At 33.3% G+C, this 243,793-nt stretch overlaps 9 protein-coding genes across 18 annotated transcripts; 6 read left to right on the top strand and 3 right to left on the bottom strand.

The window, feature by feature from the left end:
- Nucleotides 1-2,227: 2,227 nt before the first annotated feature.
- Nucleotides 2,228-17,121, top strand: LOC141461602 (tetraspanin-2A-like). The gene is made up of 4 exons (XM_074142740.1): nucleotides 2,228-2,426; nucleotides 4,395-4,592; nucleotides 6,553-6,732; nucleotides 12,418-17,121. The coding sequence occupies exons 1-4, from the start codon at nucleotides 2,355-2,357 to the stop codon at nucleotides 12,667-12,669; spliced, it is 702 nt and encodes a 233-aa protein (XP_073998841.1). The 5' UTR covers nucleotides 2,228-2,354; the 3' UTR covers nucleotides 12,670-17,121.
- Nucleotides 17,122-22,547: 5,426 nt separating this feature from the next.
- Pvf1 (PDGF- and VEGF-related factor 1) lies at nucleotides 22,548-85,668 on the top strand. The gene is made up of 6 exons (XM_074143093.1): nucleotides 22,548-22,729; nucleotides 77,487-77,538; nucleotides 78,516-78,700; nucleotides 81,410-81,523; nucleotides 82,044-82,228; nucleotides 83,902-85,668. The coding sequence occupies exons 1-6, from the start codon at nucleotides 22,628-22,630 to the stop codon at nucleotides 83,978-83,980; spliced, it is 717 nt and encodes a 238-aa protein (XP_073999194.1). The 5' UTR covers nucleotides 22,548-22,627; the 3' UTR covers nucleotides 83,981-85,668.
- Nucleotides 85,669-89,030: 3,362 nt separating this feature from the next.
- Nucleotides 89,031-99,366, bottom strand: Ufsp2 (UFM1 specific peptidase 2). 2 transcript variants are annotated; one of them, XM_074143080.1, is made up of 12 exons: nucleotides 99,129-99,366; nucleotides 97,669-97,905; nucleotides 95,714-95,944; nucleotides 95,455-95,604; nucleotides 95,210-95,276; nucleotides 95,042-95,113; nucleotides 94,834-94,951; nucleotides 92,054-92,202; nucleotides 91,226-91,363; nucleotides 90,643-90,769; nucleotides 89,443-89,696; nucleotides 89,031-89,340 (listed from the first exon to the last, which is right to left on the bottom strand). In XM_074143080.1, the coding sequence occupies exons 1-12, from the start codon at nucleotides 99,174-99,176 to the stop codon at nucleotides 89,120-89,122; spliced, it is 1,812 nt and encodes a 603-aa protein (XP_073999181.1). In that variant the 5' UTR covers nucleotides 99,177-99,366; the 3' UTR covers nucleotides 89,031-89,119. The 2 variants fall into 2 exon arrangements, with proteins under 2 accessions (XP_073999181.1, XP_073999182.1); XM_074143081.1 differs by having other exon boundaries at nucleotides 98,995-99,135.
- Nucleotides 99,367-99,491: 125 nt separating this feature from the next.
- Nucleotides 99,492-114,388, top strand: ScpX (Sterol carrier protein X-related thiolase). Of its 4 annotated transcripts, none has more exons than XM_074143082.1 (10): nucleotides 99,492-99,709; nucleotides 99,776-99,902; nucleotides 102,313-102,509; nucleotides 103,299-103,489; nucleotides 103,565-103,662; nucleotides 105,157-105,296; nucleotides 105,381-105,636; nucleotides 106,095-106,248; nucleotides 112,414-112,640; nucleotides 113,401-114,388. In XM_074143082.1, exons 1-10 carry the CDS (start codon nucleotides 99,659-99,661, stop codon nucleotides 113,589-113,591), a joined length of 1,632 nt encoding a protein of 543 aa, XP_073999183.1. In that variant the 5' UTR covers nucleotides 99,492-99,658; the 3' UTR covers nucleotides 113,592-114,388. The 4 variants fall into 4 exon arrangements, with proteins under 4 accessions (XP_073999183.1, XP_073999185.1, XP_073999184.1 ...); XM_074143084.1 differs by having other exon boundaries at nucleotides 105,381-105,537; XM_074143083.1 differs by having other exon boundaries at nucleotides 99,493-99,709; nucleotides 102,316-102,509.
- Nucleotides 114,389-125,636: 11,248 nt separating this feature from the next.
- On the top strand, nucleotides 125,637-157,475 carry up (Troponin T, skeletal muscle). Of its 4 annotated transcripts, none has more exons than XM_074143291.1 (16): nucleotides 125,638-125,746; nucleotides 134,527-134,571; nucleotides 134,738-134,755; nucleotides 136,828-136,860; nucleotides 142,444-142,461; nucleotides 144,573-144,600; nucleotides 145,776-145,901; nucleotides 147,093-147,257; nucleotides 147,946-148,002; nucleotides 148,123-148,341; nucleotides 148,668-148,738; nucleotides 148,832-148,853; nucleotides 149,779-149,859; nucleotides 152,086-152,164; nucleotides 155,761-155,974; nucleotides 157,216-157,475. In XM_074143291.1, exons 2-15 carry the CDS (start codon nucleotides 134,549-134,551, stop codon nucleotides 155,958-155,960), a joined length of 1,140 nt encoding a protein of 379 aa, XP_073999392.1. In that variant the 5' UTR covers nucleotides 125,638-125,746; nucleotides 134,527-134,548; the 3' UTR covers nucleotides 155,961-155,974; nucleotides 157,216-157,475. The 4 variants fall into 4 exon arrangements, with proteins under 4 accessions (XP_073999395.1, XP_073999392.1, XP_073999393.1 ...); XM_074143290.1 differs by lacking the exon at nucleotides 152,086-152,164 and adding an exon at nucleotides 151,713-151,791 and having other exon boundaries at nucleotides 125,641-125,746; nucleotides 157,216-157,370; XM_074143294.1 differs by lacking the exon at nucleotides 142,444-142,461 and having other exon boundaries at nucleotides 125,637-125,746.
- Nucleotides 157,476-158,099: 624 nt separating this feature from the next.
- On the bottom strand, nucleotides 158,100-163,446 carry xit (ALG6/ALG8 family glucosyltransferase xit). The gene is made up of 9 exons (XM_074143288.1): nucleotides 163,028-163,446; nucleotides 161,923-162,195; nucleotides 160,950-161,142; nucleotides 160,596-160,826; nucleotides 159,842-159,947; nucleotides 159,632-159,765; nucleotides 159,410-159,549; nucleotides 159,151-159,288; nucleotides 158,100-158,365 (listed from the first exon to the last, which is right to left on the bottom strand). The coding sequence occupies exons 1-9, from the start codon at nucleotides 163,084-163,086 to the stop codon at nucleotides 158,107-158,109; spliced, it is 1,533 nt and encodes a 510-aa protein (XP_073999389.1). The 5' UTR covers nucleotides 163,087-163,446; the 3' UTR covers nucleotides 158,100-158,106.
- A 322-nt stretch (nucleotides 163,447-163,768) lies between these two features.
- ArfGAP3 (ADP-ribosylation factor GTPase activating protein 3) lies at nucleotides 163,769-180,180 on the top strand. Its single transcript, XM_074143289.1, has 11 exons — nucleotides 163,769-164,012; nucleotides 164,151-164,342; nucleotides 164,577-164,708; nucleotides 165,735-165,836; nucleotides 167,198-167,332; nucleotides 168,196-168,342; nucleotides 168,453-168,583; nucleotides 170,370-170,507; nucleotides 176,262-176,481; nucleotides 176,580-176,816; nucleotides 179,860-180,180. Exons 1-11 carry the CDS (start codon nucleotides 163,938-163,940, stop codon nucleotides 179,878-179,880), a joined length of 1,530 nt encoding a protein of 509 aa, XP_073999390.1. The 5' UTR covers nucleotides 163,769-163,937; the 3' UTR covers nucleotides 179,881-180,180.
- An 18,469-nt stretch (nucleotides 180,181-198,649) lies between these two features.
- LanB1 (laminin subunit beta-1) lies at nucleotides 198,650-237,107 on the top strand. Of its 3 annotated transcripts, XM_074143424.1 has the most exons (35): nucleotides 198,650-198,846; nucleotides 201,134-201,211; nucleotides 202,286-202,330; nucleotides 202,562-202,683; nucleotides 202,785-202,909; nucleotides 203,771-203,939; nucleotides 204,022-204,144; nucleotides 204,229-204,390; nucleotides 207,261-207,331; nucleotides 211,171-211,334; nucleotides 211,433-211,621; nucleotides 211,706-211,879; nucleotides 214,751-214,961; nucleotides 215,058-215,163; nucleotides 217,083-217,238; nucleotides 217,339-217,459; nucleotides 223,683-223,810; nucleotides 224,996-225,185; nucleotides 225,266-225,409; nucleotides 225,574-225,802; nucleotides 225,884-226,041; nucleotides 226,113-226,337; nucleotides 230,511-230,710; nucleotides 231,480-231,576; nucleotides 231,679-231,870; nucleotides 231,953-232,130; nucleotides 232,222-232,406; nucleotides 232,623-232,858; nucleotides 232,929-233,114; nucleotides 233,760-233,948; nucleotides 234,169-234,332; nucleotides 234,432-234,573; nucleotides 234,694-234,876; nucleotides 235,172-235,325; nucleotides 236,901-237,107. In XM_074143424.1, exons 2-35 carry the CDS (start codon nucleotides 201,169-201,171, stop codon nucleotides 237,032-237,034), a joined length of 5,295 nt encoding a protein of 1,764 aa, XP_073999525.1. In that variant the 5' UTR covers nucleotides 198,650-198,846; nucleotides 201,134-201,168; the 3' UTR covers nucleotides 237,035-237,107. The 3 variants fall into 3 exon arrangements, with proteins under 3 accessions (XP_073999525.1, XP_073999527.1, XP_073999526.1); XM_074143425.1 differs by lacking the exons at nucleotides 198,650-198,846; nucleotides 201,134-201,211; nucleotides 202,286-202,330; ... (3 more) ...; nucleotides 204,022-204,144; nucleotides 204,229-204,390 and adding an exon at nucleotides 206,664-206,667 and having other exon boundaries at nucleotides 207,258-207,331; XM_074143426.1 differs by lacking the exons at nucleotides 198,650-198,846; nucleotides 201,134-201,211; nucleotides 202,286-202,330; ... (3 more) ...; nucleotides 204,022-204,144; nucleotides 207,261-207,331 and having other exon boundaries at nucleotides 204,236-204,390.
- Nucleotides 237,108-238,268: 1,161 nt separating this feature from the next.
- Nucleotides 238,269-243,580, bottom strand: Fic (FIC domain protein adenylyltransferase). The gene is made up of 7 exons (XM_074143427.1): nucleotides 243,200-243,580; nucleotides 242,788-242,984; nucleotides 242,520-242,699; nucleotides 242,274-242,440; nucleotides 241,287-241,454; nucleotides 241,010-241,192; nucleotides 238,269-238,769 (listed from the first exon to the last, which is right to left on the bottom strand). Exons 1-7 carry the CDS (start codon nucleotides 243,438-243,440, stop codon nucleotides 238,601-238,603), a joined length of 1,305 nt encoding a protein of 434 aa, XP_073999528.1. The 5' UTR covers nucleotides 243,441-243,580; the 3' UTR covers nucleotides 238,269-238,600.
- Between the last annotated feature and the right edge of the window lie 213 nt (nucleotides 243,581-243,793).

A 243,793-nucleotide genomic window follows, 5' to 3' on the forward strand; every position in this document is an offset into this window, starting at 1 on the left:
AGGGCGTCCAGAACGTTCAGCGTCACTTGTGCCCATATGGCCATTCCGAAAATTTTGAAACCACTTATAAACTGTTCTAATCGAATGTGCAGAGTCACCATAATGTTTATCAAGCTTCTCTTTAGTCTCCTGAGGCGTTTTGCCTTTCATAAAGTAGTGTTTAATCAACACACGAAATTCTTTTTCGTCCATTTTTTGAAAATCACTCGACTTCCTCGATTCAAACGAATGCCAAACACAAAGAAATAGACCGATCTGGCTAAAACTTGGTGGGTGTTCTTCCAAGAGATGCTACTAACTAAACATAACCTCGATACGCGCCAGTAGTGCTATCTCTCTGACTTTGCACGTACTTTTCAAACGACCCTCGTAATCACGTGCGCGAGTTTTTGAGTGGTTCAAGCGTTTCCAAGATGGCCGAGAAGACGTCGGAGATGATGACCCCGCCCGGGTCGCCCTTCCACGTTTAAAACGGATGAAAATATCGATTATAATTAATCAACATTACTACCGTGAGGTGCTTGCTCAACTCCGTGAAAGAGTAAGGAAAATACTACCCGATTTGTTGGAAGAACAAGTCCATGGGTTCTCCATCAAGACAACGCGCCGGCTCACACTGCATTGTCTGTCAAGACGTTTCTAGCCAAGTACAACATCCCAGTATTAGGCCATCCGCCTTATTCGCCTTAGACCTGGCCCCATGTGACTTTTATCTGTTCCCCCAAAGTCAAATCTGCATTAAAATGAACACGATTTCAGTCCGTTGAAGCTTTGAAAGAAAAAGCGGCACGCGTCATGCAGGAGCCCAAAGAAAAAGACTTCCAGCTCTGTTTCGAACGATGGTAAATTCGCATGGAGCGTTGTAGGGATAGGGGAGGGGTGTATATTGAAGATGATGATAACTAAATATGTATAAATTTAAAATAAAATGTTTTACAGCAATAGTCTCGTTATTTAATGGCCACACCTCGTATTACACTCTTGCTACAAAAATTGGGAGAGTTTGAAAAGTAAATAGCCCCATGATGTCTTGCATACCAAGATTTTGCACTTCAAATTACGTTTCAACATGCTGCGCGCTTAGCAGTTGGTGTCCTTAAAACTTAAGTGAATTCCATTTAGTTAAAACATTAGTATTACTTGCGATAAACAATATTTTTATTTCAACAAAGCAATAAAAATAACGGGAAAGAGATCAAATTAGGCCAACGCCCTCTTAAAGACAAACTCAGAGAAAAAATCTAAGGCTTACCGTGGTGGCGGAACATTAAGTTACTTATATTACATTTATGTATTTATTTACAATACGGGCAATCACCCAGTTACAAAGAAATATAATTTAAAGTAACATTTAATAATAACGTAACATATAATAATTTATAGAATATACATATATCATACATATATACACATATATTCAATTGATTTGTTTAACATTGAAATGTTTATAAATCCTAATGATATCACAAATAACTTGTGAGAAGTTTTCTCTAGTACCAATCATTGCAAAATCAGTTATTTAAAAAACGTTATACAACTAACGGGCAGAGCTTATCAAAACATTGGAAAAAGAATAAAAAATATGAAAAGTTATTTGTGTTTTTAACTCCCAAAAACGGCCGAAGACCAATTAATTTTAAAGAAGATAATTTGAAACTCACAATTAAATAAAAATTACACATTTATTTAACAAGAAAAACAGCGATGGTCCCGAAATGACGATTGAATTCTCTAAACGTATATAATAGCAGAGCATTTAATGACAACGTGATTAAAGCGTGCCTTATTTCTCCGGCAACTAACGGAGCAAGCCGAAAGGCTCTAGCGTTCGGATCCTCAATTCTATCTACTAACGGTAATCACAACTCGAATGGATTACTGCGCAAGCACAAAAAAAAAAAGCTAGCTAGAAACACGTCTTTGGTTTAATTCGTGAACGCACGTGCTCATTTATTGATTGAGCTCATAATTTTTTTTTTTTGAAAATATTTGCTTAAAGCCTAAAGGAAAGCTACACGATTGGCTGAATGTTAGACACGATTCTTTAGCCAGTTCAACGCACCTGTCAGTTCTCAATACTATTTTCACATGCACCATTAGCTGAAAACAATGGTCTGTAATAGCGTATTAATGGACAGGTTAATCATATATAAAAAGTTTTTTGTTATTAGTCACGTTCCAAAGAAATAGGACCCACCCTCTACTTTTATCTTATCAATGTTTATTTTGGTGATAATATTTCTCAGGTTTACACCTTCTCTAAAAACCATTATTATTAGTTATCAAGTTTTTGTGTATAACGTATTTTAATCCGATTTTGTTTATTAATAAGGCGTTAATATAAACTATTTGCCATGACTGCCAAACCACAGGATGCTATTCCTATTATAAACCACATTTTACTTTGTTTCAATGTGATTTCATGGGTAAGTTTGTTTACATTGGGCAAACCATCCATTTTTTTTCTTGTTTACATTCAACTAATTTCTCTTTGCTTGTAAAATTAAACTCTCAAATAACTTTTTAACAAGTACGAACAATAAATTAGATTTCCGACTGCTTCAATGTTTTTTTTTAGCTTCAAAATCGTGTATATCTATATTGTAATAGAAAACTCACTTTTGCAATGCTGTACATTAATTGGCCTCCATGTTAAATTAATTATAATACTAAGTGTGGAGACTCATATGAATTTTTCTTACTGCAATCTAAACACATTTCCATTAAACTCCAAATTTTAAAACTTGCACGCAATATTAAAAAAATTGTAAATTGAGAAATCTATTCGATAAACAGAGAATGGATTTTTAATTAACTATGGAATTTTAGTAACAAATTGGATGTTAGCAGTGAGAATGTCAAATTAAAAAAAAAAAAAAATCGTTTGTACCATTTTCGATAAAGGAGAAAAATACTTTTATAAAGTAGTACTTTTTTCAGTTTCCCATTTTGAAGATATTTTGTTCACACTCGCATTTTCTTAAATACTATTTGTTCCAGTGATAACTGAAATAGAAAAATTTGCCTTAAACGCAATATTTGTTCTTACCTTAAGAAAGTAAAAACATGCTGACAAATAGAACGTACAGAATAATTAGAAAAGTCAGTACGAAAAAATGTTTTAAATAAAAGTGGATGTAACTGCATTGTTAGTACTGTGTATGCACACTTTATAGAAAAACGCGAAAAAGAAAAAAAATCTAATAAATAAATTGGGTAAAATTTTATTTCTGGGTCATCTGGTAACGCCTAAACGAAATATCAAAGTTGAATGTTCTTTGCCCACAAAGAAAATCTTCAACTTACTTACTATCTGGTTTGACAGTCCTTAAAGTAGGACCTGGACCTCCTCAACAAGTTTTTCCCATTCATCGCGGTCTACGGCCTTAAGGCGCCATCTTCTTACTCCAACCTGACGAAGGGTCTTCTTCCACTTCATCCAGCCATCTAAGTCGAGGACGCCCTCGAATTCTTCTGTCTCCTGGGTTTTTTTAAACAGTTTTTTGGGGCACCCTTCCCCGCAGCCATCCTCTCCACGTGTCCCAAAGTATCTCAATCTCCCCTTCTTTATTTGGGCGACTATGTCTGGTTCTCTCCCAATAATTCCCATCAATTCAAGGTTATTTCTGATTTTCCAGTCGCCATTCACGCACTTCTGGCCAAATATCTTTCTTAATTAATATTTTTCTGTCCCCAAACCCCGAGTAGCTTTTCGCTTTCTTTGCTGAGCACCCAGGTTTCTCTGGAGTATGTGACGATGTTTTATAGGCTACTTATAGGCCTTGAGGGACATAACCTTAAACCGCAAAAACCTATTGAACAGCGAAAAGGCATCTGTTTCCTGCCGCTATTCTTGCCTTTATTTCTGCGGTTATGTCATTGCAACAAGTGACCCTAGATATTTAAAATCACTGCACGTTGAGAAGCTGTGATTACTTAACTGGATTTCTCCTTCTCCACGCGACTGGGCTCTCGAGGTTCGCATTTATTTGGTCTTTATCTCGTTGATTTCCAGACTGCGATTCTTACAAGGTACTTCCAGTTCTTTAGTCCGCGCTATGATCAACACATCGTCAACATAGGCTAGGAAAATCTTCAACATTCTGTGATATTCCTCGAACCTCTTATCACAGGATTCACTTCAATGTTTAAAAATGTTTTCGATAAATAACATAAAATTAGGCTTTTTACATTTTTTTACCTACACAAGTCTCAAAGTCCTTACAAAATTACTCAAATTTGAGAAATTTCACTGAATGTAAGTTAGCTTCATTATTTAGTATCCACCCATATTAATAAAAAGACTCTTTTAAATTGAGTTTGCTGTCTAAATACCTCAAAAACGATTATTTCTTTATTTTAATTTATATTTATTTGAAATTTATGTTCTCTAGGTGGTGGCATTCATTGTGATTGGACTTTGCTTATGGCTGCGATTTGATCCAGATGTTAGCAATTGGGTAGATATTTTAGAAATACGTTCATTCTACATCGGACTCTACATCCTCATCGTGTCCTCCATCCTGATTTCTGCCTCAGGATTCCTCAGCTGTGCGGCCACCTTGACAGCAAATCAGTTCTTACTCATCATTGTAAGTTATTATCAGATATTTAAGTAACTTTTAGTAGGAGACAATTACTTTTTATGCTTTCTAATCTCCATATATATATATTTAATTTTATATACTATTTACATAAAAAGAGGCTTCATACTTTTATTAGAAACGTTTTTTCAGTAAAATGGATTTTTTTGAGGGTTCTAGGAGAGTAGCAATCTCATTTCTTCTATTTACAGCTGGGACCTATATCTTGATCTTTTAAACTTTATGAAGGCAAAAAAACATTACTCTCCCAATGCCTTCAAACAAATGCTTTCTTAGTTGATGAACAAGGTTGAAACGGCAAAGTTTTCCTTCAAAATGCTACTTCTTACAATAGACAATTTTATTACCTATATAACATGAACTTTGATCAAATGCTAGAATTTTGAAATAAGTTTTTTCTGATTTTTCTTTTATAACTGGGCTTCGTCGCTCTGTCTTTTTCATATGTATAATGTTAATGGAAATATTTTCCCTTAAAATATTTATGTTAGGATTGTTTGGGGAAAATAAAAACTGGGTTTAACTATTATAGCTAGTTGTAATAAAAATTGTACAGTGTACTGATGTCGGCGCTTCCTGGTGAGCAATACTGTAACTACAGTATGAATGGCCTGATATTCTTTGGGACAAATTAATTATAAAAACTATAATATACTGATAATAAAAACAATTTTAATTTAATTTTTAAATTTAATTTTAATTAGAAAATGTCTTATTTGATTTCTAATAATCGTGGTGTTTAATGCAATAATAGACTGGAGTTATTTCACAAAAGATTGATTTGTTACCTGACATTCAACAAATTGAAACAGGCTGTAACCGTTCTAGTAAAGAACATCAATAGCAGCGACCACCCTGAAATTTTGCAAATGCATCAATAAGTTATAATATTGCACAGTGGTTATTCGCAAGCAACTGGCTTCGTCCTGAGAAAAGTTATTTTTGGCATCATGGTGCTTTGAAAGTCCTCCCAACTCTTGCATTCCGAACAATATAGTTTTCAGAAATATTGAGGTTGGGTCTAATAAATAAATAAGGTAGAAGTAATCATCATGTTAAAAGCTACACCCGAAACTTGTGCTAAAGAAAACTAGCGTCAAAAGGAAATACATCTTTATTCAAAATATTTTTGTAAGACAAAAATGTTCGTAACTGTCTTGAAAATAACATCATATTTATGGAAACGTTAGCAGCTATAAATTTTGGTAAAAACAAAAAAAATATTGAAGTTATTTTATTTGAGCGAACTGCAGTATTTTTTTGAAAAGAAACAATACGCTACATCATCAGTGATTCTCATCCACGGTGTCGCGAAAGTTTTGAAGTGTGCCGCCAAATTTTAGAAATGCATACAATAAAAATTATATATTAAATGTAGAAGACTATATGAGAGTAGTATTATCATTTATACCACCAAATACAAACGAAATTATCAAAAAACATCAAGCTCAAATTTCTCATTAAAAGTATTCTTATTACTAACTTGTAATTAATCCCTTAATAAACAGATACCGTTGTTTTTATAGTACATATTATTTTATTTTATATTGAAAATAAACATAAACTATTTTACACAGTGTATTATGGATTATTATCACAGTAATTAGTAAAATACTTTAACCAAGGCATTCACGTTTGTTAAATTTTTTAAAGTACTTTTTCTGTTGTACAATAAACGATTAAATAAATAATAAATACTTTTAAACTTATCGTATTGTTAGTGTACCGCCAAATTTTGAAATTGTTAAAAGTGTGCCACGACAAAAGAAAAGGTTGAGAATCACTGTGCTACATCATCAAACAATTTGTTCTTATAAATTGTATATCTTACTTCTTTTTCTCTTATGATGGCCATTCTACCTTTCTGTGTAAATATACCATTTAATTTATTATTTTTTAATTGAATTTATAAGGCTTAACTAATGGTGTACTATTTTTATTTCTCTAGAACATAGTATCGCAGTTTTTGATATTCATTTTTGGCCTAGCGGGTGCGGCAGTACTAATGGACAACAGCACGTACAAATCAGCAATTCATCCAGTTATCAAAATTGTTATGTTACGTCTGATCAACCTGGCACCAGAAAATGATGATGCAACCGTAGCTCTTGCCACTGTCCAGGAAAATGTAGGTTTTCCTATTCTTAAATAGCTTAGAGAATCGTCAGACCTTATTATTATTATTTACCACTGTGGAGGGCACATGCCTTACGATTTCAGCAACGTTTTGAGCTCTCCCACGAAGAAAAAGCAACAACCCCAACATGAGCCATCCTACGAACACCAACTTGAGCCTCCTATCTGAGCTAATCCTAATGATGAAGACACTTGATTATTAAGAGTTCTTCTACGAAAGAGGGTACATAGCTTCGCCGTAAATTATCATTTTTCTGATAAGGGATTCAAAAATTTGACGCTAAAATCTTGTTTGAAAAATAATTGCTTAATCAGAAATATCTCTTTAATTAATATTTGGTTCTCTTTTTCGAAAATGACTCCTAGACTTTTCTGTAAAGGTCCGTAAAAAAAAAAAATAATAATAATAATAATAATACTTTATTTACAAGATAAATAAAACAAAGAAATATACAGGGTGTTCATTTTAAGACGGCTCAAATGCATTTCATGCTTAAACGGTTGATCTGAGCAAAAAATAGTAAAGGAAAAATTTGTTGCCCGTCACCTCTAGTTTCAGAATATGTGACTTGATTTTTGATTCCTGCTTGCATACGCGGCTGACGCGCGACCAAAAGTGAGGGTTTGCAGATGACCCCTATTTTCATATAGACAGTTTTAAAGAGTATTAAAAGTTATGAAAGAAACCGGAAACCGCAATTCGATATCTTCAAAATTAAAGGTGCTAGGCCATTTCAAAATCTGGTATTTATTAATCATATTTCAATTTTTTAACTTGTTATCAAAAAAAAAAAGAGCACGCGATAGGTCATTGTTATGTATATTTTCATCCCCTTTGTACTAAAAATATTACCAAGCAGTAAAGCTAGTATTTTTCTTAATATCGGGAAATAAGTCGTTTTCCGAGTGATTTTTCTAAGAAAAATCAAATGTTAAGAGCTTTAGATGTTCTGAAGCATACACAAAATGGCTAAAAATTAATTTTACATCTGCTACAAACAAGAAGGTTTAATAATTATTTGGTAATTTTAGGAGAGTTGCGTTTAATTACCAAAAAAATTGGAAACCTCCTGCCACATATTTAAATGATCAATATCTTTCATGTAAAGGATTAAACTTATTCCTTAATTTATCAAATAATGCACTTTACGCAGCTTGTGCAGCATGTACTGTGCCATCAAAGGTGTTTTCTCTGGCTCGCAAGCCAGGTTAGCCTGGAGGTTATCAACTGCTCTCTGAATCTGAGGAGGCAACTTTGAGGCCCGCGTATGCGGGCAGGAATAAAAAAATCAAGTCACATATTCTGAAACTAGAGGTGACGGGCAACAAATTTTTTCTCTACCATTTTTTGCTCAGATCAACCGTTTAAGCATGAAATGCATTTGAGCCGTCTTAAAATGAACACCCTGTATAAATAAAGTCCGTAAGTACATTCCATAAACATGTATTTATAACTTTCTCTTGCATCATTTAAAAAAACAAAAACAAAAACTATTTGGGCTAAGTTTACATTATAATATAATGCACAAGTTACATACAGTAAAATGTTGGTAAGAATTAAATGTCTGAAAACGTTGAGAGTTTGGTAAAAATTTGTGAGCTACATAGAACTTCGAGAACAGTGATAACAAAGCCTTGTAAGTGTTCATACCAGACTCTCTTTTTTGTTTTGTATAGAAAATAGAATTTAATAATAAAAATAATAATAGAATGCATCTCTAGATTGCAAACAGTGAGGAGATTGGTAACGCTGGACAGTATGTCGACCTTCTGCTACATTAACCATCTAATCGCCAGTTTCCTTATTACTTACCTCTACTACGTAAACAACTTGCTTGCCGAACTATTCAAACTGACTCGTGAAACTTTAAACATCCAAATTTCGCTCTTTCAAGTATTGCGATCGCATTATATTTTCAACAGAAAATATACATTCTAGGGCCCTTTGAATGCGATGAGAACTGTAATATGAAAACACCAAAAGGTATTAAAATTGTTAACCCCTTTTTTTTCGAATTATATTGAACCTTCCTGAAAATTATATAGGCTGATTAAGTTTCCAACCCTGTCATCGTAAGTAAAAATGATTTTAGAGTTGTATCTAAATCTTAGAACGCATCTAAAATCAACTTTTTCTGAATAATGTTTCAAATAAATTGTTTTAGAAGCAATTAACCATACCAAGCGTTATAAATATTTCTCAACTGTGTTTGAGAAAATTTAATGAGAATTCAGAAACATCTTTTATAACGCTACAATTCCAACTAATCTGTAAAAGGTAAAATTCTAGAAATATTTTTGGTGCTCCAGAACACAATCTTTGTTTTCGCATTGCTACCTTCAGGATCTTCTATTGTTTCTCCCTCGATGGTGCTAGATGAAACCATACAGTCTAAGAAATTTCAGAATCTGAGAGGGTTGTAGGAAAATTATACCTTCCTCTAGTTCCTTGTAACTTACTAAGGTTCTAATTCTTGCTTAGATAATGGCAGCGCAGTCATCCTAGAAATCTATCGGAACTTCCTCCATCTCTTCACACCATAGTTATAATCACGTTCCATACCCCCGAGCTTCTTCTGGTATCCTCTTAAGGGTAGTCAATGTCCGTTGAGGAAATACTTCTGGTTAACTACCACTAGTAAACTACTAAGGCTCTCCAGGTAGCGTGGAGCCTCTCCACCTAGTTCGTAAAGCCCTCAACAATGCCTGGATGTTCCCAGATTAAGGGAAACTTGTTGCTCTAGGAAAGCTCCAGAAAGAGAGACGTCTCTGGGCCATTCATCCTTAGAATACAGAGCAACTTTCAAGAAAGGGAACCAACTATTAATTAAAAAGGTATTTCCGATTGCAAAAATTTCTTCAAACACGATTAGGCCAATATCCTAGGAAATTGAACTTCTATAAGGGAAATATCTTGCTTCCTAGCGCCATATACTCCATTCCCTCCGCCAAACTCTTCTCTATTATGTTTCGAAGATTAATTTCTTTGTCCACCTCTCAGCAAGATAGAGAGATTTGTGTTTAAGCAATTATTTCAAACTCAGCAATGGATAATCCTTACACAGTCTCTGCTGCCCTGCTTCTAGCAGCAGTTATCCTTAGAGGAGGGAAGGGCACAATAAGATAGAAATCGGGAACTGCCCTCCCCATTAATATCATACCACAATATTATTTCTGCAGAGACGAAAACATTGCATTGTAAATGCAAATCTGAAAGACGAGAATGATGAACTTACGTGCAAGTAGTTACTATGCGACAGATTGAAGATATATCGTTGAAGCCATAATCGAGAACATTGTGGGATGTACTAGTTGAAGGAGGTAGCAGGTTAGAAGGTTGAGTGACATAGAAGGTTTCGATGCTTTAAAATAAATAGTAAGACGTTGTATGAATAAGTGATTTTTGAAAGACTGTTATGAGATATTTAGAGTGATGGCGAAGACATTTGTGAAACTAAACCTGTAAATAATCATGTTGTTTTGAGTTTGTTTATTAATTTTTTTTATATTTAGTAGTTTCATCCTACAATTTGGAGGGATAAAATCATCTAAGTCGACAGGTTTACAAATCTTTGTTTAGGAAGCATCATTTATATGTTAACGGAATAATTTTGAACCTATTTGGTTAAAAACAAAAAAGAATCCGTTCATACACAAACAGAAACCAGGCGATTAAAACATTTATTTTTGTTTTGAATCAATGTGAACTAACCTTTATTTCTAGTAATAACTCATTCAATTTCTAACATTTGACCCCGATCATCGGTAGTTGCTCTCTCGAGTATAAAGTAAATAACTCGGCTTGTTGGAATTGAATATCTCCCCTTAGCTCCCAACCGCTTTAACTGACTGAACTTCCCTTCATTGTCTGGTCATCACGATTCTCAACTATTTTTATACTGTAGAATCGCTTGTTCTTGAGGCAAAACAACTATTTTTTTTGCAGTGAAGGATCAGATTTTTCTTTTGAGATTAGCAGTTTTGATTATACTCGTAATATTAGTTTAATTTGTTTCAAATATTGGCTAGTTGAATTTAATCTAATCATATATTTGTACTGTCAATTCATCAAAAAAATTCATTTCTTTCTCTTGTATGTTGTTAGATCGTGAATAGTTATTTTATTCATCCGAGTTTGGCCCAAGGCTAAGTTAATTTGTGGATAGTGAATTTAATTTCCGCATGATTACTCCTATTATGTTTAGTTGTGCAGATGTAGGCTATGTGATTTGTTACAGTTGGTCCCATCTCGGCCACATTGTTCTATTGTGTTGGTCTATGGATCGTATTCAGTCTATGATATAGTTAAACGCTTGTGAATGTAGTGGGATTAAGGTGCCATTCTGGGATGACTAACTTCCCAATTCTAATTGCTTTTTACTGTTTTTAATTATATGTTATGTTTGGTGAACCGAGATTTCAATCAAACTAGTGCTACAATAATACTATTAAAGTTGAAAGTAGGAGATGAAATTAAGAAATTATTTGACAACTAACAGTATCACTCTCAAGGACAATACAAAAATTATTAAAATACAAATTTTATTTTATTAAACAATAAAATCTGGCTTGTTGACTTTTTTGGAATTCTGATTGGCAGTGTCTAGTTCCTGAAAACTCGTATTTCCATATTTGACCAAGTTTCTGCAAGGATGTGCGCCTTCATTCGTGCTTAATATGATAAGAAGGTGTGCTGTGTAAGAAGAGAACAGTCAGAGAGGTTAAATTTAGGCGACTGTAATGGAGGCTGACGCCGCTGCCTCTTCGATTGTTTTGATTATGTACTTTATATATTTGCTTTTTTAATTTTTAAACACAACTTTAAGCACAAGCTTTTGGTTTTCTTAAAAATTTATCCCTCTATTCTTTGGAACTTGTTTAAAAATCGTACCGAGAGTGGCAACTCTCCAGTTCCTATATGAAAGGTACTCGTAAAAGACCGGCTTCATATCCATACTAAGAGTTCATCCAACCTTAGAAGTAGAAAAATCGCCGCAGCCTTTTTAATTCATTTGTTTGAGAACCCCGTGGCAGTCGGCGCTAAATGCCTCTAACTTTGATGGAGAGATATTAGTCATCTCTATTAGAATTAGTCATTAGACTTAGACAATAGTCTGCAGTAATCAGCCTATTGACAGTTCTCTGACTAGCGCTTGCTGAAAAGAACTCAGTGCTTGTGAGGGTCGGCCATGAAAGAGTGCTCTTTCCCTAGCCAGTAGCGAATTCATGTTTGAGATCAACAAAGTCCCGACAGAGCACACTATCAAGGGCCTTTCGAGAAGCGCTTACAGGACTGTGGCTGAGCGAAATTGTGTGATGCACCCGTTCTTAGCAATCTGTCAAGACCCAGGAGCGGCTACTTTCCGTCTCTGAAACTGGCCACACTGTCTTAAAGCTTACTTGATGTCTGTCCTTTGTGCCATGACAGTAGAGTGGATGCTGACCACCTCTGTGTATGCCACGTGCTCGCTGCTACCAGGACAGCAATTGAACAATACGACAAAACAAAGCAGCAATACTGGGAAGTCTATTTTAGACTACTTTATTGGCGCCGAATGGCTAATTTGCGAAGGGCGAGCATCAAAAAGAAAAGTTGCTGATATCGGAGCTTAAAAATTTGACTAAGTTTTGAACAAACTTTGACTGCTTACTCATAAAATGTATTTATATTTTGCAGATGGGTTGCTGTGGAGGCAGCGGTGTGGACGATTTTATAAACTTGCGCAGAGCCATTCCAGCCCAGTGTAGAGACACAGTCACCGGTAATGCTTTCTATTATGGTTGTGCAGATGAAATTACATGGTTATTGGAACAACGTTCATCCTGGATTACTGGGCTAGCTATACTTCTGTGTGCTAAGAAAATTGTCAATATCGTTCTATCAACAATTTTAATACAATTACACCAAAAAGAAGAGGAAAGACGATGAAATGTGTGTGAATGTCACTAAAATAGTGTCGTGTTCAAGAAACTTTGTAACTATGCAACTATTTCTCGTACTACTAGGAGAAAAGCATATTATTTCTACATTTATAAATCAATTAGATATCATTTGCAGACATAAGTAAATTTTATAATTACCTTTGGTTTAAACCAAGTCTCACTTACTGTTGCAACATTTATTTCCTCATTTTCCAAACAGACTTCTAGGCTACCTTTATTAGAAACGGCAGACCTTGCGTTCCATTGTAAGATTTTTAATTTATTCATGTTTTATTTATGGTTAGAAGAAGAAACTTAGTTGCGTCTGTATATTCACTAGAAACTTATATAGCTTCATTCAAATTTATAACTCTATCCCTAATAATTGTTTTTAATTTGTCATCAGGCATTTTATTCCATTCAGTACTGTTCATACTCTTTAAAATAGAGTAAACCGCTTCAAAAAGAATATCTATGTTTGAGTTACTTTGTAAAGGATTGGTGTCCTTAATTATTTGCGTTGGATGGTATGGGTTTGCGAATATTAGGTCCCCGGCTTATTTTTTTTCTCGGTTGGCTGGATCAATAGCTCTTTAATTACTGTGTTATCAAAACTAGGGGAGATTACACTATGGTTCCTTTTCCTAGCTCTCTTAGATGAGGTGGTGTAAGCAGAAGGTTTGTTACTCCCGCCATTCTTGCTTAATAAGGGAAATTCTTTAAGACTATCCACTGTTGGAACCAACCTCCCCGCTAGGGCAGCGAAAGAATTATTAGCCAACAATTGTTTAGCATCTAGATATGAGATATTCTTTTCTCCCATTAACTGATTTAGCGATTTCTCTTTTTTATATTGTGGGCAAGCATTCACATTAGATGCCCTATGACTACCACTACTGCAGTTCACGCCTTTCGGCTGGTTATCTTCCGAACATGCAGATACATCATGGTTCATTCCACATTTCTCGCATCTTTTATTCCCTTTACACTGATCCTGGAAATGTCCAAATCGAAGACAGTTTTTACACTGTACTACGTTTTGAATGTAGTTGTTCACTTCACACCTCACATAATGGATATATACATATTGCGGTAATTGCTGTCCCCTCACTGTAATCAAAGCACTTTGTTAGTTTCCCTATTTGTAACTTTCCGTTTCAATCTTCGCGTTTCTAATATTTCGTAATGAATCCCAGGTAGACCTCTAAGAACCTCTTTTATTTCGGCCTCAGACAATTCGGTATCCACTCCCCTAATTACCCCTCTTCTTTGCAATAGATATCTCGGTATGTACACATTAAATCCTTTATCTTTGAGCAATGAAGATCCCAGCAATTTATTGGATGAGACTCCATTGTTCAATTCAACCCTTAACCTATTTATGCCAACTTTTTTTACGTTGTCAATATTTTGAGAGATTTCTGGGTGATGTTCAAAAAGTATTTTTCCAATGGACATTGGATGTATCCTAGCGATCCCTTTTTTGGTCTCGTTTATTACTTTCAATAATTATGTGAAATGGCCCTAAATCAGTACTTCTATACTCCATAGTAATTGTACTTTTACTTACGGGCACTGTCTGCTTTGAAATAGCGTCGTTAATACTTACCACTTTATCCAGCCTTTTCCACTTCATCTCCATATCATCGGGTGGCCTTCCCGATACTCCCCCACAATCCAAGTTCATGTTTAAGGAAAACTTACCTCTTAAAATTGAAGGAAAAGAAAACTTGAAGGTAATAATAACACTCGGAACACACTATGTGCACACACACACCGATAAAACGTACTGTCTGTATCACTACGACCAAGTTACAACTTTGGTTCGCTGCACTCAACCGCTGTTACACAAAGTCTAAGGAATATAGTTCATAGATGTTATGTAACTCAAAATTGGCACAAACAAACGATTAAAATGACATAACTTAATTATTAAACACGGAGCCAATTTTTCTTTGAATTCACTATTTTAGCAAACCATGATTTATGATAACGTTTTTATCAATCAATTTATTACAACCATAATTAGTTTATTTCCTAGCCACCAGATTACAGGGCAGGATTTAGGGGAAAAAAAGTTATTAAGCAGCACTACCCTCGTATGCAGTAAATTCTGCCTCAGTTAGTTTAACTCTTTCATTTCTTTTCTATTTAAAACCTTCTTAAACTTGTATACGAAGTTTTAATTCTTTTCTTACCTTTCACTGCCTTTGTTTTTTTAAATTTTCTCTCATAAGGTTGTCCTGGTTGTAATAAACAGTAACAGCAATTTTAGTTGATTGGCCTCTGTGAAATCTGTTCAAATATTTCTTTTATTTAATCAAATTTTACTTTTCACATACTGTACACAGTACAACACATGCTAATGTTTACTAATAATTGAATAATTGATTCAAGACTAAATTTAAATTGCTAAAATTTAGTAGATTCACAATAGAAAATATACTACATAAATACTAAATACTAAATAAATCAATGCAAACAGAAGCAGCATATTTGCTGACATGATTAGATCATCGTCTGACAGGAGTTTATGTCTCGGAAACTTAGGGTATCGTTCTATTCATTAAACCACTGAGTTAAATAGAATCAAAAGATGAGAATCGAAGTGAGAGAAAATTTGTTGTATTGTATTCAGATTTTTTGTTTGTTTTTTTTTTGTTGACTTAGGAGGACCTTAAAATCAAAATATGTAATAACTCTGAAAATTTAACCATAAAATTTGAAAACATTACTATTTTAAATTTTACTATAATTTCATTTAGGTTTCCTTGAAAATTGGTGAGCCCCCTAAACAACCATACACGTCACTGTCTTCAGTTTTAAAAACATACCCCTAAGTTTAGTTGTTTTGTCTGCAAAAGATTAGTTATATGAATAGATTAGGTAGAAGGAATCAGAAACAAAATATATCAGGGAAACTGAATTAAAATAAATCCTTTACTCGTACACCAACGATCTAATCTTACTTTTGTAATGCTGACCTGTACCGGTACAGTATATTTCAATGTAATTTTCTACCATTTTAAGTTTGTACTTACCTAATAATAGTTCACTTGTAGTAGATGCTATTTTATAAAACGTACTCTACTTGAATACTTTTAACGTAATCTGCATTTATTAAAACAAGTTCAAGGTAAAAGCTAATAAAATCTTCTCGAAATAGAGTAAATAAATGCAAATAAGTGACAATTTTATTAAGAATAAGATTTTAGCATAATATTTTATATTATGAGCCAAAGTATTAAACTTTGTAAAAATGCATATACATATTATTGATTAATGCAAGTGAATTTAGGATACCCAGTAATCAAGCTGACTGCCTTTCTGATCTTTTATTGAAATCACATAGACAGCACCTAGAAACTTATTGTAGCAGTTAGATTATTTCTTAATCCAAGAAATTAAATCTTGAGATTTAATCAAGCTCAAATGTTTTGCAATTTAGCTTTGACTGAAAAACCAGTTTTTCTAGGCTAACACCTCCTTAGCACCGGCTCTCTCTTTTTGTGTCCTGCAACTGTCCAAAGTTGAAAGAAATGACTAATTACTAAATAATTATTAATGATTGTCAACTATTAATGTTTATTTCATAACTTAAAGAGATCATATCATGTTGCCTAAATTATTTTTGAAAACATCTTCAGAAACAATTCATTAAAAATATGATTGTAATTTGTCCTAAATGAAAAAATAGTTTTAAATACAAAAAGGATGTAATTTACTACTCAGGCACCACGGTAGCCGAGCGGTTAGAGGCGAGACCTGCGAAGCTAATATGTATTGTGGTACTGGGTTCGAATCCCGGTCCCTAGGCCTAGGATTTTATTTAATGGTTAATAAAAGAAATTTACAGTAGAGTATGTTCGCTAATCGCCTCATTCCGCGACAACTAATTGTGGTAGTTGGACGTAAAGCCTGCCTGAAAAAATAGGCAATTACTTTTTCTTAATTTTCTTCTCAAACCAAACTTCAACCCCGTAAAAAAAAAAAATATATAACCTTAAAACTATAAGCCTCCAGCTTTGCCACTTTTACAACATTGTGTCTTCAACTCTCATTTCAATGGCTTAGGCTGCTCCTAAACATTCTGTGCTACTTCTTCGACCGCTGCAGCTTCATTACCAACCCAATGAGTCCCCCTATGTGGCCTTGAATCCACAAAAAAAAATGCAATTTCATGTATATCTCCTAATTTTTTAAATTTGACTTTTGAATTGATTGTACCAATCCATCGAGTTTGCCTCAGCCTGCCTAAGCTGAAGCATTCTGAATTGAGCAAGTCTCTTCGCTTGTTTTTGTCAATGAAGTTTACATATTTTTTTATTTTATTTTCTATTAGGTTAGAATGTATTTTGTATGTATGTAATCTAATTTTGTAAACTAAGATAATTGTAAAATGTAAAGGAGTTTAGATAGTTGTATTTTTCTTTTCTATTAAAAGTTTTATCTTGTACAATTTGTATGTTTCATTTACCAAACCATTTTCTTGAACGTTTCAGTTACTCTTCTATCTCGAATCCCGGTCCCTAGGCCTAGGATTTTATTTAATGGTTAATAAAAGAAATTTACAGTAGAGTATGTTCGCTAATCGCCTCATTCCGCGACACCTAATTGTGGTAGTTGGACGTAAAGCCTGCCTGAAAAAATAGGCAATTACTTTTTCTTATCCGGTGAGAGAGATGTCACTGAATCGCCCCCCGTGTCGATATAACACGCCCATCAAATTGCCTATCGAGAAATCTCTTTACATACCTGATAGTGTTATATCGACACAGGGGGCTATTCAATGACCATCTCGTTCACCGGATTTGACACCTATGGACTATTTCCTTTGGGATACCCGAAAAACAAGGTGATTATTCATAACGTTTTTCTTTCTTTTCTTATTTATGCTTATCTAAAAGCATTTCTAAATCTAGGTGTATCAGAATCAAGCCGGGATTGCATCTGTAGGTGAACTAAAGCAGAGAATAATAGATACCTGTAATTCGGTTAAAGCCGAATCTATTTCTTTGGCAGTAAGGGGCAATTGGCAGGAAAGTGCAGGTCTATGCATCTCTAATGGTGGAGGCCAGTTCGGGCATGATCTGTAATATTAATGAGGAGTAAAATTTATAATAAAATAGTACTTTTCTTCTTATTCAATCAAAAAACCGTTATAATATTATCATTTTGAAATTTCTTATAAGAATCATGTTTTCATTCATAACTTGTAAAATATCGCTCACAGCAAAAAACCGTTCAAGTAAATTTTTCTTTAAAAAAAAAATAGAGCAATCTATTTCTGAAATAAAAACCACATTTCCCCATTTGAAAAAATGAAGTTGGTGCCTGTATCTCGCTTCTGGAAGCACCGAAAAAAATTTACAAATTAAATTTGGATTTCTAACAAAAAACTAAGGGGACACGTATTTTTTAGTTTTTTTCTAGCTATCTTAGTTTCCGAGAAAAAGTCGTTATCCATATAGCTTGGGACACCCTGTATATCCTGGATGCCAGCATCTTTATGGTTCTTACTTCTTCTTTGAAGTTCGAGGCTACTGGACCGATTGCTTGGGATATCTGGAAGTAGGTAGAATAAACTCTAGTACCAACATTACTTTCTTGAACCATCCGAAGATCCGAAGGTCGGTAAACAAGATAGTCATGTAGGGGACGTGTATTTTTCAACAACCATCAACAGCTTTTGTTCTTAGATGAAAAACAAAAGTTTTTGGTCCATCTATCACAAAAAACGATAGCTGATAGTCATAGTTTTACTTCGCAAAAACAAGGTACCTGTAATGGTAGAAATTTATAACGAATGCTTGGGCAGTTTATTTTCCCATGTGGTTGGTATTGAACGTGTTTTTTTTTACATCCACCTTCTAATCCAGTCTTAGGCAACAGTCCAATCTTAGCTCCTTCCAACTCTTCCAGTTCAAATCCTCGATCCATTCCCGTAAAACTAGATCTCGTTCCTCTGATCTCTATATTCACTTACACCGTACTTCATCCTTTGACAAATCCTTCCTAATTCGCGCTACCTCTTTCTGGAACTCCTTACCATCATCTATCCGCCATGCTCCTACCCTTTCCATCTTTAAATCCCTTCTGTTTAATCATCTCCTTTCTACTCAGCTTCCTCCGAAATAATAATTGAATTTCATTTATTTCTTTAATTTTAGTACTTATTTTTATTTATAAATATTTAAAAGTTAGGCCAAACCAATAGGGCCTCCAACTTCACATTTTATTTATTCTTAGGGCATAATAGTCTCAGAATAATAAATTTATATTCTTTCTTTCTTCCAACAACCATTTTTTTCAGTTCAAACCCACTGAATGGTTTCGAGAGATCTAAAACTACGAGATTCAATCACAATGGGCTATATTGCAGTAAAACATTAAAATACAAAAAATTAAGATCACTGTAGAAAACAAGGTTCTTGTCAAATTGGTAATCAGGCCGATGTTATCTACTCTGCTTCTACTTCGCCTGGAATCTGAACAGTTTGGTAGTAACGTCAAGGAACACCAGACAATCCAGTACACATTCTTCAAACTACTGATTGACCATTCTACGACACAATAGAACTGAATCCTTATTAGTTTGGCCTAACTTTTAAATATTTATAAACAAAAATGAAAAATTAAAATTAATAAAATAAAGGGATACAATTTTAGTTGAGGTGAAAACTGGTTAGAAAAGAGATAGTTGAACACAAGGAATTTAAAGATAGAAAGGGTAGGAGCATGACGGACAGATGATGGTAAGGAGTACCAGAAAGTGGTAGCGCGTATTAGAAAGGATTTGTCGAAGGATGAAGAACGGTGTGAGGGAATACAGAGATCGGAGGAACGAGATCTAATATTACGAGAATGGATCGAAAATTTGAACTTGAAGAGTTTGGAAAATACAAGTATGGCCTTTGAGATTGGATAACTTTGGAAAAGGAATGAAGTCCAAAAAAATACTGGCGGCTGTAGACAGGGTAAAAAGCCACTTCAACTCATCGTAGTAGTGGCGAAATGCAAGAGTCTCTAGGGAAATGCTGAAAATAAATCTTATGAAGCAGTTCATGGAGGCGCTTGAGCCTAGCTTCGAGATCACCAGCAAGAACGGCCATACACTGGAGCAACCATAGTCCGAAATGGCGGGAAAATAAGAGAGGAAACTAGGGGTTGCCGGGTCTTAATTCATATATTCATAATCCAAAAATATTAATATATTTCATAATGATTTTTGGTGAATATCGAGGTGCGGTCTTAAATAAAAACAACTTTTTTGCTATAAGTATACCAACGTTTCGGTAATTTTTACTACCTTCTTCAGGGTCTGTACAAAAGGAATATTACACTAATTTAGATAAAATTGAAAACCTTTCTAAAATTGAAAAATTATTTCTAAAACATAAAATTAAATAGATAAATATAATTTGGAAAGACTTACATTATAAAAAAATATACTCGTAGCTCTACATTTTTTTTTTTTTTTTTGGCATTGGTAGCACCCATAAAGCCAGCATATCATTTATTTTTACATAATTACCAGAAATTTAGATTTAAACCTTTATGTTTTTATAAATTATCCATTAGTACCTAAAATCTGTTAAATTTTAATGCCTGCCTCTACCATAAAACCATATAATACTTCGTACACCTTTACATTTCTCCTGCTCAACATGCAGATATAATTATAAGGGGAAGTTAGTTCCTTATAAAGGCGGTTGAAAAGCTCTTTTCTTTGTATCTCGTGCTTCGCACACTCCATGATGATGTGCTCAGCACTGTCCACCTCATGGCATCTCTCGCACAAGTCATTATTCACCTTCCCGATTCTATATAAATACTCACCGCAAATAGCGTGGTTCGAACGCAACCGGCACATACTGCTTATAAATCTTAGCTCTACATTAAACTTCAAAACTTTTTTTATAATGTAAGTCTTTCCAAATTACGAGGGTCGTTTGAAAAGTCCGTGCAAAAATAAAAACTACTTAATTTTTTGGGGTAAACCTTTTTTATTTTTCAACATAGTCTCCTTTTAGGCTTATACACTTCGTCCAACGCTGCTCTAGTTTGTTGATCCCTTCCGAATAATAGGATTTGTCCGTCTGAAAAATAGCCATTCGTTTCTGCAATCACCTTCTCGTTTGAATAAAGTCTTTTTCCCGCCAGCCATTTCTTCATATTGGGGAACAAATAGTAGTCCGAGGGAGCCAAGTCAGGAGAATAGGGGGGGATGTGAAACGAGTTGGAACCCTATTTCCATTAATTTTGCGACCACAACTGCTGAGGTGTGAGCTGGTGCGTTGTCGTGATGGAAAAGGACTTTTTTGTGGGCCAATCGTGGGCGTTTTTCTTGCAGCTCGGTTTTCAAACGGTCCAATAACGATGAATAATATGCACCTGTAATAGTTTTACCCTTTTCCAGATAGTCGATGAGGATTATTCCTTGCGAATCCCAAAAGACAGTCGCCATAATCTTTCCGGCCGAAGGAACGGTCTTCGCCTTTTTTGGCGCAGATTCCCCCTTGGTAACCCATTGTTTAGATTGTTCTTTGGTCTCAGGAGTGTAGTGATGTATCCATGTTTCATCCACAGTGACGAAACGACGCTTAAAGTCCTGCGGATTCTTCTGGAACAGCTGTAAACCATCCTTGCAACACTTCACACGATTTCGTTTTTGGTCAAGCGTGAGCAATCGCGGCACCCATCTTGCGGATAGCTTTGTCATGTCCAAATGTTGATGCAAAATATTATGTACCCGTTCATTCGAGTTGCCCACAGCACTAGCAATCTCACGCACCTTCACTCTTCTGTCATCCATCACCATATCATGGATTTTATCAATGATTTCTGGAGTAGTAACCTCAACAGGGTGTCTAGAAAGTTCAGCGTCACTTGTGCCCATATGGCCACTCCGAAAATTTTGAAACCACTTATAAACTGTTCTAATCGAAGGTGCAGAGTCACCATAATGTTTATCAAGCTTCTCTTTAGTCTCCTGAGGCGTTTTGCCTTTCATAAAGTAGTGTTTAATCAACACACGAAATTCTTTTTCGTCCATTTTTTGAAAATCACTCGACTTCTTCGATTCAAACGAATGCCAAACACAAAGAAATAGACCGATCTGGCTGAAACTTGGTGCGTGTTCTTCCAAGAGATGCTACTAACTAAACATAACCTCGATACGCGCCAGTAGTGCTATCTCTCTGACTTTGCACGGACTTTTCAAACGACCCTCGTATAACATATTTATCTATCTATTTAATTTTATGTTTTAGAAATAATTTTTATTTATTTATTTTTTTTTGGTTTTCAATTTTATCTATATTAGTGTAATATTCCTTTTGTACAGACCCTGAAGAAGGTAGTAAAAATTACCGAAACGTTGGAATAAAGCAAAAAAGTTGTTTTTATTCCTCGATATTCACCAAAAATCATCTATCAATAAATGTCGAAAAAACCAAAACCATCATATTTCATAATCCAAAAAAAAAGACTGCTGTTACTGCTTTCCATTCAAGATTATCATCCTAATCCATTTGTAACGCTAAGTAGGCACTTAGATTCTTCCAATCCCTACAGACAGAAATGACTTAAACAACATCCTTCTGCAACAATCTTCACTTGCTGCAGATTATTTCCATTCTTTCCTGAATATTACTTCTTTCTCAAAGAATAAACGTACAAACAAAAACAAAAAATAAATATAAATTGATTATAATGTTTTTGACATAAGAACTTCTTTGTTCATATATAATATTTAAATTGTGTATCTTTTTTATTACAAAATAATCAACGTATTAACTATAATAAAGAGAGTGCGCTGCTGTTAGCAAGATAAAAAGACAGGTAAAAGTGGTGGGAGCAGCGAGGCTAACAGGTTTGCCAGAAAGAACAAGGCAATTCAGTTTGACAGCGTATTTAGTCAGTGCCAGTTGACAGTTCTGTAGACTATCTCCTCCAACAGTTAGATGGAACCTTTACACATGTCCACCACTTTATTTTTCGTATTGTCTGCTTACCATTTTCTATTAATTAATTCCGCGTCAACTGTCACCAACTTTATTAACGAGGTAAGTACATCTCTATTTTTGTAACTTTAGATGCACTTTGTTGATAACCTTATGTTACTGATAATAAGTTATGCTTTTTTTTTTTTTACGAACTACAGGAAAATTATTAAAAGAAAAATGCATTGCAAATATGAACACGTAATTTTTAAATACTTTCACCACCCAAATATTCTGATATGTGTACGTTAAAAAAAATTGAAACCTAAAATAATTGCTGGAAATTTATGCTTAATATTTCGTTTTAATATTATTATCGCTTCCGTTACTAAGCTTTAGAATTAAATCTGTCAACCTTTTGTGCTTTAGGGCTCCTGAATTTGTGAAGGATTGACTAACCGATAGTGGAGTAGCATATAACAAAATTTTTTGTTTTTTTTTTAAACTTAGAATATTTCTAGTTGATCATTTTTACTAACTTATAACTTAACAATTCTATTTGCAATATTATTGTAGAAAGATTAATTTAGAAGTGGCTTTGTGTTTTGGGTAATCTATGACGTTGATTTCTCTGTGCGCTAAGAAGGGGGCGTGTATGTAATGTTCTGGATTAGTGCAATAACAATTCTGTACTCTTTACACGTGCGAGGGAACCAATTGTAGTCCGTATAATTTCTATTTTTACTTTTATTGTTATTAAATTGAAAAATTATACAATTATAATCGTGATAAGAGACATTAATTTCCTACTTAAAGTAATAATATTCATGAAAAATAAAGAAGACTAAATAATGATTGAATTTTATTCCATATTTTCTTTTATCCTATATTTTGTAAGAAAAGTATTTGGCATATTGTCGAATTTGAGTCCTCACTTGAAGCACATGTTTTAAGAAGTTTTTCTTTATTCAGGATTTTTTTTTTGTTTTTACAAAATTTGCTCGCGTATTGGTCAGCATAACTCAAGGACGAAAAATCGCTGAAAGTTCAAATTTTATATTTCGTTTAGTTGTCATCATGAAGTCCTGCCAAGAACTTTTTTTTAAAAAAATTATTTATTTATTGTTCCTGTATAATATATATTATACAGGGTGATCCATTTAAAACGCACCAATCGCTAATAACTTTTTAGAAAAGCGGAATTTCGAAAATACCCACGAAGTAAACTATATGTTTTTTTTGGTCTAGTTTTCGAATTTTCCACCACTGATGCTGAATCTTTATTTTTGGCGGAGTTACGGCCAAAAACCCAATTGGGGTTACATAAGGACCACTGGTTTTGACAATGATTGTGAAAAGTACATAAAAAATTGTGAAAAATAACGTTGACCCTGTTTTGATACCCCTAATATTTGTCGAGATATTTAAGACCAAAGTTACAATTTTATCTATTCGTGATCGGTTTTCAATATTAATTTTCCACCAGAAATACACGCGTTTTGGGTGGAACTCTGACTGCAAAAAATGTTATTTGTGACGCAAAGAACAAAAATAATAATAATTGAAGATTTTAAAATATGAAGTGTAATGTAATGGTTGTGGGTGAATCAGGATAAATTCGTTTTATCATCAAATAAAAGCAACCATCACATCATTTTAATGTACTCCGTATGTAAGACTTCTTGAACTGTGATTACGGTAAGAATATCTTGCTATGTAGGGGCGGGTGTTGGTTTAGTGGTCAAGAGCGTGGTTTTGTAAGTGGGAGATCCCCAGATCGAATCCCTCGTATGACTAAATTTTATTAAAAAAAGTATTATGATGTATTAAGTATTATGAATAACTGCATACGCGGGATTCGAACTAGTGATCTCTCACTTACAAAGCCACGCTCTTGATCATTAGACCAACAACCTGGCAAAATATTCTTTTCACAATCATTGTCAAAACCAGTGGTCCTTATGAAACCCCAATTGGGTTTTTGGCCGTAACTCCGCCAAAAATAAATATACAGCATCGGGGGTGGAAAATTCGAAAACTGGACCAAAAAAACATATAGTTTACTTCGTGGGTTTTTTCGAAATTCCGCTTTCCTAAAAAGTTATTAGCGATTGGTGCGTTTTAAATGGATCACCCTGTATATTAGCAAAGTGTAGATTGAAAGACAGTAGTAAAGTAAAGTAATTGCCTAATTTTTCAGGCGAGCTTTACGTCCAACTATCAATTTAGATGTCGTAGACGGAGGCGACTAGCAAAACATACTTTAATGTAAATTTCTCTTATTAACCATTAAATAAAATCCAAGGCCTAAGACCGGGGAATCGAACCCAGTACCACAATACATGTTAGCTTTACAGGACTCGGTTCTAACCGCTCGGCTACCGTGGCGCCTTTGAAAGACATTACAATTATGATGCGAAAGTTGTCCGGCATAGCCGATGTATGACGCGACTGTTGCTGGAAGAGTGGAAGAGCCAGTGTTGACACTCACGGGAATTTTAGTGAATGAAATTGTCTAGGATAGGAGGTCAAGAGGTCAACATCTTTTTAGACGTTGTGGTGGATTATCAGGATGGATTATGGAGGAAAGAGTTCCAGCTGTTGTATTAGGATGGCAGGATACGCTTCTGTGAAAACTGTGAGAATTGTGAATGAATAGACTCGTTGACAAAGGCGATAACTCAGATCTTTGTGAAGCGTGAGGTTAGAGACATAGTAGGGAGCATTATCAATACAGCGGAGGAACGGTTGATTGAAAGGATTGAACTTTTGCTACCTTCTAAGGTTGTAAACATAGTGGAGCGGCAAGCAAAGCGGCCATGATAGTTGCTTCAAATCAGAGAGAGCGACGAGCATCGAGCAAATAGTCGCGTTCTCCTTTCGACGAGACATGATAGAGGAATTATTTCTGTACGAAAATTCTTCCTCGGAAATTTGGTATTTACAGCAGCTTAGAAGCAGGAGCTGCAGTGTTCATGATATAAACAGGACTAGACATGAACATGGTGAATTCCATCACTAGTACCAACAACTTTGAGAGCATCCTGGCAAGTTTCATGCGTATTTTCGAATGTCTATTTCAACATTTGATTACATAATAGCCAGAGTTGAAGGCATGTTAATCAAGAAAAGGACGAATTTCAATGTTAACCCTATTAATCCTGTCCCATTTCTTATCCAACACAAATCTGTTGTGATGTAGAAGATCCTTTTGGTCCCACAGAGTTTTTTTTAAAAAAAAAACTATACAAATAAATGCAGCAATATCCATTTTAACCTTTAAAAATTGAGCGCGATGTGAGCGAAGAAATCAAACATGTCATGACATGTTGCTCTACACTCTCTTGGTAGCTCTATCTTCGCTTTGCTCCTCACGTGGTCCCATAACTTGTGTTTGTTTTCGCCGCTTTGCTCAACCGCTCCACTATGTTTCCAGCTTAAGTCTCGTGTCTGGTTTCCATGACAAGGTAGTCCAGCGGATACCACAATAACGTTTTAGTCAAAATTGGAAAACTGGTAGCGCCATTTTGCAGAATCTTATTATTTTTAGCTTCTTCTTCTTTTTGATTATTATTATAATTTCCTATAAAATGGCTGCCACGATTTGTTGTAATTATTGTATCTAAAAGTGTTACTTGAAACATGTATCCAAGAATATTTGATTTAGGACACTTCTAGGTAAAGGGAGGCGATTAGGCTTCTCTTTTAAGTGCCATTTTTGTATATTGTATAGCCTTACCACCTGAATAACATTAATAATGATTCAAAATGGAACAAAATAAAGTAGTCAATACGAGGTGTGTTCAAAAAGTAACGGGAATTTTCGTTTTTTGAAAAAAATATTTATTTATTCATCTACATTAATATTGTCGCCTTCAAAGTAGTCCCCTTCGCATACAATACACTTGTGCCAGCGCTTTTTCCAATCCTCGAAACACTTCTGAAACTCGATCTTTGTGATAGCTTTCAGCTCTTTCAGCGATTCGCTTTTAATGTCATCTATGCTTGTAAAACGACGGCCTTTTAATGTTCTCTTTATGTTTGGAAATAGAAAAAAGTCACATGGAGCCATGTCTGGCGAATATGGAGGCTGGGGCATCGTTAAAGTTTTGTTTTTGGCCAAAAATTCACGAACAAGCAATGAAGTGTGAGCAGGTGCATTATCGTGGTGCAAAATCCATGAATTGTTTTGCCACAAATCCGGGCGTTTTTTTTCGGATTACTTCACGCAAACGGCGTTGAACTTGTAGGTAGTACTCCTTATTGATTGTTTGACCTTGTGGCAAGAATTCATGATGCACTATGCCATTAAAATCGAAGAACACAGTGAGCATAACCTTCACATTCGACCGCACTTGTCGAGCCTTTTTCGGTCTTGGCGATCCAGAATGCCTCCACTGGGACGATTGAGCCTTAGTTTCGACATCATATCCGTAAACCCATGTTTCGTCACCTGTTATAACACGTTTCAGTAGATCCGCATCGTTGTCGACTTCATTGAGTGACTCTTGAGCAACTTCCATTCTCCGCTGTTTTTGTTCGAAATTCAACAATTTTGGAACAAATTTTGCTGCCACACGTTTCATACCCAAAACATCCGAAAAAATTTCATGGCATGAGCCAATTGATATGGCAACATCAGCGACTTCTCTGATTGTGATTCGGCGATCGTTCATAACCATTTCTTTCACTTTTTTCACGTTTTCATCGGTTGTTGATGTGCTTGGACGTCCAGGTCGTTCGTCATCTTCAACGTTTTCGCGGCCATCTTGGAAACGCTTATACCACTCGTAAATCCTTGTTTTACTCATAGCAGACTCACCACATGCCTTTATTAACATTTCACACACTTTATTTCATTTTTTACGCAAAATTTAATACAAATTCTATGATCCATTTTTTTTAACAAACAAAAATCGCCAAGCTCGAAAAACACGTCTAACCTTAACGGCTGCCACTTAAGAAGTAAACAATGAATATTACTGAAAATTTTATCGTACTTCAGGGGCATGTGTACCAACATAATAAAAAAAAAAATTTTACAATCAGACTCTCCAAACCCGCGAAATTTAAAAATTCCCGTTACTTTTTGAACACACCTCGTACATATTTTCTGTAATTTATACAGGAACTAATTTATAATCAGCCGCAGATAATATTTACAACTTAGAACAGTAATGAGCTGACCGTTATATGCTGGTTTGTTTAATAACTTTTTCCATATTTTGGGATTTTCTCAAAAATAGTTCATGATTTTTTTAATCAAAACATTTTTGCCAGAAAATTGTACAAAAGAGTACTTCTGGGTAAAGGGGTTGGTAGACAGAAAGGAATTACCCAATTTTTTTGGATAATATAAAGTTCTGTAAAGTAATTGCCCACTTTTTCAGATGGGCTTTACGTCCAACTACCAATTAGGTGCCGTGAACGAAGGCGACTAGCAAACATACTTTACTGCAAAATTCCTTTTATTAACCATTAAATAAAATCCAAGGCCTAGAGACCGGGAATCGAACCCAGTACCACAATACATATTAAGCTTCACAGGTCTCGCCTCTTAACCGCTCGGCTACCGTGGCGCCTATATACAGTTTTGTCACTACTGTTTATCACTTAGGAACCCATTTTGTTATTCCTTTAGCTTTAATTTTTTTTTTTTACAGAATTCAGAAACATCTAGCTCTTTTTTTATTATTTATTGTGTTCATTTCTACCCAGTATTTGGTAATCAAGTTAGGTCTTACGAGAATTTTAATAAAAGAATACCGTGTGATTCTTTCACAGCAGATGATTTGTTTAGAGAAACTTTCCCATGATTAGTTAACTACTTAATTGTTTTGTATTTTTCTAATAGGATTCAGTAGCTTGTCTGTCTTTCGTAACGGATGATTTGTCGTAACGGAATTTTGTTTTTGAACGTGAATAGAAATTTCTGTTTTCTACTGAAGTATGAGTCATTTTTAACAGTATCCCAACTTACTTTTACACCATGTTATTGCAATAACACTTAACAAGCTTAACCCGATAAAATTAATTTGCAAAATTTTACAAATACAGTGGGGTGTTCGCTTTTTTGCTTAGTGAAGAACTATTTTTATTGCTGTTTCAGTTACTCTGGTATAACTGTGCTTCACATAATCGCCATCAAACTTTCATTAGTTCTAAACAATGATATGGACCGTTTATTTTGAAAGTGGTGTAAGTCCATTTTTGAAAAAAATAAGATATCACGTAATTCATGCTTAATTTTATGTTAATTTTTTATGTATAACTAGTCCGTGTTTAATTTCTTAAAAAATCTCCATGTTTTGTAGAATTTAAAATTGGTCGGTAAATGAAATTGCATAATCATCGATTATGAAAGTGGTGTAAGTCCAATTGACAGAGGTAGGCGGCTTAGATGGTTGCCGATCAGTAGCCTGCTATTTTACATTTGTTTTATATTAAATACTATCAATATCTTGTAAATTTAACAATGTAATTAGCGTCTAAAATTAAAAATATTACTTCTATTTTATGTCGTGTCATTATTATTTGCTAACAAAATTGGATTAATATGAAGTATATTATTATTTGAAAATATATAGGGTGAAGGGACCAGTAATTGACTGGGCACCAGTAATTGACATACCAGAAATAAACTGGTATTATAAGGGATATGAGCCGTTTTTAGTGGTGATTCTTTCAATTTCGTTATTGAGAAGCCTTTGGGCAGCAGTTCCAGAAAAATATTAATTATTGGAAGGTTCCTTGGTATCAGTGGAAGGTTATTTGTGTTAAAAGTTCAAAATCAAGGAAAAAACAAGCCGTTGCTAAGGAGGATTGATAAGAAAATAATTTTTCTTTTTTCTTATTTTTCGTTTATTTGTTCGTATATTCGTGTGGTTATCAATGTTCTGTTATAATTAGTATTACTTGTAGCTTTAATTTATGTAGTTTTTTTTTAATTATAAGAAGCATTGAGGATTAAAATGGGGCTGTCAATCACTGGTCCTTGAAACGGCAATTTGCCCAGTAATTGGCATGTATGTCAATTACTAGTCCTACAGCTTTTTTGTTTGAGACCAGTGATTGACTTCCTGGGAAAATGATAAGATAGGTTGATAAATTTTATTATAATTAAAAATTCAATACATTGTAAAATAAAATCATTGATAAAAATCGGCAACATAAAATAAATAGTAAAACTTCCAACAAAATATGTTTAAATTAATGAATTAGCAAATGTACGCCTTATTTCAAGAGGGCATGCAGAATGATTATTCTGTAGAGAACAACAATGTATGAACAACAAACTGGAATAATCGTGATCGCCGAACAGCTTCACGAGGCCTACGTGACTAATAAAAACGACGCCCACTTATCGGAGTTGGAAAATCTCTCCTTCTCCCTCAGTTTTGGGTCCTTGCCACATGCCAAAGAAGAAAGGGAGGAAATGGCTGAACCATAGAATTCCATCAAATAAAACGGCCAGGGGAAAAATGAAGCTCCCTCAAGAGAAGTACCAGGTGCGAAATCAAACATACGTGGAGAGTTGGTGACTTTGTGATGTTACACAATAATAACATAAAAAAGATTGTAAGATCTATTGTATTTACCAATTGACAGACATGTTGACCGAAGACGAATATATAGCATCCCATAGGCTAAATAGGCTAAACTGTATTTAAAAAAATGAAATCGGTATGAAAACCATTTTTAATCCCCAAAGACGTGAAGGTTGGATCGCCCTGTACTACTTTATGGAGAACGTTACCAATTTAATAAAACCGTTGATTTGTGAGGTTTTCAAATGGCTTGTGATTTCAAGTGGCTAATTATCAATTACATAAGATCTATTATGATGTTCATTTCCTATGTATTCCGAAAGAATATTTTGTTTTTTCATTCATTTTTTCTTTTATGGTGTGCCTATTTTAATAACACATATTTTTGTCAATTGGTTACCTAGTTATGTGAATATCAGTGGTTTATTTGTAGGTATGTGTATTTTAATACCTATCCTTTCCAAGTTAAAGAGTCAATAACAGATATATATTTTTTAATCTAGTTTTTTTTTTCATTGACGTTTCATTTATTTATTACTGTTATAAGTGCGAATGCTTACAACCTGTGGCGGGACGCGAGGAACGTGCACACAATGTATAATATACATGTGCCCAAGAGGTAACTCAGTAATAATAAACAATAAAATACTGAATAGATGCAGAAAGTAAGAATGAATTACATTCAGATAGTTTGGTTTCGAAGCAAATGACACTGGCAGCACAGATTGTGGAAAATATTAGCGAAGCGCTCCAAAAGAAGGGAAGCGTAGGAGAAATTTGGTTCACTAGAAAGCACCAACAACTCGAACACAAAGTCGCGTAGTTGCGATCGGTAGCAGCGTTATAGGCGGAATGAATAAAACAAGGATGTGACCACATAGTCTAATCGGAAGTAGAGTTTGGTAAAGTGAGAACCAAAAAAGTTCCCAAAAAAAAAGGTTTAAGTAACAAAATATTTAGCGGAAACTTGAAAGGATAAGAGAGCGGAAGGGTTGAGAGAAAGAGATAAAAGCGAGCCGACAGACATTGTGTACGATCTAACAAGCATGTTAGCTAATATCTCCTTGGTACTATTGAAAGAAAGGGCTGTTCTTCAAATTACCTGTCTTGGTTTAGATTTAATTAAAACTGTCCGGTAGGACAGTTGTGTAAGGGTTGATCGTCAAAAACTGCATAAAAAAGAGTAACGATGAAAAAATATTAGATTATTTAGGTTTGCCTATTTAAGAACTGATTGTAATTAATTATGAATAAGACTGATTCTTGTTATAAATCCAGTTGAAAAAGTGATTTAGGTGATTTAAGTGATTTATTTAGATTTAAAAGTGATTTTGAATGCATACCTTATGTCGTTTCATGAATATATTTGTATGTCAATTACTGGTCCCACTCCATGTCAAACACTGGTTCCACCGAAAATTCGGTATGTCAATTACTGGGTCATTGACATACTTACAAATAAAGTCATTTTTGGTTGACATAAAGATCGAATTTACTGCATTTAAAATATTAATAAAATAAAGTACATCCTACTGGAGCGGTACAATTTTACAACCTACACCTGGAGCCAAAATAACGGAAGTTATTCTATCTTAAACTCGAATTTTTTCTTAAGCAGTCAATTACTGGTCCCTTCACCCTATTATTTGATTTTTCAAAATTGAAACAAAACGATTTTTACAATTGTCTAATTTTGAAAGTGGTGTACGTCCATTTGCAGCCTGTAAGTATACATCAGTTTAGTAAAATACGCCTAAAACAAATTTATATAACCAAATTACATATTGATAAAACAGTAGAAATATTGCCAGACTTCATATAATTTGTCTAAATTTTATAATTAACAGATATGTTAACCTTTAATTTTCTCGAAATAACAGAAAATGGACTTACACCACTTTCAAAATAAACGGTCCATATATTATAATTAGAGTAATCTGCTACTAGCAGTTTACACGTAAAAGGGATGGCAAGTTTCTGGGACGTTTGCGTAATAATTTAAGCCGTTCGCTGAAGAACTCGATTAAATTCTTAAAGATGCCACGGTAGCCGAGCGGTTAGAAAGCGAGACCTGCAAAGCTAATATGTATTATGTGGTTCTGGGTTCGATTCCCGGTCTTAGGCCTTGGATTTTAATGGTTAATAAAAGGAATTTTACAGTAAAGTATGTTTGCTAGTCGCCTCCGTCCATGACACCTAATTTGGTAGTTGGACGTTAAGCCCGCCTGAAAAAATAGGCAATTACTTTACTTTAAACTCCATAAAACAAAATAGTGGAGAAACGCGATAAAATAATGTGCATTATTTTTTAAAATTCCGTTTATAATATAAATTCAAATAAATTTACCGTTATCATTCAGTGCCTGCTACTTTATTTGGGTTTGAATTATTGCAACGATTTACATTAGAGCACGGAGTTAATCAAAATGGCTTCCAAAATAAATTATTATTATTCAATGGCCTCCCCAAAAAGAAGTTTGTCGTTTAATGGTGTTAATCTTTATTATTTGGGAAATTTATTATAAAGCTATGACTGAACCAAAAGTGCTTTGACACTTAAATTTGAGATATTTCAAAAAAGTGGAGTTGATCGAGTTTTGCAGTAAATCTATATAAATAGATTTAAATCAAATATTTAATTTCGGTGCAATAAATACAGGAAGATGAAGGATAATGTTCTCTCGCAGGTACAAAGGATCCAAAATGCTAATAATCAATATTCTAAAAGTCAATTGTGCTTCATAACAAATGACGTAATGCTGATTCTCTTTCAATTACTGAGGAAATGAAATGCAATTAAAATTAAACTGCAGTCACACAGTCTGCAAATGCCTGATTAGATCATCATTTTTGGATGAGAACTGAATAGGCTGTCGAAAGTCCATCAAAAATTGTTGATTCAGGATTCAGGTCGTAGATCGTTGGTGAGATAGTGTCGAGTCTCCTCAATGGTTTAATCCTTCAGGAAATTTTTTGTTTAATAACGCCTGAATATGAATGGAGCTCATGGCAGTTGTAAGAGTTTGTGAGACAGTGGTAGAAGGAACATAGGGTAAAGTAGGGTGAGATGGCTACCATTTTATTTGGAGGGTGCTTGCAAATTTTTGGTAAGGGCTAGGCTTACTTTATTATTATTTTTGGAAACCTCATACGCTCACAAACATAAGATAAGGTAAAAATTCCAGAAAAAATGCTAAGGGAAACTTTTTTTTATTCTTACAAAGAAAAAGTAGCAATAGGCCATCTATCCCCACTGGGTTGGGTGAGTTGGCCAGTGTAACTAGGGAGAGATGGCCACATATTGTAAATGAAATTGCACTAGTAAAACGTAAAAAAAGCAGAAAACAATGAATGGTCACTTAATATTTACTTATTATTCTTCTTTTTAAATGCGCTTTTACTACAATTTTGGCGAGCGTATGCAAAAGAAGAGCAGTTTTCGTGGAACCACTTCCGGCATATTATGCACTCCAACCAATCTTTTTCTTCTGGTCTTGTTGTAGCTTTCCCCATATCCTGTACATTCAGTTTCATCGATTTCTAAAATGGCATCACTTTCCTCTTCAAATTCGATCCCTGTTTCGTCCTCTTCATCGGAACTTGGAAAAGGTGAGCGTTTTCTTTTTCGGACAATCCTTTCTTTCAGAATTGTCTCTTTAGGGATGGTATTTCTTGTTGGTTTGGATTTCTTTGCAACTCTGTTTTTCACAACAGCAATGTGCTCGAGAGAAGTTAATAAAGTGACAACAGACTTGGCTCGTTTTCTTGCAGAGACGACAGTTTGGGTGTGGGGTTAATACGATCTCAAATTTTCTTCAGTATAATTTCCGCGGTTAGTGTTCTGTTTTTTATACTGAGTTGTCATTTTTCTGCAGTGAATTGGAAACTGAGCCAAACTATAACAGAAAAAAAAGTAAAAATAATTGGCCATCTATCCCTACTGTTTGATGGCCATCTGTCCCGAATGCTAGGAAGAGATGGCTATCATGTTAAACATAACTCAACGCGTACTTTTTGACAGTTTTAGAAGTTAGGATTCATTAATGTATACTGTACTTTCCTAATATGTAAAAAAAGACACTAACATTTCGACACATACATTCGCTGCAGCACGCAGTATGCAACTATCATAAAATTCTTTGTTGAGACGATAACGTTTTTATTCTCTGAGTTAATTAATAACGCTCTGACGCAGACCAAAATGAACTCACTGTAGTCAGAAATGAAGGTTCATCACTGGAGAGGTCATGCAGCGCCGTCGGACGACATTTCGGTTAAATTTCGGCTGTTGGCCATCTCTCCCGATTGGCCATCTCACCCAACTTTACCCTACATCTATCTGAGAATAGGTTGTTTTGGGTGTGAGGAGGCAACGTTTTGGATCTTTGGTAGGAATAGGTTAAGATGGTTGTTCAATTCTTTGGGGCAACCGTGATTCTTAGGTAGCCCAAACCACTAAGAGTAGGATTGGATTTTTATCCTAGGCGAGTTGCTTTGATTAGGGAGCCCAGAACCCTCGAAATCAGCGACATAGAATCTTCAAAAATTCCAAATCAACTTATTTTTTTGTCCAGCAAAATTTTTAGAATAAAAATTATAATGAAAACACTGCAGCTATTCCCCATATCTTCTTCATTTTCTAATAATTAGGAAAACCTTAATGCTTTTAATCTTACTAAATATTAAAGAGGCCGTGGAACAGTACTTAGAGTAAGCTTAATAATGGGTATTTCTTCGAAACCCCATCAAAAAAAAGTGTTCAGGAATTCTTTACAGAAATATTAGAGAAAATGTTAGGAAATATTTTAAACAAGTACTTAAACAATACTTCATATAGTTTGTATTTACTCCAAATTATAATTTCACCCACAACTGCACTGTTGAAAAAGATAAAAATGTGAATAAGCCTTAACAACCCTTTGAACCCACAAACAGATGATCCTTAGGAATTAACCAATACAACTACATCTTATAAATAAATTTTCCTGATCTGTTAGACTTGGTTTCAAAATTTTCTATTCTACCCTATTTGAAACTAAGCAAATTAACCTTCGATTATAAAAATAGCACTTGTTTGAAATATGTATTTTCTAACATTTTTTCAAATGTTTCAGAGAGATCATAAGTAAATGTTTAAAGTGCAATTTGTAACCTTTGACTTCCTTATTTTAAGACAGCCTACTTTAAAATTGATTATTGGCCCATCTAAAAGATTTTTCAATGAATTAAACAACTTGAACACTGTTGTGGTGCTCGTGAACACGTTTTCTTGCAAAAACAAACGCAATTTCTCATACGAAGATAAAAGGAATCCTGGAAAATGATATACCGTTAGAAAGCCCATTAAACTAGGAAACTTTTATAAAAAGTGCCAGCACCTAGGTCTGATAATGATCACGTAAGGGCCTAATGAGTTTTCTTCAAAAATTTCGATTACTTTTATTTTTCCAGCATTCGGAGGAAGATTGAGGCTGTTTGGAGAATAATTTATGCTTCAAAATGGTATCAATTTTTAGAAAATTTATCTGCCTTTCTAACCGTGTCACCAGAATCGAATTCTGACTAAAACTTTCTGAGTAATAACATTTTTATTGGAAAAAAAGTAATGATTTTAGAAAAAAAAAAAAATTAAAGTGACGTCACTCAAGAACAGTGGAAAATATGAAGTTGGCCAATACGTCATTGAACTCCACTTTAGATGTACTACACACAGTAGGCCTATGGACATTACTTACTGGTTCGCCCTGTATAAAAGTTTTTCATTAATTTTTTAAGAAACGAAAATACTATACATTAAGTATGAAATTCCAGCTCTAAGACTGGATTAAATGGTTTATCTCTCCTACATCTGCGTGAAAACGTTGCGATTGGGTAAATAGTTTAAAGAAATTATTAAATATATGGGAATATGTAAAAAATTTGCAACTTTAGGCATTAAAAGGAATATTTTAATGACAGCAATAAAAAAAAAAATTTAAATCAATACTTATTAGGCAAAATATTATGTTATACGTTTTAGTGAGCCTAGGCACCTAAATAGTAAAAATATTTATCTTTGTGTGTGCTTAAACATTAATTTTATGATTTTATGCAATAAACAATTGTAAATAGTTTCTGCGCTAGTTGATAATAACTAGGTTACTATTGTTTGTTTTAGAATAGTTATTTATCTATTTTTTTTGTTTTTATGTTGGCAGCCTTTATGTTAGTTTTATTTGGGAAATTTTGTTTTTATTTCTTTGCTGCGCTAAAATTATTTGTAGACGTTTATTTGACTAACCTTTTAATTTTTACTGCTGAAAAATATTTTATGGTCTCAAAAAATGTCTTGCACTAAGATCGTTCTCTTTCAGGTTACTGTTTGATTAGTTACTTTGCTATAGTACGAGGGTCGTTTGAAAAGTCCGTGCAAAAATAAAAACTACTTAATTTTTTGGGGTAAACCTTTTTTATTTTTCAACATAGTCTCCTTTTAGGCTTATACACTTCGTCCAACGCTGCTCTAGTTTGTTGATCCCTTCCGAATAATAGGATTTGTCCAAGTCTGAAAAATAGCCATTCGTTTCAGCAATCACCTCATCGTTTGAATAAAATCTTTTTCCCGCCAGCCATTTCTTCATATTGGGGAACAAATAGTAGTCCGAGGGAGCCAAGTCTGGAGAATAGGGGTGATGTGAAACGAGTTGGAACCCTATTTCCATTAATTTTGCGACCACAACTGCTGAGGTGTGAGCTGGTGCGTTGTCGTGATGGAAAAGGACTTTTTTGTGGGCCAATCGTGGGCGTTTTTCTTGCAGCTCGGTTTTCAAACGGTCCAATAACGATGAATAATATGCACCTGTAATAGTTTTACCCTTTTCCAGATAGTCGATGAGGATTATTCCTTGCGAATCCCAAAAGACAGTCGCCATAATCTTTCCGGCCGAAGGAACGGTCTTCGCCTTTTTTGGCGCAGATTCCCCCTTGGTAACCCATTGTTTAGATTGTTCTTTGGTCTCAGGAGTGCAGTGATGTATCCATGTTTCATCCACAGTGACGAAACGACGCTTAAAGTCCTGCGGATTCTTCTGGAACAGCTGTAAACCATCCTTGCAACACTTCACACGATTTCGTTTTTGGTCAAGCGTGAGCAATCGCGGCACCCATCTTGCGGATAGCTTTGTCATTCGAGATGCCCACAGCACTAGCAATCTCACGCACCTTCACTCTTCTGTCATCCATCACCATATCATGGATTTTATCGATGATTTCTGGAGTAGTAACCTCAACAGGGCGTCCAGAACGTTCAGCGTCACTTGTGCCCATATGGCCACTCCGAAAATTTTGAAACCACTTATAAACTGTTCTAATCGAAGGTGCAGAATCACCATAATGTTTATCAAGCTTCTCTTTAGTCTCCTGAGGCGTTTTGCCTTTCATAAAGTAGTGTTTAATCAACACACGAAATTCTTTTTCGTCCATTTTTTGAAAATCACTCGACTTCCTCGATTCAAACGAATGCCAAACACAAAGAAATAGACCGATCTGGCTGAAACTTGGTGTGTGTTCTTCCAAGAGATGCTACTAACTAAACATAACCTAGTGGTGCTATCTCTCTGACTTTGCACGGACTTTTCAAACGACCCTCGTAACTTGATTGGCGCGTCTATCTCTTTCAATAGATTCTAATCTTAAGTCATGAAGAATTTGTTTGTTAAACTACTTTTACTAGTTAAACAATGGCATAATTAGCTAGTACTACATAAAACCCTGCGGCCTATAGCTTTAAATACCAGCACTAACTTTCTTCAATTGTTTTATTTAAAGGATGGGGGTTTTATTTTACCAGTTTCCGCAATTTAAATGGGAAATTTCAAATTAACTCTCCATTAAAAATTATGTAAAAATGTATAACGTTTTCCTCGTTCTGCCTTAATAATAATGGAGGTATTTTAATTGAAATTTTTTTTTTTTTTTTTTCAATTAATGTTCACTTGTCCTTAACATAAATAAAGATGGTAGGTAAGTGGGTAAACATTCTGAGTTTCAACACGTAGCCAAGGATACTTTGTACGTGATTACAAAGTGTAGCCAGCCAATGCTTCCTCAACCTTTGGGTCGCAAGCTAATACAGTTGGTTGCATTAAATTTTTCATTGTCGCTAAGGCATCAAATAATAAAATAAAATAATAATAGTAGTAGTAAATAATAGAAATATTCTGTTTGACTGATAAAAATGTTAATTGTAACGTGGTCTAACTATATTTCTCTTTCGCAAAATTCAGTCACTAGTACAAAGCCAGCCAACTCAATTCCTGTGGAGAATTTTGGATAAGTGGTTTGTTTAATTGTCCGGCTAACAAGAATAATTTAGTAATATTTAGTACAAATTTGTTAAAATTTTTGTCACAAATTTAGAATGAATATCTTAGTAAAAAGCTTCAAAATTTTTAATTCTATTTGTAACTACTTATTTGGTTCAAAGCGTATTTTTCAACAATGACTGAATAAGTTTAAAAACCAATTTGATTTTAGTTCAACAATGAGATTAGCTTAAAATACTTCTATTGAAACTAGAATAAATTAATTAATTTAAAATAAACAGCCGTAATAAAGCCATTAAATATTTATCTTGCATGTACGAGGTCTGTAAATTAAGTAATGAGAGTGATTTTTTAAAAAAAATTTATTCAAAAAGAATTGCAATTCTATATTGTCACCTTCAAAATAACTTCCTTCTGAAGCCACACAGCGCTGGAGACGTTTCTTCCACTCCTCATAGCAGTGCTCGAACTCCGATACTGGAATAGCCTTCAGCTGGTCGGTTACAGCCGTTTGCAATGTTTTCGATTGTCCCAAAATGAGTTTCCTTGAGGTGATTTTTCATCTTCGGGAAAAGAAAAAAGTCACAAGGACTCAAGTCAGGCGAATAAGGAATGTTTTTACTGGCCAAAAACTCTGGTTTATTGAAATTGCTGTGTGACAAGGAGCATTATCGTGATGCAACACCCAACTTGTTCTTGATATTTGGTCTCACACGAATGACCCTTTTTTTTTTGAAGTTTTCCAAGAACCTCTCGGTAAAAGTGTTTGATTGACCGTTTTGACCTTGAGGTAGAAACTCTTTGTGGACGATTCCGTGGATATAAAAAAAAACAAATCAGCATGCATTACGATCTTCGACTTCGCCATCCTTGCTTTTTTGTGGGACTTGGAGAGGTTGAACTGTGCCTCTGGCTGAACTGCGCTTGGTTTCTGGGTTGTACTCAAACACCCAAGACTAGCCACCAGTAATGACACGTTCCAGAAAATGGGGGTCATTTCATTTCAAGGGGAACTCATTTTGGGACAGTAGAAAACATTCAAACGGCTGTAACCGACCAGCTGAAGGCTATTCCAGTATCGGAGTTCGAGCACTGCTATCAGGAGTGGAAGAAACGTCTCCAGCGCTGTGTGGCTTGAATTTAATAATTTTTTAACAGTTTCATTTTTTATTTTTTTATTTCGAACTATTGCTAGTCTTGCATTTTTTAAAATAATAAATTCATATGTTTTCAGCACGATTTCTCTCGTTTCCATCAAGATTTCCTTCAATTTCAGAAATAAATATAATAGGCAGCAGTTTTAATAATAAATGAATGCCTCATTTCAATCTACTGAAAAGCATTTTTTCGAAACAAGTTTTTGTACCTAAAATGGTAATACCTGATAACAATGTTAATGAAAAATGAGTAAATAACAACGAAAGGAAGAAGGTTTATTGCCATTTTCAGTCATTTATTAAATAACTATAAATAACCACTATAAACAATCACCGAAAACCAGAAGTATTGACTCATAATTATATACTCGTAATGACTAAATAATAAGATAATATATATTCTTAATGAAAAAAAATATTTAAAATTAAAAGTTACAAAAAGTAGCCGAATTTAAACGTAAAAAATTCAATGAGAAAACTATTTGAATAAAATAATTAATTTATAGTACATATGAATTATAAAACATATTGTTTAAATAAAAGTGAAAGATCACATGTTTATACGCATTTTAATAGCAATTATAGCATCTGTTTTTAGGGAAATCCCAAAATAACAAAAAAAAAGTATTTTAAGGTTGTTTCGGTTAACTAAAAAATTTATGTCGATCCATACTTTAAAACAAAATCATCTACAGATTTAATTCTGTAAAGAAAATAACAACAGTTACTTATTAGTTATTTTACTAAGGCATTTCTAAGGTTATATTATATGAATCTTAGAAATATTATATTTTATGAATCTTAGAAATATTATATTAATATGAATCTTAGAAATATTATATTAATATGAATCTTAGAAATATTATAATAATATGAATCTTAGAAATATTATATTAATATGAATCTTAGAAATATTATAATAATATGAATCTTAGAAATATTACATTAATATGAATCTTAGAAATATTATATTAATATGAATCTTAGAAATATTACATTAATATGAATCTTAGAAATATTATATTAATTTGAATCTTAGAAATATTATATTAATATTAATCTTAGAAATAGGGAGATTTGCATTTTTCCGGACAGTCAAGCGGCACTGAAGGCCCTCTCTTCCTTCAGAACTACCTCTTCCCTGGTCTGGGAATGTAAAAAAGGCCCTAGAACAACTGGCTCGGCACAATAAAGTCCGATTGGAATGGGTGCCGGGCCATGTGGGGATCAAGGGGAATGAAATAGCTGATGAGTTGGCCAGGAATGGAGCTAGTACTCCCTTCATTGGCCCGGAACCAGTCCTGGGGATCACCAAGGGTGCAGTTCGTGGGGCTCTCAGAGATTGGATCTGGAGAGAACATGAAAAGTACTGGGTGATGCTTCCTGGGGTCAAACACATCAAGAGGGTTATGCCCTTGTTGTGCAAACAAAGAACCAAAGAGACTCCAGGGGCTTCTTGGGCAGAAATCAGATTACCCTGGTTACAGGCCTATTCACAGAGGCACGGAAGGTTCAGAAAGGACCTGCACAAGGTAGGGCTTATTAGCTCGGAAGCGTTGTGCAGATTGTGCCAGGAAGAGGAGGAAACGGCCTCCCACCTGTTATTCGATTGGGTTGCAATCGAGAGACTGCGTTACGATATTTTTGGTACCTTGAGACCAAAGGAGATTATAGCGCAGAAGGAACTGGTAGGGAAAGTCCTCAACCTTCTTCTACTAGACTAGACTTAAGGGAAGGCACAATAAGCTCTAAGGTCATGGGTTCCGTACCGCGGTTCAATCTAAGGTTATTTTACTCTAAGGTAGCCGAGCGGTTAGAGGTGAGGCCTGCAAAGCTAATATGTAGTACTGGATTCAATTTCCCAGTCTAGGCCTTGGAATTTATTTAATGTTTAATATGAGAACTTTGTAGTAAAGTATGGTTGCTAATCGTCTCCGTCTACGACACCAAATTTTGGTGTAGTTAAACGTAAAGCCTGCTTGAAAATGTAGGCATTACTTTACTTTTACCTTTTACTTTTAATTATATTGCTATTTTGATTATATTTTAAAAAACCTTGATTAAAAAAGAATTTTAAAAAATTGGCACTTTTATACAATTTTCTGAGAAACAATTGTCATTGGGAAGGCAATATGACTAAAACCTTTTTATCGGATCCACTTGCAGTAATTTGAATTAAATATCAAAAATTTCATCATTCTGCAATTTAGAAGCTTTGCTATAAAAAGAAAAAGAACACTCAAATTTTTATAAAAACTCTTCTTTATTTTTTTTGACACTACAAGAACCTCAAATTCAAAATTGGCCACACATTAGTCTCAATGTTTTTCACCTTATCATGAGTAATTGAATGTAAACAATTTGCTAAGAATTAATGCTTTTAAATAAGAACACTTGCTATTGTATTTTATATTTAAAACAATGATAGCAATCAATAATGAGTCATCTAATGAATAAGCGAAGATTGTGAACAGGTTTGCAGCACTGATTAGAAGAACTCAGACTTATGATTTCTTGATAATCATTTCAGGTTGTTAAACCTGAATGCTGCTTACTAAGTGTCGCTGTTGGTATTATGAACATTTCTAAACTGTTTTTATTCAACCTACTGAATATATTTAGAGTTTGTATTTATTTAAAAAAACAAAAAGTTTATACGTAGAATACTCGTATTCACCTTCAGGCAATTGTTATCAAATTTTCTTTAAAAAAAAAAGTTTATTTTTCTTGTGACGTCTTTGTATAATTGATTTCTGTAAAAGGAATTACATTTTTGTCTTGCTGCTATCCACTTCCGCTTTTGCAGTTGAAACGAACGTAATTACTTCTCTATCAAGTTGAATTCCACTTCAAATCAAATTCCAATATACTCAACATCTACTGATAATAGAAATAATTTTTTTTTTCAAACAGTTATTAAAAATGTTTCAGTTCTGATGATTTGATAAAAAAAAGAAGTCACATTACAGTTTATTCAAAATTATTAATTACACAGTGAACCAGTACGTCATAACAAAAAATCTGATGTCTCGAATCTCATGGATATTACTTTTAACTTTAAAGTAAAGCTCTTTCCAATTACTCTTCAGAACCTCCATCATTACCATCATCATCATAATCGTACGCCTCTTCTATCGTCTTAGCGTTCCTTGTACTCTCTACTTCTTGTACTTCTTCATCTATCCCTGTCTGTCCTCGTACCAAAGCTCTCCTGTCGTTCTTCCACACTATTCCTCTTTTCTCGCACGCCTCCTTTAACCCCTCTTCCAACTGTATCGCGGACTACCTCTTCTCTGTCCCTTCACTTGTGCTTCATATACCATTCTGTCGGAATCCATCCGTACAACGTGCTCTAACCTGCGTAGCTCTTCTGTTCTACTGCTTCTTCTGCAGCCTGTACATTCAAGCTTCTTGTTGTGGCGCTACGAATCCTATATCTTCTGATCATCCCCTCCTATCTTCCTCAGATACCTCATCTCAGTTGCCTGAATTTTACCTTTTGTGTAGTCAATATCCAGGATTGCGATGAGTGAGTATGCTGGTAAATGTTGACCCAAAGACTGACAGCTTCGTACTTTTATCTAGCTTCGTACATTTATCTGTTACTAAAGAACCCTTCCTATCTGTGGCACCTGTTCTTTCCTTAATCTCCTCATCTACACAACCGTCCTCGCTTAAATGCAGAACTTCATGAAGTGGTCCATTTTTTCTTCTCATAATCGAACCACCCACATAGATTAGATTAGATTGTTTTAGACGGACGGCTCCATCAAAAAGGGGAAAGGAACGCAGGCAATCCAAAATGCCCATTGTTCCCCGCCCACCCCTCATCTCATGAGAGATACCGGGGCTTTAAAAACAAATCCGGCTAAAAGTTGCCAGTTACTAATATAATAAACTAATAAAGTAGCGACAGGACACTAGGGAGCATGGCGACTCAATCGCCCAGTGCGCTGAATAAACCTAGAAAGTTCGTTAAGATTACCAGATGCCACAATCTCCGGTAGGGAAACATTTAACCTCCCGAAGACGAGGAATCTAGTTTTAGAATAAACGGGGCACACCTCAACAAAGTGCCGCACAATCTCATCGGACTCACCGCAGCCAGCACAATTTGGCGACTGGATAAGGCCGCATTTGAAAAGATGATACGCTAAATTCGCATGTCCACTCAACACCTGAACTAAACTGGCGCATCCGGGACCTGCTGAAACCAACCACAGCTGTTTTAGACAGGCCAAGAATCTCCTTAGCTTGACGGCAGTCAGCTCGGTATCTCCACCGTTTCCGATGTTCCTTCCAAAATCGACTGCTCCACCTCTGTTCTACAACGTCGATAGGATACAGGGATAATGGGCTTAGGAGTCATTGTTATCAACGCAGCTCCTTCCTTTGCTGTTTCATCATCAAGTTCATTACCCGGAATCCCGAAGTGGCCAGGGAACCAAGCAACCGAAACAGTAACCACCCACATAACTCTATACGGCTTCTTCCCAATTCGCGTAACCTTTCATCTTTTCTGTGTTGATCACCAAATTGACTTTTGTCAGCTTCATCCATAGAATAGAAAAATTGTGGATGAGGTCTCGGTTATTATTTGCTAGTACCACCTAGTTCACAAATTGCCAGAAGTAAATAATTGACTGGTTTCTGTGAAATGATCACAAATCAGAACAAATATGCCTATAAAAATAATTAAAACAATAGTTCTAGATGTACGTGTTTGCAAAGTATGTAAAACATTCAGAAATTAGGAGATAATTGTAGGTGCCATTTTTGAGCAAATCTTCAAAAAAATTAAATAAATTAATAAAAAGTATTAATTCTAGAAGAGTAACTTAGTTCGTTGTGGAACTGCCGATGTAACTTCTATATCAAGTTAAAGCTCCATTCTATTTTTGACGAATTCTGAACTCCCCGACGAATAAGATGAATACCAAGAGAGTGACAGATAAAAACCCCAACCGTGAGTTGTCTATTGGGCAGCAAAACATGGAGAGATTACATCAAATGCCTTAGCAAAAACCACATATCATCCAATCTGTGTAACTGTGATTTTTGAAACAAACCTGGTTAGTCTCCGTTGAATGATCCATATGAATCTATCTATGTTGTTTGAGAATCTGTGTTGTTTTTCTGAAAAAAAAAAAGTGTATTAAACGAAGATATCTGTAAATCACACAATCCTGAATTGGGCAAATGTTAACGATATAGTTAAAGTACACGTTTTTAGGGATTTGCCGTAATACGAGGTCTGTAAATTAAGTAATGAGACTGATTTTTTTTAAATTTTCTTATTCAAAAAGAATTACAATTCTATATTGTCACTTGCAAAATAACTTCCTTCTGAAACCACCACACAGCGCTGGAGACGTTTCTTCCACTCCTCATAGCAGTGCTCGAACTCCGATACTGGAATAGCCTTCAGCTGGTCGGTTACAGCCGTTTGAATGTTTTCTACTGTCCCAAAATGAGTTCCCTTGAGGTGAATTTTCAACTTCGGGAAGAGAAAAAAGTCACAAGGACTCAAGTCCGGGCGAATAAGGAGGCTGAGGAGCCACAGGAATGTTTTTACTGGCCAAAAACTCTGTTTATTGAAATTGCTGTGTGACGAGGAGCATTATCGTGATGTAACACCCACTTGTTCTTGATGTTTGGTCTCACACGAATGGACCCTTTTTCGAAGTTTTTCAAGAACCTCTCAGTAAAAGTGTTGATTGACCGTTTGTCCTTTAGTGGATATCGAAAAAACAAATCAGCATGCATTTGATCTTCGACTTCGCCATTCTTGCCTTTTTGGGCCTTGGAGAGGTTGAAGTGTGCCACTCTATGCTCTGGCGCTTGGTTTCTGGGTCTTACTCAAATACCCAAGACTCGTCACCAGTAATGGACACCTCACCTCAAGCGAACTCATTTTGGGACAGTTTTTAAAATTTTTAAAAAATCTGTCTCATTACATTAATTACAGACCTCGTATGTGCTTGTTTCTATCTAAGTGGGAAAACTGATAGATCAAATTAAATAAAAAAACATTCGTAGCTTAAAGAAAACATTGACAATTATAGTGAGGTTACACGTTCCAGAATTTCGTAGTTGGTTTTAAAACTGTCCGGTAGGACAGTTGTATAAGGGTTGATCGTCAAAAACTGCACGAAAAAGCGTAACGTTGAAAAACACCCAACTTTGACAATTTTTTTCTATTTTTCTATAAAAGATAAAATTCCCAAATTTTCTTTAAAATATAGGGCAAACCCTCCTTTATAGCTGTAATTTTTTTGCAACAACCCAGATCTAATAGGTTTTGAGAAAAAAGTTGCCAAAAATGAGCAAAAACCGCTTTTTCAAAAAATGTTCTTGTTCTTGTTGTTCTTGTTGTTCTTGTTGTTACCTTTTTTGTAAACAACGTAGCGCCTAAACGCGTGAACCGATTTTCATGAATGAGGTGTCATTCGATTCGGAATTTTATGTAGATGTGCCTTTTGGGGGTCTCGACGCTGTACATTAAACAAGAGAGGAGTTAGCCCCCTTTATGTAAGGCCCCCTCCAAAATTATTATTACTAATTACTCTGTAAATCTTAGCCCGATTTTGAAATAATTTGGTAGGATGATAGAGTTAGGGCTCCTCTACGTAACATTAAAGCGGCGATCAGCTCTTACACTTGTTAAGGGAAAGGATAGCAATCGTTTCAAATTATGGACACGTGAACCGATTGTCATGAATGAAGTGTCATTCGAATCGAAATTTTGTACAGATTTGCACTTTAAAAGTCTGAACGCTGTGCCTCATAAGGAGGGGAGTTTGCCCCACCCAAGTAAGGCCCTTTCTAAAACTATTATTACCAATATTTCTATAACGCTTAGTCCGATTTTGATAAAATTCAGCTCGAATAAGTTGTTAAAGCTCCTCTACTTGGCTGTGAAGGGCCATCAAGCTCTTGCACCTACTAAGAGGAAGTACTGCAATCGTTAAAATTATCAATGGGTGAACCTATTTACATTAATGAATTGTAAATCTTTGCCTTTTAGGGAAAAGTACTGTAATCGCAGTTTAATTTTGCTTTTTACGTACAAATACCTTCCTATTTTATTCAAAACGCTTTCTCAAAAAAATTGTTATTGAGGATGGCAACTATAATCATTCTTTAAAAAGATCTCTCCAATGTAGTTACAGTTCCGACTTAACACCTTATCAGGTTATAATGATAGAATTGCTTATTCTAAATTTTAAAAAAAATCTGTGAAACAGATAAGTAACTTTGTAAAATAGACAAAAATGAAAATCTATCCAAAAGGTACAAAAATCTCTTTAACAAAAACTTACAGTTTAAAATGTTAAGTATAAGGGTTGATTAAACGCCAAAAGGTACACAAATCAGCTAGTACCCAACATTTCATTCATGCTTAGCTGATATAATTTAAGTAATTTTGCTGCATTAACTTTTTCTTCACATTTTTTTAGAAATTATTAGATGTCACAGACCCTTATGCTGGCTAGATCATTCATAATATTATTTTGTTATAATTATGATAAAATGTATATTATATCTTCGTTTTTAAATAGGTACTTTATTTTAACTCCATTTCAAATTATTCTTTGGATTTATCTTTAATATGCCCTTTATTTTAAGTAGTCACATATACATTCATGTTAAAGTAGAGAAAAACAAAGTTAGAGTCGGCTACTGTTTAAATTTGAATCACGGATTTAACAGAATATTTCAGTCTTGAATTCGTCTTACCGAAATATTCGTGAGCACAAATAACTCACAGTTAATAACAAGTAGATTATTCAACAATTATTCATTTCTCAATAAATTGTAATTTAATTTAGTCTCCCTAATTTTACTTATAGTAAAATACTGGAATAATTAGCTGCCCTAAAAATATGCATATCTTATTTATTTTATTTTACATATATTCAACATTGTGAGAAGAACAGCTACATTGAGAATGTAATTGAAGAAAACTATATTATTTGCGATAAAGCCAGGTAATTATTATCTATTATTATAAACGTTTGACTACTACATAAAATAACAATTACTTTAATCGAAGAATGAACTTAAACCGACGATTTAAAAAAATAAATAAAATAAAATAAACAAAATCATTGATGTATGTTGATATAAGCATTTTTTAAAAAAAGGTTTTGAATTTTTTAGCCTCATAATTTTTTTTTATTTTTTATAACGTTTTTCTTTTTCACCTGTAATTAATAGTTTGATTATTATAAATAACTAGATATTACAGTCAATCTACAGTGCTACTTGAACAAATATTTTGTAGATGAAAATGGCCAGCATAAGTGTCTGTGACATCTAATAATTTCTAAAAAAATGTGAAGAAAAAGTTAATGCAGCAAAATTACTTAAATTATATCAGCTAAGCATGAATGAAATGTTGGGTACTAGCTGATTTGTGTACCTTTTGGCGTTTAATCAACCCTTATACCTAACATTTTAAACTGTAAGTTTTTGTTAATATCATACAGAATATATATTCCGTATATTTATGTATATAAAAATATATTTATCTATCAAGGTATTACTACAGACTTCTCCACTCAAGCTAGTTGGTGTCCAATGCCAAATTCATCTCCCACTCAAATAATGAGATTAGGTGAAATCCAGCTTTAAATTTGACCTTAAAACAAAGTTGTGTTTGAATATTAATGGCAGAATTTTGATTTTTTTAATTTATTTTTCACTGCCAATTATTTTTGCAAAATTAAGTAGAATCCTGAACGAAAAAAAAGAAAGCAACTTAGTATATCTTTATATAAATATACATATAGTCTTTCAATACTTCTCTTTCTTTTATTCAGAGCGCTATTGTAATTTGAAACAATTGAAGAGACGCTGAACTCTTACTATTAAGAGCAATATCCGGGTTTCAGTTTGCCTACCACAGACCAGAGTTCGCTTCGCAACGTTAACATCTATGAAATTATGCTAAATAAAAGAAAAACTACTTCTAGATCTTAAATTGAGGTAAAAATAACATTTTTTTTTTTTAAACCCTGGCGCATTGACTTCTTAGCCATTAGCGCCCTCCAAAATCCGAGGCTATTTAAGCTGGACTGGCACCTGTGACCTGTATGGCATCAACAATTCCTTGTCTAGCAAGGTACGAGAAGCCCTACATGTTTATGTTATTGTTATTCAAATATAACATTATTACATGATGACTGTACAGTTCTAGGTACAGCTTAATATTTTTAAAAGAAATGGTGGATACGTTTGTTAAAGATATCTATCACTTCTAAGACCAAACACATCCTATACAAAATAACCTTATTAGTAAAGACATAAATGTAATTCTAAATTCTTCATTCTATTCATATACGTATTATAGAAGCATTTGTCAATTTAACTCCTTAACAAAAACTTACAGTTTAAAATGTTAAGTATAAGGGTTGATTAAACGCCAAAAGGTACACAAATCAGCGAGTACCCAACATTTCATCAATACTTCATTAATAGTTAAGTAATTCTACTGCATTAATTTTCATTAATAAGTTATTTTTTAGAATTTATTAGATGTCACAGACCCTTATGCTGGCCATTTTCGTCTACAAAATATATGTTCAAGTAGCACTGTAGATTGACTGTAATATCTAGTTATTTATAATAATCAAACTATTAATTACAGGTTAAAAAGAAAAACGTTATAAAAAATTAAAAAAAAAAAATATTAGGCTAAAAAATTCAAAACTTTTTTTTATAAAAAACTTACACCAATGATTTTGTTTATTTCATTTATTTATTTTTATTTCTTAAATAAAAATCGTCGGTTTAAGTTCATTCTTCGATTAAAGTAATTGTTATTTTATGAAGTAGTCAAGCGTTTATAATAATAGGTAATAATTATCTGGCTTTATCGCAAGTAACATAGTTTTCTTCAATTACATTCTCAATGTAGGTATTCATCCCACAATGTTGTATATATGTAATATAAAGTAAATAAGATATGCATATTTTTAGGACAGCTAATTATTCCAGGATTTTACTATAAGTAAAATTAGGGGGACTAAATTAAATTACAATCGAAAAATCAATAATTGTTGTTGGATAATCTACTTGTTATAACTGTGTGTTATTTGTGCTCACGAATATTTCGGTAAGACGAATTCAAGACAGTAGCCTACTCTAACTTTGTCTTTTTCTACTTTAACATGCTTGTTCATATATATGTAGATATACATATTTTTAGGACAGCTAATTATTCCAGCATTTTACTATAAGTAAAATTAGGGGGACTAAATTAAATTACAATTGAGAAATCAATAATTGTTGTTGAATAATCTACTTGTTATTAACTGTTTGTTATTTGTGCTCACGAATATTTCGGTAAGACGAATTCAAGACAGTAGCCTACTCTAACTTTGTCTTGTTCTACTTTAACATGCATGTACATATATATGTGACTTATCATAATTATAACAAAAAATATTATAAATGAAGTGGCCAGCATAAGGGTCTGTGACATCTAATAAATTCTAAAAAATAACTTATTAATGAAAATTAATGCAGTAGAATTACTTAACTATTAATGAAGTATTGATGAAATGTTGGGTACTCGCTGATTTGTGTACCTTTTGGCGTTTAATCAACCCTTATACTTAACATTTGAAACTGTAAGTTTTTGTTAAGGAGATTTTTGTACCTTTTGGATAGATTTTCCTTTTTGTCTATTTCGCAATCTTTACAGACTTTTTTAAAATTTGGAATAAGCAATTCTATCATTATAATCTGATAAGGTGTTAAGTCGGAACCGTAACTACCACTGGAGGGATCTTTTTAAAGAATGATTATAGTTGCGTTCCCATCCATCCTCAATAACAATTTTTTTGAAAAAGCGTTTTGAATAACACAGGAAGGTATTTGTACGTAAATAGCAAAATTAAACTGCGATTTCAGTACTTCCTTTTAAGAGGAGTAAGAAAAATAAACTACGATTGCAGTACTTCTCCCTAAAAGGCAAAGAGGCAAAGATTTTTTAATCGAACGTCAATTCATTGATTTAAATCGGTTCACTCATTGATAATTTAAACGATTGCAGTACTTCATCTTAGTAGGTGCAAGAGCATCAGCAACGTAGAGGAGCTTTAACCACTTATTCGAGCTGAATTTTATCAAAATCGGACTAAGCGTTATAGAAATATTGGTAATAATAGTTTTAGAAAAGGCCTTATTTGGGTGGAGCAAACTCCCCTCCTTATGAGGCACGGCGTCGAGACTTTTAAAGTGCAAATCTGTACAAAATTTCGATTCGAATGACACTTCATTCATGAAAATTGGTTCACGTGTCGATAATTTGCAACGATCGCTATACTTCCCCTTAACAAGTGTAAGAGCTGATCGCCGCTTTAATGTTACGTAGGGAAGCCCTAACCCTATCATCCTACCAAATTTTATCAAAATCGTGCCAAGATTTACAGAGTAATTAGTAATAATAATTTTGGAGGGGGCCTTACATAAAGGGGGCTATCTCCTCTCCCATTCGATGTACAGCGTCGAGACCCCCAAAAGGCACATCTACATAAAATTCCGAATCGAACGATACCTCATTCATGAAAATCGGTTCGCGCGTTTAGGCGCTACGTTGTTTACAAAAAAGGTAACAAGAAGAAGAACAAGAACAAGAAGAACAAGAACAAGAACATTTTTTGAAAAAGTCGTTTTTGCTCATTTTTAGCAACTTTTTTCTCGAAACCTATTAGATCTGGGTTGTTGCAAAAAAATTACAGTTATAAAGGAGGGTTTGGAGTAAGATTTAAAGAAAATTTTGTGAATTTTATCTTCTATAGAAAAAGAGAAAAAAATTGTCAAATTTGGGTGTTTTTCAATGTTACGCTTTTTCGTGCAGTTTTTGACGATCAGCCCTTATACAACTGTCCTACCGGACAGTTTTAATTTCAAAAGTACCTAAATCCTTCAACAGCATATGAACAAGATCAGTTCAGTTTAGCAAAAAACTAGGTTAATCAATGTTATAATAAATTTTACGTAGAAAATAAAGAACTTGTATTTCAGTTTTTACTTATCTGACCACTATCTTCTTAGCTCAGGGAGAATTATTATATTTACAATGTTATATTAAAAGACCAAAAAATGTTATTGTAAATATTAAGAATATTTTAGATCAGAGGCGCCCAATTATAGTACTCATCTACCACTTCAATTGCAGCATTCTAGCTCAAATTTTGAAGGAGATATAAGGTGATATAAGTTTTGGAGCATTACATTTCCTTCATATTTCGAATTGCTGTATTTCCTGTCCTATTGGTGTAATCTTTGCCGGAAATAAGTGCAATAATAGTACTCATATATCTCTACGATTGTGTGCTATTGCAGCTTTCTAGCTGTATTTATAAAGGACACATAAGGTGATGATAAATTTTTGGAGCATTACATTTCCTGCATATTTTTAACAATAGAATTTCCAACCCTGTTAGAATAGTCATTGCGAAAATATGGACGTTTATAGAACTCGTTTTTGTCTACAAATTGTGCATAGTTGCAGCTTTCTAGCTGTATTTATTTATAAAGAAGATATTAGGTGTTAAAATTTTGGAGCATTACATTTCCTGCATATTTCGAATTGCTTTATCTCCTGTCCTATTGGTGTAATCTCTGCGATAATATAGAAAATTACAGTGCTCTTTTAGCTTTACTATTGTGCGTAGTTACAGGTTTATAGCTCAATTTTCGGAGATATTAAAACTGTCCGGTAGGACAGTTGTATAAGGGTTGACCATCAAAAACTGCACGAAAAAGCGTAACGTTGAAAAACACCCAACTTTGACAATTTTTTTCTCTTTTTCTATAAAAGATAAAATTCCCAAATTTTCTTTAAATCTTACTCCAAACCCTCCTTTATAACTGTAATTTTTTTGCAACCACCCAGATCTAATAGGTTTCGGGAAAAAAGTTGCCGAAAATGAGCAAAAACGGCTTTTTCAAAAAATGTTCTTGTTCTTCTTCTTCTTGTTGTTGTTGTTGTTGTTGTTGTTCTTGTTGTTACCTTTTTTGTAAACAACGTAGCGCCTAAACGCGTGAACCGATTTTCATGAATGAGGTGTCATTCCATTCAATATTTTATGTAGATGTGCCTTTTGGGGGTCTCGACGCTGTACATCGAATGGGAGAGGAGTTAGCCCCCTTTATGTAAGGCCCCCTCCAAAATTATTATTACTAATTACTCTGTAAATCTTGGCCCGATTTTGATAAAATTTGGTAGGATGATAGGGTTAGGGCTCCCCTACGTAACATTAAAGCGGCGATCAGCTCTTACACTTGTTAAGGGGAAGTATAGCAATCGTTTCAAATTATCGACACGTGAACCGATTTTTATGAATGAAGTGTCATTCGAATCGAAATTTTACTCCTTAACAAAAACTTACAGTTTCAAATGTTAAGTATAAGGGTTGATTAAACGCCAAAAGGTACACAAATCAGCGTGTACCCAACATTTCATTAATACTTCATTAATAGTCAAGTAATTCTACTGCATTAATTTTCATTAATAAGTTATTTTTTAGAATTTATTAGATGTCACAGACCCTTATGCTGGCCATTTTCGTCTACAAAATATAATATGTTCAAGTAGCACTGTAGATTGACTGTAATATCTAGTTATTTATAATAATCAAACTATTAATTACAGGTTAAAAAGAAAAACGTTACAAAAAATAAAAAAAAATTATGAGGCTAAAAAATTCAAAACTTTTTTTTATAAAAAACTTACATCAATGATTTTGTTTATTTCATTTATTTATTTTTATTTTTAAATAAAAATCGTCGGTTTAAGTTCATTCTTTGATTAAAGCAATTGTTATTTTATGAAGTAGTCAAACGTTTATAATAATAGATAATAATTATCTGGCTTTATCGCAAATAATATAGTTTTCTTCAATTACATTCTCAATCTAGGTATTCATCCCACAATGTTGCATATATGTAATATCGGTAAGACGAATTCAAGACAGTAGCCTACTCTAACTTTGTATTTTTCTACTTTAACATGCTTGTTCATATATATGTAGATATACATATTTTTAGGACAGCTAATTATTCCAGCATTTTACTATAAGTAAAATTAGGGGGACTAAATTAAATTACAATTGAGAAATCAATAATTGTTGTTGAATAATCTACTTGTTATTAACTGTTTGTTATTTGTGCTCACGAATATTTCGGTAAGACGAATTCAAGACAGTAGCCTACTCTAACTTTGTCTTGTTCTACTTTAACATGCATGTACATATATATGTGATTTATCATAATTATAACAAAAAATATTATAAATGAAGTGGCCAGCATAAGGGTCTGTGACATCTAATAAATTCTAAAAAATAACTTATTAATGAAAATTAATGCAGTAGAATTACTTGACTATTAATGAAGTATTAATGAAATGTTGGGTACACGCTGATTTGTGTACCTTTTGGCGTTTAATCAACCCTTATACTTAACATTTGAAACTGTAAGTTTTTGTTAAGGAGATTTTTGTACCTTTTGGATAGATTTTCCTTTTTGTCTATTTTACAAAGTTACATATCTTCTTTACAGATTTTTTTAAAATTTGGAATAAGCAATTCTATCATTATAATCTGATAAGGTGTTAAGTCGGAACCGTAACTACCACTGGAGGGATCTTTTTAAAGAATGATTATAGTTGCGTTCCCATCCATCCTCAATAACAATTTTTTTGAAAAAGCGTTTTGAATAACACAGGAAGGTATTTGTACGTAAATAGCAAAATTAAACTGCGATTTCAGTACTTCCTTTTAAGAGGAGTAAGAAAAATAAACTACGATTGCAGTACTTCTCCCTAAAAGGCAAAGAGGCAAAGATTTTTTAATCGAACGACAATTCATTGATTTAAATCGGTTCATTCATTGATAATTTAAACGATTGCAGTACTTCCTCTTAGTAGGTGCAAGAGCATCAGCAACGTAGAGGAGCTTTAACCACTTATTCAAGCTGAATTTTATCAAAATCGGATTTAGCGTTATAGAAATATTGGTAATAATAGTTTTAGAAAGGGCCTTATTTGGGTGGGGCAAACTCCCCTCCTCATGAGGCACGGCGTCGAGACTTTTAAAGTGCAAATCTGTACAAAATTTCGATTCGAATGACACTTCATTCATGAAAATCGGTTCACGTGTCGATAATTTGCAACGATTGCTATACTTCCCCTCAACAAGTGTAAGAGCTGATCGCCGCTTTAATGTTACGTAGGGGAACCCTAACCCTATCATCCTACCAAATTTTATCAAAATCGGGCCAAGATTTACAGAGTAATTAGTAATAATAATTTTGGAGGGGGCCTTACATTAAGGGGGCTAACTCCTCTCTTGTTTAATGTACAGCGTCGAGACCCCCAAAAGGCACATCTACATAAAATTCCGAATCGAATGACACCTCATTCATGAAAATCGGTTCACGCGTTTAGGCGCTACGTTGTTTACAAAAAAGGTAACAACAAGAACAACAAGAACAACAAGAACAAGAACATTTTTTGAAAAAGCGGTTTTTGCTCATTTTTGGCAACTTTTTTCTCGAAACCTATTAGATCTGGGTTGTTGCAAAAAAATTACAGTTATAAAGCAGGGTTTGCCCTTTATTTTAAAGAAAATTTGGGAATTTTATCTTTTATAGAAAAAGAGAAAAAAATTGTCAAAGTTGGGTGTTTTTCAACGTTACGCTTTTTCGTGCAGTTTTTGACGATCAACCCTTATACAACTGTCCTACCGGACAGTTTTAATACAGATTTGCACTTTAAAAGTCTCGGCACCGTGCCTCACAAGGAGGGGAGTTTGCCCCACCCAAATAAGGCCCTTTCTAAAACTATTATTACCAATATTTCTATAACGCTTAGTCCGATTTTGATAAAATTCAGCTCGAATAAGTGGTTAAAGCTCCTCTACGTTGCTGATTCTCTTGCTCCTACTAAGAGGAAGTACTGCAATCGTTTAAATTATCAATGAGTGAACCTATTTAAATCAATGAATTGTTCGATTAAAAAATCTTTGCCTCTTTGCCTTTTAGGGAGAAGTACTGCAATCCTAGTTTATTTTTCTTACTCCTCTTAAAGGAAGTACTGAAATCGCAGTTTAATTTTGTTATTTACGTACAAATACCTTCCTATGTTATTCAAAACGCTTTCTCAAAAAAATTGTTATTGAGGATGGTTTGGGAGCCGCAACTAGAATCATTTTTTAAAAAGATCTCTCCAGTGGTAGTTAACACCTTATCAGGTTATAATGATAGAATAGCTTATTCCAAATTTTAAAAAAATCTGTAAAGCAGATATGTAACTTTGTAAAATAGACAAAAAGGAAAATCTATCCAAAAGGTACAAAAATCTCCTTAACAAAAACTTACAGTTTAAAATGTTAAGTATAAGGGTTGATTAAACGCCAAAAGGTACACAAATCTGCGAGTACCCAACATTTCATTAATATTTAAGTAATTCTACTGCATTAATTTTCATTAATAAGTTATTTTTTAGAATTTGTTAGATATCACAGACCCTTATGCTGGCCACTTCATTTATATTATTTTTTTGTTATAATTATGATAAATCACATATACGTACATGCATGTTAAAGTAAAGATAAAGTTAGAGTAGGCTACTGTCTAGAATTCGTCTTACCGAAATATTCGTGAGCACAATTAACACACAGTTAATAACGAGTAGATTATTAAACAATAATTATTCATTTCTCTATTGTAATTTAATTTAGTCCCCCTAATTTTACTTATAGTAAAATACTGGAATAATTAGCTGTCCTAAATACATGCATATCTTATTTACTTTATATTACATATATACAAGATTGTGGGAAGAACAGCTAGATGGAGAATGTAATTGAAGAAAACTATGTTACTTGCGATAAAGCCAGATAATTATTATAAACGTTTGACTACTTCATAAAATAACAATTACTTTAATCGAAGAATGAACTTAAACCGACGATTTTTATTTAAAAATAAAAATAAATAAATAAAATAAAGAAAATCATTGATGTAAGTTGGTGTAAGCATTTTTTTTAAACAAGGTTTTGAATTTTTTAGCCTCATATTTTTATTTTATTTTTTATAACGTTTTTCTTTTTAACCTGTAATTAATAGTTTCATTATTATAAATAACTAGATATTACAGTCAATCTACAGTGCTACTTGAACATATTATATTTTGTAGACGAAAATGGCCAGCATAAGGGTCTGTGACATCTAATAAATTCTAAAAAATAACTTATTAATGAAAATTAATGCAGTAGAATTACTTGACTATTAATGAAATGTTGGGTACTCGCTGATTTGTGTACCTTTTGGCGTTTAATCAACCCTTATACTTAACATTTTAAACTGTAAGTTTTTGTTAAGGAGTAAGATGATAAATTGTAGAATGTTTACATTTCCTTCATATTTTTAATAGCAGAATCTCCAGCCCTGTTAGAGTAATCATTACGAAAATATGCACAATTATAGAACTCGTTTTTGTCTACAGTTGTGCATAGTTGCAGCTTTCTAGCTTTATTTATATTGCAGATGTAAGGTGATAAAATATGGAACTTTTAAATTTCCTTCTTATTTCGAATTGCTTTATCTCCTGTCCTTTTGGTGTAATCTCTGCGAAAATATAGACAGTTATAGTAATCATTTAGCTATACAATCGTGGACATTTGAAGCTTTCTAGCTATATTTATAAAGAAGATATATGTTCATAAAATTTTGGAGCTTTACATTTCTTTCATATTCCTCATAGGTATATCTCTTGTTCTATTGGTGTTCACAAAAACATTAATAATAAAAATAAATTCTGTTTTAAATTTTCACTGCAAAAATTTTTGTGTAGTTGGTCCAATCTAAGTTAGATGTACATTTAATTTTATAAGCGTCCTGCAGTCTTATAATGAATTTTCAAATTGGCCCACAAGATCATTTGGGGTTAGCCACCTGTTTTTGATGTAAACAGTTTTGAAACTTTTAAATCGTGTTTACAACTATATTGTTAGTATTCTTGATTTAGTAAACGTTCTTGTTTGCAGTGCTTTTTTATTTTCAACTTTTTAAGTTTATGAGTAGGCATTTTGTTTTAATTTTTTGTAATAGTGTTATTATTTCTCTATTGTTGTTATAGCCGCTCCTACTATGAGACTTGTAGGCTTAAATGTATGTTAATAAATGAATACATAACATTATTATAGCTACATAGAGCATTATATTATAGTATATATTATATAATATAATAGAATCATAGTACCTCAAATTGTACTCTCGAGTTTTGAGTATCAATATTTCATTTTGTTACATTTAGGATTCTATGTAATTAGGCACAATTAATGACTTCTTTTAACTTAACAGTTGTGAGAAATATTAACACTGAAGATATAAATTGTGGCGAAGGGACAGTATATTGAAACTGTCAGACATGTTACTCATATTTTGAGTCGCAATTTCTCGTTAATTCTTGTAAAGTAATCGCCTACTTTTTTCAGGCGGGGCTTAACGTCCATTTACCATTTACTAGGTGTCGTGGACGGAGGGGACTAGCAAACGTACTTTACTATTTCTCATTTAACCATTAAATAAAATCCAAGGCCTAAGACCGGGGAATCGAACCCAGTACCACAATGCATTATTAGCTTTGCAGGTCTTGCCTCTTAACCCGCTCGGCTACCGTGGCCGCCACTCGTTTATTCTTGTTTAACATTCGATACAATTTTGCTCGAATAAAGGACTAATTTAACCTCCACTATTGGGAGAACGCACGGAGTAAAATATCGTGATTTCATCTTCTGGAATTGGAGGTCAGATGGTCTAAACGCGCTGCATTGAGGCTCCGCCAAACATTTACCTCTGTTTGTTTTAATTTTCTTATTTTTAATTATTATTATTTTGTGTGTGTGTGTGTGTCGAATTAGTACGCACATTTATTACTAATACTCTTTCAAAATTCTGTAAAACATTCCTAATCTTGCCACAAAATTAAGGAATTTAAAAAATTTCTAGTAGTGTCGTATATACGAGGGTCGTTTGAAAAGTCCGTGCAAAGTCAGAGAGATAGCACCACTGGCGCGTATCGAGGTTATGTTTAGTTAGTAGCATCTCTTGGAAGAACACACACCAAGTTTCAGCCAGATCGGTCTATTTCTTTGTGTTTGGCATTCGTTTGAATCGAGGAAGTCGAGTGATTTTCAAAAAATGGACGAAAAAGAATTTCATGTGTTGATTAAACACTACTTTATGAAAGGCAAAACGCCTGAGGAGACTAAAGAGAAGCTTGATAAACATTATGGTGACTCTGCACCTTCGATTAGAACAGTTTATAAGTGGTTTCAAAATTTTCGGAGTGGCCATATGGGCACAAGTGACGCTGAACGTTCTGGACGCCCTGTTGAGATTACTACTCCAGAAATCATTGATAAAATCCATGATATGGTGATGGATGACAGAAGAGTGAAGGTGCGTGAGATTGCTAGTGCTGTGGGCATCTCGAATGAACGGGTACATAATATTTTGCATCAACATTTGGACATGACAAAGCTACCCGCAAGATGGGTGCCGCGATTGCTCACGCTTGACCAAAAACGAAATCGTGTGAAGTGTTGCAAGGACGGTTTGCAGCTGTTCCAGAAGAATCCGCAGGACTTTAAGCGTCGTTTCGTCACTGTGGATGAAACATGGATACATCACTACACTCCTGAGACCAAAGAACAATCTAAACAATGGGTTACCAAGGGGGAATCTGCGCCAAAAGAGGCGAAGACCGTTCCTTCGGCCGGAAAGAGTATGGCGACTGTCTTTTGGATTCGCAAGGAATAATCCTCATCGACTATCTGGAAAAGGGTAAAACTATTACAGGTGCATATTATTCATCGTTATTGGACCGTTTGAAAACCGAGCTGCAAGAAAAACGCCCACGATTTGCCCACAAAAAAGTCCTTTTCCATCACGACAACGCACCAGCTCACACCTCACACCTCAGCAGTTATGGTCGCAAAATTAATAGAAATAGGGTTCCAACTCGTTTCACATCCCCCCTATTCTCCAGACTTGGCTCCCTCGGACTACTATTTGTTCCCCAATATGAAGAAATGGCTGGCGGGAAAAATGATTTTATTCAAACGAGGAGGTGATTGCAGAAACGAATGGCTATTTTTCAGACTTGGACAAATCCTATTATTCGGAAGGGATCAACAAACTAGAGCAGCGTTGGACGAAGTGTATAAGCCTAAAAGGAGACTATGTTGAAAAATAAAAAAGGTTTACCCCAAAAAATTAAGCAGTTTTTATTTTTGCACGGACTTTTCAAACGACCCTCGTAATGTTATACTCGTATATAGTGATGAGGAATAATAGAATGACGTTACACTCGAGCTCCCATTATGGTAGAGTGTTGGCCAGAGAATTTAAATGTTGTATTTATTCATAGTTAATTGAAAGATTGGTGCAATCGATTGCATAAAAGGAAAAAATGAAATTAAAAAGTTGGAAGCCTCAATTTATATGCATTAGCCAATAGTGTTAATGTTACTTCAGTGAAATTCCAATCATTTTAGTTTTACTTTGATAAATGTTTTATTTATTTCAGTTAGTGCCAATTGTCTATCCAACCAATAATCTTCCTCGACTATTCGCATGACTTTTTTAAAGTTCTAACTCATTACTAGGGAACGGATTCGTATGTATTAAATATTTTTTTCTAGGCAATTTACAGACGTTTTTCAACTAGAAGTATTCATACTGACACTTTTTAAGCCGTTTGAGTCTACTTTTATTTCACATATTTGGATGTTATCGCATATTTATACATATTTGATTAAAATAAATAAATATTTCTACATATTTAATCAAAATATGTACATATTTTTTCATATTTTTCATTTTGGGCATATTTTCATAATTGGGAGGTGGTTGACAGGAACTGTGAACCACAGACTGTAGGGCTGTGAATCACAGTGGGTACAATGGTTATTGTAATTTATACAGAATGCTGCTAAACAGTGACGGGCACTTGTTAGTTCTTTGACGTTGTCTGTTCTTTCAGCTCGTTCGTTGAAGTGTCCAATTCATTTCGTTCGGTCACTTAGTGTATTCTTTTTTGGGTGAAATGCCACGAACATCGGCCTCAAACAAACAACTGGTTGCTAAATATCTTCGCGAGTTTCCAGTAGTACTTTTTCGAAGTGATGGAGACATTTTGTACTTCACAGCTTGTGACAAGCGCGTTTCTTGCTCTCAACGTTCCCAAGTCACCCAACATATTGCCACCGGATCGCACATAGAGAATAAAAACAGAAAGAAAGAGAGGACGTCCTATCAAGCCTTCCTTACATCTCCATCATCAAGTCTACTCTGAGTACAGATCTGTGTCGGGCTTTGGTTAGAGCAGATATCCCTTTCCACAAACTTAAAAATCCTCATTTCAAAGGATTCTTAGAGACCTATATTGGGAAAAAAATGCCTGACGAGAGCGCTCTGAGGAAAAACTACCTGGAAGATATCTATAAAGATACACTAACCAAAATTCGAGAACATATCAAAGATGGACCGATTTGGGTGTCAATTGATGAAACCACTGACGTTAAGGGCAGGTATATTGCCAATGCAGTTATTGGAAAACTTGACAGTAATGCTGATGTGGATTCAAAGCCATTCCTTTTGAACTGTGAGGTTCTCGAAAAATGCAATCATTCCACCATTTCACGATTTTCATAAAAAAAAATGTCCATTTTACTTAAATATTCCAGAAAATATTTTAAGAAAATCACATATTTTCCACATAATTGACGAAAATAAATGCATATTTTAATTAAATATTTGGCATTTTTAAATACATAAAAATCCGTTCCTCACTCATTACTATACTTTCAAACACTCAATATTAATTCTCACCAACATTATAGTTTGTAAAAAGTGTACATTATAGTGAAATTTAACCTTACAGAGAAACCTTCCCACAACCAATAGGAAGAAAAATCCATTTTCGTGAAAATGAACAAAAAAGTTGCTTCTGATTGAGTGATATTCTGCAAACATGACTTTAAAAATAGTCGTAGCCAAAAATATTTTTAAAAAAATGGCATTTTCAAATGAATCTACCCACCCTCTATCTCAAAAATAAGATTAATGTGTTTTTAATTATTATTTAAAATTTAAATGAAATCGTGGAAGCGGTTTTAGAAAAAATTCCAAAAAAAAAATAAAACTTTTTCAGCAAAGTTACATTTTTTTCGGTTAGCCGATTTATTTCATGTTTGAAAATTTACTTTTAATTTTGATTCTAAACATTAAAAAAAAAAACAGCAAGACAGTAATGGTAATTAAAAAAAAAGGCAAACCACCGCAGTGGTTAGAAATGCTAGAAATGATGTAACATATTTAAGACAGAAAACAGTATAAATTTCAAAACTGACACCAACAATTTAAACAACATACGATGGTCGTTTGAAAAGTCCGTGCAAAAATAAAAACTACTTAATTTTTGGGGGTAAACCTTTTTTATTTTTCAACATAGTCTCCTTTTAGGCTTATACACTTCGTCCAACGCTGCTCTAGTTTGTTGATCCCTTCCGAATAATAGGATTTGTCCAAGTCTGAAAAATAGCCATTCGTTTCTGCAATCACCTCCTCGTTTGAATAAAATCTTTTTCCCGCCAGCCATTTCTTCATATTGGGGAACAAATAGTAGTCCGAGGGAGCCAAGTCTGGAGAATAGGGGGGATGTGAAACGAGTTGGAACCCTATTTCCATTAATTTTGCTACCACAACTGCTGAGGTGTGAGCGTTGTCGTGATGGAAAAGGACTTTTTTGTGGGCCAATCGTGGGCGTTTTTCTTGCAGCTCGGTTTTCAAACGGTCCAATAACGATGAATAATATGCACCTGTAATAGTTTTACCCTTTTCCAGACAGTCGATGAGGATTATTCCTTGCGAATCCCAAAAGACAGTCGCCACAATCTTTCCGGCCGAAGGAACGGTCTTCGCCTTTTTTGGCGCAGATTCCCCCTTGGTAACCCATTGTTTAGATTGTTCTTTGGTCTCAGGAGTGTAGTGATGTATCCATGTTTCATCCACAGTGACGAAACGACGCTTAAAGTCCTGCGGATTCTTCTAGAACAGCTGCAAACCGTCCTTGCAACACTTCACACGATTTCGTTTTTGGTCAAGCGTGAGCAATCGCGGCACCCATCTTGCGGATAGCTTTGTCATGTCCAAATGCTGATGCAAAATATTATGTACCCGTTCATTCGAGATGCCCACAGCACTAGCAATCTCACGCACCTTCACTCTTCTGTCATCCATCACCATATCATGGATTTTATCAATGATTTCTGGAGTAGTAATCTCAACAGGGCGTCCAGAACGTTCAGCGTCACTTGTGCCCATATGGCCACTCCGAAAATTTTGAAACCACTTATAAACTGTTCTAATCGAAGGTGCAGAGTCACCATAATGTTTATCAAGCTTCTCTTTAGTCTCCTCAGGCGTTTTGCCTTTCATAAAGTAGTGTTTAAACAATACACGAAATTCTTTTTCGTCCATTTTTTGAAAATCACTCGACTTCCTCGATTCAAACGAATGCCAAACTCAAAGAAATAGACCGATCTGGCTGAAACTTGGTGTGTGTTCTTCCAAGAGATGCTACTAACTAAACATAACCTCGATACGCGCCAGTGGTGCTATCTCTCTGACTTTGCCCGGACTTTTCAAACGACCCTCGTATACGCCAACTTACTGCAAAATTATTGACAATTGGCAACACTGACTTCCTTAAAACCAAACACATATCGACACACAGACCGATCACATTCAGTCCATGAACAGACAAAACAGAAGACACACCAACTCTCTAGTGATAAAAAACAGTATATTGTAAATTAGGTAAATATTTATTATTGTAAATTTTCGTTACATTATACATATTCATTGTAATATAATTGTTACACTGTAAATATGTTCCACGGCCCTGAAGATGACCTAGTCCGTAGATCGAAAGCTCGGCATAATAAAGTTTATCATGACTGAAACTGGCATTAATTTTTCATTCTACTGAAACTATGATTCAGTCACCAAAAATAATGAACAATAAAATTGCAAACCATCACTTTTTTCCTTGTGCTTTGTGGGCTTAAATGTAGGTAAATGAATAAATACATAACATTATTATAGCTACTTAGAGCATTATATTATATTATAGCATACTATTATAATAGAATCTTGAATATCATAGTACCTCATATTGTACTCGAGTTAACAATAATTGTAAATAAAAATGGCACGTAGTTTAAAGAAAGCCGTTGAAGCCGTTTTTAACACTAAACCTACCGACATTTATGCATAACTATTCCTACCGTCAAATGACCGGACCTTAAAATTACTTCAATTTCTTATTTTAGAATAAAGATTTAACAATTATTTAACAATGAAAAAGCGTAGTTTCTTTTGTTTAAAAATAAATCTCGATTTTACTCTTTATTCCATCATTTTTTATAATCATTGGCTTCTCAATTGCAAATTTCCCGCATAAGTATTTTTTACATTTTACACAGCATTTTTTTAGTCTTATTGCCTTTGCAGTATCTTATTTGGCTATTTTCCGACCACTTGTTCGTATACTGATATTTGTCATGCTTTTGCAACGGTAATGTAAAGTCTTGCCTTTAAATTTCACTTCCGGTAGTTTTTTGTACAAAATACATGCACTTATCCCTGCTAAGTCTAGGATATTGAAAACTATTTGTTGAGGCCATCTCCGAGGTATTCCACGGTTATATTTCTTCCACGAGCTGTATACATTTCTACTAATTTCAGAGCAACAAACTTCCCCAAGCGGAACTGAAGGTTCTCTGCTTTCAAGTTTTTCCCAAATATTGAAAGCCTTTTATTAAATCGAACGCTAATTTGATACCAAATTTGTCCGGTTTCTTTGGCACCTACTAAGTAAATCTGCATCTTGAGTTAGAAACAATTGTCCTTGGAAGAGATATATGCTCTTGGTTATAACAGTTTTGACTGTTCTCTACGAATTTGTTCCAAAATTTAGAAATCAAAGTAAATTTATCGTTTTATAAGCGATGATTTCTTTGATCCAATCGAAAAAAAACCTCATAATTTCCGTCTATACATTTCTGCTCACAGTGTTTGAGAAGAATGCTCGTCCCTATTTTTGGTTCCATAGAAAAGGGCAATATCCTACATTTTTTGGCACCAAATGCAAACAATAACCTGATAAATGCGTTATAAAATTGAGTTTTCGAGAGAATTCTGTTACATAAAAAATAAGTAAATAAAATGAAAATATTCAAGTGACCGATCGCGGTAGTTAAGACGGACTACACATTTTTCTCAAAAATCAAATATTAGGAAAAGAAGTGAATATTAAAAAAACAATTGTATACATATTTTAGGAAAAGACGTGAAGTTTAATGGAGGTATGATGACGCTGCAATTAGAAAATTTAAACCAAATTTAAAAAACGTTCAATTGACCGGTCGTGGTAGGTTTAGTGTTAAGGAAGTCTTTAAATAAAACAAAACAAAAACTGAAAATTTATTCAGACTGATTCAGCCATTTCCGGTTGCTGATTTTGATAAAAAGTGGTTGATTACTAAACAAACAAAAACGGAAGTTGACTAAATGACACTGAAACCTTTGTGTATGTTTGTATAGTGCAAAGATTTAACCGCCCAGTAATCAGTTTACTAATTTGAAAAGGGATCTATACAGTATTTATATAGAGATAGTGTAAATAAAAGACAGAAAGTAGACTTTAAGTGTCGAGAAGTGGTTTTAGTGCAGAGAAAGAGACGTCTATATGACTAACTGATCTTGAATGCACCACTCTGACGCCACCATCTCGTACCTGAAGGTCGCCGTTAAACATACCTCAATTATATTCCATAGTTTTTACAAACTTTCTCCGAACGTTCCATCTGAAAAGGAAGTAAAAAGTGGTCGTGTTTAGAATTTTTTTCTAAGTTGTGTTATAGACCAAAAATGTAGGTTTCCGTCAGAGAAGGTTTTTTTTATATAAGTTGCTTTGAGGTTGTGAGTGCGGAAAATAAATTGGGCTTTTCTTCCTCTAAAAAAAACTATTGATTTTAAAAAGAAAAATGTCCATTTTGAAAAGCACAACATAATTGTCCCATTTTTTGTTTTATAATTTAAGGCGCGTCAACATCTGAGGTTATTGACACCTGGAGCTTTTTTCAGCTCATTACTAGTCTTCAGGCTGTATTCATTCTCTCATCACAGACAATACTTGTCCATCAGCTGTAAGAAGCTTCTAAAAAGAAAAAAAATCTAAGAAACCAGCACCTGGATTCGAACCCAGGATTATTACTGTTAAGAATTTATAAATGCGCTTCAACCAGCTTGTTTAATTCACGTACAAAATTTCCCTTAGAAACTAAGAACTTCATCAAATTCTATACAGTACAACCTCGATTTAACCGGGCTGACCTCCGGCTATACCCAACCCGGAAAACTGAAATCCCGGTTAAACCGAATACACAGTATTACATAGTAATGCATTACTGTTTCGTCCCAGAGATCAACTCTTATCTTAGACGGCAATCCTTTTTTTAATTTTTTTTTGGATTGATACTTTTTTTATTTTTTTGTTTTTTTTTTTTGGAATTTTTGGATTTTTTTTTCATTTTTTTGCCGTTCAACTTTTTGAAAAATACTTTTCAAGTGTTGCTCTTTTTTTTATCGAACGACCACTCTTTGATGAGTGTACGCAGTTTAAGCTGGCGCCGATCCAGGTGTTCTTATGATGACTCAACATGATCCCGGTTAATCCGAATCCCGGTTAATCGAGGTTGTACTGTATTATACTGTGAATAAAACCTAAAAGAATCTTTAATATGGACATTGTTGTTAATATTCCACTGGAAGGTTTGCATATAGTTCGATGGATGATTGTACTCCAGTGTAAGAAATTAAATCTAGAAGTCCACATTTTGATAATATATTTTTGTTTAATCGTCCTTGAGAAAATCTCTGATCTTTTTCAATTAATACGTAGTTCAGTTTCATTTCAAACTAATTACGTTTTTTTCTATTATTAAACTGTAATTTTATTAATAGCGTGACTTGAAATATTAGAGACACGAATTATTTTACTCAGAGAGAGAAAGCATTTTATTAAACCATTATTTTCGTAAACAGGTGACCTTAGAACGAGCATTTACATTGAAAATGAAATTTACATTGAAATGAAAATGGTTGGGTTTGGTTTGGTTTGGTTCGGTTAGGTTAGGTTAGGTTAGGTTAGGTTAGGTTAGGTTAGGTTAGGTTAGATTAGATTAGGTTAGGTTAGATTAGGTTAGGTTGGTTTGGGTTGGGTTGAGTTAGATTGGATTAGGTGAGGTTGGGTTAGGTGAGGTTAGGTTTGGTTGGGTTAGGTTAGGTTTGGTTAGTTAGGTCAGGTTAGGAGAGATTAGATTAGGTTTGGATTAGTTAGGTGAGGCTTGGTTATGTTAGGTTAGGTTAGATTAGATTACGTTAAGTTCGGCTAGGTTAGGTTAGGATGGGTTAAGTAATGGTTAGGTTAATTAAGATTAGGTTATGTTTGTTTGCAGCAAATAATGCATTGATAATTAATTATAATTATAATTAATACTTTACACAAATCAAGAGAAACGTTAGATCTGTAACTGGTATAAATTGCAATGTGTTGGTGGTAATAGTTTTTGAGATATGAAAGCTTAAATTTTGGTTGTTTTTAAATTCCTTCAAACTTCAATCCTTTATATCTCCGTTTGTATTGCTCCGATTTCAATTATTCCATTACCAAATTGTAGAGAGAAGTTAGGCTCTATAACTGGTATAAACAACTATGAATTAGTGCTACTAGTTCTTGAGTTATTTTTAAACTAAAAAATATTGAGGAAAATTCATGATACATATTAAAGTGTTGATCCCTAAATAAATATTATACAAAAATAAATTAGATTAGTTTAAAACTGATTAATAACTATTGCCACCAAGGTCACAATATATAATTTTAAAATGGAACCAGCGCATTTTTTGCCTTGGAAAGTTTTTCCCAACCTTCTAAGTATGGGATTCCTGTTGAACGAAACACATTGTTATTCAATAACAACCACCTTTTTTTCCTTAAAATCCAAACTCAGCTGTTTCGGTTTACTTTCCACGCGGTACTCAGTTAAATTCTAATTAAACTCGGCCTCTGATGGCAAGAAACTGTAACTGCCCAGTACAGAAAGGTTATTGACATTGTTTATGTTATATTTATCACCTAAATTTTGTGTTAAAATTCTTTATAAATCCATTAAAAGTTAGAATTTTAAGATTGAAGTTACTGTTTCCTTAAGTAATTCAAAAAATTCCATCTTAAATACTTATGACTCATGTTTTTACAAGTCTTCATCTGTATTTCAATCCCCAGTTATTAAAGACTAATATTTTTTAAGTATTTTCCTTGTATAGGGTCGAGCGAACTGTTGTTCCATTCGCAAGGATATTAAGAGAGACAAAACTATAGGTAATTTTAAAATCCCTGTTCTGGACTACTTCCCAGTTTATGTTTCAGAAATTTGTTCTACAATTGACAACAGTTGTATAGTTTTGTAGAATGTGTTTATTTAACACATATTTATTATAGTAATATTCTTTTAAGTATTTTCTTTCAACAGGATAGGGTCGAGCGAACTGTTGTTCCATTTGCAGGGATATTAAGAGAGACAAAACTATAGGTTATTTTAAAATCCCTGTTCTGGACTACTTCCCAGTTTATGTCCCAGAAATTTGTTCTACATTTGACAACAGTTGTATTGTTTTGTAGAATGTGTGTATTTAATACATATTTATTATAATAATATTCTTTAAGTATTTTCCTTGAAGAGGGTCGAGTGAACTGTTGTTCCATTCGCAGGGATATTAAGAGAGACGAAAAACTATAACTTTTATGATCCCTGTCCTAGACTACTTCCCAGTTTATGTCCCAGAAATTTGTTCTACAATTGACAACAGTTGTATAGTTTTGTAGAATGTGTTTATTTAACACATAGTTATTATTACAATATTTTTTAAGTATTTTCCTTCAACAGGATAGGGTCGAGCGAACTGTTGTTCCATTCGCAGGGATATTAAGAGAGACAAAATTATAGGTTATTTTAAAATCCCTGTTCTGGACTACTTCCCAGTTTATGTCCCAGAAATTTGTTCTACAATTGACAACAGTTATATAGTTTTGTAGAATGTGTTTATTTAACTGCTTGTCATAGCAAAACAGTGGCCAAAAAGTTGCTATTAACTTACACTACACCTTTTACACTTTAGTCTTGACAATTTGTTTTTTCTTTTTTTAATTTAAGGCATTTTAACTTCCTGGCAGTTGCTATCTTTGCAGCTGACAATGAGACTCCATCTTTGGGCAAAGGCCTCTCTCGCCTTGGTCATTCCAGCTGGTTTTATTTTGTGCTGACCTCATCCCAAGCAGCTCAGGAAATTTTTTGATCTCATTACTCCATCTCAAGAACGGCTTACATCTTTACCTAACATTCTTATGCCATTCCGTTGATCTCGTCGCCCAATTATCTTATTTCCTTCATGCAACGTATCCAGCCCATTTCCATTTGAACATCAATGCAACTTTCACCGCATCAGCTACTCCAGTTCTTTTTCTAATGTCGTTCCTATTTGTTTTTATTTTTTATTGTTTATATTTGTTTTATTCCTAAAATACTTTGTCCCATTGAAGATTGCATAGCTTTGAGTCGATTCTTATCTTTCTGGGTCAAGGTCTATAAAGTTATTCAAGGTAGAATCCAACCACATATATATTTTTCTTCAATTGGAATCATTAATATGCTTATGAAAATAAATTTGAGGCTTTTAAAGATAAAGTAACTGCCTATTTTTTCAGGTGGTTTTTACGTCCAACTACCAATTAGGTGTCCTGGACGGAGGCGACTAGCAAACATACTTTACTGTAAATTTCTTTTATTACCCATTAAATAAAATCCAAGGCCTACAGACCGGGGAATGGAACCCAGTACCACAATACATATTAGCTTTACAGGTCTCGCCTCTAACCGCTCGGCTACCGTGACCTTTTAAAGATAGTGATCCGCTTTTTTAGAGGTACCTACTAGTTTAAAGGCACCCTGAATTAAGAGATCTAGCGCAATAATAGCATCACTATTATATAATATTGCCTAGAATGTGATTACATTATTGTCCAGCAGTTAGCAACACGCCCTTATTGAAATCAATGACATAGAGTGAATTGTTGAAGGAGGCCAAGGCCCTACAAGGGCTGTAGAGCCATGGAGTAAGTAAGTAAATCCAGTAAATCAACCACGTAGCTGATCCCTTTCCAAATATTTTTAGTATTCCAAAAGTGTATCAATGAGCTTGGGATATAAGTAGGATCTTACGAAGTAAAATTAGCACCCGGCGCTAACCTATAACTTGGTTTCTCTACTGGGTTTTTTGAAATGATTAAAAAAAATTGTTTACATCTTTAAACTTAGATTAAAGTAACGCTTAAATTTTCCCTAGAACCATCTAAAAATTATCATTTTCTCGAAAAAATGTTTTGAATAAAACTGACAGGTTGCACGTATTTACCATTTTATCATTGCAAGAAGTGAACAAGAAAATAAGGAAAATATATCCATAATAGGAATCAGAACAGCAACAGTGAACAGTTTAACAAACAAATTATGAAAACGCAAACAATGGAAATACGCTACTGGATCGGTTTATACAATCATCATGAGATAAACGGTTGTGTAGCAACATAAAAGAAACCTTGATTGCTATATTATTAATAAATAACAATTACATAACATAGCAACCGTTTTCAGAAATGTAAACTGATGGGCAATAAAGAGGCTGTTAATCAGAATTTTAACTTGGACTTCCAATTCGCCTGTGCGAACTTTAATTGTATGAAAGTTTGGGATATAAGCAGGATCTTACGAAGTAAAATTAGCACCCGGCGCTAACCTATAACTTGGTTTCTCTACTGGGTTTTTTGAAATGATTAAAAAAAATTGTTTACATCTTTAAACTTAGATTAAAGTAACGCTTAAATTTTCAAACCGTGCTTTACATTCAACTACCAAATTGGGTGTCGTGGACGGAGGCGACTAGCAAACATACTTTACTGTAAAGTTCTTTTATTAATCATTAAATAAAAATCCAAGGCCTAAACCGAGAATCGAACTCACTACCACCACAATACATTCTAACTAAAGAAAAAACTTTGTGAATTAATTAATTAATAATTTTGAAGAGAAAAATATGTATGCAATGTTTATTAGTTTAAAAAAAAGTTTGAAAACTAAGATCTTACACTTTACAAAGTTTATAAAGTGAAGATGAACTTGAACTCCTTTGTAACAGATACATTGTATCTCTACACGAATAAAGATAATAATAGTAAAATAAAGGGAAGGGATTAGCTATGAGGTTAGCATACTGGACTCCCACGCGGAGGTCCCGGGTTCGAATCCAGCAGCTGACCCTTAGATTTTCTCTTCCTAGGAGCTTCTTACAGCTCACTGTCCGGTGATGGACAGTGTTGTCTGTAACGAGAGAACACTGTCCGGAGGCCGGCAGTGCACTGGAAAAAGCTCCGGGCGCTAATGACCTCAGCTGTTGATGCGCCAAAAAAAAAAAAAAAAAAAAAAAAAAATAGTAAAATAACATACTCGGAATAACAAATTTCACGAAATACAATCATTTTTACATAGTGGTACAATTTAGCATGATGTTACTACCAAGTTGTAAAACGCTGCTCTAAGTTACAGTTAGAGCCCCTAGTGGTACCAAAGTGAATTACAAAGTTTCAGTTTACTGTGATTTTTTTTTTTTTTTCTCACACAGTTTTGACAATTTTCTAAAAACCTCATTTTCGGAGTCAAAAGAATTCAAAACAATTATTTGTGGTAAACCATTCAGTTTCGACGATTTTGCATGACTAGGAACAGTAAAAAGTCAATGGGCACCGATCTAGACTGGCGAATTAAGTCTTTTGTCACCAGTATTACAATTGACGCAGTAACTTGTCTATGGGTCATGATTGACGTACTTCCTTCAATAATCAGTACGACATTCAATTCATTTAATCAAATAACACAATTTATTTTCATTTCTCAACTGCTTCTTTCATGAATCAAGTATCTCGAGATACGCCTAGAGTGTTGAGTGTAAGGTTACGTTATGTTGGCCTTCAGGCTGGAAAACTTTGCCTTCTTTGCTGTACCCTCGTTCATAATAGTTACACAACTGTTTTGGGGTTACTGATCTGTCTATATGTCATGGCAGGGGTCTGAAATAGGCCTATTTTATTCCTTCAATAATAAGAATGATTTGAAAAAAATTTCTCTTGATTGTTGCCGCTTTAGAGAATCTGATAAATATACTTTGTTTTTAACAAGGAAGTAAATTTCATAATCAGGCAATCCATTCGTAAATTACGTCCTCGTTTGTGGTATTATCTAGATCCAACAGCTACGAAACGGGATATTGTAGTGTGGAGTAATGTGGGAATTCCTGAATGGATTTCTCCAGATATACTACTCACTTCGCTCGTCTATTTAGTAAATTTATTAAAATAGAAAATCATACTTGAAACCACTATTAAGGATTTTACCTTACCGGAATTCCCAAAGTGCTAACTTACAAAATATTCTACAAACCTAAAAGTTTTGTTAGATATTAGTTAACTTTTTATATTATACATTTTTCATCACATTAAAACATTTTACTTTCTCTTGCAACTATTAAAAGGAAATGTAAGCGCTCATGTTTTAAATTTTCAATGTTGGGTTTTTTACTGAAAATTCATGACAGTGCTTTTGTGTTTGGGTAATCACGTAATCATTCACAAAGTGTTCATACGTAGAAATACCATGTATTTTATTTGATGAAATTTCTAAGAATACTAAAAATATTTGGGAAGGGATCAGCTGCATGGTTGATTTACTGGATTTACTTACTTACTCCATGGCTCTACAGCCCTTGTAGGGCCTTGGCCTCCTTCAACAATTCACACCAAACCGTTCTATCACTCGCTTTCCTTCTCCATCCTCCCGCATTTAACTTGGAGACCTCCTCCACCTTGTTCAACCATCTCAGTCTTGGCCTCCCTTTAGGCTTTCTGCCTCCGGGATGCCCTTCATAGGGGATGCGAGGTGCTCTACCTTGGTCCAACCAGCGTAGTCTTCCCAGCTTAATGCTCTTTACAATGTTGATTTACTGGATTCCCACGTCGAAATCCTGGGTTCGAATCCAGCTGTTGATCCTTAGATTTATTTTTTTTTTCTTCATAGGAGTTTATTCAAGCTTACTATCCGGTTTTTTTGGACATTGTTTTCTATAACGAGAGAACTTTTTTTCAAAGGTACATTGAAAAAACCTCGAAGCGCCAATGATGTTATCAGATGTTGTTCTCCTGTTTGGAAATACTTCCACAGCCTGATTAATTAAAAAACTACAAAAAAAAAATGCGTATTAAATTTTTCCGAATTATTTAAATATATAATTTTTTTTTAAATTGGCCTCTCATTTATAATCTACTACCACACTTCTCGAAATTCACATTAACTTAACTACCTCGAAGAACCGCAGACTTCATAATCTGATTTAATATCTCTATTAAAACATACAAAACTATTTATTATCAACTAAATTTTGCTTACCAAAAATTCATTTGAAAATGTGGTAAGGTCCGCTGTGATGGAAAAAATCTTATAATTTTATCTGCTGTATATGTAGCACGCATATTTATTGTATCTCAGGCCGGTTTTGGGACTTTGATCGATCATCTGTAAGTTTAGTGTTAGTCAGTAACGATAGTGAAATCGAAATTACTACCCCAAACACTATTCTTCTCTAATGATGAATGAAAATACTAAACTGGTCAGGAAACGCTGTTTCGTTTAGCGCTGTTTCGGTTTAGCGCTCTTTTATTTCAAACCGGGGATTCCCAGAAATTGCTCGCAGCACTACGGGGATTCCCCGAAATTGTGGAAGAAATAGTGGAATTAGCGAAACAAACCGGTTTAGATGAGGTAAATGTGGAAGACGTCGAAGAAATAGTTCATGTTATATAGTTATTAGAAACATATTAAGATAGCCTCGTTTAGCGCTGTTTCGCATTACGCTCTATGTAAGGGTAGTGAAACCCCACCACTCATCCACTCTAGCGTAGGGGTAGTGAAACCCCACCACTCACCCACTCTAGCCAGAGAGAAAGAGACAGCCCCCTCGGCACACAGAGAAGGGAGGCTCGGCGAATGTATATAAGAACGAGAGGAAAGTCAAAAAGAGATTCTGTGAATCCTGTTCAAAGTCTTACACTTGAGTTGTACACATCGTTTAGCCACGTCAGTCAGTCTGTTCTGTTCTTGTAGTGTAAAGTATACAGTCCTTGGAAGTCAGTCATATAAATATACAAAGTCTTATACCGATACTAAAAGTGTTATTTATCCATCAACATCTACAACCAACATCTCTCTCCTCCAAAAACCATTACACTCTACTTTGATGGAACGTATCCCCCGCGTTAAGCGGGGTCTTACTGTACAATAAAAATAGACACAGAACTATCTGTAAAAACTACTTTGTCAGTTTTAGGAACTTTAAAACATTTATCGCCAGTGAAAACTTAAGATTTAATATCTACATGATTGCTATAGTTCTATTTAAAAGGCATAAGATAAAGTAAAAAAGGCAAAATTAGAAGAAAAAAAAGATATATGGACCCCTGTCAGCAATTAAGAGAATCTCAAGCAAGCATTAGATATCTCAAGTACAATTCAAACAATTTTGGAACATTAAGATTACTAATTGTGAAATTATAATCAATTACATAGATTAGATTAAAGAATGCGTTAGAATTATTAAAGAACAATTAAAAAATTTCATAATGTTAGAACTTAAAGCATGCAACAATTTATCTCTTATTAATTTCTAATTAATTTTAAAATGATAAATTTATTAATTTCCTTCAAGAATTATAAAAATTTAATTGTAAATGTAAAATTAAAGTGCTGCTATTAAAGAAGTTATTTAAGATAATAAGTATCTCTAACTTTAATAATAAGTCTCACATAGTTTTATCTAAATCAAGTTTAGATTCATTAGGGCACTGGTATCTATCAATCAATCCTAAACATAGATGCGTATGCAGGACAACAAACTAATATGTGGTGAATATCATTAGTCTAATTCAGAAAACTTAATTTGAATGCGAAATTTCAACGTGAGAATCCAATGCCATAAACACTGAGGTAATCCCTTCCCTGCTTAACTTTTATATTTTAATTAAGAATAATAATTTATAATACTTTTAAACAAAAAAAAAACTGTAAACGACCCGAAAATAAAGAAAAAAAGTACCTGGTGGTGTGTTTTAAAGACATTGTAAACATAACTGTAATAAAATACAAATAAATAATTCATACAAAAATCTTTAATACAAAACAAACCTGTAAGGAAATATACGTACTTATTTAAATCAAAAAGAAAAATCTATAGCAATAATGGAACAATAAATATTTTAAGATAGGCACATCGCTGGCTAAATATTACAAGGTTGTATGTTACATTTTCAGAATCAAAGTTGTACGATGAAACATATTTAATTAAATCTAATCTAAATAAGGCGAAATGGGGATTATTCAGTTTTGTTTTTTAGTTTACACATTAGTAAGTAACAGTTAGACTCAATTTTGCGGCGCTAACTTATCTAAAAATAGTAGAATAAAAATTACTAATTTTATTTTCTCTAAACGTACCTCAGGTCACATAGATTACATAGAAAAATTAAATATTTGTTTACTGTAAATAAATCAAACTATTTATAATATAAAGTAAAAAGTGGAAAAATTAATACAAGAACAAAATTATAATTTTAATAATTGAATACCTGCATCCCGACCAATATGCCTATCTTCTGTCGTATATAAGATGTATACTATACCCGAATATTGGAGCGCAAATTACGCCAGCTAGTTGAGAAAGATATGGAAGAAGAACAAGCGGCTTATAGACCAGGGAGACAAACTCAAGATCATATTTTCTCCCCGAGGAAGATCTGTACCTAGCATTTTTGGATTTAGAAGCAGCTTTTGATTCGGTACCAAGAGAAGAATTATGGAATGCATCGAGAGCCAGGAACGTCCCTACAAACTTATTGAAGGCCATTAAGTCAATATACCAGGAACCCAAGGTAGTTGTACGACTGAACGGGGAAGTATCGGGTCCATTTAATGTAGAGAGGGGTGTGAAGCAGGGTGACAGCTTAAGTCCTCTGCTTTTTAATCTTTTCATGGACGACGATACATAAAGTGTGTAAAAGAAGAACACCCCCAAGTAAAGGTAGGTAACTGGAGAATGAGGCCAAAATATGCTCAATCGTTTCTCTACGCGGACGATGTAGTACTATTAGCGAGTTCCAAAGAGCACCTGCAGCATTCAGTAGCTGAATGGAATGAAGTGCTCAAGTGGAAAGGAATGGCGCTGAACGTGAGTAAAAGCAAGGTAATGCACGTTGGAAGGACACAGGAATCAATCCCGGTAGAGTGTGATGGGGCATTCATGGAACAGGTAGAGGAGTCTTGGGAGTCTTGTTTAGCCGGGATGGCAGAATCGATAAAGAGGTACTGAATCGGGTGGGTGTGGCCAATAAAGCCTACGGTCTGATCAGAAATACTGTGGTCGGTAAAAGAGAGGTCAGCAAAAAAGTGAAAATGACCGACTTCAAGACCGTCTACTTACCTCTTCTTCAGTATGGGGCAGAATCGTGGACTATGCTGGTATAAGCATGCAAGCCGGGTTACAGCTGCCGAAATGAGATTTCTCCGCCGGGTCGAAGGGAAAACTAAGCGAGATAAAATCAGAAATGAAACAATAAGGAGCAGCTTAGAGGTACAACCCTTCGTAACCAAGTTGGAGAATCGGCAGTTGGGGTGGTTTGGCCACGTTTGCAGGAGAAGAGAAGAGGAGAAGATTAGATGCTTGATGGAGGCCAAATCAGAAGGCCGTAGACCAAGAGGCAGACCAGGATTGGGCTATTTGGAGTACATCGGGCGATTGGCACAAAAGCGAGGTCAGACTAGGTCTTCTATCCAAAAATTGGCAAGCAACAGGGAAGAGAACATCCGCTGGTTAAAGGCCTAAGTATCTAAAGCTCGACGCTGAAAGGCATAAGAGCATTAGACAAAGAAGAAGAAGAAGAATTCCTGCATCAAATGGTACCGATACTGCCATGCAACTAAAATCAATAAGCTCATTGCAATACAAAGAACTGAGAAGGCTACCAAAAGAGAATAATTGCCATGTCTATCTTCTGTAAATAGAAACTGCAATTAATGGAAAGAAATCAAAGCCCAAGATAAGGCAAAGGAAAGACCTCCAGGATTGGAATAGTAGCAAGCTATTGTGCATTAACTTCTCGTACCCTCCGTTCTCCACATCGGGCGTGAAGTTCAGTTAGAATAGTTCACCTCGTATCTTAAGTACCCATCTCAAATCTCTTTAAACTTAATGAAGCTGGGTGGTGATCCAAAAAAAATTAAAAAAATCAAGGCTTCGTTCTCTAATATTACTGTTTTATGCTCTATGCAGAAAAATATGGGACGCTATTCTAAACTCCTGTAGAACCGGTGAATAACAATATTTTAATTGTTCAATTAATTGTATTTTTCATAATTTTTTAGTTAATTTTCATAGAATCTTTTCTCCATCGTAAAATAAGAATGTGATTCTTCAATTTCATTATTGTTTCATGTTGGATTCAAAACAATTTTTAAAACCTGTTCAAATTATTTATTCCATAAAATAACAATGATTTTTCTTTCTATTTCAGGAAGCATTGCATCTAGTAACGGAAGCTGGCTCCGGGGAAACAAAAGAAGTAGGTAATAATTCATTATATTCTTGCATTTCTTAACTAGATTTTATTTCTTTTTTCATTAAAATAAGAAAATAATGTTGATACTTCAAATTTTTAATTTCTCTTATCTAAATCGAATTCATTAACACAATTAGCATGTTTTTGCACACAATTCGTCACCATGGCTATATTTTTAATGAAACTCTCCTCCTTAAACTCATGCCTAGAGAAACTCAACTCTTAATCACTTCAGGCTTCTCGCCTCGAGGTCATCTGATTGCATTTATTTATTGTTCTAATTGCAGTTATCTCGAAGCCCATCCGCAGCATTAATGTAGAGAAATAACCATATGAATGTATTTAAAAGACTTTTCTTAAACTGGAAAAGCTTTATTTTATAGAGACATTAATTGGAACACAAAAGAGCACATAAAATTGACCAAGAAACTTAAGTCGTGATTTACAAAAAATCTGTTTTCATAGAAATGATTCAATAAACAATGGAAAAGACTTTTGGACTTTGGTTTGGGGCGCGACATTGAAAGATAATCGTTTAAAAGCACTTAGAAAATCGCAAAATTCTGGTGGAAACAATTTGGAAAAGCGTTCTTCAAGTGCATTATGACCTAAACGTTCTTGTTAGAAGCTTAGTGGAAGAAATATGGAATTTACGTCACCGATTGGAATTTTTAAGTTTTGATCAGATCCTGGAGAGCCCTAAAGTATTTTATTCTTCGTCCTGGAGTCATTCAGTTTTCAACATTAAAATGTTATTATCATACAGCTTGTAAGACGGTTGGGTGACCAAAATCGGTATTGAGCAACTCAAAAGAGGGGCATGTTAGTTGTTGCGAATATTATAAAATAAACAAAAAGTTAATAATAATTAAATGAAAATGAATAAAACTTTTTGGTCAAATATTTATTATGAAAAATAAATATAAATAAAAGCTTTTTCATTTAAATGTATTTATTTAAGTTAGTAGTGTAATGTTGTGATAGTTACAGAGGTGGCGCAAGCAGCCAGATGCATGCCGGAGAAGCAGGTAGTGCGACTAGGAGCGCCTGCGGATCCTAACCTTCACTACTCACCCAGTTGCACTAGAATCGAGCGCTGTGGCGGCTGTTGTACCCAGGATGCTCTACTCAGCTGTCAGCCCGTTGAAAAGGTCACTGTCTACTTTCTGGTAAGTTCCACTTCACTTTTTTGAACAAGTTCACTTTGATACCATTAATTTCGTGTTAATACCAGTGGCGCCAACCAATAAAGGAGCAAAGAGGTACCTTCAATGCCTAAATCGAAAAAATCAGGTTGATAGGCGCCCCTAAATTGTTGAAAACACAGAACTATTCAGATATTTTATTATTGCGGGCATGAATTCATTCGTCATTTAGATTTTTATCCATAATCAGCGTTTCGATCACCAGGTTTATGTAGAGAATATTGACTTTTATGCCTACTAGTATTACTCTCCATGTGATGTGAAGTACTAAACATTTTAAACCTTTTATTTCTTGAATTTCATCGAGTAGCAGTGACCTACTGTTACTCTTCAGACTGCTGAATAACAAAATTGACTCAACCTGCCAAGAAAAATCACTGTCAACGCTCCGATAGCTCCACTATTTCATAGCCATAAATACTTATTCAATAGGACCATTGAGCAAAATTATAAGAGCAAACGCTATGTCCAGCATTGACTTTGATGTATTCCTTTAAAAAGAAAATTGTTTTCACCAGTGAAAAATTTAGAAAATTTAAAATAAAAAACCTTTAAGTTTCCCTATATTGGTATTATCATTATTAAAAATGTCCAGTAGGACAGTTGTATAATGGTTGTTACAATTTAAGGGTTAGTTGTATATTTTGCAAGATAAAATTATTAAATGTTATCAAGTTAATTTTTGCTGATTTAAGTTCATTTAAGTTTTATTAATTATTTTACTGAGCTTTAAGTTCATTATAAGAGTTTCTTGCATTTATTTTTATTCTTTTATGTTTGTTGTGACTAGTATGACCATTTAGAAGCCAGGCAGCATTTATGTAAAACATTTTCGGGAGGCACAAAGAATTAACTGACCATACAGAATAAATAAATAGTTTACGTAATAATTAGAATAATGGGACAATACTGTGCATTAAAATGCATAAAACTACTTTAACTAATGTAATCTGGATCAGAAGAAAACTTGCTTAAGAATCATGTCTTGAGTGGTATATGTTGAGAGACTGATAAAAGGAATCTGGGAAAGAATGCATTTAACAGTCTAAAGTAAATCATACTGAAAATTTATGAGTTTGTACAAACATGACGATCAATCTTTGTTTGAAAAAACTTCGAAAATGGCCTGAATGAAGTAATCCTGCTTATGTATGACATAATTTAAACGAGATGTTTAGTTTAATTTTTGTAAAGTCTGCAGTTTTGTAATAATTATCACTCTGCACTAATAAATGGTCACTGATTTAATTGTTTATTTAATTCTTCCGGTTTTCATACAAACAATACTCGTATATATAAAAGGCCCTCTGTTTTTCAAACACAGTCCCATAAAAAAAAAAATTATTTAATTAGTTGCGTCTTTATTTCTTATTTAGAATCATTGTCGCTATGTGAAAATTTTCTCTGTTCATTTTGGACTGGTTTTTGAATCATGTTTGATTAGAAGAAATGGAAAACATTTCTCGATTTTTGAGACCATTATATATCATGTTCGTTTCCACTCTTGGTATAAAGTAATTGATGAAACATTCTGAAAATACTGAGATGTCACCCAGGCCTTTTGTTTGCCATTCAATATAACAGTAACTTTAGTAAATCATTGCCCTTAATCGCACACTTTATTAAATTTCATTTATTAAAAGCTCTAAAGATAAAAAAGATTTAAACATTCGATGTAGAAATATTGCTACAAAGAAATTATTGAATGATCTTTGCTTGCTTTCTCCTGGGACTTCGCGATGTAGTAGTACGATTACACATTTCTTCCAAAATAACGTTGTTTCATAAACATTGTACACTTGATCAGGATAGCAACCCATCTTTAAGTATATAGGTTTATTTTTCTAGAAACTACTGGTACCTCTGCAGAAGAGCAACCGCGCCTGCAATACCCAAGTTATATTTTTTTAAAAAAAAAAAAAAAACGATGCCATTCATAGCCGAAAAAATCAGCGTAGGAAGGAATTTGGACTTTCTTATACCTCCTCCGCATAATTACAAAACCGCATAAAAAGAAGGCTAACTGTGCTGCAAAATATATTCTTCAAAATACAAAAGAAAAATTCTATTTTGCACGACTCGATATTCACCTTGCCATTTCTCTCAGTATTTTGTTGGCGTCACTAAAATAATATCTAAAACTAAGGGAGCAACCGCCTGGGCGAAAGATATCTATCTTTTCTTGGGTTCTAGTGTAAAATGGGCTAAATTTGCCTTATCGATTTATATACAACCGGACGTCTATGGGTTTATTTTCAGCAAGACGCCTCCATCTGGAAGTGGACCTGTTCAAGGTCATCGTAGCTATTTTTCACATTCTGGCTTTTACTCTACTTTTTCTGGAATGACACAGAGGATCCTTCAGTGAAAAATTTTGTCTGGCTCCTCGTACAAATTATACGATTCTCTATTCATTTTCAATTGTGTCGTAAATGGTTCCTCTTAAGTTTTATGGCTTCAATCTCAAAAGTTTAAGTAACCTATATAATTAGCAGTTCGGTCGATTTCCTCCCTTGAACACAGCTAAATCCTGGCATTCCTTGGGCAGAAAAATCAGGCTTGCCAAGGGGTGTTTTAACTGTCTTATATTGTTTTATGTTTAATGAAAAATATTGAAAATAAAATAAAAAAGCTATTAAGTGAGCTATTTAAATTACTTCTCTTATTTAACAGGTGAACGTGATCGAGCGAAACTATTCGGCAGGCAGCTATCCACAATCGCGCAAAGATGTAGTTCGTGTTGAAAAACATTCTAAATGTAAATGTGGTTGCATTGTGAAGAAAGAAGTAAGTAACCCAAGAATACATTAATCATATATACAAATTAATATATTATTTATTACAAACATCATAAAAACTACTAAAAACTAAATAAGTAGGCTCTTCCTTATTTTTGATTGACAAAACAAAAATAAAAAGCCATAATTCATGGTGTAGTTTGCAATAGGGATTAGCATAACAAAATTCAAGAAAAATTAGGCCATAGTCGTATATTATAACATTCATTTAGTTATAATAATTTCTTTTACAACGGCCCCAAGAAGGTGATCTTATCCTAAGGTGTAAGCTTCCCTCTGTCAATGGCATATGATACGCAGTTTCATTGGTCTTAGTGGCGTACTTGATTTTGATTGTACTAGTGAAAACTTAAGAGCTATAAAGTAAATAAACCTGTAGGGGATTTATTGTGGAATCAAATTAAAATCTCTTATGATTCATAACTTAATTGAATTATTTTAGAATTGTTTTAATATATGATTTTTGGTTAGTTATTTTCTATTTTTTATTTATTGTTAATGTTTTTCAGCATTGCAATCCCTTGCAGGAGTATGTGGAGGAAAATTGTTCTTGCGTGTGTAGAAACCGAGACGAGAGGGCCAAGTGTAAGGACGATCCACTCAACAAGAGCTGGGATCCGCATTCCTGTACCTGTGTCTGCCGCGAAGTGAAGCAGTGTAATACTGGATCAAGATTTAACAAACATACATGCAGGTATGCGTTTTTATGGTCGTAATTACTTAATTACTTAATCCTAAATCCATTTCTAATGCCTTCGGAAGGGATTGTAAAGATAGAAGCGTAATTAAAGATAAAACTAAGTCCTTCTTAAAAAATAATTATTATTTTTTACCAGTTTTTTTCGGGCGCGTCTATTGCTAGTATTTACAAATAAATTTTGTGATGTAATAAATCAAATTATTACACATGAATTATACTAAATGTATTTATAACAGCATTCTTAATTTTGCTAATTACATACACCTTCTTAATCAATTCATTATCTATTACAATAATTACTAGATTTGGCCATCTTTCTTCCCATTTAAAGCTAAAAGATGGTTGTTTGAATAGTTAAAGTTTGGAAAAACTTCTAGTACCTTTTTTCTTTAAGGCGCGTCAACATCTTAAGTAATTGGCACCCAGAGCTGTTTAGTGTACAACCAGCCGGCCTCTCCAGAGACAACAATGTCAATTAAAAGACTGTGCGCTGTAAGAAACTTCTAGGGAGAGGAAATCTAAGGGCCAGCAGCTTGATTCGAACATGGGATCTCCGCGCTGCGATCCAGTATACGCTAACTACTGAGCTAATTAATCCTTTCCCTCTTTAGTAGCTTTTGTTTATAAAGTTCTAAAGCACGCTACTTAGTTGAAAAAATCTAACTTTAAAAAAAATAATTTTAAGCATTATCGTATTTATATTTGTCATATATAATAATTTTATTTCTTCAAGTAACCACAAGGACAAATGGATTAGCCACTATTTCAGGGTTCTTTTCCTTAAGGCATGTCGGCCTAACTCGAAAACACTTAATTCTAAAAACTCCATAAAACTCACACAACATACAGGCTAGCAAAGATAGTTTGGTTTTTACCTATTTAGGTTCAGCGAACCCATAGGCAAATAAGCTCAGCCTTATCCAAGGTGCCATGCGACCTACGCCTATGGATGTCACTAAGATGACTTGCGCCGAAAACGGAGCCTCCAAGGCCCAAGCGCCCTCTAAGAGTAAATAGCCTTTCTTGTCTAAAGCGGGGTTGTGAGGGCATTAAGACTTTTCTAGAAAGCCGGTGAGGTTAAGTATACGATGAACCCTCTCTTGGGAGTGGAGTTTAGAAGAAGCAATCCCTATATGGTATGTCAGTACTTTGAAAGCGAGACTTTTTTGAGCTTCTCTTGAAAGCGAAATATGTGGTGCATTGAGTCCAGTCTAGCTCTAGAGAGTGGTTTGTTATCTCAACTTGCCAATCCCATATCCCTAGGTTTCCCTAAATGATCCTGGGTGGTTTCTAGTATTGTAGAGGTGTAGGCGACTCTAATTTCGTTATTTTAAATACTACCTTTAGAACATCTGGGGAGCGAATTGTGGGAAGGCTGCACCGGATACCAGGGAATGGTTATCCCTGACTACTGGTATTCTCTCCCTTTTTGTTCTTTTATCTAGAGCAGCTGAAGTGGAAAAACTCGATTGCTTTATTAGGCATTTCTTACGTTAAATTATATCGTTACTGTGTGGCAATTAGTGTTAGCGTTCCAGAGGAGGGAGATAGAGTGCTGGGTGAGGACCATTAGGGAGCGAGCAAGAGCCTGTTGATTTGTCAGGAGGGATACCAGTGGAGTAATAAGGGACTTTAAATCATTCAAATAATATGATCTATGATTTCAGTTGCGAGCCACAGAGGAGTCGACCCAACTTTTTCTCTTACTCTTCGCTCAGCTATCCCCAACAAACATCTGTGAAATGAACAAGTTCAAAGAGTCAACATCTACACCATAGATAATATTAAGTGTGCAACAGTTTCTTCTCGTTATATCACTATTCACCAATAAGTGAATCAAATTCAGTGCGTATCACGATTTTTTTTCTTCTTCTTATAACAGAACTTTGAGTGCCGAACAGAACATAGTAATATACAGAATTGATCAATTTTTTGCACGTACTTAATGCCAAAACAAGACACATTTTAAATTTATATAAATTGTAAACCAAATCATCATTTTAGCTGTTACTTTGATTTAAGGAATTAGAAGTATGCCAAAAAGTATTTGTATTACTTCCAATACCACATTTAGTCGTCTTTTAACATTATTAACATGTAAGCATAGGATACTTCTGTTCAGATTTTGTTATACAAGTTGATTAATGAACTATGTGACAAGCAATCTTAAAGTGACAGTACTCCAGAAACGCAACAAGATCAAAATGTAACCCCGATTCAATTTTTTTTTTTTTAAAGAACGAAAACTGAGTATTTGGTCCTCACAAAAAGTATTGCCAGAATGTGCTTTCTCTAATTCTATGAAGAAAGTGGGAATGACTTTTTCTTGTAACAAATATGGTAATAACCCTCCTCTCAAGGACAGGAAGAAGAAGGGTTAGGTATGTTGTTACCTTGGTCGTATCTTACTTTTGATGTTGAAATGAAGTCCATAACAGCGTAGTTAAATGTCTAACACCTTTTCAGTGTTTCTAAAGGCAGCAGTAGGCTACAAGTACCTTCACTTTTCATACATACACTAGCTTTGTAGGTATGAATTTTGTCTAATAAAGATTAAGTAATTGAAAGGATCCAATTAATGAAATTGGACAAAACATTTTCTGCTAGACTTAGGATACATTCTTCCAAACAAAGAATGTATGTATATCGAACAAATTTCAATCATACGAAATATGAAGAAAATCGTATTTTCTTCGAAAAAGTAGTTTTTCTACAAAAAGTTTTGATGAAAATACAAACTGCTTTAAAAGAGTTTATATTCATCAAGGATTTTATACAGTATGACAGATGTTTTCCGAGATAGACAGTATCTAACAGATATTAAGCGTTCACGCATTTCCAGAATGGCTTATTCAGTGAAGTACCCAGACATCCTGCAAGGTACAGGGAACTCCAGAAACCACCTAATGGAAACACAAAATTTGGTATTTTATTAATGTATGTATAAGACGTTTTGCAGCGCTACGGATCCAACCATAACTCGTTATTGTTTTGCACTTGTTGCGATAAAGTGTACTATCGCAAACATTTCTTACCACAATACAAAAATAAATATAGACGCCAATTTGAACTTTGTAGTAGAACACTTGAGTAAGGTCTGTTCGACAAATTTGCACGAAAAAACATGATTTGAATAACATCAATTAATTGTATTGTATTATAGTGATTTTGTTTGTAAACAAATTGGATGACTGCTTATACACCCCAGGAATGTGAATGAGTTTTTTGCTGCAGTTTGTTTCTGGGTTTAACTATTTATTAAGGACTAGCACATAGAACTTTCATAATTGTAATGAAACTACACATTCAAATCTAAGTTCTTGATGGCTGACTGCAAGACTGTTTTTTTTTCATATTATTTTATAAATATATGTACATAAAGTGAGAAACTTAATTTAATTATGTATTAAAAATATATATATTTTTAAAAATCATTCAAACTTTGTATCCTGTATTACATAATTATTACTACCTTAAATTGCTGAAAAAACATCTATTGCAACAGTTTGTGCGATTAAAACGATATTGAATTTCCGCAAGTAAAAAAAAAATCATAAGATTTAAAAAAGAGTTAGTTGTTTAGTGTGCCTCAGTTTTTAAAACAATACCAAATCGTTTGTTACATTATCATATTTCTAATTCTTGTCTTCAGTTAGTAAGACCGTTAGCGTTCCAGAGGAGGGAGATAGAGTGCTGGGTGAGGACCATTAGGGAGCGAGCAAGAGCCTGTTGATTTGTCAGGAGGGATACCAGTGGAGTAATAAGGGACTTTAAATCATTCAAAAAGGAACCGACAACTCAGAGTTGTCGGCAGGGTGGAATGAAGGAAGAGTGGAAAAGAATAAAAAACTAAAGTTGATGTTTAGAAAATATCTAAAACGAATAAGAGGGGAATAAGCAGATCTCGCACACACTTCAGTCTTTTTCTTAATTCCCCCCACCTAACACACACCAAAGGAGGACACACATATTAGCTGAAATTTCTATTGTTCCAACAAAAAACTAAAAAGTTGTTTTTAACCTCCATTAACACAAAAATGGACAAAAGAAAAAAAAAAATATATTTACACTAACGTTGTTTCTATCGCAATTGTCACCATGCTAACTGTCCATTGTATATTTCTAATATGAAATTTTTCCCCTTCCACTGGCTACGCACAACCACACTAAATGCTTAGAACAGCACCCTAAATTATATCTCTTTAACAAAAACTTACAGTTTAAAATGTTAAGTATAAGGGTTGATTAAACGCCAAAAGGTACACAAATCAGCAAGCACCCAACATTTCATTAATATTTAAGTAATTTTACTGCATTAATATTCATTAATATTTTTTAGAATTTATTAGATGTCACAGATCCTTATGCTGGCCATTTTCATCTACAAAATATTTGTTCAAGACTGTAGAATCTATTTATTTATAATAATCAAACTATTAATTACAGGTTAAAAAGAAAAAAAATATGAGGCTAAAAAATTCAAAAACTTTAAAAAAAAAATGTTCACACCAACATACATTAATTATTTTATTTTATTTATTTATTTTTAAATAAAAATCGTCGGCTTAAGTTCATTCTTCCATTAAAGTACATAATTGTTATTTTATGTAGCAGTCAAACGATTATAATAGGTAATAATTAATATGGCTTTATCGCAAATAATATAGTTTTCTTCAATTACATTCTCAATCTAGGTATTCATCCCACAATGTTGTATATGTGTAATATAAAATAAATAAGATATGCATATTTTTAGGACAGCTAATTATACCAGTATTTTACTATAAGTAAAATTAAGGAGACTAAATTAAATTACAATTGAGAAATGAATAATTATTGTTGAATAATCTACTTGTTATTAACTGTGTTATTTGTGCTCACGAATATTTCGGTAAGACGAATTCAAGACTGAAATATTGTTTTAAATCCTCCGTGATTGAAATTTAAAAAGTGGCCGACTCTAACTTTTTTTTTCTACTTTAACATGCATGTATATGTGACTACTCAGAATAATTCATCACTCATTTTATCATAATTATAATAAAAAAATATTATGAATGAACTGGCCAGCATAAGGTCTGTGACATCTAATAAATTCTAAAAAATATTAATGAATATTAATGCAGTAAAATTACTTAAATAATAATGAAGAATTAATGAAATGTTGGGTGCTTGCTGATTTGTGTACCTTTTGGCGTTTAATCAACCCTTATACTTAACATTTTAAACTGTAAGTTTTTGTTAAAGAGATTTTTGTACCTTTTGGATAGATTTTCCTTTTCGTCTATTTTGCAAAGTTACATATCCGCTTTACAGATTTGTTTAAATTTGGAATAAGCAATTCTATCATTATAACCTGATAAGGTGTTAAGTCGGAACCGTAACTACCACTAGAGAGATCTTTTTAAAGAATGATTATAGTTGCGGTCCCCCAGACCATCCTCAATAACAATTTTTTTTGAAAAAGCGTTTTGAATAACATAGGAAGGTATTTGTACGTAAATAGCAAAATTAAACTGCGATTTCAGTACTTCCTTTTAAGAGGAGTAAGAAAAAGAAACTGCGATTTCAGTACTTCCTTTTAAGAGGAGTAAGAAAAAGAAACTGCGAATACAGTACTTCTCCCTAAAAGGCAAAGATTTTGAATCGAACGACAATTCATTGATGTAAATCGGTTCACTCATTGATAATTTTAACGATTGCAGTACTTCCTGTTGGTAGGCGTAAGAGCATGATGGCACTTCACAGCCACGTAGAGGAGCTTTAATCACTTCTTCGTGCTAAATTTTATCAAAATCGGACTAAGCTTTATAGAAATATTGGTAATAATAGTTTTAGAAAGGGCCTTATTTGGGTAGGGCAAACTCCCCTCCTTATGAGGCATGGCGTCGAGACTTTTAAAGTACAAATCTGTACAAAATTTTGATTCGAATGACACTTTATTCAAGAAAATCGGTTCACGTCTCGATAATTTGAAAGATTGTTATACTTCCTCTTAACAAGTGTAAGAGCAGATCGTCGCTTTAATGGTACATAGGGAAGCCCTAACCCTATCATCCTACCAAATTTTATCAAAATAGGGCCAAGATTTACAGAGAAATTATTAGAAATAATAATTTTGGAGGGGGCCTTATTACATAAAGGGGGCTAACACCTCTCCCATTCGATGTACAGCGTCGAGACCCCCAAAAGGCACATCTACAAAAAATTCCGAATCGAATGACACCTCATTCATGAAAATCGGTTCACGCGTTTAGGCGGTACGCGGTTTACAAAAAAGGTAACAACAACAAGAAGAACAACAACAAATTTTGAAAATGCCGTTTTTGCTCATTTTCAGCAACTTTTTTCTCGAAATCTATTATATCTATGTTGTTGCAAAAAAATTACAGGCATAAAGAAGGATTTGCCCTACTTTATAAAGAAAATTTGGGAATTTTATCTTTTATAGAAAAAGAGAAAAAAATTGTCAAAGTTGGGTGTTTTTCAACGTTACGCTTTTTCGTGCAGTTTTTGATGATCAACCCTTATACAACTGTCCTACCGGACAGTTTTAATTAATTTGAGTCACTAATTACAAGAAAATTTCCATACCTAAGTCGTTCTAGATTCTGCTAAAACAGACAAAAATTTGATATGCGAAGTGTACAGTGTAACGCTTCAATGAGAACTACATTTGAATAGAACTATTTTTAAGCGAGAAATCTTGTGTAAGAACCTAGAAATTTTTTAAGTTCACACAATAGGATTTAGAAGAATATTAGGAATATTATAAAAGAATAATAAAACTACAAAATTTCCTGAAAAAATATAATTTTTCCTTAAAAATACTGAATACACAGCCTATTATTATGATTAAATTAAGTTGAATAATTCTTTTGAAATCTAAAAAATAGAAGGTGGTTGTGGAAGGCAAAGATTATAAAAATTTTTTGCCGTCCAAAAATTTACTCCTTTCCAAAATACGCCACCTTTTGTTTGAATCTGTGTGAGTTGTGGTTTATCACCAGCAAGAACGAAATGTGGATCTAAAATTAAGAACATAATGTCCCCGCTGTCTTCGTTGAACTCTACGCCTATGATTGTGTGAGCTAAATTACCACCACCTGTTGGTATAATAATTTCAAATAACTCACAATATCGTCTCATTATATGTAGTTATAATTAAAATTTAAAATTAGAAATATTTTGTTGAAAAAACTACTAACCAATCATAACCGGTGTCCCAGCAGTTCGAAAATGGTGCAGCAGTTGTGAACCTAAAGTACATAACTCGAGTCCATCAGAAACGCTTAGAATTATCGAATTTACACCAAGCATTTCATCAAGACAAAATGAAATTTCCGTTGAACCAATCCAACAACGAGATCCAATGAAAGACGCTGGTTTGTCGCCAATCTTTACTAAACATTTTTGTATATCCGTATGATTTGGAACCATTTTGTTAGTGTACCCTTGAAACCTAAATCAAACAAAATCAAATAGCTACTTATTGTTATAAATGTTTACATAATTACAATTTTTCCTTTTTTATTTTTTATTACTTTTTTTATTTTCCCTTACTCCATCTAAACAGAGGGGGTACTGCTTTCAGGTAAATTTTCGATTTTTTTAGGTAGCAATAATAATCACATAAATCAGCATTTAACATGGTACCTTAATAGCTGTACAGCAAATAGGTTTTGTTTTTTTTTGAGATTTAAAATTTAAAAATTAAGCTTATACTCAGAATGCCTTCAAAACCGAATTTCCCGGGTAAAGTTTCAAATAAAAGTGATCACAAGAAAATCTTCAGAGCAATTTTGGAAAAAAAATAATTAAAAAAAAATTAAAAAATGCTCCGAAAAGTCGCACGTCTGGCTTTTTTCACTCTGAAACCTTAGAAGTTATAATTGGTAAAAGCGAATATAAATATTTGAGGTTTCTATGATTTTTAGATTTTGAGATATTCTGTTCTGTCTCTCTTCCTCTCTTTTTTGCTTCTTTGCTCCACTCACACAATTATGCGTTAAAAATATTCAAAAGGCTCAAAACACATTTCTGGAGAATAATAATATCGAAAATTTGACATGACTGCAATATTTACTCTTTCTGGAGTAAGCGAAAGTACAATAAATAGTTCAAAATGCTGAGATCCCGAAACTTTAACTTTACAACTTAAAGTTAAGTAATTCAGGAAATCAACTGGTTCATAAAAAAAAAAAAAAAAATCAATTTTTTTTAAAATAATCACAAATAGGCATTTATGTGCAGCAAATTATTTGAGGTTGAAGGAAAATTTATTTCATTGATAATGAAAGCACACAAGTTTATCGGCTGATAAACTAAGTTACTTTTTAAAAACAATAACGTTCATTGAATGATGGATCTTGAAAACAACTTATTATTCATCTGTGGTATGAACCTACCTGAACCATGAAAAGATGGTTTGGAATGACCTATAAGCACAACCCCAACCTCTGTCGTCAGTGGCGTCTTGATCGTAATGAAAAAATTCATAAGTACCTTTTACTAGCGCCCTCTGGCCTTCACTGACTAACCAATTACAAAAAAAAGAAGTTAATTTTGAAAAAGAATTTGACATCTAAATAAGAAATAGAACTATTAAGTTAATTATTTTTTTCCATAAAGTTATTGCGATTCGTAAGTTCCTTCTCCTTTCTTTTAGGAAAGCTCATTTATAATCATGCCTGACTGGCCCCAACCGCATTCAGATTCAGCACGATGTCATAATGACAATGTGTAAATAATGTGTTCATTTTACTTTTGTTAGCTTATTTTTATTTTAGTTAGCTTTAAAAGCTAGTGACTTGTTTGTAGCGAAAACGCAAGAAATTCGCCGAATCCAAAACAACAGATTTACAGGAGTAAGTTATTTTATTTTGCTTCGAAAAAAAACAATGGTTTTTGTGGGAATAACGATAATTTTAAATTCTGATCAGAAATAGCAATAACTTTGTAGAAATCTAAATTAATATTTAAGATCCTTACCATTCTTTTTAAAACGCAATCCATGGTGTACATTAAGCCTTATACTCCTCTTACCAAAATTTAACACGTTAGCATGGCGGAAAAAAGGTTGTGTGGGAGTTAAATTAAACAATACATGTAGAGCAGCACGCTGGTCAACTAAACAAGAAAAAAGTAAAACAATGTTTATTTATTATTCTGTTACCTAGATACTGCAAGCAATGGGGTACATAAAAAAAAAGAGCCATATTTCCAGCTAAAAAACTAATGGTTTTCAAAATATTCATCCACAAAAACCTGTTGCTTACTAACATAATAACCATGAGACTGTAGAGGGTTTCTATGCAAATTAGATCCTTACAAGTAATCAATTTAATTTGAGCGTTTTAGAAATTCATGTGCCTCACGATGTATTCATAATTTTCTGAAACTATTAGGAAAAACTGTTTATATCCGTTTATAACACCTACTGAAAAATAAAGAAAAGTTACAAGAACTTAATGACATTCAACTTCTTTAACACCCCAACTGGTAGACCAAACTTATTTCCACCAAACTGACTACCTTTATTATGTTCATGGCACACTCTTTGCTCGAGAAAATTTAATAACTTCGCCTAAGTTGAAAATTAAGAGCAGGAATGTTTAGTTTCCGAATCAAAGAAATGGTTAACGGCGAGTGGTATAAAAGCTGACCCAAAGTAGAATTATAACAAACAATAATAATGGAATGTAAGTTGAACTTTATTAAATTTAAAATAAGAAAAAATAAAAAATACATAAAAGTTTATTTTCTTTCTAAAACGTAGTGATTTTTTTATACACCCCAATTAAAAATAGGTTCATTTACCTGATGACTCATCTGTTTTATCTTTAGAATATATTTGTGTAACATAATGGCTCAAAGTCATTGGATAAAAGTGACTAATTTGCATTGATGTACTCTCTGCACTTTTGAAATAACTTTTTTTCAGGTACAATGTAACCAAATCGAGCCATCTGTTGAAAATAAAAATGTAGTATAAAGCTATTAAACGTTTTTCTCGTGCATTATTACATTATAAATGACAAAAATTATTATATAGCATTATTTCAAAGAAAAATTAATAAATAAAAGTAACAAATGATCACTTTAACTTTTAAAAAAAATTGCAGCAATTTTCGAGGAGTTTCCAAAATATCTTCTCAAACATATACACAACTACCTCTTACTAAGATTATTACAGTTTTGATTTAAATTTTCTTAAGACTAAATGTTCACGCTACATAAATGAGGGTAAGGGATTTCAGTTACAAGTTAGCGAAAAAATGGGATTTCACTGTCACATAGTGAGCACCCTCTGTCTAATTTCCTCCCTTGATCTTTCACAACCAATTAAATTCTCAGATTCCTTAGAACTTCAAAAATAATTTGGCCCGTTTAGTTCAAATAAATATTTTTTTTAAAAAAATGACGTTTTATTTCTGTGATTAGTACGAGGGTCGTTTGAAAAGTCCGTGCAAAACTAAAAACTACTTAATTTTTTGGGGTAAACCTTTTTTATTTTTCAACATAGTCTCCTTTTAGGCTTATACACTTCGTCCAATGCTGCTCTAGTTTGTTGATACCTTCCGAATAATAGGATTTGTCCAAGTCTGAAAAATAGCCATTCGTTTCTGCAATCACCTCCTCGTTTGAATAAAATCTTTTTCCCGCCAGCCATTTCTTCATATTGGGGAACAAATAGTAGTCCGAGGAAGCCAAGTCTGGAGAATAGGGGGGATGTGAAACGAGTTGGAACCCTATTTCCATTAATTTTGCAACCACAACTGCTGAGGTGTGAGCTGGTGCGTTGTCGTGATGGAAAAGGACTTTTTTGTGGGCCAATAGTGGGCGTTTTTCTTGCAGCTTGGTTTTCAAACGGTCCAATAACGATGAATAATATGCACCTGTAATAGTTTTACCCTTTTCCAGATAGTCGATGAGGATTATTCCTTGCGAATCCCAAAAGACAGTCGCCATAATCTTTCCGGCCGAAGGAACGGTCTTCGCCTTTTTTGGCGCAGATTCCCCCTTGGTAACCCATTGTTTAGATTGTTCTTTGGTCTCAGGAGTGTAGTGATGTATCCATGTTTCATCCACAGTGACGAAACGACGCATAAAGTCCTGCGGATTCTTCTGGAACAGCTGCAAACCGTCCTTGCAACACTTCACACGATTTCGTTTTTGGTCAAGCGTGAGCAATCACGGCACCCATCTTGCGGATAGCTTTGTCATGTCCAAATGTTGATGCAAAATATTATGTACCCGTTCATTCGAGATGCCCACAGCACTAGCAATCTCACGCACCTTCACTCTTCTGTCATCCATCACCATATCATGGATTTTATCAATGATTTCTGGAGTAGTAACCTCAACAGGGCGTCCAGAACGTTCAGCGTCACTTGTGCCCATATGGCCACTCCGAAAATTTTGAAACCACTTATAAACTGTTCTAATCGAAGGTGCAGAGTGACCATAATGTTTATCAAGCTTCTCTTTAGTCTCCTGAGGCGTTTTCCCTTTCATAAAGTAGTGTTTAATCAACACACGAAATTCTTTTTCGTCCATTTTTTGAAAATCACTCAACTTCCTCGATTCAAACGAATGCCAAACACAAAGAAATAGACCGATCTGGCTGAAACTTGGTGTGTGTTCTTCCAAGAGATGCTACTAACTAAACATAACCTCGATACGCGCCAGTAGTGCTATCTTTCTGACTTTGCACGGACTTTTCAAACGACCCTCGTATTCTAAGTTTTGTAAAAAAAACTTTAAACCCGTTTTTCATAAGAAATTTATTTAAAATCGCTCTTCCATTTAACTGATTTTCATCAAACTAGGTATTCTATAATGTTTACATTACATGATACCATGAAGACGGCCGATGTTTTTATTTGACGTGGCACTTTAGAGGGGAAGCTTAAAACAATTTATAATTACTACTATTAAATAGAATATCAATGTTACTAATTCACACAACTATTCACTCTAAAGGTTTAACATGGAATGCTGACGAAAACTCCAGTCCCACATTCAACTTTTTCAAGTAAACTGAATCATATAAAAGTAATAGGCTGTTGTGCGGTCAGTCTGAAAACACAGTTTAGTTTAATTTTAGTGGACTCTTATGACTATTGCTGGTTCAGGTCGCAAGGACTGCATTATGATGAACAGCAGCAATAGAACATTCTACAGCAAATGAGAAGACTACACAACTTCAATGGACATCGGAGTACTGTGGTATTTTTGGAATGAGAGCTTGATTGGCTGATACTATAGCGTCACAAACTGAACGACTATTTTACAAAATAGGCATGCCTTGCGAAAGCTAAATCAAAAGACCTAGTCTAACTGGTGGGTTGTTCGGTCATTTATGTGAGTAAATGTTATGTTACAGCTTTAAAATGCTACAAATAGTATCACTACTGCATACAGTTTGCAGAAACATTATGAGGCATATTTGAAAATGTTCACTATTTGTAGTAGCATCTTTCAGATGTCTTTTGAATTGCAACTGAGAACGTCATGTGATTGTATTTCATACCAATGGCTTTTTCGTTTTCAGAAAGACCTCAAACCATGTAAAGATAAAAAAAAATCACAGTTACCTGTAAAGAGCTTCCATTAAAATATCATATGCACTGTGTACAAGGCGTTCTTTTTGGGCAACGCAGAGAAAATTAATTGGTAGGTGAATTTGAGTTTTGCTTTTCTTATTCCCTCCATCTAAAGATAGAAAAAAAAAAATTATTTCTCTGAAATAAAATTAAAATATACAAGTGTAATATCTTCTGTGTGGTACAAAAATGCACTTACCAGGAATATTGGATGTTTGTAATGCGGGTGGATGAACTATCTTAGAATCACTCACCTCACATATGAGCTCCTCTTAAAAATGCAATAAAAGCAGAGAATATGTTAGGTACTTATAGGAAGACAGGTAATGTATTCACTCTAAGAAATTATTCAAAATCTCTGTCTTACCAGTAGGTTCATATTCTTCTTCTTCTATATTGCTTACTCGGAACATAGCTTTCAGTTCATAAGGCCCCTACAATTCAAAGTTATAATTAAATAATAAACCCTCACATGATCATCCTAAAAAATAGGATACTTGAATAATTCTTAACAAAAAGTTTTAACAGAGAAAGTAACATTAAATAAGGATCCATAAGAGTAAAATCCTTATTTTTTGCATGCCTCTATAACCTGAGAGAAAAACATACTACCTGAATAACACTGTTGCTAATTTCATTAGGATGGGCGCTTGATTCACAAACAGCTCCCAGCGTTATATCCGAGGGTACATCATCACACATATTGCGATGAATATAAAATTCAGTTTCTTCAAAAACAAATGCAGCCGTCTCCAAAGAAAGCTAGAAGAGATAAAAACTGCATATAGTAGTATTCTGAACTACCAGCGCATTCTTATCTATGTATAATTATCTACTAAAATGTTAGAAACACATAGTGTAAAGGCCTTACTTCCTCCCTAAATTTATGAAGTTCATTCATTACACTATCAAGCTTATCAGTATCCACCTCAATAATTCTTCCTGAGTTAATACTAAGATAAAGAAAATGATTAGCAAAATCTTCTTCTTCCATAATGGAATAATCGACTTTACGTAAACCATCAATACAGCTAACAGAAGCTTTTATCGAGTCTTCATCGATTCTGCTCAAAACAATGGGATTGTTGGTTGCTGCAATTTTCTGTAACAAAAGTCCATTAATTATTACAATAATAGCAAAGCATCGAGAAGACTTCAGGCGCCAAAAATCATAGATTGTATAGAATTTTCTTCTTTTTTTTTCAAGCAAAGCAGTGATTTCTAACACTTTTTGGGACGTTCCTCTTTACAGCTGGTTCAATGTCAGTTAATTTTAAAGAACACTCCTTTTAATTTAAATAGAATCTTCTCTCAGAGAACTCAAAGTCTATTTGCCTATAAACTTACACCTCAAGATGTTACTAATAAAATTAATCCACTAAGTATTTGTTGAATTTAAATTTAAGTTAAATAAACAAGAAAACATTTACCATTTGTTGTCACATTTCCAACCTATGAATCATTCAAAGATCTCTCCCTTATTTACAAAAGAAAATAAAAATAAACAAACAAAAAATTTTCCTAGTTCTCCAACGCAGCCCAATAGGCTTATTGCACCTTAAGAGGAATTGGATATATGTATATAAAAACGAGACTTATGAAACTGATGATGATACGGTATATATACATAAAACTCAATAGTGAATGATCGTTGCAAAGAAGTAGTATATAAATTACCTTTATACGCAAGAAATTAAGGAATAGCGAGACGTATCCTTGCAGTACCTACTTATTAACAGGTATGCCTTGCTATGCATTTCTCTTGGAGACTGGGAAATTACCTTTATCCCTGCATACCTTTTCTTTACATGTTTCTATATTATTAAGACTCTACAGCATAATCCAAATAGACTCGCTCCCGTTATTACAGATGGAACTATTATAAGAAATATTAGCTGTATTCAAGTGAGAATAATTCACGAGCTTTAAAAATATGTTCATTTTGTAAGATGGCCATTTTAGTTGAAAAACCAGTACTCAATTCGACAGACGGTTATGACCATGTCTAAGTTGTCAAGATTATATTTTCATTTTGCTTCTGTAATATGTACTTATGTATCCCTAATAAACAACATCATTATTGCTAAATAGAAAATTTAAACGGTTTAGAACACTTAATTCAACTTCACTGGAGGTTACTCAAGAAACAAAAAATGTCGAGTACATTTAATAAAATTCCTAATACACGTATTTCTAATTTGAAAAATCTTCTCCAAAAGTTGACTGTTGTTTTTCATTAATACGGTCACATTTTTTCAAGTCGGATCTAAGTTTTTTTTTTAACTATCAAGGTTTTATTTTTGTATTGCCGACTGTACTGCACTAGGGCCAAAATAAATCGATTGAGCGCTACCCTCATGAGACTACTCTTCCTTCAGCCTAGCCCTTCCTCCACAATGTCTTCCAGGATATTCTGAAGAAGACTCCTCCAAATAAAATAAAATGAATAGATGGTTCTTTTCACTTTCCTTCTCAAGAAAGCCCGAGGAAGGGCACGGAGCCGGATGTCGGGATAAGGTATAGTAACGCCTATTTTACGTCCAATTACCGATCAGGGGCCGCTGAGATAACCATTCCCTGATGCTAAAAAACCGTCTCCCAAGAATATCCCTGAGATGATAAATCTTCAGGTAGTAAACTCGAAAAAAAAGACATGAAATGAATAATAGAGGTCACGAAGACGTTTGCTAAGTCCATATCTTGGAAAGAACATATTTTTTTCTATTACGGCCCATTAAATAAGAAATGGCGCTCTATAAAGTTGTGGTGCATCAGTTGCGGAATTCTGAATTAAACATCTGAAGAAAAAGCAAACACATAAAATACCTCTAGTCTTGAAAAAAATTGTTTCTCTTCAATAGAAAAAGGTGACTTTCTTATTTGGAACATGCCGCACCAGTCCATGCCTGCTGGGTAGATGTTTCGGTTGTAAAGTCTTGAATTTTCTTCATCACTACTAGCTTCTACTGTTGAATCAAAATTTAGTCCAGTCACAAGCACTGTATCGTTATATATAATCCCAAACACTTCTCCAGTTTGATTGTATGCCGCTTCAAGCAATCTCTAAACAAAATGAAATTCTGGTTTGAGTAACTGATTTTCTCATACAACTGTCAATTAAACTAATATTAAATTTATGGATATTATCCGTTTTTTATTTAAAAATAAAAATAATAAATATTAAAACTCCTTAAACATTCTAATTGCAAATTGAAACATTTTCTTTGAACTTGGAATTCTCAATAACTTTTAGTTGCCCATTTAGTGGCTGTGGAAAATCAGTTGGTTCTAATTGTACATAATGTTGGGTCCATTTAACGTAACTTCTGTAGCCAACTCCTTAAACATTCTGCAGTAAAATTTAATTTACAGATTCCCCAGCAACACAGTAAATTGATTTTTTTTTTTTTTTAATATTTTACAAAAAAAAAAGTGGAAGACTAAAAGAGATCATTTACGCCTTGCCTCCAAATAGTGCAGGAGAAAAAGTGAGAATATTTTCGGATTGTCAAGGCTCCTAACTAGAGGCTTCTCGAAAAAATGGGTGATTGAGAAGGTTTGGTCAAAAAAGTAATGTGAAGCAATTTCTGGGTACCTGGAATGTCGAGAGAGTGGAGTCTTGGCTAAGGCAAGACCACGTCAACACCGTCTGTATTTCTTAGAGGTTTCTTACACGACTCAATTTGTGATAGTAAAATTAAATATTTAAGATTAAGTGTACCAGAGAAGCAGTAGAGAAATACGGCAGGATTCATCCAGGCTAAAACGTTTATACAAGACATTGGCAGAGATATATTATATAAGTAAGCTGAGTTGGAACTAACTGAAAGACCAGGTACATTTAAAACTTGCCAGATGCGATAGTGGAGCAACTTCGAGTTGGAATTAAAGTTATTTTTCTCCGATAGTTAGAAAGAGCGGGTGAATACCAGAACTGGCAGTTACTATAAAGGACTGTCCTACACAGTTTATTTGAGCCTAATTTACAATAACACCAACTAAAATTCAGCATTGAACCACCTTGAATAAAATATATATATATAAAAAATTATTACTGATAACAGAGAATCAGTTGTCTAAAATTCATAAATTCTCAAACAACACAGATCGTTGAATTCTACTTAATTCTAGCAGTACGAAATTCCCCCTTACTTTTGTTATCACTTGGTAGACATGTGAATATTAAAATTACTATATGAAACTAAGACCATCATTTGCTAAAAAATTTGGGAAATTATTGGCAACTAGTGTTGTCAAACGAAAGGTTCAAATACAAAATTAAATACCATGAACACTGGTCGAAAGATTATAACTTTAGGAGTTCCAGGATACATTTTGCTCACGTTAGTCAAATATAAACACAATTTCAGTCACAATTAACAGCTGTCAATTGACGTTTTTTCGCAGAAAGCGCCAAGCACATGTGAATCCGACTCACATGTATAGATCAGTTACACGATTGCAACTTTCATCAACATAATCACAAATCTCAGTTAAAAGTTAATTTAGGGGGGAAAACATACAATATCAATTTATAAAACTACAAAAAATAAAATACTAGATATTTTGCAAAAAAAAAAAGAAAGCATTTCTTTAATCAATATAATACGATAAATCGATAAGTGATTTAAGATCGATGTTCGGTTTTCTAATGTTTTGGGAGGAGGTAAGGCATACATTAGTGATTGTAGGGAGTAATCTGTAAATATGCTTAATCATACGTTAATCTCCATTCTCTAGTAGTTAAATTGATTTTGAGAGTTTTGTTGTGTAGTACATTGCCGAAACGTAGAGAGACATAATATATCTAAAAAACATGGTGTTAACGCGTGGAAAAGTTTATGTTGTGGGCGTAGGAATGACAAAGGTAATGGATTATTTTTATTTTAATATTTGTTTATTGTATTTTGTTTTAACTTATTTACTTCCCTAGTTTTATAAACCCGGAAAGAGTGACAAAGATTATCCAGAATTAGCCAAAGAGGCAGTAATGAAAGCTTTAGAAGATGCTAGAATTGCTCATGATGATGTGAAAAGCTGTTGTGTAGGATATGTTTATGGTAAGTATTGTAATGTAATGAAGCATGTTCTTCCATGTACATAAAGAATTTCTAAAGAGAAGTTCTAATCCTAAAAGAAGTTACAAATATCATTTTTTAAGGAAGTAAGATGATTTTTACCATTATGAAAGTGTTGACAGATTAAATGTAGAAACCAATTACAATATATACTTTTTATTAGAAAAATTTATCTGATAATGAGGTAAATTTACTTTTTCGGCATTTAATTTGCCAAAATTATTTATGATTTCTGACTCTCATTTTATGCTTAAGAAGTTGCTTCATTTCAGTGAATGGTAACGAATCTTTGAATTTTCATTATTTAAATGTTTTTTGTTACTTTTATTACGTTAAAATTAGGATATTTATAAAATAACGCTAATTCTACCATACACTTAAATTTTTAAGTTTTTTAACGAGCAGTTTTGTGTAATCTTCTTTTGAAAATACTTGCTTAATTGGTTTTGAATTCAGTGGTAGTCTTAACTTGCCACTTTGTGGGGGTATTGCTTATCTGGTAATTAAGTAATTCTTCCAAATACACAGTATGTCTTGACTCTGAATGTTTCTTATCGACTGACATTGAAAATGTATTAATAGATATTGAGAATGATTTGCGTAAAAATACTGGAAATGTAAATTTGTTGAGGTTGAATGAAAAATTTGAAAAGTTGACAGAATTTGTTGCAATTAAAATTGAAAACATAAGATTATGTGAAAAAATTAGAAAACAAGATTTGGAGTTTAAGTTTCTACTACATTGAAGAAGATAATATTAGATATATGAGGAATTAAATTTTTTTTTATTTATTTGGAATTTGGATTTAGCCATAAAAGGTCAGATTTCGTTAGAATAAAAAGAGTTGGAGCCAAAGGAAACATACACTCGATTCAGGGAAAGTTTGTTTCATTAAGTCCAAAGTGAACATTTTGAATAATAGGGAGAAATTAAGAGAAACTAACAATAGCATAGACCAGAGGTCGCCAAAGTGGACTACCAGGGGTCTATTTAACAAAAGTAGGGGTCGATCTGAGCCAGGGGGTCGAAGGAAAAACAATTTCGAACCCAATATAGCGAATTTAGCAAAAAGAAACACCAGGCACACTCATCTCATTAATTAAGAAGCAATACTGTAGTTACTATACATATTATTTTTACTTATTTGTAATTACTTATTTAATAAATATTAAGGTATTTAAATTTCAATATCAAGATATTTTTCATAAAACTATTGTCACACAATGTTCTCCAACTTCTTATCTTGGCAATTCTCATCTCCTAACTACGCGCAATTTCATTATCGAAGCGATCTAATCTATAATACTTTATTAAATTACTTTAATAAATGTTTAAAATCATAAAATAAATGTACAAACACAGTACCTAATAGTTTTATTTTAATTAACTGAAAATTACTTTTATGGGGGTCGATGGATTGGTCCATGATCAAAAAGTTTGGCGACCTCTGGCATAGACCAAGATTTCTTGCCAGAAATTAGAGAAGTGTTTGATAAAATTTGTTTTTTAGAGCTAATAAAAATTATAGATCTATTTGTTATTTACGAAAAAAGTGTTTTATAATAATGCAGTTTTATAGTTACAAATTTGAAGAATTCTTAGGCGTTTTGAAGAATAGTAAAACTTTATGGTAAAATGTAACTTTGAGGCTGAAAATAATATTACTGCAGTGGAATAGGTTTCCAACCCATTTCTTGTTTCAGCTGATAACTCAAACTCGTATGTCCTGTATAAAAACTTAGGCTAAGAAAATGTTAGCCATTTATGGAAATTATCGTTAGAAAAGCTTGTTGGATCTTTAAATAAATAAAATAATTAAATTTAAATTGTAAACCATATTAGATACGAATATCTTGTGCGCATTATGTAACTTTTAAAGAGCAAGAAAATCCTTACCACTTGTTAGTGACATGTAAAATATTAACAGAGTTTTGAGTAAATGTTTTAAAAAAGCAAATATTGTACATAGCGGAGAAGTAATTTTGAATGGCAAAAAATTGGGATAGCTTAGTTCATTACTGTATAGCTAGCTGGAATTATATTGGGTTGACCGGAAAATTATGCAGGATTATGGTAAAAAAAAAAAAAATCCGGCCGAGTTTGAACTCGTAAAACAAAATTAAACTCGAAAATCACGCTTTGACATCTTAGTAAAGGTAAACAAACATTTTTGTTTGAAAGAAGATTAATAAGTGTTTACATTTATAAAAGTTAAAAGTCCAACAAACAAACAGTTTACTATTTAAAGGGGTATTTTAAAGAAAACAAAATCCTGCATTATTTTCCGGACAACCCAATAGAACATTTCTAGTTAAAGAATTTAACTTTGACCCATAACAATTTTGTAATAATCATTACTTTGTGTGCATTAAAAAACTACCTTTTTTTGAGAAGGAGACTCTACTTGTGGTCAAAGGGCTATTTATGAAGTAGGCATGACTGGAGTTCCAATCTACAATGTGAATAATAACTGCTCTACTGGGTCTACGGCATTAATGATGGCCAAGCAGATTGTGGAGTCAGGATCAGCTGATTGTGTGCTCGCTTTAGGCTTCGAAAAAATGGAAAGAGGTTCTCTAACTTCTAAGGTTAGAATGCATTCTGACTCAAAAGATATAGCTGTCTCTTGCTAAAAAATCTGGTTGTACAAATTTTTTAAAAAAAATTTCTGTACTATTTGAAAAAGTGATTTTACTTACTGGTTTGAATATGGCTCTCGTGTCTGTTTGTTAATGTGTTTAGCCACCAGAACTCAAAACACGAAAATCATAAAAACCGAAATTTGAAATAAAACGCGCCTCTATGGTCGCGGCAAGCTTAACAAAAATTTCAACATCGGAAGTGTCACCTCACTGAGATATCCAAGTAGATTACAAAGTATACTCTTTATAAGCGTTTATTACTTTCCTTTTCGTTAAAAGTGTGGTTAAGTCCACTGTGTTTGTTTATGTCGCTGACTCTATCAGTTGTAGCACGCATGTTATTTCTATTTATGACCAGTTCTGGGTTTTTATCCATCAGCAGAGGCTGATTGAAATCAAATCCTCAACACAAACTGATAAATTGTCATCTGATAATGGATAAAAATCAGCTAAATTTCCATTCAGTATTTATGATAAAACAAATCAAAAATGCACAACTTTTTCAAGATCTTTTTCAACAACTTTGACAAGATCTTTTTTTGGTTGCAAGATTTCAAGTGAGAGTTCGCGAATAAGCATGTGTCTTACTATTCGTTTCCAACTTACAAATTATCTAGAAAACTGCACACAGCAGTCTTTTTGTTGATAGTTCACTTTTTTCTTCTGTTGGTATGAAATTAATTATTTACTATTTATGCCTTTAGTCTGTGAATTTTAATTGAACAATGCATTCAGTTTTATGATCGTACAAATCCAATGGATAAACATGTGGAAGCACTATCCGAACTTGTTGACATTGACGGAAGCCCAATTACAGCACAGATGTTCGGAAATGCAGGAAAAGAACATATGGAACTTTATGGAACAAAAGCAGAACATATGGCTAAAATTGCTTATAAAAACCATAAGCATTCCACCAATAATCCGTTAGTTATGGTTTTTGTAATTTTGAATTCATAATTTATATTATTGTTAATAATCATTTAGAATTTATTGTGTAGGTATTCTCAGTTTCAAGAAGAATATAGCTTGGATGATATCTTAAAGTCCCCTACAGTTTTTGGTCCTCTAACAAAGTTGCAATGTTGCCCAACATCAGGTAATTTTTATTTTACGCTTACTAACTTATTGACTTTACTTTTCAGGCTCTATTTTTTTCCTACAATAGAACTAAATTATAAAAAAAAAAAAAAAAATTTGGTTTTCAACTTTTGAAAAAACTGAAAAAGTTTACAATAATCGTGGTTTTGGATATGCAGAATACCATAGTTTAATTTTTTGTTTAAATTTTATTGTGAGGGTTTTAATTGAACACTAAATAGTGGATTTTCTTTTATCAGATTACATTTAAATACATTTTACTATACAGTTTTTTATTTTATGACAATCTTTAATTTTTACAATTTTGTTTGGTCTAATTATTTTTATCATTCGGAGGAAACTGTTTTGTCCTATTATTATTATTATTATTATTCTACACTATCTTGGACGTCATTTTGAAATCAGTTGTATTTTATGCCGACGGACAACAATTCGCAGGATGTTCAAAATGACTACTTTTTGCACTTCCATAGTTACCATTTTAGTCCCAAATTCTACTCTGACTATAAAAGGTCGTTATGATTATTGTTAAATTGGTTATGTTTCTAGGTTTCAGAGTGTCTTTATTCCCAGCTTATGGTGTTTCCTGGAGTTGCTATCTTTTTCATCGTCTTTTTTATCTATCAGTTTTAGTTAGAATGAACGGTTGTTGTTTTGTTGTTATTGCTGTTTTTATTATTATTATCGTTATTATTGTTATTAATTATTCCTCGTCACGCAATTCGTATATTATCAGGTGATTTCTAAACTTTAACGCACAAGTCTAGGATATCCTCGGGTCCCATTTCTGTGCATCTTATTGAACCCATTGGCAACTACAGAGCCTTTAAGTATCTGCTCAACATTTGCTATTAAGTTATTTATTGAGACTACGAACAGGTCAATCTAATATATAGTGAGGTCCATCTAATATATTTGTTTCTGCTCGAAGCGTATAACTTCTGGTATATCATAATATTTTTCTTGCACTGTGCCCGTAAATTCTAATACAAAAGAATCACGACAGCGTTCAGAACGATTTTATTTGCTACAGATGTAGCAGCAATACATCTTGGTTGTTATTGCAAACATCTAAGTACATGATCTTTTTAGGATACCCAATAAATTTTACAGTGTTCATCTGTAACAATTCAGGAGGCTTGATCTATAGCGGCCCGCTGTTCTTATCATAAAGTGGACAATCTTGGCGAAATCATTGTGCCTTTGCAGATAATCTGTGGAGCTAGTGCCAAGCAGTTGGCTTTAAAAGGGACTGTATGCTATCTGATCATTGACGCCTGAATTAGTTGTTATTAATGTTACTAATTTGGCATTTATAAAAATTGGAAAAAAATAGTTTAGAGTTAAGAAGCACATATTTATATACTAGTATATAAATTAGGTCCTGTGAGCCTACACAGACTTGTTCTTTTCCCGCTATCGACTATTCCAGTCTTGTTTTAAGTTATTATTATTTTTGTTTCTTTAACTTACTCCGTGTTTAATTTTCCAGACGGCGCTGCAGCTGCTATCTTGGCTAGCGAGGAATTTGTTTTTAGGCATGGGCTTCAGGAGAATGCAGTAGAAATACTTGGCATGGAGATGGTTACTGATCTTCCTTCCACTTTCCGTGACAAAAGTTGTATGAAAATTGTAAGTTTGCTGATTACATTAGCTAAATATTTTACAATTGTAAATAAACATTATTTGATGCTATTAAATTATTTTACTTAACAGGTAGGATATGATATGACCAAAACTGCTGCAGAACGTCTGTTCAGTTCAACTGGACGAAAGCCTGATGAAGTGGATGTAGTTGAACTTCATGATTGTTTCTCAGCTAATGAATTAATCACATATGAAGCTCTTGGACTTTGCCCCCCTGGTTGTGCGGGTGAGTTTATTGACTCCGGTGATAATACCTATGGGGGTCGTGTGGTTATTAATCCATCTGGAGGTCTGATTTCTAAAGGACATCCTCTTGGAGCTACAGGTAAACCACTAGCATCACGCTTTAAGTGATGCCTCAGTTTTAGAATAAGGTTCTCCATTCTCTTGGTTATTCAGATGAAGTTCCTCGGCACTTTTCAAATTCATCTTCTTACTTTTCGGTACCTTAGAAATAGCGGCAAAACGGTGTCTTTAAGCACTCCCGGTTATGCAGGCCTTGCAAGTGTACTTGTGGTTTTTTTGTTCAGGCGCATCATTATTTATCAATGGCTGTCTTGAACTATCTTTTTCTAAGGTCAAATCACTGTGTATAAAAATTAGTGTATGTCTGGTTTGTGTGTATGGTAGCAATTCCATGGTTTCTAGTTTCGAAGTCCTCTGGATGTCTTTCGTTTAAAAAGATTTTTATTTTATACACCCAGTTATTTTAATGATTCTTAAATGAAAATTCATCAAATTTAATTTACTAATAATTTAAAAATGGGAACTGATGGTTTTCAGGACTGGCGCAGTGTGCTGAGCTGTGCTGGCAGCTGAGGGGCGAGTCAGGCAAACGACAGGTACCTTCAGCAAAACTTGCACTCCAACATAATATAGGTCTGGGCGGCGCTGTAGTTGTGGCTCTGTATCAACTTGGCTTCCCACACCAAAATAGGTTTGGATTTTATTTAGTTAAACTTATTTTAGCTTCTTATAGTTTAAAACTATGTTTCTACAAAGACTATCGATTTTTTAATTGTGGGTTTCTCTCATAAGAATCGTGGCGGCTTTAAACTTGGGTGAAGCAATCTTGTCATAAAGCATGTCAAGTTCACATCGAAACTGTCGCTTTAATCGTGTAAGTTCGTTATTTCAAGTCATGTTCTTTAAAAAGGGCAGAAATAAGAAAAAGCTGGAAGGTTGTTAAGCTTCTATTGTAAGCCCACGGGTAAACCTAATTATATCTCTTTAACAAAAACTAACAGTTTAAAAAGTTAAGTACGTACAAGGGTTGATTAAACACCAAAAGGTACACTAAATTAAGTATGTGGGTTAACTCTTGTACCGTTAAATGGTGAGAGAATGCTTAAATGCTTTTAGTTGTGGTTACCGAAGAATCCTAAAAAGCAATTTTCTTGAGAAAACGTTTTGAATAGAGTTGGAAGTTATTTTTATGTAAATAACGTAATTAAAGTGCGATTGCAGTACTTCTGCTTATGAAAAGTTTGAATAATTTTACTGCGATTGCAGTATTTTTCCCTAAAATGCAAAGAGAAATTAATCTTCAAATACGCACGATTGCAGTACTTCTTCTTAGTAGGTGTAAGAGCTTGATGGTAGTTTAGGGTCACGTAGGAACTTCACGTAGTCACTTCTTCGTTCTAAATTTTATCAAAATGGGACTAAGCATTATAGAAATATTAGTAATAATAGTTTTAGAGAGAGCCTTAATTGCGTTGGGCAAACTCCCCTTCGCTTCGATTCGAAAGTCACTTCATGCATAAAATCGGTATACGCGTCGATAATTTGATACGATTGCAATACTTCCTCTTAATAGGTGTAAGAGCGGAATGTCGCTTTAACATTACGTAGGGGAGCCCCAACCCTTTCATCCTGCCAGATTTTATCTTTATCGGGCTAATATTTACAGAGTTATTAGTGTTGTGACTTGGTTATCAGACAAAAGGTATATACTACAATTTATATACTACACAGACTTCTCATTATAGCTTTTATTTTAGACTCCCATATTTGACGCCATCCTCCATATTCTTCCTTACATATCACTGACTATCGATAATACATATTTATTACAATCGATTATACAACATCACTCTCCCTTTTAAAAGATTTGCATGCACTCTTGCACTATAAGGGTTTACACTACTTTGTGTTCTTACGTTCTACTATGGATTAATATAATACAATATACATTACATTTTATTTACATTTACATCATGTATAATCACTATGAGAAAATCTTTTTGGTGGCTTTATTATTCTTACAGGTCTAGTATATGTATTGGCTTTAGGACTGACATCTTTATTTACAAACATACGACTCTCATCTTCTTGATCAGACTCAATTGCTACACTTTTTGAATTGTTTTCAAAGTTATTATTGTTATTAGATACAATATGAAAGTAATTTTCGTTTTCTTGATCGAAATGATCTTTGTTATTTAAGTAACTAAGTTTTAGTTGTGACATGTGTACCTTTTTTATTTCTTTTGAATTGAGTTTAACCAAATAGACCATATTACCTAGTCTCTTGTGAATTACAGCTTGTAGCCATTTAAATGGACCTTTTTGACCGTACAAATGTACAAGGACTTTCTCACCCACGTAAAAGGTTTTACATTTAGGGATGTCAAATCTTACTGACTTTTTTTTGGGACTCTTTAAATGCTTATTTTTATTTTGACAACTGACAGGATTACATATTGAAACAGGAGTTTTAGGTTCGTAATTCAACATAAGACTCATAGGAGAAACTCCGGTTACACTGGAAGTAGTTGATCTTAAGGAATATAGACATTGACTTATTCGAGTTTGTAACGGAATATCTGACTTTTGACTTAGTACTGATTTAATTAATAATTTTTTAAAGGATTGCACCTCTCTCTCCGCTAAACCATTTGAACGGGGATTATAGGGCGGTATCTGTATTAACTTGATAGTACGGTTTTCACAAAACGTAGCAAATTCTTTAGCGCAAAAGGGTGGACCGTTATCAGTGACTATGACGTTAGGTAAAATCTAGAAAAACATTCACATAACTTTGCTGTTACACTGCTCAAAATGGTATTGTTCATAATGAAACACTCAACCCATTTAGTATAATCATCTATTATAATTAATAATTTAGATTTGTGCGTATCCAAAAGATCTATGTGTACTCTATGCCATGGAGTTTTAGACACTGGCCATGACTTAGTTACAATTGGAGATTTGTTTTGCGTTAACTGACAAACTTTACATGACCTGACTTTTTGCTCAATATCAGAGTTTAAACTAAACCACCATACATATGATCTTGCCAACATTTTACATCTAGTTATACCTACATGATTATCATGAATAAGTGAAAGAACTTTTTCTTTTAATTGATCAGGAATTATCCCCCTGTTACCATACATGACGCAACCTTCTTGAACAGAGAGTAGATTACGAATTTTAAGATACTTTTTGAGCGGTGAATTACTATTACTATTCAGTTCATTTAAATTACCGTTTATACAATTTAAAACTTTGCTCAGTATTAGATCTTTGGTTGTAGCTGAAGCTACTTCTTTATATGGAATTATGGGTGTAGACAAGTAAACAAAATCACAATCTATATTGTCTTCTGGCAAATCAACTACACTATTGTCCGGTAGACGTGACAAACAATCGGCATTTTGTATATTGGATCCTTTTTTAAATTTGATAGTGTATTGGTAAGAGGAAAGTATTAAAGACCAACGAAGCAATCTTGCTGCGGCAATTTGTGGAAGTTTTTTCTTTTCTGAAAAAAGGGACATTAACGGTTCGTGATCAGTAACTTATTGTAAACTTATTTCCTGCAAGATATTTATGAAATTTAGTGACTCCAAAAATGATACTCAATGCTTCTCTGTGAAGTTGACTATAATTTTTCTGAGCAGCTGTAAGGGTCGCTGATTCAAAAGCTATAGGTTGTTCAACACCGTCGAAGATATGACTTAAGACTGCACCTAGACCATAACAACTACTATCACAAGTTAGTATTATTGGTTTATCCGGATCGAACAAAACCAAAAGGGATTTATCTGAAATGGCTTGTTTACTATTAAGAAATGCCTGTTCACATTCATTTGACCATAACCAAGACACATCTTTCCTAAGTAGTTTATGTAATGGTTCTAATATATCTGGTGCCATTTTAACAAATTTATGGTAATAATTGAATAATCCTAAATAGGACTTTAATTGTGTAATGTTCTGTGGACGCGGTACATTCACTAATTTTTCTATTTTGGACTTGCAAGGACTGACGCCCTTATCACTAAGATTATAACCCAGCACTTCTAATGAGTTAACAAAGAATTCACTTTTATCTAAATTTACTTTGACATTATGATCATTAAGTCGATTTAAGGCAATAAACAATGTGTTTTTGCATGATTCTACATCTTTTCCTCCAATGATCATGTCATCTTGGTAAGCACCACAAAAGTCAATATCTTTTAAGATTTCGTCTATAACAGATTGAAAAATTGCGGGAGCTGATGATAGACCAAAACAAAGGCGATTGTAAACAAACAATCCACAAATAGTATTAATAGTTAAGAATTTCTTGCTGTTTTCATCTACTTGCAACTGCAAATAGGCATTCGACAAATCTAACCTACAAAATATTCTACAATTATGAAGTCTCTGAAACAAATCTTCTGGCTTTGGTAAGGGATATTGATCTACAGACAAAAATTTATTGACCGTTACTTTTAGATCTACACAAATACGAATTTTACCATTTTTTTTTGGAACACACACAATGGGAGAGGCCCACTGACTATTTCTAACTCTAGATATGATACCTTTGTTTTCAAGAAATGATAACTCTTTTTTCACTTCGTTACGTAATGCATAAGGAACATCATAAGCTTTGCAAAAAATAGGGACACAATTTTCTTTTAAATTTATATTGACTTTGAAATGTTTAATAGGTTCATTATTTGATTTTTTACTGAATGCTGCAGGAAATTTTTCTTCAAGTTCCTGAATAACACATGATTTATTGACACTGTTAACTAATAAGGGTTTAATCTGATTGGTCTTACCTACATTGCTTTCCATCACACCTGGGCTATTATCTGAAAGAAATATTTGTCGCCAAGCTGGTGAAAGGACATCTAGCCAATCTCGACCTAATAATGCTCTATGATGTTTCTGTAAGGTTACAACAAGGTTTAGATTATGGAAAAAATTAGAATTGAATTTGACAGTGACCACACATTTACCCAATAATAATTTAGCAATAATAATTTTGAAGGGGCCATATATATAATAAATGGGGCTGGAGTGAGAGTCATGTGGGGGGTATCTTCCAATGATGTAACGTTATTAAAATTTCACTAGCCAATGAGCACTGAGACTATCTAATCTCTGAGATGGTCGCCGGGCCAATGGTGTATCAATCGTTCTGGAGCGTTGTTTGTGATAGTGCGTGGGGAGGGAGAAGTTTGTTGGATTGATTGAGAACTACTAGTCTTTTTCCAGTCTTGTAAAAGGGTGTTCTAAGTTAGTCTTTGCCTAAGTACAGACCTAAGGATCGTACTTTTTCCACAGTGAAATTTACGGTCCCGTGCAGGAAATATGGCGGGCGTAGAATTTAAACCATTGTTAACCATACACCTTTTCGTTAGCAACTCTATTTAAGGATTCGTCTGAAGCTGTTCGAGGATTTTCGCCGGTACAGGCGAGATATTTATTGACCAGTAGGATGTGGTAGGTTGTGGTATCTCAGGTTTATGATGGATAATTATAGTAGCCAATTTACTTTATAGAAAATATTTCTTTATTTTTAAAATAGTTGTCTTTTTGAAAAAAAAAACACCAAAAAAAAGCTTGAAAATTTTATATTGGGAGCCTAAGAAAAAAAAGGTTCAAAAATGAGTTATTTGAAAGTCTCTTCATCGTACATGACGTTTTTAATTTTAAAAACTATTTTTTAGATCATAACAATTAACCCCCAGACCTCCACACTAGACTTAAAAGAACAGAACTAAACAGACGCTATCGACTACTTAAAAGACTCTTAGACGATAGATCTAAACTCTCTCTGGACAACAAAAGACTGATTTATACTTCTATTTTAAAACCCATCTGGGCGTATGGAATAGAGCTGTGGGGTTCAACCAAACGCTCCAATCTCCAAAGGATTCAATTGCTACAATCTAAAATACTTCGAACTATCGTATTCGCTCCATTTTATGTCTCCAATCTGACTATACACACTGACCTTAACATTCCTTTTGTCACCCAAGTTGCTAAAACACGATACAGAAAACTCCACTTCAGCCTGCAATCTCATATAAATCCTCTAGCTCAAAATCTTTCTTCTAGAACTCTTCCTGACAACCCGACAAGACGTCTTAAACGACAGTGGCCTCGTGATCTCCTCTCAAGTGAAGAGAGTGACTAAACATATAATGTTTTGGAGTGTCACCACTGGGTAACTTCTCCACTCATTTACTTCGACATGTTCACTGTTATCATTGTTACTTATAGCGCTAACGTGCTGATTGTAGCACAATAAACGCAAAAAAAAAAACAATTAAGAATAAGATTAGATTACCGGGGTGGGACTTATGCCCCACGGCGCCGCAGCCAAAAGAGGCTTATTGTGCCATCCCCATTTAAATCTAGTAGTCGAAACCTCCCCTTCTAAATAGGTTGAGGACTTTCCCTACTAGTTCTTTTTGCGCTACCATCTCCTTTGGTCTCAAAGCTCCAAAGGTTTCATAGCGCAATCACTCGATTGCAACACAATCGAACAGCCAGTGAGAGGCCGTTTCCTCCTCATCCTGACACAATCTGCACAAAGGTTCCGAGCTGACAAACCCCTCATTGTACAGTTGGCTATGCCCTTTGTGTACTGTGTAAATGTATTGGGGTGTAACAGTATATGTTGCTCATGTTCATGTTGTTAGGCTGGGATACCCGCAGGGACGCCAAGTACCCTGAAGAAGTGGCTAATCCACTTCCCCCTACGGGGTCATAGCAATTAACTAGTTTATTAGTTTCCTAAAAGATAAGTGTTCATTTCATTGGTTCAGTTTTTTATTTACTTATTAATTATTGTTATTTTGGTTCCCAGATCCTACCTGAAGTTGAATCCTACAGAAGCTGTTAAAGATCCTTCAATATTTAAAGTAGCACGACTCTTTAAGATTTTGGAAGGTGCTATGCAAGATGATAAGGATAACTTAATAGAAAAAGTTAGAGGCATTTATTGTTTTAAAGTGAAAAATTCAGAAGGAAAAGAGGGAATGTGGATTATAAATGCTAAGACTGGAAGAGGCTCTGTTGTCTACAATGGAAAAGGTAAACAACAAACAGACAGTTGTGATACACACATAACGTTTTATTCTAGCCGAAATAAACGCCCTCTCACTACATTTCATCGTTTTTGTGCCATTTTAAAATACCGAAGTCTACGAAACCCTTGAGAATTGACAAGTTGTTCCAGATTTTTAAGTTTCATAAAAATAATCAGTCCTTTGATATTACAGCTCTTATGGTATCCACAACGAAGTTGGTAATGCTCCCTTTTGGAAGGATATTTATTTGTTAAGTTAATTTGGATGGATAGTTAAGTTTTAGAAAAATTGTTTTTTAAGCAATTTTTAAATAGTAATGCATGCATACAAAAGATGAGGATGCATATCATTCAGTTTGTGTAACTTACTAAAATACAATTCAAAAATAAAAATAAAATAAATAATAATAATAATAATAATAACTTAATACTAGGCGCAAATGACCAAGTTGTTGGTGCACCAGAAAAAATAATAAGGGCATTGTGAAATACAAACATTAATAATTATGTACCAATGCGTTTAAATAGTTGAAACTCCTTCTTTTTTTTTAAGTTATAATTTATTGAATAAAAATAATTTTTTTAAACCAAATATTTATGTAAAAAAAAAAATTATTAGTGAATACGAGTAAGTAAAATAAAAAATAATTTTGAAGTAGTTTTCATTTCAATACTTAAGTGAAGTATTAGACTAAGAAATTACAATTCTATTTTTGAAAAACTAATAAAATTAAAATATATTTCATTTTTTTTATTTCGTTGTAGAAAAGCCAGATGTAACTTTTATAATGAAAGATGAAGATGTAGTCGATCTTATCTCTGGAAAACTCAATCCACAGAAGGCATTCTTCCAGGGTAAAATCAAAATCCAAGGAAATATGGGACTAGCTCTTAAATTGACTGAACTACAGAAGAGGGCCAGCACTAGAATAGAAGAACTTAAGGCAAAATTGTAATAGCTGAAACAAAGAAAAACAATCGTTAGTGAACGGATGTTTGGATTTTTTGACAACTATCTCTCTCACAACTCTCTCTTTTTTTTGTAAGAGTAACAGTTAATGCAATAGTAATTCTGGGAACAATTTATTTTTCAAAATATTATTTAGCAATTTCTCAAGATTTGTTTATTAAGTTTAATAGTTTGAACTAAAATGAATAAATACCTGCATAAAATGAAAACTTCTTACAAAGTCGATATTATTATTTTTATTATTAATAATAATTAAAAACATAATAAATACGATAGAAGTCAACTTGGTGAGCGTTGCATTATATAGCTGTTGTAGCTGATGATTTTTGGGTTATCAAAGAAAATGAATTGTTTACCCATTTTTTGTATTTTTTTTTTTGTTTTCAAGATTTTCGTTTTGATACGTAATATTTTTTGAATTATCATTATTTATATTATCATTTTTTAATTTTTACAGTCACATTCCCTACTTAATTTGAGTTTTTCTCCAAGCATAAGTATATAATTTAGAAGTTGGGAAACGAGTAAAAAAATAAATTTCAGAAAACCTCATTTTAAAAATATGAAGTGTAAAAGTTATTTCTTATGAACTCATTTTCTGCAGTATATTTTATTGTGTAATTTGGGATACATACACTTTTTATTGGAGTCAAGTATATACTATAGTTAGAAGATAGCATTGGTTCAGGGAATACTCTCATATACAATGTAATACTTTTTCTATTAAAATATGTATTGTTATCATTATGAAATAAAAGAATTATATTTGTTATTTCTTTTAAATGGTTTTGTTACAATTTGAAACGAGCTGTTGGTTGTGTGATGGTTGTATGATTGGCTTAAGTTTAATGAAATAGTTTAATGGTTCTGTTGATCAACTGTCTGTTGATTAAATTATATTTATAGATAATGACAAAAAGATTTCCCTAGTTTCTGAAATTTATTAGGTCTATATAAATCAGTTCGGGAATTTATTAGATCTATATAAATCAGTTGTAAGGGCTTAAAAATATCTATTGGTGGCGCTCTTGAGTGTCGAGTATTTCTTCAGAGGTTTCAGAGATTGTGAATTAGAATAGCCTTCCACTTGTTAAAATTTAACCTCTCTTACCGGTTTAAATCATATTTCGCTTGTCAATGCGAGATGTCCAAATAATGCTCTCTAACTTTTCTAGAGAGTATTTGAAATGATGGGTTCTATTGAATTGAAGCCGGATTATTTATATCATGAGATTCAGAAAGAAAGAAAGTTCAGGCATTAAAGCCCTAGGCCCTATCTCTTTGTAAATAAACAACTCACTTCTAGGCTTAAGACTGTGCTATTTTTTGTTGCACTTCGGATGAATGGATTCGAACAAAATTCAACTTCAAAAGGAAAAAATTATCTGTGGGAATAGACTAAATCAGGTCCTAAATTGTTGAGTATTCATTTTAAAAATCTAAAATGTTCCTAAAGACAAGTGAAATAACTTAAAACAAGGATGGTTTTCTGTTTTGGGTTCGAGGTCAATTGGTTAATGGGTCAAACAAGTTAGTATTGGCCTGAGGATGAACTAATACCAAGTAGTTGGCCACATTAACTACCTTTGTAGGTCCAATTGTAATGGGAGGGGTCATTATTGAATTGTTAAGTGTCTTAATTCTGGAATACCAGCAGAGACGCCAACAAGCCTGGAGAAACGGATATTCTAGTGCGGAGATAAGTGGTGAAGAATTAATGGCACGTATTAGTTATTTTATAAATAATGATTTCTGTGAGGCGCCTTTTCAATATTCGATTCCTTTAAACAGAATAAAAATTCTGGATAAACCTTTAGTATAAAGAAATCTTTTTCTTTTAACTAAACAAGCAAAGTCTGTACAAAGGATAAGTGAGGCTGCTGCCTTCATCGTTACAATCACATAATTGAATAATAAATATACCTACTTAAATTTTAGTATTACTTATTTTTATCAGTATTGCAATTCTCAGCGTACTTATGTAAAAGAAAACAAGCAGTGATCATAATAACTTCTAAAGAGGGGAAAGAAAAATGATTTCCGATTACAGTTCTCCGTAAACGGTCAAAGAGAATTTAAACTGCGAATACAGCATGGTTGCAAATACTACTTCCCTTTAGTAGGTGTAAGAGCAGGATGACAATATCATGCATTCTAAATTCTTCTACTTGCCTAATTTGATCAAAGACGGGCGAAGATTTACTGAGTTATTATTAATAACCGTTTAAAAGGGGGCTTCATTTACGTAGGGCAAACTCCCCTCTTAAGTATATACCATCGAGATCCTAATAAGCCGTATCTAAAATTTCAAACTGAAAGACAATTCATTCATTAAAATCATTTCGTACGTCGATAATTTGATCGATTGCAGAACTTCCTCTTAGTAGGTGTAAAAGCATGATGGCACTTTAGAGTCTCGTAGGGAAGCTTTAACCGCTTCTTCATGCTAAATTTTAGCGAGATCGGACTAAGCGTTGAAGAAATACTAGTAATAATAGTTTTAGAGAGGGCCTGGCCTGCGTGGGGCTCCTCTCCTAAAGATTCACAGCGACGAGATCTATAAAAATGCAAATCTACATCACTTTTTGAACCAAATAACCTTTCATTCAAGAAAATAGGTTCACGAAACGATAATTTTAAATTATTGTAAAACTTCCCTGTAGTAGGTGTAAGAGCAGAACGTCGCCTTAATATTACGTAGGGGAACCCTAACTCTTTCATTCTTGTAAATTTCATCACAATCGGGTTTAATTTTACTGAGTCATTAGTAATAATAATTTTGAAGGGGCCTCACATACATGGGGCTAACTCCTCTCCCATTCGATGTACAGCGTCAAGACCCTAAAAGGCACATCTATATAAAATTCAGAATCGAATGACTACTCATTCATGAAAATCGTTTTCTCGCGTTTAGGCTACGTTGTTTACAAAAAAGGTAACAAGAAGAAGATTTTCTGAAAATGCCGCTTATGCCCATTTTCAGCAACGTATTTCTCAAAATCTATTTAATCTATGTTGTTGCCAAAAAAAAAAAAATTACAGTTATATAGGAGAATTTGCCCTATATTTTAAAGAAAATTCGGGAATTTTATCTTCTATAGAAGGAGAGAAAAAAATTGTCAAAGTTGGGTGTTTTTCAACGTTACGCTTTTTCTTGCAGTTTTTGACGATCAACCCTTATACAACTGTCCTACTGGACAGTTTTAATCAGTGTAAAGTTAAATGAAAAATCACTGACTTTTGTTGAATTTAGTATCATGTAAAATTAAACATTTAATAAAATCGTTACACTTTGAAGTATAAGAATTTACAGCAATGAGAAGATTGTAGTAAGTGAAAATGATGTGAGTGTTCCACAGCGCATATAGTTTTTACGATTTGTTGAGTGGGGTGTATGGTGCAAATAGAGCGACCTTGTAAGGAAGACACTGCTTGGCCCTACTCCAGCACACTCCCCGGGCTGTCCCACTGCAAGGCCTCTTTCATAAAAAAAAATAATTAAGATCACTAATATCACTATTCTATCAGTTCTCACTAAAGCCACCAGATGGCCAACTAATTATCACTAGCATACGGGCAATTAATTTCATTGAATAGTTTCTGATCATTTTACTGTCCTACAATGATTTGTCAGTTCGAGAGTTAGACACGATGTTTGGTGTCTAGACTTACTTACTGTGTCAAATACATTTATCGCAGAAAAATTCGTGCTGCTATTTTAAGATAAAAAGAAGTATGCAATGACACTTCTGGTCTTACTTTTACCCTTCTTTCAAACTTTGAATTTTTACTAGTTATTTGTTGTTGTTTTTTTAGACTGGATGGTTAATATGGAGAATGTTGAATAGAAAAACCTTTCTTGCTTTCTTTTGGTTTTTTAATTTTTTCATTATTTTCCGGACGTTTCAGTTTTCTTAGCCATTTACAGCTAGTACTGTTATTTTTAGTATAGTATAACAAAATTAAATTCATACATTAACATTTTATTTTTTAAATATACATGTACATATATAAAACTTGTCATCTGCATATCTTGATTTGATGAGAAATTAGTGTAAGCTGACCACTTTTTTTATTTAACATTTCTGTCATAAAATAAAATAAAAAAATATTTTCTTATTATCTAATGGAAGTCGAAGTAGTAGAAGTAATTATAAGAGTAAGAAAAAAGTTTATGTGAACTAAGTTTTCAAAATCAAGGTATACAGGTATTATATATCTACGTAATTTTTTCTAATAAATTTGAATGTTAATGTGTGAATATAATTTCATAATACAAAAAAAAACTGTAAAATTCTATTTGAAGATGGCTTAGAAAGCCGAAACGTCCAAAAAATAATGTGAAAATAGATTTTAAAAAAATAATTCTTTATCAGATAAATGTTTAAAATAAGTGTTTAATGTAATAAAAAATTACTTTGTTAGGAATCCATGATATCTCACCTTAATTTATTCTTCAACAAACGAGCTACTTTTGATATGAATACAAATACTATTTGATAAATACATAAATTACAAATAACTTCTAGCAATACTATTAGTTTTCAACCAAATCCCACCTTCTCATACAAATAATATATTAGCCGAGTAAAGTAATTTTTAGCGCACATATAGAAACGACAGAGAAGTAAAGGAAAATGTTGCGATAAAAATTGGGTGCATACTTTGTACCTAAAGCAGTTTGGAAAAAATATTGTATTTCAAATAATTATCGAAAACACTTCACACTGGTTGCTACAAACGATGGTTATTACCAGTTCAAAAATCTGCCCGATTGAATACTTTCTTCCTAGAGGAGTTAGAGAAAGAAAACAAACAATTGAAAAGAATGTTGAAATTTTCAGTATATACTTATTTAAAATTTCTTTCTTATTCTGATTGTTCTAATCAGTAATCAGAAACAATAATACTGACAATAACTATGTTTACACTGGACGAAGTAGATTCAATCATCAATACTTCAAACTTCACTTCGTGTTATTGTCGCCATCAACATATAGATAATAGTATTCATGCGCTAGGATCCGTTCTTATCTTAGCTGCTTCGCCCTTCAAACGAATATTTTGGAGAATGCTCTGTTTATGAACTAAAATGAATTTTTGAAAAACACGGTTTGGACAAAGTCAAACTGAAAAAAAAAATCGCCGTAAAAACGATCATAAAATGAGTGAAAGATAATGTAATTTTAATAGAAATAGAATGAGAGTTTTATTTATCTGTGGGAAAGACGAAGGCTCTACGTTAGATGGAGATTAGAGACTATCTAGACGTTTTTACAGAAAAAAAAGTAATCGAAAATTGTGATGGATAGACATAAATTATTGATTATTTAACTTATTGATAGTCCATAACTATCAAAATAATACTTAATAAATGTTTAGAAGTAGACTGAATCATCAAAAATGTATTAATTTTGTTTTCTTTAATTCTGATCAGACTCTGAATATCATACATATGAGATTAATTAAACAGTTTAGTATAGAATAGGAAACATTGACTTGCACACACATATGAAGCTTTTCTTTTGGCTTAATACAATTTATAAAAACTAATTTTTCGTCTTCACTTGACTCAAAATATTATACTTTTCCAGAGAAAAGTCGAAAAATAAAATTCTATACGATTGTAATACGTCTTTTAATGTAGTTAAAAGAAAACAATAACGGTAATATTTCGCTTATAAAGTAAACACATTAATGTGTAATTTGATCCAGTTTGCACGAACAATTTAGACAGCTATCTTTAGTTTCCAAATGTTCTAAACGAATTCCCTCACGTTACATTATAAATATTTTCTGTTTCTAATGCTAGGAGAATATGTTCACCGGCGGGATTTTAATGTTTTATTAGTAATAAAATTTGGTCATAAACTTATTTTCTTTCCATATCTCATACAAAGTAACTGGTTTTAAGAAGAAGCAAAATTATTTAATAATAATTTAATGTTATAATAATTATATTTTACTGCACCAGGTAAGAGAAAATTTCAAAATTTCATTTCGAGGACTTCTGAGTGACCGAAAGTGTACTTTATTCAGTTTTGTTTAGATTTTCTCATATAGAAGCGAGTTTCTCATATACATGTTGAGCTTAAGTAGTTTTAAAACATTTATTTTTTAATTTTAAATTCGATTAAAGAATCTTCTGGGTGAGGGAGAATTGGACTTTTCTCTAAAGTGCTGTTTCAGTGTTATATAGGGCTAATTAAAAAAAATTCTCCTGGACATTTTGATTATTAGCGGATTCTTGGGAGCTAAAAGATTATTATTGCTGGTTTTTCAACTGCATAGAAAGCGATGATTGATTTTTCCAACTCAATTTCTTACAGCAGTTGGTTGGTAAAGGTGAGTCATGCCAAGCATTGAATGTTTTTAAATAGAATCCAGTAAATCATCAAGGACCTTTGCCTGTTTGATTTTTTGAGCTCTATTGTCTGTGTCCAATCACATAACTTGCTGTTGGCACTTTGTCTTGATGGGCAGCAAGCACCACAACATACGGACTTAACTTGAGGGAAAGAAACGGAAAGAGAGAATTAATTATTAGGCTAGCTATAAACAAAACAAAAAGGTCTGAAATAGTTCCTAATAAGTTCATTCTCGTTAATAATTCATCTATGACTGCTGGGGAGATTTAGGCTCTTTCTTCTACTTAATAACGGCAACCTTTCATGTGGCTGTCCTAGAGTGTTTGAGACAGAATACTTGAAGTCTCAAATAACAACTGCAATTGTCAGAGAGCTTAATCAAAACACTTTCTCACTAACCAGTATTTTGATTCAAATAATGAATCTATTATCTTCCATTCAAACGATAATATATGGATTATAATGATAAGTTTTTTTCAAGGCTCTAAATTAAAAAAGAACAATTAGTTCCTCAGAAAATATTTCAACTAAAGTTCTATTAATAGATCTCTCATTGCTAACTTGCCTGAGTGTGTGTGGAATGAGTTCACTTAAAAATAGTTTCTCACTTCCATCTACTAAATAACTTAAAAAAAGAAATTCAAGAACATATATTTTATAGAAATTATCTGTTTTTAATTGAGCCTTATTAATGAAGGTATAGATGAACGTTTTGGTAGCAAGCTATACCTAAAGAGTTGTTGAAATATTACAGACTATATGTATTATCCGGATTCACTTTTGTTTCACTACTGAGGTGAAATATCTGTGTATTTTTCATCTTACAATTTATTCATCTGTTAAGCTCTGCTTTACGCCTCAAAAATTGGCTATAATTTTTTTTATCTTGAACGTTTTGGCCCATCTAAAACCCAATAATTGTCCTTCCGAACCAATAACTATGTCTGGAGGCAAATAACTCCAAACGTCAGTTTTCTCTCACTATTTATTTATAATGTAAAGTGAGTTTCATGTAGCGTAAGATGCATAATCAGAGGTTTTTTTTATCTAATACCAGGGAAGGAATACATCTTTTTATGGTTAAAATGGCCTGGTCAATATGTTGGATTTAATAATTTTCTTAAAGAATAATGAAGTTATTTATTTTTTTTTTTTAGGAAGAAAGATTAATGCCAATTTTAGCAATGTTTTTTATTTTAATAATAATAGCCATTTATTATGTATACAACAAACATAGTTACCTACCAAATCTAAATTAGCCGCAGCTGTTTTTTATTTATTTATTATTATCTTGGCCAAGCTTTCGATCTAAGGGACTAGGTCATCTTTAGAGATTATATTTTTTAACAATTATAATTTTCTTTACATTGTGAAGGTATGTGTCTTCTGTCCTGACTGTTTAGGTATTGCCTTACCTACACCGTTATTTATATTAATAAAAGTTTTTTTTATTACAATAATAAAAAGTCTTACATATATTTTTTTGCTGACCAGACTTAGGCAGGATTTTAAATTTGGATTGCAAATTGTATTTTTGGTGGATTTTAAGGCGATGTTTTTAACAGAAAGAGGATATCATCTTGAAAAGGAAATACGATACAAATTTTTCTTTAACTAAGAGCGCGTGTAAAAAGGTGGATTTAGTTCTTAAAGCTTCACCTTAATAGTTCCCTCAAAGTTAGAAATTGTACTGCAAAAACTTAATTTTGTTTTATAAGCTGCTACCACCATTTTTTCAGGCAACAGTCGCCACTGTACAGAATTGCAAGTCGGTGTACGGCTTAATAATGATTAAACAGATGTAGAATGCTTCCGTTGTTCCTAGGACCTAGCTTGGTCTGCCCTTAGGTGACCGTTTATTGCCAACTGGGACACTCCTAATTGATATTAAATTTTTCTGGTATTATTACTGTGATCTTTGACTAAATTTGCCATCAGAATTACTAAAATAAAGGAAAGAGCAAAACCTAAACGAAACTTACTTTCCAGGCTCGTATCACTTTTTTTTTAAATGTGTTTAAACAGGGCCAACCCTCTACTTCATTAATTTCAGAAGTGGGCCTAGTGGTATTATATTAGCATTTTTAAAAGTATTGGTGCAAAAATGGTTGTATTTCTAGATTCAACTTGGCCAATTTTTCATAACGCGTAGATAATTTCAAATATTGATACAAGCATTAAACTGAAAGCAAAAAAGGTTAGCCAATGAGAAACATTTAGGAATTAGAGGAACACAAAGAAATGCACAGACTCATTGCCTGGAACACAAAAAAATGAACAGACTCATTGCTTAGTTATAATGTGCATTACTAAACTTTCAATAATGTTAATTTGAATCTTTGAAGTGAGAACTTGTCACCTTTGAAAGATATAATCATGATGCTTGTCTTACTAGTAACCTTCGGCTGAGTGGGAGAATTGGCCCGCAGCACATTATCTTAGTGTACAGGGCAGTCTCCTCGTAGGGGCTGTCAAGCTGGCGTTTTCACTTATGGGTAGTAACTCTAAAATGCGTACTATGTTACCTTTACGTTTGTCCGTTCGTGTATGTGTAGTGTACAGTACGCTGCGAACGTTTTGCCGAGAATAGATGGTAAATATTGAGCTGTGGAAACTCGTGAAATCTCTTTGCCCCAAGCGTTCAATGATTAATTGAAGTACATTATAAATATTTTAGAAGAAGAACTAAGAAAAATATGTGAATATATAAATCTAAAACGGAGACATCAGACAGAAGGAATTAGCTGTTGAATACTGGATTCCAACGTGGAGGTCACGGGTTCGAATCCAGCCACTGGCCCTTTTTTCTCTTCCTAGGAGTTTCTTACAGCTCAGTGAACGGTTATGGACAGTGTTGTCTGAAACGAGAACAGTGTAGTAAAAAAAAACCTCCAGGCGCCAATAACAACCTCAGATGTTGACGCGCTTCAAAAAAACAAAACAACAGGCCTGCAATCAGATACCATCTTACGAGAATAGAGTGTGGACAAGTCACGAGACCCTTGGCGTATTTTCAATTATCGCAAGCATGTTCGGCATGCCTTATACCGTACATATATGTTTTACAAATTTTGGTAGAATTTGATGATAAATAATAAACTCTCATTCTACAACGTTCAATTTGTAAGTCCTGTATAAATCTTTTGATTACAAGTTTTCTTGCATTCACAGATCATAGAAACGCCTTCGTATATCGCCATAACATTGCCTAGAGCTGCGGTGACGTCAATTGGTCAGGCACTATCCAATCAACAAAAGTTAAAGGCTTGGGAAATAAGTTTTCTGTATGCAATTTCAATACCGCATATAGGACAATATCTTCTTCATATAAAGCAATGATTGTCGTGGAGAGCAGCAGAATGCTGTTGGATACTTGTCGGATTCTGATGTCTTTCTATCCAATTGGTGGTATTTGAAGATTTTTTTTTTATTACAGGGAAATATCCCATAATTCATGAGAATGCAAACAAATTTTTGTATTACTTTTTCTTTAAGGTGTTGTGTGAATCTGATAGTGTTAATATCACTGCTGTATTTTATAATCATTTATATTAATGGAAATTAAGGATCATGAAGGCATAACGCTATATTTATTTAAGAATCAGTGGGCTAAAACATTATGGCTGAGTGAAAACCATTGCGCAAACAACTCAGCTTCATTTTGTAGTTTTATGTAACTTTGAACCCCGGCTAGGTACAAGGTAACAACGTGCTTTGGTTCAAAATTACATTAGTGCTCCTGGCTAAACAATAAAGCCAAAATTCAGTGGAAACTGTGTTAGAGAAGATTTCAGAGAAGAGAATAAGAATGGTACCGCTAGAAGAAATACTTGGAGTAAATAGAACGCTGCAAAGATATACGAGGTGTGTTCAAAAAGTAACGGGAATTTTTAAATTTCGCGGGTTTGGAGAGTCTGATTGTAAATTTTTTTTTTTTATTATGTTGGTACATATGCCCCTGAAGTACGATAAAATTTTCAGTAATATTCATTGTTTACTTCTTAAGTGGCAGCCGTTAAGGTTAGACGTGTTTTTCGAGCTTGGCGATTTTTGTTTGTTAAAAAAAATGGATCAAAGAATTTGTATTAAATTTTGCGTAAAAAATGAAATAAAGTGTGTGAAATGTTAATAAAGGCATATGGCGAGTCTGCTATGAGTAAAACAAGGATTTACGAGTGGTATAAGCGTTTCCAAGATGGCCGCGAAAACGTTGAAGATGACGAACGACCTGGACGTCCAAGCACATCAACAACCGATGAAAACGTGAAAAAAGTGAAAGAAATGGTTATGAACGATCGCCGAATCACAATCAGAGAAGTCGCTGATGATGTTGCCATATCAATTGGCTCATGCCATGAAATTTTTTCGGATGTTTTGGGTATGAAACGTGTGGCAGCAAAATTTGTTCCAAAATTGTTGAATTTCGAACAAAAACAGCGGAGAATGGAAGTTGCTCAAGATTCACTCAATGAAGTCGACAACGATGCGGATCTACTGAAACGTGTTATAACAGGTGACGAAACATGGGTTTACGGATATGATGTCGAAACTAAGGCTCAATCGTCCCAGTGGAGGCATTCTGGATCGCCAAGACCGAAAAAGGCTCGACAAGTGCGGTCGAATGTGAAGGTTATGCTCACTGTGTTCTTCGATTTTAATGGCATAGTGCATCATGAATTCTTGCCACAAGGTCAAACAATCAATAAGGAGTACTACCTACAAGTTCAACGCCGTTTGCGTGAAGCAATCCGAAAAAAACGCCCGGATTTGTGGCAAAACAATTCATGGATTTTGCACCACGATAATGCACCTGCTCACACTTCATTGCTTGTTCGTGAATTTTTGGCCAAAAACAAAACTTTAACGATGCCCCAGCCTCCATATTCGCCAGACATGGCTCCATGTGACTTTTTTCTATTTCCAAACATAAAGAGAACATTAAAAGGCCGTCGTTTTACAAGCATAGATGACATTAAAAGCGAATCGCTGAAAGAGCTGAAAGCTATCACAAAGATCGAGTTTCAGAAGTGTTTCGAGGATTGGAAAAAGCGCTGGCACAAGTGTATTGTATGCGAAGGGGACTACTTTGAAGGCGACAATATTAATGTAGATGAATAAATAAGTATTTTTTTCAAAAAACGAAAATTCCCGTTACTTTTTGAACACACCTCGTAGTTTAGGGAAATTATTAAATGGAGCAGGAAAACTGTAAGAAACATTGCGTAACGCTTGATTACCAGAGATGCATCAGTTGTTCGCTACTTGTTTAACACGATACTAATTTAGAAGGCAAAGTGTCAACAGTGTGGAATTGAATAGTACACAGAGTCGGTAGCGTCCCAGGTCGTGGAATGCCAACCCTTTGTGCAATGTAGACTGAGTGGAGATAATTCAGAGAGGAACAAGTTTATAAACCTATCTTTCACGGATTTCTTGAAAGCACAGTAAGGAGACTGTTTAGGTTTAGGAGTTTTCCATTGGGTAGGGGACTAGTGGGTAAGTTACTCTTCACGAATAGAAGGAAACTCTACACTAATTGCTGTAAGAGAAAGTCTTTTAGAGTGTAGAAGAGTTATGTTAGTTTTGAAGGCGGCCCGGAGCGGCTAGTGGAGGTGGCAAATGGGCGGGCCAAGTGCCAGCCGCCCCATAGTGGGGTGGGGGTGGGACGAACCCAGGTGGCGAGTGCCGGCTGGTGTCCGGCCCGCAGAAGCGTATCGCAACTCGCCAGCTCATCCACCTCCCGGCACATTCTCTCCAATTCGCTCTACACTTTGTAAGTCCTCAACAAATTCACTAACCACAGTTTCTTAACAGTCATAATGTTATTATTTTGTTTTTGTTTTTTAAAGTGAATTAGTTAGTTTTTTACTTTTTCAGAACTCCATTAGTTGAAAAAAATATCTGATCAGAACCTTGTTTTTTTTTTTTGTTTCAAACGTTTCTGTGAATAAATTGTTAGGTTGATATAAGAGTGTTGGCAGAGAACCGCTCTTTGGCTGTCTAATATTAGTTATCTGGGTTAGACAGAACTCTCTTATAAAAAAAAAACGTTAATTTAAAATTTATTTCCAATTGGAATGGTGGTAAAGTGCATAATCAGAACCATTCCCTAAAAATACATATATTTGTGTAGCTGTAACTTCTAGATTCTAAGCATAGAATAATTCAAGAAAGTTCTACGATTTTATTCAATAAGACTGTTTTCTAAGTTAGTTTCATATAACTTAATGTCATATTTCTTAACAAAGAAAACAAAAAAAATCTTATGTGAACCCTCACTACATTTATTACTATCCCAAAATGACAAATGTTCTTCTAACATTCCAGTTTAATGTTTCCTAAGCGGGGGGCCGTAAATTAAAGCTATTGATAAACTTCCATGTTAATAGATACAGTCCGGCATTTCCAATTATCCTAAATTATTGCATTAAAAACTATCTATTGTGGCACCCAAAAATTACAGGACCAACTCTAGTCCTATCTATTTGATTAGGCTTAAACATTTCAATTGCAACATTGATATTGAGTACTTGGCCGTTCCCTCGGGAATCTGTTGAGTTTACTTTCCACCCATGGGCGATGAAAATCCCCTGACGTATGTGTTAAATTAATCTAATTTTGTATTACCTGTAAATAAAAATAAAAAGAAGAAATTTCTAGTTGAGGGTAGGGTTGAATAAGCCGCGACATACATGTAGAAGTCTTCAGCGACCAGTGCCGCATTCAAGTTAATATTCATTGCCTACGAGGAATACTAGACATCAGCAGTGATATGTATGCTAAATTTCGGGGAGAAGTGTGCGACACTGAGCGTATTGGGAACCTACAAAACATGTTAAGGATCTGAAGAGATTTACAGGAAAATACTTGATGGTATCAGTTTTTCTTCTTCGAAGCCCTGCATCTCCTAAAGTTAGTGATTTTCTGCTTCTCCTTCTTCTTGTAAGATGACCTACAGTCATCCGAGTGACAGCATGACCTTGAAGTAATGCTACAATAAATTTTTTAAGCGAGAGGCTGCCTATAAACCTTTAAGTCTACCTGAAGAGAATGAGGTTTATAACAGAATTATCTAAATTACCCTTAATTCCGGGCAGTCATACGAGATTAACCTAGTTCTTTTTTTTGTTTTTGCGACCAATACGCTTCGGGATACCCCTAAGCTGTTCCACTCTGTCCTTAAATGAACAAAATTTAATCAGGCGAACTTAGCAATATTTTGCGATCATAGAGCTAACCGGACGGTAGCTACTATCAACAGAATCTTTCTTTAAAAGTTTTTTTAATCGGTAGCAAGAATAAAACTTTGTGTCAACCTCACAAAATTTAATGTTTCTTCAGATTGTGAGTAACTAGTTCCTAGGTTCAAAGATGCGCTACGATTAATACAAAAATAAAGCTGAAATCGGCAATAATTCCTCTTGGATGAATCAATCAATCACCAAAATCTGATGAATCAAAATTACTATTTAAGTAATCTGTGAAATCGTTCAGAATTTATCTTCAAACATTTTTGTACTGGCGTGCTACTTTGGGAAGGGATGCTATTTAGGTTTCATTTTTTCCTAAAAACCCTCTCAAAAATACGCAGTTATTGTAGTGCAAACTTTAAAGAGAATGTGTGGACTATCAAAAAAATATTTTAAATGAAAATATATAAAGTAATAGAAAAATCGTTCAATAAAATATCTCTTCAGCTTTTTATAGTTATGGGCCAAAACTTTGAGATACTGAAACGGCAATAGCACATAAAAGAATACTAAGTTACAGCTTTTTTTTCGGTTTTTCATTGACATGAGAACATTATTCACGTCATTCGTAAAAAAACAGAACAACTCCATTTCTGAAAATGTATTACGTTGCTACTTTTTATGTATTATCAGGGAAAGTAATAATATGTGTGAATTATTCACTTGATTCTTAGCTGTAAATCACAATAGCAAAATAGCTGTATTTAAACAACTATTACTTAATTATTTTCTGCTAATTGAAGTGTAAAAAAACACTATTTCAATGAAATTCAATATTTTCATATAATAGTAAATATAGTAGGTTTAAATATAGTAAAGAAATTGTAATAAAGTTTAGTGGAGCCAGAAGTGAGGATCTAGTCGCAGGCTACACCCGCTAGATGCTATTTTAAACCGGCCTCATTTGGATGTTTTTTCTTATTCTTTACCTTAAATAATACCACTCTTCCAACTGTTTTTCAGTTTATAATGTCAAGCAATTCCTTACGCAAATCTTTTCTAAAATAATTTTGCCAAAAACTTAAATTTAATTTTTAAAAAAAAAAAAAAAAATAAAAGTCTAAAGAAAATAACGTAAATCTGTCTATGTTCGACTCGTTTGCGAGGAAATTACATCCATAAAAATCGACCTAATAATTTCCAGCTTTACCCAAAACAATGTCTTGAAACAAATATTTGGATAATATTAATTGATTTTTGTATTTTAATTTTTTTTTAAAGTTTAATACAATTTCTTACATCACTGAACGTATATGCAATTAATCAAATGATATGTACACAAAATCATTTAACGAAATCATTTAAAGTTCTAAAAAAAGAAACATTTAAGGTTGAAATATATTTAGTAAAATAATAATAAATAAAATAGACTATATATACATAAATAAAACAACATTATTCACGTCATTCGCTAAAAACATAGAACAAATCCATTTCTGAAGATTTGTTACATTACTACTTTTTATGAATATTGGTTTACTAATGTGTGTACATTATTCTGACTTCCGAGGGGTACCTGCTGATGCACTTTTTGAAATAAATCAATACAATAATATTGTAAAATAAAATAATTATTATAATGAATTAAATGACAGTGGGAAAGGTACAAATGTGATTAAAACATCAAATAAACTTGAATTAGGTACATATCATCCTAAATATTGAATTAACTATTTAAACTATTTAATAAGTGAAACTTGAACCAGATTAGTTAAAATTTTGACCACAGCGTTGAGATATTTTTAATGTGATTGTGGGAAAGTCCTTTGAAATCACAAGTATTGGCTAGTTAACTTAATTCACAACAATAACAGAGTTCAATTGATGGAGAATAAAGCACAATATTCCTAGTAGTTCAACAATACGACATCAAATTTTTGAACTAACTGTGATAACCCGCTTTAATGCATCTTAGTCATAATTATGAATAGGTTTTAAAATCGTGGCATCGAGTTCTTCACTGGAGGTCTTTCGTCTACATAAACCAATTTTTTTAAAGAATCGCCCGTGTTTGTGTGAATTTATTGTTTCAAAAACGAAAAGCTACTAAAAGCTGAAACTAGGTATTCCATTTTTCAAGTTTATTGATTTTTGTTATGATATTTCGGGTAAAATTTATACCCGAAAGTGCTTTAATTTGTCGCAATTGTCCTCTAATGATTTTCTCTTTTCTGAAACTTCCTATGTTATGGGTAACTTAAAGGTCCATCGCTTTTACTTGTACTTTTATATTGGATCTGGGGGTTCAAAAAGTGTATCAGCAGGTACCTCTCGGAAGTAAGAATGATGTACACACATTAAAAAAAAAAACTTAGTTCATCAAAAGTATGGTCTTCATAGATGAGGTATCTAAATATTTTTCAATTCCTAATTACTGTTCTGAGATTCTCTGAGACCAAGAAATGATTTTTTACCAATGTGGGTGATTGTCTGCCTGTGTAATTGTAGATAGCAGAAATTTTTTATCGGCTTTAGAAACAAAAATGCACTCATCTCCTAAGGAATAGACAGCATTAACATGACCTAATTTGCTCAAACCTTTGTCTGACCTTTGTTTGCCAATGATCTTGAAATAAGGATTTAATTATTTATCTTTCTTTGTTGCTTCAAGAAATGTGCTTTTTCGGTACGGATTATTGTCTTATTTTCTACAGATGGAAGCTATAACATGCGTCTTTAGCCGCCATATTTCGGGAATGTCCTATAGGAAATCAAGAAAAGAATTCCGCATTGTTGTGTTCATTCTTTGTTTTATATTTAATGGTGTAATCATATCCCGATAAAAATTAGACATAATTGAAATAACGAGTCATTTATTAAAATATTATTAGTAAGTAGTTAGTTAAACATCCAAAAATCTACGCTGAAAAATGGCTTTTGCTGAACAATCAATATGTATCAAATTCTAGAAATTTTGTTGTAATGTTGATTGATGCTATTTACATACATAGTAGTGAAATAGCACATTATTCCAAACAAATACTTTAGAGATAAGTTTGATACAGCTGTTCCTCAAGAACCTTCAGAAAAAAAACAAATTAATACGAATAAATAGTTTTCACCGATTAAAGAAAACCATTAAAGTCATTTAAGAAAATTAAAAGAAAAATGCGAAAAACTAAAGAATTACTTGTGGTGTCGTATTTCGGCTGAAACCTAAGAATCAGAAGCGAAAATAGAATCAAAACAGGTTTACCTATTTGAGGATTCTAGTTTATGTAGACCTTGTACTTGAAAAAAAAAGAAGTTTTACCTTTTCTTGCATTCGTAAGGAAAGTTTTAGATCTCGAGTTTGAGTACTTGGGGTGTAAACAAAAACTAAAAACCGCCGTTGGAGAAAAGGGACTAGCATTTGCGGGTAGCCCGAACCTACACAATACTCATAACTTTTATATTTGTATTAATGCTATGAATCAAAAAGCGTGTTCCAAAGGATTGGTCGTTTGGCTTATATTTTAGAGTACTTTTCTTCTCTTTTGTTGACTGATTCAATAATCCAAGAGGAAGATAGATTATTGTCAATTTCAGTCATTATTTGTTTATTTGCGTTGTGCTTAATTATTGATTATTTTATTTGTATTAGCTTCCTACCTAGGGCCTACCTAAATCATCTTAAAGGCTGTGGAACATATTTACAGAAACAGATTACAATTTACTTTAATTTGGAAATATAAAAAAAAAAATTGACAAAAATTATTCACCACATTGTTATGAACAATTGTAATTTGTTTTATGTTATGGATGTTTGCCTTAAAGTTGGTGTCTTTGGTTTTGACTATTTAGGTATACTGTGTGATCAGTTTTAAATTGTACTTGCAAAACTTATCATTAAAATGTAAAACCGACAACTTAGTATTTAACCAATCAGAGATACCAAACTTAAAGGCAAATTGTCACGTTTTAAAACAAATTGTTACTCTTGTTTATATGTATGAGATAAATAATGGTGTAAAATATTTGTTACATTACCAAATTAATGTAAAATGTTTTCTGTTTTTGCAAATATGTTCCACAGCCCTGAAGGTGTCTAGTTCCTAAGACGAAAGCTTACCATTAAAACAAAGAAAACAAATTATAACTGAAATTGACCATAATCTTTCCTCTACTATGTAGTAATTTGAAGCTATTGTAAACATGGAATTTTTTAATTTTTAGTTTCTCTGGGAATATCCATTGAGATCTTCTGTGTGTGTGTTTAATCTCATATCTCAAAATAAAAAAATCGCAGTTATTAAAATTTTGTATTTCGGTTAGTTGACAACAGAGTACACCACAATAAGTTTTTGATAAAAATCGCTCAACCGAAAAGGCAACTTTTTTTAATTTTCAGGATTTTAACTCAAAAATGGCTCCCACGATTTCATTTAAGCTTCAAACAGTGATTACAAACATATAATTCCTTAAATTTTATTTAAAACATTTATTTTCTTCAAAATTCTACTTTTTCAGGTACTTCTGAGAGAGCGTGTGGATAGATTCTCTATAAAGTGCCATTATATTTATTTATATAATACTTTTTAATGTGTACCAAGAACTTAAAAGAATTACATCTTTTTTTCCAAGTTTTTTTTAAGGGAAGAACGAAGTTAGGCTATCTTCTTCTCAGCTTCTTAAGAAAGTTTGATACCTTCCCATAGAAAACTATTTTTTCATTTTATTGAGAGCATTACAATTAAGAATTATCTGCATCTCTGTGACCAGGAATAAATGATGCACAAAGTAATAGAGGCAAATAAAGAATGGGGTATAAAGATGAATTTAGCAAAAGCTGAGTGCTTGTCAACAACAAACGGAGAAGTCCTTACTGTGGAAGACATAAAAATCCCAAGAGTAGAGAAATGTCAGCTAGGATGCCACAAGTAAAAAATTATGTATTGCAAAGAAATGTAAGCGCAAAAAAAGTGCAATCGGCATACTGAATAGAGCGGCAATATTCTAAATAGTACCAAAAAGACATAGTAGCTTGGTACAAAGTCTATATACTGTTGAGACTTTGACCTTGAATAAGGCTAAGGAAAAAGCTTCTTGCCCCCAAGATGGATTAGATGGAGGAAGCGCAGCACGAATATCAAGGCTTGAAGAAGTAAGAGACGAAGATATAAGAAAGAAAATAAACGTTGCAAAAAAAAAAAATGTGCTACAGAAGGCAGAGGAAAAGAAACTTCGATGGCCAAATTAAAAGAATAGAAGAACTAGCGAGCATTCGGTAAAAATAAAAAGCAACAAGTTGTTTTTTTATTTTGACAAAAAAAAACACTTTGCAAGAAAAAAATGAATTCTAATTTTCAACCTTTAGTCAGTTAAAAAGAGAATATTAAGGAATACTTCAAAAAGTTTAGATATCAAATCAAATAATTTTTGTAGTATTCAAAATTAAAGATTTAACTAACACTGAACGTAGTCAAGACGCAGTATTATTATTAATTTATAAATAATAATTAAATGATAAGATGCTATTATCATGCAAGAATAATAAACATAAAATTGAAATTTAAAATAAATAATTGATAATGAAGTCTTACCTTCTTTAAAGAATATCGAAGTCCATCAGCATCTCTGTAGATCACCAGTCCAACAGCCCCTGACAGATGGTTCTACCAAGCCGTAAAATTTAGCAAATTTAGTATAAATTATCTTATTTTATTAATAAGATAATTTATACAAAAGTAAATAAATTCAGCAAACATTATCATGATTATTTTGACCAAATCCTCTCTGGTTCAATCCTAAATATTCTTTTTGAAGTCTCAGATTCCAAATGACGGATTAAATCTGACTAATTTAGTGTCAGAAGAGATAATTATCCAAGAAGAAATTACCAATTTTAGCTTTCTCATTTAGTTTTCTGATCACTTATACTATTTGAAAAAAATTAAATATTTTTATAATGCTATCACTCACACGGCTTTCAATTTTTTGTTTCAAACTTTTATTCTTTGAATCAAATTTAGTTCTAACTAACAATTAGTTTGTTTGTCTAATCCGAGGACAGTTCTATTACAATTAAAGTAAAAGTTATAAGCATTTGTGTTTGTACTGAATATTTGAAGTTTAGTGAAAATTATATTAGCCACTTTCGAGAAAAATACAAAAAAGTGGAAACCCCAACCCGTAAAGTGATACTGTCGATTGAAAAGTCTTCCTCGATCTCAAAATTTAGGCAATAAATTAAACGCTTATCGATGGTATATGAACGATAGAATCATTTTAGTACCCAAAAAATTGCACTTCAGAGAAAAGGCCTAATCTCCCCTTAGCCCAGAAATGCCTTTACAAAGAGTATCGTTGGAGCCATTTTCGAGAAAATGTTTTAAAAAAAAAAAATCTAAAAAATGAAGGGAAGGGATTAGCTATGAGCTTAGTTTATTAGATTGGGTTCGAATCCTGCTGCTGTCCCTTAGATTCTCTCTTCCTAGGAGCTTCTTACAGCCCACTGTCCAGTGATAGACCAGCGTCGTCTGTGACGAGAGAACATTGTCTGGAAGGCGACAGTGCACTCAAAAAAAAGCTCCGGGTGCCAATAACCTCAGATGTTGACGCGCCTTTAATTAAAAAAAAAAAAGAAAAAAGACTTATTTAAGGGCAGGAATGGTTTTGTCCCAAAGGTTATTATCAGATCTCATGGAGGCACCTAAACCAAATATCAAATTTGATAGTTTTTCAATTTTACGTTTTCGAGTTATACTGGATACAAACTTCCAAGCAGATAGACCATCCTTTTATAAACCACTTGTTCGTACATATGGGAACCCAAAAAGTATGTTGCCAGTTAAAACATATAATATAAAATGTGCATGTAATATCGGAAACAGAGAAAATCTGAATGACAATGATTTTTCTTACGAGGAGTTAGTCAGAGTAAAAAATGTAAGATTAAACCTGTAGGCTGCGAGAAAAAAATGCATACATTTCATTTTCAAGTATATTGTGAGAGCATAGAAATTAAAAGCTTTAAAAATATATTTTTTTTTGCTAACATTCGTATTAAACTTAACTTCAACCTGCTGAAATCGGGTAGCTGGGCTAATGAAATAACAGACTGTTGTCCATAATGTTGAAAAAAAAAAGTACTGATGTAGTTTTGAAACCAGTCAAGAAATGCCCTTCTGATTGGCCGTGTAAGGTAGCTGTAGTATTTGCAGTAAAAGTTTCAAGTTTTTTTTTTTTTAGTGTCTTAGTGAAACTTAAGACATTGTTATCCCATAAAACAAAGTATAACATATACAAACAACTTTTCTTCAATGTTTATGAAAAAAAAATTATTTTTTTTTCTAATTTTTTTTTTTATTTTAATTTTTTGCAGTCTCAGATTTTAGCCAGTGAACATGTCTGACGAAGAGGAATATTCGTAAGTATATTTACTGTTTAGAGTAACCTTATTTCTCTTAAAATTTAACAAGCAATTATTTTTCCTATTACTAAATGTTATATTATTTTAGTTAAGGTGATTTAATTTTAAATCGTTGTCACAATTTTATTTCTAATTCATTTGTTCTTGTTTTTTCAATTTTTAGAGAATCTGAGGAAGAAACGTAAGTACAAAATTTTCCTACATAGTTCTTAGTTTAAGTGTTTTTGGTTAGGTATTAGTTTATTGTTTTCAAATAATAGCTCAAGTAAACTACTTCATAAAAGGAATTTTCTGGCAACTTTTCTCTCAAAAATCTATCAGATCTGGGTTGTTGCAAAAAATTACTCTTATTAACAAGGATAAGTCTTATATTTTAAAGAAAATATGAGAATTTTATCTTGTACAGAAAATGAGGAAAAATGGTTAAAATCGGGTGTTTTTCTATGTTATGCGTTTTCATTCACTTTTTGACGATCAACCCTAATACAACTATCCTACTGGACAGTTTTAATAAAAATTTAGTTTAAACTTGACTGTTCGTGTTTTATAAATGGTTATTTTAGGGGCGTAAAAGTTACTAAAACGCCCAACTTCATGAGTTTATACCGTACGATTTGCAAAATTCATTATTGCTCCGTTCTTCTCGTAGAAATTAAAAGCGAAATAAATCGCACTCAATCAATACGAGTATATATAGTACATAAAGCGAAAAAAAATGACCGTTTTTCTTACCAAATTTTATTTTAAATCTATCTCACAAATGTCCCAGTACAATGGTTCTACAGAGCCTTTTAAATAGTAGATTCAATTATAAAAGAGATCCATGCCTGTACCTTACGATATATTAGTAATTCTACGATAATAATCAAAGAAAAAAAAGCAGTTGTTGAAAGTACTAGATAAAATCAGAGGTTAGGAAGTTCTTTATCAACGCACTGTCCAGCGTTAAGTTCAAACTTCTATTATTGCTGATGCGATCTTAGACAAAACCATACCTTCAGGGCGGTCATTACGTAGATTAAAGAATTTGCTAGAAACTTATAACCACTCATTAGAACTCATTTACTTACTAAAAAGTAGGTCAGAAATGGCTATTTGTATAGACAAACTGAATAAGCTTGTTCTACCAAAGAATAGTAACGTGGAATAAAAATTGAATCGATTGGCGAAATCTTGAATATATAAACTTCATTTACGATTAGTGCAAAAGAACTATTTAAGAAAAAATTTTGGGTTTTCCAGAATTTATAGCCGTTAAACTTCACAAGATCATTGCCCTTTAAAGCCCAACTTATATGTACTCAAAACTGGCGCAGCTTTATCCATTTTTCAGTCAGTTTTAAACAAATTTTAGTTCAAAGATGATAACGACCGCTTTTTTCAATAATTGGAAGTTTGTGGCTGTCGAGTAATGAAAAAAAGTTTATCTTTTTGGCATTGAACTATCATTTGTTTCCTGTTTATGTCCATGGAACACTTTTCTTTGTGGCAGAAAATTTTATAAACAAAGAATTTAATAGAATATCCTGTCGGAAAGGAATTAGATATATGGTTAGCGTACACGCAAAGATTGTTGGTTCGAATCCAGCTGGTGGCCCTTATATTTTTAATTCCTAGGATCTTCTTACAGCTGACTGACAGGTGATGGATAGTGTTGACCGGTGGCCGGCTGACCACTGAAAAAAGCTCCTCGCGTAATGATAGCTGTTGACACGCATTACATTAAACAAAATATATATGTGTAGAGAGTACCCTGCATAATCAGGGTTTATTGGAAGCGGTAAGATTAGTAATGTTTATTTAGGAGTGGTTATAAAGAAATTAAACTTATTCTTTAGACGTTTCTACAACGTTTCCTGTCTTTTAATGTTACAATTTCCAACTAAACCTCTTCTACAAAAAAAAGTTGCAAGAAAAGAAGTTTCATTTTTTTACTATAAATCCTCAAAAATCCCAATTAATTTTAACGTTCTATGTGAAAAAATTTAATTTTTTGTCAATAAAAAATACATAAAAAATAATACAAATTCAGAAAAGGTTTTACAACAATATAAAAGGTAACAAACAATTCATAAAAGGTAATAATAAAAACGTTATTTCTAATTGACAAAAATTGATTGTATTTTCTTGAATCAACATTAATTAATTATATTTTATTTCATTTTACATATCTTACTTTTTATATTTTTTTATTATTTATTAATTTTTAATAAAATTGTTGTTTTTTTTTCTCGGTTTGCTTGACCAACACAGTCAGCCAGAACCGGAACCCCAGAAAAAGACGGAGTAAGTTGAAACTTGTCTTTATATTTACACTTAAGTTAGTTGTTCCATATAAGTTGTGGCTGGGGAACCACACATTTAGCTCAGATATTTTTAAGACAGAATCACTAGATATATTTAGTTAGGTTTGAATAAAGCCTGCCAACAGAGCCCCCTTTAACTTCCACCAAACATCTTTTCTATTCAAATCTCTTTAATATCATGTTTTAATATTGTCTCTAGTAATTTATCAAATAGAATAATTTTTTTGTATATATATACTTTCAATATACACGACTTGCAAAAAGTTATTGATAACATTTTTTAAATTAAAATTGTAGGGCTAATAAAATATAATAATTTATTTTTTTAAACACATTTTTACTCAGTACTTTATATTATTTTTATAAAAGGATTATAAAATAGTTTACATAAACTAAAATTAATGCAGCTATTACAATAATAACTCAATAAAAACAAAAGTATTTAACTTATAGAACTATAGAGATAAACTAAAAATTTTAAGGGCATTAGGTAACATATCACTTTGATTATGTATTCAGATGAAGACACATTTTAAATAAATCTACATCTTTTTGTATTTTTTTTAGAAATTTGAGCCTTCTTGTACTAGAATAGAAATGAAGCATACTTTTTTACAGAACAGTAATTCGAATAAATTACTTTTTTAAGTGCTAGTAACCAAAATAAGAAGATGTCTCTAAGAGGCAAGTTAAAAACAGTTCATAAGGCTGCTAATAATAACTTATACTAATAAGGTATCAAACTTTTATAATTAAAAATCACTTCTTTAAAAAAATAAATATAAAAACATCATTACTTACCATTTTTATTATTGAAGTTGATGTCATATTTACTTTTATGACAAGGGTAAAGTTATTTGTTTTATTTCATTCTTTGAGTTCATAAAACAAATTGCTTAATGATTTACCTCTAAATAAAATTTCCTATCATGTAGTTTTTATTATAAAAGCTGCATCATTTTAAATTAAAACAAAAAATTTATCTAACCATTCGTGTCAAATTACTTTTTCCAAGTGTACACTGTATGTTAGTTATCTGCAATGAAAGACGAAGCGAGTACATCTTTGTTTTCTTCCAATTGATTTTTTTATGTTTCACCAAAATAAAAAAATAAACCAAACAAAATTAATGAGATAGCTTAATGGATTTTTTCTATGAGAATTTTAAATTTGGCTCTGACTCTTTCCAGTAAAATTCTAGGGGAAAAAAATGTAGCTAGTTTTCTGGACCGTTCAAACCTACTCTCTACCTTTTAATGCCGGTAATACATCAAAACTGTATTGCTTTATAATTTAAAGTTTGATTATGAATGTAAAATATTTTGAAAACAAGGATTTTACTGGCCTATAGCACTTGGTAGCGTAACTACAGCTAATATCTATAATCAATATAATGACTATAACCAGTAGCTAGAGGAATCCCAATTACCATTTAGCCACTCTTAATTAAAAAAAAGTAGCTTAAAATAAATAATTATTTGCTTAGTCTCTTCTTAAATAATGTAAAAAAAGAAACCTTTAGTCTATATCTAGATAAGTTTGGTTTTTAATTGTTCATAAAGGGTTAATTGTAGCAATGAAAGTTATTTTATTTGCAATGATTGAAACATAAACAAAATTGGCAAAGAAAATAAAAACATTCCCTAAGAAATGTTATGAAAATAATTTAAAAAATTTACAATAGATAGTTAATGGGATTGTTAGAATGTTTGGATCGGGGCCAAATAGAAGCTAGCTGGCCCCCAATATGTCAGCTATCTCGCCCCGGCTAAAATTACCACCTTCCTGCCAAATAACAGCTACAAATTTAAAATATCAAATTTTTATTGCAAAATTTTTCACTTATTTTGTTGCCATTTCTTTATGCACAAAAATCATGTTGTATGCTTAGTTTTTGTCATAAATACCTTTTACAGTGAAAAAATTGGATATTAAACCATTTTTTAATTGAAATAAAATGTTTATTTAAGAATGACATAATATTCTGAACAAAAAATAAAATAGGTATTCAAAAGTGTCTCTTTCTAGCTTTAATGCCATTTATAACCTCTTGGCCAGTCAATGATTAAGCGGAGATAATGTCCTTCGCAACTTTGCCAGCTTTCCCCACAAAATTCCGTTTTAGACTGTTCAGATGGGAAGTATTCTGTGTTGAAACAATCCTCAAGATCTGTTTTGGGAGCTATCAGACACTATGTATTGTAGAAAGGTCTGGGCCTACCTTAAAATAAATCTTCAGCAGTAATGAACTCAGTGAATGAATCTAATCTTGTAGGAATATGCTAAATTTTGCTGGAATACCTTAGACAGGAATTTTAATTTTTTTTATTTATAAGCCATAGTCCTTATAAATGAAGGCACTTTATTATTATTCAGAGGTATTATATTCGAGTTTTTTAAATACTCTCTTAGCAATAAATCTTCGAGCAAATTTTAACCCTTTTTTCTACAAATGTTTCTTTGTAGATCCCAAAAAATGTAAACAACTATACGTCCTTTAATTTTAGCGGTTAAATTTTTCCTTTATAATAAATTTTTTCATCAGTGAATACTTAAATGCTGTAGAACTTTATATCCTGTCAGCCCTTTCGAGATGAGTGATTTAGCAAAAATTTGAGAAGCTGCTTTGCCCACTTTGTGAAAGTTGTTGCAGCAATAGTTCTATTTTTTTAATTTTATTATATACAGGGTGACCAAAGTTATATGCTCCACCCACTTTTTTTTAAACGGAGGGAAATTTCGAAAAAATAAAAAACACGTATTTAATCATTTTTAGTCTAGTTTATTTTCAGTGATTGGCCCATTTTTTTAAACCCCTGTATCTCGAGATTCAGCATCCAACTTTGTTTTTTCAAATGGAACATTATAATTTTTTTTTGCATATTTTTATAGTATTTGAGCTCCTAAAAAAAACAAAAAAAATAAATTTGAAATCGGTTAGGTTTTTCAAAAGTTATGGTAATTTAAAATATGAAAAACAAATTCAGTTTATTGTCAAAATTACGTTATTTTTTTTAAAGAATCTGTTCAAACTGGGCACAATTAACGGATAGGCAAGCCAAAACTCTGGGCTCCTACGTTTTGCTTGTAGCAGCACTTATAGTGGCGAAGTCAAGATCTAGGCAGGCTAGAGCTATTCGACGTTCAGGTTGGTTTTTCTACAAACGTTTGGTGTGGAGTTTTAGGAAATCAACTAATCGGTCCATACTTCTACAGAGAGAACTTAACTGGTGAAAGGTATCCAACTTTTTTTTCAGAGACATTTTGCCAGTTCTACTTGAAGATGTTCGTCTACAATGTCGGCTAGATATGTATTTTCAACAAGATGGTTGCCCGGCACATAATGCGAGAGTTGCTCGAGGTTACCTGGACAGAAAGTGCTTAGGGACTCATTGTCCCATCCAATGGCCACCTCGATCTCCGGACTTAACCCAAATTGACTATTTTTTGTGGGGATAACTAAAAAATTAAGTGTGAAGTATCCTTAATCCCGTGGCTTCAGTCGATGATCTGAAACGTCGAATAACTCGAGCCTGCCTAGATCTTGACTTCGCCACCATAAGTGCTGCTACAAACAGAGCGTGGGAGTCCAGAGTTTTGGCTTGCCTATCCGTTGATTGTGCCCAGATTGAACAGATTATTTAAAAAAAAATAACGTAATTTTGACAATAAACTGAAATTTGTTTTCCATATTTTAAATTAACATAACTTTTAAAAAACCTAACCGATTACAAAAAATTGTTTTTTTTTTTTTTAGGAGCTCAAATACTATAAAAATATGCAACAAAAAATATAACGTTCCATTTGAAAAACAAAAGTTGGATTCTGTATCTCGAGATACAGGGGTTTAAAAAAATGGGTCAATCACTGAAAATAAACTAGACTAAAAATGATTAAATACGTGTTTTTTATTTTTTCGAAATTTCCCGCCGTTAAAAAAAAAGTGGGTGGAGCATATAACGTTGGTCACCCTGTACTATATGCCTCTACATTTCTCAACAATTAAACAATTGAAACATTTATAGTACACGACAAATAAAAATCTTTACTAATAAAGAACAAAATGTATCTAAATGATGTTCATATTTACAGTATGAAATTTGTTATCTTTGACTAAACCGAAATCACTGTGGCATAATGGCGAACTATCCTATTTGCTAACTAAATTTTCTCCTATCTTTCTGTATGCAAAGATCACTTATAAGGCTAATCATTTCATGCGGAATAAGTGAATGCGTTTCCTTTTACTATATACTCTAAATAATCTATATCCATTGGGTATTAAAGTAGAATTATACTTGATTAATGCTAAAAGACTACGTTTTCACCTTACAGTTCAAAAAGTTTCTTTATTCTCTTATTTCTCCTTAAAAATTATAATTCCATTTAAATAATTTAATGGAAAATTATTATATATTAATAAAAATATTATAAAAAAAATGGAAGAACTGAAAAGTTCCAGGTGCCATTGTCCATACTTTTTGAAGTGTTTTAAATGCACATAAATAAATATATTTGAATAAAAAATTGCGACGTTTTAATGTTTGGGCCAATAATCGAAGTCCAAAAGTTTATCTTTGGAAGCAAAAGTTCCAAATATTCCGATTTTTAAAGAGTAACTTTTCCGTATTTGTAGTTTTTTGGGCCACCTAAAAAGGAATCTTATTCTGCTAACATTAAGTTAACGCATTCTAGCTGAGGAGAGTATTCGTACACTGTCTGGAACTAGCAGGACAATCAGAAATGGCTCTCTCCTACGCACCACAGCACGCACCGTCCACCGGTCCACCTCACGCACAGTCTCACTTTTTCTCACTCCTTTTTTTAGCGAAGATGGGTAGGGTTGGTTAGCTTTATATATTCCAGTGTTTTTGTTTACACAGATTGTCGATATAAAATCATTTTTTCATCTCATATGATCACTGTTTTAAAGAGCAGTTGTACAGACTTGCGGCTTCCTTTGGTAATAGTTGACATGAAAAACTTCGGTAGCTTCTGTAAACCTAAGTGGCTGCGGATTAAGGATAATTCAGTCATGCCTAATACACTTAATGTTTCTAAAGCCGCCGTCAGAAATGCCGAAGACACCATGGTCCTGGAAGAAGTTTACTTTCCAGGCACATATCCCGCTCTCTAGTTGAACTTGACCCAAGTAGCCCTTGAGAGCCCATTACTTCATTAATTTCGGAAGTGGCTTTGCTACACCTTATCCTAGTAATAAATAAAACAAAAATATGCTTAATAAAAAAAAGATATGCAGTTAAATAAAAGTCTGTCCTTCTAAAATAAAAATTACACTTTCAGACATTGCCTGGACATGAAATAAAATTAGTATACCAGAGCGATTATTTGTCTAATATATATTTTGTTTAATTACTTCTGTTTTGGTTGTTGAAATATTTCATATTAATATTTCTATAGAATGCATTTGTATTTAGTACATAGTGTACAAGTAGATTACAGTGTATAAGAAAAGCCTAATAGTAAGTAGAGAAGTGATGCACTAGTATAGTTGGTTAGTTTTAGTTGGAGCCACACTAATATTTTATTCTCTTATTTATAGGCGTAGACAATCTGAAAAGTAAGTCAAATTCTGAGTGTGCATGGCTGTCTTTTTTTTTATTTATTTTTTGAATTTTTGTTGGTTTTTCTATTTCATTATTTACATTATATACTTTGCAAAAATCATTTAATGATATATTTATTTTTTTATTCAATTTTATTTTAAGATAACTGGGTCAGATTTTATTTTGTGACTGGGTCAGGTCGAAGATCAAGTTGTTGAATAAAGTACTTCAAGATAATAAAATCAAGTTTGAATGCTAGCTATGCAAAGTTTGACAGTAATTTAGAGGGCAATCATCTACTTGCGCTAGCGTAATTGATTCTAGCTCATAACTTCTCGTAGATCATAAATGGTATATTTAAATTCCAATAGGAAGAAACTTATTGATGTTTACATTACTGTATACATTAGAGGTTGATAGCTTCCCCATTTGTCATGCGCATTCCAAATAATTTTGGTTGCAACTTTATTGATATGAATCAAATATTTTATTTAGTTCTTTTTTAAAGTTATTCAATTTTAAACCGAATTTGTTCAACGTCCTTAAGCCCTAGGTATTGAGAAATTAAATGAGAACTTGTTTATATAAAATGTTATAAATATGAATTATATTTTTTAAAAAAATTTGTTACCAAATTCACTCAATAGCACTTTTCGCCGAACTTCCTTTCGATATTCGTCATGATATACATACATTTCAGAAGGAGGTAAAGAGCGTTTGTTTACAACTCAAATACTGCATTCTCTCAATAGTATAAATTCTTAACGTGATCGTAAAGTGTGCAGAAAAATAAGAATCTGTACTGAGATAATGATGAGAGCGTTTACGAGATATGTTACATGCAAAGGGGAATTTAGTTCGTAACTTTCGTATCAAAATCTAGTGATGTTAGGGAAAGGTTGTGAATTGGCCGAACACTTGGGGGTGAATCCCAAAAATAATAATAGAAGTAGGTAATAATTGGGCCTGTAGAGTATTAAAAAAAGCCTACTTAATGTATTTTTTGTTTTGAAAATGATTTTCCATTTTCTCTTTGTAATTAGAAAATTAAAGGTTGAAACTTAATATCATGCGTCTTATTAGATCCAAGCAAATCTTATCAAACAAATTGATCGGAGAAAAAAACTGCAGAATGCGCTACGGAGAGTAGGGATAGTTTTAAGCTTGTACCCTATAGTTAGATAAAATAGAAAATTTTAAAGCATTTTAGAAAAAGGTGAGCTAAATCATGCCAGATGTATTTACATTCCGAAAACATGTCATGCAGAAGACGAGTAATTGCAGAATAAATAAGTTTTCCATGCTAAGAGTATTGATATAAAATAATCTTCAGCATTCTGCTAAAGCAACTTTGATCTGACCCAAAATGAATTCAATATCAAAAAATCAAGCAAACAATAAGAAAATATAAATTGAGCCTAAACATACAATGAAAGAAGGCAATAATAAAACAACATCAATATGCACTGATTTTTTATTTTATTTTATTTTTTTATAACAATCCAGCATTTTACATGATTATTTTGACTATTATTATTTTTTTAAATCGTGATTTTTTTTTTTATTTGCTTCTGCCAGGGCCGTCCCTTAAATTAGCTTCTATTAATTTTGTTTTTTGTTTTTTTTGTACTTAGTTCATACGTGGAAGAAATAATTTAACTCATTGCATGCAATGTTGTGGTTTAAAAAAAAAAAGAAAATCAATTCTACAGAACATAAGAAATTGTACAAATAAATATTCAAATAAATGCTGTTTTTTTATTATTATTAATTTTTATTTTTCATCAGATAGCTTAATAATTTTTTAAAAAATATTACGCTTGTTTTTATTTTTTATTTTTACTTCCCTCAGATTTGTATAACAAGTCAATTAATTATTAAGAAATGTTTCTTAATTTTGTGGGAATTTGTATATAGTTAGCTATTCAAAAAAAAGAAATTTTAAATTTTTGTTTTAATGTAATTTCTCATGTTTCTTTCATTTATACAATATATAAATTTATTTTTTTTATTTTATTTTATTTTTGGGGAGAACCATTAGCACTTTGTAATTTTTAAAAAATAATTTTTATTATTGTTGAATCAGATGCTATTTTAATTGAAATTATGTTGTCAATATTTTTAGGGCTGATGGGGATCCTGAATTTGTAAAGGTATGTTTATTTTAGTTTTGCCAATTATTATAGATAAGTCAATAATATGGTTATTATTGACCCTGTTACTGTATCAGAGACAATTCTGTTCATAAGTGATCATTTTACATTCTTTTCATAAATTATTCTGGCTTTATTGCTCTTTTGCCTACAGATAAACTCCATGACAATAAATTGTAAAGTAGAATTTAAATTTTGTTTTAATTAAACTGCTTTGCAAATTATCGCAGTTCATAACATTTGCCCTTAATTTATTTAATTTTGATGCGTAATACATTTAAATTTGTATAAAAAAACTTAATAAGTTTTTTTTTTACCATTTTTCTTGTACATATATCCAATGTGGTTAACTAAACCTATAATGCGCTATAATACCTGTTACACTTGCCTAGACTCGTATCTTAAAGTTTACCAACTAGAAAGTTATATTGTTTTACTTTCAAATGTCAAAGTCTTTTACCCTTTGGCGAATTCATATAAACTTTGGAACTCTCTGCTCTAAGTTTTTTTTTTTTTTCAATTGCTGCTCCTGATACTGTTTGTTGTTGGTCATTGATTGTATTTAGCCCTCTCTTACAACAGCATTTTTTAAGCAACCCGATTCTAAGTAGAGGTTCATCAAAATCGAGACCGTTGGTCTCGTTTAACTCGAACTTGGGCGAAATGCTTATATAAAGGTTAACAAGGCATTTTTACACTAATTTTGCCAAAATTTCTCTTCAGGATTTAGCAAATACTTCTTTAATTGTAGCCCTAGTTCACTTAAGGAATTATTATAAAAAGATAAATTCTGATTACCTGTTTTAATTTAATCCTTAAACATCCAGACAGTCTTTCGTAAGCCACGTGAAATTCTAATAAAATAAATTAGACATATTCAAAATAAATAAATCTGATTCTAAGAAACAACAAGAGGTTAAAAAAAATTTAGTCAACTAGTTGGAATGCGACAATTTTGCATAACAGTTTCATCATATATTTTTTCTCCATCATGAAACAAAATTAATCATTTCACATTAAAAAATTTAGAATTGGCTCTTCTCTAATTCATTATTACGGATTATTTGCACAAATACTCCAAAATTTATCATTTTAGGAATACTTTTTTTTTGGCAATTTCTTGTCATATTTTATTTATTTAAAATTAAAAATTGCATATATCTTGTTTATGAAAGCGCCAAGAAGCAAAAACTTCTGCTCTTGATGAACAACTAAAGGAATATATCGCAGAATGGAGGAAACAGCGGGCCAGAGAAGAGGAAGATCTCAAACGTCTAAAAGAAAAGCAATCCAAACGCAAGGTAAATCGTTTTATTGCTGCAGTTATTAATATAATTTTTTTCCCTTGGGGACATCGACTTCTTGGCCATTATCGCCTAATTTAATTAGCTAACAGTTGTATTATTAGGATTTCTTTTATAGGTAATACTTTACTTTGTTAACACTTCTATTCTCAAATGTTGGCGATTATCAATCATTTCTTCATTAACGTACTGCTGTAACACGAACAGTAGGCAAATTTATTTATTGGGGATTTGCAGGCTGAAAAAACTTTTAATAGTCTCAAAAGTCTTCTTTTATTTCGCTTTTATATCAGTGAAGTAGCAATCGTAAATCGAACATTTGCAAAATCTTAAAATGTAGCTAAAGTGACAATAAGGAAAGATTATTTCAGATATGTAAAGAGAGAAAAAAAAAATTAAAATGATTCATAAAGTCAATTTTCTCGCACCTTTAGCTTGGTTCATTACAACCTAATCATCACCCTAGCTAGAAGCGTAGTGTATCGGCGTCCATAAGAACTTCGAGTCCAGATTATAAGCCTGTGAACTAACTGTGGGAATTGTATTGTCAGTGATAAATAAATAATTATTTCGTTCACGATCCATCGTATATCCATATATACCCAAATATTTGTAAAGTAAAAGTAAAGTAATTGCCTATTTTTTCAGGCGAGCTTTACGTCCAACTATCAATTAGGTGTCGTGGACGGAGGCGATTAGCAAACATACTTTACTGTAAATTTCTTTTATTAACCTTTAAATAAAATCCAAGGCCTAGTCCGGGAATCGAACCCAGTACCACAAAGAATATTAGCTTTTCAGGTCTCGCCTCTTAACCGCTCGGCTATCGTGGCGCCTAACAAATATTTGTATAATCATACATATATAAAAAAAGAGGGGAGAGGGTCTTTCTTTCCTGGATGAGTTTAGCTCATCTCTCCATTCTAACTTCTTTTTCCTAAATGCTTCTTTTACCCTATACTCTCATTTCGATTTGAGTGGGTCTTCCTTCCCATGTAGGTCCTAATCATCACAGTTATTTGTCGTTTTCCATTTGTTAGTTATCGACGTTGTGTTGAACAATGAGCTGAAATTACTGCGTAGTTTCCTATCCGGCGAGAAATCCTCAGCATTTTGCCAAAAGCAAAAAAAAAATGTACATTGTGTTTTATTCTATATTAAAAACCTAGCTTTTAATGTAATATACAGGTAATGAGAGCTGAAGAAGAGAAGAGATTGGCTGAGAAGAAGAAGCAGGAAGAGGAGAGAAGGGTGAGAGAGGTCGAGGAGAAGAAGCAAAGGGACATTGAGGAGAAGAGGCGCAGGCTAGAGGAAGCCGAGAAGAAGAGACAAGCCATGATGCAAGCTCTCAAGGTACTGCCTTTTAATTCTGTTCTACATCTTTTATCGGCGTGAACACCCATCCTAACTAGGCTTCTCTTTCTGTAATTGGAAAATTGTCTCTAACCAAACCAGATTAAAAAGATAAAAATAAAAGTTTTTATCATTTAGTCAATTTTGACCACTTTTTTGATTCGTTGTTTTTGCCTATTTCGCCACCATCGTAATACTTTTCTACTGGTGCGTTCCCTTTGTGAACAACTTCTAGTAACAGTTCCTAATTTCTTCGCCCCTGATTTTTGTTTATTTTCTTTTATTCATATAACTTACTTTGGCCATCTATTCTTAATATTGAGACATCTGTAAAGATCATGACAGCTGTCCTCTGACATTGAACGCGACCCATCTCTAGTGGCCTTTTGCCCTAGAGGATCTTCTTCATTCTCCTGTCTCATTCATCCAGGAGAATATTGCATAAACCTTATTGTTTAATTTCTTGATTATTAATAATTACTTTGTAGCCTAAGAAATCAGATTTCCTGAATTTTTTTGTAGTCATATTCTCAGAAATAAACTTATTAAAAAATGATTGTGATGTATAATGAAATAGTTTTAATGGAAAGTTATGCATTTATTTCTTAACCAATAATTGCCCTAATTATTGGGAATAATTTTACTCAATATATATTTGACAAATATACATTGATATATATATTTTTAGGATCAAAGCAAGAGCAAAGGCCCCAACTTTACAATTAGCAAGAAACAGGACACAGGAGTAAGTATCTTTTTGTTTGCATTTATTTTTCAATTAATTTTTGCCTGATATGAAAGAGCTGTAATTAGTGTAAGTGTTAATGCTTATTAGGAGAACATTAATAAACATTTGTTTTATTAGATCAACATGTCATCGGCCCAACTGGAGAGGAACAAGACAAAGGAACAATTGGAAGAAGAAAAGAGGATTTCTTTGTCCATAAGAATCAAACCATTAAATATTGATAATCTGAGTTTAGATAAACTAAAGTCAAAAGCACTTGAATTATGGGATTGCATCGTTAAACTTGAAACAGAGAAATATGATCTTGAGGAAAGGCAAAAAAGGCAGGACTACGATGTGAGTGTACTTTTATTAATTTTTTAAATTTTGCATTTAAAATGTGCGCTAATACTTTGAACAAAATAGTAGCTTATAAAAAAAAAAATTATTTCAAGCACCGACCTCAATGTTTTCTGACTTTATATTGTAGCTCGTCTTAATCACTCATTTTACGTTAATTTTATTATTACAGTTTATATTTTATTACCTTCAGCCGTTTGCACTTATAAATCAACATGCGCATATTTTTTAATTGATTTTATTTTTTATCCGTTTACTTATTTTTTTAAATATGTATTTAATTAATTGAAGTCAGATAATAAAACTTAAAATATAATTTACAGCTTAAGGAATTAAAAGAAAGGCAAAAACAACAACTCAGGCACAAAGCTCTCAAAAAAGGTTTGGACCCCGAGTATGTATACACTTTTAACAAGCACATATTTCATTCATTGATAAATTTAATAAATTGTTATTAACTGTTTCCATTCTCTTTTCTTTTTTTCAGGGCTTTGACCGGAAAGTATCCAGTGAGTATCATAACAAATGTTATAGATAATATAATCATTTAAAAATAGATAAGATAATAGATCATAGATAAGATAATCATTTAAAAATTAAAATCGATTAAGTTCACTGATAATCTATGCTTATAAACTCTAACTTAAAACATTACAAAGGCATCCACGGTGTTAAGATTTCTCTTTTTTTTTAATGGAGGCCTATTCTTTTGGTACGAGGAAATTTTTATGTGTTTTTACTGGAGATTCTCTGAATACGAAAAAATGTTTTTAAGAACGGAGAAGAGAGAATTTCTTCACTGTAGAAACTGAAGGTGCCGACTGCTTATAAACCTTTACAAACGTTAGATGAATTACAGTCTACACAAGTTTTGACGAAAAACCTTCCGAACCTAATAATTACATAACTTCATGGTTCATTAGTATAAACTTTTCAAATAAATATGTAATCAATACATCTGCACAACAAAAACTCATTGATAACAATGAACATCTGTGCAAGGCCGAGAACTTTTCATCATGTCCTGAGTGTATCTGCATCTATGTATGAATATAAAAAGTTGAAAGAAAACTGTTTTAGCCATTTCGAGTAAGATTCAGTAAAGCTTAGGTTTGTTTGATTGATTTTGACCAAAATCTTATCCGAGACTCTCTTATTGCACCTAAACGAAATGTGAAATCTGAACTTCTTACAAATTTCCGTTTTTACTCCCATACACTCTCTTACGAGCAATTAAAAAAAGTAAAAAAATCAAAATGCCAAAGAATATAGAAAATACTCATGACACCCTATAATTACAGAAAAAAAAAATTCACAATTTTCTCATTCAAGTTACAAATAGTTGATTTTTGTAAGTAGATAAGATTCCAGTTGATTATTCTTATTATTATGTACACACGCAATAGTAAAACTAATAGAATTATTGTTTACCAGCCGAAAATTCAAGTCGCCTCCAAGTATGAACGTAGGGTTGATACAAGGTCTTATGACGACAAAAAGAAACTTTTTGAAGGCGTAAGTATCACTTTTTTTTTGTTTAATAAGTAATACAAATTTTATAACAACTGGTATGGTATTGATTGATTTAATCAATTCATAAGCCTAAATTATAATAGAACTGGGAAGTATAAAAACCATTATAGTTGATTATTAGGAAAGTGAAATTAACTAACTTAACTTATTAAACAAATAAATATATTCTTATTCATATTAATATAATTAAAGTTAAGCTGTTTAATTTATAAAATTAAATCTGCTTATAAAAATAGTCAATGTTGACTTAATAAAAAGGAGAGTAAATTGATTATCATATAAAATGATATTTTAAATAACATAAACAGATATCTGTAATTTTATGTAATTGATCTATACTTTTTCTCTCACTAATGAATTCTGATGATAATTTTAGAAGCATTGCCATTTGTGAAAAGGAAAGCAATTGAATCCATAATTTCATTTAACATTCCCTTAATGACACTGCGAATAAGGCCATATCAGCATAGGCATAAGATTTCAAAGGTCTCAGAGGGAAAGGATTAGATCAGTGGCTTGTGCGCTGGGTTCCCAATGGGGAGGTCCTGTTCGCATGCTGCAGCCTGTCCTTAAATTTTTATTTCTTAGAGGCCTTCCACAATTACTGTCTGGTGATGAACTATGTTGTTTGAAATGAGATAAATTTATTCAGAGGCCAGCAGTAAAAAAGGCTCTATAAAAAATGACGAAGTAGTACAATATTAGTAGTAGTAGTAATCCTGTATTTAAGAAAAAAATTACTACTGCAGTATAAATACAATACCGAATAAAAAAACTACCAATTTAAAGCTAAAAAGTCTTGCAATAAACGCAAAATGTAATTAATAAATAATTTTCAAAATATAACTCATAAATGTCAAGGTAAATGGTTAAGATAAATGATCAAGGCCTTAAAAAAAAGCAGAAATAAGTTTTTTGAAATAATAAAAAAAAAAATAATCCTACAAAAAATGTGATCAATAATTTAAATAAATAATAAATTTTTAATTAATTAAAAGTAAAGCAATCGCCAATTTCTTAAGGTCGTTCTTAACGTCCAACTACCTAATTAGGTGTCATGGATCGGGTGCGTAAGCTCATACTTGATTATAAAATTTTGCCAATTAAGTCAAAAGTAGCTACCCGCTGGCTCGAACTGAGGTTTTCCCTCTTGATAATCCGGACTTATAATTACACCACTAAACTGTCTCCTATAAAAGGCAGAGTTATTCGAGTTATAAGTTCTTTGATTATACCGAGATGATACTATATCTTATGCCGTGTCATTCGTTTTAATCTTTAATAGATCTGTTTTTGTTATTTTTAATTATTTGTTTACCATCATTAAAATAAATGAATTGAGCTAAACACACAATTGTATAATCCAATTCCAATATCTTTTTTAACCAATTTTAATATCTTACATTATACGAGTAGTCCATTTCTTTCAATCTATTCAACATAACTTTTGAATCCTTCGCTTCAGATAAATTAAATAAATTGTTTTCAGAAATTAGTCTGATCCATTAAGACATTTTATTAAAAACTACAAGTTCAAAGGGGCGCAACCAGTTTGTATTTATCATAAGTGATAAAATGTTTTGATTTCTAATTGTTTAATTTGACCTTTTTCTGTTATGTTCAGTTATCTTGAAGCCCCAATTTCTGAAACATACTACAGTGTAGGCTCCAGTATAGTTTTAGGTTCTTAAATCTTTAAAAAAAATCCAAAATAATAGATCAAAACAACATGTAACAAAATTAATTCATTAATTTATCAAATTTTTCCAATACATTTAATAATTTTAACATTTTTATTAAATAAATAAAAATATGTTTTTCAAAATAATGATTAGGGCTGGGAAACCTTGACATCGGATGAATTAGAAAAAATATGGAAGAATAGATCTGAACAATTTACCAAACGTAAACATGGTAAGTATTCCTTTTAGGACTTGCATTTTGAAGAGATAAAACACAAAAGTTTTGGAGCTCGTCGTTTGTATTAGCCATTGATTCACTCTCATGACCTGTACAAGTGTACATATGACTGTACACTGGGTTTTGCTGATTGATTGTATTTTTTATTTATTTTAATTTTTTTCTTGCCTTTTAGAAAGATGGTCAAAATCACTAGAAGTAGATATTTTTTATTTTTAGAAATGGTTTTACTATTTTTTTTTGTTTTGTTTTGACGGTTGTTGGTGAGGTTTTAGCATGTTTTCACAGGGCTTCCTGCAGCAGAATAAGGATTCCATAGAAAAAAATTGGGCTGAAAAGAGTGATCAATTTGGAAGCCGTCCACAAGGTGAGTCAATATGAAAATGGCGCAAAATTGTTTTATTAATTCTACCAGATGACAAGAAATTTTTAAATGGAAGTGTGGATTTACAATATTGTCTCTTACCTACTTGTAAAAAATTTAAGCGACTGAATGTTGGAATTGCTGCATCAAAATAAATTAAAGATAGCATTGCGCATTTTTTGAGGCCTGACAAGAAGGGGCCTGAACCTAACGTAGCCCTTCTAAGGGCCCGCGCTCTGAAGCAACAGGCCAGTCTACCGGAATATCGTACGATATTATAACATGCTAAACTTAATGTTGGCGAAATGGGAAAGTGACTTAGGAAATAATGATAGTACCATATATCCAACTGCGTCGTAACAATTCTGACACACGGAACTGTTTTCCCCAATTACAATAGTATAAATAGGTAGCCACCAATAAACCCTTCCAGGCAGCCCACTAACCCAAACTCTAAATTCACTTTATACGGGAAGAGAAAATAAATCTTCCTGCCTATTCCGCTTATAAATTTTAGTTGGAAGCACCATTCTCTTCTTCTATTCTCCTGTTCATAATCAACTTCTTAATTTCACTAACGCAAAATCGTTTCTTGGCGACTATGGTTGGTTCGAAACCAAGAACGGCGTAACGGGTCCCACTTTAGCCAAAATAAATTGTCCACCGGCTAGCTTGCCCGGCATTTCTTGGTTACTGACAAGTGCTTCACTTTATTTAATGAGTAAGGCCACTGTGTCTTCTAAATTCACTCATTAATTTAGAGCTCTAACTAAATTATTATTCAAAGCTTGAGCCTGGATACAAGTAAATATTCTAACCAACTTAAAATATGTCTAATTCCCAATAGACAGTCATTTATTGATTCCAAAGATTTCAGTCAGGAAAGCTCTTAGGTCACCTCACTTACTTCAGACACTGCAGCCAAGACTCAACTACACTGCTCCACAAAAAAAGTGGCGCACTTTAAAAATGCGTTATTTTTTTTTCTCTGTAACTTTTTTATTCTACATTTTATTTTAGTTAGCAAATATAAGAAGTATAAAGTTACGGGAAGGCTAAAATAAAATAAGAAATTATCTAAAAGAAATGAAAACCTTTAATTTATTAACAAAAAAGTACTTCTCGGCAAAAAATGAGTTTGAAAAAAAATGTATTTCTTCCGATTAAAAAAGAGAAAAAGAGTTTTAGTAACGTGTATTGCTCACATTACTGCATCCAATCTCCTCGGCATACTCCTTATTAAATTTCTCACGAAATCTTGTGTTAATTCCTCCCATATCTCCACCAGAGCACCTCGCAACTCTTCTAAGCTCCTGGGAGGATTATTTCTCCATCTTAATCGCCTACCCAGCTCATCCCAAAGATGTTCAATTGGATTTAAATCCGGGCTGCGTGCTGGCCACCTCAAAACACGAATGCTAGTATCCTGTAGATATTAAACAATACAGGCGGCAGTGTGTGGTCGGGCATTATCTTGCATAAAAATAAAATTCTCCCAAATAAATGGTGCATAGGGTATCACATATTGCTGCAAAATTTCCCTCACATACAAATCTGCGTTCAAGATTGCCTTGTTGAACACGTGGGGCTCAGTCTTAGCCTCCATAGAAATCCCAGCCCACACCATCACTGAACCACCTCCGAATGGTAATCTACCAGAAATATTGCACGGAGCGTAGCGCTTCCCAGGCCTTCGGTAAACTCGTCGCCTCCCATCAGGTGCATAGAGAACAAAACGGGACTCGTCTGAAGAGAGAACGTTTCTCCAATCGTTCTCAGACCAGTTGCGGTGTTCCCTAGCGAACTCTAGACGGGCTCTCCGATGATCTACGGTGAGCAATGGTCCTATGGCTTGCTTCCTGGAGCGTAAATTCATTTCAGCGAACCTTCTTCGTATAGTTTCGGCACTGACTGAAACTCCACGAACAGTAAGCAGTGTTTGAGCTGTTTCAGAAGCAGTTGATGTACGATTTCTCAGAGTGTGAATTCTAATAAATCGGTCATCAAGTGCTTCTGTGGCTCTTGGTCGACCCGAACCTTGTCTGCGAGTGCAGAGGCCTGTCTCCCGGTAACGATGGATGGCTCTACGTACGGTGGTCTTAGGCAACCCTAACGTTCGTGCTGCGTACCGCAAACTCCGTCCATCCTCAACTAATGCAATAATACGGGCCACTTGAGAGTTTGCAATGCTTTCAGCTTGAAAAAAGTCGAAACGCAACTGTAGAGGTCAATAAATTTATTTACTGTTGTGGTAAAGTTCACGTTGTTGTTTACACAAAAAGACCGAAGGGGATTAAACGAGGAATTGCTTCACTATTTTCAAGAAACTTTGGGCCTTGATTCGATTAATTGTTCCCAGACAGTTTATGAAAATAATTAAAACTAATAATCTTTGCCCAAAATGTGATAAAACAAAAAATAAACGCTTTTTTCAAAGTGCGCCACTTTTTTTGTGGAGCAGTTTAGTTCCTACAAAATATTAATCTCATATAATATTAAAAATCCTACCTAATAATAAAAAAATAATTTGAACGCTCTTCAAGATATTCAAGGAACGCAATCTCCATATTTCCTAGAGTAAAATAGATGCAACAATAATAATATTTCATGACGCGTTTGCCCAGCTGCAACCTTCCCCATCGCCAAGATCCCCTACACTTAATTCAAAGCCATCGGTGATAATAAATTTGCCAGAACTAGCCAAGGGTACTACTAAATTAGTATAATAGCAACCTCATTTACATTCAACTCGGAAAACAAGTGGTTTTGTGCTTTATGTACTATTCCTTATGCAAGGTTTGATTTTCAATATTCATGTCCAGCCTATGACCTACACAATATTTCCATAAAGCTCTAAATAAGGTTAATATCTGACCTAAGTCACCAAGTATCACCATATCGTACGCATATAATATGATGAAAATATTACGAGTTCCCATCGATTCCTAGATATGAGAAACTCTTCTTTCGCATATAATCTTCAAGATTAGCTGGAAAAAAAGAGGCGATAACTGCTCGCCCAAAAATTACTCAAAAATATCTTTAAAAAAAAAAATACCACAGTAAAATAAGTGAAATATGTTTACATATATTATTGTTCAAAGCAAATAACTCTTTCAAGACATTGAAAGTTTAGTTTTTACTTTTGAATTTCGCTTTTTCTTTCCCCGTAACATTTTCAGATATGTTCTTAAGGTTTGTATTTTTATTTATTACTTATTTTTGACCAGTTATCTATAGATTTTTTTAAAAACAAGCTAACAAGCTGGGTCAATGATTGTATGTACATAAAAAATGTACATACATAAATACATAATGTACATAAAACTGGCTGTGTTTGTTCGCTAATTTTATTTATGAGTGTGCATGTGCCTTGAACAATTGTTCTAGAAATGAAATTATTGAATACAAATATTTTAGAATGGTGATAAAAAATTAAGTAAATGAACTTACAGTTTATTGAAACTCTAGCCCTCACTGTTACACTATTCACAAATGACACACTATTTCAGCAGATATAAATAAAACATATTTTAATAAAATGTATTTTGAATTAAAGTAAGCTTTAACTTTTATTGATGATTTTTTTAAATTCACAGCCAAATTGCCTAAATGGTTCGGTGAGAGGCCAGGCAAAAAGAAGGATGCACCTGACAGCCCTGAAGAAGAAGAGGTGAAACCCGCTGACGAGGACGTTGAGCCCGTTTATGTGGAAGAGGAAGTAGAAGAGGAGGTTGAGGAGGAAGAAGAGGAAGAGGAAGCTGAGGAAGAAGAAGAGGAGGAGGAGGAAGAGGAGTAACTCCAACTTCTCAGGTAGCAAGTCTAAGATATAAAAAAGCGTGCGAGAAATCCTCAAAAGGGTTTCCTTACTGCTTTATTACAATTTATATCTAGAAAAGTTTTTTTAAACCTTGCCAATATAAACAAACTTCTGATGGAATAATTCAGAATGATATAGGAATTAACAAGAAACATATTTCTTTTTAAATTATTTTTTAACAATACGGTTTATACTTTACACTCACTAATTTATTTTTTATTCCTCTTGTCTTTCCCCTTTCTATTTTCATGTTAATTTTATTCTCTCTCTCTTCTAAGTGTATGAAATAATTTTATATTCAATCTTGGGAGATAAATGCCGGCCAATACACTACAAAAGTACTTAGACAAAGATGTTTGGTAAAACTTGGAATATAATGGTATTACAGTTTGCTAGTGTTTTGTTCCCAGACTCTACTTTGTATAGATCGCTTCGTATCATCTGCTGCGATGTAGCAACAGCAGCGATCATAACGGATTTTATGAGAAAAAGAGAGAGAAAAAACGTTTGTATGTCAAGGGTGAAAGGAATAGTATCCAGAATTGGCCTCGAAAATCGGATCTGGAAAATCCTAGAAACTGGATATTTGAGTATGGAAGAAGAGGCTCGATCACTTGTGTCGAAACGAGGACCTTTAAGATCACGGAAATGAAAGTATTTAATAAACCCAGTCTTCGCTGGTCACTGCAATTTCTCACCTTAAAAGAAAGCTACCAAGCCTCCAGTTTAAGATTCCTCAGTTACCCTTTCATTCATTATACTCGTAAGGCCATTCATCAAGCTCTCAAGGTCAATTTTTTGTCGAGAGAAAAAAAAAGATTAAGATTCTGGAAAGAGTTCTATAGTAATGCAATGTGTCCGATTTGGAAGAAGGGGCTATGATAAAAGAAAATTTTACAAAAGTTACCACATTTCTCTTCTAACTTTTTTTAACAAAAGATCTTTGTTAAAGAACTTTTATAATGTGTTAATGGTTGCTGTCTAAGAAGTTTTTGAATGCATATATTCTATTTGAGAATGAAAAAATTGTGAACATAATATAGATAACTTTCAAGCGTTAAGATTAACGCACTCTAACAGTATGAAAACGTGCTCACAATATTGACTAAAAGAAATTTCTTGAATTGAAGCCGTGAAAGAAATACAGATTAGTTTGAAATTAATTCGGGTGCTTTTAATTATTGTTATATTGATCAATTAGACATTTCTTTACACTATTTGACGTGTGTTGCAGGTGGTGTGCATTGCGCAGCGTCCTAATAACTACCAACACTAACTCCATGGCACAACCTACAGTCCTGGGGAATTTCACCAGGATAAACATGCAGATATTACTATTGAACCTTCATATTTCATTATTCTAATGACAATAAATATGAAAAAATCAAACTGTTTTATTTTTTGGACAGGTGTACAAAGTCAAAACATTGCCATTAACTTTAATGTAATTGACATAAAGTTTTAAATAAATTAATTCATGTTTAATTTCCTATAGCTTGCTCTGGTTTCTTGAATTTCCATATACAGACACTTTTTTTTTAAATTTGTTTTTAGCTAGCGTTGAAGTGGGTGGACCTGACACCTTAGATCAGGCCAAGCAAGCTCACGTGTTTCCAAAGGCCTTTTTTGTTCATAGAATACCATAGAATGATTAAAAAAGTTACGTTTTGTTAGGAAAATTCAACATGAAATCGAGCAACCTTGTTTTTTTTTCAATTCCTTTTTTGATTTTCTTACTTCGTTTCTCATAAGAACTTCTAATACGAATTCCAAAGAACCGATCTTATAAATAGCCCCATAGAATGAGATAGGTAAATATCCATAATATAATAAGCACTCCAAATTTAAAGTAAAATAAATGAAATAATTGGTACGAAAAAATTTGAAAAACCCAGAAATATCTTATTTTTTCAGTAAAACGATTTTTTCAACCTTGAAACTCTAGTAATGATTTTACTGTTACCTAACACTTTTGTGGCGGAAGAACCGTACGTTGCACCAATGTGAAATTAAGAAAATAGACATTCTAAAATGAAGCCATTGAGTACCAAGCCGAACCAAGTAAAGCTTAATGTCAGCAAATAAAGAACTAAAAGGTTTAGTTAACCAGGAAAACAGTTATTTCTCAGAAAGTAACTCTTTTATTGGTAGCTGAAGACAATACAAAAGAAAAATAATATTTCAAATACACATATGTAATACCAAGAGAACAATATACTGAAGAGATCATGAGTGGCAGAAACTGGTAATCCTTTAAGAAAGGAAACATATAAACTCCAAATATGTCGTACACCGATATTCCAAAAAGTCCATAAAGGTAAAGAGTTTCTCTCCGACATAATAGCTCAGCATGGAAGAGGTCCCTCAAATGAGTCAACGTGTACCTTTAACAAAATAATTTTTTTATAAAAAAGGAAAATCCTGGTAATTATTTAAAAAAAAAGGCTTCAAATACAAGCCATATGCATTTTTTTTTTAGCCATTTCATGAACAACGATGGGGTGATAAAAGAGATGTATAAATCACGCTTTTAGATTTTTGTCTTACTTTGTCTTAAACTGAAATTTGCAAAAAAAAAATCCACAATAAACGCCCTCCGACACAAGAAATAATAAAGGAAAGACTCTTTTATTTTAAAAATGCACGCCTTTGGAAGACAAAAGAGTTAAATGAATTTAGATACGAATTTTTTTCTCTTCCGCAATTTCAGATGATCTGGTTTTGTCAATTTATCATTTTTGTCAATCTCCCCTAAATTTTATAAAAGTAAAGTAATCGAAAATGCGTAAGTCTCGCAGACTCTAAAACCTGGATGAATATTTTGGTGGTGACGGAGAGAAGAGGGTGTACTTACAAAAGAAAGCCTACCTAGGAAAATAGGACGTGCCACGTATTCCAATAATAATACAAGAGGAAAGTGAACTGTTGCCAGAAAAGTGGCAGATTGTTGTGAAAAAAATGAAAAACATTTTTATAGATTGAAACATAAACTGGGTTCGTAAAACAAATGCAAATAGTGTAAATAAACTAGTTTGTACTGTGTTAAGCATATCAAAATAATTTGTCTCAACTTTGTAAACCAGAATGCCAGATCTCTGAAAATCCACAATTTACAATAGTGCTGTAACTTTAAAAAATACATATGTATTACTTGAAGAAAAAAAATTACCACGTTTGCAGAATAAAAAGAAGATACTTAAGAAGAATTTCTTTGGTCGTAAACAACAGTGGAAGGAGTGAGTAGTGTCCTACAGTTGAAAGGAAAGCATACGTCTCTGCTTCTTTCCGCCAGATGACGGCTAATAAACTGCAACAATTTGATGAAAGTGATGAGTGAGGTAGCATATTAAACCATCATACAATAACACACAAAGAGAAGAAAATAAATAAGCACGTTTAAATTTCATATCTCATAAAAAATATATAACCTGTGCGGAATGATAACCATAAGAATGGCCTTTTCATGAACATGCCAACCAAAAAGAAATGCTGAAGTAGTACAAAGTACTAATGCGCGAACAAAATGCAATGGGTTGCCAGCACTTTTCCACAGTTTAATTAGGCATGGCTGAAAGAATTGGGAAATAATTTAAAAAAAAAAAAAAAAAAAACTAAGAAAGACAAGTGAAAGAGAAATACCTTATACTTACAACTATAGCTAAGGCTGTTAGGATAAATGTTATTTTAGGAGTAATTGTTGGCAGAACTAAATGTACGGAATCCGAAACAAGTCCCCCAGTTAAATGGCCAACTGAAGACTGCAATTGGTAACCAAGTCTATGTGCTGCAACAGAAACATTTAATTCTAAATCTTGCGAATTCCAACTTGTTAATCCTGCAATCAATGTATAAGTCCTTACCAAAAAAACACAAAAATTTATCACAAAAGTTATAAATTGCCCAAACATTTGGAGCCCAATAAGCGTGTGTCAGCCCTCGTTTGAATGGAAATAATCTTGAAAGAAGCTAAAAATAAATTATATAAATTACCTAAGAGTTATTGCAAAGTTTTTTTATTAACCCAACATCATCCAATCTTCTGTGCGTGGTGCAAGTTATTCATTGAAAAATAGGCGGTTTAAAAGAATTGCCTGAATCAACCTTGTAAAACCAGTGTACCTAATATCTCGATGGCTTCCTACACTGAAATTCTAATTATAAAGTTTATTTTTATACCTTTAGGTTCAACAACTAGCAGCAAAAGCTTCTCATTTAATTTTTAAAGATAAGTTGGTAGGTAATTTCACCGATTTTCTCTTACTGCAATTACTACGATTCTAATGGACAAATGGACAAGACAGAAAAACACGTTTCATCTAACACATATGTTAAGTTAGTATTATGTGTTAATGTATTGTAAAGTTTAATTATTAAAGAAGCGTAATTTTTCAAAGTGATCTGAAAATAAGCTTTAGTGCATAGTTGCTATGAATGATTTAAAAAAAAATCAGGAGTTATCAAAGATAAATATAAAATAGAACACAAATTTCAACTAGAATTCGAGATCACCAATAAGAGAAAATGATCGACTTTACCAATATTGCACTTAGGGTTATATAATTTCTGGTACTAATTGACTACAGGTAAAATATAGCATTTATATGCAAGTTTTACCTGAAAGAATTGTCCCGCTAAGATATATGGGCCACAAGATACTGCTGTCACTGCTAACACAATAGTTGCAAGAACTCCAGCTTTTCTCCATTCCCATTTAAGACGATCTCCTTCATTTACCATACAATGATTCCTCAACAGGTAGATGAAGAAAACGGGTGCCATATACATGAATATATGCTTCATATGTATTAAAAATATGAACCAAAATGCAGCCCAACAGTGACGTCCCTGAAACAGTAATAAGATCACCACACTTTAGTCAACAATAGAGAAAATGCAAGAGACATATCAGCTACTTATTTCTTACTTAATATAATTAATTTTAAAATAAAGGCTAGAAGTACGACTTACATTTAGAATATGTGAGATAGATAACAAGAGAATCCCCAGTAACAATCCATTATATTGGAAATGTATGTGATCGACTAGTAAGAGGCCCATGTTACCCAAAACAAGCACCTGGAATATTGTTGTTGGAGATTTCCACCGTGCCTTGTACTGACTGCATTTTCTGATTGGATTAGTTGTAAGATAGTAGGATAATCTAGAAAATGAAATGTATTATTAACTTCACCAAAATCTATGAACTAACATTTTAAATTATACTTTATTTATTTTACATCTACACTGGGACTAAATTGTACATTAAGTCGGAGAGTTGTGTCCTACAATTGAAAATTAACTAAATATAAACTAAACTTTATACATCACCATCATTAAGTTTTAACTCATACACACTTAATGAGTAAACACAGCGGAATTAGCTAAGAAGAAACCAATAATGAAAACTACAATTTTTTTTTAAGGCGCGTCAACATTTGAGGTGATTGGCGCCCGGAGCATTTTCCAGAGCACTGACGGCCTCCGGATAGTGTTTCAAAACGAAATATTGTAGAAAATTCAAATTCGATATTTATCATAGGTACTAACAGGGGAGGCCATAATAAGGTTTTGGTCAAAATCGGTCAAGTGGTCAATTTTACAAACAGATTTTTAAAGTTTTTTTAGTATTTTTCAAAAATGATCCCTAATTTTTTTAAAACTTAGTGTGCTAATTTTACATACATAGATTTATAACTTTGATTTGAAACATTTTGGCAGGAAAATTAGATTAAGGGCACTTCTGGGGGAGAGGGATAGTTAGGTATTGTTACAAAGTGTTTTTTCTCTTATTGCACTGGCTCGTCACCTTCATAATACTAATAAGAATCAAATTAGGACTGAATTTCCGAACTTAATGAAAACTGAATAACTGGAAGCGCAAGAAAAAATAGGCATCATTTTACTTTTTAATTTATAAGCAATAAAGCGAAAACATACTTACACATACACTCCATAAAACAATACAAAATCTGAAGCAATAACAGTAAGCCTTAGGAAATAGAGAGTGCCTTCAGATGTATATGGTGCTGATGACAGTCGCAGCATATTAGGATCGAAGACTGAGGCAAAAAGCGATAGACACCATTCGAACCAGGCAAAAAAAGGTGGATAATCAAGAGTCCATTGGGATGTGGTATCAGTATACCAAAATTTCCAGGGCCGACTACTGGTCAAAGCAAGCCAATGACGATGAACTTCAAAATCTGTTGAATAACTGCAAAAAATAAAGAATGGATAACTAAAAACTCTGAAATCCAAATATCAATGATATTAATCAGTTACGAAGAAAATACATATACATATATATATAAAAAAAAAGAAAAACTGTTCTAACTAGCTCTCGCATAATGCACTTGCACGTTGAATTGAATATTCATACTTTACAGAAGAATGCAGGGGCAAAGCTCTGAGCACAAACTGTGGAACTAGCAAGGACATCTCTCATTTTTTGTCAGTAAAGTTCCTCACTCAGAACTTCAATGAAGGTACCTTCCTTTTATTGATTGTAATCACTTCACACAGACTTGTAACAAAGACATCTATCTTGTAACAGACACACACTTATTTACTGGGAATTTTACATGAGTTTATACTATAGTGATGGCACACTTTCTTGCTGGCTCTTTAAACATTCTTACAGAAGTTATAATTAAGACACTCTCTCTTCACTTCCACAGAATAGGAAATCACTCTCTTACTGGCTCTTAATACTTCACACAGAACCTATATGTACATATTCATATTGTTGTGTATTTGTGCAATGATCATGCAACATATAACAAGAGCATCACTAGCTTATCACTACACTCACGATATAAATAGAAGATATAGTTAATATGTTTATGTACACTGTTTATAAACAAGAACATGTCGATAAAAAATAATAAGGATTAACACTCAAAAAGTTAAGACCGACACATACCTCAAGCTCTCTCTAAATATGTACATGTATTAAAGTATCTAAGTATGTACATATCCGATAGGACAGTTGTTTAAAGGTTAACCGTCAAAAAGTGCATACATATTGAATATAAATTGTTACTTACTACGTTTTTATTAAAAGAATTTTGAAACATGTTGCCAAAACGACAATGCACCATAACATAATTTAAAATGATCCTGGTCAAATCAGAAAGAATTAGTGCCGCATACGGAAATAAAATAGTTTTAAAAAGTATTTTTTGATTACGTTATCACATTGCTTTCATATTTGCGTTTAAACAGTTAGTACTTAGTAGCTTACAACTGAAACTTTCGAATCGTACACAACTATCTGGGTTTTGTTTATTTTGAATTGCTGTAGTGAAATATTTGGCGATTATGTATGATGTTTCAATTATCACTTATCAAAAATTTATAAATGAATTAAAGCCATTCTGAACATTTTGGAATACTAGTCACAGAAGTAACTAAATGAAACACTGTCACATACCACGTACAAAATATTGAATGTATAACCCGCTCCCGGGGTGTGATAAAACTTGCACGTTGCCGGAGTTATTAAAATAAGTTGTGTATAAAATATATTCAAGTTTGATATATGTATATTAAGTTTAATTTTTTCTATCAGAAACTCTTCAAATATAATTTTATTTTATTATTAATATTGAAATTAATATTTTTATAAACTCAAATTTTGATTTCCTAGAAAATATTTACTAAGTTTTTTTTTGGAGTTGATTTATTTGGAAAGGTATGATGTTTACCTGCTTCAGAATAATAATTTAGTTGAAAAAAAAGAGTTTATGAAAACAGTGAGACGTGTATCGAGTCAGGTTGGCAGAATCATGTGGACAGGTTTGATACGTGACCACAAAGGTTTAATATGATGTGTTCCTTACTCACTATAATCAAGTTCTATTTGCCGTTACAGTAACAATATTTATTAACATTTAATTCCGTTAGTTAGACCGTCGGTAAACCTAAAATTATTGCTTAATAAAATACTCTTAAACGATGGCAGAATCTATGCCAACTAAGAAAGATATTGAATATTTATTCAAAAAATTGCGTTCTGTCCAAACTAACAAGGTGATTAGTAGCAATCAGAGTACTACTTGCTTATGTCATAACTTTTGTATTATTATGAATAATTAGTTTTTTAATTTGGGTTGGGTTTAAATCTCCTACGTAATTATACCAAGGGTTCTGTTTTGTTTTGCTTTGCAGGTATGTTTTGATTGTACTGCGAAGAATCCAACATGGGCAAGTGTTACTTATGGAGTATTTATATGCATCGATTGCTCAGCAGTTCATAGATCTCTAGGCGTCCATCTGACCTTTGTTAGATCTACTCAACTGGATACAAATTGGACATGGATACAGTTACGACAGATGCAACTTGGAGGAAATGCTAACGCTGTAAATTTCATAATACCTTTTTCTATTCTTAACGATAATAATTAGTGTATAGCATGACAGTAATTGCTTCATCTCTTTTTTGTGTGCTCTAATAACACATTCCTTTTAGAACAGTATGCCCGTACTAAATATTCGGTTACAGTTGTATCTTTTTTATTTAATTATATTTTTTTATTAGTACTGATGTGAACTTTAGTTTTATTCTAAAATTGTCAAAAAAAATTGTTTTTATAGGAATCGTTTTTTCATCAGCATAATTGCACTACCAAGGATAGCCAGCAGAAGTATACATCAAGAGCGGCCCAGCTGTACAAGGATAAATTGCACAATGCTGCTCTCCAAGCAATTAGGATTAATGGTCCCAAGGTATTTGCATAATATTAGTTAGTCTAGTCCTACCATAAATACTGCTACAAAGAAAAATAGGTGACCAAAATGCCAGCTTAAAATGAAACAAAACTAGTTTTCATTATCATTCCTCGTACACGTTTCAACACCTTTTTCACTTAAATAGATTTTTGTTTCTTCTAATAGTTCACTCCTTACCAAACCTTAGTGGACTTGAATGATGTCTTTCTCTCAACTCAATTAATCGTTTGCTGTGCTTCTCTAGAGGTTATCTAGAGCAGTAGCAGTGAAGGTTATCTTTTTCCTACGGTGAACATTTATTCGTCAATAATTTTTTTATTGTTTCAGTACGTTTCGACCTCTAAAAGCTATTATCAGCTTGTATAAACTTTGTTTCTAATAATCCCTTTAGGAAGTGCACCATAATTTGTTATTGAGAGCATTTGTGCTCTCACAGTAACGATACCAAAAGAACGAACAGCTCGCCAAACTTGAAAATAAGTGGTTACTATACCGCCCAGAGATTGGTTAGTTTTATTTGAGGCACAAAAGTTCTTGCGAACTTAATAAAAAAAAACTTAAAAGCCTTTCTTGTGAAACATACACCTCATGAGAGTCTCATTGTCATGAGAGTTTCTTATCTACCGATCTACCATAGCTGTTATGACATTTTCTGAGCTAACTGTACTGTAAAAGAGAGCTCCCACTGTTCCTGTTAATGGTACGATTGACAAACCCAGGACCATGTCCTCTTTCAAACATCTGTGGAACTGATTTGTCCACGTTGTGAAGAAACAAGCAGCATGGAGTTATCATTGTCACCTTTTCGCTGTAAGAGATTGAGTAAAAATTAAATTAAAAAGGCTAACTGGCATTTAGAGCTTTACTATAAAGGTACAAAGTGCAACTAACAGTACCTTGTGTACAATACGTCTGGAATCCTTTTGTTAAATTTGTGTACTAGTACTTATGTAAGGCTAAGCTGCTGTTAGTATGTTAGTGAAATTGCAGATTATTAGTATGTTGTTTCGTTTTCAAATATAGATTCAGTTCGACCATGATTGTGATTCTCATCCTGCAAGCCGAGATAAAGGAGATTTTGATTTCTTTGATGAACATTCTCAGGATTCTAATAATTTGAAAGAGGTAAACTTACTATGAGTTATAATTTGAAAAATGTGCTGTGAAACCCAATAACTGAAAATTTATACTGAAAATAACCTAAACTTATCCAATTTTCTGTAATCTTAGAAATTGTTTATTAAATAAAGTAAAGTAAAGTAATCGCCTATTTTTTCAGGCGGGGCTTAACGTCCAACTACCAATTAGGTGTCGTGGACGGAGGCTACTAGCAAACATACTTTACTGTAAATTTCTTTTATTAACCATTAAATAAAATCCAAGGCCTAAGACCGGGAATCGAACCCAGTATCACAATGCATATTAGCTTCGCAGGTCTCGCCTCTAACCGCTCGGCTACCGTGGCGCTTTAGTTTACTAAATAATCTGCATGCCATAAAAATTGTACCACCGTAGAGCAGTAAAGTTAAGGCTTGACATGTATAGCTTACTACCTTAACCAAAGTGGTAAGTTATTTCCGCTAAGAGAAATGACAAATATCTTAATAATGTCACCAGGATTGCATTTCCTTTGTTAGATGTTTTGGCATGCTTTGAAAGAGGTGATCCCTGTCCTCATGTGGCTTGCTGAAGGTGACGACGCAACTCCTAAGTTATTTTCAGATTGAAGGGAACGCCTTGTCTTTTTGAAACAATATCACGACCCTTTTTTCAGCTCTAGCAAAAGAGCATCCGAGAAAGTGCAGTGAGATGAGGTAGAAGATAAAGCAAATTAAAAAAAAACTGATAGCGTTGTGTCGTTTATTTTCCATGAAAATTGATTTAGCTGGGTTCTGGGGAAGCTTGAACTTTGTACTTAACTGAAAAGTGTCTTTTAAAACTTGTATACTCTTAATGATTTTAAGAGAAGTAACGTTATATAAGTATGAGAACGTAATTAAAATAATAACAAAGCATCCAAAAATGTTGTGGAATGCTTCAAATCAGAAATTCACTTCAACTTAGTATAATTTGCGAACTCACAGAATGTACAGAACATTTAATTATTGTTTTTAATTTAAGGCGCGTCAAAATTTTAGATCATTGGCATTCGGAGCTTTTTTCTGTGCGTTACCGGCCTCCGGACAGTGATCTCTCGTTAACACTGTCCATCACCGGACTGTGTGTTATAAGAAGCTCCTAGTAACAGAAAATCTAAGGGCAGTTGGCAACTACCAGCAGCTGGATTCGAACCTCGGGTCTCTGCGTGTGAATCCAGCACTGAGCTAGTCCCTTCTATTGTATTCAATTTAAAACTAAATTTATTATGTCTGTTGTTTATGGAACAAAATATTTTTATAAAATGTTTCTGACCTGTAGGCAAATGGAATAACATCGTGGACCGATTAAATAATACTAAGCTAATTTATAAGAGATTTATGTTTTAGAATGTACATAATCCCAACAATAATTTTTCGAGCGTTACTGGAGGAGTCACTGCTGCTGCGACTTCTCAGTCGTCCACTGCATCACAACCGAAACATATTATAGGCAGCAGAAAAGCGAACCCCAAAAGAACTGGTGTAAGTATTTTACTATTATTTAATCAGTCCCCACTCATTTTGTATGAAAGTTATGTTTTTTTTTTTAAGAACAAACAAACTTAAAGACAAGTGATATATTACTATCACCAAATCCTAATACTGCAGTTATCAGTTAATGCAGTTAATACTGCTGTAGTATTAGTCAGTTATTATTCGTAGTAATAATCGTTAATTCATATTTGTTCATTACGTTCTGAATATCAGCAATAAGTTCATTAACGTATGTAGTTATATATTTGTTTGTGTGTGAACGTATGTACAAATGAATGGAGGAGAGGAAAGAAATAATAACTCCAAACCTGACGCGAAGATACGTAGTGCTACGTTTTAGGATTGGATGCGACTACTTCCAAAGGATCTTATAGATGATGGAGTGGTCGATTTTTCTATACGCTCGATCTTCTATAAGCAGTTAAACTGAGTAAAGCTACCATTAGATATTCAGCAAGTCGCGGGGCCAACGGCTCGTCATTATCTTTGGTATTTGCCTGGGAGTGAGTTTGAGATGATTTGGATGGAGGGCGAGATAGGCGAATGTGATGCTTATTACGTCAGAATTTGGCGGGGACGGGATTAAATTCACGTTGAAGACGGGAGCACAGATAATGACTAAGACGTTTCGATTAAAGGGTTTGGATTATATTGACATTAGAACGTTTAGCAGTTCAGCACAGTTCTAGTTCTTAGTCCAAACAGAAGCAAGAGTAAGTGAGAGTTATGTTGTTTTTTGTAGAGTGGAATGAGAGAGCTTTTGTCAAGAAGTGTAAAGCGTTGTTTGAAAGAGAGATTTGTTAATACCGGAAGTATTTATATTTTATTGTAATGCATTTGACCAATTGCAGATTGGATGTAGAAAGGGCGGTGGACTTGGTGCTCAGAAGATCACAACTAATTTCGCAGATATTGAAAAGGAAGCCCAGCAGGCGGGTGAGATGAAAGAAGAAGCCAATCGATCAATCTCGCCAACACCTGAAACAGAGAGTGAACAGGTACTAGATCTTGTGACGATTTTGCGAGAACTAAATTTCCATGTGAAATATTTTGCGAAATATTAGGAAATTGCTGTTTTCATTTGGTATTCTATTATTACATTTTATAGATAGCGTCCTTGAGATTGGTGTATGAAGATTTAAGTTTAAGGCAAAAACAAGAAGAAGTTAAAATAAAGGCAGTGGACGCCCTGAAAGCAAAACAAATGGAACGGTTAGGAATGGGATTCACTGGAAGAAGGTTTGTTTCCATAGTTCCACCATTTACACAGTTCCCTTCTCGTATGAAGTTGGGGTTACCACTTGTAGCAGCATCAGTTCACGTATAAAATAAAAACGTTCATGGCTTTTTGAATTTTTTTCCACTCATGTAATATATTACTTACTCATGTTTTTTGTAAGAGCTGATGTTGCAATCAAGTCATATTTTCATTTTTGAGTTTTCAGCAATACATGTTTTGAAAAAAATTGAGTGCGTTAACAGAATATTTCAATTACTATTGCTCAAAGAACCATAAATTTTTATTCTGATGAAATCGTTGTTTCCGAGTTTGACTTAATCTTTAAGCATAAATTCGTCAATCGGATAAGCAACTTATTTTTAGATTGATAACAAAGACCACAAGTTTTATTCGAAACATTTTCCCCAGAAAATTCTATTATAGGCACTTAAGAGGGATTGGGTCGACGTCTTTTTATTGTTTTTTTTTTTTTTTTTGTATAATATACCGTCTTATTACTTATGTACAAGGAGGGCTTAATGTGTTGCTGAAATTCCGAGTTGAAAGAAAGTTCATCAACTGAAAAAACCTCTTTACACTATGGATTTAAATTTTTTTGAGATTTTCTTGAAAGTAGCCCATGGGTTTTTTTGTAAAATTCCTTTACACATGTAATTGTGTACGAATATTTAATTGTTTATAATTTTATAATTATTTATATAAGCATATTTTTGCTTAATTATTTTCCTAGAACACTCTTTTAAGAGCAGTTCTTTAGGAAGGGTTAAGGCTGACTTCGCTGAGCGCGTTATCGGCAATTTATTGTTCTTAAGAAAAAATAGTTTTACAAATTTGTCTGTGGCTACTGTAATAGTGTAATAAATCAAAGTGTAAGGGGGCCGCACTTCTATTTGTTAGTCGGAGGAAATCCATATAAGTGCTCTTGGTGTCGATCGAACACATTCTTGAGGAATCTAGCAATCTGTAAGAGTAGCGAGATAGAATAGGACTGCCTATTAGTGTAGAAGACTAGTTCGGCCAAGGTTTAAATTTCAGGCCAAATTATTTATGTGCTGTAATAAGTTAATATTATTTTAGAATTTAGATTTATGCTTGAAAAGAATTTAGCTTAGGTAGATTTTGGTTTATCGGGGAGCAAGAATATCGAGTATTCCACTCCAAAAGTTGTAGCTGTTATGCTCCATTTTTATTAGAGTAAGTGCTTGTGAGTGTGATGGTTATTCAGAATAAATTACAATAATTTGGATTAGAGTTTAAATAAATTGCGTTTTTATTATTAACATGACGATGTTATACACATTTTATTGTTTAATAGAAATCTAATGAATGAAAGTGGTCAACATAAGGGTCTGTGACATCTTCTAAAAAATATTAATGAAAAGTTAATGCAGTAAAATTACTTGAAAGTTATCAATGAAATGTAGATGGAATGTTGGGTACTTGCTGATTTTTGTACCTTTTGTCGTTTAATCAACCCTCATACTTAACTTACAAAGCTAAGTTTTTTTTTTAAGGAGTTAGAATAATGTTAACCCTTGTATGCGTATATTTATTGGAATGTATGTGTGTAAATGCTGAGTTCGAAATAAGGGAACAACACATCAACTTGATGCCTAAAGCAACTTTAAAGGCGCTAATGATTGTTTAACACTTGATGCCCCGGAAAAAAAAATCAATAAATATAATTAAAATTGGCGCTAATAATAGCAGTTGTAGCGCTAAAAAAAAAATAAAATACAAAAAAGTTGTGTGAGATTTTTACACCATATTCTATGTGTGTTTTAGTGAAGTTTCACATTCTGCTCTTAGTGATATGAAGACAATTCAACAAGAGAATGTTTCAAAGCAGAAAACAGAACGGGATGATGATGATTTTTTCGAGTTAGATTTCAGTTTGTCTTCAAATCTCACTTCTGAATTTCTGTAAGTATTTATTCCTTGTTGTAATTTTTCACTGTATGGGGTTTATAAAAATGATGGTAGAAAAAATAAGATTTTTTAAAATTATATTCTTTGCATTTGTTGTTATATTCAAAATAGGTTGGAAGCGAAAACCCTAGTGCCCCACATCACTCACTACTTTGGTGGGTTTATTAAATTTTCTTCCACATAAAAAGTGCAGTGAAGATAATAATTCCATAATTCATGGAAAGTTCATGAGAAACGTGTACGTGATGAATTACTCCTTTGCACGTAGTTGCAGAGTTCTCTGCAAAAATTGGGAAAGGCATTTGCATAAGCTTTGTTTTTCCTCAAGTGCTGCTTGGCCACGATTCAGCCATTAATCATACTAATATGCGTAATATAGGGAAGGGATTAGCTATAAGGTTAGCATACTGGACTCACACGCGGAGGTCCCGGATTCGAATCCAGCAGCTGACCCTTAGATTTTCTCTTCCTAGGAGCTTCTTACAGCTCACTGTCCGGTGATGGACAGTGTTGTCTGTAACGAGAGAACACTGTCCGGAGGCGGCAGTGCACTGGAAAAAGCTCCGGGCGCTAATAACCTCAGTTGTTGATGCGCCAAAAAAAAAAAATATGCGTAATAATAGCTACGGTTTTTATTTTAAAAATTCACTAACTGATTGAAGATGTGCGTATAAGCACTGTTGAGTCAAGAAGGATTAATATCTTGTAAACATCAGACTTTGCATGTGGATTTTAAAAATTAATGGATTTTTTTCTGTTAGCAATGCAATGGTTATTGTGGGACCCTTGGTTATAATGTCCTGAAATTTATTATTGTTATTGACATAGACATAGACATAGACATAGATTTTATTGTTTTTTGAGATTACAATATCTCCTAACAAGGAGTTGATAGTGAATACAATAATATTTATATAAATAAGAAAATAGTAACATTACAAACTTGTATTGAATTAAAAGGAACAGAAATAAATTTAATAAACAAAATCACCAACTTCTGGTGGAACTATTTAACAGATCAATGCACAAGACAATATAGTGTGGTCGAAGGTCAAACTACAAACACTATTCATTCAAAATAAAAGCTCTTACTTTCAGTGCTGAGACTGTATAATAATACACATTATTCAAGTGCTCCAAATCAGAAATACATAAAATTTTTTCCAAATTACCCAGCTCATCTAACGATCTATCAATATATTTAGTTAAGTATTTTTTACGGCAGCTACTATATATTGGACAATTTAACAAGAAATGAATTAAATTTTCAGGTTTCTGAAGATTACAAATTGTACAATTTTCCCCTGTTTCAAGTGTATACAAATTTCCTTTAAAAAATAATTTAAATCGGTTCTCATTTGATATCCTTAATTGGCTTAATATTCTGCGTTTACTTAAATTACAATGAATTTGCAAATAACTTTCTTTAAAGCCTAGGGCACTTATGCATCTATACATTTTGTTATAGTTAGAATTAAGAACAGATTCTACATCTTTACTAACATGGTGGTTTACATATTTTTCCACTAAGTTAGGTAATTCTTTGCGTATTATATCTGGATTTTCATAATTTATGATATGTATCATTCCAACCTTGGACAATTTCTCTTTTAATTGTGTGTACCAATTATAGTGTATTTTATTGCCTGACCATTTATCTAGAGCTTTCAACCTTTGAATACAAATTTTAGGTAATCTGGACGAGTCCATTTCCATTACTCTGCACAGCCATGTAACCATACGCTTAACAATTTTTATTTCAATATTATTGTGACCACTTTCCAATCTTACAAAATGGTTAGGTGTGTTTCTTGGCCAGTGATATAAAGACTTATAAAATCTCAATGGCACTACTTCCAATTTATGACAATATAAAGGTGCCCAAACTTCTGCCGAATATAACACCGTCGACTCTACCATGGAATTACATAAAGTCATCTCAGTGGCCCAATTATTGCTGCGCGTTTTATTTAAAATACTTCGGGTATTAGCTGAGGCAAGCATACCTTTTTTAACAAAAAATTCTGAATTTTTCAGAAATCTACCCGACGAATTGAACAAAACACCAAGATAGCAGTATTTATCCAAAATTTTAATTTCTTTATTGGTATACATTAACGGCCTAGTGTGTTTATTTCTACCTCGTTTGAAAACTACAGCGTTGGATTTATCCAAGTTAACTTCGAGTTCATGGTTCTCACAGTATTGCTCAAGTAGATGTAATTTCTTTTGCGCTTCTACTATTGTATTTGACAGAATGACCAAATCGTCGGCAAATAGAAGGGCGTTTAAATCGGTTAACTCATTAATAGCGATACCGCTAGTGCCATCCGTCTTAAGGCACTTAACTATATCATGGATGAACAACGAGAAAAGTAATGGAGAAATAACATCACCCTGTAATATTCCCTTAGTTAATTCTATCTCTTGATTTTCAAGTTTAATTTTAGATTTACTATAAATATTTTTTATTAAATTTATCATTTTTACACTTACACCAATCTGTGCTAACTTCTGAAACAGTACAGTGTGATTGACGGTGTCGAAAGCCCGTTTAAAATCTACAAAGATGGCAACGAGCGATCTTTTATCAAGTCTAAGGCTTATGTTTATTGCCGAACTGAGCACGAATATATTGTCGGTGCATCCCCTATTACTTCTGAATCCATTCTGTTCTTCCGGTAGTATATTGTTCTTTTCTGACCAATTCATTAGCCTCTGAGCAAGGATGCTCGTAAAAAGTTTCGTGATAGTATTTATTAGAGCAATACCTCGATAGTTTGCAGGATTTTCTTTATCACCCTTCTTGTGTATGAAATGCATTGTAATTTCGACCCATTTGTCCGGGATCTCCCCGTAATTAAAAACAGTATTAAAAAGATTAAGCAAGTAGTGTTCCCAGTTAGCGGGTAGGATTTTATATGCCTCATACGGAACAGTGTCAATACCTGGTGCTTTCCCTTTATTACACTTCAACACGGCAGTCTGTAGTTCTTCTAGTGAGATATCCGTATCAAGCTCGCGTACCGAAAATAACCCTGGACAAACAATTTTCAAATCCTCTCTGGGAGGGTATAGAGCCCTATAAAAAGCAATTATTTTCCAAGGGAACTGGCTCTCTCTTACCTTTAATCCTTCTGACTCGGTTTATTGCCTCCCAAAAATCCTTGCAATTTTTAACATTTGCCAACTGTTCCAGATATTGTTTATAAAACAACTTCTTAGTATTTTTTACACATTTTTTATAAAAATTTTTGCAGTCATAATATTCTTTTAGCAAAATTGGTGAAAAATTATTTCTTTTACAGTTTCTAAAACTAACTTTAACTCTTTTTTTTGCCTCTTTACATTCTACATTAAACCACACATTTTTCGTTTGGTAAATATTGTAATTATTTGCCGGTGCAAAAAATTTTATTTCAAGTAATTGTAATTGAGTTGCAGTTTCTTCAATTGCTTCAATAATGTTATTATACAATAGGTCAGGAACATTAGAGTTAAAATAAATTTTATCTGATTGGTTTAATCGATTAGAAAACTCCACCGATCTCCCCCCATCTAAAGAATATACCTTTCTCGCCGTTCGTCTACCCTTATTATTTTCACCTTTATCCAGGATAATCCCGTATAGGCTCAAAGAACACGGAAGGTGACAAGAATTCTCTATTATGTCGATAATCTCGAAATTTTTTATACTTGCAGCCAATGGGTAAGTCAGCCAAACAGTATCTACCACACTAGCACCGTTGTTAGTGAAACACGTAAAAACACCAGATCCATCATTTTTAGATCTCCCGTTTGCTACAAATAAACCGTGCTCTTCCATTAGTTCGCATAATTTTCTCCCTCTAACATTGACTACCCCATCCAAGGAATTTCTCACTGCCGACAAATTTATATCCTCAAATAATTCTTCGTCCATTTGGTTTAAAATCCCTATACGTGCGTTCCAATCCCCTCCAATAACAATTTTATCACAAATTACATCATTCCCCAACTCTAACAACATTTCGTCTAATAATTGCAAACAAACATCATTATTTAAATCCGGTTTTAAATATACATTACCTACAATGATTGAAAATAAATCTGATTTTACATGTAATATTAGCCATAAATTTGTAGCACTTATTATTTTAATTTCCTGTTTTGGCCTTTTTCTAATAAAAATTAAAATACCTCCACTAGCTCTACCTTTTTGTTTATCTTTAATTGCGTCTGAATGAAAAATTAAATACTGGTCCAGCCAGGGAGGAATACTGACAGGGACACTAGTTAGAAATGTTTCTGAGAGGGCTATTATATCGTGATTTAATAAACTATTTTTTGTATCTAAATTCAAGCTAAAAATATTATTATAACCTTCAATATTCCAATATAGAATATTATAGCCAATATTACTTAACTTTACAGTACTAATGTTGACTTCGCTATTGATTCTTGGAAGTTCCTTCTCTGGTAGGGTGCTCTTCTCCGGGTCGATCTGATGTTGTTGGGCGTCGAAAAAGCCTATCCACTGTAGATGTCGTTCTAATCTTCCTCTTTTTTGTTATCTTGGTTGAGACATCACTCCTCTCCGACTGATCCGTATCCAAATCCTCTATATCAGTAACTTCCGCTTCCTGTGAAACATCCCCTAACAAACTTCTCAAGTCTTCAGAGGTATTTATTATAATTGCAGGAGAGTTTTCAGATTTCCTAACCATTAGATTATTGTTTCGAAACCACACGAACTTGATATTATTTTTTATTTTTAATTCTCTTGCTTCTTTATAAAGTTTTGCATATTCAGGTGACATGAATTCTGAGACAAATATTTTTTTATTAGGTTTAATGTTTAAAGTTTGCTCAGTGTATAATTCTTTTAGTTTTATTAATCTCATGAATTCTTTTTTATCACTTTCCTTGACAAACTTTAAGACGATTGGTGGTATCCGATCCGTATTTCGTATTCTCAAACGATAGCAATGATCAATAAAATCCTTCTCAATTTTAAATTCAATAGCTGCACAAATAGTTTCAACAATTAGACCAATGTTTTCATTTTGGAGAAGCGGAATATTAACTATTTTAATAGCATTATATTTAATAGATTGTTGTAATTGATTTACTTTACCTTTCAAAATTTTGTTCTCATTTTTTAGTGCAGTGTTTTCTTTTCGAATTTTCTGGCACAGAGCGTTATTTTTATTAATTTTTTCCTTAATTTCTTCGAATATAGTTATCGTATTATCTTGGGATATTTTAACGGTGTTTGAAACAGTTCTACTTTCTTCCCTAACTTTTCCCATTTCTTCTTTAATATGTTCTAATTCATCATTAATGCGATCCAATTTGGCCAAAATCAATTCAGAAGTATGGTCACTCCCACCACCAGTAGCAGTATAATCCCCACTACTACGGTCCATGTTTACATTACCAGCTACCTGGTGAGACATACTGATAAAGTTTATCAAAATAATTCTGTAATAAACTAGTTGTTTTTGTGAATAACTATTTGCATTTATCAAATATTGCAAATTAAACTACACCAGTCTGTAGGAAATCACAAACCACAACACTTTCACTAATTTTTTCTATGAAAAAACACTTTTTACTGGGTAAATTAACCAATAAAGCAAGAGCTAACTAAAAGACGTCTTTACTGTATGAAAGTTCACCATCAACTCATTATTGTTATTGACATAATGTTATTAATGAAAAATATTGAAATTTTTTAAAAATTAAAAATTGTTTTTCTAATTCCAGGAATTCAAGAAATTCATCAGAATCCAAGAATATTACTTCTTTGTTTGGAGTACGAAAAGAACCGAAAAGTACTTCATTCAGTGATGATATTTCACAGAAAATTGAAAGGAAACGGGTTACCGTACCTGGTATTGCTAGTAGCAATGAAGCCCAAAAAAAATTTGGTTCTGCGAAATCAATTTCTTCTGATCAGTTTTTTTCAGATAATTCTGATAGTGCCGTATGTTTTATTTTTATTCATTTTATGAAAAAAAATTAAAGTAATAAAACTTTTGTTTTTTTTTAATATTGTTTATAATGGTGTATTTTTTTTTGTAGTGGGAACGCAGTGCCAATCTTTCAAGGTTTGAGGGATCATCAAGTATTTCGTCTGCAGATTACTTTAATCGTAATGAAAGTATGGGACGACATTCAGGTGCTTCAGGAAGTCTAATACCTGGTAATTTAATCAATGCACCAGATCTGGATGATGTGCGTGAGAGTGTAAGGCAAGGTGTGACTAAAGTAGCTGGTCGACTTTCATCACTTGCTAATGGTGTCATGTCTACTATTCAGGTCTGTTTTTTTGCTTTTCTGTTAGTCTTTATTAAGCGATCCAACTCTTAACTCTAGTACCATGCTACGTAACTAACATTACAGCCTATTATATTTTAAAACTATTGTCACTGTGTCAAATTTCTAGAAACCGAATTACCATTTTTTTGTGATGTATTAATGTATTGGTAACTGACCGGTTTTTAACTAAGTTCAATGAACTTTAAAACCTGTGTTTTTTATGTTCCCTTCAAATAATTCAATTTTATTATTATTTTTTTAGCGCTTTATGTTAGAATATATTATTAATTTTGTCTCCAACAAAAAAACAAAGGGTCTGTTGCGTTTTCTGAGTCCATGCAAAGGGAAAGATGCCCTAGATGAGTTTCTGCTTGGCTTGATTTCAAAACTTTAATACTGTCAATTCGATTTTTTTTTTTTAATGCTGCAGTCAATAAGATTAAATATAGTGAGTGATTTAAATTCCCTAATTTAATGTTTCCTCTTAGGATGTACACAAATCTGAAAGAGAAAAACCATGTTAATATGAAAGATCCTATTATTCATTTCTTCCTGGTGAGCAATATGTAAAAAAATATTCGCAATGTAAAGGTAAAGCGTGGGTACAATATCTTTTTTTGAAAAGGGTGATTGGTATTAAATTAAAATGTTAGAAGGTTAATAATAGTAAAACAAGAATAATCAAATAATGTCTACAAATAAAAATAGAAAATATTGATATTAAATTAAAATATAAGAAGATTAATTGTAAAACAAGAGTAATCAAGGGAAAAATTAATGTCTACAAATAAAGTAGAGGATTTAATAAGAGATTACCATTAGGAATTCCATGTAACTTTAAGGTAACATACGCTAATTGCATAGAAACAGAGTTAGAGGAATTCTGCACATGTAGAGAATAATTAGAAAGCGGTTGAGAAAGCGTATGAAAATAAATAAGAAACTGCTTGAAGTGAAGAAATTAAGAGAGACGTGAACTTAAAGAAAGAGTCCTGGAGGAAGTATTTAACATCATAAAACTAAATGTATTATGAATCATGTGAAGAACAAGTTAAAATGAAGTAGAAAAAAAAGCTTTTTGGGAAGAATTCGGAAGTACGGTTAAAAAAAAAGCAATACTAAGCTCCTTCATTAATAAGGAATTTAAACATTTAAAACAAAACAAAAAATGCTGAGTGTGAAATTTATAAAGAATAAACTGGGAAATATAAATGTAACGTCAGGGAGAAGAATTTGAAAATATTAAAGAGAAACAATATTACCACGTAAAACGATAATGATTGCATAAATGAATCAGAACTTTGTTTGCGCTAAATGAGGATTATTTAGGCATCCCGGAATCGCAGATGAATCTTTTATTGAAATAGAGAAAAATACGATTATTCTTGATCAAAAGGAAATTACTGACAATGGCAAAGACCTTCTGTCAAGAAAACAGGTTCAAAACATTAAATTGTTCAATGTCATCAATTAACGAAAACTAATTGATATAATGTAACAATTATAAAACAGTTCTTTCAAGAAAAATTGAAATCTTTGGACAGGTTAATAGACACAAAAATTAAAAAGCAATGGGAAGTATAAACAAATAAAAAAGTTCTTAGCCAAAATATTAATACATCAAAACTTAAAGAGAAAAAGATAAACAGGAAGTTTATAATTAATAATTAGATTGATGGATAAGATGAATTAGTGGCCCATGTTCTAACATATAAATTATATTTATAAATATCAGAATTTATTGTTGCATTGATATTATTGTCTCTACCTCCCGTTTTTCTACAGACATTCATGGCTACATGTCAGTGTAATGTCCCATTTGTTTTTCTTGATCATGCGACTCTTGCTTGCTAAACGTCAAAACAACGTTTTTGCAAAGAAGTCCTGGAAGAAACATTGACATCATTTTATTCTTAGGATCGCGATAATTTACTTTACTCTACGCCCTATGAATGTCTACGTAGACCTCCAATGTTGGTTCTTTTTCCTCCCTGTCTGAAAAATGTAGAATACAACGCTTTATTTACATTAAAAAAAAAATGAAAATCATTTTTAAAGTATATTTAGGCTGGTATCATATATCCTCGCCTAGAATTGCTTTCGTTAAAAGAACAATTGATATTTTTCAAGCCAACTCCAACATATTAATATTATTACAATCTCTACTTTTTAAAAATCATTTTTATTTTTATTATTTACTCTTTTCATATAATTAATAATAAATCAAACGGGGAAAAAAGTAACTTCACAATAAATAGCTTAATATGGGATCCACCGAGCTAATTAAATTCCTGAACAATGTATGATCTATTTTATATTTATACGCTGAAAGGTGATGTTTCCATTTTTAATCATTCAATGCATTAATCAGCTTCCTTCGCTTTAAATTCTTCTAACCAAAGTATCCAATTCGGACAGACTCCTAAATAATGGTAAAGATCCTCTTATCACATTCATATTGAATGAAGTGCATTTTCTCCAATCCTCATTGCGCGCAACATTATAATTTAAATAAATTAACTGGCCACCCAACTTAAAAATAACTTTCATCAAATTCACATTATTACCATCATGAGGTGAAGATTGAATTCTAAATATGTGATATAATTAGAATTATACAGTAGAGAGAATAAGTTTAAAAAAAAAAAGTAAATTCAGTTTTTCCACCTCCCTCTCGCGTAACACGTCTAACTTCTTGGAGAGAGGTATCTCATTTCTATTAATCAATCTGCTAGAGGTAATATTCAAAGCAAATTTAGCGTGATTTAACTTTTCAATAATTTTTTTTTCGTCCTGTTAATATACGTATATAATATAATATTGTATAATCGTGTATCCTTAGCGAAAGTTGCCAGATGTAGAGGCAGCTTATTGTAATCCAACTAACAATTTAATCTGTGCTTTTTCATCCTCTTATTTAGTTTAACATACACAAGAGACATTGAAAGTAACAGAAGTTGATGAGTTGAAATAATATATTGCTTTCCTAAATATTAATTATTAATGTAAATTTTTATTAGCTAATATGTACTTGTATTTGCAGGAAAAGTATGGTGGTTACTGACAATTAATTTACGAGCGATCACAGTTCATTTAGAAATATTTGTATATTGTATAGACTAAATTATTATATAATTCACAAATCAATAAAAATTTTCTTCGTCTTTTATTTATTTTTATTTTTTCAGTTAGATTATTTTTATAATACACCAGTTACTGGATACAGTACATAACAGATGTACTATAATTGCCCCTCTTCGCCCAAAAAAAACTCTTAAAATTGTTAAAATTATTTGTACAGACTTTATTAAATAATGTTTGACTTAAATAATGTATAAAATAATTAAAGGAAGCTTGTACTAAATAGCGAGTTTGCTAACAGTTGTCAATCCGTTCTTCCTTTTATTTATCCTCTTTTTGTTGAATTTCTTCTAGAGATACAATTAAAAAAAAAAAAAATGAATGAGATGGACCAGTCATATGTACATCATAGCTGTAATATATTATATATCAACTTTATTTTTATTTTTTTTTTTTGTAATGTTAAGATTGTGTTATGATGATTTTAAATATGTTCGTATAATGTGCAATAAAAATCTGAGTGTTATCTGAGTTCCAAGAATTGCATCAGCCAAAAGAAAACAAAGTTTTAGAGCGTTGAAAAGTTTGGAGTTTATTGAATACCAGCAATAATAAATAATTCTTCATTCATATAAATTTAATTTTATGAAGTATTAGGTAAAGCATCTTGCATTTGCTGTACATTCTCTCACGGGACACACATCGCTTTTAAATTATCGGGCTACTGAGGGCATCCTAAGTGCTTCTAGATGTTGACTATTTGAGGCTAGTTGGAGAGATCCCAGGTTCAAACTCAGTTGCGCTATCATTAGAGTTAGTATTCTTAGAAGCCTCAACAGCTCATCTAATGATGAACAGTAGCGAGAGAACACTACCTTGAGGCTGGCATTGAAGAAAAACACTCGGGAGCTGACGACAAATATTGACGCAACTTAAACTTGAAAAATAAACAGAGCCAGTCAACTAAGCACCATTTCTTGGCTAAGGAATTAAAATTAGCAACAGTTTTTTCTTTTTTCTCTATTCTTAATTTTTAGGTTGCCTTTAACGGCAATAACTGTACAACTCGGGTAGTATTTCTCGAAAACTATTGGATCTGTGTTGTTACAAAAAAAAACCTCTTAAAACAGGATCATTTTTTTAAAAATTATAAATTTTATCTTTTTTAGAAAAAGAGAAAAAAAGGAAGTATTTTTTTTTTTCAACGTTACGCTTCTTCGTGCAGTTTTTGACGATACTTGAGCTTTGTCTGTTTTGGACTGATGCAAGTTCTTTGTTTTTGGCAGGACGTAATAATTTTTATTTTAAATGTTTTATGCAAGTTTTAACTTTGAATACAATTTTAAAAGAAGCAGTTACATTGGAGCATACATATAGGATGAAAAGTTACAACTTGTATGAAGTAATTGATATAAAAGATTATTAATTTAACAACAAAAAAACATTCTAAGCATATTTATTTAATGTTCGTATTATGTAGATATGAAAATAAAGAATTTTTAAGGCTCACTTATTCCATTATCTATTTTAATTTAATCCAACGTTTCTAAACTTCTTTTTCTCCTTAAAACATTAAAAATATAGCTTAAAAATTAAATTTCTTCTACAAGAAATTATGTATAAGAAATATTATAAATTATATTATTATTATCATCATTATTATTATTATTATTATAAATGAAATTATTAAAAAAGGAGAAATTATTGCTGTTACTCAAAATATAATTTTTACTGTATCATGTTTTGAGATCTCGTTTGCGAGAAAAGATGTTTTTGGAACACAATTTTTTATAGTTCGCTTCTGTTATTATTGATCCTTTATATATATATATATATATATATATATATATATATATATAAAAATCATTAGTCAGAATCACTGATCAAGGGAATTAAAAACAATGTACCCCAACTGCTGAGTGAAATGGGATGTAATCTTGTTTTCACAGTTATTAATTGAAATATATTAGTTCGCATTCTCAATTATGAAATCTTGTTTTAATAACATAACTGAATGGATTTTAGATTAAAAATCTTTAATTAGAAGTTATTAGAAATTTAACATACTTTATGGTGTAATTTGTTTGTTTTTTTACCTATGTTTTACAGATCTTTTTTAACGTTTATTTCGATTGAACTAATGTGTCTTTCAGGTCCATTTAATGCTGTAATGTTCGTAATGTAATGATCGTATGAGCAATAGAAATCAAGATTCTGTGACTCAAGTATAGAAAGAAATTAGAGCTAGGATAATTTCAACGTACATTACCTCTCAAACTAATGTCTTTTAGACTCATCCAAAGCTCAAATTTTGAGGCCGCAATAGTCTATAATTCATTAAATTTTCAACATCATTTGATGAATAGAAGTCAAAATACTGTGATACAAATATAGAGTGGAATTAGTTCTGGAAATTTCAGCATTTATTACCTCCTATACTGGAATTTGCAACAAGTCATTGCATAAATGAGATTTATTTTTATGCAGTGATATAACTTACATTCCTGTTTGAATAAAAAAAGAGGCTGTGTATTATAATTATTTTAAAACTGCCTAATAATAATATAATAATAATCCTTTATTTTTATAATTAAAAAACAAATAATACTAAATTTATAGCAGGAAATTGCATGGCTTAAAGCCGTCTGCAGGAGTTAGCTTTTAGAAAAAGAAAGAAAAAAATATAAAAAGGACATGATTCAGAAGAAAATGAGAGTTAAAGTATAATAGAGAGTCGAGAACAAAAGAACAAAATAAAACATTAAATTTTTTGAAAATAAAACAGAGAATATTTAAATTTTAGACTCTCCATTTATAATTTTATATCTTACATTATAGGCACTCCTGGTATTCAGTGGAAGATAATCCGAGGTGGACAGCAAATTAACAATATAATGGCCAGAATGACTAGAACTACCCATGATTCTGAGTCGGAGCTCACCTAAAATCGGACATAAGCTAGGAAATGATCATCCTGTACCCCTAAGGAGCACAGAGAGCACATACTATCATCACCTTGCCGCTCCAACCAAGAGACACTATTTAACCTTAGTAACTCAGCTCGAATTTTAAAAAGCCAGCTAAGATCTCTGAAATTTAATTTCGCATTAGCTCCATGGCCAAAATGCAAGCTACAATCAGCTATGTCCTCCATTATTATCCTGTAAAGGAGGAAACGCTCTGTCTTTCTGGCCCTTCTCACAGACTCCTCTCTATCCGCCAACGCAGCCAATTGTGATTGCCTTTAATACTGCATCAGCTGGCTCATATAAATTGCATAGAGATAAAGCCAGTATTTATTGTATGTTTCTGCCTGTTTTATGTCGGGTTAATTACTTTGTCTCTTCTGGTAAAGGTAATAAGTGGAACCTCAGCAAATTATGGCTCTCTAATGTCCAAACAATTCATATTTTAACCATTTTTGCGGATATAAGCCGGTGGAATTTATAGCGAAAACGGATATTTTTAACAAGAATTGAAAAGTACCATAATTAATTAAATTACAGTTTGAATGTTTTTTTAAATAAAATCCTTTCTTTTATTTTCGTTATTTAAAATTATTTTTTAAATGTCAAAGTAATGAAATTTTAAAATGGCAGAACCAAGAATGAAAGAAAATTTTAATTTCAAGGATCGAAAATTGACCTAGTGAAAACCTTTTCTTTTTTGGGTGTTTTCTTTTCCTGTGCTGCATTATTTCCAAAAGATCTAAAAACTATCTCTACTAAAGCAAATCTGGCACAAGGGGTAGTTTTGGATGTTGTGGGCAAGGCAAAATCTGCGTCATGGATTTGTATCATTATTCTGAATATTTCTTTGGTCCATTCGTCTATCCTTGCTCTGATGTTGCTCAAGTTTAGAGTTTACGTTATGCTAATGATTGATTTGGAATGAATTCAACCAGTTTTAGCTAAAACGGATAAATATATCTGGTTTACACAATCAGTTAATATGCTAAAGGAATTCCGTACGGATGCTATTTAAACCTTGAAACATCCAAAGAAATTGCAAGTAATATTACCAATGTTATTTACGGAACAATTTTATTTAACTGTTCACATTTAACTAAAATCTTTGTTTTAATTCATTTTATTTTTTTAATGATGGTTATGGTTTTTTCGACCGTTGTTGATAGCTGATTTTTGGTGAAAAAAACAACTTTTTTGTTTTATACCAACGTTTCGGTAATTTTTACTACTGTAAGGGGGCTGGCCGCCCTTGCCGTTGAGGAAACGGGAAGTGGTCACTCAATTACAACTCCAGAGAATTACAGAATTTATTTCAATAAAAAAAACCACTACAAATTATCTGCAATTAACCTAACTGAATTCTACTCCATGCTTCATCCCTTTCTTATTACATAAACTAACCCACCATACAATTATATATCTAACATCGCCTCTAACCTATTCCAATAAGTACCTCGATACGTCAATAAGATAAAATTTCCTTCATACACATACAGTAATCAATTCAGTCCTCGCAACCACTGAATCCACCACTCTGGGGCTCAACCATTATCGCAATTACAGTTTTACTGGGCTACAACTTACCAGCCACCAGCCAGCCGACGAACCCCTTCAACAGCATGGGTCTTCCTTCCGCCGAAACCACTGAGCTCCCCTACAAGACCACTGGCTACTCCGCTGGACAACTGGCTCGTCCGCTGGACAACTGGCCCCTCCGCAAAAAGTGAGCCTGGCCAGCCAGTGGCCCAGTTTTATATACGATACGGTGTCGACTCAGCGGTTACCACACCTTTAGTCCGCTGACCCACACCTTTAATCCGCTGACACACACTTTTAATCCGCTGATTCACACCTTTAATTCGCTGACCCACTTAGTAATTTAATTATTAATTTTCCTCCTTGAGAAAAGTTTATTCAACTTTTCCCCAATTCACACATCTCAAGACAACTTAATTCTACTTACAGATTTACATAATGCTATTACTAAAATAAGGTAAAGAACCCGACATACAAAACTAACCCTGAAAATAAAATGACTAAATGAATGCTCTTTCTGATGAAAGCTGGACCCTTACATTACTCCCCCCTTTTCAAAAGTGAAGCCCCTGAGGGCTACACTTTTCTCACCATGTTGCTCTGACTTCGAGCCTCAACCTTCTGTGAATTCTGGTTGATACTGCTTCGCAGACGACTGACTCGAAATTGTAAGTGCTACCCATGCACTTGCTGCTACTGCTACTGCAACTGCTGTGACTGCAACGGTTCTTGCAGCTAGTGCTATCACGGATACTGCCACTTTTGCTACGCTCAGCTGCTACTCCTATTGCTGCTGCGGCTTCTGCTCCAGATCGGCTGCCACTGCCACCGTAACAGCCTCTTTTACTGCGCCTGCGGCAGCTACTGCTCCAGATCGGCTGCTACTGCCACCGTAACAGCCTCTTCTCCTGCGCCTGCTGTAACTACTGTAATTACTAATTTCAAAATTAGTATAATTAGAACGGAAAGAAAAAAAAAAAACGGCTACGTCACTGAGACTGCTTCTGCTGCTAAAGCTACTACTCCTGATCGGCTGCTACTGCCACCGTAACAGCCTCTTCTACTGCGCCTGCTGCAGCTACAGCTACTGCAACTGCTTAACAGCAGCTGTTCCTACTGCAACTGCTGCTGCCACTTATTCTGCTACTATTGCTTCTGTTGAACTGCCACCGTTGAAACTGCCGCTGCTTTTACTGCCACTGCTTCTGCTGCAGCTACTGCCTCTTACTGCTGCTCCCGCTGCTTCACTTTTTCCGCTACTGCTGCTGCTACTACGGCCACAGCTTCTACTATAATTGCTACTCTTGCATCTGCTACTGTGGCAGCTGCTACTTCTGCTACTGCCACTGGTTCTGCTGCTGCTGCAGCTACTGCCACTTATCTGCGGCTCCCGCTGCTTCACTTCTTCCGCTACTGCTGCTGCTACTACGGCCACAGCTTCTACTGTAATTGCTACTCTTGCAACTGCTACTGCGGCAGCTGCTACTTCTGCTACTACCACTGGTTCTGCTGCCAATGGTTCTGCTGCTGCGGCAGCTACTGCCACTTATCTGCGGCTCCCGCTGCTTCACTTCTTCTACTAATGCTGCTGCTACTATTGCAACGGCTTCTGCTGAAATTGCTACTCTTGCAACTGCTATTGCGGCAGCTGCTACTTCTGCTACTGCCACTGGTTCTGCTGCTGCGGCAGCTACTGCCACTTATCTGCGGCTCCCGCTGCTTCACTTCTTCTACTGATGCTGCTACTACTATTGCAACGGCTTCTGCTGAAATTGCTACTGCGGCAGCTGCTACTTCTTCTATTGCCACTGGTTCTGCCGCTCCCGCTGCTCCACTTCTTCTACCGATGCTAGGAGGGGGGGCCAGTTGTCCCGCAGCCAGCTACAGCCCAGTAGGCGGGGACTTCTTTGCCCGCGTCAAATTTCGCGTAACTCTATTGAGGGTAAAAGCTCAGAGCTAACCCCCCCCCCTATGTCGACTCAATGGCTGCGTGTATCTCTTTATCTTTATTTAGAACCTTGAAGTGACCAACTCCAGATTCCTCAACATAACCCAAAACTTGATTCTTCTCGATTTCTACCCCCGACTTACTGGCCAAGTTTTAAAACGGAACTTCTCGGCTGTACAAACCGTCGAAATATTAAAACAAGAAATTTATACTACCAAACCCACTTATAAAGAACACCCGGAAGAATACTTAATCAACTAGAACACTTAAGACATCAAATATACATCAAATACCGATTGGATGATATGACCCCTGACTTTATTAATAATTCACTATTTAGAAAATGAAATCATACCCCATATGTATCATGACCTACCAATTCAACTCGCTAATCACATTATGACTTCAGTCCTAACTCACTAGAAGAATTTCGCACTGCCCTAAACACGCAATGTACCTTTATAATTAATCAACTCTACCAAAAACAAACCCACAGATACTTCCTTAACTTTTCAAAAAAAAGACCTATAAACCTCCTATAAAAACCTTCAACCCAGCACCTCGACATTACTCAGCACCACCCCCTAGGCTCTACCAACAGCCAAGCCAAACTCCTTATAGATCCCCCAACATCCCTCGATACAATTACCAATACAATCCAAGAGATTCTTACTTTCAACCATCAATCTCCAGACTTCCCAATCATTATCAGCAACGTTCTACTCACCAGAGATCAATCCCTCATAAAGCACCCCCTTGCAATACCCCTTACCGAACGATTAGAGCAAGTTGGGTATAGACAATACATGCATCTGAACCAAGACAACTAAATCAACTAACTGCCTAAACAAGAATAGCTTTAACTATATTCAGTTATTCATCAATCAGTAACATCAATCCGTGACAATCAATCTCCAATCGCAAAATTAAAAAGAAATAATTACCATATAAGAAACAACAAAACTAAAACCGAGGACAAAAGTCACCCTAACGGAGAATAATAATGAATATTTACAAACCAAAGACATACGGAAACGAATAAAGATAACCAGTATCTACAAGGCGAAATAAAAACCTCAAAAAGGATAACAATCTTTCACAAAAATTAGGACCACAAAGAAGAAAAACAAAGAACATCCACTAAAATTATAAACTTCTATCTATTAATCATATAAACTTTTCAAAAAAAAGATTCAAAAAGAAATACGTACCCTCATACGCACTAGCCACAGGAACGAAAGCGTAGAAGACAGAATTATTCATCTACTATGCAAATATCCGGAAATTATAAAAAGAGACCAAGGCAACTGAGTACTACTAATATACTACGACAATTGACGAAATCCCCATATTCACACAAAAAAAAATTACCGATATCCTCAAATTTACAAAGTGCAAATCAAGGAAATACGAAAAGTGCTGTCCGATTAATGACCTGCTAATGATCGCTGAGTTAGCACCACGTGCGCTCCACGTTGTCCGGCTGACGGATTATTCTACTAACAATTTAATTATTTGATTTATTTATTAAAGAAACAACGGCTAACTGAAAAAAAAGAAAATTTCCTCGAACCTCAAATTCCCACCGATCTTCGAATTAATAGTGGTAAGACTCGTCCACCGTACCACTGCTAACTAGGGTCCGCGGTGTATTCTTGCAACACCCCACACCTGACACCAATTGTAAGGGGGCTGGCCGCCCTTGACGCGCTCATGTTGAGGAAACGGGAAGTGGTCACTCAATTACAACTCCAGAGAATTACAGAATTTATTTCAATAAAAAAAACCACTACAAATTATCTACAATTAACCTAACTGAATTCTACCCCATGCTTCATCCCTTTCTTATTACATAAACTAGCCCACCATACAATTATATATCTAACATCGCCTCTAACCTATTCCAATAAGTACCTCGATACGTCAATAAGATAAAATTTCCTTCATACACATACAGTAATCAATTCAGTCCTCGCAACCACTGAGTCCACCACTCTGGGGCTCAACAATTACCGCAATTACAGTTCTACTGGGCTACAACTTACCAGCCACCAGCCAGCCGACGAACCCCTTCAACAGCATGGGTCTTCCTTCCGCCGAAACCACTGAGCTCCCCTACAAGACCACTGGCTACTCCGCTGGACAACTGGCTCCTCCGCTGGACAACTGGCCCCTCCGCAAATAGTGAGCCTGGCCAGCCAGTGGCCCAGTTTTATATACGATACGGTGTCGACTCAGCGGTTACCACACCTTTAGTCCGCTGACCCACACCTTTAATCCGCTGACTCACACTTTTAATCCGCTGATTCACACCTTTAATTCGCTGACCCACTTGGTAATTTAATTATTAATTTTCCTCCTTGAGAAAAGTTTATTCAACTTTTCCTCAATTCACACATCTCAAGACAACTTAATTCTACTTACAGATTTACATAATGCTTTACTAAAATAAGGTAATGAAGCCGACATACAAAACTAACCCTGAAAATAAAATGCCTAAATGAATGCTCTTTCTGATGAAAGCTGGACCCTTACAACAACCTTCTTCAGGGTCTGTACAAGAGGAATATTACACTAATATAGATATACATTGAAAACCAAAAAAATAAAAAAAAAATATAAATTATTTTATTTTTTTAAACTGATGATATGGTTCAATGCTGTGTAACTTCTGAACTTCAACTTGAAGCGCTTTATTACTCAGTACAAACTATCTGGAAAATATACATCTTAGTTTACTTAACAAAAAAAATTGTGAAAATATCGAGCAACGAAAAATCGCTTCGGTAAAGTCGCACTTCCAACTTAAGTATTTAGACCAAAAACAACTTGAGATAAATTATGAAACATATAACCTACACAAAAACAAAATTTTTTCTAACTCAATGAGAATTTGACACGGTTGCAATATTTCTTTTTGCTAAGATTTGAACAAAAGAAAGAATTCATAGTTACAAGAACAGCTGCGCCTCTTGCCTGACTCTGCGGATGTTTATTTATGATACAGGGCCTGTGTTTGTGAGAGTAAGAGATGGTGAATGAATAGGGGGTACAACTTGCCCATGTGTGGCCAGTTTAAGTGAAGCTTTCTTTCAGTTAGAAGTAGCAGAGTTAGAATAGAATAACAATAGTTGACAATTATATGATCTTTCACATATACTTAGTACTGCCGTAATACTCCTACATTATGAAACTAAACTTTTATTTGGCAGCCATCAGTAACAATTGAAATCTTTTGTGAACACTCATACTACTTTCACTTATTCTTACGAGTTTTAACTTATTCAATTTTTCTTAAAACTTAAGAATTTAAAAACATGTAGTAATTCTTGCTTTTTTTTACAGTTTGCATAAATTACATTTAAATTACAGTCAGTAAAGTACATGTAAATGACAATTAATAGGTTACCTCCACAGAACTTTCTAAAATCCAATTTTTCTAGACAAAAAAAATAAAATACTTTAAATAAAAATTACGTTTTTATTATTATATATGAAGTGTAGGGAAAATCGGAGGAGCAATTCTGAGAAAACCACAAAAAAGTGAAAAATCCATTCACTAAAGCGAAATGTTGAATTTGAACACCACCCAACATCTCTCAAAAAGTGCCCTTATTGAATTTTCTGGGGAAAATCTTTCAAATAAAAGATACATCTTCATATGTGCAATTAGTGTACTTAGTTTAAAGAAATTCGTTGGATCCATTTTGAAGAAAATTTTAACATAAGTGAACCAGGGATCTCAAAAGGATAAGCCGGTAAAAATTCAGTTTCGAAAATTTAGTATGTACATTCGTCACAAGTAATAAGAAAACTATATATTTATTGGGTTGTCCGGAAAAAAATGCAGGATTTTATGTTTTCTTTAAAATACCCCTCCAAATAGTAAACTGTTTATATTTGTTGGACTTTTGACTTTTATAAATGTAAACACTTTATTAATCCTCTTTCAAACAAAAATATTTGTATACCTCTGTAACATTTTGCTACTTGGAAATAATTCACTCTTTACTAAGATGTCAAAGCATGATTTTCGCATAATTTTGTTTTACGAGTTCAAACTCGGCCGGATCGGGGCCCGAACGGCCAGAAATATCAACGATGTCTGGGGCGAAGGCAGTATAAGTGAATGCACTGTTCAACGGTGGTTCCAAAGATTTGAAGGAGACTTGAGCCTTGAAGACAAAGAAGGCCGTGGAAGAAGTTCTGCCCTTGATGACGATGTTCTCCGAGGTGGAAAAAAATCTCAGAATAACTGTTCGAGAACTGGCACGGAAACAGGAAGTCAGCACATTAATCGTCGATGACCATCTCAAGACGATTGGAAAGGTGAAAAAGCTTGAAAGTTGGGTTCTTCACACATTAAACGACCGCCAAAAAAATCAGCGGTATGAAATTTGTGCTGCACTTCTTTGCCGAAACAACAGCGATCCTTTTCTGTCCAGAATTGTAACTTGCGATGAAAAGTGGATCCTCTACGACAACAGCAGACGCTCTGGATAGTGGCTTGACAAAGGAGAAGCAGCATGACATTTTCCAAAGCACCCAAATCATCAAAAAAAGGTGATGGTTACTGTTTGGTGGGCTTCATTTGGTCTGATTCATTACAGCTTCTTGAATCCTGGCGAAACCATCAATGTCGAATCGAGTTGTAACCAAATTGACGTAATGCATCAGAAATTGGCAATAATGAAACCATCTTTAGTCAATCGAAAGGGGCCCATTCTGTTGCAATGACAACGTTCGGCTGCATATCCCACGTTTGACTTCCCGAAAATTGTTGGAGCTTGGCTATGAGACTCTGCCACACCCGCCCTATTCATCGGACCTCTCGCCTACTGATTTCCATTTTTTTTAGACACCTGGACCGCTATTTACAAAATAAAAAATTTATTGACCAAAGAACATTAGAAAAGGCGTTTTCTGAATTTATAAATTCTAAGGATTCCAAATTCTAAACAGAGGGTATGGAAAAGTTACCCACACGTTGGCAGAAATGTATAGAAAGTAATGGAGACTATTTTGATTAATAAAAACAGTTATAAATCATTAATATTTCTTTTTTTCTTTTAGAACCATAATCCTGCATTATTTTCCGAAAAACCCAATAAAATGTTCATCTAAGCCTTAATCTAAGTTTTAAGTTTCTTTAGGCAGAATTGCCTGTGGGATATTGCTACTGGCTACACAAAAGACAGTTATGATATTCAAACTGGAATGTTCTGCGAAAAGCCTTTCTCTGAAGGCCATTTGTAGTTAAATCTATAGTCCAGAGAATTGAGAGCCGAGCTTCCTGAAAGCGATGTTGCCATCAGTAATCCACACTTACATGGGATGGCAGACAGTTCACGAAAAAGTTTTTACTGAAAGGTGAAATGTCTAAAAAGTAGTTAGCCTCAATCATTCACCTGGTAAAACTGCCTAAAATATCCGTTGAGCTGCCTTATGAAAGAAACAAAAACAAGATGATGGTTCATGTAATTTCTACTTATACTTTTGGAAAATGTTATAGACTACTTCTTGTTATTGGCAATGTTATAATTGTGATTGGCCTATAGACAAAAAAGTCCTACTGAAGAAAGACGATGCGTTGAAAAGATTTTGAATTTTGTATGCTATAAAATTTGGGTCGTTGGCACTACATTATAGGATGTATATTAATAGTAGAAATTGTCTTAAATAAGAAATTGTAAGTTACTGTATTCCGTTTTGATTGTTTGGTACGCTTGCTACACTAGACCCTCCACACGTACATATGTAATGCCGACCAAAGGTTTTTTTTTACAAGCTGACAAACTATGTGAGTACTACTGAAACCATATTGGATACGTTATTCATTCATATAAAAAATTGTTATGAAAGATGAAAAGGTCATCGCTTATCTCAAAAACAGTTTGGATATTTCACATTATATTTACTGCGTATGGAATTATGTGTAGGAAGTTATCATGTTTTACAATGGTAAAGTAAAATTTGATATTCACTACAATAATATAGCACTAGAGAAGAATAGGAAAAGGGAAATCTGGCCCATTTATCAGTGATACATTGGCAGTCATAAATATAGCATAATATAAATATAAAAATAGTTTGAGCTCTTGTTCTCATAAATGCACATCCTTTTCTAAAAACTACTTTTTCGGACTTCGTTCAAAACGTGTATTTCTGGTAAAATCCAAAATCTAAAATTTGACACGATTGCAATCCTCTTACCAGCAGTAAAAATATAAAGTAATGGTTGTTCTTTATTATCTAAAAGTGTTCATTTATTTTGTTAAATCACTACTTATATTTTACGTTTTCTTACTCTCTAAGCACGAGGAAGTATTGTAATCGGAAAGATATTAGATTTTGACAGGAAATAATCTGTTTTTGAGATCCCCTGAGTACGATAATGTCTGCCAGTTTGTGAATCCTCTGTTGCTCAAAAATAAAAATTACAAAAAGTTGAAATTTGGTAGTTCGCTTAGGTACCACTAGGGGTTGCCATAATAAAGTTTTGGTCAAAATCAGTCCGCCAGATAATCCAGTAGTAACACATTACTAAATCAATTTTTCATTTTTTTTTTAGAAGTTTTCTCAAAAACCGTTCCAGCGATTCTCTTTAAACTTTGTATTACTGGTTGCACGGATGTAGATTTATAACTTTTAATTTAAATGTTTCCAAGAAAATTTGATTAAAGCTACTTCTGGAATAGATGATGCTTAGGCTTTCCTTTAAAGTTTATTACTTTTTAATGCATTTTTTGCTACCTATATAGTATTATTGAGAATTGTGTGAGACTGAAGTTCTAAATTAGAAGAAAATCGGCTATCCCTAATTTTCACTTTACCTAAGATATCTTTTTCGTATTTTTCAGAGTTCTCCAAAACGGTTCCTAAGATTTTATTTAAAACTAGCTGTACCCGGCCAAACGTTGTTGTTGTGGCTCAGTCTGGTTAAATGGAAAAGATTGAGAACAGAAAGCGCGCTTCTCTAATAAGTTTAATTTTATAATGTTTGTGGGTATGCAATATTGACTATAAGCTTTCAGTGCGAACAGTTGTATGATAAGTGCTCTTGCTTTTTAGTGAATTTTATATGGTTTTGGTAGGAATTTTTAAAACAATTTTGGTTTAGTTACTGTTGATAATATTTTCAGAAAGTGTAAAAATTTCTGAAAATTTTCACCAAGCGGTTTTCGTGTAATTTAAAGAAATTACTACGTTTAATTTAAACAAATTAACGTTGTGGGCTGTGTTATAGGGCAAAGGTTGTCTTCAGTTGTTGATAACTTGAGCAGTGTTTGTTGGTGTTAGTGCGGTGTGGCGAACGCAAATCGTGTGCTGCCTAAAGAGTGAGGACTATAGCTCTGTCTCTGTCGCACCACGACTATTGCTTAGTGTTAATAAAAAGGAAATAAGGTGCAAAATTTAAAAAAAAAATACCTGTGCAGAAGCAAAAGTAGTAATTAAGGGCGACAATTATTTCACCTACAACAATAAAAAGTTTCGTTGGGAAGAAGGCAGAGGTATGATGTCAAATTATGAAATGACATCGAAATTTTGAAGTGCATGATACAACAGTATCACCATGGGCAGCGTACAAAGCGATGAAACAAAGAAGAAAGGAAAAAAACTACTGGACTGTTCTCACGAAATGTCAATTATTTTAATTTTAAGTTATAGTGTGGTTGGTATTAGCTCTAAAACTGATCAGATAAACTTTTTTAGTTTTATTAAACATTATGATATTTTTCTTTTATTTGAAACCCATGTTTAAAGTATAGATTTCTATAAATTTGAAAGTTTTTTCGGAGGATATAAATAATTATGAGAAAATGCAAAAAGAGAATCTAACTTTGGGCGAGCTAAAGGTGGAGCTTTACTTGGTATCAAACAGAACAATGGTTTTCCGATCTATTTAAATTCACCACGCTAGCAGACAGTAATTTAATTCACTTTAATGCAACATATTTGCAGTTTTACATTTATTCCGTTTATAATATAAATAATTGGAATGCTCAATTTGAAATAGTTGAAAATTTATTAAATGAATTTCTCAGTACATATTCGTTTTAATATGCGATATGAATGCCAGAATAAGAAATTCCCAAGTAATTGTGGATGATTCTTTACCTTCAGAAATTGAATTAAATCTTAGCGTAAAATCAAAAGACTTTATTGTAAATACAAATGGTAAAACCTTACTTGAGCTGTGTGATAATCAGAACTCCTCAACGGCAGTATAAAGGGTGATGACGTGGGTGAATTCTCCTTTGTAGGCGCTCAAGGGTGCACTGTGATAGGCCTGTGTTGTGTACAATCGGAATTATTGGAGTAGTTGTAGACTTTAAAGTATTAAATAAGATATATTTCAATCATATGCCAGCAGAATTAGTTGTAATTAGTTGTAGTTAGTTGTAGACTTTAAAGTATTAAATAAGATATATTTCAATCATATGCCAGCAGAATTAGTTGTAGTTAGTTGTAGACTTTAAAGTATTAAATAAGATATATTTCAATCATATGCCAGCAGAATTATCAATGAGATTAAAAATGGTAGGAATTAATCATGATATATTACTTTTAAAACCAAAATTTTTGTGGACAGATAGGGGCGAAATGTGTTTAAAGAAAGTATGGTTGAAATAAACTATTTATCCGAAGATCCACAAAAAGCGGTGAATTATTTCATTGATGTAGTCAGAAACGCAGCGTGTTTGGGTAAGATGAAATCTAATAAATTTGGTTTTCAATCAAAAAAGATTTGAATGAATTCCAGTTTCACAGTTTATATAAAAAACTGAAGGTAGATTTTGTTATTCCAGCCAAATTATAACTTCAGTAGATCTGGTACCAGTTACACTCTTGTACTCTTTGCAATACAGGTGCAATAGAAAATATAGACCATTTTCCGGGTATGTGTCCCGTACTCCAGAAATGTAGATTCAGATGGCTAGGAGAAAATTATTTATATTATGAAGGTGTGATTAATAATTTGAATGGTGACTACGGCTGGGATAATTTGTATGAATGTACGAGGAGAGCCTGGAATTACAGATTGTATTTAATTTCTCTTTTACGTTTGTGAGTCAACTTGTCCATGTGCAAGTGTTTTTTTGTATATACATCCAAAATTATTGTAATGTTTCAAAAAATAAATCTTTTAAGGGTCTTGTCAAGATTATTGCTTCTACGACGTTGTTCATCAATTTTTTTTTACTGAAAGCCACATGCCGTTGCAAAGCTTTGGCTAATTGATATTTCACAACATGATAATTGGTACACCGTTTTTCAATTGCTGTACGTGCGGTGGCATTGATGGTAGAGAGAATAAATTCTGTTGGATAATTAACCGTTTCATCTGCTTCCACAAAACAGTGTCGACGGGTTGTTCACATTGTTTAGATTTTTTTTCGAAATTACCTCCAATGTTTTTTCTGTATAACTCGAAAGTGTGTATAAATTTATTTAACATTTTCCTAGAAAAATTTATTTTAGGAAACTTTCTGGGAAGGGGTTGGTGTAGGCTTTCTTGTAAAGTTACATTTCAGTGCAATGTGTAGTCTTTACAATAGAAATAATGTTGGTAACAATTAAATGTAAGTATAATGTTCGAAATTCCAGAAAATTTGTGAATTAGAATCTAGAGAATAGTAGTGGGAGAAACTCATTTGAATATTAACACGGAATGCAACCAATAGAAACAAAAGCTCGGATTTTACTCCACCAATAATAGATCTTTTATTTATTTATCTAACATTTACTTATATATTCCATTTGTATAATAAAATGTATAAATAAATAACTTTATTAATCATATCATTGTATTATTTTGTTTGAAACTTTTTTTGTAAAATTAAAAAATTAGCAAGTATTTCTAAATAGCAGAAATATGGAGGCTTTTTCAACATAAAAGGTACCTTCTGATTAATGGAACTTAATGCTAACTAACAAATTAATAAATTCAACTTTTATGAAAATGAGATGATAAATTTACACTTCTCTTACAGCAGGTTTTATTAATAAGGATGAAAATTAGCGTAGTGTTTTACATGAGACATTTGTTGGAAGGTCGATCACTAGATAGCAGCCTAGCAGTAGCCACACCCTCCGCACATGAGATCCCACGCTCATTTTTTTTTATATATATATTCATCATACTTATCAATCATCGCTCTTATCTACTCTGCTGACTACCATTAATAAAAATACTTATCCTTTTTCCCTTCCTCAGATAAATGTTCATTATGTTTCTAAGAAACATACTACATATATCAAAAGTTGTATTAAATCCTATTTAAACGGTGTAATTTTTTGATTCTTTGAATGATCTCGATTAATTTTATAGAAAATCTTGTGGAAAAAATCAATTCCATGAATGTAACGTTCAGATTTTCTTCTAAACAAGCGATTTTCCGCTTGATTGACACATTGATTAATTGAATTATTGATCGTTTACATTTTTTGCTAAAAATCTGGCGTGAACGCACACAGACATTCTCTCAATACAATTTGAAGCGTTTAATTCCCCTTAAATTCAAACATAAGTTTCGCTATGGAAAGCTATAACTATATTTTTGAATATAGTTCTTAAATAAATTAATTATTAAATTACACGTTTGCAAAAAATCGTACTGGATTTGATGATTCTGATCAGTTATATTCTTATGGTAGGTGAATTCCTTTCATGCCGACGCTGTTTTGAGGCCTACTTTTTTGCTAATAATCCCAGATTACTGCATCAATTTTTAACATAATCCCAATTATTGTATACCGTTCGAAAGGTGATCGTATGTAGATGTTTTTCCTGAATAGTGCACGGTTTTTTCATATAAAATGTTTTTGAGAAAATAAAGTCGAAAGTTTTTGGAAAAAATTAGAAACTTGCTATTTCTTATGTTTGGGCCACAATTTGAAATACTTTATATTATTATTTTGGAATACAAATTAGCTTATTTAAAAGGAAATTTAACCTTCTTTCTAATGAGCTTATTAAAATAGCTGTAGCTTTAATAGTTTGAGAAATATGGACAACGTTTTGCTAAAAAGTAGTAACACCTTGAAAAAACATAAAATTAAAAATATCTATAAAACGGAGCCGAATCGAGCCATAGTTTATATGAATTTTTTTGTTGCAAATGATGCCCAGAAACGCCTCCCGAAGTTACCGTAGTCTTATGCTGAACACCCTGTATAGAGATTAAAAATGTATACATTGAGCTGGCTGATTCTGATTGATCCCATTTAGGTGACTTCCTCCCGCCTGAATCAGACTCTTCGAATTCCTCTAAACCTGCATAGGAAAATGGGGTTGCTAGCCTTTGACTCCTCACTGGGTATGATTATTGACAGGCCCTTAACAGCAGAGGGGAATTGAATCTATCCTATGTTGACTAACATGTATCATGCTGTATCTGGAGATGTTCTTTGCCGAAGATTTTGAATTTGCTCATGTGTCCGCAGTTGCAGGATTTAGAATTTCCGGAAAAAGAAACTACAAACATCACTGAAGGCAGAGAAGGGATTAGCACAGTAGTTAGCGTAAACTGGATTCCAACAAGGAAATCCTGGGTTCGAATCCAGCTGCTGGCTTTGTTTTTCTCTTTTTAAAGCTTCTTACAGCTCTCTGCCCGATGATGGACAGTGTCGTCTGCATCGAGAGAACATTGTCCAGAGGCCGGCAGTGTACTGAAAAAAGCTCCGGGCGCGAATTACCTCATATGTTGACGCGCCATAAGAAAAAAGAATCAACAAAGGCTATGGACGCTTACTTAAGTTGATTGGGCTGCAAAATATTTTCCACCTATGAACATAATTGAACTGTAAATTAAATATGTTAAAATTTTGAGTTTACAGAAAATCCAAAGAAAACTTTACTAGAAGGTTTGCAGCAAGAGAAAGTATTGTTTCACAGGTTAATTCAATTTACATTGTAAAACAAAAATTCACTAATAAATGTTGAAAAATTAATTTCAAAATTTATGTTGTGAAAATATTCTAATCGCTTAAATAAATAAGTAGCTTGGTTACTTTGTTGCCGCAAATTTCAAACTTAGCACCATTCTCCGTTACCATAGCCTGATTTGATAAATTTTCTATTACCAGGTTCATCCCTACCATTCCTTCGTCATATATGTATGTGTACTAAGTACTAACACAATTACCCTAAAAAACGCGGTTATTTAACCTTTTCCGAAACATAGATAACCAAGCTAGTATTGGTTAGATCGCTAAAACTAGGGACAAGTTACCAGCTAGTGGTAGATGTTTGGTGGTACATTTGTATTGTTGACTGTAGAATTACATTGTTAGTGTAGTGTAGTGTTGTGTACAGTGCTCAGCAACAGGCTTGATGGTTCTCAGTAGCGTGCTGCTACACTAACCTCAGTTCCTCTCTCCTGCATGCATTTTAAATCTTCGTAGTGTTTAAATAGATCTTATGTTTAATTTATCCGGGTAGCATACAGTTATATTATACAATTAGACGCTGAGGAAATATTCGGGAAAGCAGGTATTTATAAACATATCATTGTACGATCCCATATTTTACAATACAAGGGTGTAAAGTCGATTACTATATTGCTGTAAGAGTAGCCCTTAAAATATTATTAGAACTGCATAAACCTTAAGGTAATTAGAATGCTATTCTCACCTTTTAGCAGTAAATAATAAATGATCAAAGTCATAGTTAAAGTACATTTAATTTTTTATTACTGTTACAAGAAATTTGTCAAACAGAATTAAAATTCGTACGAAAAAGCGGAATTTAATCGTCGTGGCGTTTTATTATAAAGTCATGAAAAATTCTAATACTTGTTTAGTTTGTTTACATTTTGATAAATGTTTAGCGAAAGTATGCGTTAAACTGGTAATAGTTCCCAAAAACAACTTTGAATTTCGAAAGTGAGAGGAATGCGAAGATCTAGTGCCATAAGGGCAAATTTTCAATATTTGCTAACAAAAAAAATTGATAACCGAACATAGTTTAACGGTGTACAGTTAAAGTTGTTCGTACATTGAATAAAACCATTTTTTAAGGCTCAAATTCCCAGAATTTTGTAGTTGAAAATTTTCTTGTTTTCAATACTAGTTTTTGAGACGATTCGGACTACCGGAGTGTTCTATATTCACTGTACAACACTAATAAAACATGTGATAAAATCATCGCAAAAAACTAAATTTCAACATTTCTAAAGAATATAACAAGGCTTTCAATTAGTATAAATTAAATAAAAAAATATATATATTCTCACACTAGGTTTATATATATATTTAAAGAGAAACTGTAACACTAAGCTTATGTGAAAAAGAAATATATTAGATAGAAAGGATTCTTTACTTCACGCAAAAGAACAAGATAAATTTTTTTATTTTAATTTTGGTTTTTGCGGATTCTATATTATCTATTGAGAATTCTTACAGAAGAGGTCAACATTTTTATGCTTTGCCTTGAAAAATTGATAAGTAAACCACAGTTCACTGGCGATTATAAGAGACTGTTTTGAAAAATATCTACTTCTTGATTTTTTTTTTAATTATATGAAATTCTACCAGACCGGTGTTACTTAAAATGCTTTCTATTTGTTGCTAATGTACCTTACAGTATTATCTTTTGTTGCCTTACTTTGTGAGTTATAAGTACTTATAAAATAATTATTGAGGGCAAAAGATGTGAAAACAAAAAAAGGTTCTATCATCTCAGATTATTGTTAGGGCTTATCGTACAATTCATTCTGAAATCTATGTTCATTTCCTAAATGAGGCTATCACTTATCTTAGACATCGTTCATGTAATCGTTTCATTCGCTCATATTTTCTATCCAAACATATTTACTTCAAAATTAACTCTCTTATTTATAGTAATAATTATATATTTTTTAAGTGGCTATTACAATTTTAAAATACCTGTGTGCAAAAAAGTTTTATCTTTTTAAAGATATTTTTATCAAAATTCTGTTTTATTTATATATCATTATAACTGACAAGGTTTAGTAATACTGCTTCAAAGATTTATGCACTTTTTGTTTTGAAAGGTACAATACGTTAGAAAACAGTTACTTTTTCTAATTTAAACGTCTAAGTCGTGAAGTTGGATGCCAAATGAAAAGTTTAGCATCTCCAGCAGATATCTATGAACTCAAACCAGCTTCATTATTTTCTCCAAACGATTCGTTTAAACTCCATTCGTCGAATCTCCATTTAAAATATGTATAAAGCTCTTAGAGAGCTGGCCCCTATTTAATTTGTAAATATACAGCATTTGATGCATATCGAAGTTACCTTGAACTTCTTCGTTACTCTCCTTCTGCCTGAATCGGCCCTTTTTATCTGTTTTTACTTATCTACATTTTATTAATGTATTTCACCTTTTATAGTGTGGCCCATACTTCAGGTACAAAGTTCAATGTAACGTTTAGAAAATTTTGGTTGTTTTAGGCAAAGGAAACGGCTTGTAGTAATGAAGGACAGATGTTCTGCAAGTCTAATTAAAAATATTTCTTACAGAAAACAACTTTTGGTGTTCCTTGTATTAATTTATTTTGTAGCGAGTAAATTATATAATTATAATATCAAGTGATGAATATTAATTACAATTAGTATAACTAAAGATCAAATTCAAAAATGAAATAACGGAACCACTGAGGTTTGCCGGATAAATGATATAATTTGGTAAGCAAGGGAGCAGCCATTTTAATTAAGAGTATTTGAATGGCACTGGATAATATTAATTTTAGCCTTATATGCGTTCTACTTTTCTTTTTTTTTTTTTTTTTTGTTAATAACGAATTTCTTTACAGATTTGTTTTCTGCTTTTAATGCCAATGTAGTTGCAATGGATTGGAAGTCTCTACTAAGAATATGCTTTTTTATTATTTGTAAGTGTCAAACATCAGCTGTTAATAAATGAATCTGTATATATTCATTGTTGGCGCTAATCAGTTCGATTTAATAAATTACAATTATATTTTATTTCCAATTTGATTACTAAAGCTTCATAGCATACGAGGTGTGGCTATTAAATAAAGAGACTATTGCTGTAAAACATTTTATTTTAAATTTATACATATTTAGTTATTATCACCTTCAATATACACCCCTCCCCTAACCCTACAACGCTCTATGCGAATTTACCATTGTACAAAACAGTGCTGGAAGTCTTCTTTGAGCTCCTGCATGACGCGTGCCGCTTTTTCTTTCACAGTTTCAACGGACCGAAATCGTGTTCCTTTTAATGCAGATTTGACTTTGGGGAACAGATAAAAGTCACGTGGGGCCAGGTCAGGCGAATAAGGCGGATGGCCAAAAACTGGGATGTTGTACTTGGCTAGAAACGTCTTGACAGACAATGCAGTGTGAGCCGGCGCGTTGTCTTGATGGAGAACCCATGACTTGTTCTTCCACCAATCGGGTCGTTTTTTCCTTATTCTTTCACGGAGTTGAGCAAGCACCTCACGGTAGTAATGTTGATTAATTATAATCGATATTTTCATCCGTTTTGGACGTGGAAGGGCGACCTAGGCGGTCATCATCCCCCTACGTCTTTTTGGCCATCTTGGAAACGCTTGAACCACTCAAAAACTCGTGCATGTGATTAACATTCATCGCCATAAACTTCTTTTAATAAAAGATAAGTTTCAGTAGCGGTTTTACCAAGTTTCATATGAAATTTCACGACAATTCGTTGCTCTACAACATTATTATTATTATTATCATGTTTTCGGCAAAACGAAATTAACACCTCTTACACAAACGACGGTTCCGGTCAGACAGATTTCTCTACAAGCACGTGAGACGCTGCAATCGAAAGAGAAGGCTTTACGCTGCACAGCTGTCGGTCGTTAGGATTTGGCGCATGCATAGTTCTTCTGTAGCAGCATCAGTCTCGTTATTTAATAGCCACAGCTCGTAGTAGTAATTCTTTGCGTCAATAATTTGTAATTTTTTTCTAGGTTACATTCAGGGTATAAGCGTCGTCAACAGTGAACACAGTAGATGTAAGTAATATTTTTATATCAATAAGCTTTTTTTTTTAAAGCTGAAATTATCTGCAGAAATCACAAGTATCAATAACTTTTAATTGACCACACTAATAACTTCATTGGTACAATGTTCATTTAAAATATGTTAGAAGCGCCTCATTCTCATTTAGGAGTTTAATAATAACGTTATAATAAAGCACAGTTGAAATATATATATTTCATATTTATATGTATATTTTTTTTTAGATATCGGTTTTCGAAAACCTTCTTGTTCAGAAGCAGCATGTCACCCCCCGATCACGGGCAATCTTCTAATTGGGCGAGCAAATCGTCTAACTGCATCTTCAACTTGTGGGCTTTACGAAAAGGTTTCTGACTATCTTTCTTTGAATTCAATTTTAATTAGCTTCAGAAACTGCGTATAACCTTCAATTTTGTTAAACGATAAAAATTTTGTTTGATTTGATAGCAACAATACTGCATAGTATCTCATCTGGAAGAAAAGAAGAAATGCTTTTCCTGTGACTCCCGACCTGGAGCTGATGTATCACTTTCGCACAGGATAGAGAACGTTATTCATAGGGACCTTTTAGGGTTAGTTTTTGCTAATGGCTTTAAATGGGGCTCATTCTTATAAAAAAGGAAAGTGGTCAGTTTAAAAATCTAGTCTGAACATACATCACATCTCTAACTTGGAAGTTTGACGTCATTGCTCCTCAGAATCCACCTAAAATCAATATTTCAAACTAAAGTGGTTTTTTATACGTTCTGTCAAAGTTCTATTGAAACCTCTTGGATTACCCTAGACAAATTATAGCTCGGAAAAGGTGTTTTATACAGGCGCATCTCCTGTGGACTAATATTTTTCGAACTCGAAATTTTGGAGAATTTTCTTACTCACGGTTCATTTATTTTAAATCATCCGTATCAAATTACTGTTCATTATTTTTGGTGATGATTCATAGTTTCAATAGGATGAAAAATAACTGCCAGTTTCAGTCATGATATGTTTTTATTATGCCGAACTTTCGACCTAGGGACTAGGTCATCTCCAGGGCTAATTTACAATTTAATATTTTACATCATTAAAGGGTTGGTGTGTCGTCTGTCTTGTCTGTTCTTGGACTCTTGTCAGTCCAGTGTCGTATACTTACTAATATAACGGAAGACACTGTCATGGTTAAAACAAAACAAAAAAAAGGACAATTTAAAAATTGAATTTAATAATGAAAGGGGGCATGAAATGATAGAAATACTCTACAGTGTTTAAATCTCTAATACTTTATAGGATAATACCGTTATTATAAGCATTATACGAATTGGGATGAGATATCAAGTTCATAATTTTCTTAAAAGTTTTAAATTCCCTTAAAACTTATTTTAAAAACCTCATTAAAATCTATGAAACCTTGTATGCAATTTATTCACGCAGTATTGAAATCATAGTTCTTTTAGGTCAATAGTGCATTCATGGTGGCAGTCTGAGAATGGAAAAGAAGATGTGAGCATTGCACTTAATTTAGAAACTGAATTCCATTTTACTCATCTAATTATGAAATTCAGAACATTCCGCCCGGCAGCTATGCTTGTTGAAAGATCTTTCGACTTTGGGAAGACTTGGAGTGTAAGAAAGAACCTCCAACAAAATTAACTTTATTTCATGTTGCCCGAAAACTTTTTTTAACTATTTATTTGCTTGTTTTCAGACCTACAGATATTTCGCAGAAAATTGTGCCGCTTCATTTCCCAATGTTCCTACCTCAAACAACCTAACAGATTTATTTTGTGAATCAACTTATTCGCAAGTTTTCCCAGTTACTGGCGGCGAGGTTTGAATATTCACATATTTTCGTAAAATCCTTTTGCCATAATAAAAGAAAAAAGAGTTTCACCGCATTTCTTTTTTATTAAAGGTAATATTGCGTATAATAACCCCAAAAAATCAAACTCAGCCAAGTAGTGAATTAGTTCCTGAAGACCTTCGAAATCTAATGAAAATGACAAACTTAAGAATTAATTTTACAAAATTGCACACTCTGGGAGACGATTTATTAGATAAAAGAGAAGAAATTCAGGTAAAATTTATTATATTTTCCGCAATTTGAGAACTATTTATTTAACTCTTATTATTTATTTCATGTGATAGCGCTCCGATCGCATGTGTAATGCAAATTTAAATATCTGTTTTTAAGGCATGATAATTAGTATTTTCGCGTAGTAGTAGATGTATTTGTGATGATTTTGTTGGTGTAGACATATTTTTTTCAATATTATTTAGGTCCAGTTATAAATACTGTTCATTAAAAATAGGAGATAAACTATCAAGTTAGGCGCCACGGTAGCCGAGCGGTTAAGAGGCGAGGCCTGCAAAGCTAATATGGATTGTGGTACTGGGTTCGATTCCCGGTCTTAGGCCTTGGATTTTATTTAAAGGTTAATAAAAGAAATTTACAGTAAAGTATGTTTGCTAGTCGCTTCCGTCCACGACACCTGATTGGTAGTTTGACGTAAAGCCCGCCTGAAAAAAAATAGGCAATTACTTTTTACTGTCAAATTTGAAATAAAACAAAACTTGAATTTGGAAACGAAAGTAACATCTTCATGTACAATTTTTTTAAAAAATTTAAAGTATCGTTTATTATTAAAGGTTAAATTTTTACTCTTTTTCTCACGAAGTTTTCACGGGAATTAACGTTTTAAGATCCCTAAAGAAAAAGTTTTAGAACAAGGTCTCTCTCTCTTTCACACACTCATTCGCTCTCTCTCTTAAGGCCTTCATGTAAGAAGAAATTATTTTAAAAAGCATCTTTAATTCAAGCATTTTCCCAGGAAAATTGTTTTTTTTTGGGGGGGGAGGGTTCTCTACATAGGAAACTTTGGCATTTCTAAACTGGAATTTAATATAATTTACGGTTTCACAGCATAATTAATATAAAAAAAAAACGCACGTAACATTACTAGAATTCCAAATTAAAAGAGAATAGATTTTCTGGGAGTACAACTTAAATATCACAGATTTCCTCATCTTATTTTTTTCAATTATTATTATGAAGATAAAATCATTGATATTTTCTAGTGTTGCGGATCCAATCATGAATTCAAAAATTTTCATCAAGTTAGATATGCTAACTACTTATTCTTCAACATATAATTTTATTTGAAACTATTTTCCTAAACCAGTGATATTAGAAGTTTTTGGAGCTATGGTAACAGTTTTGGATCTTGAAATTATGTATTTATAAACAATTTGGTTATTATAATTATATTCATTTAGTATTTATTAGGAGGAAATCGTGACAGTATTAACATCAGATTTGCTTCTAAAGATAAATTTATCGTAAGTAAACCAAATTTGGCTAGGAAGATGTGTGCATAGCGCTTCAACAGAACTTTAGATCAATCAGTCCACACTTATTTACGTTGTAGCAAATGTATCTGACCTTCGGATAAGCGTTGTGCGTAGGACACTTTCGACATACATCTAGAAGTTGCTTAACTTACGAAACAGGATATTAACAGCTATTTCCTTTAAGGGGAAATAAATTGAACGAGAACGGAAATGAAAGACGGATCATGCTGGATTTTTTTAATGGTACAATAAAAAACATACATGGCATATATCCTAAGGGTGAAATATTTCAAAAAAACCTGGGAAGCTGATTTGAACATCCTGTGAAGGGCTGTTATACATATAAAGCTTCTTTTCAGCCTACACCATGTTAGTGACATGAGTAAAAAATTAAGACTGACCAGCAGTTGAACTTTAAATTATTAGTACAGTGTTCCAACCTTTGCTTTCATTCATTTAACTTTAAAACAGTATTTATGGCAGGACCTTTTTTTTTCTATTTTAAGTGACGGGCTGTACTGACGCCTTAATTTAGCACTGGTGCCAGAAGGAACAGTCACACTATTCATTATCCCAGTTGATGAGACAATTAACCCTGGTTCTCAAAGAAAGTTTTAAGAAGAGACAGACCGAGAAGGTGGGGATAACTACTCAATAGAACCAAATCTTCCCCTACTTTTCCCTCCTAAATATTTCGCTGAATAAAGCTCCCCTAAGGGTTTATATTCTCTTTCATTTTCTAGTGACTACCTAGGTTCACCAGAAAGCCCTGATTGAAAGGGGAGTCAGCAGTTAAGGACCTCTCCATGGTGTCGCCCTGGCTCCATACGATCCATCACTCTCTAATTGTGGTAGGATGGATAAGGGAACTAGGTTCGCAAAGGAAGTTTTAGGAAGTGAGGGGAGCCAGTAATTAGATTTAATCATTCCCTTGTATTCCATGCAACTATCCCTGTTTTTTCATCCCCAGATATTCCAAAGATAGGACTCCACAGAAGAAATTTAGGAGATTCTGAGGGTATACACACCTTTCAAACCTGGTAACCACCCAGGCTCCTTAGGAAAATCTTGGGATTAAGCCCACACATCTCTCGACCAAGTGAGGGCAAATCTTCATCACTACCCATTAACTAAGAAGGGACTCTGTGGAAGTGAAATGCCCTCCCTAACCCGCAATGGACTGGAAAGACTTCTTATTCTGAGTTTACGGATCTAAAGCTCCATTCTCAATAGTCATCCTTGTGGCATACCAATTGTTTGCGACAAGAGGTATGTGATTGAGGATTACCCAATCTCGACTAAGGGACAAGTTTCATCGTACCACTTCCTCATAGCGTCTCTGTTCTATCCCCCAAGTGCAGTTGTCCACGGGCACCACGGGAGGTGCCGTTGGTTGGAATAAGTAGCTGAAGTATATTCATAATAATTAATGAACCCTACTTTAATTATTACAAATCCTCGGCATTTGGAAATTGAATTATTAAGTTGCAATATTCTGTACACAACGAGTAGTGCAAATACGTTTAAGCTTCCCAAAATCTCCTTCACATACATTAATTTTTGGCATCTTTTTATCTTCTTAATGATTGTTTCCAGGAAAAATACTATTATGCTGTATACGAGATGAATGTACGAGGAGCATGCTGGTGTAATGGTCATGCAGATAGGTATATAATTTGTCAGTGCATAGTGTAGAGTCTTTATAGTTATGTCCTAAAGCACACAAGTACTGGAGCTGGTTTAAAGTCAGGGTGTATCAAAGGTGGACGGTACAGTATAAATCTGAGATATAAATCAACGTTTCTTTCTAAAAACTTCATTAATAGTCTTAATTTAACTAAAAACTTTTTAACTTAATTGATGCTTATACGCTATTTATTTAAGAGAAAATTTAAAACCTGAATAACTTAGTAATCCATTGTAAGTTGTACACTATTTGTATAACTGGTGTGTAAGGAGCCACATTTGTGTCACGAATTCGTTGTGAATTGATCACCGTACAGTTTCTGGAAACGCGAAGCATCAACTTTTTTCTAAATTGCCCGTTCGCATCACCTGAAAATGATGTTTGATCTAGGTACTGTCTCAGGATTTCGCTAGTTAATGGATTTCTCTTCACATGTCATTAATAATTCTTTTTTAGAAGTATGTGTCAGATGGATATTTAGAGAAATTTGACTAGTATGTGTTCTCCTAGCGACCAGTTAAGATGTAAGTTCATGGGACACCATCTTACTTCTCTTTTTTACCTTTTCCTATAATATGAAAAAGGGAAAGTAAAAATTAGTGATATTTCTATTTTTTCTTGTAAATTACCTTTATTTAGTGGGAGAGGGCTTCGGCTTTCACTATGCAGCCGGCGTCATTTACTTCTATTTAAGTTAGTCTCGGATAAAAGCTTCGTTTTTGTTATCATACTATTTAAGGAACATTATTGTATAATTTTGCGCGAACCTTTCCCGTAGTAAGAAGATGGCGGCTAACAGTCTTTAAGCACTAGTTCTGCAGCAAGTGTACACTGGATTTGACGCGACATCTTCCTTTAAGTTTCCATCAAAATGACACGTGATGTTCATCTTGAACCTGCCTCTTTAATAAACTTTATACATTTTTTAACTCCAGCATCTGCACGCTGTTTTTCCTATTGAGTTGTAAAATTGGGAATATATCATAGAAGTCCCCTTAAGAGGGACATAAAAATTACCTTAGACTTCAAAGATTAATAAAATAATTTTGGTAAACGTCAGACGTATTGGTGGGTTAGTCTGTGAATCCTCTTCAGTTAAAAATACGTTCATTTTTTGTTTTTTTTTCATAAATAAAAACTATAGACTAAAAATACTTTTCTTTTACAATTTTTGTTACTAAAGTTTCGGTCGTGTGCCAATCGTGCTCAAACTCTGTATTTTATATTTGGTGGATAATTTGTGCTTTAATGGCATATAACGCTCCCGTGAACTGGTTCTGATTATACTGCTAACTTCCTATTCTAAGGAACTAGCCTACCTCTCTTGGCTGGACCTTTACCGGAATAACTTCGTTAAATATAGTCAGTCATTTTTTTTAATTTATTCATTGTCATTATTAAGCTGAACAATTTTAACCTGTTTTTCGCCGTTCTATTGCTTTTTTTATTTATTTTCTTTTTTAATTTCTTTTTCTTTTTTTTTTTTACTTTTACAAAATACATTTTTTGAGTGATGCGCCCTTGAGTATTATTGCTTATTATGCGTATTCTCTAAAAAGGTGTAAGACGGTGACACTACTTGGTGGGGAATTTTAGCGTAGTTTATATTTTAGCTGCAGTTTATTATTAATCATTTTACTCACAGTTACAGTGTTTTGTTTAAACTATTATATATGCTACTTCTTTAAATTATAAATTTATCACTACATTACTTTTTTCAGTATTAAAATTTTATAAATGTAAAACACCTATACTTTCTATTTGCTCGAAATTAAATGTATGTACTTGATGTTTTTATAAGATACCAGCAGACTCTGATTTACCTGTAGAACTTATTGGAAAAGTAATTAGATTTGGTTAAAATTAAATCTTAACTTTAATTTAATGTTAAAACATTGTTGAAAATATAGAAGTATTCTTACCAAATATTCATGAGATCAAATTAATGCGTGATCTTTCTTTTATAAGTTTTAAATTTTGATGCACCTATCTATATATTTAAAGAAAAGAATTTGCTTTATTTTTTGTCAGTGAATGTTTAAACCCAATTGGTTTAGTTGTTTAATTTTTTTCAATGACCTCTAGTGTAATGCCGGTTTTTCGAATGCTCATTGTAAATATTTATCCCCCGAGAATTCTATAAATAAATTTTTTCATTGTAAACTAGCTTACTATAGAAAAAAAATCAATCTAGGCATAAGCTTTTTTATGTGCTTTATTATAGCCTATAAGAATAATCTTCTTCTTTTTTTTAACACGCGGAGGAAAATGCTCGTTTGAAAATAAAGAGATGATCTGCAAAAATGCCTTTAAAAAATATTGAAACCCTTTTATTAAAATAGCGAATACATTCGGTCTACCGGAAAGTTATGGCGTTTTTGCAATAAAACAAAATTCAAATTTTTCTTACCGTCCATAAACTTTATTAAATAATATAATTGCTATTATTATAATTGATATCTTGCCAGCGTGAGGGCAATTTGTATATCCCATTTTTGAAAAATGTTTAATTTTTTGATGCGAAAAATTGAACCAGTGCTTGTTTGATATCTTCATTTTTAAATTTTTTGCCCTTCAAAAAATTTTGTAAGGACAAAAACAAGTGATAGTCGGAGAGTGCTAAGTCCGGGGAATATGGTGGATGCGACAGAATTTCCCAGCCTAGTTCTGCAATTTTTTTGACGAATCCCCAAAGCAGCATGTGGCCTGGCATTATCATGATGCAGTATGATGTTCTTCCTATTGAACATCGCCGGCATCTTTTCTTGGACTACTTTCTTTAAATTATCCAGTTGCTGACAATACTTCTCCGAATTGAGCTCATAATGTATTGCTCCTCGAATGTCCCACCATATACACAACATTCTCTTATTCAGAGTCAAATTTGGTTTAGAGGTGGAAGAGCTAGGTTTTTCGGGTTCACAATATGCCCTTTTCCATACGATGTTTTCGTAGGTAATCCACTTTTCATCCCCAGTTATCATCCGGTTCAAAAAGGGCTCGATTTTGTTCCGAGCAAGCAGAGATGTGCATATGACGACTCGATCATCCAAATTCTTCTGACAATTCATGTGACACCCATCTTGAATATTTCCACACCAACCCTATCTTCAGAATATGGTCCGAAATAGTTTGCTGAGCTGAATTAAGCCTTTCTGCGATTAAGCTTTTCTGTTGTCAGAAAAGGATCATGCTACAATATGGTCTTAACAACATCGTCGTCGATCAAAGATGGTCGCCCAGAACGTGGCTTATCAGAAAGGTCGAAATCACCTGTTTCGAATTTTTCGTACCATCTGCTGCATGTCCTAACAGAAGCTGTACCTTCACCAAACACTTGCAATAAATTTCTACATGCTTCTGTAGCATTTCTTCCTTGTTGAAATTCGTATAAAATACAGTGGCGTAAATGAAGTTTCTCAGTAGCCATGGGTACAGTATCGCTTCGCACATAAGACTAACGTGAATCAACTTTGTTTTAGTTAATTTGCTGCGTCAGTATGTTTACATTAAGTGATAAAAATAGAGAGCAGTTTGCGCCAGATAAACATGAGCTTACGCGCCGAAACTTGTGACAGAAACGGACAGAACTTTCCGGTAGACCTATTATAATAATGCTCACATATTCTATGTCCTACCACATTCACTCCCCTTCCGAATTTTAAAATTAATTTTAATTAAAAAACTAGGTTTTTATTTGCAATTAAAATTGGTGACCCAGATTAAATTATTCATTTAATAGTTTAATTTTGTACGTTATTGCGGGATGATACAGCTGAAATTTAAACTAGATGTACATGTTTATAATCTGCATCGCAGGTGTGTCCCGCTGGATGATTCTATTCGACATGTGACAGATATGGTGCACGGTCGATGCGATTGCAGACATAATACAACTGGATTGAACTGTCAATTCTGTAAAGATACTCACAATGATCTTCCCTGGAAACCTGCTATAGGACGCCTTTTAAATGCTTGCAAGAGTAAATATATATGATTAAGTAAATATGTATGTTATTATATGATATTCTGAGATTTCCATCCTTACTCTGTTGGTTTTCTTTTTTTCTTTGTTTTAAAGAATGCAATTGCAACAATCACGCTGAACGTTGTAATTTCTCTAAGGAAGTTTATCAGGAGAGTGGACACATTTCTGGAAGCGTATGTATTGACTGTCAGCATAATACTGCTGGAAATACGTGCGAACAGTGCAAACCTCTCTTTTACCATGATCCAGGAAGAGACATATCCGATCCTTATACCTGTTTACGTTAGTTTTTTCTAATTAAATTCTGTTTTAAAATGTGTGCAGGCTTTATAGTTATTTACAAAAAAATACATATATTTTATTCAGCTTGCAACTGCAACCCTGATGGCACTGTCGATGAAGGTCTGTGCGACCCGCCTACATTACCGCATCATTATGAAGGAGTGTGTCATTGCAAACAGAATGTTTGGGGTAATCGTTGCAATGAGTGTAAACCAGGCTATTGGAATTTGGATCCCAACAATCCACTTGGATGCCAACGTCAGTGTTTTATTATGATTTATAGCTGTGATCCATTATTGTGATATTTATTTATTTTATTTTTTATTTTTTATACATATATATAAAGCGTTATATATATATATATATATATATATATATATATATATATATATATACAGGGTGACCAGAGTTATATGCTCAAACCCACTTTTTTTTTAAACGGTGGGAAATTTCGAAAAAATAAAAAACACGTATTTAATCATTTTTAGTCTAGTTTATTTTCAGTGATAGACCATTTTTTAAACCCCTATATCTCGAGATACAGCATCCAACTTTGTTTTTTCAAATGGAACGTTATATTTTTTTTTTTGGCATATTTTTATGGTATTTGAGCTCCTAAAAAAAAAACTAAAAACAATTTTTGAAATCGGTTAGGTTTTTCAAAAGTTATGGTAATTTAAAATATCAAAAATAAATTTAGTTTACTGTCAAAATTACGTTATTTTTTTTAAAGAATCTGATCAAACTGGGCACAATCAACGGATAGGCAAGCCAAAACTCTGGACTCCCAGCTAAGTTTGTAGCAGCACTTATGGTGGCAAAGTCAAGATCTAGGCAGGCTGGAGTTATTCGTCGTTCAGGTTGTTTTTTCTACAAACGTTTGGTGTGGAGTTTTAGGAAATCAACTAATTGGCCCATACTTCTACAGAGAGAACTTAACTGGTGAAAGGTATCAAAATTTTTGCATTTTGCCAGTTCTGCTTGAAGATGTTCCTCTACAACGTCGGCTAGATATGTATTTTCAACAAGATGGTTGGTTGCCCGGCACATAATGCGAGAGTTGTTTGAGGTTACCTGGACAGAAATTTCCCTGAAAAGTGCTTAGGGACTCATTGTCCCATCCAATGACCACCTAGATCTCTGGACTTAACCCGAATGGACTATTTTTTGTGGGGATATCTAAAAAATAAAGTGTACAGTAACCTTAATCCCATGACTTCAGTCGATGGCATGAAACGTCGAATAACTCTAGCCTGCCTAAATCTTGACTTCGCCACATAAATGCCGCTACAAGCAAAGCGTGGGAGTCCAGAGTTTTAGCTTGCCTATCCGTTGATTGTGCCTAGTTTTAACAGATTCTTAAAAAAAAATAACGTAATTTTGACAATAAACTGAAATTTATTTTTGATATTTTAAATTACCATAACTTTTGAAAAACCTAACCGATTTCAAAAAAAAATTTTTTGTTTTTTTTAGGAGCTCAAATACTACAAAAATATGCAACAAAAAATATAACGTTCCATTTGAAAAACAAAAGTTGGTTGATGTATCTCGAGATACAAAGGTTTAAAAAAATGGGTCAATCACTGAAAATAAACTAGACTAAAAATGATATAATACGTGATTTTTATTTTTTCGAAATTTCCCGCCGTTAAAAAAAAAGTGGGTGGAGCATATAACTCGGGTCACCCTGTATATATCAAGGTTCGCCTAGAACGATTTTAATTGAAAAGTTCACCAACATGAAAAATTTTTCTTTCTCCTTATTATTTGGGTTAAAACTAACCAAAATCCACTGAAAACCAAATCGGTTTACGTTGCGGATTTTTTTTTTTTAATTTTTAGGTCAAAAAACGGCTTTTTTTTGCATTGTTAGGCCTAATAAGGAAAAACAATACAGTTTTTTGCAAAACCAATGCATGCATTTTGAAGCTGAGGGAATTTCCGACAGATTGATGTATTTTATAAATGATAAAAATGAAATTTCCTCAGCTTCAAAATGCATGCATTGGTTTTGCAAAAAACTGTATTGTTTTTCCTTATTAGGCTTAACAATGCAAAAAAAAGCCGTTTTTTGACCTAAAAAATTTAAAAAAAAAGTCTGCAACGTAAACCGATTTGGTTTTCAGTGGATTTTGGTTAGTTTTTACCCAAATAATAAGGAGAAAGAAAATGTTTTTATGTTGGTGAACTTTTCAATTAAAATCGTTCTAGGCGAACCGTGATATACATATGTAGTCGCTTTCCAAGAATCTATTTCTTCTATATTCGACTTTATTTCAGACTCCGTCAGTTCTTCTGAGGTGGAATAAGTGCTCTTTCTTATTTTATTTCTTTATTCTGTAGGGCAGTTGCCACTGAATTTAATTTAAGGGCAACTTTTGCCTGGCATAGAACCTTCTAATTTAACTTTCCAACTGTTCTTTTTTAATTTTATTTACATCCATTTTTTTAAGGATCGTTTCTTTCAATAATTTTTCTAACTACTGTCACCTTTTCTATCTCTCTCTCTTTGTTACTGCTGTAGTCTCATATTCATATTGCAGAATGTTTTCCACAAAAGTGATTTTTTTTTTCGTTTTGCTACTTTGTCCATCTGTCTTTTTCTAGAATCAATACGGAGCCTGAATATTGCAAATTCTGAACCGCAAGAGTTAAATGACCTACAATGAAGCCGTAGTTTTCATTTTGTTGATTTTTTTTAAATTGTCATATTCAATCATGTATCAATTTCCTGAGCAGTTAGTATAAAGTTTGTGTAATACTATGAACTACGCATATATATAATGATTATAAAACCATTTAAAAACTCATATGTATTTAGCTAATTCACTAAAATATTTATGCTAAAACTCACAACCTTAACAACACTTCTATGTGCACTGCTGGATAGAAATTTAAGCTTAAGATGGTTAAAGGTTAACCTTGCTGTTTAAAATATCAAGTTAATATTATTTCAGTAGAATTTCTGTTTGTGGTTTTATTTTAAATTCAATAGTTATAGCAATTATTTAGTTATGAATATAATGAGTCTGATGAGTTAATCAGAAAACTTCGATTAATTATTGAAAACATTGAGTGACTGTTTAATAATGTAATTGAATTATTACTTCGTTAAAATTATTCTAGCTTGTAAATGTGATCTAAGAGGCACCCTCAATGCAACGTGTGATCAAGTAACAGGGAGATGTACTTGTAAACGCAACGTCTTAGGAACCAACTGCTCTGAGTGCTTTCCTGAACACTGGGGCCTCTCTAAAGATACTGATGGATGTATTCCTTGTGGATGTGATCCTGGAGGCTCTGTAGATCTGAATTGCGATATTACCGGACAGTGCAAGTAAGACAGCAATAATGCCTTTTATATATATATAATAACGACTATACACCATAATTTATCTACTTAAGGGTTACGTATTTTTTTCGTTATGTGCAGATGTTATCGTCATTTGGTGGGAAGGACCTGCAGTGAACCTGAACAGAGTTATTTTGTACCTGACTTAGATAAAGTTTACGAAGCTGAAGATGCCTCTTGTTCTCCGGTATTAAAACTTTTTTTTTTACTACCCCGAAAGATTTAAAAAGGAACCATTCCGACTAGTAGGAAAAAAAGTTCAAGATCAAATGTTCAAACGTTTAAACTATAGTCGAATCTATAAAATATTTATAGTCGAAACTATAAAACTATAGTCGAATTTATTAAATTTACTTTTCCACATATTTACAGAAATTTTATGTATTGCAGTTAACTGAGTGGTGAATGTTATTTATATATACTAACTGTTTTAAAATATTAGTCCCCTAATATTAATTACATTATTCACCACTAAGAAGTGTTTTTATAAATGTAGTAATCTTATGAAAGAGATAAATTGTCATAGGTACGCAGATCTTTCTATATTCAGTTTAACGAGAGATTTTTATTAATTCAACTTTATCATTTATTTACAAAACGTAAAAATACATTAGATGTTTGTATACATGAATAAATAAAAAAAAATCAAAAATTTTGTAAAAAATGTATTTATTAGGAGACGGTCAGAGTTGCGTACATCCTATTCTGAGATATAAAAAGTCATTTGACATATAACATATAAAGTAATGTTGGTAAGTTGAAAGTCTTTCTAAGAAAGAAATGCCGTAATTCTTCAGTCACATCAAATGAGACCTGAGAACCTCATATCTGATAATTGAGAAGTATATAAATGGGGGGATCGGCGAATACTACAATCACTGTGACGTAAGTATCTACTGGAACATTTCTTAATTAAGAGGTGCTTCTATTTTGTTCAACGCCCATCTTGAGGAATTCCGCTCTTGCGACGCCCTCACCATAGCAGAAGACGAGAAGCAATGTCCTTCCAACATTCCGCTGGGCCTGCAGTGCCCAGCCAGCAGATCCACCATAACTCTAGGAGCCCTAATTATTTAGGTCCGTCGTAATCCGGCGAGATGCTCGAATCAATTTATCGCATATCAATAAATTGTCCATTTGGACCACACGGTTTGTGAGCTTGCCCAGGATCGAGTCTGATGCCAGTTTATCATACATACAGACCGAAGTCGTTTAATTGGCGCATACGACTATAGGAGACAGACTGAGAGACTAGTAAATGTGTAATGGAAGCTGGTCAATTAGAACTTTCACAATCGCAGTGGGGATGTAGTAGTCACGGGTATCATAGTGCTGAGACAAGACCCCCCCTATCATTCATCTGCAGAGCCTTAGTCCACCTACCCATGTTAGAAATCTTGGGTTTATTATTCATGACTACATCCATATGGTCATTTAAGGCTCCAATGCTTTCCACACTCTTGTACATAACTAAGCCAGACATAGAATTAAAGATCTTGATAATTAAAATCTCTTAAAAATTAACATTTTCAATTTGGAAATGAAATAATTAATGATCGTGATTATAAAAGTTTAAATTAAAGTTGAATTTATTATTTGCGTAATACTGGTTTAACCTGCGGAACGGTTTTTGAGCACATCGCGATAAGATAAAATAGGAGCCTTCCGATTGATAAATTTTAATAGGAATCTTTGTGTCAGATACCCCGGTAAAACCTAAAAAGAAACTTTAGTTTGTGCTTACTACGATTTTTCATGTTTGAATTAATTTTTTCAGCACACAGAGAGAGGATGAGTCTCATAGTTTAAAATATTTTCCGTACATATTGGGAACCGAAAGACCTAATACTTGGAAACTAATTTCAGAAATTTCACAAAGACGGCAGTTTTTAAAGAAGGGTTGCTAGGAAGAGAAAATCAAGGGGGGATTCGATTCTGTGATCGCCGGCATACTAGTCCGTAGTGCTATCAGTCATTTAATCAATTCAATCTTCTTTTTTTATTATTAATAAATTTGATTACAAAATATAATCCGGTTAATTATTGAATTGACCGTTTTAGTATTATTATAAAGTTAATATAATGAATTCTTAATGTTTTGTGCAGAACTGCCAAGTAGAGGTATACGAATGGCCGAGAGCTGGCAAGCCCATTTGGACTGGTAAAGGTTACAACAGAGTCTATGACAATTCACAATTAGATTTCGTAATTGATGATATTCCTACTTCATCTGAATTTGATTTGGTAGTGAGATATGATAAGGTACTAATAAAAATAGTAAAAAATGTTTTTTCATTGGGATAATATAGTACATACAAATTGATATTAGTAGCGAATGTTTTTTAATGAATCGATTATGCAGGTGATGAAAAATGAATGGGTTGATGTGGCAGCCACGCTTCAGAGACCTAGTCCTCAACCGTCAGGCGTCTGTGCCAATTCTCAAGACGTAGATGATACAATTTATTTCCAGCTTCATCCAGGTATTTTTTTGTACTTTGCTGCTAAAAGGGAGTATTACAGACTTGCAAATTTTAGATTTTGAGTTTTCATAAAAAAAAAAAAAAGTTTGTTTTGATTCAGCCATAACAAAGTTCTTGATTTTTGTGAAAAAAAAAAAAAAACTATATCTCTCTAAGAAGTACATGAACCACTTCTTTAGGGGACTTGGATCCGTGCGGTCAGCTACAGGAGACTGACTGAGAGACAAGTACCTGTAATTGTGTAATGGCGGCAGGTCAAAAAGAACTTACACAATCGCAGTAGGGATCTTAGTCATGGGTATCGTAGTGCTAGACAAGACCCCCTTATCATTCTTGTACAGATTCTTAGACCATCGACCTATGGTGGATATTGGGTTTAACATTCTTGACTACATCCATATGGTCATTTAAGACTCCAATGCTTTCCACACGTCTTGTACATAACTAGGGAGACATAGAATTAAAGATCTTGATATTTTTATAAAAAATTAACATTTTCAATATTGGAAATGAAATTGTTCTAACAACCAAATCACTCTCAAAATTGACACTCCTAGCATTCACTCTGTCGGCGGGCCTGCAGAGATGATTGATAAATTAAGTACTTGGGTTCAGTGAACCAACAGGAAACATTTTGCTAGCTTCAACCCTTTGGCAAGGGTTGGTCACGGTTTTGACATTAATAAATTTAATTCTAAACAGTATTAATGAAAATTTATATGATATATATGTTCTGAATAAAACACACAAGCTTTTTCGAATAATTCTAGCTGGCTGAAATTACGAGCTGAAGTATTAATGAAATATTGGGTACTTGTCGTTTAATCAACCTTTATACTGCAAGTTTTTGTTTAGGATCTATCATATATGTCATATATATACTTTTTTAAAAAAACAACTTTATTACGAGAATATACCGGACTACATTAATTATCAAACAATACAACAGACTCTAAGGTACTAAATATGACAGGGAACTGTCGGAAGTGACCTGGTTTAGGTGAAGAATCAGAGTGGAGCAGCGGGGTATGGCTGCAATGTCTTTTATACTTTTGTTGTTGTGGGCGATGATATTCCTACGGCTACCACGTGTGAATCCCGATGTCAGCATTATCTTTCCATAACTCCTCCCTTCTTCAGATGGAACTCGGGGTTCTATCTCCTGAGTTTCTAGATTAGATTTACAATTATCTTTCTTTTTTATTTTACATTATGATAGTGGTTTTTTAACATATTTTGAGGAGTAGCACAACTTGATTACAATGATGATTAATACAATGTACAGTATTATTATTAAATAATTATTATTATATGAAGTGTACAATAAATCTTCAATATTTTGAAATTTAGCTGGAACATTTATTTTTTGTAATTCATTTAAATGAATTTTGCTACGGTTATTGATTTTAATATTTTCAATATTGTAATCATATTCCATAACAATTTCTTTACCCAATAGTTTGTTTTCAAACAGTTGATTATTAATAGAACAATTATCGTTATATCATCAGTAGTGGGATATTACTCGTGCGCCCGGTGAAGTATGAAACTTTTGTTGAGGACTAACAAGAATTTGTTTTTTTATTTACGTTATTGTTAATTTAGAATGGTGGCTTTAGGTGATATTGTTAATGTGGCATTCAATATTTCAAATGGGCGCATTTCGGCCGTGAAAGCCCTTCATGTTACCATTTTCGATGCAGTAGCAGATTCCAGATGGGTAAGACGGAATTTAAAAGCTTTTGAAGTTTTTCAATTTGAAGAGAATTCTGAGGAAATCGAAAAAAGGCTAGACATGTTAGTGATAAATGCACTCTTGCAGATTTAGTAGCCATTTGTAATATTTTAGACCTTGATTATGATGGCGATGCAGATGCCAGCAGCAGGCGAATCGGTCAGTTTCTCACAAAAATAAAAGAAGTGGTTAAGTCCAACGAAAAAGATGCTGAGGAGGGAGAATCTTCCCGAGAAAATGAATTGCCTGCGGAAACAGACGCCGAAGCTGATGTTAGACCTTTTCCAGGAAAAAGTGAGCAACCATACAATCGAGTATGCAACAGACCTGAGTTGACTCTCTATCTTTTAGAGACTTGGAGGAATCCATTTGCACGTTCAGTGTCAACGACAACTATCCAATTCGGAAAGGGATCTCCGATTTCGAGGAAGTAGCGGCAGGTCTAAATGATTTTCAAAAACTAACATTCGCAAGGAGGTCACTCCGAGGTCTAGGTCTTGCTAAGCTACATTCAGTCGGAGAAAGGAATAACCTTCTGGGCAAAATTAAAATAACTCCTTATGAGGGAATACGGCCGAAAAGTAAACATCTTCATCAGATGTTGCAAACTAAAAGGAAGAAAATAGATGAGCCAGTGCTGGAATATTCTTTGGTAATGAAGGAGTTAGCCTCTAGAGGTGACATTGAAGAGGAAGTATTAATCCAGTATGCTATAAATGGCATACCGGACAAAGGATTTAATAAAGCTATTTTGTATGGCGCCAAAACTTACCAGGAGTTTAAGGAGAAGTTGGAAATTTACTGTACTATAAAGAGATATCAAATCAAATCAAATTTATTGCTTCCAAAAATTTAAATTTTATAGCAATGAGTTCAACATATTTAACAAAGCTTTCTACATAAAACTAGACAAAATAATAGTCATTTTCATAAATGTACAAAAATAACGAAAACTTATAATAATAATAAAAACGTTAAATGTAACAAAACATTGGCAAGAGAACATAAAAAGAAAAAGAAAACGGAGACTTCTTAAAAATATATAAGAACTTTGACTTTTTGTACAGTTACTGCCACTATTTTACTATTTAATTTACTAATTATTATTACTTATTTATTCTGAAAAGTGGAATATTTCAACTTAAATTTTTTTTTTTTGCTTTTTAATCTCTGTTTAATTTCTAAATTACGAGGGTCGTTTGAAAAGTCCGTGCAAAGTAAGAGAGATAGCACCACTGGCGCGTATCGAGGTTATGTTTAGTTAGTAGCATCTCTTGGAAGAACACACGCCAAGTTTCAGCCAGATCGGTCTATTTCTTTGTGTTTGGCATTCGTTTGAATCGAGGAAGTCGAGTGATTTTCAAAAAATGGGCGAAAAAGAATTTCGTGTGTTGATTAAACACTACTTTATGAAAGGCAAAACGCCTGAGGAGACTAAAGAGAAGCTTGATAAACATTATGGTGACTCTGCACCTTCGATTAGAACAGTTTATAAGTGGTTTCAAAATTTTCGGAGTGGCCATATGGGCACAAGTGACGCTGACCGTTCTGGACGCCCTGTTGAGGTTACTACTCCAGAAATCATTGATAAAATCCATGATATGGTGATGGATGACAGAAGAGTGAAGGTGCGTGAGATTGCTAGTGCTGTGGGCATCTCGAATGACGGGTACATAATATTTTGCATCAACATTTGGACATGACAAAGCTATCCGCAAGATGGGTGCCGCGATTGCTCACGCTTGACCAAAAACGAAATCGTGTGAAGTGTTGCAAGGACGGTTTGCAGCTGTTTCAGAAGAATCCGCAGGACTTTAAGCGTCGTTTCGTCACTGTGGATGAAACATGGATACATAACTACACTCCTGAGACCAAAGAACAATCTAAACAATGGGTTACCAAGGGGGAATCTGCGCCAGAAAAGGCGAAGACCGTTCCTTCGGCCGGAAAGATTATGGCGACTGTCTTTTGGGATTCGCAAGGAATAATCCTCATCGACTATCTGGAAAAGGGTAAAACTATTACAGGTGCATATTATTCATCGTTATTGGACCGTTTGAAAACCGAGCTGCAAGAAAAACGCCCACGATTGGCCCACAAAAAAGTCCATTTCCATCACGACAACGCACCAGCTCACACCTCAGCAGTTGTGGTCGCAAAATTAATGGAAATAGGGTTCCAACTCGTTTCACATCCCCCCTATTCTCCAGACTTGGCTCCCTCGGACTACTATTTGTTCCCCAATATGAAGAAATGGCTGGCGGGAAAAAGATTTTATTCAAACGAGGAGGTGATTGCAGAAACGAATGGCTATTTTTCAGACTTGGACAAATCCTATTATTCGGAAGGGATCAACAAACTAGAGCAGCGTTGGACGAAGTGTATAAGCCTAAAAGGAGACTATGTTGAAAAATAAAAAAGGTTTACCCCAAAAAATTAAGTAGTTTTTATTTTTGCACGGACTTTTCAAACGACCCTCGTATAACCAGGGGTTCAGTTTTTTTCTAATTTCTACACATTTTATGACAAAATATAAGTTTTTAATTTCTAACTCTGAATAGGGATTCAAGATCTAGCGCATCTAACTCTAAACCCGGCAGCTTGTCAAAATACTTAATTCTAAGTGCGCTAAATTACGGCATTCCAACAGAAGATGCTCAAGCGTATCCAATGAGCCGTCTTTACAGAATGAGCAATTTTCAGTAGGGTTGAACTCATATTTTTAACTGTAATTACAATTCTTGGGTATTTTTTATTTGCCAGTCGAATCTGTGCTATTAGTTTAAGAAAGTGCAACGGAAATTTTAAGGACAGGTAGAACGGTGCGGAATTGTACTGACTCACAAACCTAAAGTAGCAGTTGTATCTTATTTTGAATAAAGATTCTAAATCAACGCTAATAAGATTATTTTTGTAAGCATTTAATAAATTATTTTTGTTTTTGCTTATTTCTTATCCATAAATGAGTGGCTCCTATTTTAGTTAAATAATTGTATAAAAAGGAACACCAGTTAAAAGGAATTTGAGTATTTGAGTATTGATTTATGAGACGATTTAGGCATAATTTTTGAATACGATTATCATTCATTCCAAGTAATGTTATCCACTATGATAGAGCCCTTTTAAATATGTGATAGTTAATATGAATTCTGTTTAGTTTATGTCTAAGTAACGCATCAGGAGTTGATTTTGGCAGCTGTAAGAGTGATTTGAAAAATTAAATTTGTACTTTTTCCAAGATGTCAGCATAAGGCGACGCCCAAATTTCCCCACAGTATAGTAATACGCTATTTACCATCTAATCAAATAGTACTTCTTTAGTCTTCCATGTATCTGATTTTCTTCGGACAGTATTTGTTTCACGTTTGCACCTGCAGTTATGCTCATCGATTTATTATATTCACTCGCTCTTCTAAATTTTCCACTTGATGAAAAGGTGATACCGAGGTATCTGAATTCTCTGATTAGTTCCATTTCTTTTTTCTTGAAAATAAATTTCTTCTGTTTTCCTAATTTACCTTTATGAAAAGGTATTATTTTACTTTTGGCTATATTAACGTTCTACCAGTTATTTTCACAAGTCCTTCCCAAGACCAAGGAGCAAAATGCTATCGATGCAACGATTTGGACATATCGCTACAGCATGCCATCTTGATCGCCCATCCCAAAAAAATGAGAGTTCCAAACAGAATTCCGAGATCACTGAGGCAAACGCCAGAACAATCAACGCTGGTTTTTCAGATGGGGCGATGATGAAAGTAGTGAAGATCGCCGAGGTAGAATTTCAAGCTCTTGTAGATTGTAGATACCGGCAGCGACGTCAACTTGATAGGATCAGAGGCCTATTTCAAAGCTGCGGATTAAGTTAAATTGACTGCCAAAAAAATGAAGTTGAGAGGTATAGGTGGCAGTATTGAATCGTATAGTGCATTTGAGACCGAATTTCATATTGATGGAAAAAAATACAAATCCAATTTTAATGTTGTGGCTGGCAGTTGTATGAAAGTCGACATTATGTTAGGTACGGAATTTTTGTTCCAAGAGGTGGTCAGCATTGTGAAAGGAGAGGTGAAATTTAGTGCCGCCGAAACGATTCCCAGCGTTTTGCGAATTGATTTGCTGCACAATGATCCGCAGGACGGCCGATCTGTGGAATAGAAATCAGTGGAGGCACCCCCTTATAAATTTATTTTATTTAAATACTATTTCATGACAATATTTATATTGATGGCAATGGCGAAGATATTCTTTTGTCTAAATTATTTCAAGGCGTTATATATATCATCAGATTTAATGGGTGTTTAAAACGGAGAAGGTGTAAAGGCGTAAAATATATTATTGTATATTCAGAGATTCCTTGTTTTTCTTTCTTTCTTTTTTGTTATTTATTTTCTGCTCTCTTCTTTTATATATATATATGATAGATAAAACATTTTTAATTGCATTTGAAAAATTTCTATAAATTATAGTTGTACTTTATTTTTCCAGGAGCTTTGTACTCAAAAGCGGACACACCGCTTTGTTTGGAAAGTGGCAAACCTTACAAACTCAAACTCAAGTTTAAATCAAATTCAAATCAAGTTGATGGTCCTGCCGCATCTATTCTTATAGATTCTGTAAGAACATCTTTTATTACTCTGCAGCAACAGTTGTGAATACCAAAGAGAGTTCTTTGCCATAGTTTAAAAATCTGTGGCAGAGGTTGTCCATTTTGAGCATAGTTCAAATCAGCCATTATTATATGATGTTGAAACTTCAGATAACACAGAACAAATTTTCAGATTTGCGACTGATCCTCCTTGTCGCACTAAAATTGACTCACTCCACCGACTGCAACCATTATCCTCGTACACTCCTGTATTCACAATCTTCTGCTGAAACTCCTTTCCGTTCTAGAATTTCTTCCTAATCTACTCTGCCGCGTCATAGCCTCCTCCGATTCTTCTATTACCAACAAAAGAATGAAACACTTCTTTCTCAGTTGCAGATTTTTCCTTCCTTTTTCCTTGTATTCTTTATCCTTCGCATCTTAAGCTTTCCGCATACGATTGTTATGAAGTTTATAATGTATTGTTAATTGGCACTTCATGTATTTATTTATTGTACATATTTATTAGGGTGTTTCAAAAAATGTTGACTTTTAAATTTTAAAGAGCGCCGGGCGGAAAATCATAGTTCATTGATTGATTGATAGTAAATCAATTTCAAATTATAACAATAAGTGCAAAATATTCCCTAATTTAGAAGTTTCAGTACCAAAAATTATTTGTTTTTTAAATTCTGTATGAAACACATTAAAAATTAATTGATTTTAACGTTAATAATTGGAAATCTTTCAAAAATGTTTATTTTTCTTGATATTTAAAAAAAAAATACAGCTTCTTCAATTATTCATAACATTGAAAATAAAATGGCCATTAAAATATTCCAATTGCATTGTCTTTATAGCAAATTATTTTTAAATAAACTTTGTACAATCACATGTTTTGCTAATAATTTTAAAAGATACAAAACATTTAATTAAGATTTTTTTTTTTTTAAAAAAAAAAGCAAAACAAAAATGTTTTGATCAATGGTAGCGACCTCTAAATATTAATCGATTTTGCTCTACTACGGACGAAACTTTGGTTTTTAAATGAACTTTGATTTTCCGCCCGGCGCTCTTTAAAATTTTGAAGTCAACATTTTTTTGAAACACCCTAATATTTATAAAGATTTATTATCCTTAAAAAATATATATATTCTATGATGTATTTTGTTGCAAGAATCTACCGTTTTATTTATTTCATTATCCTTTCCAGATCGCGCTTATACCTCGCCCAGATTCAATAGATTTTTTTAATCGCCCACCTTTGGGCAACGATCGCAGTACAGAATACTATGACCTAGAATGTGATGAAGTATTCAATAGTGTTCAGAGACCACACATTCCAGAAAAATGCAAACAGTATCACTACAGTATTTCTGTAAAACTGAACCAGGGAGCTCGAGGTAATGACAGTTGGGTTCCTTTTGGTGGTTTATATTATCAATGTATTAAATTTAATAAATTTATTTAATGTTGGTTTTAGAGTGTAATTGTAATTTAACTGGATCGGTTAGTGCATTTTGTGAGCCGTCTGGTGGCGCATGCACCTGTAAAGAGAAGATTGTAGGACGGACTTGTGACCACTGTGCATATGGCACTTGGGGATTTGGTCCCGATGGCTGCACAGGTAATATATTACTAGAGTCTTCAGATACTTAATTCAAGAAACACCTGTTGTACGCACAGTTTAATCGTTATATGACGGAGAAGATGGAATGTCCATAAAGCTGAGATTTTTCTTTTTGTGAAGACCTATTAAATTAAATTAATAACTTTCATTTTGGTTTTTAGATTGTGATTGTAATTCGATTGGCGCAATGAATAATCTGTGCGACCCTTACACTGGTCAGTGCACTTGTAATAACGGTATATATGGAAGATCTTGTGACCAGTGCCAACCAGGTTCTTGGGGATTCCCCGACTGTCGACCGTGTCAGTGTCATGGTCATGCACATTCGTGTAGAGATAATGGAGAGTGTATAGAATGTAGAGATTTTACTACTGGTCACTCATGTGATAGGTAAGTAGTATACGCCAATTCATTCCAAAAACAATTCATAATACTTTTTTCCAAGTTATGCGATTATCAATCAATATTTAGGTGTTCTGATGGATATTATGGAGATCCTACACTAGGAACTCCATGCCAACCTTGTCGCTGTCCGGATACTGTAGAATCTGGCCATTCTTTCGCATCCACTTGCAAGTTCAATCAAGAAACTAGAGATGTTACTTGTGTCTGCAAACCTGGATACACAGGTACAATTCATTAAAAATTTATGTTAGAGTCAATTTTTTTTATAACTAATTTTTAATAAACTATTTTGCAGGACCAAGGTGTGATTTGTGCGCTGATAACTACTTCGGAAATCCTGAAATAGTTGGAGGATCATGTAAGAAATGTGATTGTAGTGGAAATATTGATCTGTCGTTACCTGGGAACTGTGACTCTAGTACAGGAGAGTGCTTACGATGCTTAAATCATACTACTGGGTATGCGTGCAACCAATGCGAGGCCAATTATTTTGGTGATCCATTAGTTGGTGACTGTAAAGGCAAGTACTAGGGTTTTTATTTGTTTTTTATTGATATTATTTTTATTTCTCGTACAGAAAGTATTATCTTACACATTTTTTGAATTCGAATTTTCACCATAAAAACTATTTTTGGAGGTCCAAACTTATAAAAGTGATTTTTACAAATTGGTCTGTGGTGTGTGTGAATTTGTTGACTTATATCTCAAAAAAAAAAGTAAGCCTCGATAAGATTATTTTTTATGAGTTGAAATAGAGTAAAATATAATATTAATTGGGTACGTATTAAAAATACATCGAATTTTTGTGTATTCATTATATAGTGAGTACACGGAGGAGTGGACGAAATTTCGGGAGGTGATTCTGGGCATCATTTGCAACAAAAAAAATCAATATAAACTGTGGCTCGATTCTGCTCCGTTTTATAGATATTTTTAATTTTATGTTTTTTCAAGGTATTACTACTTACTTTGTAATGGGAACTTCTAGGCTCACGCTCAGAAGGAGACGGGGTGGGTTGCTAGGAAATCAACGAAAAACTAAATAAATAACCCAAGCTGAATATTAGAGAAAATAAGAATTAATAATTAATTAACTAATAAGTAATGGTAATAAATGTTTGGCGCCTCGTCACTTAAGCAAATGGGGCTAAAGAGGAAAGTGACGGAAGCCCCCCCCAAAAAAGCACATAAGAAACAGCTCTACAATGATCGGTGATATTCTTCGCTGCATGCGAGCTCTTTTGAACTTCGGAGCCAACTTGCCTGCGAAGTACTCGACGGCACTTGACTTTCCCAGTCCTGTGTCCACATCCCCTGTGTCCTGCACCCCACAATGTGACCAACATCTATATGGATCGGCCTTCGCCGAAGGTTGTAGAAGTTCCTCTCTCAAAAGCTCCCTAAAGTTTTTCCTTACGGATTTATAAAGGTCAGGCATCTTCTCCACCTTCTTCAAATGAGCCTCTCGTTGGAAGTCCAGCTCCTTTGGGCTTCCATCCTCCTCGCCATGGTCTTCGCCCGTTCGGGTTAGTTCTCGACCGTGGTTTATGTAAGCTGGGGTGTATTCTTTAGACTCATGTACGGCGGTTTTCAGGGCAAAGGCTAGCTTGGGCAATTCCTTGTCCCAAGAGCGATGATTTCCTTTCACAAAGGAGGCTATGATTGTCTTCATCACCCTATTAACCCTCTCCGTAGGATTAGCTTGGGGATATATATATATATCTATATATATATACAGGGTGTTCAGCATAAGACTACGGTAACTTCGGGAGGCGATTCTGGGCATCATTTGCAACAAAAAATTCCATATAAACTATAGCTCGATTCGGCTTCGTTTTATAGATATTTTTAATTTTATGTTTTTTCAAGGTGTTACTACTTTTTAGCAAAAAGTTGTCTATATTTCTCAAACTATTAAAGCTACAGCTATTTTAATAGGCTCATTAGAAAGAAGGTTAAATTTCCTTTTAAATAAGCTAATTTGTATTCCAAAATAATAATATTAAGTATTTTACTTTGTGGCCCAAACATAAGAAACAGCAAGTTTCTAATTTTTTCCAAAAACTTTGACTTCATTTTTCTCAAAAACATTTTATATGAAAAAACCGTGCACTATTCAGGAAAAACATCTACATACGATCACCTTTCGTACGGTATACAATAATTGGGGTTATGTTAAAAATTGATGCAGAAATCTGTGATTAATTGCAAAAAAGTGGGCCTCAAAACAGTGTCGGCATTATGAAAGGAACTTACTTATCGCTCTAATCTCCAAGTTAAAAACTGACATGTTTTATCCTAATACGGCTTATAAAAACAAATAAATAAAAGAAGAAGAAAAGATAGTTTAAAGTCTACATTTTCATTAGATATTTAGTTGTCATTTTGCTATCATTATGCCAGCGTATTCGAATATTGAATATCGCGATATGTTATACATCTACGGTTTCGTAGATCGGAATAGTGGAGAAGCTAGGCGGGAGTGTTCTAGATGTTTTCCTGATAGGGTGTTCCGAACGCTAAGACGATCGTGGAGGTGTACTGGCGGTTCGGTGAAGTATTCCATCCACTATTATTTAATTTGGGGATCAGAGCGAGTAATAAGTTCTTGGCTTATTCATTAGTTCTCCACAATCTCCTCTGTTCGGCTTATTCATTAGCACTTCACAACCTGTTAATTCCAAAAGTTTATTGAGTAGTTCAAAATGATGATTTATTCACATTATTTAGTATATTTCTTTAATTAACCAAAGAATAACACACAGATCTAAACTCGTTAAACGAAAATCCTTTCTTTCGAAATTGGTACCTAACACTCATTTAACATCATATTCATTTTTCTTCTTTTTATTTTATTTTATTATTTGTAATGTAAATTTTATATTTTTGAATATAGTTCTTAAATTAATTAATTATTAAATTACACGTTTGCAAAAAATCGTACTGGATTTGATGATTCTGATCAGTTATATTCTTATGGTAGGTGAATTCCTTTCATAATGCCGACGCTGTTTTGAGGCCTACTTTTTTGCAATTAATCGCAGATTTCTGCATCAATTTTTAACATAACCCCAATTATTGTATACCGTTCGAAAGGTGATTGTATGTAGATGTTTTTCCTGAATAGTGCACGGTTTTTTCATATAAAATGTTTTTGAGAAAAATGAAGTCAAAGTTTTTGGAAAAAATTAGAAACTTGCTATTCCTTATGTTTGGGCCACAAAGTAAAATACTTAATATTATTATTTTGGAATATAAATTAGCTTATTTAAAAGGAAATTTAATCTTCTTTCTAATGAGCTTATTAAAATAGCTGTAGCTTTAATAGTTTGAGAAATATAGACAACTTTTTGCTAAAAAGTAGTAACACCTTGAAAAAACATAAAATTAAAAATATCTATAAAACGGAGCCGAATCGAGCCATAGTTTATATGGAATTTTTTGTTGCAAATGATGTCCAGAATCGCCTCCCGAAGTTACCGTAGTCTTATGCTGAACACCCTGTATATATATATAACGCTGTATACCACGTCTTCACCATATATCTCTAGATCATTTCCACGAATGCCTTGCCTTTAAACTGCACCCCGTTGTCGCAAATCACAATCTGTGGGACTCCAAACATCAAGAACACTTGCTCCTCTACGGCCATTGCTACCTTCGCTGCTGTAGTTTTCCGCATAGCTACCAGGATTGAGTACTTGGAAAAGTAGTCTGTCACGCACAGGATGAAGCAATTCTGGCTAGTCGGGCCCCATGTTGGGCGCCAAAATATGTAATGGGAACTTCTAGGCCCACGCTCAGAAGGAGAAGGGGTGGGTTGCTAGGAAATCAAAGGAAATAAATAAATAAATAACCCAAGCTGAATATTAGAAAATAGGAATTAATAATAATTAATTAACTAATAAGTAATTGTAACAAATGTTGGGCCACACGTCACTTAAGCAAATGGGGCTTAAAGAAAAAGCACATAAGAAAACTAGATAGATAAATAAGTAAATACAATAAATAAATAAAAATTAACTGCTCTCGGGGAGGGGAAAAAAATGGAATAAATAATAAATCTTAATCTCGGTGGGGATGGGCTAGGTTCACTAGTTATGGCCTACCGCAGTGCTTCCCAACCTATGCGCCGCTGCGCACAACTGTGCCGCGACTACGGTAGAAGTGTGCCGTGGCAAAAAATACAAAAAATTATAATGTCGTTTCATTAAAATTAATTATAAGTTAAAATAGTATAACCTCATATTCCTATAATGAAATAAAACATAAAATGATGCGGAAGTACCATTCGTTTCTAAACAAAACAACCCTCACTTCATCAGTTCTGCTTGGTGGTGGCGCTCCATAACAATTTCAATAGTGATGGGCAGAACGAGCCCACCTTTGGAGTCGTTGGATTGAATCAGTTCCACGGTTGGAATCGATTCCAACAACTCGTTCACTGATTCCAGTTTCTGTACTTACCCTATGCATTAGTACAAATGTCACGCAGTTTATTAAAATATATCAGTAAAAGTTAGCTTTCCCAGTTAATAAAATTATATTTATTTAACACACATTAAGTACTATCCCCAATTTCCAATTGCTCTGATAAATATAAAATTAACAACGTAACACAAAAATAGGCTAGTCAAATATAAAAATAATAGAAATCATAATCTTGTTTATTATTTTTGTACTATACTTGCAGAATGCAACTGTGATCGGCTTGGAACGGATCAAGATGGTGGCCCATGCGATCCTGTAACTGGCCGATGTCCATGTCTCCCAAATGTTCAAGGTGTTCGTTGCAACGAGTGCGTTGCAGACCACTGGGGAATTGCACGAGGTACAGGATGTAGGGCATGTGAATGCGACCCTATTGGTTCAAAATCGACAGATTGCCATAAGGTAATTCGATATAAATTTTTAATGAGGAATTGTTTTTTCTTAAACTTGAATCATAATGTCTAAAGTATATATGCTTCGAAGATAAGTTATTTTTATTCGTCACAGCTGCTCTTTTCTTCAGTTCTGACCTATTTTGGATTTTTATTTATTATCTGTGTTTAGTCAGTAATTCTCTTTTCTAAAGTGTAGCCAATAATATTCTCTTTTTAACCGTCTTTATATTTCCAATAGTTTAACATTATTATTATTATTATTTTAAGAGTTATAGATATTTAAACCCAAAGTACCAAAATTAGTATTAATACAAACGTTACTTTTTTCTGTACTCGAGGAATCGAAGAATATGTTCGGATCAGACGTCGCGCTGTTTCTTATTACAAAAATTCTTCCGAAATTTCTGTTACTGCTGAAGTTGAGATACAAAACTGTGTTTGAAACCTTAGTGTTGGAAAAGTAATGCTCAGTTAATAAAATGTGAGGCAGAAGCTCACTTAAGTTCAATTCTCTGCAAGGCGACTGCTTAATATTTGTATTTATATTGTAGTAATGTAATTCTATTGGTGGAAAATGTGTTGCAAATAAAAGATGGAACTGCCAATGATACGAACATAGTCAAAATTAATAGCTGAGTAAAATATAAATTTACTACACTTATAAGTTTCAGACAAGTAGGAACTGAAACCATGTTATTTTTTCTTTATCTGTAATGTATTCCTTTTTTTTTTTTAATACATCACATGCATTTAATAAAAGAAAATTGAAATTGCAGTTTACTGGTGTCTGTAATTGTAAAGATGGTTTTGGAGGTCAAAAATGCAATCAGTGCCAGAAAAATTTTTGGGGTAACCCTAACAAGGAATGTTTCCGTGAGTTATTATTTGTTACTACATTCATTTTTATGAAGTTTTACAGTTTAATCTTTTAATTTAAGTTTTCTTCTTTTTGTTTATTTTTTTTTTAATTTACAGCATGTTCATGTGACCTGGAAGGTTCTGTGAACGGCGAGTGTCACCAGTCGAACGGAAGTTGTATTTGCCGAGAGGGTGTAGGTGGTGATAAGTGCGATGTGTGCGCGGTCGGACATGACGGTGTCGCCCCGCAGTGTCACTCCTGTGGTGAATGTTTCAACAATTGGAATAATATTTTAAATGATCTCTCGGGTAAACTAGTTTAATGATTTCTCGTTGCACACTGAGGTAAGTTGAAGAACTTTTGCTCCGTTTTACCATTTTATTCTTACAGATGTAACAAGAAATTCAGTGAGCAGTGCTGGTGAAATAATGAGAACAGGTTCAACGGGTTACAATGCAGCTTTTGATACATTGACCAAACAAATAGATGATATCAATTCTACTCTTACAAATACGAACAAAAATACTGACCAATTAGATAAGCTTAATTCACAAGTTAAAGTTTTCAGGTAATTTTCCCCCATAGTTGAAGTCGCAAAATGTTTGATAGTCTAATTTTTATAAAAAAATTTATAAATTTGCATTTTTTTGTTTTTAAAGAGATGATCTTAGCTTGTCTTCAGAATCAGTTAATAAGTTCAGTTCGCAAGTACAGAACGTCATTTCAAATATTTCTTTGGCTAATCTATTGTTGGGAACAATATCCGAACGAGCACAACAACTCAAAGTAGCTGCGAATAACTTGAGTATGGCAGCTACTCACTTACAAAAGCAGGATCTTAAAGGTATTTTAATCATGAAGAATAATAATGCTGTGTACTTGCAAATATTTTATTTAAATAAAAACGAAAATCAAAGAGAAAATATTTATTACGCTAATGAAAAAGTTGATAAATAATAGTAAATTTAGAATTGGTAGTTATAATTGTTTTTTTGGTGTAATATTTATTAAGTTTACTTTGTTATTTTTTAAATTATTATACCATTTCAAAAATGTGCAGGTGCCTTGAATCTCACCAGAGAAGCAGGAGAAGCTTCAAAAAATGTATCTGCTATAGAAAAATATGTGAAGGGCACAGTTTTAAGTGCTGCAGATCGTCAGTGCCGTAGGACTGATAGGTTTCTTAACAAAGAAGATTCTTTTACTTTAGCAGAAGAAAATCAAGATAAAAAGAGATCACAATTGGATTTCAGTTTGTCTCTTTTAGAAAAAGGAGTTCCCAAGCTCAATGATAAGGTAAAAAATAAATACCAATAATGTAATCCTTATAACAAGAACAAATTTTATCCTCTTTTTCTAAAAACAGATATGTGACAAAGAAGGCGATCCTTGCGATACTCTTTGTGGCGGTGCTGGTTGCGGAAAATGTGGAGGAAGTATATCTTGCGAATCTGGTGCGGTTGGCAAAGCTGCTGCAGCTCTTAGTATTGCAGATAAATACAAAGATCATATCGCTGCCAGCTTAAAAACTGCTGACTCTGCTTATCGAGCGGTAAGGTTTGTTTTTATCCAAAAAAAATTTTTAGTTAATTTTTCTTCATTTTTTTCTAATACGCCTCGATTTTCTTTAAATTTTTTATCTTGCTTACCAACCCTCAACTTGCTCTATCGCTTTGATTTGTAACATTTCTCCCAGAAGGTAAAAATGTATTTAAGGGTTAACAAGAAACTGCAAGAATAATTAATTGTTCCGTCCTGTGTGATATAAATCATATTAAAGGCATTGCTGGAATACCAAATTTGAAGTAGTCTTCTTATTCTGTAGTGTTTTTTACAGAATCACATTTTAAGTTTATTGAAATTTGTTCTAAGGGCTAAGATTTTCTTTCATCTTCGTAGACTATTTATGGACTTGTCCAGTGTATTTGGAACTTTCATTCTGAATTAAGTAATGAATTAAGAAATTTCAGAATGTTTTGTATCCTATAACTTTTTTTTTAACGTTTATTTCGTGTTCTGAGAGCGTGCCCTGAAGCTGGTCTGATGACCCTTCTGAATCATTGAGACCAAACCAACTCCTATTTCATCTATGTTTGTTTGGAGGTCCCTAAATGAAGAAAATTTCTCAGATGTAATAATAATCGTTGTAAGAAAAAGTGACCGTTAACTACAGATTTTTTTTTCGATGGTAATATAGATAGCAAACGCAAGTCAGATGTGCGTAAATGCCAGTGACTCAGCCAATAAGGTACATACAGCTGCAAGCCAACTGAAAGACAAGTGGGAAATGTCTGTCAATAATTTAGACAAACTAAATAAAGACATGGATGACTTCGTAAAGACATCTGGTACTAATTCAGCTGAAATAAGACAGGTTGCTAATGAGGTTGGTATTTTGTGTTATTCATATTCATTAGAAAATAAAATTATGTATAAATTAAAATAATTACGGGTAAATCATTTTGCTGACAAGTGTTTTATGAAAATCATTTTAAATTATAAATTAATGTTGTATGTAAAATAAGAATTTAATACTTTTATAATTATGAGTAAAGTGGGTGATAAGTATGATTCATTTCTAGAAACCTTGATTTTGTATCTTTCAGGCGTTAAGTTTAAACATTCAATTAAAGCCGGAACAGATTACAGATTTAGCAAGAAAGATTAATCAGTCCATAGATTCTCTGAAGGATGTGAAAACGATATTGGACTCCACGAGAAATCATCAAGCTGTCGCGAACGATTTGAAGTCCGAATCAGATGAAGCCAAGTAAGTGTTTTTAAGTCTCGTTGCAGCACTTAACATAATCCCATTTTTTATTTTCGCTGTTGGAAACTTTTCCTTTATATTATATATATTTGTATTCAGAAAAAAAGCTGAAAATGTTTTGATGAAAGCGCAGAATGTAATAGACGGCTTAAAAGTAGCAAATGATGCTCAGCAGAAGGCTGAAAGAGAAATTAAAATGGCAAATAACGATATAACATCGATCAAGAAAGATTTACGTCAGGTAAAATATCTTACGTGGTAACAGAAGAAATAATTCCTAAAATCCCTATACTTGTAAAATCTCTCCTTATTTTTATAAAATTCTAATTACGTTGTAAAAATAAAATATTTGAATTTACAGATAGAGAGTGAAAGAACGAATGCCGCAATGAAAGTAAACGCTACCGCTGAAACAGTTAGTGACAAGATAAAGGACGATGTGTTGAAACTTCAAAAAGGTCTATTTAAGAACGACTTAGGAGGAGAGCATATTGCCTATGAGGCGAAATCCGTTGCAGAACAGGTTACGAAGGCTAGAAACAAGGTAGATAACAATTATGCGCATATATCGTTTCCTCAAAAAGAGTTGGCCCCTTCGTGACATTTGCTGACCACTGATGTTGGTACTCGAGTTTGGTTACCCCACAACTTTTTTAGCAATGTTCGTTGCCAATTTCGTCAGCCAACTGTTCTATCCTAAATAAACAATTTATTTCTTGTTGTTGTTTACTGTTTTCACTAATAAACAGTTAAATGTATCTTCCTAGAAATTAAAGAAAATTTCGTTTTAGAGTAAATTTATGAATAGTAATTATGTTTTCATTTTTTTCTTAAACCAGGTTGGCCAGCTAAATTCCCAGTACGCCGAAGTGAATATGCAATTAAGACAGAAGGCAAATCTTACTGATTCATCTAAATTACGAGCACAGTATTTACTAGAAAGGGCACAACTACTATCCCTGAACACAACCGCTAGGCTAAAAGAATTGAAAGGTATGTTTTTTACCACAGATATCTAGGTGCAACTTCCTAGGAGTAAGATCTACTATTATATAACATTTACGAATCAAATAATACAATAGAATAGAATGGTTTTATTGGGCAGAAATATTTATACAATTTTATATTAAATAAAAGGCTACAGAAAAACAAAAAGCATTTTCGGCTTGGTAAACTACCGTCAGTCTAGAGTTGCTGTTATATTTCCATAACTGAAGAAATAATAATAATAGGCAAAATTCAACAAAAAAAAAATATTTCTTCTAATTTGCAATTTATATGTTTTTAGCTGTTTTATTCAGCTATGAGAAAGGCCCGATACTTATAAGCAGTAATGTGGAAATAGAATAACTGCTTCCATCCTCCACCATTCAACAGGAATATAACTTCGGAAAAAGTTAGATACTTTTTCCCCAGCCACTTTATTCTATATTCGGTCAGGACTGGACAGACACCTACATAGTGATATAAATCCTCCTTTTCTTCTCCATTACACAGGACACATAGTCTCTGTTGCTCTGATCTAATTATATTGTTATTAAGAGAGATTAATTGCCCACGTAATTTAAAGATCACTCTTATGAAGTTCAGGTTATTCACATCACTTATGTAGTGCCTGCCTGCTGGATCCAGCATTAGATCTTTATATAAACAATGGAAACTGGACTCATTTGCCCTCTCAACCATTGCTTTTCGAAATTCTGTTTTAGATTAGAGAGAATGTCATCTAAATTTATATCATCATAATGTGAGAAACGCAATACCATATTTGGTACATAAATCAAGGTTATCCTTGAGCTAATAAATATTATATTTAATTATTTCCTGTGCGAGGATCCTCGGCAATCTCTATTCTATACTTTTTTACTTCCTCGAAATTTTGATGGCCCCACACCTGACCTGCGTAACAAATAACTGAACGTACTGCTGCATTAAATACTTCTAATTTTTTTGAAATAGGGATTTCATTTTTAATTATAAACTTTCTGTATAAGACATATGTTGCCAACTTAGCCCTATGCAATTTATCCAAAAATTCACGAGTGGGGTGAGTCCCATACCAAGATAATTGTAAATATTAACCGTATCCAGTCTTTTTCCTTCTAGGTACCATTTTTCATTATTTGCTAATCTCCCACCCTTGCGGAACACCATCACTTTGGATTTTGTTATATTAACTGCAAGATCCCAAGTATTACAGTAACTTACAAGCCTATTAATCATCATCTGCAGGACTTTTCGCTCAGGTGCTCCCAATCATCAGCGTACATGAGGGTGTGAGCGGATATTCACACCCTCCATCCTAATACCACCTTCAATGAAGTCATAGAAATCATTTATAAATAAAGAAAAAATACTAGAAGAGAGTAAACATCCCTGCCTCAGCCCCACTGACGTAACAAACGCTTCCGATAGTCCCTTACTGGTCCAAACAGATGATTCTCAAAAAACATTAAAATCACATTGTTGAGATATAACTGCTTATGATGAAGAGAGCATGTGTTGTTATTTATTAACTGTACGGTTCTGCTATAAACTTTTTTAAACGATGATATGCTGTACTTTCAGATGCTGATTTTATGTACAACGAGCAAGACAAAAAGCTGACTCATATATCTGATAAGATAGACGAACTGATCACAAAAGTTGAAATGCATATTAAGGACATAACGGCTAAATCTGAATCATATAGAGATTGTTGATTTCGTCTCTTCAAAAAATCATTCGTATTTTTTGTTTTGTATGGAGTCCAAATGTTCCTTCAGAATTTCTTTTTCCCCCCCAAAAAAAAATTATGAAATATATGGTAAATTTTCTTTTTTTACTTTTTTATAGAAATAATTATGAAAACAATTTTATTTTGTAACTTCCGAAAACTAATTGAGGTGTTACAATTGTTTTAATTTTTATTAATTTATTTATTTTTAGTAAAATAACTCAGTTATGTTTGTAAACAATATTAAGTAGAACTGCCAATACCCTAATATTATAACTTCAAATGTTCCTTTCTTATTATATCATACCATCATTTATACGATTAATCCACTACCTATAAAAAGTAGGTTTTATATAAATATTTTTTTAAGTTATGAACCTAAGTAGGTTTATAAGATCTGTTAGAATGTAATCTTTTAATACTATTTTTATCCATATAGTTTAAGAATTATATGTACTTAGCAGTTAAAAATATGTTAATTCTTTTGAAAAGCGTTTATTGTACCTAAAAAAATATAGATTAGTGCCAATTTTTGTTACATCAGATATATATATATATATATATATATATATATAAAATTAGAAATGCGCTTAATGATTATGCTAAATATGAATAAATCTTTTTTTAATTTACATGTGACTGTTGCCAAAATATTTTGATAATTTAGTTGTTTGTGTTCATTTTAAGTATTTATTAATATAGTAACTCTAAATATAAAAATTATATATTATGTACATTATTTACCTTGTGATGATCAATTACCCACTTAACTGAGGCACCACGGTATCCGCTTGGTTAAAAACAAAGCTAAAGATGTATTATGGCACTGTGCTCTGTTCCTGTTCTCAGCCTTAGATGTTACTTAATGGGTTAATGTGAAATTTATGTATGTTTCTATTTGCCTCCGTCCACATCTAATAAGAGACGTAAATAATATCTGCTTGAAATACAGGCATTCATTAACTTGTATTTTTTACTCACTGTCATTCCAGTGAAAACTAAAAACATGTGATTTTCTGTCTGAAATTAATTTTTCAGTTAAGATGGTGAAAATAAGAAGAAACAGGTCAGAATTAAAGAAAACAAATGTGAGGGATAAATTAATCGATATTATTTATCCTTGCACTTCATATTTCTCGTTAGTGAAACAATTATGTCAGGCATAAGGTAAGTACAAGTGTATTTTATAAAATCATTTTTATGAAATATTTTAGATACACTGGCAGCTTGGAATTGCATTCGACATATCATTGGTCTCGCCTTTTGCTTAGGATTAACAGGTGCACTTCAATTGCAAATATCACCATTATTCAGAAAAGAATACAACTTTTCCCACACAAACATGGTTAGATAATTTTTCCTTCATTAATGCGAAACTGACTCTTTCAATTCGGAGTAATTACAAAGTTTTTTCTTCTACAATTATTCTTGAGATATAATAAGCTTATTATATTTTAAAAAAGAAAAAGTAATTAGGGGCATTTTCTCTCTAAATTACTATTAAATAACAATTTTTAACTAATCTTTTTTTGTTTTGGTTTTATTAGAGTGTTCAATTGTTTGTTATAACTCTGTCGACCCGATCAAGTGCTAACACTGTAGAAGAATATTCAGATGTAGTCCAAAGAAAGAGATCAAGAGTTTGTTCAGCTGATTCCGCTATGAATCGTACAAATGGCCGAATATCTCCTCTGTTAGCCATCTTTATTGCTTCGTAATACCTTGGAAAAATAATGTTTAATTAAAAAAATAATACTTGAAATTATGGTAATTAGCAAAGTGTTTTCTTTAGTTTTTACAAAAATTTACTACCCACTATATTTTCGTAAGTAAGTGGGCCTTTACCCGCCGGGACCGGTTGAAGGTTACCGATCGCCTTGACTAGCGAAAGCTATTGGAATGAATTTTTATAACAAATTTTGGATCTAAGTAACTTTCCTCTCCAACTAAAAAGCCCAAAGTCCGCGAGAGAAAGGAAGATGCCCACGCAATATGGTCTTCGTACCCTTCCAACACTAGATGCCTGTCGACTTCCCAAGAGACCTCTCTTATCGGCTCAAAATTAGATAGTAAGCATTCCATACTAGGAGTACCTCTAAATCATGCTCCTTTATCTCTTATCCCCCGCTACCTCTCATGACGCCATCAACGACACAAAATGAAAGAAAAGACTTGAGCATGGGAATTGTAGCTGCTTCCCGCCATCAAAAACATTGTTATAATTTCAAATTGGAGTAAAATTAGTTAAACAGAAATATGATTTTACAGAAAAAATGTATGAAAATTTTTTGATTTACTCGGGCTACACTGATTTTCTTTTTACCAAGCTGGTAAGTTATGACTCCTTTTGATATTTTTCTGTGTTTTTAGTGAGCCTTTACAGTGAAACTGTCGTTGATTAACCGTGTAGTTTTTAGCTTAATCGCAAAGGAGCAGTGCCACGCAGTTTACTGCTCGTTCAATAACATCTGGAGTTATCGATCGGCAGGCCTATACTATTTTATTCTTAAGGTATTCTCTAGATCCTGGTAGAGTGAGGTACACCTTGTCTTTTAAAACACCCCAAAGAAAGAAATCTAAAGGGGTCAGATCGGGTGAACGCGGTGACCAGGCTACGTGTTCTCCTCTGCCAATCCACCTGTTGGGAAAATCATCATCTAACCCCTTCTAGATGGAATTGAGAAGTGGGCAGGGCAACCTGTGACGTGAAAGCTGATGTGAGTTATAATGTAAAAAAAAAAGAATTAGTTTTAGGGTTAATTAATTGGATAATATTCCAAGGTTTATTTAAAACCATAACTAACCATCATGCTGAAACCACATTCTCGACCTTAAATCCAGTGGAACCTCTTCTAGTAACAGAGGGAGGTTACTACTCAAACAGTCACTATCATTGTTTCCATTTATAGCGCAATCGAAAAAGTACGGCCCAATGATTTTATTTTTTCAAGATGCCACACCAGAGAAGCGGTGTGGGCGCTCCACTTCACAGTGCCAATGAGGGTTGCTTAAAGACCAGTAATGGCTATTATGGCGATTTAAACAACCACTGGTAAACGTCGATTCGTCAGAAAAAAGAACTGTCCGAAAAAAATATGGGGTAGATCTAATTTTCGTAGTCCCCAATTAGGACTAATTACAAAAATCGACCCTTAGCCGTTTGTCCCTAGAAGACAAGCATTGATTAAGTGACAAATGGTAAGGGTGGAACTGCAAACGTCTCAGAATTTTCTGTATTCTACCATAAGTACCCACTATCTGTCGAATACTGATCAGTGGATTTTGAACTACCAAATTAGTTACCACGCGGTCATTTCTAAAGTTTCTATTTCTCCTAGAAATAAACCTCCTGGCTCTTCTTATTAGCCGAACGCAAATTACCGTGACTCTCACCTACGCACAAAATAATGTCCACAATTTCAGATGTTGAATATTGAGGCGCCATGATTACACTAACTAAATATTGAGTTTTATTTATTTTTATTATAAAGATCTTTAGACCAGGTTAAAGTTTGGACCATAAACTTAAACACATGTCGATCACGTAAATAAAATAATCATTACAAGAATAATAAAGCAACAGATAATTTAGTAGAATAGAATTTAAGTTGAGGGATTAGGACAAGTTTAATCGTACATATCTCGACAAATAGGGGTATCGAGACGGGGTTAACGTCATTTTTCACAATTTTTAAAGTAGTTTTCATAATCATTGTCAAAACCAGTGGTCCTTATGAAACCCCAAACAGTTTTTTGACCGTAACTCCGCAAAAAATGAAGTTTCAGCATCGAAGTGAAAAATTTGAAAACTAGACCAAAAAAAACAATTGACTTCGTGACTTTTTTCGGAATTCCGCTTCTCTAAAAAGTTATTAGCGATTGGTGCGTTTTAAATGGATCACCCTGTATATGTATACATATAATAAGCGGATATACATATAATAAAATTTGTGTACGTTACCTGATTCTATCTTGTTTGAGAATAATAACAGGTGGGTAGCCAGACCACATCAGTATCATATTCATTAAAAGTCTAGAGGTTCGCCCGTTGCCATCACTGAAAGGATGAATATGGACAAGTTTGTAATGTGCAAGAGCTGCATAACGTATAGGATGGAGACTCAATGCATCCCAAGAATTTAACCTAAATGCAAATTAAATTATATACACATGGAAAGAGATCATCTTAGAAAAAACATGAATGAAATTGTTTAGTCTGAAAACATATTTACACTAACCATTTTAAGAATTTTTGCATAAGTGGAAGAATGTTAGAAGGTGGAGGAGGTATATGATCACCTACGAACACTTGTGTTCGTCGGAAATAGCCTCCTTCAGTGGGATCCACAAATCCAAGCACTCTTCTATGAAGTTCCAATACATCTTCTATGGTAAGTTGACCTATCCTTCGCAAAAAATAAAATTAATTCATTAACTGATGCCACTTTCTTAATCTGTCAATTCTTTAAATGTTTCTATCACTACTTAATGAATACCTTGAATAAATTATTACACCTTTAACATAAAAAAATATTTCATTACAAAGGAACATGTAACAGTAAAAAATATGCTTGGCTGAAAGCCGTCTGCAGGAGTTTGATCATTCATGACCAAAACTTAAGAATATAGATTGATACAGATAATGTAATGATTTACTGCAATACAGAAATAGAACAACAGAGTTCGGAAAAATAAATTACTACATAAAGTAAATAAATCCTCAGTATAATTATTTTAAAAAAATCAAAAATTATTTCGAGGAAATTATGAAATAATCAGTAGAACAGAAAGTACAAGAAACATTTTCATTTTAACAGTACAACTAATGATTACCTGATGCCGCCTCAAAATTATAAAATAAATATAAAAATGTAGTTCCTTAAGTTGACGTCCCTTAATCAACAGAGTTCACAAAAGTCAAAAGATTGGGTTGTGACCGAACTAGTTTCCTTTATCAATTATTTTATTGATATCGAACTGTGGATCTTTGGTGCATCTTAGATGTACATAGTTAAGAAGAAAAATTAGGACTTCATAAACGTACCAAAACGTCTTGTAGGGGCGCCCGAAATGGTTCGGGTATTCAGGAGATCAAGAGGTTACAAAAGCAATCAGAAGAAGGTTGAATAGATTAATTGCAGAAGCTTTCACGGTTTTACAAAGAACATTAGGAGATACTGCCTTAATAAATGCATTATGACATCATTATTGCATAGAATTCTTACCTGTTAATTAAGGTAGTATTTATGTATTTTAGAGCAGCATCTAATCCTAAAACTTCATTGTGCTCCGCAATACTTTTCCCTCCAATAGCCATCCGTGTTTCAACTATGGATCTTGTTTGTGAAAGAGACATTGAATTGCCCTCAATGCCAACTGTATGGTAAATATGCTGGGATTATCAAATTCCAATATTTTATTTGAAATATCGATTATTAAATAGTTTCACTTTAAAATCCATGATAAATTACCTGGAAGTAAGCTTCCCTTTTAGCTTTACGTAGAGCTGTATTAGATTCTGGTATAGATGCAACAGTGTCTCTTTTTTTATCTAATCTATGCAATGTACCAAGGTCAATTTCTTCGACAAGTGCAGCAAGCCTACCTCTGTTTCCCTTTGCTGCAGAATGACCTGGACTGATGATTAAAGCCTAATTAAAATAAAAATATTCTATCAACAAAAATAAAATAAAAGTTCTAAAAGTAACTTTATGAAGATAATAAACTACTTTTGCTAACTCTGAAATAAAGCTGATCAGCTGAAATAATGTCTTTGCGAGTAGATTCCATAAACTCTCCGTATCTATTTAATACATCAGGATGATCTGGAGCTAACGACATAGCATGTTCCAATAATTTTTCTGCCTTATCTATCTTACCACGCGCCAACATGTCCAGGGCTGCGCCAATACATCCAGCAGCTTCCAAACTGTAACCTGCCAACATCATAATATCGCCTTAAATCGGCTCCTTAGAGTTAAAAAAAACTGTCACTTAAACTGCTTACTTTAAAATTAGGGGATAGGAAATAACATACACTTCCCTTTAAGCTAGTGCTTTCCTGAAACCTAAAATGGGACACTCCTCATATTTAAAAAACGAATAAATACTAAAAAGTCGAGAAGATCCAATAAAAAACAAGTTAACTTACTGGTATAAAGCGGATTGGGGTGTTCGGCAACAATAGTGAGATCAGAAGTTTCCTCTTCATATGTGATAGTAGAAGAGGGTTCCTCGGGAAATATTGAAAATATCTTTCCATTCTTTGCGGGAGCTTTTGGTTGCTGAATGAGACCAGAGAAAAATTTGTCTATAAAACTCAGTAAAACGAACATAGCTACATTCAATATTAATGTAAACAAAAGCACTGCTCTAGCAGAGTGCTCCCTCATAATAAATTATAAATAACATTTATTTAAAAAAATTAATATAATTATTACGAAATTTTCAAATAAACATAACTGTGTAATTTCGATAATAGTAATCCAGAAAATAGGAAAACAAATTATTCGTCCTTTTGGCATACTACACATACAACTAGCTGATACATAATTTGAATGGTATAAACACGAACAGACGGTAATAGACTCCAGGTGCTGCAACTCACCAGCAGTCAATGTTAACCAGTGTTAACTAATTTACCATTAATCTGTCAGCAATTGAATATAAATTAAAACAACGTGGAATGAAGAGACGATAAGACATTTTATCGAAACAATGACGAAATTTATGATTAACAATGCTC

This window comes from Rhodnius prolixus, unplaced genomic scaffold, assembly GCF_049639745.1.
Source record: "Rhodnius prolixus isolate KJV_2025 unplaced genomic scaffold, Rpr scaffold_12, whole genome shotgun sequence".
Classification (NCBI taxonomy): Eukaryota; Metazoa; Arthropoda; class Insecta; order Hemiptera; family Reduviidae; genus Rhodnius; species Rhodnius prolixus.

Bases quoted from the DNA above. Each gene is read 5' to 3' on its own strand.
- xit (XM_074143288.1), bottom strand. From the start codon at position 163,086: ATGTTATGGTGCATTGTCGTTTTGGCAACATGTTTCAAAATTCTTTTA. The intron at 162,196-163,027 runs GTAAGTAACAAT...TATTTTTTGCAG, and splicing joins ATTCTTTTAATAAAAACGTA to TTATTCAACAGATTTTGAAG. The intron at 158,366-159,150 runs GTAATTTTTTTT...ATTTTGTTAAAG, and splicing joins CTTTTTATTCTGCAAACGTG to GTACACGTTGACTCATTTGA.
- Pvf1 (XM_074143093.1), top strand. From the start codon at position 22,628: ATGGAACCTTTACACATGTCCACCACTTTATTTTTCGTATTGTCTGCT. The intron at 22,730-77,486 runs GTAAGTACATCT...TTTCTATTTCAG, and splicing joins TCACCAACTTTATTAACGAG to GAAGCATTGCATCTAGTAAC. The intron at 81,524-82,043 runs GTAAGTAACCCA...AATGTTTTTCAG, and splicing joins GTTGCATTGTGAAGAAAGAA to CATTGCAATCCCTTGCAGGA.
- ArfGAP3 (XM_074143289.1), top strand. From the start codon at position 163,938: ATGGCAGAATCTATGCCAACTAAGAAAGATATTGAATATTTATTCAAA. The intron at 165,837-167,197 runs GTAAACTTACTA...TTTATGTTTTAG, and splicing joins ATTCTAATAATTTGAAAGAG to AATGTACATAATCCCAACAA. The intron at 176,817-179,859 runs GTCTGTTTTTTT...TTGTATTTGCAG, and splicing joins GTGTCATGTCTACTATTCAG to GAAAAGTATGGTGGTTACTG.
- up (XM_074143291.1), top strand. From the start codon at position 134,549: ATGTCTGACGAAGAGGAATATTC. The intron at 148,003-148,122 runs GTAAGTATCTTT...TTGTTTTATTAG, and splicing joins GCAAGAAACAGGACACAGGA to ATCAACATGTCATCGGCCCA. The intron at 148,739-148,831 runs GTATGTATACAC...TCTTTTTTTCAG, and splicing joins AAAAAAGGTTTGGACCCCGA to GGCTTTGACCGGAAAGTATC.
- ScpX (XM_074143082.1), top strand. From the start codon at position 99,659: ATGGTGTTAACGCGTGGAAAAGTTTATGTTGTGGGCGTAGGAATGACA. The intron at 99,710-99,775 runs GTAATGGATTAT...TTACTTCCCTAG, and splicing joins TGGGCGTAGGAATGACAAAG to TTTTATAAACCCGGAAAGAG. The intron at 102,510-103,298 runs GTTAGAATGCAT...CAATGCATTCAG, and splicing joins GAGGTTCTCTAACTTCTAAG to TTTTATGATCGTACAAATCC.
- LanB1 (XM_074143424.1), top strand. From the start codon at position 201,169: ATGGATTGGAAGTCTCTACTAAGAATATGCTTTTTTATTATTT. The intron at 215,164-217,082 runs GTATTAAAACTT...TGTTTTGTGCAG, and splicing joins AAGATGCCTCTTGTTCTCCG to AACTGCCAAGTAGAGGTATA. The intron at 233,949-234,168 runs GTTGGTATTTTG...TGTATCTTTCAG, and splicing joins TAAGACAGGTTGCTAATGAG to GCGTTAAGTTTAAACATTCA.
- Fic (XM_074143427.1), bottom strand. From the start codon at position 243,440: ATGAGGGAGCACTCTGCTAGAGCAGTGCTTTTGTTTACATTAATATTG. The intron at 242,985-243,199 runs GTAAGTTAACTT...TGATGTTGGCAG, and splicing joins CCCCAATCCGCTTTATACCA to GTTACAGTTTGGAAGCTGCT. The intron at 241,193-241,286 runs GTTAGTGTAAAT...ATTTGCATTTAG, and splicing joins ATGCAAAAATTCTTAAAATG to GTTAAATTCTTGGGATGCAT.
- Ufsp2 (XM_074143080.1), bottom strand. From the start codon at position 99,176: ATGTATCCTGGAACTCCTAAAGTTATAATCTTTCGACCAGTGTTCATG. The intron at 95,945-97,668 runs GTATTTTATGTG...CTTTTGTTACAG, and splicing joins AATTTTTTTCAAGACTAGAG to AAAATTGCAGCAACCAACAA. The intron at 95,114-95,209 runs GTAAGACAGAGA...TGCATTTTTAAG, and splicing joins AGAAGAATATGAACCTACTG to AGGAGCTCATATGTGAGGTG.
- LOC141461602 (XM_074142740.1), top strand. From the start codon at position 2,355: ATGACTGCCAAACCACAGGATGCTATTCCTATTATAAACCACATTTTA. The intron at 2,427-4,394 runs GTAAGTTTGTTT...TATGTTCTCTAG, and splicing joins GTTTCAATGTGATTTCATGG to GTGGTGGCATTCATTGTGAT. The intron at 6,733-12,417 runs GTAGGTTTTCCT...TATATTTTGCAG, and splicing joins TTGCCACTGTCCAGGAAAAT to ATGGGTTGCTGTGGAGGCAG.